This window comes from Geotrypetes seraphini, chromosome 13 (assembly GCF_902459505.1).
Source record: "Geotrypetes seraphini chromosome 13, aGeoSer1.1, whole genome shotgun sequence".
Taxonomy (NCBI): Eukaryota; Metazoa; Chordata; class Amphibia; order Gymnophiona; family Dermophiidae; genus Geotrypetes; species Geotrypetes seraphini.
Window position 1 is genome coordinate 33,886,879 of NC_047096.1, and position 245,031 is coordinate 34,131,909.

At 42.5% G+C, this 245,031-nt stretch overlaps 1 protein-coding gene across 3 annotated transcripts; it reads left to right on the forward strand.

The window, feature by feature from the left end:
• The first annotated feature begins 282 nt into the window (after positions 1–282).
• Positions 283–167,251, forward strand: ALG9 (ALG9 alpha-1,2-mannosyltransferase). 3 transcript variants are annotated; one of them, XM_033919141.1, is made up of 15 exons: positions 283–426; positions 5,700–5,838; positions 6,328–6,462; positions 6,991–7,061; positions 10,167–10,255; positions 16,603–16,738; positions 19,694–19,781; positions 26,974–27,079; positions 45,986–46,108; positions 50,326–50,480; positions 61,365–61,494; positions 70,925–71,072; positions 73,921–74,050; positions 113,428–113,558; positions 166,021–167,251. In XM_033919141.1, exons 1-15 carry the CDS (start codon positions 368–370, stop codon positions 166,142–166,144), a joined length of 1,764 nt encoding a protein of 587 aa, XP_033775032.1. In that variant the 5' UTR covers positions 283–367; the 3' UTR covers positions 166,145–167,251. The 3 variants fall into 3 exon arrangements, with proteins under 3 accessions (XP_033775032.1, XP_033775033.1, XP_033775034.1); XM_033919142.1 differs by lacking the exon at positions 166,021–167,251 and adding an exon at positions 141,233–141,257; XM_033919143.1 differs by lacking the exons at positions 113,428–113,558; positions 166,021–167,251 and adding an exon at positions 76,677–76,758.
• Positions 167,252–245,031: the final 77,780 nt, after the last annotated feature.

A 245,031-nucleotide genomic window follows, 5' to 3' on the forward strand; every position in this document is an offset into this window, starting at 1 on the left:
CCTACGTGGATGATAACACCAATTACCGTAGCCTTGGGCTCGTCAACCAGTGGACGTGGAAAACCATCACTAACTTGCCTGGCTCCCACCACAGAAATACCATTCTTTCCTATTTTACTGCTTCTTCCACACATTATGGTAGCGAAACAGAACGCTGTAAACCAGTGAAGGAAAAGCATGTACTTCAGAACCCTACAAGCCTCCCAGTTCCGGAAGAGGCCACTAAGGCACATGCGCAACAGCTGCACCTGCAGAACCGGAAGCAGGGGCCTTAGCTTTACTGTGACGTTTCTGCTTTTGAGGCGCATGCGCGAAAGAGGGCTGCATGCTCCTCACGTTCTCCTTCTCCGGTGCTAGTAAGAGCTGAATGCAGAAGCAAGGAGGGAAAAAGGAGCGGAGCCGGGGCTCGTCGGCAACGGCAGCGAGGTAAAAGAAAAGAAGAAAGAACCGTTAATTTGGAAAGGCTGCTTTATCACCACGCTCTGCCTTGTGAGCTTGGCGCTCGAGTGCTGGGGTCTGTGCGGTGCTACATCTGCTTTAGTTTACAGCGTTTGGGGGGACACCTCGGAGAGCAGCAGAAAAGTGACTCGTTGTCCCCAATGCCTGTGCATGATAACGTGCATGTGCAATTCACCCGAGATATAAAGCAGCATTCTCTTGATTAATGTTCTCGGTCTCATTTGTTTAAGATTCAGAGCTGGAATGATGTCGCTTCTGAGTTTCAGTGAATATGCCTATACTGTATACCTGCATAGTTCAACCCCTATTGCATGTATCGCTTTACAGTTATAATTTTCCTAGTGATCTCAGTAGAAATAGAAAAACAAAATTAGGAATGATCTTACATTGAGTCTGGAGCTGTCACCAATTACTCCTGCCATGCAGCTGTTTCTTTCAGCCTTTGGTTAAAGTTGTGTAGGGTTCAACAGCATCGTTATAGGGTAAATCAGATACTGTTCTAGGTGTTAAGTGATTTTTTTTAAAAAAAACTTATATTTGCATTAAACTGACTGGTATAAATTAAAGAATTAAGGACGGTACTGGGCAGACTTACAAAGTTTGTGTCCCATATATGGTGATTATAATCCATTCCTTGGTGATTTCTAAAATTGATTATTGCAATGCCCTATTTAAGAGAATAGCTCAAAATGAAATCAAACGTTTACAGATTATTCAAAATGCTTCTATTAAAATTATTGTATATCGAAAGCCAGGAAGTTCGACCACATGACACCTCTCCTTAAGAAAACGCATTGGCTTCCGGTAGCTAACCGGATAACATATAATAAATTAAGTTTGCTTACACTCAAATCATTACTTTATAAAACTCCTGCTTTTATTTATAAACTACCGATTCCCTACACCTCAAATAGATTAATGAGATCAAATGAGCAACATTTACTGATGATTCCCTCACTTAAAATTATTAATACACGGTGGCAATTCATTTTTTCTGTCACAGCCCCTCAAACATGGAACTCACTCCCTATTTATTTAAGGGAAGAACGCAACTTGGATAGATTTAAGAGCAAATTAAAAAGCTTTCTTTTTAAGGATGCATTCGATAATTAGAAACCGGTCTAGTGGCCTTATTTTAATTGCACTTTATAGCTTTTCTGAAGTATATTGACATAGTAACATAGTAGATGACGGCAGATAAAGACCCGAATGGTCCATCCAGTCTGCCCAACCTGATTCAATTTAAATTTTTTTTTTTTTTTTAATTTTTTCTTCTTAGCTATTTCTGGGCAAGAATCCAAAGCTTTACCCGGTACTGTGCTTGGGTTCCAACTGCCGAAATCTCTGTTAAGACTTACTCCAGCCCATCTATACCCTCCCAGCCATTGAAGCCCTCCCCTGCCAATCCTCCACCAAACGGCCATACACAGACCGTGCAAGTCTACCCAGTAACTGGCCTAGTTCAATATTTAATATTATTTTCTGATTCTAAATCTTCTGTGTTCATCCCACGCTTCTTTGAACTCAGTCACAGTTTTACTCTCCACCACCTCTCTCGGGAGCGCATTCCAGGCATCCACTACCCTCTCTGTAAAGTAGAATTTCCTAACATTGCCCCTGAATCTACCACCCCTCAACCTCAAATTATGTCCTCTGGTTTTACCATTTTCCTTTCTCTGGAAAAGATTTTGTTCTACGTTAATACCCTTCAAGTATTTGAACGTCTGAATCATATCTCCCCTGTCTCTCCTTTCCTCTAGGGTATACATATTCAGGGCTTCCAATCTCTCCTCATACGTCTTCTGGCTCAAGCCTCCTATCATTTTCGTCGCCCTCCTCTGGACCGCCTCAAGTCTTCTTACGTCTTTCGCCAGATACGGTCTCCAAAACTGAACACAATACTCCAAGTGGGGCCTCACCAATGACCTGTACAGGGGCATCAACACCTTCTTCCTTCTACTGACTACGCCTCTCTTTATACAGCCCAGCATCCTTCTGGCAGCAGCCACTCCCTTGTCACACTGTTTTTTCGCCTTTAGATCTTCGGACACTATAACCCCAAGGTCCCTCTCCCCGTCCGTGCATATCAGCTTCTCTCTTCCCAGCATATACGGTTCCTTCCTATTTTTAATCCCCAAATGCATTACTCTGCATTTCTTTGCATTGAATTTTAGTTGCCAGGCATTAGACCATTCCTCTAACTTTTGCAGATCCTTTTTCATATTTTCCACTCCCTCTTCGGTGTCTACTCTGTTACAAATCTTGGTATCATCTGCAAAAAGGCACACTTTTCCTTCTAACCCTTCAGCAATGTCCCTCACAAACATATTGAACAGGATTGGCCCCAGCACCGAACCCTGAGGGACTCCACTAGTCACCTTTCCTTCCTTCGAGCGACTTCCATTAACCACCACCCTCTGGCGTCTGTCCGACAGCCAGTTTCTGACCCAGTTCACCACTTTGGGTCCTAACTTCAGCCCTTCAAGTTTGTTCAACAGCCTCCTATGAGGAACTGTATCAAAGGCTTTGCTGAAATCCAAGTAAATTACATCTAGCATATGTCCTCGATCCAGCTCTCTGGTCACCCAATCAAAAAATTCAATCAGGTTCGTTTGGCACGACTTACCTTTTGTAAAGCCATGTTGCCTCGGATCCTGTAACCCATTAGATTCAAGGAAGTACACTATCCTTTCTTTCAGCAACACTTCCATTATTTTTCCAACAACTGAAGTGAGGCTCACCGGCCTGTAGTTTCCTGCTTCATCCCTGTGACCACTTTTATGAATAGGGACCACATCCGTTCTCCTCCAATCCCCAGGAATCACTCCCGTCTCCAGAGATTTGTTGATCAAGTCTTTAATAGGACTCGCCAGAACCTCTCTGAGCTCCCTTAGTATCCTGGGATGGATCCCGTCTGGTCCCATCGCTTTGTCCACCTTCAGTTTTTCAAGTTGCTCATAAACGCCCTCCTCCGTGAACGGCACAGAATCTACTCCATTTTCTCGTGTAACTTTGCCAGACAATCTCGGTCCTTCTCCAGGATTTTCTTCTGTGAACACAGAACAGAAGTATTTGTTTAGCACATTTGCTTTCTCCTCATCACTCTCCACATATTTGTTCCCAGCATCTTTTAGCCTAGCAATTCCATTTTTTATCTTCCTCCTTTCACTAATATATCTGAAAAAAATTTTATCTCCCTTTTTTACATTTTTAGCCATTTGTTCTTCCGCCTGTGCCTTCGCCAAACGTATCTCTCTCTTGGCTTCTTTCAGTTTCACCCTATAGTCCTTTCTGCTCTCAAGTGTTATACTGCAAAGGAGGAGGGAGGCAGGCAGGCAGGCTGGCTGGCTTCGGAGGGTGGGGGTGGGACAAAGTCTGGAAGGCAATGAGGGGAACATAGGAAGGAGGCATTGATCTTTCCTTTCCTTTTGTTTTTTCCTTGAATGTCTTACTTACTATCAAACAATTTGTATTTCCTTTTCCTACCTCTCCTTGTGTTTTAATGGGTTTGTAATGTTAGTTTATATTTAGTCTTGCAAGACTTAGTTTTTGTCATTTGTTGTATTGTTCCCTAAATTTTGTAATTTTACTGATTTGTACATCGTTTAGAATTCTGATTAAGCGATCAATCAAATCCTTATTAAACCTGAAACCTGATTCAGTATAGGATGGGCTGGGGAGGGTATCAATGGGAACTCCAGTAACTTAGAACATGAGGACGTTACTGGTCAGACTTTACGGTAGGTATCCTGCAAATAACAGGATGGTTGGATGGGCTGGAGTGAGCTTGGACAGCAACTCCAGCTTTTCGAACCTAGGACAGTACCAGGTGGATTTTACGGTCTACGGCCCAGAAATATCAAAGAAAAAAAAAAAGACAAGTTATTTTAATCATGAATTTATAATGTGTATAACTAATGGGCGGATGATGAACCATTCCTGTCTTTATATGCCTTCATTTACTATGTTAAAAATGAATGACTTTATAAAGTATTACATTTGTTCAGTTAAAAAAAGGTTTATCATCATGCGTTTGTATGTGTATGTATGAGTGTATATAATATATACACTTGTCAGTCTTTCTATTAAAATAATTTGTCATAAATACTGTATTAGTTTAGTTCACCAGACATGTCACTTGAAACTTATGGCCTTTTATTTAAGCACTAGTGTTTAAGCCCGTTACATTAACGGGTGCTAGAGTAGATGTCTATCTTGTCTTGTTTTTTTTTCTTTGTCTCTCTCTCTTCTTGAACGCTGTCTGTCTATCATTCTTTCTGTCTCTGTCTCCCTGGCCCCCTGCCTGCCTGTATTTCTTTGTTGCGCCATGCCTGCCTGTCTCTCCGTGGCCCCCTTCCTATGTCCATAGTGTCTCATCCTATGTCCTTAGTGCCCTCAGTGCCTCCTTCCTATGTCCTTATTGCCCCCAGTTCCGCCTTCCTATGTCATTAGTGTCCCATCCTATGTCCTTAGTGCCCTCAGTGCCTCCTATGTCCTTAGTGCCGTCAGTGCCCCTTCCTATGTCCTTAGTGTCCCCCAGTGCCTCTTTCCTATGTCCCCCTCATTGCCTTCCAGACTTTGTCCCACCCCCACCCTCCGAAGCCAGCCTGCCTGCCTGCCTCCCTCCTCCTTTGCAGTATAACATTTGAGAAGCATGTTTCCATCTTCCCCCCCACCCCGCCACTACTGCCACCATGCAGCCGACTCCACTGACCCTCCCATTGCGAGTCGACCGACGGGCCTCCTGGTTCCAGCAGCGTCCACAGCACTCTGGGCACGCTGCTTTGCGGTCTTCTGCTGCCCTAATATCCTCTGCCGCATCTCTGATGATGTCATCAGGGACGCGGCAGAGGAAATCGGGGCGGTGGAGGGGCGCGAGGCAGTGTGTTTGTAGTGCTGCAGACGCTGCTGGAGGCAGGAGGTTTGTGGTCATCTCGCGGTGGGAGGGCCAGGTGGGAGGGTCAACTGAGGTTTGGGTACAGCGGGGGGGGGGGGGGGCTATGATGACGAACTGGCTTAGAAGAAAACAGAACCTTTGGCGCGCATGCACACTCCAATCTGCCAGGGACCTACTGATCACTGAACACGCAAATGGGAGTGCGTATGTGCGCTTAGGGTTTTATTATTATAGATATATAAGAAGATCACTCAAATAATACATTTTAAAGGTATCAATACACTTATGCCTATTCACTTCTATAGGGCTAATCTAATTTTGGATTCTTCTCCTTTTTCTTCAGGCCCTCAAGCAGTAAAGCAGGTCAGGTTTGGGCACCTGAAGGGTCCACTGCTTTCAAGTGTCTCATCTCTGCTCGCTTCTGTGCAGCATTGCTGAGCAATATCTCTGATTGTGATGAAACATTCAACTATTGGGAGCCAGTAAGTTTGTCTAAATGTTTCAAAAGTGCATATGTATATGTAAATATTTGTTGATAATGCATAGTTCAGTAATCATCTCCAACAATACAGCCAAGATTTGGGTTTTTCTGTGAGCATGTAACTTCTGAACGCTTACAAAAAATCTATAATAAGACTTTTCTCCTACCCATTCTTCCTCTACCCCACTTTCAACTCGTTCTCATTCTTTAACTGCAACTCATGCTATTAATCTTCTCTTTCTTTCTCTTGTATCTTTGTTCCTTCAGGACACCAGTATGTATCCCATATAATAATACCCATCCCTTTAACCTTTTATTCGCTCACTTCTCTCCCCACCCAATTGTGTCCCCTTTAAAGCGCTTTAATGCTTTCACAGTTTTTAAAATTTTCATAAATCTTTTTGTTGCTTGATGTATTTGGCAGCCTGTTCCATTGTATACTATGGTTTTATGACTTTTACTTACTAATGTATCTTTTTGGACTATCTAGACTCACTACCTCGTCTATGGGAAAGGATTTCAGACCTGGGAATACTCTCCTGCTTACGCTATCCGCTCCTATGCCTACCTCTGGTTGCACGCCTTGCCAACTTTATTTCATGCTAAAGTCTTGCAGACCAATAAGGTAAAAACAAACAAACAAAAAAATTTTGCACAAAGTCTGTTCCAACTTTTGACATTAGTTTGCAAAAAGAATCTGGGAGGTCAAGTTGGATTAACTAGAATTGTTTTTTAAAATAGAGCAGAGTTTCTGCTACTAATATATTTGATGCACTGGAGCGATTTATGAAACTTTTTCTCTGTGTGACATGCGTCAATATATCCTTAATCAAGAAAAGCCTCTTTAAACAGATGTGCTTTAATGTCTTTGCAGAAAGACAGATGTGCTGAATCATTCTCAGATCACTCTAAAGTGAATACCATAATTTAGGCCCCATAACAAAAGAGTTTTGCTTGCGAGTCTGAAAAATGAACCTGTCGAAAAAATGGAACATCTTACAAGAAACAAACAAACTCCCCTTCCCCATTTATCCATTGATCTCAATTGCTTTACTGATTGATATAAGCAAAAAGATGAAGAACGATTCAATGACACTTCATCCTTCACACACTTATAAATGCCTTAATTGTTCTTTCCTGTTTTCATCATCAGGTTCTTGTCTTCTACTTTCTTCGGTGCATTTTGGCCTCCCTGAGCTGTGTTTGTGAGCTTTATTTTTACAAGTAAGTGCAGAAAAGTCAAATTTCAAACCCATTTTTAAATTAGGAAGTCTGGATATAGGGTCACAACAAAGAAAAATGGGGAGACCCAATGATCCACAGTGAAAACAATCCTCCGATGAAAACAAAAAACTGTGGATACAGATGTTCTGGAGATAATTTATTATACGCTGACATATAAAAACATGAAAATTCAATGAAAAAAGTACAATGATAAAAAATACAGTAGTAAAAATCTAACTGGGTTCGGTTTTTATATGTCAGTGTATAATAAATTATCTCCATAAGAATTGCCGCTGTTGGGTCAGACCAGTGGTCCATCGTGCCCAGCAATCAGCTCACGCGATGGCCCTTGGTCAAAGACCAGCACCCTAACTGAGACTAGCCTTACCTGCGTACGTTCTGGTTCAGCAGGAACTTGTCTAATTTTGTCTTGAATCCCTGGAGGGTGTTTTCCCCTATGACAGACTCTGGAAGAGTGTTCCAGTTTTCTACCACTCTCTGAGTGAAGAACTTTCTTACATTCGTATGGAATCTATCCCCTTTCAATTTTAGAGAGTGCCCTCTCGTTCTCCCTACTTTGAAGAGGGTGAACAACCTGTCCTTATCTACTAAGTCTATCCCCTTCAGTACCTTGAATGTTTTGATCATGTCTCCTCTCAATCTCCTCTGTTCGATGGAGAAAAGGCCCAGTTTCTCTAATCTTTCTCTGTACGGCAACTCCTCCAGCCCCTTAACCATCTTAGTCATTCTTCTCTGGACCCTTTCGAGTAGTACTGTGTCCTTCTTCATGTACGGCGACCAGTGCTGGACGCAGTACTTCCGGTGAGGGTGCACCATGGCCCGGTACAGCGGCTTGATAACCTTCTCCAATCTGTTCGTGATCCCCTTCTTTATCATTCCTAGCATTCTGTTTGCCCTTTTTGCCGCTGCTGCACATTGCGTGGACGGCTTCATCAACTTGTCGATCATAACTCCTAAGTCTCTTTTATGGGAGGTCTCTCCAAGTACCGCCTCGGACATCCTGTATTCCTGCATCAGAGTTTTGTTACCTAAATGCATCACTTTACACTTATCCATGTTGAACCTCATCTGCCATGTTGATGCCCATTTCTCGAACCTGATTATGTCACGTTACAGATCTTCGCAATCCCCCTGTGTCTTCACTACTCTGAATAACTTTGTATTGTCCGCAAATTTAATCACCTCACTCATCGTACCAATGTCTAGATTATTTATAAAGATGTTGAAGAGCATGGGTCCAAGCACCGAGCCCTGCAGCATCCCACTGGGATGCTCTTCCAATCCAGGCATTGTCCATTTACCCCCACTCTCTGTTTCCTATGATCCAACCAGTTTTTAATCCGCGTGAGTATTTCACCCTCGATTCCATGGCTCGCAATTTTCTGAAGTAGTCGTTCATGCAGAATCTTGTCAAACACCTTCTGAAAATCTAAATATACAATGTCGACCAGGTCACCCTCGTCTATCTGTCTATTTACTCCCTCAAAGAAGTGCAGCAAGTTCGTCAAACATGATCTGCCTTTGCTAAAACCATGCTGACTGGTCCTCATCAGCACGTGTCCATCAAGGTGATCAATGATGCAGTCCTTTATCAGCAACTCTACCATCTTTCCTGGTACCGAGGTCAGACGCACCGGTCTGTAGTTTCCAGGATCTCCCCTCGAACCTTTCTTGAAGATTGGCATAACATTTGCCACCTTCCAGTCTCCGGAATCTTTCCTGATTTGATAGACAGATTCGATATTAGTTGAACATCTATATCCACAGTTTTTTGTTTTGGATATAGGGTCAGCCACAGTCTTCAAAAAATGTAATGTTTTCTATATGATCTGCAGTCACTTAACTGTTATGGACTATAGGAGAATAACAGCTTTGAATAAATGACAGCCTTTTAGATTGCATGTAACAACCATGGCTCTTGTGCCACCTTTCTTTTAACTGTGCAACATTTTTATCCAGGAACCTTAGTATTAACAGTGGGTATGAACCAAAACCAAAAAAATAGTGAAAATGTATCTTATATAATGTCCCTTATGATAAAAAATCTCTGAAGACGCCGACGAGTTCTCATGCTGTTTTTGTTTTGAACTTACGACCAGTTTTGTCCTACAGCCTGCGTGCTATCAGTTCCCTGAGGAAGGCATCTACGGATGCTGAAACTGGGATCCTAGTTGGGACATTTGATGAGACTTTTTATCATAAGAGACATTTTACTATTTTGTGACTTTTTACTATAATAATAACTTTAATAATAATAATAACTTTATTCTTCTATACCGCCATAGTCGAAAGACTTCTAGGCATTTCTGGTTGATATTTGACATTTCATTTGCCTCCTTTTTTGGTTTTGGTTGCTATATATTGAGGCAAATCTCTTCTTTCTTTTTCTGTTTTTTTTTTTTGTTTTTTATTTCTTCATCACTTTAATATAACTTTTCCCCTTCCCTCCTTGTTAACCTCACTTTTATGTCTGTTATTGTCAAATGTCTTTAATGTTCACTCTTCCCTTTACTCTTTCTCTTCTATCAATTTTATAATCTATAAATATAATTCTACCTTGATTTTTATTGTAAACCGGCTAGATACTTGTTGATGGTCGGTATATTAAAAATTAATAAACTTGGAAACTTGGAAACCTGTTTGCTCGACGTCCAGTGGGTACGAACAGCATTCAGAAAAAGGCTGAATATAATTGAAAATGTCTTTCTGTATAAGCAATTTCCTTCTGTTGTCCTCTAGTTCTTGTTTGTTTTTTTTAATTTCCCTAGAGTGCATTATTAAAATTACGTTTTGCATTAGTAAGTAGAGTCTGCCATATCCCCCCATTCAGAAGTGCTTGGTTTATCCCTGTGAGAAATGTGCCAACAAAGCTTTAAAAAAAAAAAAAGGGAACATGCTGCTTTGAAAAGCACCTTCTCTGCCTTTCTGCAGCTGGTACTGTTCCTGTTGGCCTGCGTTGTTTGGCTGAATTGGGTTGGAAGGTCTCAGCATTTAGTTTCCACAAGCGACCTATAAGCCTTTCTGCTGTACTAACACATCAGTTCTGCGTATGCCTCTGTTATAACACCTTGTCTGATTTTCTAGGGCGGTGTGCAAAAAGTTTGGGTTGCACGTGGGTCGCCTGATGCTGGCCTTCTTGGTTCTTGGCACCGGAATGTTCTGTTCAGCAGCTGGTAGGTAGTGGGGGTTGGGGGGGGTGAGGTGCACAGTGAATGTCGCCATTAAATCAAAGCTGAGGTATGCAGTAGAATCCTCGGATTCGTAGGAATCTGACAGAAGCCACAGTGTGAAGGTGTCTTCCCAGTACTAGAGAGTACTGCAGAAGCAAATAGTTCATGTCACATTGGCCATCTTAAATCCCTACTGACCTGAATAGGATTTGAATAGATTTCTAGGGGAGAAATGTTAAATTCTGTTGACTGATTTGAATGTAAAGATCCCAGTCAAAGTGTTGTAAAAGACATTTAACTAGTCCGGCAGAAATTCAATGACTGTTTGCTTCTGTAATTGTGGCTTCTGTTTCTTTTAGACCACATTAGGGAAGGGATATGGTACAGCAACAAAATCTTGCATCTCGAGGCAATGGTGAACTGGTATAGCTCAACATTAAAAGACTCAACATAATAGGCCAAGCTTGCTGCTTTCATTTGCATATCTTTGCTACTGCATCACAGTTGTAAACAAGTCACTGGTTTCTTTTTCTTATTTCTTCTGCTTTCACATAGAATGAATGTAGTGAATACTGTGGATGTGTAAATGGCAAAATCTTTCTGGCTATTACTGCAACAAGGGTTGCAAACTGACAAAGGGTGCTAGGGTTAGAGAATGACACGGGGACAAATTTGTCCCCGTTCCCGCAGGAACTCAATTTCCCCGTCATGTCCCCTAGAGGAAAGGAGAGACAGGGGAGATATGATTCAGACGTTCAAATACTTGAAGGGTATTAACGTAGAACAAAATCTTTTCCAGAGAAAGGAAAATGGTAAAACCAGAGGACATAATTTGAAGTTGAGGGGTGGTAGATTCAGGGGCAATGTTAGGAAATTCTACTTTACGGAGAGGGTAGTGGATGCCTGGAATGCGCTCCCGAGAGAGGTGGTGGAGAGTAAAACTGTGACTGAGTTCAAAGAAGCGTGGGATGAACACAGAAGATTTAGAATCAGAAAATAATATTAAATATTGAACTAGGCCAGTTACTGGGCAGACTTGCATGGTCTGTGTCTGTGTATGGCCGTTTGGTGGAGGATGGGCAGGGGAGGGCTTCAATGGCTGGGAGGGTGTAGATGGGCTGGAGTAAGTCTTAACAGAGATTTTGGCAGTTGGAACCCAAGCACAGTACCGGGTAAAGCTTTGGATTCTTGCCCAGAAATAGCTAAGAAGAAAAATAAAAAAAAAAAAAAATTAAATTGAATCAGTTTGGGCAGACTGGATGGACCATTCGGGTCTTTATCTGCCGTCATCTACTATGTTACTATGTGAGTTTTTTCGCTGTCCCATTCCTGTAAGCTCTGCCTTAACTGCACAAGCCTTGAACACTTATGATTTTAAAGTGTTTGAGGCTTGTGCAGATGAGGACAGAGCTTGCAGGAATGGGGCAGGGACAAGAAAAGAACTCACAGGAATGGGATGGGAAAATGAGTTCCCTTGAGGTCAGGGAAAAATTTGTCCCTGTGTCATTCTCTGCTAAGGTTTTTATTATTATCATCATCGTATTGTATTATATCATGTTCATTCTATATATTGTAATTACTTTTTGAGAATGTGGATGTTCACATGTAAGAGCAACTTGATCTCCTGTGCCACTTGCATTAAATAAAATACACTTTTACTTTTTAATAAGCATACTCTGGAGCACTGAGTTCTTTGAGTAGTAGTACTTACTGACTTTGTTTTGTTCATTTTGAGGGTAATCTTATAAAGACCTTAGTTGCATGTAAAATACCTCTTATTTAAAAGTATTTCTGATGACAAGAATGTGCATACTTATATATGGTGTGGCTATAAGTGTATTCAGGGGTGGATTTTGGAATGCATGTGGAATCATAATTGTTTAAAATAGTATGTAGTCTACGTGTACATCTGCACTTGCTTTCAAACAGGCATAAATGTATTCAAGTTCACTTTACCTGCAATCTCTGAATGATTTATGCTAATATTTATAAAGACATTGACGTGCCTATGTGCCTTTATAAGGCCCAAAATAGGTAATACTACAACTATTAATTATTTCTATACTGCTACCAGACGCATGCAGTGCTGCACAGAGTCACAAAGAAGAAGAAACAGTTCCTGCTTGAAAGAGCTTACAATCTAAACAGCCAAGACAGACAAACAGGATGTCATGGATATAGTTAAGGGGAATGGTTAATCAACTGGCTGGGTTGGTGGGCAGAGGGGGGAGTACAAGACAATCAAATCATTGTGACACCACTGATGAGGTTGGCTCTTATTGGTGAAATGAGGCATTATGACATCACAATCTCAGCTCTGCTTCACAAAGACTGAAACTTTTCACACTATTACTACTATGAATTATTTCTATAGTGCTACCAGACGAACACAGCGCTGTACAGAGTCACAAAGAAGACAGTCCCTATTCGAAAGAGTTTACAATCTAAGCAGCCAAGACAAACAAACAGGATATCATGAATACAGTTAAGGCGAACGGTTAATCAGCTGACTGGGTTGGAGGGCAGAGGAGAAGGGTTAAGGATTGAAGGCTATATCATACCCATTTTACCTCTCAAACTAAGTGACCTGTAAAGAAATATTGGCCTTTTGGAGAGTTATTTTCATAACACTGTACTTAATGTAAAATTTCTAACATTTCAAGCATTAAACCACTCAGTATTATGTGCCAATATATGAAAAGGGAGACTGTCAACACAGGGACTCTCCAGTTTCAGTATGTACCAAAGGTGCTTCAAAGAAAGCCCTCTAATATTTGAGAACACCCTTCAAACCATTGACTGAGATGAGAGCTTGAACAGGAAGGTGTATATAAGGAGTGGAGGAAAGAAACACCGTTGAGCATAAATCACTGAGAGAAAAGATCAGTATTAGGAGACTAAAATCGATACTGACGAATTCATTAACATCTCAGAATAAAACACAAGCCCTTAATCAGCTGGCAATTCTCATATAGATTTGGAATTGTAGACTGGCCTCTTAAAAAATCTTGAAAAGAAAACTCCTTCATGCCCATGAGGTCATTTATAAGAATCGCTGTATGGCAAAACTATATATTCCCTGTGGTGAAGGAGGAATGGGTCTCATAAAAATAAATTATACCTCTTGAGTTCCTATCCTTGGGCCTCTAAGCTGGCTTAACAGCATCATCAGATTCAAATGTCAAAAAGTTGTTGAAATATGAAAATAAGCACTCGGAATCCATCTTTCACATTAAAGGTGGACAAGCATTCCGACAAATAGAAGAACTGACCGAGGAGTAGAGGAGGGGCCTAGTGTTTAGGGCTGCAGCCTCAGCACCCTGAGTTGCAGGTTCAAGCTCAGCACTGCTCTTTGTGACCCTGGGCAAGTCACTTAACACACCATTGCTCCAGGTACATTACTTAGATTGTGAGCACGCTGGAACAGAGAGGGAGAAATACTTGAGTACCTGAATGTAAACTGCTTAGGCTATAAGCAGTATATAAATGCTATAAATAAATAAATTCACTCACTGGTATACACAGGAAAGGAAGTAACAGCAGTTATGAAGGAGTTAGATTGGCAAATTGGCAAACTGTTACTCCTGGATCAAAACAGGACACATGGAAAAGGAGAGGTGAATTGAAACCTGGGAAATTGATAGTTGCAGCTTAGGAGAGGCTCCTACTTGCTTAAATCATTTGGGGCTGCTCAAACCACTGATAGTCGGCTGCATGTAACCAGGCAGTGCTCTAACTGGCCACATTTGAAGGAGGCATGTCAGGGGCAGTTTAGGGGTGAAGGTGAGAAGTAACTGACAGATACAGAATGTGGGTGCCGGCAATATTCAGTGCCAAAACCTGTATAGCTAACTGGGTGAATTTACGAGGATCTTCAAAAATTTTCTGCACTTTAAATTTTTTAAACACTATATATGATTCAACAATTTTTATTGAACTGCACCTTGAAATCAGCAAATACAAATGCAAAGCAGTAATCAGAAAACAAGAAACCAATGACAGAGCGATCAATCACAGCTTAAGAATCAAAATATCAATTGAGGTCCTTTGTTAGAAGACGTAAAGAATCCAAGAATGTAGCATCATTATTACAAAACAGACTCTAAAATCCTCCCTCCCATGTGGCCCCAGGTCCCCATTTCCCCTCCACGACCCCAACAAACTTTTTTTAATGATAAACAATTTTTTATTTTCAGAAATAGGAAACAAAACCAATAAGTAACAACAAGGAGAAGAAATGCAAAGAACCAATATACAATTTACACAGGCCCAATGTGAATCCTCCCCCATCCCACCCATAGTCACCCGTCCCCCCGCCCCAATAACAAATACAAAGCAGAATTAACATCATAATAGGCTTTGACTTTTATAGCCAATGAAAAAGAAAGACCCCTCCCCTACCTCCCCAGCATTAGAAGAAAGAAAACAAAAAGCAAAACCAAGAAGAAAAAAGGAAAAAAAAACAACCTGTTCCTCTTGCACTCCCCGGCTCCCCCAAGCCCTCCAACTTCAAAACCTATCAGGGGACAACCTTTACAACAAACCTTTTTAAACACTATTTATTAAATGTCTCAAAAGCAAATTACATCACTTTTCCACATAATCACCCTGTTTTGCAATACGTTTTTCCCAGTGTCCTACTAACATGCCCTCTTATCACTTTTCCCACTCCAACCATTTCCATCAAAAATTTGAAAGTGCGGAATCCTTTTGAAGAACCCTCATAGGATAGCTTCAGAGCTGTCCTAAATTCATCTGGTTAGCTGTGTGGGTGCTGGCCGAATATCTTGTAGCATGACTTTTGAAATTGTGTTCAGCCCTCTGATTCCCTCTGCGCCCCCCCACTGGGCCTACCTAAGATCCGTGGTGGTCCAGTGGAGGCAGGAACAAACACTGCTCGCTCCTGTCCCTAGCAGCTGCCATAGCAAAATGGCTGCTGTGACTTCTTGTAGCAGCCTCACAGAAGGAGGAAGGTTGTTTCAGAGGTTAGGAGGGGGGTTTGGAGAGAGGGGATGGGGATGTTGAACACAATTTCAAAAGTTATGTGGGTCCTGGCACTAAATATTTAGGGCTAATTTAGCATTTAAACCCCCCCCCCAAACTCTTGACTGCTGCAGGCTGAGTATTAGCCAGATTGGGATCATGACCCTAAGAGAATTATGGGGAACAAAGAGGTTATGATCATCTGGGACTTCCCCATTTTAACTGACTAAAAAGCTGGAAACAGGGAAGCTAGACTTAATGGTAACCAGAGAAAAGCACCAGAACGGCATTGATCATAGCCGTGTCAGTCTCCAGCAATTTACTTTGTGAATTGGGTAGAGAGAGAGAGATCTTCAGGTACCAAGAAAATGTGGCAGAGAGATGCTACATATGTCCCATCATATTTGGGAGAAGAATTTTCAAGCACACCTGGGTGGGTTGCATGTTCGTATTACATCTTAGGAATTCTAGAAGAAAGCTGTCTTTGACTTGAAGCATGTACTATGGCAAGCCTTAGCAGTCAATTTGAGATCATACTGCACATATTTATTTATTGAGATTTATTGACCACCTTTTCATGAAAAGATTCACCCAAAGTGGTTTACAATACATTGAATAGTAATCAGGTACTCTTAAGTATTTTTCCCTATCTGTCCCGGCAGACTCACAATCATAACTGTGGTACCCGGGGCATTACAGGAATTAAGTGACTTGCTTAGAGTCACAAGGAGAAGGCTAGGATCAAACTCACAATCTCAGGGTACTGAGGTAGCAACTCTAACCACTAAGCCACTCTACTCCTCATCTTGGCTTAGGCTTAGGGTTCATTACCATCATGCATAAAACTAACCCATTTGAAGACATTGCCTCCGTTACTCGATAGAACTAAAAACAGACACATGTCAGATTAAGGCCAAATGGCCCTTCCGTTTTGCCCAACCACTATCCCCTCCTCTCCCTAAGAGATCCCATGTGCCTGTCCCATATTTTCTTGAATTCAAATAGACTTTGTTTCTTCCACCTCCAGTGGGAGGCTGTTCTACGCATCTACCACTCTTTCCACTAAAAAGTGTTTTCTTAGATTACTCCTGAGCCTATAACCTCTTAATTTAATCTTATACCCTCTCTTTTCAGAGTTTTGAGGGCCATACTGTATATGTCCTGTTCACACCAAAATACTATAAAAACAAAACCAAGGTGTCTTAGGTTATCGTTACTTCAAGGTTTGTGTTAGTCATTAGATATTCTAAATGACACACTGTTTTTTAAAGACATCTCTAAATTAAAAAAAAAAAAATCTGATGAAATATTTTCTAATTTAATCCTTTGTTTTATTTTTGCCTATATCCCTTGTTTTTTGTTTCAAGCTTACCTACCCAGCAGTTTCTGTATGTACACCACAGTTGTAGCAATGACAGGCTGGTACATGGACAAAACCTCCGTGGCTGTGTTAGGCATTGCAGCTGGAGCCATCTGGGGTTGGCCATTCAGTGCAGCTCTCGGGTAAGGTTTATTGAATGGAGTAATTTGCTTTCTTCTGTATTCAGCTTCTTACTTGACATATGTCCTCTTGAAGAGGGAGAGTGTGGCTCAGTGGTTAAAGCTACAGCCTCAGCACCCTGAGGTGGTGGGTTCAAACCCATGCTGCTCCTTGTGAACTTGGGCAAGTCACTTAATCCCCCCATTGCCCCAGGTACTTTAGATAGATTGTGAGCCTTTTGGGATACACAGGGGAAAATGCTTGAGTACTTGAATAAATTCATATAACCGTTCTGAGCTACCTTGGGAGAATAGTATAGAAAATTGAATGAATGAATAAATAAAATGTATGAAGGATATTATAAAAGGCTGCATAATTTGTGTGATACTATGAACATAAGTTGCACCTATTTTCTAAGGGGAAGCATGTGCATACTTTGAAAATTACCCCATAGGAAGTAGACACACACCTTCTATTTAATAAGCACAGCTTTCCTGATTTATTTTATACACATTATATATGTGTGTGTTAGAAAGCATTAGCCCAATATTCAAAATGGTTTACATGTAATGTAATGTAATGTAATTTATTTCTTATATACCGCTACATCCGTTAGGTTCTAAGCGGTTTACAGAAAATATACATTAAGATTAGAAATAAGAAAGGTACTTGAAAAATTCCCTTACTGTCCCGAAGGCTCACAATCTAACTAAAGTACCTGGAGGGTAATAGAGAAGTGAAAAGTAGAGTTAGAGGAAAAATAAAAATAAAATAAACATTTTTACAAGACAGCATTGATCTAAATGCTTTGGAAGGTAGAAGAGAGGAGAGAAAGGAATAGAAGCAGAAGGGGGAGTCGTTGAACAGTAGAATTCTGGAGAAATTTAAATTTAGTGGTGGTCACTTAACTTAGAATCCCTCTGTGCTGCTGAAAATTCCTAGATTTCTCCGGTACAATACAGATACTGCCAGGGTAAAGTTGCCTTAGTCTGTGGATAGCTAGTAGTATTCGTCTGCTGTTCATATAGCTATATGAATAAATTTGGGCTTGATATACTGCTTTTCTATAGTGCAGCCCTCAGGAAAGCCTCTGGTTGGATAAACTTTTTTATATGCGTGTACTCCAGGACATTTTCTAAAACACTTTGGGGCTGATTCTACAATAGGGTGTTCCGATTGTAGGCAGCAGTAGGTGTCTTACCGCCATTTGGCAGCCAATTGGGATGCATGTTCTTGGAAAAAAAGTCTCCCGAGAAAGTACACCTGCATTGTAGGCACTTGTCGCGGGTCTAGGGAGACACATAAGGACACTAGCTCGTTCAAGGTGGGAAATGGACGTGGTTTCAAATGGAAGTAGCCTTGGGTGAGTTTAAGCGTCCCTTCACATCTCCCTAAAGCTGCAACAGATGCCTGAAATGTAGGCCTGCAAAATGCTGGTGGGGTGTCGTTTATCGAGGGAGCCAAGCGGCAGGAGGGAGTGTGCATCCCTCCTCCTGATTTTGGGGGTGGAATGTCAGGGGATCAAGGGTGTTAGGCAGGAAGGAGTGGGCATCCCTCCTGATGATTTCAGGGGTTGGGTGTTGGGGGAGTCCTCTGCCACAGCAGACTCGGCTGATCGTGGCAGTGGTATTTTCTCTCTGATCAGCTGAACCAGGAGGACTCCCTGAAACTTTAGTTTCGGGGAATCCTGCCAGCTCAACTGATCAGGGATTCCCGTGCCGCGATCAGGCAGGTACGATTCTCTAACCGGCAACGATTAGAGAATTGGGGGTTAAGGTGTCTATCCTTTCAGTTAAACATGATTCTGCATTGGACGCCGGTACCCGATTCTCAGCTGCTTCTTAGGTGGTTGCTGAGACTGACGTGCTAAACAGAATTAGGCCCTATTTGTGTACACTGTTTTTACTTGCAGAAATGCCTTTTAAAATTGCCCCAAAAAGCAAATAGAATGTAAGGAGTTATTCAAAAAGAAATGGGAAATAAAACTGAGAACATAATTTTGCCTTTGCAACTGCACCTTGAGTATTGTGTGTAGTTCAAATTAGCCCATCTGAAAAAGATTGTGAAACTAGAAAAGTTTCTAAGGAGAATGATAAAGGGATAGGACATCTCCCTTATAAAGAGAGGCTAAATATGGCTTTTCTGCTTTGAGAAGATGCCTGAGAGGGGATTCGACAGATATTTATAAAATCATGAGTGAAGTGGAATGATTAAATAGGGAGTGGTGGTTTTAACAATAAAGCAAGAGTGTATTCCATAAAATTACATCCAGCATTTTAAAAAACAAATTGTAGAAAGGGTTTTTTTCATGCGGTACGTAATTAAGCTGTGAGATCTGTTGCCGGAAGATATGGTCGAGTTGATTAAGACAATAGGTTTGTACTGGTCCATATAAGATTAGCCAGTTATACTTAGGAGAACCACCATGTGTTGCTCAGAATGAACTATGAGAAACAAATCTATTATTTGGAATCTGCAGGGTACTTATGACACGGATTGGCCACTGTTGGAATCAGGATGTTGTACTCTACAGACCTTGATCTGATTTAGCATGGCTTTTCCTGTGTTCTTATGACTGATCATGTCAGCTTCTGCTACAGAATAACACATCCTGTGCTTTGCATTTCATTTTCTCTGTGCAGCACAACAACACTTGTGGTCTCAGGGCAACCTTTGCAATTAATGTGCCATTTTGAGCACTAACACTGCTGAAGGTGTTTACATTTTCCTGTATGCTGATTATGTGCCATTACCTCAGATATGCTGAATAATACCATTATCCAGTTCTAGTTGGCAATTGTTCTGCAAACCTGAAAAAAACGAAATGCTGAGTTTTTGTTCTGTAAACCTGAAAAAAGCTGAAATGCTGAGTTGACCATTATAGGGAAAAGAACCTGAAATCCTCAAGACGATACAGATGTTGCAGCAGCAGAATTTTCATGCTTTAATGAGTCTTGTGGTGATTTATATTTTTCTAGGCTTCCTATTGCTTATGATCTACTGCTTGTAAAACGGAGGTGGAAAAGCTTCATCAGCTGGTCTATGCTGGCAATAATAATATTTTTGGTAAGATTTACATATGTTTTTGTTGCCCATTTGAAACAATAAGGACAGGCAGTGGCAGGCTCTAAAGTTATGCTGGACTTCTGAAGTCATAATAATAATAATAATAATAATAATAATAACTTTATTCTTGTATCCCGCAATACCATGGAAGTTCAATGCGGTTAACAATAGAAGAGACTGTACATTTACAGCGATGATACATATTACAGTGTTATTACATTTACAAAGATGTTACATAAATAGCAGTAATAAAAAGGCATATACTAAAGAAGAGACTGTACGTATACAGCGATGTTCCATGTTAAAGCGGTGGTACATTTACAGTGATGTTAAATATGAGGCTATGAAAAGGCAGGGCAATTAGATAAAACAGAGCTTGAGAAAGAGAGGCCATAGTGGCTTGGGAGGGGGCGTAGTCAGAGGGAATGGAGGCATGTCGAGGTCAGGAGGGTGCAGGGAAGGGGGGAAGGCAGCGTTAGCGGAATTTGTCGAAGAGGTAGGTTTTTAGTGACTTCCTGAACAGGTGGTAGGGTGGAGAGTTGGAGATGAGGGCGGTAAGGCAATTGTTCCATTTGCCCGCTTGGAATGCTAGGGTTCTATCAGTGAATCTCTTGTAGAGGCAGCCTTTTAGGGAGGGAAAGGTGAATAGGTGGGCGTTTCGTGTGCGAGAGGGGCCTGCTATTTCAAGGTGCTCAGACAAGTAGATTGGGGAAGATCCTGTTAGAGTTTTGAAACAGAGGCAGGCGAACTTAAAGATGATCCTTGCCTCTACTGGGAGCCAATGGAGTTTGGTGTAGTAGGGGCTAACATGGTCGTATTTTTTGAGATCATAGATGAGGCGGACGGCCGCATTTTGGACTGTTCTAAGACGTTTGATGGTATTTTTATAGGATCCCAGGTAAATAATGTTGCAGTAGTCTAATATGCTTAATACCAGAGATTGGACGAGTAGACGGAAGGCTTGGTGGTCGAAGTAACGTTTGATGGTGCGCAGTTTCCAGAGGGTACAGAAACATTTTTTCACCTGGGCACTGGTATGGTCATCGAAGGTTAGGGTGCGGTCCAGGATGACTCCAAGGATTTTTATGGTGGGTAAGATAGGGTAATCTAGCCCATTCAATCTGAGGGAAGTGTTTGTTAATTTGTGGTTGGGACTCGCTAGGAAGATTTTGGTTTTTTCAGAGTTCAATTTTAATTTGAGTTTTGAGGTCCACAGTTCTAACTTGGTGAGGATAGATGCGATGAGTTTTTCCGTTTCTGGAGTGAGTGAGGTAATGGGAACAATGATGGTGATGTCATCTGCATATATGAACGATTTTAGGTTAGAGTTTGCTAGGCTTCGTGCCAGAGGGGTCAAGTAAATATTGAATAGGGAGGGGGATAGGGGAGAGCCTTGTGGGACTCCACAAGGGTTACGCCAGTGGTGGGAGAAGGCTCCATTACTGTGGACCTGGTAGGTACGGTTGGTTAGGAAGCCTGTGAACCAATCTATTACGTGACCGGAGATGCCGATGGAGTCAAGGCAGTTGAGCATAATGTCGTGGTCGACCAGGTCGAAGGCACTACTCAAATCGAATTGAAGTATCAGGGCGCTTTTACCCAGTGAGAACAGGTGGAGGAGGTAATTTGTCAGGGCAGCTAGGACGGTTTCGGTGCTATGATTTGGGCGGAAACCGGACTGGGAGTCATGAAGAATATTGTACTTGTCGAGGTAATTCGTAAGGTTGTTGTTGACAAGACCTTCCATGAGTTTTTGGAAGAGTGGTATGTTGGCGATGGGTCTGTAGTTGGTGATGGAAGAGATTGGCTCCTTGGGTTGTTTAGGGATAGGGGAAATGAGGATGTGGCCAAGTTCGGACGGGAAGTGTCCAGTGGACAGGCATAGAGATACCCAATTGAAGAGTTCTGCTTTGAATGATGGGGGGGCGCATTTCATGATAGTGGGAGGACAAGTGTCTAATAGGCAGTTGGAATTGGCGTATTTAGAATAAAGTTCGAGAAATAGATTCCAGTCAGGATTTACAAAGGAGGTCCAGGACATGTCGGCTATTGAACCTTCTGTGTCTGCTGCGCGTAGGTTGAGTGGGGGATCGGGGCTGTGAGCTGAAAGAGACAGTTTTAGAGTGTGGATTTTGTTCGCGAAGTGGTCGGCTAGAGTGATTGCGGAGGGAGGGAGGTCGGAGGTGGGGCGTTTGTGAGAGTCTATGTCGAATAGAGAGTTAACTAGTCTAAAAAGTGCTTTGCTGTTTAGAGAAGGGGAGTTTATTAGTTGGGAGTAGTGTTTACTGCGCTTATCGATGATCTGTTTTTTGTATTCTTTGACTTTCAGTCGCCAGGTAAGTCTGTCTAAATCAGTCCCTGATTTACGCCAGATTCTTTCATGTTTCCGGACTTCTCGTTTTATGGTCAGGAGGTCCGCGTCAAACCAGCTGTTTGAGGGGCGAAGAGTTTTCGAGCGAAGTTTAAGAGGGACAGTGGTGTTAAGAACCTGGTCGCTAAATTTTTCCCAATTTAGGTGGAAGTTGGGGTCTACGTCGGAGTCGGAGATGAGAGTGTAGTGTGACCAGAAGTCTGCTGGATTAAGATGTTCTCTTGTCCAGATGAATTGCTTTGTATGGATGGGGTTAGGCTTTTTGTCAGGTTGTTTTTTGTGCCAGGCTAGTTCAAAATTGCACAGGAGGTGGTCAGACCAGGGGGTATTTGACTGCCACTTGAGTGGAGATTAACTACTGTATCCAAGTTTATTAAAATTTTATATACCGTTATATAGCGTTTTGGACCCCTGTTCGTTTACAAAAGTTAGATAGCTCTAAGTCTAATAAATGCTGGCATTGTAATCTGGAAGCGGGGACACTTGATCATTTAATTTACCATTGTCCCTGTATAAGATTATTTTGGAATTCAATTTGGACTCAAGTACATTGTCTATTAGAAAACCATGTTGCATTATCCTATGATACTATTCTGTTTGGCATGTCTATGAGGGAAAAAAGTCAAATATCAGCACATAATAACAAACTATTATTAATCTTGACTGGGGTTGCTATTCAGCATATCACCAATAACTGGAAAAATTATACTAATCTTAATTATACATTTTGGTAGAATTCAGTATGCCATATTTTTAAGATGGAAAGAGCAATTGCAATACAGAAAGGGAACTATAATAATTTTATAAAGATCTGGGGGCCATTGGAACGATATTGCAATGAGTAAACATCATTTTCCTTGGAAGAATATATGTACACATAGGGGGGTGGGGGAGTTTTTCTGTAAATTTCACTAAATTATATGTTTATATTATATTTATCATATAATTGATTATAATATTTGAAAGAAGGTGGGTGGGACGGGATATAATTTTTATGTTTTTAGAATTATATGAGAATTACAAGTGTTATTGTTGTTACTAATGATATATTACTGTACGCTTGCTGTAAGTTTTCAAAATGAATAAAGAATTTTTAAAAAATAAAATAATTTTATATACCGCTTTAAAATTTGTCAAAGGGTGTACATTACATTAAAAAATATAAAATTGGGAAAATATAACTAATACTTTAGACAAATACATGACAGACTAAAATATAAGGGAAGAGAGGTAGAACTACAATCATTTATAGACGAGAGGGAGTGAAGGATAGCATAATTGGGGAGGGAAGCTATGCTCTTCCTTAATTATTTATTTTTGGCAGTAATCAGTGGTCTGGGCTGGACAGGAAATAGACTCTCTGTTAACTGGGACTCAATTAACCAGAACTCTCAAACATAGAAATATGTTGTCAGATAAAGGCCAAATGGCCCATCTAGTCTGCCCATCCACAGTAACCATTCTCTCTTTCTCTCTCTGAGAGATCCCACTTACCAATCCCAGGTCCTCTTGAATTCAGACACAGTCTCTGTTTCCATCACCTCTTCCGGGAGACTGTTTCACGCATCTACCACCCTTTCTGTAAAAAAGTATTTCCTCAGATTACTCCGGAGCCCATCACCTCTTAACTTCATCCTATTCCCTCTCATTGCAGTTTCCTTTCAAATGAAAGAGATTCGATTCATGCACATTTATATTACATACGTATTTAAACGTCTCTATCATATCTCACTTCTCCCGCCTTTCCTCCAAAGTATATGGAAATTTAAGTGTAAACTTGGCATGCCACACCTGAGTACGCCAACACTTCGTCTACCGCATGTCTGGTAGTTTGTCTGGAACAGTTTATGGTATGGCATAGTATGGGGTATAGTATTAGTTAGGCTTATTTTTAATGGTAACTCTCAAGCAACCAGAAACTACATTTATCTGGCATCTATCAATCCCCATGGGTGCTGGTTAACTGAGAGTCTACTGTATTCGATAATGTGGTGTTTTAGTAACGGTGTTGGTCTATACAAGACATGGAAATATCTGAGAAAGGGATCTGTGCAGTCTCAAAAGCTTATCTACATTTTCCAGATAATTCTTATTGAACCACCATAAGAATTATCACAACCTCCAAGGAATCCAGTAGAGAGTAACAGAATTGCTTCTTCTTTACAGTTTGAGGTAATTTTATAATGTTGCATCTAGGGAGGAAAGACACACAAGTGCACATACTGCATCTGTTTTATAAAGGCATATATGTTGCCTTTATAAAATGACCCCAGTGAAAGGAGGTACCTTTCCAAGACAGGGATAATTGTATGCATATATGTTCTGGTAAGAATAGATGCAGAAGTGGTAATCCCACCCCTACTCCACCTGTTTTTTCTATTCTGGGAGCACTGTTTGCCATATTGCATGAAACTGGGCACTATGACCCAGATTCTGTAAACGGCGCCATTGGCGACCGACTTAAAAACAACCACTGATTGCGTATCAATCACGCGATGGCGCCGGAAATGCAGCCCTGGGTTTTCAAGGCCTACGTTTCCGGTGCCTAATTTTTACGTGCATCGTGCCTACAGAGGTGCTCTCTGACGCCTAACGCCACTTTCGGCATTAGCCACACCTATAGTCTCCTAGTTTATTTAAAAATTTTCTGTCCCGCCTTAGGAAGAACCTTCAGGGCGGCTTACACTCTAAAACATAGTAAAATAACAGTACAGTGTACAAAAATAATCCAAACATAATACATATAAGTTGGGGTTCGAGGGGAGAAAACAAAAAGATTTACCAAAAAAAGAAATTAACACTGGGGATATTCTTCTGGTTTCCAAGATACCAATAGAGCTACCTGTTAAACCTGAGAATATGCATCAGAAAAAGATAGGTCTTCCTTGAACTTATCAACTGAGCTTATTGTTTTGAGTTCCAATGGTACAGTAGCATTAGGCTTTGTAAAGAAGCCTTAACACACCTTCTTCTACTTCTCTCACCCATGCCACCAATGATCTGGAATCTCCACCTACTCCTTATTTTATGTTCCTACTTGTTAACATCAATGACTTGCACCTTATTGTACATTCCTAATCTAGTTAACTTCAAGGACTTGCTCCTTCCTATCCTGTTAACTTCAAAGACCTCATTGTTTGTAACTTTGGATTAACTGATGTGAACCACCTAGAACTCCCTGGGGATGGCGGTATACAAAAATAAAGTTGTTATTATTATTATTAAAGTGCCTCTGTATGCGTGATACAGGCACCATTTTTTAAGGTGCTGGTAGGTGCCTACATTTTCCCTTTTAAAATGATTTTTTAAGTTTTTAAACTGTGTTTTCAACTTAAGTTAGGCGCAAGTAGGGTGCATACTGGTGCCTATCTTAAGGAGCTGTTTATAGAATATGGGCCTATGTTTCTTTATACTTTACTTTCTATGCATGGCTGTCTCTGAGCAATTTTATAAAAACATTTCTTTTTCTTGATGCTTTCGAGACCTAAATGTCCTTTTTAGGGATACATAGTTTTATTCTACCTTGTAACACCCCTCCTTTTGTTTTTTCCCTATATGTTCTTTCTTTTTACTTGATAATTGTAGTTCTATCCTGTTTCCCTTTTTGTTTCTGTTTAAATTGTTTTTAATAACTATTATTGTTTTAAATGATGTATTGTTATCTCGTATATGTTTTTAAGACAGTGTACACCGCCTAGAAGGCTGATAGGGCAGTATATGAAATTTTAAATAAACTTGAAAGTTGAAACTTACTTGAGTGCATAAAATGCTATTCTGCCTGTTATGTCCATTATTAATATTTTTTTAATTTCTTATTTACTGCCTACAAATCTGAAAGCTATAGAATCAGTATATAATCAGGTACAGTAGGTATTTTTCTGTCCCTAAAGGATTCACAATCTGAGTCTGTATTTGAGACAGTAGAGGGCTAAGTGAGTTGCCCAAGATCAAAAGGAGCAGTAATGGAATTTGAACTAGGTTCCCCTGGCTGTGCCTGCTGCTCTGACCATTAGTCTACTCTTCCATTCGACTTAAAAAAAAAAAAAAGGGAACGGTGGGGGGAGGGAATTTTCTTGTTGTTTAAGTGCATGGGTAGAATTATTATCAGGAGAAAGAACGAAGGTGATAAGTACTCTATGCAAGTTTTGGGGAAAACCTTTTCCAGAGCCCATTATTCTTGAGGGATATAGACATTGTAACAGCTCAGAGTGGAGTGGACTGAGAACCTGGAGAAATGGGTTTGGTTCCAATTGCAAATCACTTAACCCTCTGTTGCCCTAGGTACAAAATAGTGAATGACACGGTGACAAAATTCATCACCGTTCCCATCCCCGCGGATAACCGCGGGAAATAATCCCATGTCATTTTCTAGTGTCTATTTCAACCTCAGTCCTTTTACACCAGCATTCTTCAAAGGTGGTTGTGGCCATTCATACTCTGATTCTTCCCTCTCTCCTTAAAGAATGACATGACGATGGTTTCCCGCGGGGACGGGAACGGTGATGTATTTTGTCACTGTGTCATTCTCTAGTACAAAACTTAGGTCCTCTTTTACAAACCCCAGCAGTGTGGTCTGGTGCGGTAAATGCTCCCAACACCCATGTGACACTTGTCTGCATGGCTTTATAAAAGGAGACTATAGATTGTGAGTGAATGTAATATGTGAACTGCTTTAATTGTACCACAGAAAGGCAGTATATAAAAGAATCAAATAAATATGAAAATGGTGCAGTAGCCATATCATTCCAGAAACTCAGACCATTTCCAAGAAGGTAGTGAGATCATAAAGAGCCTTACTGAAATAAAAATGCTTTCTTTCAGGTCCCTTTGGTGGCTATTGACAGTTACTATTATGGGAAGCTGATAATAGCGCCTCTCAACATTGTTCTGTATAATGTTTTCACACCTCACGGACCCGATCTTTATGGTAAGTCCTTGAGTTTTAACTGTAACAGAATATGGCCACGTATATCTACAGATTGCTGCTTATGTCTAGTATATATTTAGACTAGTCAAGACAAGCATGCAAGAGAAATTAGAGACTTTGGAAATGTCGCTGATAGAGAATGATTATAACCATCAGGACTGCTTCCCATTCTATGTGCAGAACCCAAGAGGAGCTCCAAAGCTCAATGCATGGTTCAGACGATGGTGCAGGGATGAGGGATTTAGATTTGTTAGGAACTGGGCATTGTTCTGTGAAAGGGGGAACCTATTCCAAAAGGATGGACTTCACCTTAACTGGGATGGAATCAGGATGCTGGCACTATTTTAAAAAGGATATAGAGCAGATTTTAAATTTAAGATTGGGGGGGTTGACAGTCATCCAGGAGTGGATGGTTCGATGGAGAGCAGTGGTTCTCAATCCTGTCCTGGGGACCCCCCAGCCAGTCGGGTTTTCAAGATATCCCTAATGAATATGCATGAGAGAGATTTGCGTACCTGTCACTTCCATTATATGCAAATCTCTCTCATGCATATTGAAAACCCGACTGGCTGGGGAGGTCCCCAGGACAGCGTTGATAACCACTGATGTAGAGTATCCTTGAAGGATATTATTGAAACAGGATATTTAGGGAATCCCAATAGAGAGGTTTCAATAATGGTGAAAGAAAGCCAGGAGTGTTTAAGGGAAAAGCAGAGTGAAGGATGCAAATTACCCCTGTCAACTTCTAAAGGATGCAAGGGAAAAGCACAATTTGAAGTGTCTGTATACAAATGCTAGAAACAGAAAATAAGATGGGAGAGTTAGAGTATATACCTTGGTGTGGTATACAGACCTCCAAGACAATCGGAGGACAAGGACACAGAATTAATTGAAGACATTGAGAATATCACCTTACGGGGGGACGTTGTCCTGCTAGGGGACTTCAACATGCCTGATGTAGACTGGAACACATTCTCAGCAACAACTTGTAGTAGCAGGAGGATATTAACATCCATGAAGGGAGTACAGCTCAAACAAATGGTGCTAGAGCCCACTAGGGCCCAGGCCATCCTGGACCTGGTACTTACGAACGGGGAAAGCGTCACGGAAGTCTCGGTGGGAGAAACGCTGGCAACCAGTGACCATAACATGGTATGGTTCAACCTTAGAAAGGGCTTCCCTAGATCACAAACAAAAACAAAGGTACTCAATTTCCGGGGCACTGACTTCGCAAGCATGGGTGATTTCGTCCATCAGACGCTACAGGCTCAAGAAATAAAGGATGATGTGGAAGCTATGTGGTCAACACTGAAAAAGACACTACACGAAGCAACTAACCGCTACATAAAATCGGTAAACAAACAACAAAGAAAGAGGAAACCCCGTTGGTTCACTGATGAGGTCTCACACCTAGTCAAGGACAAGAAAAGAGCATTTCTTTCATACAAACGCACCGGGGAGAAAGAAGCTAACATTGAATACAAGACAAGGTCTGCAGCGGTCAAAACAGCAGTCAGGGAGGCCAAACTTCGAGTGGAAGAAACTCTAGCAAAGAACATTAAGAAAGGGGACAAATCCTTCTTCAGGTATATTAGTGACAGGCAGAAGAACACAAACGGGATAGTACGCCTCAGAACAGCAGACGGGAATTATGTGGAAACAGATTCCGAAAAAGCCAAATTACTGAACGATTACTTCTGCTCAGTCTTTACCTGCGAGGCACCTGGACACGGGCCACAGCTGGAAGCAAAGCCAAGCAAGGAAGACCCATTTCAGAATTTTGGGTTCTCACCAGCTGATGTTTACAGCGAACTGTCAAGACTCAAGGTGAGCAAAGCCATGGGACCAGACGAATTGCACCCACGAGTGCTCAGGGAGCTGTGCGATGTCCTGGCGGAACCGTTAACCATGCTCTTCAATCTCTCCCTAAGTATGGGAAGAGTCCCCCTGGACTGGAAGACAGCTAACGTCGTTCCTCTGCACAAAAAGGGTTGCAGAGCGGAGGCTGCGAATTACAGACCAGTGAGTCTCACATCAATAGTGTGTAAACTCATGGAAACATTACTTAAATGCAAATTAGATACAATTTTGGATGAGGGGAATCTAAGGGATCCTAGTCAACATGGATTCACTAAGGGTAGGTCATGCCAATCCAATCTTATCAGCTTCTTTGATTGGGTAACAGGAAAGCTAGACTCGGGAGAGTCTCTAGACATAGTGTACTTGGATTTCAGTAAGGCTTTCGACAGCGTCCCACACCGTAGACTATTAAACAAGATGAAATCGATGGGGTTAGGTGAGACACTAATTGCATGGATCAATGATTGGCTAAGTGGAAGACGTCAGAGGGTGGTGGTCAACGGCACCCTCTCTGAGACATCGGAGGTGACCAGCGGAGTGCCACAGGGCTCGGTCCTGGGTCCACTCCTTTTTAACATATTCATAAGGGACTTGACCCAAGGGCTTCAGGGTAAAGTAACTCTATTCGCTGATGACGCCAAACTATGTAATATAGTAAGTGAAAGCAATCTGCAGGATAGTATGACGCAGGATCTGATTACGTTGGAAAACTGGTCCTCGACATGGCAGCTGGGCTTCAACGCTAAGAAATGTAAGGTTATGCATCTCGGTAGCAGAAATCCATGCAAACCTTACACCTTAAATGGAGAAACACTAGCTAGGACTTCAGAAGAAAGGGACTTGGGAGTAATCATCAGTGCAGACATGAAGGCCGCCAAACAAGTAGAGAAGGCCTCATCCAAAGCAAGGCAACTTATGGGATGTATCAACAGAAGCTTCGTTAGCCGCAAATCTGAAGTCATAATGCCACTGTACAGAACCATGGTGAGACCTCATCTGGAGTACTGTGTACAATTCTGGAGGCCACATTACCGTAAAGACCTGCTTAGAGTTGAGTCGGTTCAGCGAATGGCCACTAGGATGATCTCGGGGCTCAAGGGTCTCTCGTACGAAGAAAGACTAAACAAATTGCAGCTCTACACTCTAGAGGAGCGCAGGGAGAGGGGGGACATGATTGAGACATTTAAATACATCATGGGACGTGTCGAAGTGGAAGAAGACATCTTCTTTCTCAAGGGACCCTCGGTCACAAGGGGGCATCCGTTCAAACTCAGAGGAGGGAAATTCAATAGTGACATAAGGAAGTATTTCTTCACAGAAAGGGTTGTAGATCACTGGAACAAGCTTCCAGAGCAGGTGATCAAGGCCACCAGCGTTATTGACTTTAAGAATAAATGGGATGCCCTAGTAGGATCCTTACGAGAGTCGAGTTAAGGAACTAGGTCATTAGTATTCAGACTTAATGGGGTGGGTCAGTAGAGTGGGCAGACTTGATGGGCTATAGCCCTTTTCTGCCGTCATGTTTCTATGTTTCTATATGTTACTAGGGTGCTGTGATAGAATAGATCAAATTGGAGGGTGCACTGTATGTCCAAAGTTGTTGTTTTTTTTTTTACTCCTTGTGTACTTTACAGGTACTCCCATCGGCAGCTCAACTCTTATGCCAGTGTTGCCAAATCACCAAACAGGCCATTTTGTGAAGATTGTGGCGGGAATAGTGAAATACCTCTGATGCAGCTGGATGCAAAACGGGGAATCCCTATGGAGTGATTTGCTAACACTGCCGATGGAGTACCTGTGAAGTACATGAGGTGTGAAAGAACTTTAGACTGTTGCAGCTAAATGCTATTATTATGATTATTATTTTTTACTGGTTTCTATGGACTGAAGGTATCCTCCATTGCCTTGGTTGTAATATAGCTGAGGTCTTTTTCTCCTCATTTTGAAAAAAAAAAAACCCCAACATTTGAGAAAAATTCAAATTTAATGAACACTTGCCATGGTGGATAGCCCTCGTTGTAGCTAGGCACATATAGTTTATTGAAGATTTTTGGTTTTGATACGTTTCGACTCCTTGAAATATTTAATGAAGAACCATACTGGGATAGACAGAAGTTCCATCAAGCCCAGTATCCTGTTTCCAACAGTGGCCAATCTAGGTCCTAAGTACCTAACAAGATCCCAAGTAATAAAACAAATTTTATGCTGCTTATCCTAGGAGTAAGCAGTGGATTTTCCTAAGCCATCTCAAAAATGGCCTTTGGATTTTATTTACCTCCCCCCTTTACAAAGTGAAGTGCGGTTTTTAGCGTTGGCCGTGGAGGTAACAGCTCCACCACTCATAGAATTCTTATGAGTGTAGGAGCTGTTACCACCATTTTTGTGCTAAAAACCGCACTATACATTTTTGTGAAAGGGGATGGAGAGGGTTATTTATTTATTCATTAATTAATTCAGTTTTTTAACCCATCCCCTCAAAAAAGCTCAGAACAGGTTACAATTCAGATACTCAAGCATTTTCCCTATCTGTCCCAGTGGGCTCACAGTCTATCTAATGTACTTGCGGCATTGGAGGATTAGGTGAATTGCCCAGGGTCATAAGGAGCAGTGAGGGGTTTGAACCCACGACATCAGGGTGCTGAAGCTGTAGCTCTAACAACTACACCATACTCTCCTAAAGATGAATTTCAAGTTGTTAGTTAGGATCAGTTCTTTAAGTAAAAATAATTTGTTGACTACAGACCTAGCAATGAAGTACATACAGGGGATTCAGTTGGTTGTTATTCCTCATTTTGATTGATCAGTATTTGGTATATATCTTAAGTTACCATGGTTTCTGAAAGGGGTTGTTTTAACTGTTTTTTGTTGGTATCACGCTTGATGTTGAGAATGGGGATAGGATATTGGTGATGAGGGTAGCTATCCCTCATGGTGGAAATTTGGGGTTTGGATCCTTGTTTGGTGGTGCACCATGGAGATATGCGTCTGGTGGTGGTAGATGTGGACTGGACTTCTATTAGGCTTTTCAGGTATAGGAGAAGTAATATTTGTGTGATTGAGAGATTCATCATGGTTCTTTGAGTTTGTTCCTCTAGTATTGCATGGTACGACACTTCTGATGGTAGAGAGGTTGATATACAGCAGGTAGAAAAAGTGTGAAAGAGAGATTCTTCAGATGTAAGTGTTGGAAGACAGTAGTTAGTGTAGAGTACCTAATTGTTGATCGGGTTTCAGTTCATCTTGAGTTATACAAGGAACTGCGCAAAGAAGCACATCTTTGGCTCGTGCCTTAGGTCATGTGCTGCCTTAAAAGATGGCACATCATTTAAGGAAACTATCCAAACCTTTTATAAACTCTGCTAAGCTAACTGATTTTACCACATTCTCTGACAATAAATTCCAGAGTTTAATTACACATTGTGTGAAGAAATATTTTCTCCACTTTGTTTTAAATCTACTACTTAGTAGATTCATCGCATGTTCCTTAGTCCTAGTATTTTTGGAAAGAGTAAGCAGACGATTTACATCTGCCCTTTCCATTCCACTCCATATTTTATAGATCTCTTTCATATCACCCCTGAACCATCTCTTCTCCAAGCTGAAGAGCCCTAGCTGCTTTAGCCTTATAGGAAAGTTGTCCCATCCCTTTTATCATTTTCGTTGCCCTTCTCTGTACCTTTTCTAATTCTGCTATATCTTTTTTGAGATACGGTGACCAGAATTGCACAAAGTAATCGAGGTGCGACCATATCATTTCATCTTTGTTTTCCATTCCTTTCCTGATAATTCCTTACATGCTATTTGCTTTCTTAGTCGCCACCACACATCGAGCTGAGGGTTTCATATCCTCAACGATGACGCCTAGATCCTTTTTGTACCCCGATAAGGGACAGGGACTTGTATACCACCTTTTTATAGTTACACAATCACATTCAAAGCGGTTTACATACAGGTACTCGGGCATTTTCCCTATCTGTCCCGGTGGGCTCACAATCTATTTAATGTATCTGGGGCAGTGGAGGATTAAGTGACTTGCCCAAGGTTAAAAGGAGCAGTGTGGGGGTTGAACCCACAACCTCAGAATGCTGAGGCTAAACCTCTAACCACTGCACCACACTCTTAAAAGGGTGTGTCTAAACAAGAAAAAATCCTGAGGTGTGTCTGTTATACAAAAATCCATCCATATTACTGACTGGATAAATGTTACATCAGTGAGTGCTATAGAGGTAATAAATGACTGCTTCTTGGAGCAACTGGTCCAGGAATCGACAAGAGGGGGAGCTATTTTAGATTTAGTCCTTAGTGGAATGCTGGGCATAGTACGAGAGGTAAAAGTGTTAGGTCTACTGGGAAACAGTAATCATAACATTTTGAAATTTGAACTGATATCTGGAGTGCTCAGTCTCTACAACCTATAGACAGACTCGATGCTAAGAATAGTTAATGTTCTTGAACTCATTGCCAGAGCATGTGGTAACGGCAGTTAGCATAGCTGGGTTTAAGAAAAGTTTGGACAGGTTCCTGGAGGAAAAGTCCATAGTCTGCTATTGAGAGAGACATGGGGGAAGCCACTGCTTTCCTTGTGATTGGTAGTATGGAATGTTGCTACTATTTGGGTTTCTGCCAGGTAGTGCCGCACAATTCGCCGATTCAAATCGATTCACTTCGATGAATCGATTCATTGTGCAAAAAAAAAAATCAGACTCAATGATTCAGTGACCAACCCCCTCCCGGGGAGACCAGACATACCTCCAGGCCTTCTAAAGCGGCGGTGGCTGGTCAGCAGTGGCAGAGAGAAGCCCTGGCGGGGCTGCAGCCTGTTCACAGCACTGTCTTTTCAAGGCTGGTTACCGCCACCACTGCTGCAGCTGTGGGAGGGTTGGTGGGGTGCTGCTGCACAGGGTGATTCGAGGGAGGGGAGGAAAGATGCACATGGGGGGGGGGAGGAGAGAGGAGAGGAAGAATTTTTGGGGTGGAGGAGAGGAATGGAGAGATGAAACAAAGAGGTAGAAAGGGGTGAGAGTGAGAAATCCTGCATATGGTGGAGGAGAGGGATGCATGCATGGAGAAGAAAGAGGGAGAAATGTTGAACATAGGGTGGAGGGCAGGGAGAGATGGTGCATGAGGAGAGAGAAAGAAATGTTGCACATGATAACAGAGGCGAGGAAAGTAGTGCTGCCCAATTAAGGCAAAATTTTTTATTCGATTTGGCCTATTGAATCGATTGTTAGATTTGATTTGATATTCCCACCTAATTATTATTATTATTAGGATTATTAGGATTTTTATATACCGCCTATCAGGATTATCTAAGTGGTTTTACAATCAGGTACTCAGGAGTTTTATTTCAAACGACCTGGTGGGATTATTTTGTAGTCTTTTCATCTATCCTACCCCTCTTTGCCCTCTCCAACACCATGCCGGCATTGTAGTGTAAACAAAATAAATAAAAAATACTTTTGCTCTATCTGCTACATCCTAGCTCATGTTTCCTGTCTTAACACCAGCTCTGGCAAGATGCACATTTCAAATCTGACATGTTGTAATCAAAAAACATAAAAAAGTATATGTTTTTCTAGCTTCCATTGCCATATCAAACATTTGTTTCTTTCTTACTGTCTACCATCTTTCTCTCTCTTTCTCCCTGGCTTGTGCCCTGAGTCAAACCTCTCTATTCCCCTCCATGCAGCATCTTTCCCCTGTATATTGAACGACCACCCAAAGTACAGCCAGAACACATTCTTTTAAAATTCCAGTGTTCTTTCTTTTCTACAATTGCCATAGGCAAAATAATGTGACAGTGTTTGAGCTGGTAAGCCATGAGAATACTGCCAGGCACTGCAAAAGTGGACCTAAACACTTTATTGAAAGAAATTCAGGAGTTTAAAATAAAAGATAGTACTAATACAGTTGGATTGCTTTGAAGAGAATTATGAAGGAGTCATGTGTAATACGATTTGAGATGGAAGAAAGGACTGGTCCAGTGGGAGATGCTCAGATAGAGGTCAGAGAACTGAATAGGATGCAAAAACTGGTGAACTGGGTATGTGATAAGGCAGACGTTCAAGAAAATAGATGGTATGTCCAGTTTGAGAATTTTTGGAGTCCTGGAAGGTGTAGAGTTATTGGATATTCAGGCTTTCATAATGTACACTTGCTTTCCTGCAACCACCATGGCACCAGACTGAGAAAGAACTTACCATCGAGAACAGGGACATGTAAATCTGCTTTTCACACTTGTAAATGGCCTAACCCTTCTAAAATCCTCTCCTGATTCAGTTGTTATCTACACTGGCCTACTATGGATAGCACAAGCTGTCTGATTGTTGCAGCTGTAACTTAAAATTATTTCAGATTTTGATGTTTTTGCTCTGCCTTTATGCTGATGGATTGGGGCAGTACAGCTGCCTAATTTTAGCATAGATGAGAATGGCATCAGCTCTGGGTCTTCAGCCACCAGATGTCTCCCTTGAGTAAGGAATGACTGGATTATGAAGCAACTAGTACTTGAATATCTGTCCTAATGATCCTGCAAGGACTAGTCTGTGCCATACATCCACAGTTGCAAAGACTGAGCATGCATTTTTTTGCCACAGAGGACAAAGGTTGTGGTGGAGAGATGACTTTGAGACGTGCAGCTAGCTTTTAGGGATAGTGTTTAGGAATAGCTTCCTCTGTTGTTAACCTTCTGAGAACAGTCTGAGATGCTGATATAAAAATGTTGCACTATGATTGACCAACACACGCTATCCTGTTCCTGTCAGCTGCTTGCTGTGCCTTGTTGTCATTTACCCCTCTACTACAAAAGGTTTATGTCAGCTGGTTCATAAGTGCAGTACAATGACGCTTTTCACTTTTAAAGGGGAGCCGACACGTGTTTTCGGAAAGAATATAACTGGACTAATTGAACACTGTAATCCCTTACCACAGGAGTCTGATCTTGGAAACTGTGCTTGTTTTGAAAGTCAGTATGTTTTAAAAATGCACTTTTAATTTAGTACTAAGCTGGTGGGAATGTGGCTTTTGATATCGCTTTAGGAGTGATATCTCTGCAGGAATTGCATTCATACAATACGGTTTTAAAAATACATAAGTGGACTGATTGGTTAACATGCTGATCTCAAAACTATGATCTCTTTTGGGTAAGTGGCTACAGAAGTCATTCTTTTGACTGGCCAGTGAGAGTGGGCCAGATGAATAGTTATTGGCTGGCTAGGACTGAGAATCATACGAGGGGTGTTCAATAATTTATCTACCTCAGTAGGACAGAAAAGAGTTTACAAGAATTTTTTATTTTATTTTTTAATATGCAGTGCTCCCCCGCGAGTTTGAGGTCTGCGATTCGCGGTCCCGGTCATTCATGGTATTTTCTGACCGCGAATGACTGGGTAGGAGAGGCCAGCCGGAGTGCCGGCGAGTGAAGGAAATCTCTTGCAGTATGCTCCGACCGCCTCTTCCTGTATTAAAGTCGGGCCTCACCAATCAGGAGCTGTGTGTCAAAGCAGCTCCTGATTGGTGAGGCCCAACTTTAGTACAGGAAGAGGCGGTCGTAGCATACCGCAAGTGATTTCCTTCACTCGCCGGCACTCCAGTTACCCTCTCATGTCTCCCATGCTAAAAACGGTATTCGCGGTTTTTCAACATTCATGGGGGGTTCCTGGAATGGAATCCCTGCGAATATCCCCTGATAGCTCTATATACTTCATCCACTTTTCCTGCAATGACTTAAACCCCTTTGAAAAGAATTCTTCTGTTTGACCTTCAAACCAGGATGTCATAGCTTCTATGGCGTCTTCATCACTTGAAAACCACTGTGCACAGAGAGATTTCTTCAAAATTCGGAACAGGAAATAATCCAAGAAACCAGGTCAGGACAGTAGGGTGGATGGTTCAGCTGCTGAAGCCCACATTCTCGGAAGGCAGCCTGTGCACTGGCTCACTGTTGTAAAGAAGCAGTATGCCTGCTGTGAATTTTCCTCGTCTCTTCTCTTTGATTGACTCCCACAAAGCAGTCATTGTGTTGGCGTTACTCTCCCCAATTATGGTTGTCTTGTATAGCATGAATTCCAGAAGCAAAAGTCCTTCATCATCCCAGAAGACAGTTGACTTTGCCTGAAGATTTTTCTGTCTTTAACTTTTTTGACATGGGGGATGACTTGTGCTTCCACTGCATTGACTCCATTTTGGACTCGGGATCTCTGTGATAGACCCAAGTCTCATTTCTGGTCACCAAACAATGAAAAAATTAACTTGGTCTTCACAGAGCATCTCCAAGTTCTCCTGACAGCACTAGAGCCTTGTGGCCTTCTGACAGGGCATCGGCATTCTTGGAACCCATCTTGCACTAATCTTGAACATGCCCAACTTTTCATGAATTATTTTCCAAACTGTACCTTCTGAGAATCTTGTTTCTTCAGCTATTCAGAAGACCTTAATTTGTCTGACAAAATTAAATCCTCGACTTTTTTGCACGTTTCTGTGGAAGTTGTTTCCACAGGCCGTCCAGTGTGAGGGTCATCTTCAATAGACTCTCTACCACACTTAAACTGCTTGCTCCAGAATTTTACTTTGTAGGATGATGGGGCAAATTCATGGATCTCCTTTGGCTTTTTCCCTTCTTTTGTGAGAAATTTTATCACTGAACGGTGCTCCAAATCTAGCAGTTTCTTACTTGATTCACATGAGGACTCTCCTGACATCCTGTCTCTTGGAATGTTAGACTCACACGGAGCCGAAACCTTGAAACATGTCACAACATGCACAGACTTGTTGCAACACGCTTTCTACTTTCGTTCAGATGCAGGTAGATAAATTATTGAACGCCCCTCATAACTACTCATAGCTGATGTAAAACCTCACTTGGCTGGTTATTAAGGGGTTCTGGTTGTAGATCTGACAATAAGATTGACTGGTGGAACCAGCAAGGGTAATAGTAGTAGATAAATGGCAAAATTAGTGCTCCTAAGATTCTATGTGATGATTAAGAAGGTTATTGTCTCTCTCTCAGAGAGTGTTTACAGTCTATGTGTTGGGATCAGAAAGATGCAAATAGGTTGACTGTGTGACCCTATTGACCTTCAGTAATTCTAATTTTGTTTGGTACATGGATCATGCCCCTAGATTTATTTTACTACTTCAGAGTGATGGTACAGTCACAACTTTCTTTTTGTTCCATATTATCATCTGTGCTGAAAACAGGATTTTTCATTTTACAGCAGCTTCGTTCAATACGAAGCTATTTCAATCAGACAATATTTTATTCTCTCTTGCATACATTATTAATTTCTTGGCTGGACTAGTGCAGCATCATTTATGTTGGAATCTCGTATAGCAATTTGAGAAATCTCGAGGCTCTTCAGAATACAAATGTATATCTTTTATGTAAAGCCTGGAAGGTTGTGGTAAAAGCGTTTAGCGTAGCTGGTTTTAAGAAGGGTTTGGACAAATTTCTGTAGGAAAAATCCAGTCTGTTATCAAAACATGGAGGAAGCTTCTGCTTGCCCTGGATCGGTAGTATGGAATATTGCTACACCTTGGGTTTTGGCCAGGTACTAGTGACCTGGATTGGCCACCGTGACAACGGGATACTGGGCTTGATGGACCACTGGCTGGAATTAAATGAAATTGCTATAATAGAGATATTTTGTTCTATCTTAAATTAATGTAATTCTTCTGTGTTTTATTTTTGATTGTATACCACCTTGGCCTGTTTTGTAAGTAAAAATGTATGGTATATTTTATTAAACTAATAAGGAGGTGGCATGTAGCCTTTTACAACACACAGTGCGCTGTTACAGTGTGGATTAGCATACTGTAATAGTTCCCCTGACAGTGTGCACTAGCTCACACACTAAGGCCCATATTCTATAAACCGCCATTTTTTTAGGCGCTGTTAGGCGCTCTACCAGCTCCTAAGCTAAGTGAAAAAACTGTTTAAACGACGTTTTAAACTGATTTTCAAAGCACCTAAAAAACCAGCGCCAGAATCGCCCCTCTGTAGGTGTTTTACGGTGCCTAACACCGCTGTAGGCGTGGCTAATGCCAGAAGTGGTGTTAGGCGCCAGGAAGTGCATGTCAAAGGAAGGCACTGGAAATGTAGGTCTTGAAAACCGTAGCCTGCATAGTCGGCACCTACCTTCGCGTGATTGACCCTGGTTTGCAAAAGTGTGGTATTGTGAGAGGTCTGGGTGTTTGGGGGTTTTTTTAATGGAATTTGCTAAACCCTCCATTAGAGCTTTCAAATTGAAATAAAAATGAAAAAGAAACGGTATCATTATCATGAAAACTAAGCTTTTCTCGTCTCTGGAATTTTTTATCAAGAATGTTGAGCTAATGCATGGTGCTAGACTGACAGCCTTTGCTGTGTTAGAATAACTGCAGAAAAGGTAGTTGTGAGAATTTTTTTTCTATTTTTATTTTTAAACTGCCTTGAGCCTGTGCTACCAAAGACAAATTAGGCTGCTTTGCCAGTGAGTAAGGATCCACGGATGCCTGAGCCTGGGTGAGTCACTTTGGAGAGTACACTCAAAGCTTGCTTTTACCTAAACCTTGCGTCACTTGGGTCACTTATCTTGTCCCTGTGACGCATTGTTCCTGCAGGCTTTGCTTTGACATCTTCCCGGAATGAGTGCCGATTATGTCCCTGGATAGAGACAAAAGGTTTATCTTTTCTTGGCTAGAAGGCTTATTCAAGAGAACATTAATAGTCTGCTGTGCAGAACTTCACCTGAAATGCAAAATTAATAAGTAGCCCTAATGTACTGTGAGACTTAAAAATGCTTAACCCAGTTCTTTGCAAGTGGGGTTTTAGGAGGGAGCCAGAGAAAATTGAGAATGGCAGGAGTTTAATTTTTTTTTCCTAGCCAAAAGCTTTTCTTGATTGTGTTGGTGCATTAATCATAACTTCTTTGCTGAGTGCTTCAGCCTCAATCCATGCCTGGTATTTGAAGCAACCTGCTCCTGGAACTATAGTTGTATCGGCTACAGTTTAACCAATTATTACTGGCAAAAGAAATCTCATCTTTACATGTTAATTACTCGGCATCCAGGGAATTTGTCAAGAGTGATAGTCACATGAGGCTGATCTTAGTAGTACAGGAGGCTGAGAGGGCTGGTCTGTCCATGGGACTATCTCATGCCTGTGTAATCTTATTAAATTATTGCATTGATAGTCTTCTAGTGTGAAATACTTGCCCATGACCTTCATCAAGGTTAAGTGGCTACAAACATAGAGCACTTAGAAACTGAACCAAAAATATATACAGTACATATTTTTCAAAGCACTACTTGGCATGTTGTCCTGCAAAGCTTTTATGAAGTCCGTATATAAAATGTGTATCTTCACTTTGGACATTGCTAGTGACTCCTTCTGTGGGGTCCTGCAAATGGACAGTACTTTACAAACACTAGGGGGCATCTGAAGAAATGTGCAAAAAATTTGCCAAGATTCTCTAGATTCACACTGCTCAGACTTTTTGAGTAGATCTGCTAGCTGAGGTGATAATTTATACCACAATGGCTAAAAACCAGGCTGTTGTATACCTAGCTGTTCCTACATTTCTCATAACCTCCTAGGCACAACAGCTATAGGATTAGAAAGTAGTAATAATACATTTTCTTAGCTAGAAACTATTGGCTTTTTCTTTGACAATATTGCTTTTTCTTTGATATTGTGTGCCTTGCTTTGAATCTTGTAGATACAGAGCATTTTTCTTCTTCCAGAATCCAGACTTCTTGTGTTGTTTTGGCATGTAGAGTACCTTTATAAGGCAATCCCTATTGTAATAAACAGTAATTGGTTTTAATTGCTGTTGTGTTGTGACAATTGTATTTGCCATGCACTGATTAATCAGAGAGTAAGGAAAGGGGATACAGAGAGCAGAAGAAATAGAAGTGATGGTAAGAGACAGGTTAGGACTAAACCTTTGGTGGGCTCTAAGCAAATAAGTTCCCATCTTAATATAAATCATTTTAAAACCTTACGAATATAATCCTTGTTTTGATAGCAGAAAATAAAGCAGCGCAGGAGGAAACAACAGGTAAGTAATGCTGTTGGCCGCATCTCCTGCCAACTGAAGGGTAATGCTCAGGCTACGCCATTACTACTCTTCTTTTTGTCAGGAATTAACCTAAGCAGGCAAATATCAGCCTTGGGAACCGCTGATATACACAGCTAAGAGGGCCCCTTCTAGACATTTGGGCCCTAGGCATATGCCTACTTTTGCCTATGCATTAATCCTGCCCTTGCAAGCGAGAAACAAAAGGAGCAGAAACTACTACTACTACTATTTATAATTTTTATAACACTGAAAAGGTGTACATGGCACTGTACATTTTAACATACATAAGAACATAAGAGTTGCCACTGCTGGGTCAGACCAGTGGTCCATCGTGCCCAGCAGCCCACTCATGCAGTGGCTCTCTGGTCAAAGACCAGCGCCCTAACTAAGCATAGCCCTACCTGTGTATGTTCTGGTTCAGTCCCTTCTCAGAAGAGCTTGCAATCTAATTTAGACAGGACATTACAGGGTTGGGGAGATTATGGTAGAGGGAATGATACAGTGGGTCTAGGTATCTGCAGTTGGTGCAGAGAGTGGTAGAAAACTGGAACGCTCTTCCAGAGGCTGTTATAGGGGAAAACACCCTCCAGGGATTCAAGACAAAGTTAGACAAGTTCCTGCTGAACCAGAATGTACGCAGGTAAGGCTTGTCTCAGTTAGGGCACTGGTCTTTAACCTAAGGGCCGCCTCGGGAACGGACTGCTGGGCACGATGGACCACTGGTCTGACCCAGCAGTGGTAATTCTTATGTTCTTATGACAGCAGTGAGTGGGAGTTAAGAGCTGAGAGCAGTTTCAAAAAAGTGGGCCTTTAGCAAGAATAAGAATGTAGAAGAGGTTTAGATAAGGTAAGAAATAAGACACACACAATATTTTCAGTTTGTCTTTAAAGGAGTTCTGCATTTTGTTTGAAGGCTTAGCTAATAACAGCAACAGATCCTGGGTGTCAGTTTTGGAGGGCTCGTAATCCATAGTGACAATAACTGCTAGACACAATCCCAGGAAACTGCCTTTCACTTTGAAAATAATTCTCTCTGGCACTGAAATATACACAGTGATTCACAAATAACAAAATTTTGAGTCTAGGCTGGTGTCAGCTAGGTGTACCTTAGAATGTATTACTGGAGTTCAGAAAAAAAAAGAACACAAGCAGGGAAGGAGATGTTGGTATTAGAGAATGACACGGGAAAAAAATTTATCCCTGTCCCCGCCTCATCCCCACGAGTTCGGTTCCTGTCCCTACAAGATTGGTCCTGGTCCCTGTCTCCACCCCGTCCCCGCAAATTGTCTGATTCCATCCGCACAGGTCTCGAATAGTTATGATTTTATTTTGAATTTATTTTATTAAAGTATAAAAAGAAACAATATTCTGTACAGTTGTCATTTTATAAACACAAAGAATACAGAGCAAGGATCAACAAAACCCCTGTCTCCCCTCCCCTTCACAAATACCCCCTCCACTATCGAGAAAACTGAATAAGCCAAATTACTACAGAATGCTATACAGAAAAATCATGCTAACAGAATACCGCAGTCACATATGGTAGGAATAGTGTTAGAGGAGTGCAACTAGAGCAACTGTCCCCTGGTCAGAGAGAGCCCTAAGCCAGTTGGAAGCTAAAGAAGCACAGCCTGGGCTTTGCTTTCCCCAGTTAAGTCTAACACCATCTCTAGCAGGATACATATTTCAAATCTGATATATTCTAATCACAAAATAGAAAATAAAATTATTTGTTTCTACCTTTTGTTGTCTTGTCATTTTATTCTTCAAATCATATTGGTCTCAGGCGCTGGTCTCTGTTTTCCTTTATCTTCTCTTAACTCATTTTCCAGGGTCTCCTGACAATTTGACATTTCTTCTTTCTCCATGCTCACCATCCATCTTCCATCTCTGTGTATGTATTGTTCCCCATATTCAGCATCTCCCTTCTCTGTCTCCTATATGTCACTTTTTAGTATTTCCCTTGTGCCCATCTCCCTGCCTTCATCATCTCACCATTCTATGATCCCCTCCCCCTGTGTACAGTATCACTCCTATATATTACTATGCCCCTCCCCCTGTCCAGCAATTTCCTTCTGTGTTCTTATTCTCTCACATATCTAGCCATCTTCTCTCTGTGTTCATATAACCTTCCATGTCTAGCTTTACCCTTCTGTGTCCATATACCACCTCATGCAGCATTCCCCTTGTTATCACTGTTCCATGCCCACCATCTCTCCTCTTTTTATAAATCTCCCTGTTTCCAGCTTCTCCCCTCTTTTACTCCCTTACACCAAATGTTGTCTCTTACTCTCTCTTTCCTCCCTCACCCTGCTATGTTCAATATTTCACTCACTCTTCCTTCATCCCCTTGGTTCAGCTTTTCTCTTTCCCTTCCCTTCTCTCTCTTCCTCCCTGCAGGTCCTGCACCTCTTTCTCTTCCTTCTAGCCCCCTTCTCACGAGTCCAAAACCTCTCTCACCTCCCTTCAGCGCCCAGGTGTGGGTCTGGCATTAATCCCTTCCCTCCAGCTCCACTCCACCTACCACATGGGCCCAGCACCTTTTTCTTCCCCACAATCCCCAGATCAGATCCAGAACTGTCTCCCTTCCCTTCAGCCCCTGCCGGTCCAGCAGTCTAAACAATCCCCTCCCTCCTTCGCGGGTGAAGGAGACAGAAGTTACATCAGAAAAAGGGACTCAGCCTGAAGAAAATCCCAGAGCAGTCCTGCTTGTTATATTATTGCCTCATCTTCCACGAAGCTTCTAACAGGCTGGTGGACTTGCCCTGGGAGGTACAAAGTGGCCATCCCAGGGAAGTCACAGGTTTGGGTTTTTTTGCTGGTTTTGACCAATGATCGGGAGCGAGGGAGGGGACTGTTGGACCCATGATAGGGAGGGAGGGGGCTGCTGGACTTGCAAAGTGGGGGCTACTGGACCCGCTATCGCGAGGGGGGCTGCTGGCCAATAGGGGTAGGAAGGAAGGTGAGTCACAGAAGATCCATTGCGAGGACAAGGCCATTTACTACTCCATGTGGTGGTGAAAAGCCTTGTTTCCATACCTACAGGAAAGGTCCGATTTTATTTTTATTTTTTTTCACTCCCCTAACCCCCCCATTCCTGCAGGTTAGCTGTGAGAAAAAGTCCCAATGTCATTCTCTAGTTATTATGTGGTTTTTTTAGGCAGAAAAACAGTGTGACCTAGGACAGGATTCTGGGATTCTATGCACTTCTTTTTTGTAAGTATCAAAAAGTGATAGTTGTAGTAAATAGGACTTTATCATATATCTTTTCTCTGGAACAGCTCTTAAGACTATACATTCCTATATAATGTGCAAAATACCCTTCAATGTTGATTTTATTGTGGCTGGTATAGTTTTTTTGGTATTTACATTTCTAAAGTGTTTTGGTTCATAGACTAGAAGAAGCACCTGTTTCTTTTTAAGCTATGTGGTGAAAGATTTTGGTTTGCAGCACTGTGCGTTCAAATTGGCTTATTTTATCTTCCTCGCTAAAATGCCAGCTAACTTCCAGCACTTACTGAAAGTACCATGAAGAGCTTTAGAATTCAGAGCCTAACCATTTAAAGTTAATGAAAAGCTGTAAATGGTTAAAAGGACATTAATTTACAGGCAAGCTGGGTCTCAGGCACATGCAACTTTAAGTGGTTCAGATTGCCTTTGGGGTTTTACAGCCTGAAGGTTTGTTTTTCTTTGAGTGTGATTGGGGGGTCCGGAATTGACAAGTGTGAAGTGATCTTAAATTACAGAGTACTCCTCTGTGGAGAAGGAGTTTAAGTCGTGCAAATGACAGTCCTTAAGAGGTGAAAGTTATTATAAAGGCAGGAGGTTGTGATCTGGTGTTAGAGCTCTGGCTTGCAAGACAGGAGAGGCACGTATTTTATTAAAATGCAGGTAGGTGCCTTTGGAATATCTTTTATTCTATTAAAACCACTTAGTAAAAATATGATGTGTGAGTTCCATACCTCTCTTCCAGATGTTACTGAGTAAAAATGGCATAGGAATAAGGGGAGTGTTTAAAATATTTTTCCCTCAGCTTTTGCATCACCTCCAGGCATGCATAAGATTCTCAAAAATGCTCATTTTAGTCGTGGCTTGACATGCCTGATTGAGGAGGTAATTGTGCAGAACCCTCTAGCAGGGCTGGATTTAATATTTTGGTTGCCCAGAAGCCAAGACCAGACAGCAGATCCTAGAGAGTGAGGAGCCAAGAGAGTGTCAAAGATTGGAGTGTCATAAGAGGAATAGAAGAAGGCCATAGTGCCACAGTGGCACCCCTTTTAAACAGTGCATGCATATGGCCTTAAAGTAAGCAGGAACAGGCTTCTCTTTGGCTTGGGAATTTGGCAACCTAGATCAGGGTTCATAGACAAGTCGGCGAAAGACGAAGGCGCGCGCCGACAACTGAGCGCAAGACGGAGGCGCGCGCCAAAGAAAATGACAGTTTTTAGGGGCTCCGACGGGGGGTTTTGTTGGGGAGCCCCCCCAGTTTACTTAATAGAGATCGCGCCGGCGGTTTGGGGGGTTGTAACCCTCCACATTTTACTGTAAACTTAACTTTTTCCCTAAAAACAGGGAAAAAGTGAAGTTTTCAGTAAAATGTGGGGGGTTACAGCCCTCCACACCCCCCACAACGCGGCGCGATCTCTATTAAGTAAAGTTACCCCCCACGCCCCCCCCCCCCCAAGACAAGCAACTCTACTCTTCTTGTTTCCTTTGCTTAAATCCAGGCCTGCTCTCCAATCCACTGTTTTAGTCTTTTAGCATATAAAATGTTTTGGGACTTTGTTCCCTAACTGGCTATTTTTATATGTATAAATTTCTGGAAAATGATTTGTTTATATGTGACCATATCTGGGAAAAAGGTAATCATTAAAATTATTAATAATAGTTCAGCACACAGACAGCATGCCTAAGATGCAAAAACAAAAAAAGCTTACTATAAAGCATTAACCAGGGTATCATGTTTTTGTTTTTTTTAATCCTTTAGGGACCGAACCCTGGTCTTTCTATTTCATTAATGGTTTTCTGAATTTTAATGTTGCTTTCATATTGGCACTCCTATCCCTGCCTCTGACATTTCTCATGGAGAATCTGCTGCAGAAATTTAATGGTAAGTCAACAGGTCTGAAAGGTACGTAACACTATGTAACACGATTTTGTTCCTGGGTAGTAAGTGTAATTTCCTAATTGCTCAAGCCTAATGCATTGAGGAGGGGCTTAAGTCTCTGATTGGCTCAGATGCCAAAGGCCCCTCGGTCAACCGGAGTCTTAGGCCACTCCCACTGCATCCTAGAATGCACTCCGGTTGGCTCCTACGGGAGGGGTCTTAGGCATCTGAGCCAGCTGACTTTGTGGTAAGGGGGGAGAAGTGTTTCCCTGCTGCAGCCACTCAGCTGATCATGGCAGGGGGATTCCTCGGCAATTCTCTAACCAACGCCTGTGATATGGATGACAGTTAAAGAATCAGGTCGGTTTGGTAGGGTTAGAACAGATACGATTCTGTATATGACGCTGGTGTGCGATTCTCAGCAGCTGCTTAGGCAGCTGCTGAGACCCAATGCCTATATAGAATCTGCCCCCTTATGCCTTCAGCAAAATACAAAACGCCTAAACTGAAAAAAATACTATTTACAGCATCTGTGACTGCAGAATCCGAAGAAAATTTATTCCCAGACAGCCATTTTTTCAGGCTTGGAAATAGAAGTTGCACAGAGCCAAATCCGGAGAGTACGATGGATAATGAATTAATTTGAACTGCCATCGTGATTGTTGATGTGTGAGCCGGTATGTTGTCCTGGTGGAAGAGAACTTTCTTCTTGGCCTAATGAGGATGTTTCGTCTTGATTTTGGCCCTTAGATGTTGTAATAAACTGGCATATAATATTCACTATTAATGGGTTTTCCCTTTTCCAAATAGTCAATAAAAATTATCCCCGTGGAAATTCCAAAAGACTGCCTCCATCACCTTCCCAGCTGATGGAACTGTTTTCGCTTTCTTCAGAGTCCGTTCATCTCTTGTAGTCTATTGTTTGGATTGTTTTGTCTTGGGAATATAGTGATAAACCCAAGTGTTATCCACAGTCACAAAACACCTCGATAAGTCATTCTCATTGCACTTAAAATGCTCAAAATATGTTTTCAAAATGTCCAAACTTGTTTTTGGTTGACAGTTAGCAAATGCAGCACTCATCGCGTACTCAACTTACTCATGCCTAAATATTCATGTATGGTGGTGTGTATACATTCTGATAAAATGCCAGCAGCCTCTGCTATCTCATTTAGAGTCAATTGGCGATCTTCCATCACAATTTGGTGAACTTCAATAACCATTTCGTCAGTTGTTGCAGTTTTTGGACATCCTGAGCGTTCTTCATCAACAATGCTTGTCCGGCCATATTTAAAATCAGCAGCCCATACTTTCACCATTGAAAATGAAGGAGACACATTAACAAGCAGGGAACTGGAATAAGAGTTTAAGTAGCTTGATTTTGACTTCTTACCAGGCTTTTAGAAGATCATTGTAAACTTACTTGTTTGATAAATTTGTATAACGACATTTGTCAATTTTAAAAAATGTGCTTTTATCAAATTATGTATTTTGATGTACTATCGCTGTGTTCTCACAGTTTTTATCTTGTTGTGAACCGCACTGAACTGCAAGGTATTGCGGTATAAAAATAAAGTTATTATTATTATTACCATACACTGTGTCTAATTTATTTAATTTCGGTAGGCAATTTTCCCTTCAAATAAAGAAATTTTATCATGGTGTGATACTCAATTTTGTCCATTTTTTATAAAGTGGAGCAGTTCACTTCAAAAAGCTGACAAACCAAAACTAGAAGTCAGATTGACGTGAAAATCTAGCCATAGATGTGTGCAACACCATCCAGTGGACAGCTATAGAATTATGCTGATCTTGCTCAGGCTAGAAACTTTTCAATTGACCCTAGTATGGAGTACTTTTTCCTCTTGTCTTGATAAATTGGCTATAAAAATAGCAAAATGCATCTGCTGGATGTTTGTGCCTTAGTAAAAGGACTTGGAATCAATCTGGAATGTTCTGCAAAAAAAGGTAAATTTCAAAATATTAGTGTCACAAAAGCAAAGTTTGAAAGGAGTGATAGCCATTTTCTATACTTTTGTGGCATAGGCAATTAAAAAAAGAATACTTATTATCCAGGAACAAAAACAAAATTTGTTATGTAGTGAAAATTGACAGTTTCAAAATTGTATATTTTTCTCGTTGCATGTTCTTTGTTGTGAACAAGAGGAAAGAGTGGATGCATATTCAAAGTTTTCAAAACATAGGCCACACCTTCCAAATTGTAGAACACTGGGTCATTTGCCCAGTAGGATATTTGCCAGTGCACACTAACATGCTGTCAGGTTTAATACAGTAAATGTTTAACATTTTATGCAATGAGATCTAATTGCTAATAACTGGTGTTAACACTAAAACTCTGCCAAGAATAGGGCAATCAAGCCATTGTTACATCACTGATGAGATTTGCTCTTAGACATTGGTGGAATTAGGCATTATGACATCTTAATATCAGCTTTAGTTACCAGAGACTGAAACTCTTCACACTATAGGGGGGGGAGTTAATCAATGTGGGTTATGTTTAAGACTTTTTTGTTATTGGGGTTTGGTTTTTTTTACCACTAACTCGTACTATTTAAACACAAGTGAGAGAAGGCAACAGTGAGGCTGACAGAAAAACAAGAAAGACTACCAGTGTTCTGATTGTAGATTTTATTATATCAACAAAGAATCAATTCACTTGACTCAACAAAATACGACTCGTGTTTTGGCATGAGAGCCTGCCTCAGGAGTCAAAGATTCTTGAGACACAGAGGGATAAGGAAGGGGAAGGGACGTGTTGGGTTTGGGGGGCCGCATCTGGTGGCAGAAGGGAGTTGGCATCTCTACTGCTGATTTCTACTTGTGTGTGTGTGTGGGGTTGTTTTTTGGTGGCATCCCTCCTACCTTCATTCCAGTTTGTCGGGAAGGGCCGTCATTGGCGGGGGGCGGCACAGCATTTAAAAAAAATAGGACAGATATTGTGCATGTGTAACACACGCACAGCATCTGTGCCATTAAAAAAAAATTAAGAAAAAAACTCCAACAACTGAGTGGCAGGAGGCTGCGTTGGGGTTGTGTTGGGTTGGGTTAAGTGACTTGCCCAGGGTCACATGGAGCTCCAGTAGGAATTGAACCCAGTTCTGCAGGTTCTTAGCCCATCGCACTAACCGCTTTGGTTGTACCAGAAAGGCAGTATATCAAATCCATGATCCTTCACTCTACAGCAGTGTCCCACAAACTTTTTTTTTTGCTCTGGCATACTGATGGAGCAAATGTTTTTCTGTGGCACACCGACAACCCCTGCCCCATTCCACTCCCAGCCCCGCCCTACACCTTCCCAAATCTTCTCTGCCCCACCCCACATGAACCTCATCTCATTTTCCCTGAGGGCCTCCAAGCATGCGTGGACATTGATGCGATGACGTTGTGCATCCTCGGAGGCCCTCCAGGCATGGCCTCGAGCTCAGGGGAAACAAGACAAGGTTCGTGTGGGGACGGAGAGGTGCCGACGCCAGAAGTGACACTTAACCCTGGCAGCACACCTGGAATCTCACCACAGCACACGGTTTGCGATTTGCTGCTCTACAGGGTTGGTGCTGGTATAAAATAGGTGCCTTTGCAGACTTTTCACATAGGTGTCTTGTTATAAAATCAGGTCTGTAGAGTGTAAGAGTTGGGGCAAGAAACATGAGGTGTATTGAAATGCCACATTTCAAGGTGGTGGTATAAGGCTGCCTCAGTCTTGTAGTTTGAATCCTCTGTGCCTTTTTCTTATCATGGAAGACAGGAACCTATCAGGATGACAGGGATATAAATACTGGCAGAATAAGGAAATTATTGGCATCTTTTTGAAAAGATCAGCTTCTTTTGCCATTCGTTGCCCCAGTGCCATTCGTTGCCAGACAGTGCTGATACCAGTCTGGTATTCATATGTCTGATCTTATTTGTTTTATAGAATTATGAATGTAAAATTATGCAAACCGTTTAGGTTTAAAGGATATATAAAATTTTAAAATAAGATAAAACAATAGGAACCTGAAAGCATTTGCATCAGAGTAGTGCTCTATGTATGCAAGGTTCTCCCTGGTGACAGGATCACAGACAAAGAAGGTCTGCATTTAAAACTAGAGCTTGCCATCCAGAGTGGAACATATTAAAGAGGGAGAAAAACCCTATGTATGTATTGCACTGCAATTTCCAAAAGAGGACATCCCTGAGTGAGTTATTTGTTCTCCTTGCAGTTCAGAATCTGGGCAGGCCTTACTGGCTGACGCTGGCTCCTATGTACATCTGGGTCCTGATTTTTTTCACTCGGCCCCACAAAGAAGAAAGATTCTTGTTTCCCATCTACCCCCTCATCTGCCTGTGTGGGGCTGTGGCACTTTCTGCACTACAGGTAGGTAGGTCTCACCTATACCAGGACTTCTTAAACTCAGTTTGAGAGAACCTGGGCCACAGCTGGTTTTATTTACTTATTCTAATTTATAAATCATCTATTCAAAGCTTAAGGTGATTATACAGCATAAAATTAAAACAACAAATGGATATTTTGTTTGAAATGTGGATGGACTAGGTTTTAACACACATTATACCACTGAAGGGGTGTAGTTATCGACATGGGCTTCTGTTGAGACACGTTATTTTACTGTTAACCCCAATACTAGGTCTCATTGCATTAAATGAAACCAGCAGTAAAATTACACATCTTAATGGTTGCCCGCATTGATAATTACACCCCTGAAAAGATTATTTGGATCAGCCATATACTAAATATGTTAAATAAATAATGATATATTTAAAGATAGGATGAACAACGTAAAATAGTAGATGCAAGGTATCCCTGGTTCATATTACCAATGTATGTAAAACAGCTCATGAATATTCATTTTGAATATCTTGAAGAATAGACCTGGCTAAGGGTTGATTTGAAACAGGCCTGCTCGAGGAATTGAAGTTTCATAGTATCTAGAATCTGCAGGAATGTGTTCTGGAAATAATAGGACTTAGTATCTCCTGGGTTGTTAGTGGTCAGTAGGGGATGACTGAAACTGAATTTATTCATTTTTGGCTAAAATGAGACTGCTGCTAGAGGTTATGGTAGCAATTTTGAGATTGGAACCGGCATATGCTGGCTCCAATCTCAAAATGACTACTAAGACCTCCAGTGGCAGCCATTTTGAATGCAGTGCTAGCCTAAATAGGAGCAACTAGAGATTGCTTCTGTCCTGACTAGGCTACTACCCTGGGACTTATGGGTGAAGGGAAGACAACACCTTTGATTGAAGGGCTGGGAGGGGTGACAGAAAGTAGTTGCTTCCTTTTGGTTTAGGCTGAAACATGACCAAATCACAATTTTGAGCTAGTTTTGAAGCCAAAACCAAAATTGTGAGCCTCTAGTGCAGGGGTGTCCAATGTCGGTCCTCGAGGGCTGCAGTCCAGTCGGGTTTTCAGGATTTCCCAATGAATATGCATTGAAAGCAGTGCATGCAAATAGATCTCATGCATATTCATTGGGGAAATCCTGAAAACCCGACTGGACTGCGACCCTTGAGGACCGACATTGGACACCCCTGCTCTAGTGGCTGGTATGTGGGGGTCAACATGCACAAGGTGAAGCCTAGAACATTAGTCCATTATGTGTTAATTAAGGGAAGTTCCTACTTCTATGACTTAATTTATATATTTATTTGTGATTCACCTTTCACCAGGTCAGCTCACCTATTGTTAATAACTCCCTCTGCATTTATACCCCAAGTATCTTTGATCACTCACATAATTTCTGCCTATTATAGAGAGTGGCTGCTATGACATTGAATCTTCCTTTTTCATCAGTCAGCAGGTTCATCATTTGAACTGGAACAATATCTTCCAATGCATCTAATGTTGAGCACAGTAGGGTTTCTGTCTAGTGAAAGGATAACCCCCCCCCCCCCACTACATTTCAGCTCCAGAGTGCTCCCTTCTGCTCTGGAAGAAATGTGGAGACATTCTGTTCTGCAGAGCACTGGAATTTGCTTTAAATTACCCTGTACGGTTTTAAACATGTAACTGTCAAGCCCCGACATCTCTCTGCGTCACTCACTGTCAGGATCTATGCAATTTACATGGTAATTGTGGGCAATGAGGCAAAGCCGAATGAATTCCACGCGCTTGGATTCCCAGCTGAAATGAGCCTCTTGTTCTCCAATTAAAAACAGAGAAGGTAATTTGTTTTAAAGCCAACAGGTGTGGGAATGGAACCTCCTGGGGGAGCGCAAATGACTTGTCACCTACCTGGCAGTAATGCTTGTACCATGTGCTCTTGGGGAAAGTTCTAGGGGTCATTGGTGCTGCACAAGCCTGAAAATATGAGCTAGCTGGGGTCAGGGGAGAGAAAATGAAACATTTTTATAACTTGGTATTTGTCCCTTAAAAAAATATGGGTTTGTATCCCCTCCTCCTATAGGGTTTTTTTTTTTTTAATATTCTCATGCTGTAGTAGTAGCAAACGGCAGCTTCATTTTTTCCAACATGCTATTTCTTAGACTTCAGTTTATTATTAAACATGAAATCATAACTATCCATTTTTAAACAGTGCTGTGAGGAGCTTTTTTAACCATGTTTCTTACAAGCCCTTTCCCCCCTCACCCTGTCACACTTTTGTGAGTAACATAGAAGCCACTATAGGACAGTCTGCCTTCTAGATGGCACTGATATTTCCTCTTGCACGTCATCAGTCTCTAGTGCATGTTTGACTTTGATGTTCAAATTAAATGCAGTCATCTCCCTCCCCAGCAAGTCTCTACATTAAGGCAGTACGTGCCTCAGCAGGTATTTAGATATGTGCTTAGAAATTGGTTAATGCTTGTAAGTCTTGACTTATTTCATACTTACAAAGGATCACCTGGCATAGCCTCTGAAAGGAGCTACACATGCCCTATTCTGTAGCATTATGGCCACAGGTCAGGTGGTTTGTTCAGGGCTGACCCACTATATAGACTAGAGCAGCAGCATGGCAGGAGAGCATCATCTCATCTAGAGAATGACACAGGGACAAATTTTTCCCCGTTCCCGCAGGAACTCATTTTCCCGTCCCGGTTTTCCTGTCCTTGTCCCGTTCCTGCAAGCTCTGTCCTCATCTGTGCAAGCCTTAAACACTTTAAACTCTTAAGTGTTCGAGGCTTGTGCAGTTATGGCAGATCTTACAGAAATAAGAACATAAGAATAGCCTTACTGGGTCAGACCAATGGTCCATCAAGCCCAGTAGCCCGTTCTCACGGAGGCCAATCCAGGTCACTTATACCTGGCCAAAACCCAAGGAGTAGCAAAATTCCATGCTACCGATCCAGGGCAAGCAGTGGCTTCCCCCATGTTTTTCCTCAATAACAGACTATGGACTTTTCCTCCAGGAAATTGTCCAAACTTTTTTTAAAACCAGCTATGCTATCCGCTCTTACCTCTGGCAATGTGTTCCAGAGCTTAACTATTCTCTGAGTAAAAAAAAAATTTCCTCCTATTGGTTTTAAAAGTATTTCCCTGTAACTTCATCGAGGGTCCCCTAGTCTTTGTAATTTTTGACAGAGTGAAAAATCGATTCACTTATACCCATTCTACTCCACTCAAGATTTTGTAGACTTCAATCATATGGGACAGAGACACCGACAAAACTCGTGAGGACGGGATGAGGAAATTGAGTTCCTGTGAGGACGGGGAAAAATTTGTCCCCGAGTAATTCTCTAATCTCATCTAGCCCCAGGTACGTTAGATAGATTGTGAGCCCACCGGGACAGATAGGGAAAATGCTTGAGTACCTGATTGTAAAAAAAAAAACCGCTTAGATAACCTTGATAGGCGGTATATAAAATCCTAATAAAATCCTACCCTTTCTTTAACCCTACCCGTATATCCAACATTACCCTTCCCCGTATTGCTGTAACTGTTGCCCTGGGTCATCTTGAGCCAACTCTCCAAAGAGTACTCGATGACGGCACAAGGCCTTTCAGTAGAGGCCATCACTGAAGCATTGTTGTGTTCTGTCTTCTCCCCGACAAAGTCCTGCTTTGGAGAAGGGTGAGACCCAGCAGCACCTAAGTGCTGGTGTCTACTGAAAGGCCATGCACTAGCGCTCACTACCTTTGTAACTTTGGCTTGGGAAAAATAGTACAATATTGGCAGGGGAGATGCTTGTCACAGGACTGGGGTAGGTAAGGGGAGATGAGATGTTGGCTCTTGGGGGTAAGTAGAGAAAGGGAGATGCTGGACCTGGGGGAGGGGAGATGACTGGCCCATAGGGGAGTGAGGTGTAGGGCCTTGAGTCACCCCTGGGGTTTGCACATGAATGACAATTCTCCTAGGGCAGAGGCTCCTGACCTGTTTGGTGGGAACCCCAGCCATTCTGTTTTTCAGAATATCCATGAATGGAAATTCACAAATTGGATTTGCATGCACTCCATTGTGCATAAATCTTAACTCATGAATATTCAATGCGGATATCCTGAAAAATTAAGTGGCTGAGGTTCACCCAGGATAGATTTAGGAGCCATTGGCCTAGGGTACCAGATACCCTAGGGCCATCTCTATTTCCATAGCCCTTGCTTTGTTTTGGCTACACCACTGAGATGTTTAAATGATTGTTTTGTTATCTAGTAGGAGTAAACCCAGCAGTGCTAAAATTTATCATATTTCTACGTTTCTATTGAATTCAAAAGGGCCTGGGATAGGCATGTGGGATCTCTCGGAAGGAGAAAGAGATGTTTACTGCAGATGAGCAGACTAGATAAGCCATTCTGTGTTTAACAGAAATGTGTCTAGAGACCATTTGTGATCATGCCTGGCTCGAAGTCATAATAAATGCACTGATACTTCAAACAGAAAAGGACACATCTCATCACAGTCAACAGCACATCATGGTTTTCTGTTCTAAGCACAGCAGCTTCTGTTCCTCCTCTTCCTGATCCATGTGACCTTGATAACAGAAGAACCAGGTGTTAGCCTACGTCAGTGTAAGGTCGTTTCTTTTATGGATGTTTTTGATGAACTTCTTTTCATTCTTCCCTTCTCCCCCTCCCCAGTATTTTATACTATGCACAGAAGGTAATTTTACACCAGAGTGCTTTAGCAGAAAAGACACACAAGTGATTTGCCAATGTGCTTTAATAAAACTGGGTCCCTACAAGCTTCTGCCAGGACATCCTAGGATGGCCTTCAACTATGCGCTCACCCTCTCATAGTTCAGCATCCCCTCCCCATCCCCAGTTGGCCAGCATCTCCCCTTTCCCTCTACCATCCCACCAAGTTGCATCTCTTGCCCCCTTTCCTACCCCTGCCTCATGCCTTCCCTGCTATTATATCTTTGATGGAGATTAGTGATTTGTAGATGCTAAAGAGATGTTTGGAGGGAATTTTAAATTGGGCAATCAGGTTGTCAAACCGTGTTTCCTTGAAAATAAGACAGGGATCCAAGATGGCTGCGTCGAGTCAGACGCGCTGAGCTGCTCGCATCGGGCTTGCTCATAAATTGAATTTCTTCAAATTGAACTCCGGAGAGGGTTCTCTGTTACTTACAATATGCCCAGGAGAAGAGGACGGAGTGCTGCTGCTGTCTCGCGGCGTCCCGAGGTTCCTTCTCTGGGCAACATTGAGCGGCTTCTGAGGCGAGTTCAGGAAGTTTCGCGAGCGTCGGAAGGCGGCCCGCTGAGGACACAGGGAGGCGAACCCGTAGTTGATCCTCTAGGGCACGGAAGCCCCGATGCAAGGGAGCCGCCCCCACACTTTCAGGTTGCTAGTTCTCCCAGGGGTGGGGAAACCCCGGAGCTGGAGGTTTTCTCTCCCTCAGAGGCAAGTGTTAATCTGGGAGAAGGTTTGGAGGTTGGGGCTCAAGTTCAAGGAGCCCTAACCAATCTACCTGAAGAGAATCCAGCATTACAAGGGGGTGAAATCCAAGAGATAGGCCCTGAAGATTCTTTACAGAATGGTGAGCACTATACTAATTTACAACGTTCAATTTCTTTGGTAAAACCTGAAGTTGTAACCTTAGACTCACTATGGGACTTAATGGCTGATTTTGTTAAGTTTACTAAGCCTAAATTTCAATACTTGGAAGGGAAAATTACAGAACATACAAAAGAATTTAAAGATCTAAGAAAAGAACTATCTGACTCAAATAAAACCATTCAGAAAATTGAAAAAGAAATAATTACATCAAAACAGCTTCAAGAGACTTTGATTAAAGACAATACTAACTTGAGAAGGAAAGTTGAAATGCTTGAGAATAATTCTCGTAGTAATAATTTAAGGTTAATTAACTTTCCTAAATTAGAAATGGTAAATCCAAGAGAAATGCTTAAGAGATACTTGATGGAAATTTTAGAAGTATCAGAAGAAATGTTACCACCATTCTCATGTGTCTATTATTTGCCAATGAAAGTTTCTGTAAATCAACAAAAAGAATTGGCCCAACAAACTTTAAATGTTTCAGAATTATTGGAGACATCTGATAAAGACTTGGCATCACCAGCAACTTTGATTCTAACTGTGGCGCTTCCGTTAGATAAAACATGGTTATTAAGACTTTACTTTAAAAATAGACAAAAAATTTTTCTTGGTTGTAAAGTACAGATGTTTCCTGATCTTACAAGGGAGACACAGAAACGTCGCCGTGAATTTCTTCTTTTGAAACCTGGGGTTACTTCTTTGGGGGCAACCTTTTATTTGAGACATCCATGTAAATGTATAGTGTGTTACCGTTCTGTTAAATATGTATTCTTTGAACCATCTCAATTGACAACTTTTGTAGCTATGTCTCGTTTGGATGGAGAATCATCTAAACCCTAATATAATTAAGAAACTTTATTTCTCAGTGCTTCTGCTTTGAATATCTTGCAAAAATAATTTCTATAATTTTAATGCTTCGCTAATTTAAAATCTTGGTTCCTTTAGGAGGACTTGAGCTTAAATAGTTAAATAATACATGTTTTTCTTATTAGATGTTTAATTTCTTTATGATTATTTTGATATTATGACTATTGCTTTCTGTACAAGTGTTTAGCTTGATTTAAATTGAAAATTAATAAAGAAATAATAAAAAAAAAAAAAAAAAGAAAATAAGACACTGTCTTATATTAATTTCGGGCCCAAAAAAGGCACTAGGTCTTATTTTTGGGGATGTCTTATTTTTTTCATGTACAGTGATCATCTCTCCCTTCCTCTCCTCCACCCCAATTCTTCCTATTTCCTTCTTCCCCCCCCATGTGCAGCATCTTTCCTCTCCTCTCACCCATCCCCTTGTGCAGTATCTTTCTCTCCCTCTCTCCCATCCCTTGTGTAACAGAACCCTTGCAGCTTCTATGCCTCCCTTCCCCCATCCCCCTGTGTAGCATCTTTCTATCCCACTCATCCCCCTCGCCATCTCTGTGAACCCCGCACCCCCCACCTCCTGTTGACCCTGTCATCTCTCCCTCCCATCCGAACCCTGACCGCGAGCCGAAATACCTGGAAACAAATGGCAGCACAGGCTGCATCGCGGCCTACCCTTCTCACATCCGAGTGTTCCTATGCCACATCACTGATGATGTCATCAGCAACGCAGCACGGAACGGCTGGGTGTGAGAAGGGCAGGCCGCGATGCAGCCTGTGCTGCCGACGCTGCCATTTGTTACCAGGTATTTTGGTCTCACGGTTGGGGTTCGGATGGAAGAGAGAGATGTAAGGGGGGCAGGGGAAGCACTGCTGCCGGCAACTAGGGCTTATTTTAGGGGATAGGGCTTATATTAAGACCTACCCCGAAAATCATGCTAGGGCTTATTTTCGGGGTAGGTCTTATTTTCAGGGAAACACGGTAGTATGATTGTTTTTCTTTTGCTTCGGTTACTGCTAATTTGTATTATTTCTTCCCTCCAGCTGATGGTAGTGGTCTAGTTTTTGTTTTTTTCTCCAGATCCCTTCCACTTCTTTCCTCATGGTATTTAGCTGTTCTGAGAACCATGGACTATTTTGCCGTTTTGGTTTTCTGTTGGTGCTATTTTGTCTAGAACCGTGTTTGCTAGATTTTACCAGGTTGCAATGCCTTCATCTATGTCTCCATTCGTTGGCTCTAGTTTTTCAGTAATTTCCTTCCAGAATTCCTCTATGGGAATTTTGCCATTTTTGGATGTATTTTGTTTCTTTTGTTGTCTCTAACATTGTTCTGGGACAGTGGAAGGGATCCTCCGTCACATATGTCAAACACAAGGCCCGCGGGCCTGCAGCAGTGCTCCTGAACTTCCCCTTCTCACAGCCCAGCATGTCTTTCCTCCCGTGCCGGTCCAATGTCGCCATCTTAAAAATCTGCTGGCCTCAGCAGCGATTCAGCAATGTCCTTTGCTTCCCTTCCTTCTTTCCGTCTGCTGTGGTCCACCCGGGCGGAAACAGGAAGTTGCGCATCATTGGAGACAGACCACGGCATCTGTTCTTGGGTGATTGGAAAGGATCATTGGAACAACAGCAGTTATACAAGTTGGATATCTGAAGAATGTTACATTTATATATTCAATAAACAGGAATTTAGACGGTTGGATCATCTTTTCATCCTATTGGGCGGTTGGAGGAGAGGAGAAGCAGCCTCTAAAGCTCTGATTGCGTGTTGGATTAAGGAGGCCATTTCTTCTGCGTGTTTAATAAAGAAGTCTATTCCGGAGTTTCTCAAGGCTCATTCCACTAAGGGGCAAGCTGCTTCGTGGGCAGAATGCTCTTTGGTACCCCCAGTGGACATCTGCAAGGTGGCGGTGTGGTCATCTCTTTATTCCTTTATTAAGCAGTATTGGGGGGATGCTTAGGCTCGTAGGGATGCAGATTTTAGGGCACAAGTGCTTCGATCTGGGCTCCTAGGATCCCACCCTTAATGGTCACTGCTTTGGTAATTCCCACTTGTCTGTGCCGGTCTGGAGGGACGATACAGAAGGAGAAATTAGACCTGCTAGTTTTCTTTCTTTTAGTCCTTTTTGTGGCTGGGGGGTGTCTGGTTTTGGAGGTTCAGTAGCTAGAAAAAATATTCGATAATTTGAATCTGGATTTGGTTTTGGGAGTTGGGGTGTCTTTTGTTGGCCAGCAGCATCTGCTCCACTGGTTTAGTTGGTGGGCTATAGCACTGAAACTGTGTGCAATTGAATCTGTTTATAGGTATACAATATAGTCCTTAGTTGTTTAAAAAAAATAGCAACTAACAGTAAGAAGGAAAGTGGGTTTAATTCTGCTTGGCTGTTCAGAGACTGACTTGGGAAGGACTGTACATACTTGGTTAGAAGTCGGTATTCTCAGTCTCCACCTGCTGGCAGAGGTGCATAAACCTATTTGTATGTGCCAGTTTGGAGGGACTAAAAGAAAATTAGCAGGTAAAGTCTAATTTCTCCTTTAAATTAGAATACAAATAATATGGAGCTCTACTGTACTAAATCTTATTGAAATAAACACTTGATCTCAGATTTCATGTTGCTTCTTTTATTATTTGTTATGTTAAAACTCAGTGCCCATTTGTATTCAGTATTTGTATTCGGCTGATTAGTAAAACATGTTATTCAGTACAGCTCTAGAGTATCCCAGTGTCCCGAAAACTTTATGGCCGGAAGGCTCCATCTCTGGCAGTATTCAAATCCAAGATAAAAGTCCACTTTTTTGAGGTTGCTTTCAACTCCCAATCCCCACTCACCGTAAAATTACATATGTCCATCCTATCGTACTTTCTGTAAGAAACTCCCCAACCCCAAATTAGATTGTAAGCTCTTCAGAGAAGGAACTGTCTATAGTTCTGCATATGCCTTTCAGCGCTATGGAAATGATAAATAGTAGTAATTATGCATGTAATTTGCTGATACAGAATTTATGCATAATGCACATCATGCTGGAGCATAATTTAGGTGACTTGTAGAGAATTACTCCCTCCCTGTTCCCTGCCATGTTCTTTGTAACTATGCAGGCTTCTTGAAAAAATTCCCTTTAATTTTTCCCTTGCCTAACAAGTTGTTTGTATTGGGGCAGCAGCTATGTGGTTAATGTGAAGGCTGTGCTGAACAGCAGGGTTTAACATCTGCTAAATATATTAGCCAGCAAACGTGATGTGCATGTTCTCCTGATTGCTGGAGTGCTACTAAAATTTTCTTCTCTCTGACATCTTCGTGTGGAACTGTTGCCACATTGTTCTAGCTTTTTTGGTGTGGGAGCATTTTCAGATGTCTGTTTATTTGGACCAGATTTTAGTTTGCTAGGGTTAAATTGCTGGACTATGTGCTGTCATGTAGAAGATGTGGGTTCCGTTCCCAAGTCTGGTTTCTGATTTTGGGGTGAAGAACTTAAATGTTTTATTTAAAGCTAGAATTGTCCTCACTTCCTGAGAGGGGAGGATTACTTGTGTGTGTGTGTGTGTGTGGGAGGGGAGAGGGCGGTTCTAGATGAGGGCTCCACTGCAGAACATACATACTTCAAGCTGAAGTTAGCAGGACTCGTGCTCTAGAAGTTGCAAATTACTTCTTTGCTATTGTGCTAAATATATATTCAGTAAGATAAAAGTGAATAGATTTTTAGCTGGGGTGGAGAGGTTTTTTGACTGGGCACATCCTTTCTGCTCCTTGGTGCGACCGTGCGCACTCCCTCCCTTAACTGCGGAGCCAAGGCCATTCACTGCTCCACAGGGCAGTGAATGGCCTTTTCCCCGTACCCACAGCATTCATTTTTTTTTTTGTCACCGTTTCGGCGGGTTACCCATGGCTAGCCGTGGGTAACAGCCACCGTGTCATTCTCTAGCTTCCAGCTCAATTAGAATCTGTGTGTATTAGGATATGGTGCTAAAAGCATTCATTTGCAACTCCTCAGGGATTTTTTCCTCTATATTTTTTTTATTTCTTCCCAACAACCATAGCCCAGCAACTAACACATGCCTGGGCTCCTAAAAGAACACAGAGTTCATGGAGCCTGCATATGGCCATGAGTGGTCAATAATGAATAACTGAGTGACTTCTCCTTACCCTCCCCCCTTCCTACACCAGATCCTTCAATCCAGTCAACTTGGAAGGTGGAAGACTTGATCAGGAAAACTGAAACCAGATTTTGTCTGTAGTGATACGGTGCACTTCCACAGCCAGTGGACCGATTTAATTTCTGGGTGTTTTTAAAAATTATTTAATTATAATTAGTGTATTGATTTTGAATTATATCTTGGTTAGTTAAATAAGAGTGCACTCTTCGTTCTATTGGGTTGACAATGTAAGAAAACAAATGAGAGATGAAGGCAGTGTGTTCAGAATTCAGTTTAGCTTTTTTTAATTTTCCACAGAAATGCTACCACTTCCTGTTCCAGCGATACCGCCTTGAGCATTACACAATCTCGTCCAATTGGTTGGCTTTGGGCATAGTGGCACTCTTTGGTCTTCTCTCACTTTCCCGTTCCATTGCATTGTTCAAAGGTTGGTGGTTTCTCATTTCAGGGGTTTTGTTTGCATCTGTAAATAGCAGTCGGTACCAAAACTTTGATGGTTTTTTTTTTAGACTGCATGCTCAGTTTTAGCCAGGACTTGATAGGATCTCCTTCCAAGACCATAGAAAACTGCAGAGGTACACTGTCAAGCCCTACACCCTGATTCTTATTTATGAACTTGATAACTCCTTCTCCTTGTAGTGCAGTGGAGATGATCACAATACGTGATAAGATACACACCTTAAAAGAAGCAAAATAAACAAAAATACCAAACTGTGGTTCTGGTAAGGCACGGAAGGGTGTGGGTATTACCTATGTATCTCTGTTATGTGTGTGCATGCGTACACAAACCACACCACACACATAGTGGTTTTATTGTAGGTTTAATTACAGATGTATAATGCATTATGAGGGTAATGTTATAATTATGTGACTAGTTTAAAACAACCAAATACCTATTTTATAAAGAAAAGATACCAACCTTTCTTTATAAAAATAGCACAAGTGATTGAAAATGCTTTTTGAAATAAGGTGTAATTACTTATACCAGCCTTAGGACTGTAATAAATGCCTGCATCTTGATGGTCAAACAGCACAATAGTTCAAGTTAAATTTTCTGTGAGAGTATAGCCCAAACTTTTTGAATTAACTATTCACGGTCGGTTACAGCGGTGGTAAGCTTTAGAAAAGGATATGGTGCCTTGATAAAACCCCTTCAGGTGAAACATGTTGGTGGTATAAATTCCTGGAAGCATGACCACAAGTTTTAAGCTAAGTATTTAAACTATTTATACACTAAGGTGGAAAAAAGTATTTATAAATTTAATAGCAAAGTATGGATGATTTGGTGAGGAAGTAGTACATAAAGCCTGACACAATGAATTTGTATGTGTGCTTGGTGGTACATCTGAGGATCTATGAACGTTGTACTATTTACCGTATTTTCACGCAAATAACGCGCACCCGTATAAAACGCGCACACGGGTATAGCGCGCAGAAATCACGATGATATGTACAAAAACTTTGGTATACCGCGCTCACGGGTATACCGCGCATGCTGCCCGACGCTCCTTTCGCCCGCCCTGACTTTCCGTGCGCTGTCCCGACTCTCCGTTCACCCCCCCTGACTTCCGTGCACTGTCCCCCCTTGAAGGTCTGTCCCCATCCAGAAAGCCTGATGCCCCCCCCCGACGTCCGATACATCCCTCCCCCCGAAGGACCGCCGACTCCCCAACAATATCGGGCCAGGAGGGAGCCCAAATCCTCCTGGCCACGGCGACCCCCTAACCCCACCCCGCACTACATTACGGGCAGGAGGGATCCCAGGCCCTCCTGCCCTCGACGCAAACCCCCCTCCCCCCAACGACCGCCCCCTCCAAGAACCTCCGACCGCCCCCCCAGCCGACCCGCGACCCCCCTGGCGACCCCCCCACCCCCCTTCCCCGTACCTTTGGTAGTTGGGCCAGAAGGGAGCCAAACCCTCCTGGCCACGGCGACCCCCTAACCCCACCCCGCACTACATTATGGGCAGGAGGGATCCCAGGCCCTCCTGCCCTCGACGCAAACCCCCCTCCCCCCCAACGACCGCCCCCCCCAAGAACCTCCGACCGCCACCCCAGCCGACCCGCGACCCCCCTGGCGACCCCCACGACCCCCCCACCCCCCTTCCCCGTACCTTTGGTAGTTGGCCGGACAGACGGGAGCCAAACCCGCCTGTCCGGCAGGCAGCCAACGAAGGAATGAGGCCGGATTGGCCCATCCATCCTAAAGCTCCGCCTACTGGTGGGGCCTAAGGCGCGTGGGCCAATCAGAATAGGCCCTGGAGCCTTAGGTCCCACCTGGGAGCGCGGCCTGAGGCACATGGGCCCAACCCGACCATGTGCCTCAGGCCGCGCCCCCAGGTGGGACCTAAGGCTCCAGGGCCTATTCTGATTGGCCCACGCGCCTTAGGCCCCACCAGTAGGCGGAGCTTTAGGATGGATGGGCCAATCCGGCCTCATTCCTTCGTTGGCTGCCTGCCGGACAGGCGGGTTTGGCTCCCGTCTGTCCGGCCAACTACCAAAGGTACGGGGAAGGGGGGTGGGGGGGTCGTGGGGGTCGCCAGGGGGATCGCGGGTCGGCTGGGGGGCGGTCGGAGGTTCTTGGGGGGGGGGCGGTCGTTGGGGGGGAGGGGGGTTTGCGTCGAGGGCAGGAGGGCCTGGGATCCCTCCTGCCCGTAATGTAGTGCGGGGTGGGGTTAGGGGGTCGCCGTGGCCAGGAGGGTTTGGGCTCCCTTCTGGCCCGATATTGTCGGGAAGTCGGCGGTCCTGCCGGGGGGGGGGGATGTATCGGACGTCGGGGAGTCGACCGGGCAAGAGGGCTTGGGCTCCCTCTTGCTCCGATCGTGGATGCGGGTGCGGGTGGGAGCGCGTGCGAGCGGTCGTTCGGGGTGGGGGTGCGAGCGGTCCTGCTGGGGGGTTGAATCGGGCGTCGGGCGGGGTGGGAACTATGTTTTAAAACTTTTGTATACCGCGCTCACGCATATAACGCGCGAGGGGTATGCGCGGTAGGTAAAAACGCGTATAACGCGCGCGTTATATGCGTGAAAATACGGTACTGTGAAGAGAGTTAGGAGGTGTAAGAGAATATACACCCTTCCAATCTGAAGTTTGCATCTTGATGGTAGCATAAAGGGCTCCATCAGTTTCTATAGGCAATTCAGTCAAGCTTCCCACCAGCTAATGACGAGAGCACTCCCTCCTTTTCCTATGCATAGATATCTAGGACTCATTGACCTAGTTCACAGAGGACACTTTGAAAAAAAAATCTTGAAAAGGTCTACAGCTGACTTCCTGCCCTCTTGACCCCTTCTCAAGAAAGATGGCACAGCTAGTAAGCAAAGGCTTCATGGAAGGATAGCTGCCAACAACACTAAAAAGAGCTGAGGTGCACCCCCTACTGAAAAAGAGCTCCCTTGATTAGGCTGAGCAGAGAGGAGGAAAAAGAGGGAAGAGGACATTCTCTTTCTGAGAGGAGAAGACATATCTTTGGGTAAGTATACATTATTTTTGCTCTGAGCTTTAATAAATTTGGGGAGAAAAGCTAAATTGTATGTTCCCTTCTATAGATAGTTTAGATCTTAAAAGTGCAAACTTTACTTAGCTAGTTTCCATAGAATAATAGCATTTTATAGTTCTACAGTTTTGTAAGTTTGAACCTTCTTCTAGAGAAAGTCTCTGGCAGGCAGAGCAGGGTCTGGCTTAGACTCCATTCCCTCCCGCCCACCCCTAGCTCATTTCTTTACTTATAGACTTAATTTATCAAGGAAAATTTTGTTGTTTACCTGCAATTACATCACTTTCTTTTCCGGAGATTAAAAAAAAGATTTGGCATTGATATGTGAATACTTCTTAAGAAAGAACTGAATATTTCATGGGATGTCCTAATTTTTTCACATGACTGTATGTACTCACTGCAAAGAGCTCCTATCTCTCAGAAAACAAATACATTCCCTTGAGGCTAGAATAGCAGACTTGGAGGAGCTGAGGGAGACAGAGAAATACATAGAGGAGACCTACAGGAATGTTTTAGAAAAGTCCCACCTTCAGTCTGCTGCCTTGGAGGAGAGAGGTCTCCTAGAAGGAGAGCATCACCCTGGTGAAGTAGGAAATAATTCTGTAGCCAGGACCTGCCCACCAAGGGATGCAATATCCTCTCGCACTGAGGATGTGTTTCCAGGGGCTTCTGCCCAGGAGGGAAGGGTTAGGATAGCTGTTGTAGTTGGTGATTCGATCATTAGGCACGTAGATAGCTGGGTGGCTGGTGGGCATGAGGATCGCATGGCCCCTTAACTTCCTGGTGCGAAGGTGGCGGACCTCATGCATCACTTAGATAGGATTTTAGATGGTGCTGGAGAGGAGCCAGCTCTCTTGGTACATGTAGGTACCAATGACATAGGAAAATGTGGGAGGGAGGTTCTGGAAGCCAAATTTAGTTAGAAAGCTGAAATACAGATCATCCAAGGTAGCATTTTCAGAAATGCTCCCAGTTGCACATGCAAGACCTAAGAGGCAGGTGGAGCTCCAAAGTCTCACTGCGTGGTTGAGATGATGGTGCAGAGATGAGGGATTTAGATTTGTTAGGAGCTGGGTAACCTTCTGGGAAAGGGGGAGCTTGTTCCAAAAGGATGGACTCCACCTTAACTGGGATGGAACCTGGCTAATGTTTAAAAAGGAGATAGAGCAGCTTTTAAACTGAGATACGGTGGAGAGCCGACAGTCGCCCAGGAACAGATGGTTTGATGTGAGGTATCCTTGAAGGATACTATTGAAACAGAATATTTAGGGAGTCCCAGTAGAGAGGTTTCAATAATGGTGAAATAAAGCAAGGAGTGTTTAAAAGGAAGGCAGAGTAAAAGACTCAAATTTTCCCTGTCTCCTCAGCAGCCTCTAGTTACAAGGAAAAAACACAATTTGAAGTGTCTGTATACAAATGCTTGAAGCCTAAAAAATAAAATAGGAAAGTTAGAGTATATAATACTGAATGATGAGGTAGATATAATAAGCATCTCGAAGACCTGGTGGAAGGAGGACAATCAATGGGAAACTATTATTACCTGGGTACAAATTTATATCACAAGGATAGAGGGGGGTTGTGCTATATGTTAAAGAGAATATTGAATCAAATAAAATAAACATTCTGCATGATATAGATAGCAGTGTGGAATTCATATGGATAGAAATTCCATGTGTGAAGGGAAGGAATATAAAGGTAAGGTTATACTACTGTTCCCTGGGCCAAAATGAGCAGGCAGATGAAGAAATGCTTTCAGAGATTAGGAAAGCTGGCAAATTGGGCAGCAGTATGGGTGATTTCAATTACTCCAATATTGACTGGTTAAACATAAATTAAGCATAAATTAGATACGGTCTTGAATGAGGGGAATCTCCGGGACCCCAGTCAACATGGATTCACCAAGGGTAGGTCCTGCCAGTCCAATCTTATCAGCTTCTTTGACTGGGTAACAAGAAGGCTGGACTCAGGAGAGTCCTTAGACGTCGTATACCTTGACTTCAGCAAAGCTTTTGACAGCGTCCCACACCGCAGACTGCTGAACAAGATGGAATCGATGGGGTTAGGAGTAACACTAACTGCATGGGTTAAAGATTGGCTAAGTGGCAGACTTCAGAGAGTGATGGTTAACGGTACCCTCTCTAAAACGTCGGAAGTGACCAGCGGAGTGCCGCAGGGCTCAGTCCTGGGTCCACTCCTCTTCAACATATTCATTAGGGATTTGACTCAAGGGCTTCAAGGTAAGGTTACCTTATTCGCTGATGATGCCAAACTATGCAATATCGTAAATGGCTACAATCTACAGGGTACTATGGAACAGGACCTCCGTACTTTAGAAAGTTGGTCCTCTATCTGGCAGCTGGGCTTCAACGCCAAGAAATGTAAGGTCATGCATCTCGGAAATGGAAATCCATGCAGAACTTACACCTTGAATGGAGAAACTTTGACCAAGACTACGGCAGAACGAGACTTGGGAGTGATCATCAGTGCAGACATGAAGACTGCCACTCAAGTGGAGAAGGCTTCATCTAAGGCAGGGGTGTCAAAGTCCCTCCTCGAGGGCCGTAATCCAGTCGGGTTTTCAGGATTTCCCCAATGAATATGCATTGAAAGCAGTGCATGCACATAGATCTCATGCATATTCATTGGGGAAATCCTGAAAACCCGACTGGATTCCGGCCCTCGAGGACCGACTTTGACACCTGTGATCTAAGGCATGGCAGATGATGGGTTGTATCAAGAGAAGTTTCGTCAACAGGAAGCCTGAGGTCATGATGCCATTATACAGAGCCATTATGAGACCTCATCTAGAATACTGTGTGCAATTCTGGAGGCCACATTACCGTAAAGATGTGCTCAGAATTGAGTCGGTTCAGCAGATGGCCACCAGGATGGTCTCGGGGCTAAAGGGTCTCTTGTACGAAGAAAGACTGAAAAAATTGCAGCTCTGTACTCTTGAGCGTAGGGAGAGGGGAGACATGATTGAGACATTTAAGTACATCACGGGACGGGTCGAGGTGGAAGATGATATCTTTCTTCTCAAAGGACCCTCGAACACAAGAGGACATCTGCTCAAACTCAGGGGAGGGAAGTTTCGTGGAGACGTCAGGAAGTACTTCTTCACGGAATGAGTGATAGAGCATTGGAACAAGCTTCCAGTACAGGTGATCGAGGCCCGCAGTATCCCAGACTTCAAGAATAAATGGGATACCTATGTGGGATCACTGCGAGGGTCATACCAATGAATAGGGTCGCTAGGATATAGACTTAATAGAGCAGGTCAGTAGAGTTAAGGGGGCCAGTAGACTTAAAAGGGGGTCAATGGTATGGGCAGACTTGATGGGCTGTAGCCCTTATTTGCCGTCATCTTTCTATGTTTCTATGTTTACATCAGGGAGTGCTAGGGAGGTAAAATTCCTAGACATCGACTGCTTCTTGGAGCAACTGGTCCAGGAACTGACAAGAGGGGAAGCTATTTTAGACTTGGTCCTTAGTGGAATGCAAGGCATAGTACAAGAGTTAACTGTGTTGGGTTTGCTGGGAAACTGACCATAATGTGATCAAATTTGAGCTGATACCTGCAAAAGAAATCTAGAGGCATTTAATTTTCGAAAGGGTGACTGTGATAAAATGAGGAAAATGGTTAAAAAGAAGCTGAAAATTCTTTGGTAAAGGGCTTGACAACCTTATGGCCAGTGTGCAGAATTTTAAGTCAAAGCCTTTACCAGACAGCAGACCAAGGGCCTCTAGGGAGTCAGGTTGAGATAATTTTCATAGCTCTGGGCATTTTTGCCAGGACTTGGGAGGACTTTCGGTTCAGAGATCATTTCAAGGCTTGAGACAGAGATTTGGAGTTGCTAAGTGTCCCCAGTCCTCAGGAGTTCATCCCTCAGCAGCCCCTAAGAAACAGTTCTGATGCCTGGTCAGGAGACATACCTTCAAGGATAGGAGGAAGGTTGTCGGCTTATTGGGAGGCATGGGTGAGAATCACTTGACCACTAGATATTGGATATTATTCAGGAGGGGGTACAAGCTTGAGTTTGTTTGTCCCCTTCCAGACCTCTTTATGAATTCTCCCGCAGGAAAGCCAGAAAAAGCAGTCAGAGTCCGAACGACAGGAAAGAGGCTACTAGATCTACAGCCATAGAAACCATCCTGGACACAGTCGGCCTTGGGCAGATATTCCATATACTTTATTGTGCCTAAAAAAGAAGACTGGAGGCTGAGCCTGGATCTGAAGTTGGTCAGTGCTGCCCTCAAGATACCATGCTTCTGCATGAAAACAGTGAGGTCGATGTTTGCCTCCTTGGTGCTGGGGGAATTTCTTACCTTGCTGGATTTGACAGAGGCCTTTTTGCATATTCCCATTTTTCCAGATCACAGGAAGTTCTGTAGGTTCCACGTTTTGGAGCATCACTTCCAGTTTTCGGCCCTTCCATTTGGGCTGGCCATGGCACCATGCAATTTCACCAAGGTGATGATCGTAGTAGCAATGCACCTCCCTCAAGGAGGGGATACAAGTGCAGGTGCTGGGGATCAATGGTGGCAATTATAGATGTGGTCTCCTGGGTGAGAGCGCATTTACATCCTCTCCAGCACTCATTCTTATCCCGCTGGTCCCTGCAAATGGATGCATTGCAGATGCACCTGCCTTGGACAAAAGAAGTGTGTCGCAGTTTGAACTGGTGGCTGGAACCACAGTCTCTATCCCGTGGTGCCACTTTGCATCTCCACTTGGGTGATTCTGACAACAGATGGCATCATTTATGGCTGGGGAGCTCATTGCGAGGGTCGCCTAATGCAGGGATGTTGATCCCCCCCTCGCAGAGGAATTGGCCCATCAACTGGTCGGAGCTGAGAGCCATCTGTCTGGTGCTGCGGGCACTTGGAAGCACACTGCAGGACAAGGAGGTATGGGTTTTCTCGGACAATGTAACAGCGGTAGCCTATGTTAGTCAGCAGGGAGGCACCAAGAGTGTTCCTCTTCAGCTGGAGGTCCAAATGCTGTTTCAGTGGGTGGAGATCCACCTGTTGGCACTCTTGGAAGCACATGTAGAAGGAGTGGACAATGTGCAAGCAGATTTCCTCAGTTGGCAGACTCTGGATCCTAGAGAATGGACTCTTATCTAAGGAAGCATTCAACAGCAGTGTGAGTCAGTGGGGGCGCCCGAGGTTTCACCTAATGGCAGCCAAAAAGAAAGCGGCACGATTTTTCAGATGAAGATACGAGCCAGGAAGCACAAGTATGGACACTCTGGTGCAGCCATGGCTGCAGGCAGGGCTCCTCTTTGACACATGATAGGCAGAGTCCTGCGAAGAATAATGTTGCATCCGGAGCTGGTAGTTCTCATCACATTGAGGCATCTGTGGTATGCAGATCTGGTTTGCCTAAAGAGGTACCACAAGAAGAGTCCAACAGGATGAGATCCCACAAACACCGAACAGCAGAGAAAGCAGTGGGAATGGACACTGTACTGTGTCGGGTCCATGCTATTGTACGCCCTGGATTAAAATAAACAAGGCTTTTACTCATACTCTTGTAGATTGCTCATTGTCCATTCCCACTGCTTTTCTTTGCTGTCTAAATAGGTACCAGGGTCTCAGACTACTCTGTCAACTGGGGTTACTCTTACAGAGCCCAATTGCCATGGACAATCCAGAGCACTTTGGTCTTATGGCATGGCTTTTGAGCATGCAGCCTTAGCATGCAAAGGCTATTCAGAAGTGATGAAAGGTCTGAGGTGAATGAGGCAGGGGGTATCTTTCAAAACTCTAAAACTGTTAGTACAGGTTGCACTCAGGTAGGTGGCTTGTTCATTCTACTTCATTATATATTTAAATGTTTCATGATTATTTGGTGTTAAATGTTGTGATATAAACAAAACAGGCTTGTTTCTCAGGGTACCTGTACCCCTGCCTGTTATGTTTTCTCCTCTAGTGCTGACCATCTGCTTTGATATGAACTGAGGAGTTACAGAACAGCCCAGAGTGGCGGGAGGCGGAGCAGAAAAAATAAAAATGAGGCTCTCTACACTAGATCTCGCGATTAGAGATACACAACCCACAGGTTCAAGAATGATATGCCTATTTACTAGAAAGAGGGTTATCAAGGTAAATACCTAATCTTCCCTTTCCTTGAAAAAATTTATAGAATGGACAGTCTGTATTCAATTCAACCACTGCTTAAATAAAAGGAACTGGCTGGACCCATGTCAGTCTGGCAAATGGAATCCCAAGTCTTGTCAGGACCCACATGCTTTTTCACTAAGGTCCTTTTTCTTCATTATAATGGTATTGTGAAGTTCTTATATAGCACTTCTATTATTAATACTTGTTTCCTTGACAGTTTTGTGTGTTGTTTATTTTAGGATATCATGGGCCTCTAGACCTTTACCCAGAGTTTCACCGCATCGCTGTTGACCCTTCCACACACACGGTGCCTGAGGGGAGACCAGTGAATGTGTGTGTGGGGAAGGAATGGTACAGGTTTCCCAGCAGCTTTCTTCTGCCAAACAAGTAAGTTGTTCATTGCTCCATTTAGTGATAGGTACTATTTCAATATGTGTCTTTGCAGAACTTCTTACAAAATTCTGGGCTTTTAAGTTTTGTGAATCATTGGAAGAATACCTGCCTCATTCACCTCAAACCCCAACCAGTCGGGTTTGAGGACCTACTGTATAAAGAGAAATTGCAAACCCCGCAACAAACCCTGAAGAAAGCCACAGTGTGATGTTGTAACATCGGTTTTACCTAGTGTGACCATATGGCTCCAGAAAAAAGGGGACGGATTGAGATATCTGGGTTTTACTTCCATTGAAAGCAACCAAGATGTCTCAATCTGTTCTCCTTACTTCCATTGCTTTCAATGGAATTAAAACCCGGATGTCTGAATCCATCCCCTTTTTTCTGGAGCTAAATGGTCACACTAGTTTTACCTGACAAGATGCAGTGAGACCCGGAAACCCATAACAAACATTATGCCAGCTGTGTAAACCCTGAGAGAACATATAACCTAGCTTCATGGGGAGAACGTCTTTAAACTCATCAGAGACTTTTCCATTCTATGGGAAAGATAGACCTACTGATTTTCCCACCAAAATTCAAATTGATAATCAACGGACTTTCCTGCCTCATTCTTCTCAAGCCCCAGCCAATCGGGTTTGAGGATCTACTATATAAAGGCAAATTGCAAACCTCACAACATACTCTGAAGAAAGTCATAGCACGATGGCTGAAACGTTGGTTCTACCTGACGATGCAGTAAGACCCGAAAACCTGCAACAAGAATACCTGAGAAGTTTTCAGGACAGTATTAACTAGAGCAGCAACTTAACAGACATTCAGTTCTGTGATAGAGGCTGATAGAGCTTTTTCTCCCTTTATTCTAAGATTCAAATAACTTTATTGTCATGACAGTCTTGCAAGTACTGCATATGGAAGCTAATTTTATAACAAACCATCTAACTTGTGTTGCACATATGTGCATAATTTAATGTGTTTGTTCCAAGCGTTTTTATGACAGACTATTTCTGTGAATACAGCACTGTTTTTTAACCAGCAGAAAGTGCATTTAAAATCACCCCATACGGTTAAGCTAATAAACCAATATCAAATAGAACTGCTTCTAAGAGTGCAAGAAAGCTAGGGTTTAATAGCTATCCACATCCAATATTTATCTGCTTTATCCAAAATCCTGAGAGCCATCATTCCAGTAAAGGCTAACCTTTATACCTTAATGAATTTTGTAGAAATTTCTAGATAATAGTTATCTCAGATGTAAAATATTCTCTTTGAAGCAAAATATATAGAGATGATAAAAAGACACAGCAAATGGAAACAAAGGTATTGTTTTTCAATATATTTTTTAAAGATAGAATACTAAACAGTGAAAATACAACTAGGCATCCTTTGTTGTTGTTTTTTTTTTCTCCTCCTCCCTGGAGTTCTCTTGTTGAATGTCTGGTAGGGATGCTCAATCCCTATAAGCTGATGAGATCCACTGGTTAAAACTGCCCCAGTTGTACCTCAGCAGCAAAGTTGGTGGTGACCTTCTTTCCAGTCGCTGATGCTGGAGTTCCTTGCAAAGGAACTGAGGGTGTATGAGCACTACCAGCTATTCTTATGTTCTTACAGGTTCCAACCTTTATCCAAAACTTTCAAAGGATGAAAAACACCTGCGTTAATGCCTAGAGTAAATGCTCACACATCATCTGCTTCCTGTTGAGATAAATACCGCAAATAATTGTTATTTGTATTGTAGTTCACCTATTACTTCTGATTTTCTTTGTTGGGTTTGTTATGTAGGCTTAGGAAGTAGCTTTTATGTGGGCTTAGGAAGTAGCAATCATTTGTTTTCATATGATAGGTTTTCTGTTTGATTTGCTTCAATTGTTAAGTTTGTTACTGTTGAGCTGATAACTTGAAATGATTAAAACCTTTTTTAATAAGCTATATTAATGGCCAAAATCAGTGCATGGTAATTGCAAAACCTCTGCAGTACTGTTGGTGGTGTGCCCTGAATCATCATAGATAGTTAGAAACAAAAATATACTTACTACAGATTAACTGTATTGTAGATAATGTGAATGAACTGAATGTTGTCTATTGAGATGGTGTTAACTGCTCTGCATTACCTGCTGAATTATTAATTAATTTGTGGTACCATAATACGTGTTAAGTTTATGATCTGGTACCCCATCCTGTTCCACATTTGACACTTAATGTTGGAATTTCTATGCACTTACCCTTGGATTCTATAATGGGCGCTGAGAGATTTGGGCAACCCAGGCAAGGTCGACCAATGGCTGAAAACGCTGTCCGGTGGCGTCACGAAGGGGGCAGGATAGAGCCAGATCGGGAGGGTGTTCCTTAAAAGATGTTTTCGCCATTCCTGCTTAGGGGGGGTGTCAAAAAAATGATGGGCCGGCGGGTGTAAAAAATGATGGGCCCCGGGTGTCACATACCCTAGGTACGCCACTGCTGCTCACTAAAGTCATTTTTTCTGCTACCAAAAAATGACCGATTTTCCATTGTTCTCCAAATTAATGGCCATGCCCTAATGTTGCCATCAGCACGTCATGTGCATGAACCCTTACTGATACCTATAGATGCGCAAACTGATTAGCACAGAAATACCCCCTCTCCGCCCTTTCAGAAAATATGAAAAATATTTTTTAGTGCATGGTTTGCATGCACACATTCAGAATTCATAACAGGGTGTCCCCTTTGGTGCATCCTATAGTAAGCCCTTTAGAGCTGTGGTTAGCATGCACTAGTGCTTATCAATGCTTAGTAAAAGGAGCCCAAAGTGAACAGTTTTACAGGTTCCTCAGTTCTAAAACTTCTCATTCATCTACCTTTGCAGTTGGCACCTCCAATTCATTCAGTCAGAGTTCAGAGGTCAGCTCCCAAAGCATTTTGCAAAGGGACCAACGGCAACTCGAATAATTCCTGCAGACGTGAATGACCAAAACAGAGAGGAGCCGTCCAGATATGTAAGTACATCCCCTCTGGTGGTGCTTTAATTTGTTTGTTTGCCTTTTTGTAATTACTCAGAAATAACCAACACTCATTCAACTGTTCCAAGACCATGAAAAATCTCTTTTCCCTTCTGTTGTTCTGCTTTGGCTTGGCACAGTCTTGTTCTTATTTTTATTGTATAACTTCAAATGTTAAATCATGGATATACAGTATATTCTGATTTTGGTCATAAGTCAGAATGTTTCTGCCCTGGCTTAGTGAATGGTAAATTATCCACTGCATATGGACTTAAAATGCCACCAAAAAGAACCTGTAAGAGATCTTAAAAAAGACCAGTGTTTAGTTTGAGCTTTTTGCATAAGTGCTATTCTTGTAAAATCCCACTTTATTCTGAGACCAGTGGGTTATTTCCCTCCACCTGCCAGGATCTGTAGGAAGCCTCAAACTTCTGAGGCTTTTACCCCTTCCCCCTCATACCTCATCACTGAGCATGCTTCTCTGCTCACCAGTCTTTCTACCTACAAGCCAGGCTGTAGGAGCTTATTTTTCTACTTGTGTTTACTTTCATGATATTTCAGTATTTTTCATTTGTAGTTTTTGCCCTCATGCTGTGGAGATTCCATGTGGGAGCATCCTTGATTGCGGGAGATTGCAGACTGTTGGAGAATGTCTGCTTTTGGGGGGTTCCTGCTTGACAGTAAGCCCCCTGGACAGCTTGCACATCAGATCGGGGTTCAGGGACCGTTCCCTTGGGAGCTTTCTCACCCCAGGTTCATCCGCTTGTGGGTTGAGCCGCAGGCTGAGTGGTTCCGTGGAGGTGCAACTGGGATCAGAGCCAGACTGCGTTCCTCCCCAGGTGTTTGCGTGACATGTCCAAGAGTGATGGAAGTCTCTGGCTGTGGTGGTTAGGCTTGTGGGGCTGGTGGGGCAATCAGAAGACTTGAAATCCAGTTTTCCAAGTTCATTAAGGCACAGGATCTCCTTGTGAGCTGTTTCAGCTCTGCCTTCAATTTCTCTCATTCAGCACATGTCACAGTGAGTAAAGGGCTGACAGTCTGAATCAGCAATTTTTTATTTTTTATTTTTTTTTTTTGGGGGGGGGTTAAAAAAGGTTTTTTGGGTGGTTTCTGTGATTTTTTTTCCCAGGCTAATTTTGATCAGAATAAGGATCCGTGGAGGCCATGTTGGATTTTTCCCAATTTGAATTTAAAGTTATTTTTCATACTTTCCAGCTTCGTTTTTGCAAGAAAACCTCATAGATGGCGTACCTAAGGCAGGATGAGATGGATTCATGCCTCATTTGCGGTGGATGGCTGTCTGATGCACAGCCATGTTCCACGTGCGCTGCGGCCTGTAAGGGGGGGGTGAGGTATGCCCAGATGCGGTGCCTTCAACCTTCAGGGAGGATCTTCAAGCTTCTTTTGCCCTGATACCCGTGAAAATGGTGTCAGGGGGCCAGGGGGAGTGCACTGGCGACATTTCGGTGAAACTGAAGCGCTGCTCCAGTGATAAACCTCTAAAATCTTCCAAGCATTCCAAATCTGAGATGCAGAGGTCAGCTTGAAAAATAGTAAAAGAGTCTTGTGAGTAAATCACACTTTGTATATAAAATACATCATCACAGTTCTTATTTAGTTTACCTTATTACAAGGGCTTGTAGCTAATAACATTTGATACTGGATTGTGAATTTCCTTCTTATTTTGTAATTTTTTTTTTTGCCTTATTTTTCAGTATAGTTTACAAAATCTCAATTGAAAAAAAAGAAATGCATCATCTCTTGTTGTTTGAGTAGGCATGACAGCCAATCATTTTGTAGTTCTCTTGACCAGCTAACATGAGATAATATCTTGTGTGCCATAAAGAAGATTACTTTCGGTGCCTGCTGACTTCCAAAATGCTTTAAGAAGTTTGCAGTACTTTTTTCTGCAGGGAGTTTTCAGTGAGATGCCATCTTGGTGAGCTGTTTTGATATTCAGCTTCAAAGAAAAAGAAATACAGCTGTGTCTTGTTAATCATATCTCATTAAAACATCTCGGTAATAGTTCTTAATGATATGGCGCAATCCTCTCGCGGTGAACCCTGCTACAGCGAACAGCACAGAAGCTTGCCATTATTTCTCAGGCAGACGACAACAAGCTGAAAGCTCTTTTTTGAGAATGTTTATTTTAAAAAGTAAGGATTTTCACAGCTGTAATGTAGATGGTCCTACCGGCGTTCTAAGAGACAGGACAAGGAAAGCTACCGACCGTGTGGATTTATCAAGCCACATAGTGAGGTTAAAAGGACATAATATTGAGACGTGCAACAGCTCAAGTGGAAGATATACTATTCACTGAGTGCTGTTTGGCCTGTAGCTGGTGACCACTGTTCCAGATATATAAATTATGGCATTAAGGACTCATTGAAGAAACTAAGTATTTCTTTGTCACTGAAATGGCTATTAAAAAAAATAAAATCAAAGAATATCACAGCCATGGCTTATGGTGTCCACTGTTAATCAAGTCACTTATCTTTAGCACTGTCTGAGGCCCTTTATCTATGATTTTGTAGAAGAGCTGTGTGCTTATTTTAGTAGTGTTCTTTTCTAGGATTTCAGGGATAATTTGAATTTTTTTTTCTTTTCTTTTTGCCAAGTTCAGAGCTGATCTACATTAGTGACCTGACAAAAATTCACCACTGTGGTTTTTCTACTGCATCACAAATGAAGACAAAGGTGAAAAGGTAGACGAGATCTATCCACTGCTTGATTAAAAATAGAGTTTAACTACATGCTAGCTAAATGAAATTGCTGCTTGTGTTCCAGGGAACTTAATATATGCCCCGATTGAGTTTCCTAGTGGGGTTTTTTTCCAGCTTTCTCTGTGCTGCAGCAATAAACATTTGTGAAATAAGGCACCAGGAGTTACCCTTCCTGATGAGATAAGAAGCTGTTATTGAGGCTCACATTAATTTCTGCTGTATGAATGTTAATTTCTTTGCCACCATACCTAAGGCAGGATTAACCCTTTGGTGTATCTTAGGTCAACAAGAGCATTGGGCCTTCCATTGTAATATCAATATATTTTAAAACTGTCACAGATGGGACCTTGCATGGTTTTGACTGCAAATGAAAACGGGCAGTGGAAGAAGCACCAGAAAAGAAGTTCTTTGAAGTGGAGAGCAGTGCTTGGAGAGATAGGGTAGAGGGAAGAATAGAAGTGACTGAGGGGGAAATGCACAAGGAAGGTGGAGGAAAAGAACTGATACAGATGTTTAAATACTTCAAAGGTAATATAGAAACAATTTGTTTTCAGAGAAGGGAAGATGATAAAATTAGAGGACACGAATTGAGGTTGTGGGATAGTAAACTGAAGAGTAATGCCAGGAAATTCTTTTTCACAGAAAAGGTGGTTGATGCTTTGAATGCCCTCCCGAGGGAGATGGTGAAGACAAAACAGTGACGGAATTCAAAAAGGCGTGGGATGAACAAAGAGGATCTCTAATTAGAAAATGAATGGTATAAAAAGCAAAACTTAAATGGTTGCATGTGTGTTTGATGTGTCAAGTGGTGCTTAGATAGCAACGCCAGCTGTGAAGAACTAAAACCGGTACTGAGCAGACTTGTATGGTATGGCAGTTCGGTTAGGGTGATCTGGAGAGGGCTTCAATGTAAATGCCAGTAATATGAAATATGAGAACAGTGCTGAACAGACTTTCATGGTCTGTGTCCCGAAAATGACAAGATGGTTCGGATAGGCTGGAGTGAGCTTCAACGGCAGTTCCTGTAATTGGAACCTAAGGACAGTTCCAGGTGGACTTCTACAGTCTATGTTCCAAAAATGTAAGAAAAAAAAGAGAAAATTACCCAAATTAATCATGAATTGATAATGAGTGTGATTATTGGGCAGACCATTCAAGCCTTTTTCTTCTGTCATTTACTAGATGAGAAAAATGCATAGGGGGTGGGGGGAATAGAACAGAATGTAGGGCAATGCCAGGGAGTGTGGAGAATAGAGCTGACTGGAGGACAATGCACAGGGAGTGGGGAGAATAAAACTGACTGGAGGATGGTGAAAGGGGTGTGTGTGTGGGGTGGAATAGAACTGAACAGAGCACAGCTTTATATGTGTATATACTAGTGGTCTCAAACTCGCGGCCCGGGGGCCACATGCGGCCCGCCAGAAACTGTTTTGAGGCCCTCAGTATGTTTATCATAATCACCAAAGTAGAATAAAATAGTTTCTTGATCATGTCTCTTTAACTATAAATTACAATATTATTATTAAGACTTAGCTAAAAGGAAAGATTTTAAATTAGCAACATGAGTTGAAGAGATGTTTTTCTGAAGCATGGAATATTAAGTGTATACTGTTGACGTGAATAGAAGTTGACATCCCAGTGCCAGGTACCTGTAAACTTCAGAATTTCCTAGGCTCTAGTTCTGCCTGGGTGAATTTCCTTGGCATTCAGCTCCCAGGCTCTTTAGATATGTTTGGATAGCCCTGAATCTGTAATATGTGTAAGTTCGAAGGTAGACTTCAATCTGAGAGAGCCCTGGTGATTGCTCTTCACCAGAGAGCTACTTCCTTGGGACAATTACAGCTAAGATAGAAACATGACGGCAGATAAAGGCCAAATGGCCCATCTAGTCTGCCCATCCACAGTAACCATTATCTCTTTCTCTCTCCGAGAGATCCCATATACCTATCCCAAGCCCTCTTGAATTCAGACACAGTCTCTGTTTCCACCACCTCTTTCGGGAGACTGTTCCACGCATCTACCACCCTTTCCATTAAAAAAGTATTCCTCAGATTACTCTGGAGTCTGTCACCTCTTAACTTCATCCCTCTAATTCAGAGTTTCCTTTCAAATGAAAGAGACTCGATTCATGCACATTTATCTTATGTAGATATTTAAATGACTCTATCATATCTCCCCTCTCCCGCCTTTCCTCCAAAGTACACAGATTGAGATCTTTAAGTCTGTCCCCATACGCCTTATGAAGAAGACCACACACCATTTTAGTAGCCTTCCTCTGGACTGATTCCATCCTTTTTATATCTTTTTGAAGGTGCGGCCTCCAAAATTGTATTCTAAATGAGGTGAGACCTCATTTAGAAACAGTATTCTAAATGAGGTCTCACCAGAGTCTTATATAGAGGCAATACCTCATTTTTCCTATTGGCCCTACCTCTCCCTATGCAACCTAGCATCCTTCTAGCTTTTGCCGTCACCTTTTCAACCTGTTTGACCACCTTAAGATCATCACATACAGTGGCACCCAAGTCCCGCTCATCCGTCGTACACATAAGTTCTTCACTCCCTAAACTATACCGTTCCCTTGGGTTTTTAAAGCCCAAATGTATGACTTGCATTTCTTGGCATTAAATTTTAGCTGCCAAATTTCAGACCATTCTTCAAGCTTCGCCAGCTCTTTCTTCATGTTATTCACACCATCCGGCGTGTCTACTCTATTGCAGATTTTGGTATCATCCGCAAACAGGCAAGTTTTACATGACAACCCTTCAGCAATATCATTTGTAAAAATGTTAAAAAGAACAAGCCCAAGAACATAACCTTTAGGAACACCACCTGTAACATCACTTTCCTCCAAGTGATCTCCATTGATCACTACCCTCTGTCGCCTTCCACACACCAGTTCCTGACCCAGCCCGTCACTTTGGGACCCATCCCAAGGGCACTCAGTTTATTTATTAGACGTCTGTGTGGAACACTGTCAATGGCTTTGTTAAAATCTAAATACACCACATCTAGCACACTTCCTCTATCCAATTCTCTGGTCACCCAGTCAAAGAAATTGATCAGGTTTGTCTGACAAGACCTACCTCTAGTGATTCCATGTTGCCTCCAGTCCTGTAATCCACAGAATTCCAGAAACTTGACCATTCTCTGTTTTAAAAGCGTTTCCATTAATTTGCTTACCACAGAAGTCAGACTTATCGGCCTGTAATTCCCTACTTCTTCCTTACTTCCACTTTTGTGGAAAGGGACCACATCTGCCCTTCTCCAGTCCTCCGGTACCACTCCCGACTCTAGAGACTCATTGAAAAGGTCAGTCAGTGGAGCTACCAGAACTTCCCTAAGTTCCTCCAACACCCTCAGATGTACACCATCCGGCCCCATCGCTTTGTCTACCTTTATTTTAGTTAGATCCTCATGAACACAACCCGCTGAAAATCAATCAGGGTCTATTACTCCTACATCCCTATTCACGTTTGTGTTCTGCGGTCCCACTCCCGGCGCTTCAGCCGTGAACACCGAACAGAAATATTTGTTAAGCAATTCGGCCTTTTCTTTATCAGCTTCTACTTATTTCTCCCCTTATTCTTTGAGTCTCACAATGCCACTTTTGCACTTCTTCCTATCACTAATATTTATTTATTGATTTATTTTAAAAATTTCTATACCATTTTATTCCAAAACAGTTTACAATAAAATTACATACATAAAATATTGAAACAGGTTAGAACAGATAAAAAACAAAAGCAGAAAGATTCAATCCTTGCAATAGGTCAAGTGCTCAAAGAAATGCATCAACGAATAATTGCATTTTCTGCAATTTCCTGAATGAACACCTATCCCCTTATTTCTGAATATGACCAACAAGGCCATTCCACAGTTTTACTCCTGCACATGAAAAGGTCAAGGCATTCGTTTCCACATATACCTAAAAAATGTCTTGTCTCCCCATTTTACCATGTCAGCTATTTTTTCTTCCATTTGCATCTTTGCTTTCCTGACTATGTGACCAGCCTCTCTTAACTTTTCCAGAAATTTTTGCCTGTCTTTGTCTTTCTGCAATCTTTTGTAGCTTATGAAAGTTAACCTCTTATTCCTTACCTTCTCAGCTACTACTTTTGAGAACCAAAGTGGCCTTCTTTTCCTCTTACTTTTACTTACTTGCCTCACAAAAAGGTTCGTCGCCCTTACAATTGCTCCTTTCAGTTTTGCCGACCGCATTGCCACTCCTTCCAGACGTTCCCACCCAGACAACAATTCCTTGGTGTAAACCCCCATCCGAACAAAGTTAGTTTTTTTTAAAGTCTAGAACCTTCGCTTTTGAATGAGCCCTCTCTATACCTATCTTAATTTTAAACTGTACCAAGCAGTGATCTCTGGATGCCAGATGATCACCCACTGTAACATCAGAAACATTTTCCCCATTTGTAAGCACTAAGTCCAATATGACCCCATCCTGTGTGGGTTCCATTACCAACTTCTGGAACAGTTCTCCTTGTAGAGAATCCAGAATCTCCCACAATAGGGATACCCCAATCAACATCCAGCATGTTAAAAATCACCCGATTAGCAAGACTTCCCCTTTATTTAGATATATTCTGAATGTCTACTATTAAATCTCTATCTACTTCTTCCATCTGTGAAGGAGGCCTGTATATCACACCAATGTAAATATATTCACCATTCCCTCTTTCCAAATTGATTCACAGTGCCTCTTCCTGTGTGCCCTTCCGCTGCTGTCACTAAAACCCACGTTGCGCGTTAGTAAAGGAGAGGAAATGTTTGTTGAATATACAATGAATTCTTCAAAACTATATATTTACATAAAAAGTTTTACATTTGGATTAATTTCTCAGCTACTGATTTTTTTTCCTTTAGCCTTGCTCTGAATTTTAAGGCAGATTATCCTCCTCAGCACATGGGTAGTGAGTCCCCTAGGCAAACCTTCAACTTACACCCCTCTCCATTAACTTCATATTCCTAGCCTGCAGTCACCCTCCACCCCCCCCCCCTCCAATTTTGATAATTAAAGAAACTCACTGGTCAAGAAAAAAATCCAGGTTAAAGTATGTGCGGTTGGCTGTTTGAATTTATGTGGTCATTTGGACATCTTTTTTTTGTTTTGAAAATAGCTGATGCTTGCGGCGCCCAAGAAACTGTTTCTCTAGGCAACCACCTAGTCTAACTTGATGGTTGGGCCAGCACTTATATGCCTTTGATTTTCGAGGCAGAGAATTATTAGGTAGCTACACATGTAAGAAAGGGCCTGTTTATTTCTAGGGACTGTCAACTTCTCAGATATACCAGGATATCTAAAATTAACACCACGAGTATCTAGAATAACTATGATAGACAGCTTTATTTCTCTAATGATTTTTTTTCCTATTCTTTTGTACCAAGATGTTTCATACTTCCCTCAGGTATTGCATTGAGCCTCTTCAGACCAGAGACCACAGGCTTCAGCTTCTGTTGAAATCTGGAATGTTTGCATTCTCAGCTTGGCCAGTGGGCACTGCAGCTGGGATAGGGCCAAGATTCCTCTTCCATTCTTCCAGAGTCTGTGGGTGCTTCCACCTTAGAATCCCCTGGGCCCTGCCAGCCCACGAAGCTTGGGATGGAACCTGCAGCTCTCATATGGCTAGGCACAGTGTTGCTACTGAGCCATAGGGGCCTTCCTTGTTCAATACCAGTTGCCAGAAAGAAGGTGGCGCACAAAGCAGTAGCAAGAGAGAGTGCAGACAACTGCTTGGCAAAATTATCTTTAAAATATGTTAGCTTGTTAGTTTGATTCATGTTTAAATTTGGCTTTTAGCAGATGGCAAGAATGCAAATTAGTGCTGAACACTGAAGCCAATGAAAAATCAGAAGATATTCTTTGGGTTTAGAACAGTAGAGTAGAATCGGCTTTAATATTTACATTTCTTCATTGAAGTGGCAAGTATTTGTGTTACATATGCAGGTGAGTTTATCTAATATAGGCCTTGTAAATAGAGGCTGAACAGCCTGGAGAAGAGACAACTAAGAAATCATATGATAAAAATTTATAAGTGATAGGTGTGTGCAAAGCCAAAGAAAAGTTTGGTTTCTGCTCTTTTTAAATGAAATTTTCCCAGTTTTTGGCTTTTTTTGTTTGTTTCACCTCACTCCTTTGCACATGCATGAGTGAAATGGCAGCCTAATGGCTAGAATAATGTATTGCAAACTGTGTGCCTCCTGAAATTTCAGGTGTGCCCGTGAGATCCTGAGGAAGAGGAGAGGCGCCAGCTGACTGCATACAGGACGTGCCTCTCACGGTGAGAGGCACATCCTGTAGGAAATCGGCCAGCGCCAGTGCCTCTCCTTCTCTCTGCGTGTCTTCCCTGCCGACACCCCCCCACTGGCAGCTCAGGATTCATCTGGAGGACCTTCGCACATGCACAGAGGTCGATGTGATGACATCACACATACGTGTGATGTCATTGCACCTATGTCCACGCACATCCTGATGCCTCGAGCCGTGGCCACTTTCTTTCTTTCTTTCTCTCTTTCTTTCTCTCTTTCTTTCTTTCTCTCTCTCTTTCTCTCTCTCTTTCTTTCTCTCTCTCTCTCTTTCTTTCTCTCTTTCTTTCTTTCTCTCTCTTTCTTTCTCTCTCTCTCTCTTTCTTTCTCTCTCTCTCTTTTTCTTTCTTTCTTTTTCTCTCTCTCTTTCTTTCTCTCTCTCTCTCTTTCTTTCTCTCTCTCTCTTTTTCTTTCTTTCTTTTTCTCTCTCTCTTTCTTTCTTTCTTTCTTTCTCTCTCTCTTTCTTTCTCTCTCTCTCTCTTTCTTTCTCTCTCTCTCTCTCTTTCTTTCTTTCTTTCTCTCTCTCTCTCTCTCTCTTTCTTTCTTTCTTTCTCTCTCTCTCTCTCTCTCTCTTTCTCTCTCTCTTTCTCTCTCTTTCTCTCTCTCTCTTTATGTCTCTACCCCCTGTCCAGCAGTAGCCATTCTCCCTTCCTTTTACCTTCCCCCTGTCCAGCAGCACCCCTTCCCTGATTCCCCCTGTCCAGCAGCACTGGGCCATGGGCCGGCCTAGCAAATGCCCCGTGGCCACACAGCTCCGTGGTAGATTGGGGTCAGGCGTCAGCGATGGAGGAGGAGGCCGAGAAGCAGTAACGCCAAATCCGACACTGCCATCTTTCCTCTCCAGGCAAGAACATTGCTGGGGAAACCACCGCATGCATCATAAACCGGCACAGGCTCCTACTTCGCATGCAGGGGCACGGAGCCATGGATCACTGATCACGGCCACACAGAGATTGAAGTGTGCATGTGTGCTAAGGGTTTTATTTTAGCAGATTTATTTAGCCCGTCCTCCCAAAGGAGCCCAGAACGGGTTACAAAGGTACATTCACAGTATAGAAGGACAAAATTATTGAAAGACATTTTTGGCAGACATAGCTTAGAAGAATTTGCAGTAGAGGTTTCTACCATGGGTCGGCAAAGTAAATGCTTAGACTCCTTAGATTGTAAGGCTTCCAGGGACAGGAAAACACTGTAACGGCATGCAACTTACCTTGAACTAGTGAGAAAAGCATGAACTAACTCCAAATCCATTGTATATTCTAGCAATGTACCAAATATATTCAGTTTGATTCAGCCCCACATAGTGCTCTGAATACACTATTCGTATTTGGCCAAATAATGATTTAAATTTGAATATGAATAATCCAGGGCTCTACTGACCTAAATCCTACTGAAATACTTGATCTCTGATTTCATGTTGCTTCTTTTATTATTTATTATGCTAAAGCTCGATGCCCATTATTCATATACAATATTCGTATCCAGCCGAATAATATTTTTCATGATTTGTATTTGGCTGGATAGTAAAATGTTATTATGTATAACTCTAGTATTCACACTGGATCCATTTTAAATGTAAAAATCAATTGTATATGGGTTAATAGTAGGTATTCAAGTATAACATGCGAAGGAAAAGACTTCAGTAGTCTGTGGTGAACATTTCCACTTTAAGATTCCATTTTTTTTTCCATTGGTCAAAAACCTTTTTTATCTTTTAAACAATTTTTATTGAACAAATTTATAAAAATACATGTCAACAAACATATGTACATGTTTTATTCAAGTTTTTGCATCAGTTTTAATCCTTCACTGCCAACCCGTCAATCTTCCCTGGAACCAATCAATACTCAGAATCTGAAGGGCTTGGACTTTTGTAACACTCTAGACTGCAAACAACAAAATCTTAATCCCACAGTCCTTCCCCCACCCTCTATTAGTAATTGTTTTAATTAATAATCCATCACAAGATATCAAAGTGGTTTACAATACATTGAATGGTAAGCAGGCGCTCTTAAGTATTTTTCCTATCTGTCCCAGGGGGCTCACAATCTACCTGGGGCAATGGAAGGTTAGGTGACTTGCCTGAAGTCCCAAAGAGCTGGGATTGAACCCACAATGTCAGGGTACTAAGGCAGCAGCTCAAACCACTAGTCCTAATGCTTGCAAGTGCTAGTGTATGTTTAGTGTCGCTGGACAGCTCTTTAGTCCCCGATGCTCAAAAGGTTTCTGTGCCAGTAAGACTTGTTAAAATAGTCTTACTGGCATGGAAGCTGTCCTCCCGGTGTTCTAAAGGGTTCTCCGTGACTCTATTCAAATGCATTACAAGGAACTCATTAGGGTTCTAATATTCTCATTAGTATTCTAATGAGCTTCCCTTGTGATACATGAAAAGGAACACCCTCTCATTTAGGAAGAAATTTTTCTGGCAGAGCTACCGTTAGCTGTTGTGCGTGTGTTGTGCACTCACACAACAGCTGTGCCCTCCCCCTCTCTAAAAAAAAAAAAAAACAGCTCAGAAGCTAAGCAGGCAGGTCTTGTTCTCACTGCCAGGTCATCTTGATTGTTGCTTCAGATAAGAAGGACTAAAATAATTACCTGTCCAACTTGTTCAGTAACCTCAACAGACATTATACTTTGTGTGTGTGTGTGTGTGTGGAGGGGGGGGGGGAAATTATGGGAGGAAATGACAGATGTTTGGCCAGTCCTGATTTTCAATTTAGATCTCCAATAGACTGTGATATTTGTAGACTCTGAGGCCCCGATCCTCTAAAATCACCGGTAAAATCTTTAAATTTGTTGTAGCGGCAGTAAATTGTCCAATTTGGAAACGATGAGTGATGCTCGAATAAACTCGCATGCATATGAGGTTCCTGGAGGCCCACATAAATCCCATCCATTAAGTCATTGGAAAAAGTGACTGACACATGCACAGAATAGTCCATGGAAAGAGATATGAATGTGCACTTGAGCATCAGTCATAGTCATACCTTATAGGAGCACATCATAGGTGCACGTCCTAAGAGGAGGGAAGGAGAGAGGGTGAATTATCAGCAAAACAAACAAATGTGAAAACATTTTTTTACATTGCTTTGGCAGGACAAGTGCACCCCTCGTACAATCGGCAGCCTCCTCTCCCCAAATATGATGAACTTCTACCTCACGTGCAATGGGCAACCTAAGCTTTTGATGCACGCTCATGAGACATGCCTATAATACACATACCTGAGCTGCGTTTTTAACACACTGCCGGCACTTCCTGGACTGCTGTTAATTTTGGAGAGTTAAAGGCTGGCACTTCATTTCGTTCATCATCAGGCAATGTCTGGGCATCGCCCGGAGTGCTCATTTTATTATTAAAGCCCTCATTGTACTATATTTACATAGCAGAGTCGGAGGCTGCTACAAAGCAGGAGAAGTCCACGGTGAGCCATGTGCATTGGTAGGTAGAATACGTTGACACTAAACCAGTAAGATCTGATTTAGCAACATAGAAACATGACAGCAGATAAAGGCCAAATGGCCCATCTAGTCTGCCCATCCACAGTAATCATTATCTCTTTCTCTCTCTGTGAGATCCCGCATTCCTATCCCAGGCCCTCCTGAATTCAGACACAGTCTATTTCCACCACCTCTATAGAAACATTGATCATTAAAGGCATGGTGAGTTTAGAGCATTAGGGCCTGATTCTGCTTGTACTTGTGTTTGTCATGTTGAGATGAAGATGCAGATTCTGTTTCTTAGGTAAAAGTATACAAGGGATGCTCTGAAGTTAGAAATAATGGATTCTACCAGGTACTTGTTACCTGGGTTGGCCACTGTTGATGGACCATTGGTCTGACTCACTATGGCTATTCTTATATTGTTTAAAGGTAGGCACCATATTAAAGCCACGCTTCACGTGAAAAACATGCTTTTTATTTACATGCAGAAAATAGTTTATTAAATTACCCTCTTAGAGGGCATCTTTCAAAAAGTTTTACTTGGGTGAAGTAGCCTGATAAATGTGGGATATTGTGGAACTAGTCTCTCCTATTTGTACCCTTCTCCTTTACTGCCAATTCCAGACTACATTACTTCTCTTGCTACAAAATATGCCTGGTACAGACTACCTGAGTCAATACATCAAGCTCCGTCCTTAGCAGTATTTAAATCTAGGCTAAAAGCTCACTTTTTCAAGGTTGCTTTTAACTGCTAACCCCCACTGTCTTGTAAAGCACCCATGCCTGAGAAGCTCCCTAACCCCCTACTTGTCCTGTTTGTCTGTTTAATTAGATTGTAAGCTGTACTGAACAGGGACTCTCTCTTGAATGTTTTAAATGTACAGTGCTGCATGCTTCTAGAGTACAGGGAGATGCTGAAAATTTCTCAGTCCAACCAAGAAGAGAATGACATGGATATCTGGATGTAATCTTAAGATGCAAGTGCAATTTACTTAGTTAACAAGCCATAATTAATTAGATGCAAATTTATTGACATTAATTGGCACTGATTAGGATTTATGTGCATATCTTCTTACACGCTAATCCCATAGAATGCAACCCAAAGGGGTTGTGGTCGTGGGAGGAACATTCCGATAATTTGGATACAGTGTTAAAAGAATACCAGCAGTGGCATGTGGCCTTTCAGGGGATTCAGTGAATCCCCAGCGCCACAGCCCTCTTTTTTTATTTTTTGCTTGATGCAGTTTGATTTGTTGAATAAGCAGGCTACTCAACTGGTCAAACTGCATCAAGCAAAAAGCAAACAAGAAGAGCAGAGCTCTTGGGCTGGAGATTCTCCAAACCCCCCTGAAGGCCCCTGACAGTACTGATCTGAATTTGATTGGCTGAGCAGCAGCTGCCTGTTGCCTGCTCAACCAATAAAATTCAGAGTATTCCCCTCGGGGCCTTTAGGGGATGGGCTGAATCCCTTGAAGGCTCTGACCACATACCAGTGAATACCAGGGATGTGTGCTGAAATTGTGCGCCAGTATTTGTCAGGTTTCAGCAAGTGTAATCTAGTGCTCAAAGTTGGGTGAGGGAATTGGTACTACACTATAAAGGGCTCTCAACCCAGAGTGTCCTTTTATAGAATAGCTATGAGTGCTGATTTTTGAACGTCATTTGCTGAATATAGTCACTTATGTACTCATACATCTGATTCTCCATAATGCATGAGCTATTTTGTTCCCCCCCCCCCCAAGCATCCTGTCTCTGCCGTAGAGAGTTGCGCGGGGACAGAAAGCCCACCCGTCCCCACCCATCCCCGCAAGGAATTACCTCCATCCCTGCCCGTCCCCATAAAAAAGCAGCAATTACTTCTGACAGGATCATCAATTCCACAGTTTCTTTTGTGTTTGTGCTGCTGTTTTCCTTGTGGAATCTCTTTGGCGGAACCCTTTTTTTGTTTTCTGTTCAGGTAATTAACTTATAAACCCCCTCTTTTACTAAGGCTGACGTGTCAATTATATTACATGGACGAACCCTGCTTCCAAAGCCTTCCATCCCCATGGGAGTCCCGTGGGCCAGAGGGGGGTCCCCATGGGAGTCCCGTGGGTTAGGGGGGGATTCCCGCGATCCCCTCTCCCGTGCAGACCTCTACTCTGCAGCTCTGCAGATGTAGTCTGGCTTGGGTGCTCTTAACGTGCATAATTTACTTTTGTAGATTTTCAAGATCAAACAATGCAAGTAATTTCTCTTTGAAACTATGCAGAAGCTGAGCACTTAAGTGTGTCTGTGAGTTTTGGAACCAGATGGGCTGAGTGAAAATTGGCCCCTTAAAGCTGTGATGCATCATTTCATTGGCACAAAGTGGTCTCCTGTTATGGATCAATACCTGCTATTGGTACCTTTAACACTGTCGGATTAAACTGCAGTCACTGTATAAATTGATGACAAATTAATCTGAAGACTGATTGAATTGAAACAAAATACATATATCTACACCCCCATACCTGCTTTCTGCATTCGGTGCTGTAGTATTGAAACAATTCATTATTTTACTAGGGCAGCACACCAATTAGAATATTTTCCCCATTTATGGAGATTAACTTGCTTGTCCTGCATCACAGATGTTCTGTAATTGGAGACTATAATTTTGCTTTATCACCTAGAAAATGGCAATAATTATTTCTTATGTATTATACATAACAATGCATGGTCCAAAACTGAATCCTAAGATAGTAGCTGGTTTCTGAGGCTGTGCTTGCATTTCTACACTCCATTTGTAGGTTGTTGCATCAAAAGCCCCAAACTGAATTACCTCTTCATAATAAATTAGCATTGTTATACTAAGTGCCATGTGTTAAATCTAGCAGGCAATTATGTAGACAAATGAGTTAGAAGCAGGCATGATTTCAGTTCTGCATTCATCTTTCTGCTGGATTCTTTCTCAGCTTCGTTTCCATTTCTTTGTTTTACTTCTCATAAGAATGTTACTTATTGCCTTAATTTGGAAGGAGGATCTCTTGTAAACAAGTAAGGCTTTGACATCTTTGTTCCTGATAATTAATGATTCCACCCTTGTTCTCAAACCAAGTTTCTCAGCTAAATCCAGGAATGCTTTGCTCCAATCCTGGATTTCAAACCTGCGCTCTACCACGTACAGGCAGTCACCGGTTTAAGAATGCCCGACTTATGTCAAACTCGTACTTACAAACCGGGGTGCTGCCTCTCCCTTCCTGTGTAAATGTGCCCCTTCTTCCTCCCTTCCTGTCCAAACGCAACCCTCCTCTTCCCTTCCACGTCCCAACGCGCTCCTTGTCATTTTTCCCTCCGTTATGTGTCCCAAATTCCTGCCTCCTGCGGATATTTACTTCCTTTGTTAGACTCCCTCTTCCCATCGCAGTTCTCTTTGCAAAGCTGCGACTCGTGACTGATCCGACAGTCCCTTCATGTTCCCGCGGGTGTTTACCTCTTCTGGCTGGCTCTATCCTCCCAGTGGCACTTCCCTTTGCGAAGCCAAGACCGCTGGTTCCAGCACAAGCTGACCTGGAAGTCTTCCCTCATGTCAGAGGGAAGGCTTCCAGGTCAGCCGCAAGTCTAAAGATGTTGTTAATGGTTCAGAGTGAGTAATTGATACATTCACTTCTGTCTCATATTGTGGTTAAGTTATCTGCTTTCACATGAACAGATATTTCAGAAGTGCTTTGGTCACTATTTTGTATATTTGTATATTATCTATCATGTACTTTGCAGTGTTTCAGAAGTACTCATGAGGTAATAACATACAAAAATTTAAGAGTAAAGGGGTTAATTTGTATAGGCTGACTAAGTGGAGAAATGTTTAGTTTTAAATGGCTATATACGTACATATATCTAAGTATTTTATAAAAAGCTTGGTTGAGTACGCAGCCTTTTATAAAATATATAGTGTGCCACCAGTGAACATGTATATTTTTCTCCTTGCACATAGAAAGCACATTTTATAAATGAAGACTTTATTAAAATTTACTACATCACCTTTCATGCAGGTGTAACAAAAGTGTTTTGCAATCTAAAAATGGTAGCAGGTTGAAAGGAAGTCCAGTGCTTTGATAGGAAAGAGAGAAAAGCAAAGAGAGGTTATAAAAAACCTATGAAGTACACGAGGAGAAGCGCTTGGGTGAGCCAGTTGATATTGTGTATCTGGATTTTCAAAAAATATTTAACAAAAGTACCTTATGAACGACTCCTGAGGATATTAGGAGGTCATGGGATAGGAAGTAATGTCCTTTTGTGGATTAAGAACTGATTAAAAGATAGAAAACAGAGTAAGGGCTCCTTTTACTAAGGTGCGCTAGCGTTTTTAGCGCGCGCTAACCCCACACTACATGAAAAATACAAACGCAAGCTCTATGAAGGCGTTAGCATGTAGCGCGCGCTAAAACCGCTAGCGCACTTTAGTAAAAAAAGCCCTAAGTTTAAATGGTCAGTATTCTCAATGGAGAAGGGTAGATAGTGGGGTTCTTCACCACTGCTTTTTAACATATGTATCAATGATCTGGAGATAGCAATAACTAGTGAGATAATTACATTTACTGATCAGATAAAGTTATTAAATTGCAAGAGTATTGTGAACAATTGCAAGAGGACCTTGTTAGGCTGGGAGACTGGGCATCACAATGGCAGATAACGTTTAATGTGAGCGCGTGCAAAGTGATGCTTGTGGGAAAGAGGAACCCGAACTATAGCTACGTGAAGCAGGGTTCCACGTTAGGAGTCACTGCCCAGGAAAAGGATCTAGGTCAGTGGTTCTTAACCTTGTTGGAGGTACTGAACCCCACCAGTTTCATATGCGTGTTCACCGAACCCTTCTTTATTCCCTTAGTTTTGCCGGAGCTAGACTAGAATTACTCAACTTGGCATTGCAAATCATGCAATTAGGACGCTGACTCCCATCACGTTCCGTTATACATGTGAAGCCATATTGTACATATTCGTCCGACCACTTTCGTATTTTGCTCGACATAGTTAGTAAGGGATTAAAATATTAAGATAGGTATCACACGACGTACCATCACAACAGTTACAATTTGACTACTGTGCGCATCAAATCCCCTGCAGCACGGATAGGCCAAGCGATGTTGCGTGATCACCTGCAGCCAATTATGGACAAGCAGGGCGTATCATCACGAATCATAAGCGCTTCGGTCACGTTCAATCATCTATCAGTTAAATCACAAATTTTGATCAGGAATTGATTGATGTATATAAGGTGTTAGTTACAGATTGATAGATCAAGAAACCGAGTACACGATCAGTCTTGATCAAAATCACTGAATAACTGATAGATGATTGAACGTGACCGAAGCGCTATATGAGTCGGAGGTGTGTTTTGACCTCCGCCGAACCCGCGAGACTGACTCACCGAACCCCTGGGGTTCGGTCGAACCCAGGTTAAGAACCACTGATCTAGGTGCTATTGTTGAGGATAAGTTGAAACCCTCGGCTCAGTGTGTGACGGTGGCTAATAAAGCAAATAGAAATGTTAGGAATTATCAGGAAAGGAATGGAAAACAAAGATGGGAATGTTATAATACCTGTGTATCGCTCCATGGTGCGACCGCACCTCAAATACCGTGTGCAATTCTGGCCACCGCATCTCAAAACAGATATATTAGAATTAGAAAAGGTACAGAGAAGGGCGATGAAAATAATAAAAGGAAAAAAATAATACTTTTTTAATGGAACTAACTTAATCTAGTTTATTATTAACTTTCAAAGGTAACCCCTTCTTCTTCAGATCAGAAATAAGCAAATGTTGGCATTACGAGAGGGAAACATGAAAACATTTCACTGGTAGTTGGAGACAAAGAGGTGACAAAACAGTCTTTGTAGTGGGAAAGAAAGCCAAGGACTTGGTTAAGTAGGAGACAGGTGACACAGCAGTTTAAGAGCTAGATTCACAAAGCAAACCAATCGGTTTGCAACCTCTTTGCGACACGATTTTACTCTGGCCTGATTCACTTACCTCTGTGCCGATCTGATTCTGATCCGTGCATGCAAATGAGGGGAACGGCATACAAAGTAGGCAGGGACACGATTCACCAAAGAAATTTTTGAAACTGACTGGGCTGGCCGATCAACACAAAAAGCGACTGCTGGGGACCAGTCGCAAACGTCCTTTCTCACTGTCCTCGGCCTGAAATCCCAGCTCTCTGCTCTACTTTGCTATCAGCCCCTTCCATAGAACTTGCAAAAAATCAGCAGACAACGCTAAAGGGAGTTCCTGTTGTAGTCTTGTGAGACCACGGGAACTCAGCACCACGGCTCTGCACGGGGCAGGAGTGTAGGAAGATCACTCCTGCCCCGCGTCACTGCTAGTCCATCAGATAAGGTCCGGGGGTGGGTCAGAGCCAGCCAAAAGTTATTCGCAATTTTTTCCCTATTCGCAGGCCGGCTCTGCTCCTAACCCCCGCGAATAGGGAGGGAGAAGTGTAGTAACATAGTAAATGATGGCAGATAAAAGACCTGAGCGGTCCATCCAGTCTGCCCATTATTTATTCTCATTAAAAATACATGATTAAATTGTTTCTTCTTTGATATTTCTGGGCCATAGACTAACGTCCACCTGGTAATGTCCTAGGTTCCAATTGCTGAAGTTGCCATCTAAGCTCACTCCAGCCTATCCAACCATCCTGTTGTTTGCAGGATATCTGTTGTAAAGGCTGGCCAGTAACGTCCTCATGTTCCAAGTTAGTGGAGTTCCCATTGATGCCCTCCCCAGTCATCCTATACCGAAACACAAACCATGCAAAAGTCTGTCCAATACCGGCCTTAGTTCTTTAATTTATACAATTTGTTTTCTAATTAGAGATTCTCTGTGTTTATCCCACGGTTTTATGAATTCCATCATTGCTTTCCTCTCCACCACCTCCCTCGGGAGGGCATTCCAGCATCCACCACCCTCTCCTTGAAAAATAATTTCCTAATATAACTCCTAAGTCTTCCTCCCTGCAACCTCAAGTTATACCCTCTAGTTTTACCATTTTCCCTTCTCTGGAAAAGATTTGGTTCTATATTAATACCTTTCAAGTATTTAAATGTCTATATCATATCTCCCCTGTCCTTCCTCTCCTCTAGAGTATATATGTTTAGGTCTTCCAATCTCTTCTTGTATTTCTTTTGGTTCAAACCCCTTGTCGTTTTCGTCACCTTCCTCTGGACCACTTCTAGTCTTTTTATATCCTCCACCAAATACGGCCTCCAAAACTGAACACGATACTCCCAAGTGTGGCCTCACCAATGTTCTACATAGGGGCATCAACACCTCCCTTCTTCTGCTGGTTATTCCTCTTTCTGTACAGCCTAGAATCCTTTTGGCTACAGCCACCACCTTATCACACTGTTTAGAAGCCTTTAGATTCTCAGACACAATCACCCCAAGGTCCCTCTCTCCGTCTGTGCTTATCAGCCTCTTATCTCCCAGCACTTAAGGTTCCCTCGGTTTTCTACCCCTCAAATGCATAATTCTGCACTTCTTTGCATTGAATTTTAGTTGTCGGACATTAGCCCATTCTTCTAACTTTTGCAGATCCTTCTTCATGTTTTCTACTCCCTCCGGGACGTCCACTCTGTTACAAATCTTGGTATCATCCACAAAAAGGCTAACCCTTCAGCGATATCACTCACAAACATATTGAACAGAATCAGTCCCAGCACCGATGTTTGAGGCACTCCACTATTCGCCTTTCCCTCCTATGAGCAAATTCCATTAACCACCACCCTCTGGTGTCTGCCCTTCAACCAGTTTCTAATCCAGTTCACCACTTTGGGTATAGAAATGTTAATAAAGATAAAGATATGAAAGAAAAAGCCCTAAGACCCCTGATAAATTGGGACTAATCATTATTGATCCGACATGGGTTGTGTTTTCAGTATGCAGCACCTACATCAGGCATCATCCAATATAATAAACATAAGAATGTCAAATAAGAGATCAATATAATGGCAAACCAGTATGTAAGTACCGAAGAAAGCCTTGCCTGAAAACGTACCCTGTTGGCAACCTGTAAAGAACTGGCAGCAAACCAATGACCCCTGATGCAGTTGCTGTGCACTGAAACATGCCCTGTGTCAGGTCAATAAAGACTAGTCCCAGTTTGTCAAGGCTATTAGTGCTTTTTTTTCTTTTGAACAGATAGAGACCAATCAACTGATCCATACCGAAGGCATGGAACCTTGGCAGCATTAGGGGTCCAAAATAACTCCAGTTTACTATACACAGAGTGGTGTAGTCCTTGGTTTCAATTTTTAAACTACTTTACTGGGTGCACCAAGAAAAGCAGTATATCAAGTTTAATAAACCACAAACCAATTTGGGAATTATTGAATATTGTTGTTTTGGAAGTGTAAGAATGAGACAGTTTGCCCCTTGCATCCTTGAGTTCTGGGGACTTTAGGTGACCCGTACCAGTCAAATGCCCACATGCATCCAATGTGACACAGGTAAAAATATTTTAAAACTGCACATGGCATTCCTTATCCGATTTTAAACCAGGCATTCTCTTGCTGAAGAATAACACTTATCTCTCTGGCAAGAGTTGTCAGAACTTTATGGTGATAAGATTGAGGTTTTGTGTTCGTATATATTTTTTTTAATGACTTCTAACAAGTTGCAGCGATAATAAGCACTTAGCCTCTTTGTACCAATTTAGATTTTGGCCTCCCAGAATCAGCTTATAAAAACACTTTGTCTCCTTTGTGCCATTCCCCATTGTAAGCGTAATAACATTGCTTAAATTCTATGGAAGAAGAGCCCTCATTTAGAGGAAGGGAAAAAAAAAATCCCTGTTGCTTATTACCCGTTCTATTCATGTAATTTTGTGAGATCAGCAAGAGCAGTGCACAGCTATCAGTGGGGCATTCAACAGAAATCAGCTGCCTCCGTGCTGCGTTTTGTGAAGAGCTTGTCAACGCCATTGTGTCTCGCTAATATAATCCCAGCACAGATCCGATGAAACAAAAAAAATAGAAGGGGGAGAAAGAAGCATTTTAGTTTATCTTTTTCTCTCTCTCTCTCTTTCTATCTACATGCCCATGGGCTGATTACAGTGGAAGTACACAAAAGAGCTGTTGATATTTTGGTGGAAAATGCCAATTTTTCCTGAATGGTTTTCTGATGATTCTCTATTTCCCCCTTCATATTGGAAGCTCCCATTTACCCCCATGCCAGTCATGAATTGCAGGGTTTTTTAAAGTTGGTATTTTAAATATATTCTCTTTTATTTCTGTTTGTATAAGAACATAAGGTCCATCAAACCCAGTATCCTGTTTGCAGGAGTGGCCAACCCAGGTTACAAGTACCTGGCAAGATCCCAAAGAGTAAAACAGATTTTATGCTGCTTATTTTAGGAATACACTTCTCCCTCCCCATTTGCGGTTTCGGCAATCGCGATTTCACATGTTCACGATTTTTTGGGGAGGGGGAAAACCCCCCCCCCACAGTTTAGCCTTTCCCCCGGCGTCCCAGCCTTACCTGGTGGTCTAGCAGGCTTTCGGGGCAGGAACGATCTTCCTACACTCCTGCCCCGTGTAGATCGCCAATAGGAAATGGCTGTGGGGAGTTCCCGTCGTAGTCTCGTGAGACTACGGGAACTCATGGCAGCTATTTCCTATTGGCGATCTGCACGGGGCAGGAGTGTAGGAAGATTGCTCCTGCCCCAAAAGCCCGCTAGACCACCAGGTAAGACCAGGATGCCGGGGGGAAGGCAGGAGGGAGGCAGGGGTGGGTCAGAGCCAGACCAGAAGATATTCGCGGTATTTCACCATTCGCGGTCCAGCTCTGTCCCTATCCCCCGCGAATCCGAAGGGAGAAGTGTAATCAGTGGATTTCCTCAAGCCCATCTTAACAGTTTATTTATTTACTAAGATTTATTAAGCACCTTTATGAAGAGATTCATCTAAGGTAATATACAGCAGGTACAGTTTAACATAAGACTTACAGTTTTGTTACCAGCATAGCAAATATAAACATAAAATATGATTAATGAGGTTTAAACATTAGAAATAGCAAATTGAAAACCAATAATAGAACTGCCATAAAATATCAAAAATATACACATTTAATAGCACTGCAGAAAACCATATAACAAATGTATGATAAATGTTAGTACAATACAAACAATATAATAGACAGCATGGAAGAACATTCAAATGTCAGCATGAAACTGATGAAACACCTAATAAACATGCATTAGAGCATTCAATTAACAGATATGATGCTAATGCTGTTCCTACAATATAACTTACAGGTACCTGGTAGCTGAGGGGTCAGGTACAGATAAATAGGGACAATAATGGCATATGGACTATTGTTTTAGCAAATTAGCCAAACCTTTTTTAAATCCCGCTAAGCTAACTGCTTTTACCACGTTCATTGGCAACAAATTCCAGGGTTTAATTACACATTGTGTGAAAAAATATTTTCTCCAATTTGTTTTAAATCTACTAAGTAGCTTCATCGCATGCTCCCTATTCCTAGTATTTTTTGAAAAAGTAAACAAGTGATTCACATCTACTCTTTCCATGCCACTTAGTATTTCATAGACCTCTGTCCTATCATCCCTGTGCTGTCTCCTCTCTAAGCTAAAGAGCCCTAGCTGCTTTAGCCTTTCCTCATAGGGAAGTCATCCCATCCCTTTTATCATTTTCATCACCCCTCTCTGTACCTTTTTTAATTCTGATACCTTGACAAAACATTATCTTTTTAGGCAGGTATCTGGAATAAAACTTTAAGTGATCTACTTCTGAACTCATTTTCATACCAAACACTTAGAAGATCATTGAAGACTCTCTTATTTGATAAATTTGTTTAAATTTTTACTGATTGATCATCTTTATCTATGCTGTTGTATTTTCTTGCTAAGGTTTGATGTATCCTCGCTGCATATTATGCAGTTTATTCTTGATGTAAACTGCTTTGAAATGTAAGGTATAGCCGGATTTAAATAAAGCTATTATTATTATTTTTTTTTGAGATGCTGTGACCAGAATTGCACACAGTATTTGAGATACAGCTGCACCACAGAGTGATGATGTTTCAGTTGCTAGATTGGCCTTTTCCCTCTGCCACCTTAACCACAGGACTTTGCCCTTCAGTTTAATTCCCTTCCCTTATTCAGTTCGATCATAGCTTTTCACTTGCATGACCTTTTCTCCCTTTTCCTCACATGCATATATATACAAATCTAGCCTGCGTGTTTTAATGTAAATAGAATCAGCTGGACTGTGATTGTCTGGGGACTTTCTTAGGCATAAGATCAGTGATTACGGTACTTTGTTGGCTCCAGGTGAATTTTTGGCCTCACTGGATCTGTCAGAGGCTTACTTGCATATTTCCATATTCCCAGATCACAGAAAATTTCTCAGGTTTCATGTGCTAGAGAAGCACTTTCAGTTCGCGACACTGCCTTTTGGGTTGGTCACTGCACCATGCACCTTCACCAAAGTAATGGTGGTGGCGGCAGCCCACCTGCACAAGGTCGGAATTCAGGTTCATCCTTACTTGGATTGCCAGGTGGTTGCTCAGATAGTCCAGCTCTTAAAGGAATTTGGGACTCTTCAGTAAGTTAACCCAGAACAGGGAGACTTCAACTGCTACTAGACATCAAGGACTGAATTCTACATACTTCACCTATAAAAAAAAAAGCAGCGCTGAAAAATAGCCGCCTAAACGCTATTTTATAAGCGGTGTTTAAAGTTAGATGCAGTTTATAGACTAGTGATTATGCCCAAGAGCCTAACTTTAGGCATGACCATTATGCAAAACCTCACGCCTAAAGTTAGACGTGGATGCCCCTTATTCGGTAATTATGTCCATAACTTTGAGGAATGACCCCAATCTGCCCATAACCTTCCCCTTTCCATGCCGTCTTTTTGGTGCTGCAGGTATAATTAAATCCAATTAATGCTAATTGTTTGTTGAGAAGCCAATTATCAGCACTAATTGGCTCATTAATTAAGTTGTGTGTGCAAACTGGGAGTACCCAACTTAGGGCAGGATTCACAAAGCAAACTGATCTCGTGTACCGATCGGTGTGCGACCCCTTTACTATCAAATTTCCATCCGGCTTAATTCACTAGTGCGATTCTCTTCGAATCCGTGCTTGCAGATTGGACAGCGACCCGATTCACTACACCAAATTTCCGATCCGACTGGGCTGGCCGATCACCTGAAGAAGTGACTGCTGGGGACCAGTCGAAAACGTCTTTCCGACTGGAAGCCCTTCTCTCTGCCCTGCAATCTCTCCTGCCTGCTCGCCTTGAATGCTGCCCTGCTTATCTCCTGTTGCTCGTCTTTCCGAAGCTCTTCTCCTGCCTGCCCAAACTGCTGCCTGCTCCGAACTGCCATGATTTCCTGCCTGCCTCGACTCTTCCACCCTTTCCCGCAGTGCAAGCCTGTGGTTTTAATCCTCGGGCTCTAAGCGGGTTAAAACCACGGGCTCCATTTATCTTTTTATTATTAGTGAGGGTGGCAGCTGACAAGAGCGGGACCAGCTTTCTGGGAGCCATGCGGGTTGGGGGTCAGTGGAGGTAGCGGTGTTTGGTTCAGTCTGTGGCAGGAGAGTCAGCGTAGTTCAGTTTGCGGCAGGAGAAGCAGAAGAGTCGGTGTGAATAAAAAATCTCCCCGAAGTCCTGCCGCCCAAAGTACAAAAAAGTAAAAAAAAAAAAAAAGATCACTGCTCCTATGGTCTGCGCATGCGTGATCCATGCAGGCAGATTGGGGGCGTTCCTCCGATCGCCCCCATCTGTATATTTTTGTTTTCTGAATTGGTCGGACCTGCCAGGATCGATCTGGCAGGTTAATGAATCCTGGCCTTTAAGTTCCATTTATAGAATTCAGGCGCAGTGCTTAAGCTATAGCCATAAAAAATACAAGACACACAAATGATTAGGACTGCTTTAATTCTACTCAAGAAGTTCTATTAAATCAACTTTTAAGACCAATTTTGCAAAATTGCCTATTTTTAACTCTGAATATGTTCACTGTTTTCAGGTGCATAATTTTGCAGATTGCAGAGATCTTAAGTACGCTAGGACCCTGGAAGACCAAAGTTGACTTCTCTTGTGTCGCAATAAAATGTAGGCCAGAAAAGAATCAGAACTTCACTGACTTGGAAAAGTTATGGATTAGTTTAAAGCAATTCAGTCCTTGAGGTTCACAAACAGGTGAGATTTTCATGATATCCCTAATGAATATGCCTGAGATAGATTTGCATGCATATCGTGTCCACTGAATGCAAATCTCTCTCATGCATATACATTAAGGGCATTCTGACAATCTGGCCTGTTTGTGGCTCTCGAGGACTGAAATTGGATAAACCTCATTTAAAGCTTCCTTCTGGATTAGCTGTGTTGTGACTGTCTGCATATTGTAGGTTAGTCTTCAGCTTTTTCTGTCTTCATTATCATGAGTCAGACAGTCCCATCCTCCCCTATACAGGAGACTGGTTGTCTGGAGGTTTTGGGGTTTATTCCCTGTGCTGTTTCAAACCATGGGACCAATGCAAAAAGTTAGTATGGGTGGAAGAGCACAGTTAGCAAGAAGTGTGCATGCATTTTATAGCCATGCATTATCCTTCAAGTCGCTTCATTGGCTCCCTGTCCATTTCCGAATACAGTTTAAATTCCTCTTGCTGACCTACAAGTGCATTCGCTCTGAAGCCCCCCGATATCGCTCCTCACTCATCTCCCCCTATGCTCCCCCCCGTGAACTCCGCTCATCGGGCAAGCCCCTCTTATCTGTACCCTTCTTTTCCACTGCCAACTTCAGACTTCGTCCCTTCTTTCTTGCGGCGCCATATGCCTGGAACAGGTTGCCTGAATCAATACGTCATGCTCCGTCCCTGGCAGTGTTCAAATCCAAGCTAAAGGCCCACTTTTTTGAAACGGTTTTCAACTCTAAACTTCCCCTCCCCAACCCTGAAATGTCCTGTCTAAATTAGATTGTAAGCTCTTCTGAGCAGGGACTGTCTATTGTATGTTAAAATGTACAGTGCTGCGTACACCTTTCAGCGCTATAGAAATAATAAATAGTAGTAGTAGTAGTGCTTTACACAGAAAATAATGCTGTGCCAAGCCTGCTTTAAAGATTAACACCCACAATATTTAAATCAGTGGAAATGGAAATGCGGTTCATTAACTAAATTGTGCTGATGCAAAGAATACGGACAGGCTGAGTGTAATGGTGGGGCTATAATGTCAAATTTCAAGTGGCATATAGCTTGTTTTGAGGCTCATTTGAAGTGAAGTATCACACTTCACCTCAGATGACCTATGATCTCATGGGCTGACCCCCGCCGACCCATAAGAGGATAAGGGGAAATGAACACATTATGGGGGAGATTCACAGAACTCTGGTGCTGAAGAGAATAGTGCTGGAAAATACCGGCTGTCACATCAAGAATGAAATACCGATCAGAGAATTATATACACGCTGTGGTGTTGAGAATTGGAGGTTAAAGGGGGGTGGAATGATCCTGGTGCTTGCCCACGAGAGCTGTGAGGTAGGCACAGCTTTTGTGCGCATGCCAAGTCAATGGGCATTGGAAATACTGGGCTCTGTTCGCCCCTTATGCCTAGAGACTTTTTTTTACATAAGAACATAAGAAGTTGCCGCTGCTGGGTTAGACCCAGTGGTCCATCATGCCCAGCAGTCCGCTCACGCGGCGGCCCTCTGGTCAAAGACCAGCACCCTAACCGAGACTAGCCCTATCAGCGTACGTCCTTGTTCAGCAGAAACTTGTCTAACTTTGTCTTGAATCCCTGGAGGGTATTTTCCCCTACGACAGCCTCTGGAAGAGCGTTCCAGTTCTCTACCACTCTCTGGGTGAAGAAGAACTTCCGTACATTTGTACGGAATCTATCCCCTTTCAACTTTAGAGAGCGTCCTCTCGTTCTCCCTACCTTGGAGAGGGTAAACAACCTGACCTTATTTACTAAGTCTATTCCCTTCAGTACCTTGAATGTTTCGATCATGCCCCCTCTCAGTCTCCTCTGTTCGAGGGAGAAGAGGCCCAGTTTCACAGACTTTTAGCCTGGTGGGGTATGTCTGGGGATCAAAGTGGTGACTGAGGAGCAGAAGCTGTGGTGATTGTTTGGGTGTCAGGAATTGGTGTAGGGAGGAGTGCTGTGCAGCCATGCTTGCTCCGTGATAGGAGGCATGGCTACATGTTCAAACTGATAAGGGGAGCAAACATTACCAAACTTTTAACTTGTAAGCCTGATGTGCAATCTAGACCAACAACTCTGGAGCTGTCAGTAGGTTTTAGTGAGTAGGACCTGTGGTTTTCATGCTCCATTTCTCTGAGCACTGGATGGAATATCTAATGACTTCATTGTAATATTAGTGAGCGTATTTTGCTTAGGACTTTCAGTGGTTGCTTCTGTGCATGGTAAAAGCAGTGTTGAAAGCTCTTGTGCATTAAGTGGACAACAACGTTTCACTTAGACTGGCTAAAACCAATCTATATAAAACATTGCAAGCTTGGATTTCTTTGAGCATCAGGGCCTAAGTTGCTTAGGTCACCAGGAGTATAGGTTGTGGCACTGTTCCACATACAGTGGACTTATTGGAGACCTTAGGCAGATTCCACAATTTTTCCCACTCTGTTACAAGTTTATCCTGGAGAAAATATTGTATTTCACAGGTGGTACCATGAAATTAAATATTTAGCAGCTTGCAGAAAAGATTATGTTTAAATTATTTTTATTGAGCAATCCAAAAATGACACCAGGGAAAAAAGCAAGTAAAAGTACAAAACAGGTACCGGCACACTCTCAAGCCAAGTTTATAATGTATCCCACCCACCCCCAAACCCCCTCCCCCCACCAAAACAATATACAAGCAATCGCAAGAGGCGTATGATAACCAACTTAGAAATTCAAGATATGACTTCTGTTCCAGGGAGAAAAGGAAGTCCAAAGTGCACTCCATGTACGTTGGAAGCATTTTTGCAGAAAAGATTATAACAACAAGTTTTATTGTTCACAGAATTATAACTCCAGCATAGAGACTTCAAATGGATATTCATGGGTAATACTGTCTCCATTTTTGTATTTACTTCAGCGTCCAATTTAAAGTGCTCAAATGGTGTGAGATATATATGATTAATAGATGTTACCATCTCAAACCTGAATGTACTTCAGTTTGTGCTAGAGACAGTTCTTTAGCTCAATAGAAATTAGTCATTAAATGAGCAATCGGTGTCGCCTTTTCGTTAAACCAGGGGCTCCTCATACTAAGGTGCGCTAGCGTTTTTAGCGCACGCAGGAAATTACCGCGCTACACCACATGCTACGCTGCTAGAACTAACGCCAGCTCGATGCTGGCATTGAGGTCTAGCGCACGCGGCAATGTGGCGTGCGCTATTCTGCATGTTAAAGCCCTAACGCGGCTTAGTAAAAGGAGCCCTAGCTTATTATTTTTGTGGCTAGTTTGCAATTGCTCTGCCCTGTTCATCAAATCTAAACCCGACGAAATTGGCATCTGCCAACCTGACACTGGAATATATTAAGTTTTCTTATCCCTAGGTTAATGCTTAGAGGAGGGATTTATTTGGCAATAAAATGTGTCGACTATTATATCAGTAGGAAGTAGTAAAGGTTGTTAAAGCCGATGATAAAAATACCAAGAGATGTGGTAGAGCAGGCTTGATGTTAGTAAGATCCAAAGCGGTGGTAGCTTGCTTTCAAGTTTTGTGACTGATAAAACTGGAGGTCTGTCACTTCCTGTCCTCTCGCATTGAATGTTATCCTATTTATCTTGCATTTTGCGCTTCAGTGTGATGTAGATGGATTTAAAAATTGAATGATACTGTGTCTCTGTCGGTGCAACAGTGCTAAAATTTAATATGCTGTTCGACTATACTATGATAATTCTATAAATTTTTATAATATTTATTAGTGCATTTGTGGATAAAATAGTGTCCTGAATTAATATAATAATCTGTAGTGTAGCAGTTTAGTTGTTGGTCAATTAGGATTATAAATATTACATTCGTTAGTCATAAAGTGCAGTTGTATATCTGAGAGTTCTGCAAATTAACAGCAGTCCTGGTTTATGTAGTTCATTTGTGGATATAATCATGCTACAAATTAATATAATGTTAGTGCTGCAGTGCGGGGTTTTTTTTTTCTGCACACATATACTGTTAAGTTTTGCTCCTAGAAGAACTTTATCTTAGCATACTCGCAAGTGACATGCACACATGTGGAAATGCAATATGGTTGGGCCACTGGCCTAAAAATCACCTTTGCAGCAACTACTGCCAGTGATACGCAAATAGTAAATCCTTCTATGATCTCGTGTTCAGGGCAAATTATCTCAGATCAATCCGCTTAAATATCATTTGCTAACTCCAAAGTGTTTTGCTGGCTGAAAATGGCGGAAAGGTTTTGCTTCTTGTGACCAATTAGGGCTTCTGGTTTATATGTGACTGAGTGTTGTTATAGTTGAAAAGGAACAAGGAAAACAACCCCACAGTAGATATACAAAGTGGGGAAGGAACAATACACGTCAACCTTGTGCAAAAATGAGTTTATAAAATACAAACATCCATAGAAATATAAAATCTTAGATACAATCAATGTGTCAATGGTTAGGTTCTGAACACCAGTACCATGTTTCCCCGAAAATAAGACAGTGTCTTATATTAATTTTGGGTCCAAAAAACACATTAGGGCTTATTTTCGTGGGATGTCTTATTTTTTTCATGTACATCAATCATCTCTCCCTTCCTCTCCTCTACCCCATTTTGTCCTCTTTCTTTCTCTCCCCCCCAATGTGCAGCATCTTTCTTCCCCTCTCACCCATCCCCTTCTGCAGAATCTTTCTATCCCTCCCTCCCATTCCCCTGTGCAGCAGAACCCCACTGACCCTCCCACCGTGAGGCCTCCTAAAGCAGCAGGGGTGGTGGTTGCTGAATCGATGAGTCTAATTTTTTGGCAAATCAGGTAGCACTAGTGTCAGGGAGTGTTGGGGACATTCCGGGGGGGGGAGGCTTTGGGGGTCGATATTAACTAGGGCTTATTTTTGGAGTAGGGCTTATATTAGGAGCATCTTTAAAAATCATGCTAGGGCTTATTTTCAGGATAGGTCTTATTTTCAGGGAAACAGGGTACATCCATACTCCTTACAACAGCTTTAAGATGCATGTATGGAGGTGTGATGCTGGAATTTTTGTTTAACAAAAGCCTCCGAAGGAGTGATTGCTCTTAGCTAAAAAGAAGATTACAATTAAAATGACCCTTCGCATTTAATTAGACAAGCTGTGTTTGGTAAAAATCCCAGGAATTTGAGATATGCGTAGCCAAATGGTGAAGTTCTGACTTCTACAAAATGTTTTTATGTAAAAAAAATAATTTTCAGAGCAGGACTAATGACGTCAATCCCCAGTGTGTTTAATTTCCCAGGAGAACAATTCCATGTGCACAGACAGATTTGCAGTTATGGCCTAGTGCTAACCCCATTTACATATAAATAAAGCCAATCTGGGAAGTAATTTCTGTATAAACTTGTAACAGAAGTAAATGAAACATGCTCTTGTCTTCTCCGATCACTGAGCACCATATGGCTGATAATTCCCCACTTTTAGGAGAAAAGATCAGACAAAAGCATTTTGTTGCTATTCATAAGAATTGTCATACTGGGACAGACCGAAGGTCCATCAAGCCTAGTATCCTCTTTCTAACAGTGGCCAACCCAGGTCCCAAGTAGTAAAACAGATTTTATGCTGCTGATCCTAGAAATAAGCAGTGGATTTCTCCAGTCTATCTCAATGAGGTCTATAGACTTCTCTTTTAGGAAATGATCCAAACCTTTTTAAAACCCTGCTAAGCTAACTGATTTCACAAAAGGGAGAAAGAAAATCCAACGTAGTCTGCAGTAAACAACAGCAAGCAGAAAACAACAAACAGACTGCAGATAATGTACAAGATGCAGGCGTTGTTTATTAATAAATGCAGTAACATATACAACCTTATAGCCAACCAAGGGACCCAACACGGTCCGTGTTTCGGATAACACGCCTTCCTCAGGGGTTCATGGTGGTTAAGGTATAAAGCAAACTGCATAAAAGATAACAAACACACGCCAATCACGACTTACTTGACCCCATTTGATCGTGATTAGCGTGTGTTTGTTATCTTTTATGCAGTTTGCTTTATACCTTAACCACCATGAACCCCTGAGGAAGGCGTGTTATCTGAAACACGGACCGTGTCGGGTCCCTTGGTTGGCTATAAGGTTGTATATGTTACTGCATTTATTAATAAACAACGCCTGCATCTTGTACATTATCTGCAGTCTGTTCGTTGTTTTCTGCAAGCTAACTGATTTCACCACATTCTCTGGCAACAAATTCCAAAGTTTAATTACTCATTGTATGAAGAAATATTTTCTCCGGTTTGTTTTAAATCCTAGTAGTAAAACCTAGTAGCTTCATCGCATACCCCCTAGTCCTAGTGTTTTTGGAAAAAGAAAATAAGCGATTCACATCTACCCCTTTCCACTTCATTCAGTATTTTATAGTCCTCTATCATATCAGCCCTGAACTGTCTCGTCTCCAAGATGAAGAGCCCTGACCGATTTAGCCTTTCCTCTTAGGGAAGTGGTCCCATCCCTTTTAGAATTTTTTTCGTCCTCTGTACCTTTTCTAATTCGGCTATATCTTTTTTGAGATATGGCGACCGCCAGAATTGCACACAGTATTTGAGGTACAGTCGTACCATTGAACAATACAAGGACACGGGGTGCAAGGGGAGGTCCACCGATGGATCAAAAACTGGCTGGCGGACAGAAAACAGAGGGTTGGAGTGAAGGGCCATTACTCAGACTGGCATGGGGTCACGAGCGGAGTTCCGCAGGGGTCGGTGCTGGGACCGCTCCTGTTCAATATATTTATTAATGACCTGGAGGCGGGAACAAATTGCGAAGTTATTAAATTTGCGGATGACACCAAACTCTACCGCAGGGTTGAAAACATGGAAGACTGCGAAGATCTGCAAAGGGACCTAACGACGCTAGAAGAATGGGCCAAAAAATGGCAAATGAACTTTAATGTAGGGAAATGCAAGGTCATGCATGTAGGGAAAAAGAACCCGATGTTCAGCTACAAAATGGGAGGATCACTGCTAGGGGTAAGTAACCTTGAAAGAGACCTGGGAGTGATGGTGGACACGTCTTTGAAGGCGTCGGCACAGTGCGCCACAGCCTCAAGAAAAGCAAACAAAATGTTGGGTATCATTAAGAAGGGTATCACGACCAGGACAAAGGAGGTCATCCTGCCACTGTATCGTGCAATGGTGCGACCGCATCTGGAGTACTGTGTCCAGTATTGGTCGCCGTACCTCAAAAAGGACATGGCGGTACTTGAGGGAGTCCAGAGAAGAGCAACTAAACTGATAAGAGGTATGGAAAACCTCTCATATACTGACAGACTGAAAAAGCTGGGGCTGTTCTCCCTGGAAAAGCGGAGACTTAGAGGAGACATGATAGAAACCTTCAAGATCCTGAAGGGTATAGAAAAAGTAGACAGGGACAGATTTTTCAGATTATGGGGAACCACAAGTACAAGGGGGCACTCGGAAAAATTAAAAGGAGACAGGTTTAAAACAAATGCCAGAAAGTTCTTTTTCACCCAGAGGGTGGTGGACACATGGAACGCGCTTCCGGAGGCTGTGATAGGCCGGAGCACGTTACAAGGCTTCAAAGAAGGTTTGGATAGGTTCCTAGAGGATAAAGGAATTGAGGGGTACAGATAAGAGTAGCGGTAGGTTATAGGGATAGTCTGGGACCATTGCTCAGGCAATGGGCCTGATGGGCCGCCGCGGGAGCGGACCGCTGGGCGAGATGGACCTCGGGTCTGCCTCAGCGGAGGCAACTTCTTATGTTCTTATGACATTATAACATTTTCATCTTTGTTTTCCATTCGTTTCCTGATAATTCCTAACATTTCTATTTGTTTTCTTAGCCGCCGCTGCCACACACTGAACTCAGGGTTTCAAGGTATCCTCAATGATGGCACCTAGATCCTTTTCCTGGGCAGTGACTCCTAACGTGGAGCTTGCATCACGTAGCTATGGTTCGGGTTCCTCTTTTCCACATGCATCACTTTGCATTTGTTCACTTTAAACATAATCTGCCATTGTGATGCCCAGTCTTGCAAAGTCTTCTTGCAATTTTTCACAATCCTCTTGCAATTTATGTAAAAACTTTAACAGCTTTGTGTCATCAGCAAATTTAATTATCTCATTAGTTATTCCCATCTCTAGATAATTGATAAATATGATAAAAAGCAGTGGACCCAGCACAGACCCCTAGGGAACCCCCACTATTTATTCTTCTCCATTGAGAATACTGACCCTTTAAACCTACTGTTTCCTGTCTGAGTAGAATACTATTTCCAAGACCTCTTCAAGAATACTTATTGAAGAAATGGGTGTAATCAGAAGTAAAAAATATCGATAAAGAATTTGTGGATAAATGGTAAAGAGCTTTTCCAGATCTAGAGCTCTTCCCTCACTATCAAGTTAATGGTATCATCAACAGTCCCTCTGGAAAATAGACTGATCAGCCAAAGGGTTGGTGATGATTCAAAAGCCAAAAGTTTATGTATGTATTTTGTAACCCATTTAGGCTTTAGGCGGGATTTAAGTTTGTTAAATATATAAATAAATACATGAATAAATGATCAAAATATTTGAAAGATCAAACAGACCAGGAATGTCCATCTTTCATACATCATCAGAAGTTTACCACTATGAAATCAATGACTTAAAAACACAGAACTGTAGCACACAGAGTTAAATGAGATGGCAGGGTCTGAGTATGCCCCACTCCTATGTTTCCCCTTGGTAGCCCATTTATTCACTTAGAATAGAGATGTAATATGAATTCCAGGGAAGCTCCGGGTCTGTATGAAACCGAACTTGTCAATGTTCCTTGAGTGCATATATAGCTAAAATACAATTATCTGACAGCAAATACATGACTAAAAGATATTTCTAAATTGCAGGCTTTGTTAATTGGCACATCTGGTGCTCCCAGAGCAATAGTTCAGTAGGTTAGTGATAATTATTGTTTCTATGAAGCTCAGTTTATCACATTAGTTCTCTATTCAATAAAGGATGTTTGTTGTAGGCACAAACAAGGAAACTCTTTCATCAGACTCTCACTTTTGATAACATTTGATATTCAATGTCGCTGTTTTCTGCAAGAATTTGGTTAGTGAAAGAAATCTTAATAACCCTTTAATTATGCTTCCTTTGATAGGAAACAGAGGTCCTTCTGTGTCTTAGGCTAAGCCGACAAAGAAAGCTGGTGCCATTTAGAGTCTCATGCAGGCATCTGTTGATGTTCCCATTTTGAGCTACTCACATGAAGCATTTAGAAAACTGTGAATTTAATTAAATGAATTTCATTTAAGTAAAATAGTTCTGCTCATCTGCTCCCAGTCTAGTATGCACTGTCCCACTCGACAGGTGACTAGAATGACTAATAAAAAGGGAAACATATATAACCATGTTTTAACTACTCTCAAGTGCAGTGCATGGTTGATATCCTATGCCAGTGTATCGCAAACTGTGTGCCATGGCACACAAGTGTGCCTCCTGAGATTTCTGGTATGCCACGACACAATGGCTAGAAGGAGAGTCATCCACGCTGGCTGCCTGCCTACAGGACGTGCCTCTCGCAGCGAGAGGCACGTCCTGTAGGAAGTCAGCTAGCGCTTCTCCTCTTCTCCCCACACCTCCTGGATCCCTGTAACGGCCGGGTCGCAGCTAGACGGGCCTCCGTGTATGCGCGGATGTTGACGCAATATCGTGTCGACGTCCAGTTACCTTCCAGCTGGGGCACTGGTTTTAGTGTGCTGCCAGCTGGAAAAGTTTGCGAGACGCTGTCCTATGCCATGCAATTTTCTTGTTATTTCTGTTTTGAAATTTTTAAGGAAAATATAGTAATAATAATAATAATAACAACAGTTTATATACCGCAGGACCGTGAAGTTCTATGCGGTTTACAATGAATTAGAAAGATTCTACAAATTGAATGGAACGTTCATAGTTAGAGATTAGTGGTTAACAGTTTACAAGATCAGATTTGGGGGTGGGATTGTGATGGAGTATATTGTCCAGATTCGTTACCTAGGTATTTTGAGAACAGGTATGTTTTTAGGTGTTTCCTAAATTCACCATAGTTGTTTGTGTGTGTAATTAGTTTTTCCAGGTCTTTGCCCCATAAGGCTGCTTGATACGATAGAAGTAGGTGCAAGTCATGCTGTTTACTACTAAATACTGCAGGATAATACCTTTAATATATTCACAAATGATCAGGAGAAAGAAGTAGTGAATGAGGTGACCAAATTTGCAGATAGCACTTTATTACATAGTAAATGACGGCAGATAAAGACCTGAACGGTCCATCCAGTCTGCCCATTAGATATACCCATTAAAAATACATGATTAAATTCACTTGTCTCTTCTTTGATATTTTTTGAAAATAGATTGTAAAGTCCACCTGGTATTGTCCTAGGTTCCAACTGCTGAAGTTGCCTTCTAATCAAGTCATTGTGACATCACTGCTGAGGTTGGCTCTTAGGCATTGGTGGAATGAGGCATTATGACATCACAATCTCAGCTCTGGAATGTTGCTACTCTTTGGGTTTCTGCCAGGTAACATAGTAAATGATGGCAGATAAAGACCTGAACGGTCCATCCAGTCTGCCCATTGGTTATACCCATTAAAAATACATGATTAAATTAACTTGCCTCTTCTTTGATATTTCTGGGTCATAGACTGTACAGTCCAACTGGTATTGTCCTGGGTTCCAAAAGCTGAAGTTGCTGTCCAAGCTCACTCCAGCTTATTCAATCATCCTGTTTGGAGGATATTTACCATAAAGTCTGTCCAGTAATATCCTCATGTTCCAAGTTAGTGGAGTTCCCACTGATGTCCTCCCCAGCCCATCCTACACCAAATCGCCACTTATGAGACACAGACCGTGCAAGTCTGTCCACTACCGGCCTTAGTTCTTTAATTTACATCCTTCGTTTTCTAATTAGAGATCCTCTATGCTTATCCCATGCTTTTTTGAATTCCATCACCGTTTTCCTCTCCACCACTTTCCCCGGGTGGGCATTCCAGGCATCTACCACTCTCTCTGTGAAAAACCTCCCTGCAACCTAAAATTATGCCCCCTAGTTTTACCATTTTCTCTTCTCTGGAAAAGATTTGGTTCTATATTAATACCTTTCAAGTATTTAAACATCTGTATCATATCTCCCCTGTCCCTCCTCCTCCAGAGTATACGTATTTAGGTCTTCCAGTCTCTTCTCATACAAATAGCAGAGGATTATGAAGAACTGCAGAAGGATAAGAGACTGGGTATCTAAATTGACAGGTGACATTTAATGTGTACGTGATTGGTCGGGGGACAGGACATATTCACTGAATTTGTCAAGGCCCCTGACCAATCAGAAGAGTCGGTGTCTGTGGGGAGGCATTATAATGCCAAAGCGCCATGTTGGAAGGCTGATGCCAAAATAAAGAAGCAGCAACTTAGCAGTAAATACAATGTTTTAAATCTGATTGTAGTGAGGCTGCATGAATAAGAACAATACATGTATTTATTTTCTATTCGGGTCAGAAAGTGTTAGCATTGATGCTCTCATTCAACCTTAGGCAGCAAGAGAACTACTGTATGTGTTCCCACCTTGGCCAATAATAGGCCAAGACATTTGCAGAATAGTGACCCAGTGGGGATTAGTAGTCCTCTTAGCCCCAGATTGACCGTGTCACCTATGGAACGCAGATCTGGTCCTCTTGCCTCAGACTACCGCTGCATCATGGCATTCTGTCACAGAGGCTCAGTATTAGACAATCGAGAATGCTTTAGTCTTACGGCATGGAGTGCGCAACCTTAGCACGGAAAGGATATTCCAAGCAGTCATATTTAGATTGGAACAAGCATAAGTAGAAGTGACTGTAGATTGCTCCTGCTTATTCCAGTTCCAATCTCAATATGGCTGCTGGATCTTTCCGCAGCAGTCTCAGAAGCCATTTTGTAGGAGGAGCAAGAGAGTAGGAGCAGGTGGGCTTCATTTCTGTACCTGGAGAGGTCACTAGACCAGGGGTAGGCAATTCCGGTCCTCGAGAGCCGGAGCCAGGTCAGGTTTTCAGGATATCCACAATGAATATGTATGAGATGGATTTGCATGCACTGCCTCCTTGAGATGCAAATTTATCTCATGCATATTTATTGTGGACATCCTGAAAACCTGACCTGGCTCTGGCTCTCGAGGGCTGGAATTGGCTACCCCTGCACTAGACCATCGAAATTACTTAAGGGAGGTGGGAGGTTCAGTTTTGGTTAAAAATGTCTAAAGCCAATTTTGGTGCCAAAGCCATTTGTTAGGCTTTTGTTGTGAATCATGTCAACATGTGGCAGATAATGCAGATGCAGAATGAGGAAGATTTGGGCTTTTGTCTAGATTTAGCATGGCTATAGTGTGATCTTGTTACCATTGTGGTTATACAGTATTATACTCTGTAAAATGTATATCATTCCATTGTGTCTTAATCTACACTGTCTCTGAAGTATGCCATGCTTGAAACCTGCTTTGCTTTGATGAAGGAAAGATAGTGGACATGGGTAAAACTAAACTGAACTAAGGGTCCTCTGTCCATGTTTGATTTCTTGAACTGCTTTAGTTCTTTTAGGGCTAGATTCACTAAGCAAATAAGGGGTATAAATAGAGGATTTCTGCACAGGTCCTGGACCTGTTGGGCCGCCGCGTGAGCGGACTGCTGGGCATGATGGACCTCAGGTCTGACCCAGCAGAGGCATTGCTTATGTTCTTATATTCAAACCGGTCGTGTACCGAACGGTTTGCGACCCTATTTCCCTCTGACCCAACTCACTAACCTGTGTACCGATCATCCTCCGATGTGATCCCAATCCGTGCATGCAAATGAGGGGAAACAGCATGCAAAGCAATAAGGACACGATTCACTAAACTTTCTTCTGGCCCACCGACTGGCTGGCCGATCAAAAAACAAGCAACTGGTGAGGACCAGTCGCTTGTGCTAAAACCCTGCTCTCTGCCCCAGCCATCCTGCTCTCTGCCCCAATCTCCGATCTCCTGCTCTGGCCACCCTGCTCTCTGCCCCGACTCTCCTGCTCTCTGCCACCCTTCCCCCAGTGCGAGCCCGTGGTTTTAACCCATGGGTTAAAAGCGGGGCTGCTCTGCGGGGAAGGGTGGCAGAGAGAAGGGCGCAAAACCCAGCGTCCCTGCAAGTTTCCCAAGTGCCCGTGCAAGGCCTGTTGTGAGCTCCTTTCTCAGATTTGCATTTAGTCCCCGTCAGGTTGATATGCAAAGAAGGTTGTGTCTCGTGTCTGCCTTAAATAGGAGCCAGGCTTTCTAAAGCCCAATAGACTCTGCCATTTAAAGCATTTGAAGCACTTTTATGGGCCGTGAATGAGTGCTAGCAACCCCTTTGCAGGGGCTCAACGCTAACCTGGCTAAACGCTGTCCTAGGTTTCGTATTCATTGCACTTGCCCCTCCCCCCCGGGGGTACCCCAGAGAGCATGCACAGACCATCTACAGGAAAAGCAGATGGTCTGCGCATGCGTCAGGATCATGTGGTCGGTGGGGGGCGTTCCTCCGATCGCCCCCATTTGCATGCTGAGCTTTAGTGAATTGGTCAGCCTGCTACGGATCGGCCACGGATTGGGCACAGAGAGGCAGGTTAGTGAATCTAGCCCTTAGTCGCTAACATCCGTTATATGAAAAGTGTTAATTATGGAATGTTTGGAGACTGAATGGAAAACCCGGGAATAATTCAAAGGTTTCAATTCATTTATTTCTTCCAGGTAGATCTTTCCAAATGCCATTATTTAGTTGATCTGGACACTGCAACTGAAACTCTCCGAGAACCAAGATATTCTGCCAAGAAAGATGAGTGGAAAGTCATCGCTTACAAGCCATTTTTAGACTCATCAAGGTAAGCCAAGCCATCATCTTTGAAATGAAACATAGACACCGATGGTATGTTGAATGATCTGTAAGAAAGAGCACACCATTCTTGTCCTCTAGGTAATTTTCATGTTGGCCTACAAAGAATCCAGTTCTTTCCAGCAACTGTATGGCTACCAGGGCCAGGTTAACACTACATTGGGCCTTAGGTAACTTAAGTATATAATTCATGAAGTACGATTGCGGTGATGCTGATGGGGCACTACAGCACTGGACCATCTGCATAGTTAAAAATGTGATGTGATATAAATCAAGTACACAACCTGTCCTGCCACACTGTATAATTCACTACACAGTTGCCAGGGGGTCGTTCTAAACCAAATATCACCAATTGTTCACACCAATAGCTGCATTCTGATTCATAATATGCCAGTATCAGGAGTAGGAGAAACCGAGTAGAGGAATAGCCTAATGGTTAATGCCGTGGACTGAGAACCTGGGGAACTGGATTTGATAGTCAGCTCCTTATGACTCCAGGCAAGTCACTTAACCCTCCAGTGCCTCGGTTACAAACTCAGATTATGAGCCCTCCAGGAACAGAAAAATAACTACTATCCCTAAATGTACACCACTTTAATAGCTTTTAGGCTTGCAGGCAGTCTATAAGAAAAGAAAAGAAATGCAGATATTACTGTAAGAACTATCTCTAGTTCGATTTTCTTGGCAAAGCTGATCCAATGAATTGTGCTTTTAAAGCTTTTGAGTTTTCTGGTAGAACATTCATGCCTTGATGAATTTCAATTTGCTTTATGTGCTTTTTGTAACACTAAAATCCTTTTGCAGTCTGTCTTAGAGGTGCCATGCCAGGCTTTTGCTAGTGGCCAGGCATTTTTATTATTGTTTTATGGCATTTCAGCTACATTCTCTTGCAGTCATTGCATGCATTGTAAATCACCTCTAATAATTTTTTTTTTGGGGGGGGAGGATGTGCATGCAGCAGGTCAAGGAAGTTGATCGAATCTCTGATTGGTGTTACCTAAAGTTATTTGTAACCCTTGTGTGAAATTTCCCAAAACTCAGGAGTTCATTATCACCTCCATGTAGATGACATCTTAGGTTTTCTCCCTTTTACACCCACTAATGGGGTTGCCTGTTTTGCGTTGGGCATTTAATGTGCAGAAAATGGAGGCTTTGACTGTGCTGTCTTATCCCCTGGATGGATTGCAATTGCAGCGTCAAACTGTTCTTTTCGTTCAATAGATGAACTGGTTCGGTGTGGTGCTTAATAAGCAGTGGCATAGTAAGGGGGAAGTGTGGGGAGTCCGCACCTATCTTCCTCTCCCCACCCCACTAACCGCAAGCGTGCACTTCTTCCCTTTCCCTGTAACTTTTTAATCCCAATCCGTTGCTCACGCCAGTGTTGGCTCTTCTTCTGACATCACTTCCAGCGTGGGCTCTTCTTCCGACATCACTTCCTAGAAGAAGAGCCCACGCTGGTGTGAGCAGCAGGTCGGGGTTGCTGCCGCAAATGTTAAAGAGGTAGGGGGAAGGGAAGGGGTGCGCATTTGTGGAAGGAGGGGGCAGGGAAGGAGCGGGTGAGGGTGGGAGGGGCAGGGATCAGGGTGGGGGAGGGGCACCCCCCCAGGTGCCTCTCGCCCTCACTACGCCACTGCCTACTACTGGGCTTGATGGGCCATTGGTCTGACCCAATAAGGCTATTCTTATGTTCTTATCTTAAAATCTGACTTAAGAACAGCTTTAAAAATGTAACTCATTCTTTAACCCAGGGACTGCCTGTACGGAAAGTTTCATTTGACAAGAGTCTGAGCAAATCCCTGGCTTCTCTCATTCCTTTTCAGTAGCTGGGTCAAGATTATTCTATCCCATGATTTGTCCTTAGAATCAAATTTAATGCCTTTCTGAAGAAAGATTAAAGTCTTTTTAGTTTTTGCAACTTTTCTGCTTTGTCTTAAATTACTTTGTTGGTCTAAAGCAGTGACCCGCAAATTTTGTCAAGCCGCAGCACACTAAACATAGTGTCCATGGCTTAAGGCATCCTGAAAATGCACGACATCGATGTGATGACATCACATACATGCATAATATCATCCCATCAATGTCCGCGCTTGTATGAAGGCCCTCCAGATGGGCCCTGGGCCGCCAGTGCGGGGTTGCTGGCAGGGAAAACATGTAGAGAGGAGAGGCACTGGCATCAGCTGATTGCCTATAGGAGGTGCTTCTCACTGTGCCTCTTATTCTCCCCAGTGTCTCGCAGCACACCTGAAATTTCAGAAGGCATACAATTTGCAATACACTGGTCTAAAGGATTTTTCCTGTGGGGTTTTTAAAATTATTATTATTTTTTTTTTTTTTAAATCTTTATTCATTTTCAAACTTACAATAAGTGTGACAATATATTCAAACAAATTAACAATAAATATATAAATGGTACAAATGATATGCTGTTATCTCCCACCCTTCTCACCCTTTCTTATCATATAATCAAATACCTTGTACGATTTGTAATAATAAATTACCCTCATTTTTTAAAAATTTTGAAATGAAATACAAAATTTTCCACAATAAGACAAAACAATGTATTTTGATTTTTATTTCATATGTTCTCATTAGTTCCTCAGAATTCTAGATGGTCAGGTTATAAATAGAATCAATTAAAACAAATGCAAGGAAGTTTTTTTTCTCACAAAGGGTCGTGGACACTTGGAATGCGCTACCGGAGGAAGTGATCAGGCAGAGTACGGTACAGGGATTCAAACAGGGATTGGACGGATTTCTGAGGGATAAAGGGATCGTGGGATACTGAGGGAGGAGCTGGGATGTAACACAAGTATAGAAAGCTAATCAGGTAATAAGTATAGAAACCCAATCAGGTCGTGCATGTGCAAGACCGGAGGGTTAGGACTTCGATGGGAAGATAGGACTTCAATGAGAAACCAAGGTGGCAAGGGAGCCCCTTCTGGTGATTCAGACAGGTCGTGACCTGTTTGGGCCGCCGCGGGAGCGGACTGCTGGGCAGGATGGACCTATGGTCTGACCCGGCGGAGGCACTGCTTATGTTCTTATGTTCTAATTAATAGTTAATCAGGGAACCACTACATCAGTGTCTCGCAAATTCTCCGGAGCCTTGGCACACTAAACCCGGGGCCTTGGTTGGAGGTCATCTGGAAATGCACGAACGTCGATGCGATGACATCACATGCATGCGTGACATTTCACATCGACATCCACGCATAAACGAAGGCCCTCTAGATGGGGTCCTGAGTCGGGAGGGTGCTGGAAGAGGTGCGGCGCAGAGAGGAGGCACTGGCTGACTTATGGGACTTGCCTCATGCCATGAGAGGCTCATCCTGTAGGCAGTCAGCTGGTGCCTCTCCTCCTGGCTGGCGTCTCACAGCACACTGGGAATCTCGCCATGGCACACAGTTTGCGTTACACTGCACTACACAAAGGGGGAAGGTTAAACTGATATATATCAACCGAGAGAGGAGCTAGAGATAGTCATGTCTGATGATCTCAAGGCAAAGAAATGCTGTGATTTGACAGAGCCCAGAGTCAGAGGGATGTTAGGTTATACAGAGACAGGCATAACCAGTAGGAAGAAGGAGATAAATGATATCTCTGTATGGGGCATTGGGAAGGCCTCACAACATCATGAAGGTATTTCTTTAAAATCGACACATTTATGTGCTGCTAATTCATGTAAATGTTTCTTATACGTGGATATCTATAATAATAAAACGCTAAGCGCGCATGTGCACTCAATGCCGTGTTGCCTGATCTGTAGTTCCGTGGCCGGCAGGGTGCGCATGCGCGCTTACCACGCATCTCTCTGTCTCGCAACGGGCTTGTCGGCTCCGGCCACACAAAGTTCATTTTTTTTTGTTCAAAGCCCCCGCCGCGGCTCCTCTATCGAACCTCACCAGAGTCGGAGAAGACTTCCGACTTTGGCGGGGATCGAGAGAGGAGACGCAGCGTCAGCTTTGAACTAAAAAATGAACTTTGTCTGGCCGGAGCCGGCAAGCCTGCTGCGAGACAGAGAGATGATCGCATCTGAATATTAACAGCGTGGGCGTAGGGGGCCTGGCTCCCCAGCTACTGCGTCTGGAACACGACGTCGAAAGTGGCTCACCTCACAGCAGATGCGCACGAACCGGCTCTAACAGGCTCCCCCTCCCTCTTCCCCATGCTCTGCTCCTCTTCCGCGGACGGCATGTGCTACGGGGACGACGCCTGCTTCGTGGCCCGGCACCGGATGGCCGACGTGCTTGGTGAGTTTGTCTTCTAGGGACAGGGGAAGCACGGAAGAGGTGCTGCTGGACTGTGGGATCAGGGAAGAGGGACAGGGGAGCACGGAAGAGGTGCTGCTGCACAGGGAAGTGGGGTGGGGGAGGGAAATGCTGCTGCACAGGGAAATGGAGGGGGAGGGTATGCTGATACTGTACAGGGAAGTGGGGTGGGGAGGGAAATGCTGCTGGTGAGAAAAGGGGGCTGGGGCTGAAAGGGAAAAGATGGGAGAAGGGGGCTGGGGGGGGGAAATGGGGACATGTGAGGGAAGGAGGCTTTACTAGCACCCGTTAATGTAACGGGCTTAAATACTAGTGTGTACATATACTACTACTATTTATCACTTATATAGCACTGAAAGGCGTACGCAGCGCTGTACATTTTGACATTTAATAGACGGTTGCTTCTCGGAAGAGCTTACAGTCTAACTTGAACAGACAGACATGGCATATAGGGTTGGGGATGCAGAACCCAAGGTGAGAGGAGTTAGGCATTGAAAGCACTCTCAAAGAGGTGGGCTTTTAACTGGGCCTTGAACGCTGCCAGAGACAAAGCCCGACGTAGAGATTCGGGCAGTTTGTTCCAAGCATATGGCACAGCATGGTAGAAGAGACGGAGTCTGGAGTTGGTGGAGGAAGAGGAGGGGGGCATAGACAGGAGCGGAGCTCACGGGACGGGGGAACATAGGGGGAGATAAGTGAGGAGAGATAATGAGGGGCAGCCGAGTGAGTGCATTTGTAGGTCAGTAAGAGGAGTTTGAATTGTAGTCAGAATCATATGGGAAACCAATGAAGTGATTTTAAGAGAGCGGTAACTTGAGTATAGCGGCTCTCACGGAATATGAGCTGTGCAGCCAAATTGTGGACGGATTGGAGGCGAACACCAATGTACATATCTTACACAGCATGTATTTTATAGGTAATTGTATACATAGGTAGGGTCTGGGCACAACCCGTATTTACGTGCCTATCTGTAGCCCCTAGGCACAAGCATGTATAACAGCTCGGTAGCTGGCATAAGCTTTTGTGCACACACCTATATACTCAGTGACTACTTTCCTTTATAGAATAGGGATGCTATTATAGAACTTCCACTGCTGTGTTCAGTTCTGGAGGTCTACCTCTAAAAGGATTTAACTAGGCTAGAGATGTTGCAGGGAAAGACAATGAAAAATGTGTGGAATATGCACCAAAACCTATATGAAATGAACCTTCAGATCCTGTGGTGCCCTAGGCAGGAATGCCACTCCTTCTCCCTACCCTCCGGTCTCTTTGGGAATGGTATGTCCCTCCTTCCTTTACTGGTCCCTGCCTCCAGAGGCGAGGGGTTCTCTCACAACCTTGTTTACTGCTTTTCAGTTTCTGAAGGCAGTTGGCAATGGGTCTAGAAGGGTATAGAGAGCAGCAATGACCAGGCAGGACAATCTTTGGGCTGTTTTGAAGTGAGCACTTATCGTATGCCAGTGGCAGGCCAGTGTATATGTGATTTCACACTCTTTATCTCCTCCTTTCAAAGAGCCAGACCCAGTTCAAGGCTCCTGATGAAGCCTTTCTTCATCCTGCTTGCAGTATGCTAAATCACATCCTTTTTAAATTATATATAACTAAGAAAGAGAAGATATTGGGGGATATGCTAGAGACATTCAGATACCTAAGAGAGAAAGATAATGCATAAGAATCAAATTGTTTTTGAAGGAAAGAATGTAATAGAAAATTAGTTCATGGTAAGAGGCTCCAAGGTAGAGAATGGCACGGGAACAAATTTCTCCTGTCCCCACAGAAACTCATTTTCTTGTTTTGTCCTGGTGAGTTCCTTTCCTGTCCTTGCCCCATTTCTGCAAGCTCTGTCCTCATCTGCACAAGCCTCAAAACACTTTAAAATCATAAATGTTTGAGGCTTGTGCAGTTAAGGCAGGGCGTGAGCTTACAGGAACGGGTACAGGGACTGCGACAAAACTCGTGGGGAACGGGACGGGGAAATTTGAGTTCCTGCGGAGACAGAGACACACTTGTCCCCATGTCATTCTCTACTCCAAAGGCTAGGCTTGGGAGCGACATCAGAAAAACTTCCTTCATGGAGGGAAGGCAAGTGCTCAGAATGGACTGTTAGTGGAGGTGACGGAGAAAAATGCTAACATAGGTGAAGAAAGCATAGGATAAGAAAAGGGCATCTCTAGATGTGAACAACTGAGAGGAAAGCCGTGCATCAAGAATGATATTGGGCAGACCAGAGAAGCCTTACAACCATTCTCTCCTATCTTATTCTATATTTCTTTGTGTAGAGAGAATAAAACTAGGGTTTTATCAGCCTTTCTACGGGGAAAGAACAGAGGCAGCTGGCAATTTTATCTTCCAGGCCCTGGTGGTATTGCAAAGTCTCTTGTTCTATGTAGTAATAGATGAAAAAAAACCTTTGCATGCTAAAACAAGTAACCGCTGAAAGTGGGAGCTTTTCTGTGTTTTCTTTTTTTTCCTCTCTTTCCCTTTTTTAATGGCACTTTTGCTTTTGCGTCATTCAAGACCTCCCGGGGCCCCTGAGGCAGAGAGAGAGAGAGAGAAAAATGTTTGACTTGCCTGCCTTGACTGTTCGCTGCCTGATAGGTGTGGGTCATCCCATTAAAATTCATTTCACAGGACTACTCAGAGCAAATACTGCTCTCTGCCATCCCCTGTATTTCAAAGATAAAAGCCAACGTAATTTCCAGTTTAAATTTCTGGGAAACGAGGGCTTTAGTGCTGTGTGATTAGCTTCAACTGGGCGGCAGGCATCTGTGAGGCTTGTGTAAGTCCCCATTGACGTCAGTCTGTGTCGTTATAGATCCCAGGTCTTACATATCCCATTATGGTTGTGGATTGCTCTTTCTTTCGCGCTGTTGGACTTAAAGCTCCTTCCAGGTTGGAACAGACAGTGATGAGAACTGGTGTGTATTTGCTGAGGGTGTAGTACACAAGAGTAGCATGCAGTGATAACGGAGCTCTGCATTCCAGGCATCCACCCCCTCTGCATTTTCACATTTGCATTGCTTGCCTTTTGGTAGTTCTTCCCCCCCTCCCCCCCATGGCACTTATGACGGTCACCTATGTTGCACTACAGTAAGGCAGGCCATGTTTGATGCTCATGTGTGCCTACAACATAGCTTTTCCTGGTGCATGCTCTTTCCGTGAACTATTCCGTCCATGTATGTGTCAGTCACTTTCTCCAATGACTGGTCGAATGGAATTTCTGTGAACCTCATATGCATGCAAATTTTTTTGAGCATTGCTCATCGTTTTGAAATCAGAAAATTTACCAGCACTACAACGGCACACAGGATTTTAATGTGGCCTTTTGAGCATCGGGCCTTCAGTCCCTTAAAGTACTATTGCATATCACAACAAAAAAACAGTTTTCCTTCCTGAAGCATGTTGTCAGAAACTTCGCCGTCAAAGCAGCAAGAAAACTGGTGCTCCCTCCCATTTGTAGGACCGGAAGCATTACGTGGAGACGAACTTGGATGACATACTTTTGAAAGTGTTTTTCTTGCTGCTTTGATGGCGAGGATCCTGAAGAAGGGGTTATTCCCTGGAACCGGGCTTGGTTGAATTGGTTGCATATGCCATGATTGAACGCCGCCAAGAAAATGGCATTGGCTGAATCGCTATACAGTACTCCCCTGATATTCGCGGGGGTTCCATTCCAGGAACCCTCGTGAATGTTGAAAAACCGCAAATGTTGAAAAACCGCAAATACGGTTTTTAGCAGGGGAGACAGGAGAGGGCAGCCGGAGCGCCAGCGAGTGAAGGAAATCACTCGCGTTATGCTCTGACCGCCTCTTCCTGTTCTAAAGTTGGGCCTCACCAATCAGGAGCTGCATGTCAAAGTACATATAACCATATATAACATAGACATATCTAAACAACAACAGTGGAGTTTGGTGTTCTGAAAGGCTCATAATCCCACACTGAATATTTCAACATCATAAGTGTTTACTTTAGCACTTAGGCCTGCTAGAGTTCCCGGTTTCATCTACAGATACTCCGTAACCGTTTTTTTGTGTTGTATTTACAAATTTTGGATCATTATGATCTTGGGGCTTTTTGTTATATTATATATCATCATGGCACGGGTCCCCACTTCTCTCTCTCTCATATCCCCCATCCTCCAGTCTCTCTCTCATACCTCCCTGTTCTCAAGTCTCTCTCTTTCTCATATCCCCCCATCCTCCTCTCTCTCATATGCCTCTCTCCCCAGCCTTTACCCAGTCTCTCTCATGTAACCCCGCCAGCCTTTATGCAGTCTATTTCATAACTTTCCCCTTTCCTCCAGCCTTTATGAAGTGTGTCTATCTCTCTCACACACATAAGAACATAAGAAGCGCCATCTCCGGATCAGACCTTCGGTCCATCAAGTCCGGCGATCCGCACACGCGGAGGCCCCGCCAGGTATACACCTGGTTTATTTATAGCCACCATATCTTTATATGCCTTTCTCAAGGAGATATGCATCTAGTTTGCTTTTGAAGCCTGGGACTGTCGATTCCGCAATAATCTCCCCTGGGAGAGTATTCCAGATGTCCACCACTCTCTGTGTGAAGCAGAACTTCCTGACATTAGTCCTGAACTTGTCCCCCCTTAGCTTCATTTCATGTCCTCTTGTCCGTGTCAAATTGGACAATGTAAATAATCTTCTCTGCTCTATTTTGTCGATTCCTTTCAGTATTTTGAAGGTCTCGATCATATCCCCCCGCAGTCTCCTTTTCTCAAGGGAGAACAATCCCAGTGTTTTAAGTCGATCCTCATATACCAGTTTCTCCATACCCTTCACTAGTTTAGATGCTCGTCTCTGCACCCTCTCCAGCAGTTTTATATCCTTCTTTAGGTAGGGAGACCAATGTTGGACGCAGTATTCCAAGTGAGGTCTGACCATTGCCCTATAAAGCGGCATTATTACTTTCTCCGATCTACTCGAGATTCCTTTCTTTATCATGCCCAACATTCTATTTGCCTTCTTTGCCGCTGCCGCGCATTGTGCCGACGGCTTCAGGGTCCTATCTATCAGTACACCCAGGTCTCTTTCTTGTTCACTTTTTCCCAGAGTTGCACCTGTCATTTTGTACTCGTATTCCTTATTCTTACTGCCTAAATGCATTACCTTGCATTTCTCCACGTTGAACCTCATTTGCCATTTCTCCGCCCATTTTTCTAACCGACACAAATCGCTCTGGAGTTCCTCACTATCCTCCTGCGATCTGATTGCCCGGCAGAGTTTTGTGTCGTCTGCAAACTTGATGATCTCACTGGATGTTCCGTTTTCCAAGTCATTGATATAAATATTAAAAAGGATCGGCCCAAGTACCGAGCCCTGGGGTACACCACTAGTCACTTTCTCCCAGTCAGAGAACTTCCATTTATGCCCACTCTCTGCTTTCGGTTTTCCAGCCATTTGCCTATCCATCTTTGTATATCTCCCTCTATGCCATGGCTTTGTAGTTTCCTGAGAAGTCTTTCGTGTGGAACTTTGTCGAACGCTTTCTGGAAATCCAAGTATATTATGTCCACCGGCTTTCCACTATCAATTTGCTCGTTCACGGTCTCAAAGAATTGGAGTAAATTCGTCAAACACGATTTCCCTTTCCTGAATCCATGTTGACTGGGTTTCATCAAGTCGTGTGTGTCCAAGTGCTGAACTATGCTATCCTTGATCAGTGATTCAATCATCTTGCCGGGGACAGACGTAAGACTCACAGGTCTATAGTTGCCCGGTTCTCCTCTCGATCCTTTTTTGAAAATTGGTGTGACGTTTGCTTTCTTCCAGTCGTCTGGTATCTGTCCAGTTCTGATTGACAGGTTTGCAAGTTTTTGCAATAACTCTCCGATTTCAACCTTCAATTCCTTCAAGACTCTCGGGTGAATTTCATCCGGTCCAGGGGATTTGTCACTTTTAAGTTTGTCGATCTGGTAGTATATCTGATCCAAGTTCACTTCAACTGTGGTGAGGCTGTCCTCTATTTCTCCTGTAAACAGTTTCTCCGCTTCAGGTATTGTTGAGGTGTCCTCCTTCGTAAAGACGGAGGCAAAGAAGGAATTTAGTTTGTCTGCGATTTGTTTATCTTCCTTGATGTACCCTTTTATTCCCTTGTCGTCCAGGGGTCCCACTGCCTCTTTTGCAGGTTTTTTCCCCTTCACGTATCTAAAAAAGGGCTTGAAGTTTTTGGCCTCCCGGGCTATTTTTTCCTCATAGTCCTGTTTTGCATCCCTCACCGCTTTGTGACATTTCTTCTGATCATCTTTATGTTTGTTCCAGGCTTCGGTTGTCTTCGTGCATTTCCATATAACACCACCTCTCTTTATGCAATCTTCTTCTCATCTTACCATCTTTCAGCTTGCTACTTTGCTGAAGTTTGGGTATTCTAGCAGTTTCAAATCCTGTGAGACTTGAAACTGCAAGAGTACCCAAGATTCCTGCAGCATGCAGTTGAATCGCTACAGGTAACAAGGAAATGTTTTCTGCAGCAGCATAAAAATAAGTAAAAAAAAGAAAGCAACACAAAACTTGGGGACATGAAATCTCGGACATCAGGGTGCAATGTCTAGGTGCCAGTGTGACCTGGCGCCTGGGATTTGTCAAGCCTTGTATTAAAGAAGGCATGTTTTAGGTGAGATTGAAAAATAACACATATGGGTTGCATTTTCAAATCTGTACAGGTTATTTTCATTGGAGAATGAAAACCTGTACAAAAAGTGGATGTGGAAATCCACAGATCCTTTTGAAGCTTGTTGCAACCAGGGCCAATGCAAGTGCATTCAGCATCCTAGATGAACTATCAGCCTTATGCCTTCAGTTACCTTTCAGACTTCTAGTCCCAGTGTGCAGGATTTTAATTATTAAACTTTGCAATCAAGGTTACATCGATATCATCTCTCTCATATTGGATGTAATTTAAAATATTAAACAGTTAAAAGTGCAGGTCAATGGTTTTCTGAGCTTGTCAGGATCTATGTTGCTTTGATTGTTTATACTCTTAGTGTTGCTCTAGGCCATTACTTAGTTTGTCTGATGGTTAGGCTGGCCCATGTTGCATGTATAAACTATGTACTTAGGCCCGGATTATATAAATGGCGCTGTTGTCAGTTGTCACCTTAAAAATGGCTGCCGATCACGTGTCGATCATACAATGGCGTTGTTAATAGAATTGCGACTTTGTAAAAGGTAAGCGCCAGAATTGTAGGTCAGGGACTTCATTTCTGGGGCCTACCTTTTACGTGGATCGCACCTATGGAGGTGCTTTACGACACCTAATGCCACTTCTGGCTTTAACTGCACCTACATTTTTTTTTTCAAGTGCTTTTTTTTGTTTGTTTTTAAACAGTGTTTTCAATTTAAGTTAGGCGCCTAACTTAAGGTACCGTTTGTAGAATATGAGCCTTAATTTTTCTTGTAATTTATGGCCTCTTTTACAAAGTCGCTCTAGCGGCTGCGCTGCACTAACGGCCCCGAAGCCCATAGAGATTTAAAGGGCTATCTAAAGAAGCTGTCAATTGCATTCAATTAGCTCACAAGGTGGTTGAAGACGGAGCCTTCTCATTAGGCTACCATCTTCTCTGATGACATCACCGAATCTTTTTTTTGATGCTGTATTATTGTATTTGATGATATTTGTATCAATAAAAACTGTTTGAATCTAAAGGGCTTCGGGGCTGTTGCCGCACGGCAGCCACTAGCGCGGCTTTGTAAAAGAGGCAGTTAGTGTAAAATCTGCAGACTGTACAACTCACTGCTCCACTAATAAACCCTATAAAAGGATGTCAGAAATATACATGCAAGCACCTCTTCCACTTCTCTTGCTGCATGAAGACTTTCAAAAGGAGCAAGAGAAGAGACAGCATAGTTAATGCAACTCTTACCCAGGCGAACTGAAGCTGCTTCCAAGTTCCCACAAGGCTTACAGAATGGAGAAGATATGAACTCGCCTTCTTCTAATTTGTGGTTTTCAGGGGTACCAACATATGAAAACTAGCTTGTGTTTTTTTTTTTAAGTAAAAGATATGATTGGCTGTAGCAGTTGGGACCAGGTTTAGAACCTTCTCAGATTTAAGAAGCAGTATTTAGCCGAGTCCTTGAGTTTATCTTTATTAATTTCCAGTTTTACCTCACAAGGCCTTTGTTTGGAGCAAGTTTGACACAGCTGAATGAGATGAAAGACATGCCAGTGGACAGTACCTTGCAATACCACAGACACCACAGCTGAGGACTACTGTGATCAGAATGAGTTTTAAGCTACAGCACCATGTTGTGCTATGCCAAGAACTTGGAATTTGTAGCACATTTACAAACTCTTGCAGTTCATCTGGACCTGAAAACAAACAAAACAACTGCAGATATGTACAAGATGCAGGCAAAATTTATTGTGACAAATCAAAAAGTATAATAAAAACCCTTTTACCAAACAAGGGACCCGACACGGTCCGTGTTTCGGACAAACCTTCGTCAAGGGTCCATGGTAAAAAAGGATAAAAAAATATGCCACAAATAATGTAGAGTAAACTATCATAAACCAAAAAGACTAGTACGCCGAGATTCGCCAACTGCTGTAAAGCGTCTCAAGTTCATCTGGACCTGCCAAGTAAAGGAGAGTGAGATGGAAATTGCATGATTTGTAACACTATAACCCCATTAAAAAAATTTCAGACAAATTCCTCTTGTGTTATTCATATTACCCAGCATAAGTTAGACATGGGAGTCTGTCAGTGTACCACCCATTACCTGGCATCAGGGAGAGATGATATTAACTAACTTAGGCCCGAATGCACTAAAATCATCGCTAAAATTTGGTGGGTCGCTGTGGGGCCGACAGATTGTCCTATTTTAAAACGGTGATTGATGTTCAATCGACTTTGCATGCAAATTAGTTTTGTAGAGGTTGGCCATAATCCCACCCCATTAGTCATTGGAAAAGCGACTTTCTCAGATGTGCAGAGCCGGCAGGGCATACCCCGAACAGCTGTGCAGGGGAAGTTCTGAAGCAGCCTCCTTCTGCTCAGTTGTTCAGGACAGGAAGGAAGAGTAGTTTTGTTGGGGGGGGGGGGGGGGTTAATGGGCACAGATTTTGTGCCTGTGTTACACACACACAACATCCTGTGCCCATTAAAAAAAAAAAAAAAAAAAAAGAAGAAGAAGAGGTCCTGCTTTCCTCCACCTGAACTTACAAAAAAAAAATCCTCAGGAGGGATGCCCACTTCCTCCTGCCTTGGTGACCCGAAACCCCCTCTTCTGATGATGGTCCCCTTCCCCAACAACTTAAAAAAAATCAACAGGAGGGATGCCCACTCCCCACGCACACCCCCGATTGCCCAAAACGGACACTCCCCTGACACCAAGCCCCTCCCACCATCACAAGTTCCCAGAAGAAGGCCCTGGTGGTCGTTGGGTTGGGGGAAGTTAGATCAGAACCCCCACTCCAGCTCAAGCACACAACCCCAAAGCCCCCCCCTCATACCTTGTAGAAATCTGGCAAGAGGGATGACCACTTGCTCCTGCCAGCAGGCCTACCTCTTCAAAATGACAGGCCTTCCCCTTCCTGGTGCATCCTGGGATGCACTGGGAAGGGCCTAAGATTCTGATTGGTTCAGATACCTAAGTTCCCTCCCATAGGAGGAGGCCTTAGGCCCCCCTTCCTGATGCATCCTTCATGAGCTTTTACAGGCTGATGCTCAGAACTTAACACTGGCACTAGAGCCGATTAGCACTGGACTGGCGCTGCCATTAAGCTGCGCAGAGTGTTCAGGCAGCACTAGTACCAGAAACAACCCACTACCAAAGATTAGCATTAATCCTATTTAAATGTAGGTATGTTTAGTTATTGGCTTAATAATAGTTAGTACCTCCTTGGAAGCAAGCTCTAGAGGTGGCTCCTTCATTATGTAGATTGAAGAGGGCCACCTGAGGCAGCAGTATTACAAAAGCACCTCTGTTATAGCTGTCTTGGTGTATTTTCCAGTGAAAGAAAGCTATCTTCATCCTCTGCCCAGGCCAGTGAGTATAATACAATTGCAAAGGGGGGGTGGGGGTGGAAAGGAATCCTTGATTGTGACTGAGATCCAGAAGAAATAAAAGAAAAGAAAGGCATGGGGCTTTGGAGCCTGTCCACCCACACAGTGTCTCCTGGTCCCATCCCCTCCAACACAAAATGTGTGTGTTAGAGGGGGCACGACGAGCAGATACTGAGCATGCATATAAAAGGCCCCATGCTGTTTTATTCTTTTATCTATGCCACAGACGTGGGAGTGCAGCATGGCAATACAAGAAAAGGAAGTGAGGGGAGATACTGGACCAAGAGAGTAAATGAGCTGCAGATACTAGATGGTGGAAAACAGAGAGAGATGTTAGAGAGGAGAAACAGTGAGCATTCTAGGGGGCAGGGGGGGTGAAAAGGGAAAAGAAAGGAATTTCTGGACATGTGGAAAGATAAAGAAGGAGAATTACTGGGAGGAAGGGAAGCTGTTGGATAAGGATTGGGGGAAAGAGAAGAGAGAATGGACCCTATTGGCCATGGGTTAGGAAAGGGAAGAAAAAGGGGAAATGCTGGATATGGATTAGAGAAGGGAGGAGATGTTGAACATGGATAGGGGAAGTGATTAGGGAGGTGATGCTGGACTTTGATGGGGAAAAGGAAGCGAGAGTGGAGATGCTGGATATGGGTGAAACAAAGAAATATAGAAAATGACGGCAGAAAAGGGCCACAGCCCATCAAGTTTGCCCACCCTATTGACCCACCCTCTTAACTTCGTCCCGCTAGAGATCCCACATGCGTATCCCATTTTTTCTTAAAATCTGGCACGCTGCTGACCTTGATCACCTGTAGTGGAAGTTCATTCCAATGATTGACCACCCTTTCGGTGAAGAAATACTTCCTGGTGTCGCCATGAAATTGCCCGCCTTTGATTTTCAGCGGATGCCCTCTTGTGGTTGAGGGTCCTTTAAGAGAGAAGATATCGTCTTCCACTTCGATACGGCCTGTGATATATTTAAACGTCTCAATCATGTCCCCCCTCTCTCTACATTCCTCGAGTGAATATAGCTGCAATTTGTTCAGCCTTTCCTCATATGGGAGATTCTTGAGCCCCGAGACCATCTTGGTGGCTATTCATTGAACCGACTCAATTCTCAGCACATCTTTACGGTAATGTGGCCTCCAGAATTGTACACAATATTCCAGATGAGGTCTCACCATGGATCTGTACAAAGGCATTATGACTTCGGGCTTCCAGCTGACAAAACTTCTACGGATACAACCCATCATTTGTCTAGCCTTGGATGAAGCTTTCTCCACTTGATTGGCAGTTTTCATGTCTTCACTAATGATCACTCCTAAATCTCGTTCTGCTTTAGTCCTAGCTAAGGTCTCACCATTTAGAGTGATGAGAAAGAAATGGAAAGCTATACATGGAGGCAATATAAAGAAGACTGGGATAGTGAGAAGGAGAGGTGGAAACTAGGTAGATAGATACACAGAAAAATATATGGAAGAAAGCTAAAAAAAAAAAAAGTGAATGGCAGAGATGGACATAGGGAAAAGAGGTGAAAAAGACAGGAGGCGAGAAAAGAAATAGTCAAGGAAAGTAAAACCAGTGACCAGGGCCAACATGATCAGACAATAAAACCATCAAACAGAAAAAAGAAGAAAAAAGTGATTGAAGTATGTCAGTTTTGGTAACTTACATTTACTATCTTTATATTTTGCATATGTAGTTCAGGAAGAACTGCTTCCTCACTCTCTTTCTTTGGTGGCATTACATTTGTGGCATTACATTCATAGTCTAGCTTCTTGGACATTTTAATGTAATTTTTGTCTACATATTTGTATCTTTAGGTTTTGGTAATTTATTCTGAACTTGGTGAGGGTCTGTTTTTGTTCAGCAAGTGTGACTGAAGCTGGGTGTTCTTATAGGATTGAATATCTATTTAGGGATCATAAGCATTGCCATATTGGAATAGAATGAACGTCCATCAAGCCCAATATCCTGTTTTCAATAGTGGCCAATCCCAATAGTGGCAAGATCCCAAAAGAGTAAAGCAGATTTTATGCTGCTTATCCTAGAAATTAGCAGTGAATTTTCCCAAGTCTATCTTAATAATGGCTTATGGACTTTAATTTTAGGAAATTGTCCAAACCTTTTTTAAACCCTGCTAAGTTAGCTGCTTTTACCACATTCTCTGGTAATGAATTCCAGAATTTAATTACAAGTTGAGTGAAGAAATATTTTCTCTGGTTTGTTTTAAATTTTTATTTAGTAGCTTCATTATGTGTCCGCTAGTCCTAGTATTTTTGGAAAGACTAAACATGTGATTCATACCATGCTACTCATCTTATCATATCTCCCCTCAGCTATCTCTTCTCCAAGCTGAGGAATCCTAGCTGCTTTAGCCTTTCCTCATAGGGAAATTGTCCCATCCCTTTTATCATTTTTGTCATCCTTCTCTATACTTTTTTCTACAGTAATTCCACTATATATTTTGTTTTTTTGAGATGAAGTAACATAAATCTCACACAGAATTTCAGGTATGGAAATTAATGAGGTACTTTGTTAAATGCCTTTTGAAAATTCAGATATGCAGTATCGACAGACTGAATTCAAGAGGGCCTTGGATAGGCACGTGGGCTTGGGATGGGCAGTGGGATTTCTCGGAGAGAAAAAGAGATAATGGTTATTGCGGATGGGCAGACTAGATGGGCCATTTGGCCTTTATCTGTCATCATGTTTTTATGTTTATTCACTCCTTCAAAGAAGTGTAGTAGATTGGTGGGGTAAGATTTTCCTTGACTAAATCCATTTTGGCTTTTTCTCATTAATCCATGCCTATGTATATGCTTCGTAATTTTGTTTTATTATAGTCTCTACCATTTTATAATAGTCTCTACCATCTTCTGGTACCATGCTGGATTTTAAAGATAAAGTACATATTACACACCATATTTCAACTTCATTTTCAATTCTATGAGTATTCTGGGATGTATGCCATCTGGTCCTGGTGATTTGCTACTCTTCATTTTGTCAAATTGCCCCATTAGTATACAAAATAGATTTTACTATATATTTTTTTGCCTTCAATTAAATCTTCTTTTCAAAGTCTTTCTTTGCCTTCCTTATCAGCACTTTGCATGTGACTTCCATTCCTTATGCTGTTTTGGATTATTTTCAGTTGGATCCTTCTATTTTTTTTTGAAGGATTTTCTTTTAGTTCTAATAGCTTCCTTCATCTCACTTTTTAACTGTGCTGGTTGTCGTTTGGTCTGCTTTCCTCCTTTTTTACTACATGGAATATATCTTGTCTATGCTTATGTTGCTGTCTTTTTCTATAGAATGGTAGATTTGTTCTATCCTAAGTGACTTTTATAGGGTTTTATATTACTTCATAGTATGCCAGATACTAGAGAGGGTTTATGTTGCCATTAAAGAGTTGAAAGGTTCTTATCTGGTTTCAGGGTTTTCTGTCCAACAGATCATATATTGTGAAGATGCAGGAAGCTCTATCAGAATCTTGGAAGGTATTACTGTGGTGGTCTCCCAAGGCTCATTAATTTCACCTAAGTTTTCAATGTTCTAATACATTCTTTAGCTGTGACTGGAGAAAAGGGGTGTGAAAGCATTAATTTATGCATATGGCATCACTATGTTTTTACTATTGCTTTCAAGCAGTAGTGGTGGGCCAATTGGTCTTCAAAGTTGTTTGGAATTAATAGAATCGTGAGTTTCTCATATGAAAGAAAAAAAAAACAAGTTTTTGAGGTTTGGCACCTCAGGTATTTTACATAACAACCTATTAGAGATTAGAGTTGGCAGACATAAACTTGATAGTTCTCCCTGGCTCAAGGTTGACAGTCAACTCCAGTTGAGGCCACAAGTCAACAGAATAGTACAAAATTACTTTGCTGTACTGGAAAAGCTCAGAATTGTGAGAAAATATGATGATTAATTGGTGTTTAGATTTCTTGTTCAGACTCATTTGTTAATGCAGCTTGACTATTTTTGTGTGATGTATACTGATTAAGGGTCTAAAGAATAGGCTTCAGTTGATTCAAAATGTGGCTGCTTGGCTGATCTTTTCAGGGTTTAAATATGAACCTATTACCCCTTTCTATATTTAAATGACATTGGTTGCCTTTTGAAACGAGTTCAGTTCAAGCTTTGTACCCTACTTTTTAAATCACCCTGCTTATCTAAATTCTTTCACTTCTTAAGCATTATATACTACAGGCAGTCCCCGAGTTACAGACACCCGACTTAAGTACAACTCATACTTAAGAACGCGGTTGCAGCTTCATTTGATTTCACTGAACAGTAGTATTTCTAGTGGCTTAGACTCCTACACGTCTCCTGCAGCAGGAGACGTGTAGGAGTCCCTTTCAAAATATTCGAAGAAAAAAAACCCACCCCCTACTACTCAGCCATCTGCAGACGAACTATCACTTTTCTTCGACAAGAAAATTAAAGACATCAGATCACATCTGGGACCTTCATCTCCTACTACTTCTTCCCAAGCCCACGATTCCAACGATTCCATGCAAATATCATTCAGCACTTTCTCCAAATTCAAAATGCCTTCGCAAGCTAATCTTCTTCTTATTCTTCAAACATTAAACTGCTCTAACAACCCTTTGGAAAGCATTCCCCCTTCGCTCCTTAAAAAATTCTTCTCTTTCTTCGGCCCTTACATCTGGGAAATGATATCCAAGTCTCTCTCTGACAGTCTAGTACCCTTTTCCTTATTTCTTTGGACCTGTCAGCAGCCTTTGATACTATCGACCACTCTCTTCTTATTAACAGACTTAAAGACTGTGGTATCACAGGCTCAGCTCTCTCCTGGTTTATATCCTATTTCAATGAACGTAGTTTCAAAGTCCGAGTAAACAACGAAACTTCCCAACCTATTTCTCTAACATACGGTGTCCCACAAGATTCGATTCTCTCCCCACTTTTATTTAATATTTTCCTTTCTCCTCTACTTACTTTAGCACAATCTATCGGATTCACAATTTATGCCTACGCAGATGACATTCAACTCCTTCACCCAGTTAACACCACAAATAGCTCAGACATAAAAGACATAAATGATAAATTAGATACTATATACAATTGGCTCATTTTAAATAAACTCTCCCTTAATATTGATAAATCTTGCGCCATCTTAATCCCAACTAAAAACTGTGTTCCCTTACCAGGACAACTATCCATTAATTCCATTCCAATATAATTAGAATCAAAGTTAAAACTCCTAGGCGTCATCATTGACAAAGACCTCACTTACCATGATCATATCAGCTCAACTGCAAAAATCTGTTTTTTCAAACTTCGTATAATTCGGTCACTACTTTCAATCTTAGAGACCGAATCAATCAATATCCTAATCCATTCTTTAGTCATCTCCCACTTAGATTACTGTAACTCTCTCCTCAACGGTCTCCCCCAAAAAGAAATCAGACGCTTACAACTAATACAAAACACAGCAATAAAACTCATCTACAAAAAAGGCAAATTCGATCATGTCACTCCTCTTCTCAAAGAGGCTCATTGGCTCCCCATTAACCACCGCATCACCTATAAAATCATTCTACTCACCTTCAAAATAAAACATTCTCACCAACCTTTATTTCTTGATAAACTTCTTATTCCCCAATGCTCCCCTCGTACTCTAAGGTCAACAGACCAAAAACTTCTCTTCATTCCCTCTATAAAAGACTTTTACTATACTCGGAAAACAAATTTCGCAGTAACTGCGCCAACACTGTGGAACTCTTTACCTCAGCAAATCCGTGACGACCTTCATCTAGACAAATTTAAGATAAACTTAAAGACTTTTTTATTTCGTGACGCCTTTGGCTAAGTTCAGACATACCTTAATGTTCTTTTTTCCTCTTTTTTTTTTTTTTTTTTTCTATCTTTCCCCTTTTTTCCCTCTCATTCTAATCTCAACCAACCGCTTTCATAAAGCGACCCATCCTATATGTTCTTTCCCCTTCCCCACTGTCACCAGTTCTTCTTCACTATGTAACTTTCCCCTTCCCTCCCCTTTACCCTCACTTTCAAGTTTGTCCTGTCTATGTTATATATGTACACATATTTATTTTTAATACCTAATATTTTATCTTACTTTTATCTTGTTTTATATATATTGTAAACCGTCCAGATATTTGTTTGATGGTCGGTATATTAAAAAACCAATAAACTTGAAACTTGATTCAGGAATGATGCATGGCCACATTAAGAACAGTGCGTGGTTGTGCATGCTGTACCTTAGAGGGACAGTTGGCCCTTTTTTCAGCTGGGAGCAGAGGTAAGCAGCAAGAATCTTAAAATCTACAAGTTCTGAGTTACATACAAATCCAACTTAAGAACAGCTTTAAAGACGTTTTCCCATTGTGCATAAGATCAAATCATCTTTATCATACTAAGTTGCTTCAGTTTAGAATTCTTTCCCCTCTTCAATTGGACTGTCCAAAATTAATTTTTTTGTTTAGGAAATGTTTAAAAAAACTTTTTTTTAAATTCAAGATGTATATTTTGCTTACAGAATAGTGTTTGCTTAGCATTGGGATGGACAAATTACGTAGGGTACGCTCTGGCTATTCTTGATGTTACCTGCATTAAATCTTTTGGGTATATGCAATTTATAAGACCCATAATGTAATGTTACGTAATTAGACATTTTGTTTTTGTATAGTGAGATCTATAAGGAAATGTCCTGTGCCCCATTGGATAAGGGGGATGTCTGTGAATGTTTGCACTTAACCACTATACAGGTAATAGGTAAAGACAACCACAATACCATAGAACGCCAAACGGAGCTCACCTACTTCATTCACAAATCGTTAACTTTTCTTTTAAATAAATAGTGTTAGCCATCAATAGAGTAAACCAGAGGGTAGGAAAAGCCTCAGATTCTCCAAACTCCCATTCTCTATTTATTTCACTGTTTATTTAAAAGAAAAGTTGACGATTTGTGAATGATATTTGTGTATGGTGTTGTGCTTGCACTTAACACCATGACGGTCCAATACACAGAGTCAGTGTATTTGATATTAGAGTTCCAGGCTACATAATTTAACTGTAACAATTTTTTGCCGAGTATATAGTAACTAGCATTTGCAAAGTTCACTTTTTTAGTTTGGGAATGTTAAGTTCTGTTTCTGTTTTTCTTGGGGACCTCTCTCAGTGGAATTCTGAGGGGGCCCTCCCTTTTTGGGTGCCTGAGAGGAGATACCATCTCTCATCCCTTGCCTCTGGCAGCAGACTGTGTTGATCTGCTCCCAACACGCTCCAATCCAGAAAATGAAAGGCTGTTCCACTAGTACGATGATGTCTAAACTCTTGTGAGTCGCCTTTGAACCAAGCGAGTGCTTTTAAAACTCATGCAGGAGTGGGAAATGACAGTTTTACTATTTTTTTAGGTGAGAGCAAGGTGGAAACCTCCCAACGAACAACAACCCTGAGTGTTTTCCATCTCTTGGTTGTCTCTCCTTGCATCCCCCCCCCTTCCTTACTATTTTGCTTTGTTTTGGCTTTCTTGTTTTAATAAATTGAAAGACTTCTCCATGAGCTCCTTCCATGCTGGAATTCTTTATTCTGTTTCGTATCGGCACCTTGTAGTCTGAGCAGAAAGGACTCACAGCAGGAGGGGACCAGGTTGCCGTGGTAACGAGGCTCAGTCACGCACCTAGACAGCTTGAGCTGCCAGGGACGCACTTTCTCTGTCACCGGATCAATTAGAGTGGACCTTTGCTGTCAAAGTGTGTTTGCAGCAAGTGCTTCTTGCTAATCAAGATAATCATGTGGAATTATTTGCAATGTTCACACTGCTGAAGAACCTACACTCACTTAAGGAGTCACAATATAGCATTATGCTTTCACCTGTTCCTGCATTTAATGACATGGACATAAGATAATGTTAGAGATTTTGCCATGAAATCAAAGTGCTACAATTATTCCAAATGTGTAGCAGAGTTTGTGGACATGGAGGAATTCAAGGGAGCCTTATTTTGACTGGCTTGCATAATACTATATATATATATATACATCCAACCACTTAGTCTGTGGGACGTAAAGTTGCATGAAATTAGCATTTGTCTACATGTTGTTTTTTTTCTAAGTCATTTCTAGTAGCAATAAATTCAGCACTAAGCACTTGGGTCTGTCTGAACACCACCAAATGGTTGTAAGCATTGTGAAGCATAGGACAGCTAGAAAATTTCCAAAAATGTGCCTCTTTTATAAAGGTTAATCCAATAAATAACACAATCAGATAATCAGAAAGTGAATCTGGCAATATAATTCAGCAGATATTTTTATCATTATTCAAGTTTCAAGTTTCCTCTTAGATCCTTTTTTTTTTCCAGTTCTGTTTTTCAATAAACTTATTTTTGCACTATATGGTATTTTTTTTATTGTTTGGGGAGGTGGGGTTTAGTCTCCAAAAGGAAAAACATCTCATAAATCACTTATATGAATAACATCGTCCAATTTGGTTAAATTCTGGCTCTCCTGTGAGATGATGGTCCCATTTCATTCTGCTTCATCAGGGCAAAGGCACCTGCACCAATTCAAAAAGCCAGTTGATATCTGACAGCTCTCAACATTTCTCATTCTCTTGGCACTCAATGTTTCTCCTTCAAAATTTCTTATTATTTAAAAATGGAGGCAGCATACATTCTATTCATACTCACTTTAGAGTCATTTGACCTCATGGTTTCAACCCATTTGGGCCAATGTCATCCAGTCCATTCCAGTTCTATATTCAGCCCCTTGGTTCTACAGAATCAAACTCAAAAATTAATCTCTGCTTATAATCACCCACTCCTATACCCCCCTTTGTACAATATCAGTAGCATGCCAGGGATTTTCTGAAATCAATTACTGTTTTAATCGCCAGTCTACTACTAATGAGACAGATCATTGCCTGATGGATTCTGGATCTGTGTTCATTTAAACACAACTTGACAGGTCAGATAGTTCTAACTACATATGTAAGTCTATAAAGGCATTTAGGGTTTTTTTTTCAGTTTTAGGGTTTTTTTTGTTTATTTAAAATTTGATTAAATCGCTTATCAAAATTCTAAGGGATATACAAAATCAAAAATAGGGGATAATTAAAATTAGGCACTGGTGCCGGCTGACTGCCTACAGGATGTGCCTCTTGCGAGCTTCTTTTAAAACGACCAAGTCAAAATGATGTACCAACAATAAAATTTTAAAAAAAACAAAGCACACTGTATGCAGAGAAAATGTTAATTATCATTTATATTCAGGGTTTTTTTCAAAGAGGTCAAGGCAGATGACTTTATGCAATGTCACCTCAGTAAAAATTATACAAAAATAGACAAATATACCCTCTCCGTTTTTACTAAATAGCAGTTTTTAGTGCAGGGAGCTGCACTGAATGCCCTGCGCTGCTCTCAATGCTCATGGACTCCCTGCGCTAAAAACTGCTATTGCGGTTTAGTAAAAGGGGGCCATAATGCAAAATATAGACAGCAGATATAAATTCTCAAAACGGACACATTGTGATCACTAAATTGAAAATAAAATAATTTTTCCTACCTTTATTGTCTGGTGAGTTCATGAGTCTCTGGTTACACTTTCTTCTTCTGACTGTACATCCAATATTTCTTCCCTTCTTTCAGCCTCCTGTATGCTTCCTCTGCTCCAGACCTCATTCCCAAATTTTTCTTCCTCGCTCCCTGCCCCCTCCCCTTTCTTTCGGTCACCCTGCCCCCTTTCTTTCTGTCTGTCTTTCTGTCACCCTGCCCCCTTTCTTTCTGTCTGTCTGTCTTTCTCTCTTCCTGTCCCCTTTCTTTCTTTCTGTCCCCCCCTTTCTTTCTGTTTCCCTTCTTTATTTCTGTCTCCCTGCCCCCCCTTTCTTTGTGTCTCCCTGACTGCCCCCTTTCTTTCTTTGTTTTTCTTTCTCCCTGCCCTCCCCCAAGCCACCACCGCTAAAGAGACATATGATCAAGAAACTGTTTTATTTTACTTTTGTGATTATGATAAACATACTGAGGGCCTCAAAATAGTACCTGGTGAACTGCGAGTTTGAGACCACTGATCTACTATATCCAACATGGAACAGAAGACAACAATTGGCACTGACCTAGGACTATTTCTTCAATGTTGGTGGAAGCTGATTTTACACCAGCTGGTTGTATGCCCCTGATGCAGGCTTGTAGGTGAAACATGGCCACATTGGGCACTATTCCTTGGAGCATTTTGATTAAATACAAGTTTTTTCTTCATATGATCTGCTTCTTATTTTTTTTTCCATCACTAATGAATATACTGTACATTTGAGACTTGCATACAGTGAAGACAGTAGGTATGCAAATCTCTTTCATGAAAGTTCATTAGAAATATCCTGAAAACTTGACCCATTGACTGGAGACTGGATGTGAAGACCAAAGGCTTTTATTATGATGTGAAGAATTTGAATGTTACGGAGGAGGATGGGCGGTAAATATTGATGAACCTAGATGTGAGGGGAAGCAATGTACAGAAGCTTCGATAGAATTCAGGTGGGACCGAAGCACAGGGGGTTGCTATGAGAAGATTTGCAGCAGTTCATGATTTACATGTATTTAGACTAACAATTGGCAAAGTAATTGCTGATTGCTTCCTCTTATTAAAGATTTCAATATACAGATGGTGATATGTTTAGACACCCATTGTGGGAGGCGATCTCCATAGCTGATGCTGAGTAGTTCTAAGCTACCCCAAAAAAAGCACATGAAAACTATCTTTGTCGCTCTTCAGCTGTCATGGTTTGAAGAAAATATTAAATCTTTTCTAAAATAAGACTCCAGATTTTATTGAAGCTTAACATAATTGCTAGTTGCACAAAATAACATGACAAGTGGGTGGACGTAGAACAGACTGAAATTCCCCAAGGAGGAACAAAAGAGTCATGCAGTAATAAATTATTAACTTGCTTCAAAGGTACTTGCTAAAGTGATAGCATTTTTTTGAAGGTTACAGGAAGCTGGCGGAGGCATTATGCTGTCCGGGACACTCGATCGACTACCTTGCTCCAGAAATCAGCTGAAGCTCAACTCCTTCCTAATTAGATTTCAGTGCATGTGAATTGCAAAGCCGCCGGTTTAAACTTGGGACTTTTCTGGAGGAGGCTTCTTTGTTAGGCCCATCTTCCTAGATCTGCCAGAACTACTTAGCACCTCCATGTTCTTGTATTATTTTTTCACGGTTGGGTGTCACTTAGAGATGAATAAAATGTTCTCTGTCTTGCTGAGCGCCAGGCTTGATGCTGAGTGTGCTAGGAACATTGTGTTTTCTAGTTTTCCACTGTTTCAACTGAAAAAGCACTTTTAGCGCTTTCTGGTCAGGTTTTCTTTAGACTCTTAAACTACTTTTTAGGATGCTGTTAAGTTTTGTAGATTCACTGTTTTTCACCATTTTGATTCTTCAGGAGTAACTGCTGTCACTTAACATATTAAAATAACATATGAGTCTGAAAAGCGTTCTCATTGATCCTGTAATGTTTATACAGGATCATGTATAAACCTGCAGAATAAATTAGGAGCCGATGCTCAAAGCTACTGTGTGGTTAATGCCAGGTTTGCACACAGATTATTATGTGCTGAATGCTTGAAAGACTCGAGTGAAAGTGTCAATGTGCACAGTGAAGATAGCTACAGATTGTTTTGAAATGTATTTAAATTATGGCTGCACATCAATTAATCGCGATTAATTTCATTTAAAATTTTTAATCGCATAAAGCGTTCCCCCTCTCACATTTCTTTCAGTACTTGTACAGTGGCATATAAAGACAGTAGAAGTAAATTCTCAGAACCAACATGTTTTAATTACTAAAGTGAAAATAAATCATTTTTCTTAGCTTTATTGCTTGGTCATTTTATTTTTCTAATCATTTTGTTCTGTCTTTAAAATCACCAAGCAGCAAAGGTAAGAAAAATGTGAGGGGGACGACACTTTATGTGATTAAAAATTTTAATTGCAATTAATCAATATGTAGTCCTAATTTAAATGGATGTTCTGTTTGCTTCTTAATAAAAAACGTTTCAAACCAAATAAAAAATGTTTCAAACCAAAAAAAAAGAAAAAGGTTGTTAATGAGGTCAGAAAGATATGATGGCCTATAACACCAAAATGTTTTTGCCAGGTCTTTTGTGTATGGGTCCTTCTTCCTTGAGGGGCTCATTGGCAATTCATCTGGATGTGGTTTGTTTTCTGCAGTGCGCTCTGCGACTAAGGCCTCTTCTATACCTTCCCTGTTCAACCTGGAACCTTAATCTGGTTCTTCGCTCTCTGGTTCTTCCTCCGTATGAGCCTCTAGAACAGGTGTTGCTGATGGATCTCATGATAAAGACGGTCTTCCTGGTGTCTATTACCTTAGCCCGCAGGGTTTCAGAGCTTCAGGCTTTCTGCGTATTACGGATTCCGCTGTGATGCTGCGTACTATTCCTTCTTTTCTTCTGAAAGTGGTTTCTGCTTTCCATGTGAATCAGGAAGTCCAGCTTCCTGCTTTTGTTACCTCTGGTTTGAGGGAGCAGGACCGGGTGTTGTGGTCCTTGGACATGTACAGAAATTTATTACAGTATCTGGAGGTCACCAATAAGTTTCGCCTCTCTGACCACCTGTTTGTTTTGGTGGTTCTGGCCTGCAGAGGTAGGCCAGATTCTAAGGCTACCATTTCCAGGTGGATTCACATGACCATTTCTGTGACTTGCATGGTGACTGGAAAGAAGCCCCCCTTCGGGGTGTGGGATCATTCAACCAGAGGTGTTTTGTCCTCTTGGGCAGAGTTGGCTGTTTCTCTGGATGAGATTTACAGGGCCGCTACCTGGTTCTCGTTGCATACATTCACCAAGTTTCATAGGATCGATGTGGTGGCCAAGCAGGATGCTGATTTTGGTGCCTCTGTGTTGGCAGCAGGCTCAACAGTCCCACCTTCAATTTTTGGGATTGTTCTGTTATGTCCAAGTGGTCCTGGAATAAAGTGAGATCATACAAGAATGAAAGATTAGGTTCTTACCTTTGCTAATCTTCTTTTTTGTAAATCTACACTTTATTGCGTGAACTTGCTATATACTTGCTGATTTGCTGATTGTCTACCTTACAAGTACTGGTAAGATGGATTTTTGTTTTCTGACCAGCTATAAGAGTGCCATCAGAATGGGTTTAGCACTTAGTTTGGGAGGTCCCTAGTTCAGGCGCCCCCTTCTGACAGTGCAGGCTGTGTCTCTCTATAGTACTTTTTTTGTCATTCAGGTTTCCATTGTTTCATAACCTGTTATTTTGTTTTTCATTGTTGCTGTTGTTGCATTTGTTTATATGAGCAGAACTGATTTGATTGCCAGGGAATTCCCCTGTTCCTCTCTCTTGTTCTTATCGTCTACAGATGTTCTTGACTGCTTTAAGACTGACTAGTGAGCAGAGGAGCATGCTGACTGATGAGGTATGAGGGGAAAGGGATAAAAGCCTCTGAAGTTTTGAGGCTTCCTATAGATCCTGGTGGGTGGACAGAAATAACCCACTGGTCTCGGAATAAAGTGTGGATTTACAAGAAAGATTAGCAAAGGTAAGAACCTAATCTTTCATTACAAAATCTGTGGATTTTTGTCACCTCTGCATTTTGCTCCAGTTTTCAAAGGAAAGTACTTCATATTAGACAGTGACACAGTAATGGTTACCGCAGTAATTCCCATGGTAACGGGAAAGAGTTGCAAATTTTGTCCAGTATTACTGCTGTAGCGGTAGACCGTTCAATGGTAATGCCATGGGAACAGGGACCGCTGCTACAGTAATTTTGTGGCAATGGGGGACCCAAGGCACCCTCTCCCTAGTGGACTAGTGGATCCTTTGGGGGCAGAAAAGAACCCAACTCTTTCCTGCCGCTGCTGCCACAAGTCCAAAGATTTTCAAAATGGCTGTCAAGACTTCTTGCGGCAGCTCGCTGTTCCACACTTAGTACAAAGAAGAGATGAAGTACAACCTGCCTTATAGGCCTTCAACTGAGAAAAATAAGCCCTCTGAAGTACCCAAAAGTGACATTCTAGCAGCCAGGCACTATTAACCACACTGGGACCAGCAGCCAAGGCCAGTGCCAGAAAGCGTGATATAATACATAAATCCAAGTCTAAAGACTATGACTGTGCCAAATGCTCAAAAGTCAGGAAATGAAAGAAGCCTGATTAAAGATTTGTGACTATTAGTCGCTGATTCCACAGAGGGCACATCCCATGAGAATAGGGTTACAAGATTTTCCCTCTGGAAAATCCAGACTCCTAGACCCGCCCCCAGGCCCGCTCAGTCCCACCCATCCCCACCCTGTCATGCCCCAGTTCTGCCCCATCACGCCCCCAATCCTGCCCCAAGCCTGTCCCAGCCCCATCCCTGCTACCTGTTCTCGTCGGGCAGCACATCCGCGCATGCGTGGATATCCTCCTGCATGAAGGAAAGCTTTTCAAAACCTGGACAAAGTGCCGGGTTTTGAAAAGTCCACAAAGAGTCCTGTAAATACTGCTTTATGTGGGAAGAGCAAAGCAATAAAACAGACAGGAAAACAAAGTAGCAGGGACAACAACCAAAATGACAACAGACTACCCTGAAAGGAGTCCAAAGAAAACCTATATTTAATTTATTTATTCAGGGGAGCTCAGAACGGTGTACATGAATTTATTCAGGTACTTAAGCATTTTTTCCTGTCTGTCCCAGCAGGCTCACAATCTATCTAATGTACCTGGGGCAATGGGGGGATTAAGTGACTCGCCCAGGGTCACAAGGTGCAGCGTGGGTTTGAACCCACAATCTCAGGGTGCTGAGGCTGTAGCTTTAACCACTGCACCACACTCTCCTCTATAAAAGGGAAAACACAGAAAGAGCAGACCACTACCGCAAACCTGCAACTACTGCATCAACCCAAATGCCTGCAGAAACAGCCAAGTTTTGGTTCCAAATTGGGAGTTAGTTTTTATGTGTTATGGGATTGAGTTCCAACATTAAAAAACCTGATAATTAAAAGACATTTAGCGACTGAATTCCATTAGGCAGTGAAAGTAATAAGCGACCGTCGGTAAAGGATCTCAGAGATTGTGTTGAGGAATATGAAGTGAGACAATCTACAAAATAAACAAGGCACTGTGTTGCTAAGATCTTAAATTTTAAATCTAAGTCACAAAGAGCCACTGGTGCCCTCCTAGTGAAAGAATAGCATGGTCAGATTTATGAGAAAAGCATAGCACTTTAATGGTGGTATTTAGAAGTAGCTGTAATCACTTGTGTAACCATGGGTGTAGCTACCATTGCATTCTCCCTTCCTCTTCTCTCTTTCCCCCCACGCCTGGGTCTGACATCTCTCCATTTACCTCCCCCCTCTTCAAACACTGGTGGGTTGTGGCAGCTCTGAAACCTGCTGTCTGTGTGACAGAGCCTTCTGCTGCATCCTACCCACAAGAAGTTGCATTGAGGGGAAAATGTGCAGAGGAAATGCACCCTGATTGGCCCAGGTGCCTAAGTCCTCTCCTATGGGAGAGGCCTTAGGCACCTGAGCCAATCAGAGTCTTAGGCTCTCCCAGTGCATTCCAGAATGCACCAGGAAGGAGGAAGGTCCGCAATTTTGAGGAGGCGGGCCTGCCAGCAGGAGGGAGTGGGCATCCCTCCTGCCGGATTTTCATCAATAAGGTACAGGGTTGGGGGGTGGGTTTCAGGGGTACAAAATGGGCACCTGCCATGTGCCAATCACCGACAGGCACCACTTACAGAATTGCGGCTCTAAGGACCCTAGGTGCTGGAAATGTAAGACAGTGTTTTACAGGCCTACATTTCCAGTGCCCAGGGGCCTTCCTGAATCACGGCCAGTGGCACATAGTGACATTGAAGTCTGGCACCGCCCCTAAACATGCCCACTTCCAGGCTTCAGTGTCACTATGCACTACTAGCTGCCAGTGACCTAGGTGCTGGTCCTGGAGGCCACGTTGTGGCAGCTATTTTTTTTTTTTTTTTAAATGAAGGTTGGATTGCGTTTTAATAGTGTGACCAATTGTCTCACCACTTAAACTCAAACCAATTAAGTTAGGCAGCGGTAGGGCAGCTCCCATCACCTAACTTTCAGCGGCTTTTGTAGAATCCAGCCCTGTATGCATAGGTATAAGATAGTAAGATCATTAATGTAATTATGGCTTCAGCAAGCCCATGCATGAAATAAAATAATTGTAGAGCTGATGTCATGTATGGTTTTCTACTACTACTACTACTATTATTATTTATTTCTATAGCTCTACCAGAACATATGAACATAAGAATTGCCGCTGCTGGGTCAGACTAGTGGTCCATTGTGCCTAGCAGTCCGCTCACACGGTGGCCCCTGGGTCAAAGACCAGTGCTCTAAAATGAGTGCAGCCTCACCTGTGTACGTCCCAGTTTAGCAGGAACTTGTCCAGCTTAGTCTGGAAACCCTGGAGGGTGTTTTCCCCTACAACAGACTCCAGACAGACCAGGCGTATGTTAAACACACAAGAGACAGTCCCTGCTTGAAAGAGCTTATAATTTAATTAATACAGACAAACATGACAGAGGGATAATTTATACATGCTGCTCAGGTAGGGAATTACAAAGGGAATGATGAGGTATATTAGGATATGGAACTATAGAAGGAGTGACAAACAGATTTGAGTGCTTTATAAGTGAGTTGGGGATAGGACTTTATCCCAGCTTTAAAAAAAAGTGGGCTTTCAGCCTGGATTTGAATACTGCTAGAGATGGAGCCTGACATGCCGAGCCGTTTGTTCCAGGCATATGGTGCAGCAAAGCAGAAGGGACAGAGTTGGGAGTTGGCAGTAGAGGAGAAGGGTGCAGACAAGAAACATAGAAATATAGAATGTGACGGCAGAAAAGGGCCGACAGCCCGACAAGTCTGCCCACCCAAGAACCCTCCCTCCCTCTCGTCTATTAAGCATTCCTCTGGAGCGACCCCACCTGTCTGTCCCATCGTCCCTTGAAGTCGAGCATGTTGCTGGCCTCGACTACCTGACGTGGAAGACCATTCCATTGATCAATTACCCTTTCGATGAAGAAGTATTTCCTGGTGTCCCCATGAAATCTTCCCCCTCTGAGCTTTAGCGGATGTCCTCTTGTCGCTATGGGACCGGTAAGAAAAAAGATTTCTTCTTCCACCTCAATGTGGCCCGTGATGTATTTGAATGTTTCTATCATGTCCCCCCTTTCTCTGCACTCTTCGAGAGAATATAAGCGCAGCCTGCTCAGACATTCTTCATATGGGAGATCTTTAAGTCCTGAGATCATCCTAGTGGCCATTCGCTGAATCGACTCCATTCTCTTCACGTCCTTTAGATAATGTGGCCTCCAAAACTGAACACAGTACTCCAGGTGAGGTCTCACAAGGGATACTTACCTGACAAATGGAGTTCCTGGGGCAGAGTACAGGGAGAGAGAAGAGAGGAGAGGTACTGAGGAGCTGTAGAGTGAATACGCTTGCAGGTCACTAAGAGGAGTTTGAACTGTATGCAGAAATGGTCAGAGGAGAGGGGTAACGTGAACATAACGACACTGGTGGAAGACAAGGTGTGCAGATTGAAGGCGAGATGGCTTATTTCTATAGCTCTACTAGGCGCATGCAGCGCTGTATGTTAAACACACAAGAGACGGTCCCTGCTTGGAAGAGTTTACAATTTAATTACTACAGACAATTACTATTGAACTCAGGACACTCTACATATGTACAGGGTCCCAATACTTCAATTTATTACATTGGGATGGTGTAGTTGCTTTTAAGGGGGGGGAGGGGAAGATTTGAGGAAGTTGGAGTTCTCTGTATAATGTAATGTTTTGAGCCATGGTTAGTTTATTGAGGTTGCAGTATACACCTTGATGTGGTTAGGCAGTGGCTCTAATGCCCTTCATAATTTTATTTACTTTAGATTAATTAACTGCCTTTTTCATGAAGAAATTCACCCAAAGCGGTTTGCAATACTTTGAATAGTAATCGGGGACTCTTAAGTATTTTCCTCATCTGTCCTGGCAAGTTCGCAATCTAACTGGTAACTGGGATAGTGGAGGGTTAAGGGACTTGCCCAGAGTCACAAGGAGCAGGCTGGGAATGAACTCACAACCTCAGTGTGCTGAGGCAGCATCTCTAACCATTAGGCCACCTCCACGTCAAGCCATAAATGACACTGCATTTCAGATCAATATTCAATTCCCAAGATTAGTGAGTTTTTTAAATACTAACTGTGCTGTTTAAAACAAATTTGTATATTCAGCACCACTAAAGGGATAGTTGTGGCACTGAATAGATAGATTGGCTGCTGCCTGCCAGTGGCTGTACATGTAGCCAAGTAAACTTCAGGAAAGCTATGAAAACCTACCTCTTTGCCTAGTCTTACACGCTCAACTTCAAGCTGTTTTCCCCTCTTCCCCCGTATCTGCCCTTGCAGAATCCGCTATAGAATGCGACTAAATCAACCGATCCTCATAGATTTAGGCCATCCGGATATAAACAGTGCCCTGCACACGAGACATCATGGTAGCCAAATTATCTGCCATGTCTTTGCTAACCTAGTTTATTCCCTGTAGAGCAGTGGTCTCAAACTCGCGGCCCGCCAGGTACTATTTTGAGGCCCTCGGTATGTTAATCATAATCCCAAAAGTAAAATAAAACAGTTTCTTGATCATACGTCTCTTTAGCTATAAATGACAATATTATTATTAAGACTTAGCCAAAAGGAAAGATTTATAAACTATAAAGAGTTTTAGCTCATGCAAAATTGTCATTTCTTTAATAAGACAATAACTATTTTTTTCCTGAGGCCCTCCAAGTACCTACAAATCCAAAATGTGGCCCTGCAAAGGGTGTGAGTTTGAGACCACTGCTCTAGAACATATCTAATTAGATTGTACTATTACAGTGTCTCGTAGACTTTTTGAGATGGCGGCACACTAAATTGGTGGGCCGTGGCTCGAGGGCATCCGGAAGTGCATGGACGTCGATGAGATGATTACTACTGCTTCATGTTGATATCCGCGCATGCATGGAGACCCTCCAGAGTGTGGGGCGCTGAAAAAGAAAAGGTGTGGAGAGGAGGAGAAGACGCCAGGGAGGAGAAGAGATTCTGGTACCTCCCCTCCTCCTCCTCCCTGGCATCTGGTGGCACACCTGGAATCTCGCCATGGCACACAGTTTGCGATGGTTCACAGTCAAATGCGCGCAAGACAACAGCACGCGGACAAACGGGCGCAAGACAAGTGAGCGCAAGACAACTGAGATACCCTCGGATTTCTTGCGGTGTGTAGCGCGCATCTTATATAGCTTTCAAAAGTAGCGACATAAAAATATACGGTCCGCATGCACGTGAATCGAAAATATAAACATACCTGCAATGAAGAAATTTGGAAGTAGTGTTGCTCTCACCAGAGGCGAGTGAAATCTGCGCAAGACATAGATCAAGTTCTAGCAAAACTAGATCTTTACCTATAACGCACAAGGTCAGGCAGCGAAAGGAGGGCAGGCTGTTCGAAGTACATATATAAAGAGGAAACATAACCATAGTAACAAAAATGCATTCACATGACTAATATTCAAAACGCAAAAGAGGCAAGGGAACCATACTGATAACGTGGTGACCTTATCACGTGTTAACGTGCTGAACGTGCGCGTGCCCTTCGTTCGCCACAGGTGCGCTGAATTGTCGTTGTGCTGAGTTATCCTGCGCTCAATTGTCTTGTGCTGAGTTATCGTTGCGCTCAAATGTCTTGCGCTGAGTTATCCTTGCGCTCAATTGTTTCGCGCGGTATTGTCTTTGCGCTTATTTGTCTACGCGTTTTTGTCCGCACGCTGTTGTCTTGCGCGCATTTGACCTGTCACCATTTGCGATACACTATACTATTAGATAGATTTCTCAAACCGCACTCCTTGACTGTAAAACTGTAAGCCCACACACCGCTAAACTGTAACCTTATGTGATGTATGTTGTAACCCTTTGAATGTAAATTGTAACTGTGTAACGTTACATTGTAACACTGAATGCTAAACTGTAACCTGTTCTGAGCTTTTTGGGAAGGATGGAATATAAAACTAAGCTAAATAAATAGTTATAGGATTTATTGCGACTAGAGCAGTGGTTTTCAAACTTGTCCTGAGGGGCTCCCCAGCCAGTCAGCTTTTCAGGCTATCCACAATGAGTATTCATTAGAAAAATTTACATGCAGTGGAAGCATCAATTTTCATTGTGGATATCCTGAAAACCTGACCGGCTAGGGAGCCCCCCAGGACAGCTTTGGCAACCACTGGATTTAGAGGATTTATTATTTATTAATTGATATTCATTAACCACCTATTTCATGAAAAGATTCCCCCAAATTGGTTTATGCTGACACTGTCTAGATAGTACCACTGAAAATCAGCAACCAGGGAACTCGTACATTTGCCAGCCAAAATGCTCATTGAGGGATTAAGGCAGGGATGGGGCAACCACGGTCCTCGAGGGCCAAAAATCAGTCGGGTTTTCAAGATTTCTACAATGGAAGCAATACATGCAAAGCAGTCTCATGCATTTTCATTCTGAAAGTCTTGAAAACCCAGCTGCTGGGTCGTAGCCCTTGAAAGCCCTGGCAGCCCACCCCTGAATTAGAGGAGGAATTGCTTTGGAATGGTACATAGTGTGCTGTGGTTCTTGAAACACTCCTACCTTTCACCCTTTAGAAATAACCTGACATCTGCTCTTTGCATTTTTACATAGAGAATGGCACAGGAGCAAATTTGTCCCAGCAGGAACTCAAATTTCCTGGTGCCATCCCTGTGAATTTTGCGCTGTCCTTGTCCGTGCCCCATTCCTGTAAGCTCTGCCTTAACCCAGTGGCGTACCAAGGAGGGGGGAATGTTGGGGGGGGGGGGGATGCGGTCCGCCCCTGGTGCAGGCTTATGGGGGCTGCACAGCCAGCCTGGTCCCTATCGCGCTCTCTCCCTCCATACTGCTGCCCTCCTTCGTGGCGCTTTCACCTCCCCCAAGGTCCAGTCTGACAAACCTCCCTGCCCTGTGGCTGGCGATGTCTAAACTGTCTTCTTACGGCAGCCGCAGTGTTGTAGTTGCATATGGCTGCTGTAAAGGTCGTCTCTGACGCAGCCATATGCAACTACAACACTCCGGTTGCCATAAGAAGGCAGTTTAGACATCGCCGGCCACAGGGCAGGGAGGTTTGGCAGCCTGGGCCTGTTGGTGGTGGTGGGGGGGTGAAAGCGCCACGAAGGTAAGGGGCAGGGAGGGAGAAAGGGAGGAAAGGTGGGGTGGAGAGGAAAAGACGCTGAAAGGAAATGGGTAAAACAGGGGGGGAGAAGGACGCTGAAAGCACATGGGGAAGACAGAGGGGGGGAGAAGGACGCTGAAAGCACATGGGGAAGACAGAGGGGAAGAAGGACACTGAAAGCATATGGGGAAGACAGAGGGGGAGAAGGATGCTGAAAGCACATGGGGAAGACAGAGGGGGAGAAGGACACTGAAAGCATATGGGGAAGACAGATGGGGAGAAGGATGCTGAAAGCACATGGGGAAGATAGAGGGGGAGAAGACGCTGAAGGGAAATGGGGATGACAGAGTGGGGAGAAGACGCTGAAGAGAAATGGGGAACAGAGAGTGGGGAGAAGATGCTGGAAGGGAAGAAGACAGAGATGCCAGACTATGGGGGGGGGGGAGAGGAGGGAAGAAGATGGGTGCCAGACCAATTTGGAAGGGGGGAGAAAGGGAGAGGCACAGTAACAGAGCAAATGGAAGACGCAGAGAGAAGAGAGACAGTGGATGGAAGGAATTGAATGACAAGATGAGGAAAGCAGAAACCAGACAACAAAGGTAGAAAAAAAAAATTCTATTTCTTTTTTTTTTTTTTCCTTCAGGATAAAGTAGTATATTAGTTGTGTTGATAAAAATTTATAAACAAAGCCCTGCCAGCTGAACATCTCTTTCTCCAGTTCAGCAGCCAGAACTTTGATTTATAAAGAAGGAATAAGCTAAATATTGCAGTACTGAGGCTTGTATGGATGCTGCAGGGACGGTGATGGGGCGGTGAAGGGAATGGCAGTGACAGAGTGGTGAAGGGGACGGTGCAGTGACGGGGACAGATTTTTCCCCCTGTCATTCTCTAGTGCTCACGTCAAAAGCTTCCCTCTGACTCAGCTTCCTGTTTCTGCTTTTGACTGAGTACCGCGTTGCCGATCTGAAGTTCTGTTGATGCCGGGGGTAGAAGGAGGCCCATTGCCGATCTTGTTGCCAAAATCGGAAAGGTGAGGAAGGGAGAAAGATGGGCCTGTGGTGGATGGAGAGATTGAGAGAAGGGGGCAGATGATGGAAGTGGGGAGAAAGGGGAGAGAGAAGAGGGCAGATGATGGAAGTGGGGGGAAAGAGAGAGAAGGGGCAGATGATGGCAGAGATAAGTAGAGATAAGGGCAGAGAGAAGAGGGCAGATGATGGAAGTGGGGAGAGAGAAGAGGGCAGATGATGGAAATAGGGAGAGCAAATGCTGAATGGAAGTGGAGAAAGAGAAAACATACTGGATGGAAGGAGGGATAAAGAAAAAGAACATATGCTGTATGGGGGAAGAAGATAGAGCTAGTGAGATAGTGGAGGGGTGAAGGAAAGGGTGGCATGCTATGGGTAGACATAGTGAAAAGCTGGAAACTGAGGATTGCATAGTAAGAAATAATTTATTTTAGAGGGAGGCAGAAAATAAAGAAGGAAGACCAGAGAAGGGAAGAGAGAGAGGAGAGAGAGATGCCAGAGAACGGGAAAGGAGACAGAGATATCAGATCTGAGCGGAGGAAATGAGAAGAGAGAGATGCTAAAAACCACAGGGGGGAAGGAAAGAGAGATGAAAGAAGAAAGATGCCAGACCATGAGGGAACAGAGGGAAGATAATGGATGTCATACCAAAGGGGGGGGTCTAGAGGAGAGATGGCAGGGGGAGACAGACAGTTTCTGGAAGGGGCAGACAGTGGATGGAACGGGCAGATGCTGTACTGAAGAGACAGGGCAGACGCTGGAAGGAAAAGAGTGAAAAGAAGATAAAAGCAGAAACCAGAGACAACAAAAGGTAGAAAAAAATCATTTTATTTCTATTTTGTCATTAGAATATATCAGATCTGAAATATATATCCTGCTAGAGACATAACTGGGGACTGCAAAGCCCAGGCAGTGCTTCTTTAGCTTCTAGCTGGCTTAGGGCTCTCTCGGACCAGGGGGCAGTTGCCCTAGTTGCACTCCCCTAACACTATTCCTGTCATGTGTGACTGCAGTATTCTATTAGCATGATATTTCTGTGTAGCATTCTATAATAATTTAGCTTGTTCAGTTTTCTTGATAGTAGAGGGGATATATGTGAAGGGGAGGGGAGACAGGGGTTTTATTGGTCCTTGCTCTGTATATTTATATTTATAAAATGACAATTGTACAGAATATTGTTTCTTTTTATACTTTAATAAAATATGTTCAATATAAAATCATGAAGAACAATAGGCGTGAACAGTATTCTTTTACAAGGTGCTATTAATTATTCACCCAAGGTGATGTTGTAGATCACCCTTTATACCTTGTAACTAAGGTGTATCAATCAGTCTATATGGCCCTCAGAGATGCCACCCAGGGATCAATATGATCATATCCCTCGGCTTTACACACCCTATCGTCATCGGGTCAATATCAAATGTGAAAATGATATAAACTTTTTTTCTTTTTGCTTTTTACTTTTGCTTATTTTACTCGTGTGTGTTAAACTCTCTTTGCTAATTTTAAAACAATAAATATGGCTAATGAGTTTAAGGTCGATACTTAGCTTCACCGGGATGGTTAGTAGCTGTTGGTAAGGGATACATATGCCAACATGTTTCACCCCTAAAAAGGGGGTTTCTTCAGGGCTACTATCCCTTTTGTGTTAATTTTACACGGCTGGCCACCCGATCTAAGTTTCACTAGTTAGTGAAACTTAGATCGGGTGGCCAGCCGTGTAAAATTAACACAAAAGGGATAGTAGCCCTGAAGAAACCCCCTTTTTAGGGGTGAAACATGTTGGCATATGTATCCCTTACCAACAGCTACTAACCATCCCGGTGAAGCTAAGTATCGACCTTAAACTCATTAGCCATATTTATTGTTTTAAAATTAGCAAAGAGAGTTTAACACACACGAGTAAAATAAGCAAAAGTAAAAAGCAAAAAGAAAAAAAGTTTATATCATTTTCACATTTGATATTGACCCGATGACGATAGGGTGTGTAAAGCCGAGGGATATGATCATATTGATCCCTGGGTGGCATCTCTGAGGGCCATATAGACTGATTGATACACCTTAGTTACAAGGTATAAAGGGTGATCTACAACATCACCTTGGGTGAACAATATAAAATCATAACTGAAACTTGTGTGGATGGGATCAGATAGTTTGCGGGGACTGAGCTTGCGGAGATGGAGCGGAAATGTGTTTTTTAAATTTCAGTCTTAGTAGTTTGCTGGTCCACAAAATAATTATTTTATTTCTGCCGGTCCACGGGTGTAAAAAGGTTGAAAAACACTGCTCTAGAGCAGCATCGGCAGCTGCGCTGAGGTGCAGGAAGATCCCCCGACGACACGTCTGCCGGCTTTGCTCCGGAAGAAGTAAGTTATGTTGGAGGGGGGGTGGACCTGGCAGACGCAGTCATCGCGGGTCCTTGCCGCAACTCCCTGCATCTGCCGGGTCAACCCCCTCCGACATAACTTACTTCTTCAAGAGCAAAGCCTAATCATTGTGGAACTTTCCAGCACGTAGCTCCGACTGCTCCAGAGCTAGTACGTTGGAGTGGGGTGGACCGGCAGCCGGCAGCTACAGTCATCGCAAGAAAGGAGCAGGACTGCTGGAATGAAAGAGTGGTGCAGGGAGAGAAAGGAGGCAGGGTGGTATGGAAACATAGTGCTGATGGAATTGATGTACAGGGAAAGGGAAGAGAGACATACTGGATGGAATTGGATTGGAGGGAAAGAAAGGGGGCAGATGCTGATTGAAGATAGGTGGATGGAGAGAGAAAGGGCAGACATTGGATGGTAGTGTGGCGGGTAGAGGGGGAGCCTATGCTGGATGGAAGTGCAGATGGGAGAGATAAGGGAGCAAATGCAAGAAAGAAATGGGAGGAGAGAAAGGGTAGCAGACGATGGAAGTGGACAGAGGAGAAGGTACTAGATGGAAGGGGTAGAGAAAGAGGGCACATGATGGAAGGAGGGATAAATAAAAGGAAGGCACATGATGGGGAGAAAAGGATTGAGTTAGGTAAATACTGGAGGGGGTGAGGGAAAGAGGTGGCGAGCTGTAGGTAGACAGTAAAAAAGGAAATTGATGAGAGGGTAGTAAGAACGTAATCCAGATGGATGCAGAAAATAAATTGAAAAGGAAAATGAGGGAAGAAAGGGATTGCAGAAGAGAGGTGTGGGAGAGGGAAGGAGAGGAGAGAGATGCCAGACCAATGGGGGTGAAAGGAGAGATGGAAGAGGGGGGGCATACAGTTTCTGGAAGGAGAGAAGATGCCATATAGGGGCAGAGAGATGTCAGACAGTGGATGGAAAAAGAGAGTAACAAGAAGATGAGGAAAGCAGAAACCAGAGAAGACAAAGGTAGAACAAAAATTTTCTATTTATTTATTGCTTTAGGAGACATGTGTCACTGTTTCTGTGGTGTTGCATTGTATGCAGAGTCCAGCTTCTTGCTGGTTCAATTTAACCTTTGTCTATGTATTTCTATTTTATCCCCCCTTTTACAAAACTGTGGAGCGTTTTTTAGCGCCAGCCTTGGTGGTAGCAGCTCTGATGCTCAGAATTCTATGAGCGTCGGAGCTGTTACCACCGTGGCTAAAATCCACACTACAGTTTTTTAAAAGGGGAGGGGTTAGTTTGTGATGACATTCCATACTAGGCGAAGGTGTTTTCTGTGTTCTGTGTGTTCGAAAGACATGGTTTTCTGTTAGGATTGACAGTGTTGGATTGATCTGTACTAGTCTGGCTTGTTTAGTTTTACAATGGGTGTATTGATGTACTGCTCACTGCAATATGTAAGATGACTGCCTTTTCCTAGGTACTCATGTGTGACATGTGGCTGTTACTAAAAATCATGTTTTTCGTACAGATGGGGGGGGTGCCAAAAAATGATGGGCCCTGGGTGTCACATATGCTAGGTACGCCACTGCCTTAACCGCACAAGCCTCAAACATTTTTTATTTTAAAGTGTTTGAGACTTGTGCAGATGAGGAGAGAGCTTAGGCATTGGTGGAATGAGGCATTATGACATCACAATCTGAGCTCTAGAATGTTGCTACTTATGATTTTAAAGTGCTTGAGGCTTGTGCAGATGAGGACAGAGCTTGCAGGAATGGGGTAGGGTCAGGAAAAGAACTCGCAGGGATGGGATGGGAATTCGGGCGGGGAAAAATTTGTCCACATACCATTCTCTATCTTCAGGAAGGATTCTGGAAGACTGGAAAGTGGCAAATGTTATGCCGATCTTCAAGAAAGGTTCAAGGGGAGATCCGGGAAACTACAGACCGGTGAGTCTGACTTCGGTACCAGGAAAGATGGTAGAGGCTCTGATAAAGGACCACATGATTGATCACCTTGACGGACACAGTCTGATGAGGACCAGCCAGCACGGTTTCAGCAAAGGAAGATCTTGCTTGACGAACTTGCTGCACTTCAAGGGAGTAAACAAGCAGATAGACAAGGGTGACCCGGTCGACATTGTATATCTGGATTTTCAGAAGGCGTTCGACAAGGTTCCACATGAACGACTACTTTGAAAAATTGCGAGCCATGGAATCGAGGGTGAAATACTCACGTGGATTAAAAACTGGCAGGCGGATAGGAAAAAGAGAGTGGGGGTAAATTGACAATACTCGGACTAGAAAAGTGTCACGAGTGGAGTGCCGCAGGGTTCGGTGCTTGGACCCATGCTCTTCAACATACTTATAAACGACCTGGAAATTGTTACGACGAGTGAGGTGATTAATTTTGTAGACGATATGAAGTTATTCAGAGTAGTGAAGGCGTAGGAGGATTGCGAAGACCTGCAACGTGACATAAACACGCTCGATAAATGGGCTGTGACATGGCAAATGAGGTTTAACATGGATAAGTGTAAGGTGATGCAAGTCAGTAACAAAAATCTTATACACGAATACAGGATGTCTGGTGCAGTACTTGGGGAGACCCCCCCCAGGAAAGAGACTTGGGAGTACTGGTCGACAATTCAATGAAGCTGTCTGCACAATGTGCGGCAGTGGCAAAAAGGGCGAACAGAATGCTAGGAATGATTAAGAAGGGGATCACGAACAGATCGGAGAAGGTTATCATGCTGCTGTACCAGGCCATGGTACGCCCTCACCTGGAATACTTTGTCCAGCACTGGTCACCATACATGAAGAAGGACACACAGTACTTCTCGAAAGGGTCCAGAGAAGAGTGACTAAAATGGTTAAAGGGTTGGAGGAGTTGCTGTACAGTGAGAAATTAGAGAAACTGGGCCTCTTCTCCCTTGAAAAGAGGACACTGAGAGGGGACATGATCCAAACGTCAAGATAATGAAGGGAATAGACTTAATAGATAAAGACAGATTGTTCACCCTTTGCATGGTGGAGAGAATGAGAGGGCACTCTCTAAAGTTAAAAGGGGATAGATTCCGTACAAACGTAAGGAAGTTCTTCTGCACCTAGAGAGTGGTAGAAAATTGGAATGCTCTTTTGGAGGCTGTTATAGGGGAAAACACCCTCCAGGGATTCAAGACAAAGTTAGACAAGTTCCTGCTGAACCAGAACGTACGCAGGTAAGGCTAGTCTCAGGGCACTAGTCTTTGACCTGGGGGCCGCCATGTGAGCGGACTGCTGGGCACAATGGACCACTGGTCTGACCCAGCAGCAGCAATTCTTATGTTCTTATAGATCTCTGAAATTCAGATTGACTCTGTACAGTCCTCTCCTGTTTGGCGTCATTTATTATGACTGATTTGTGCATCACCGTGTATAGATTGCACTAGGCACAGAAAGACATGATGTGCTTGATATTGCATTGATAATTCCAGATGCTCTTAGGAAGTGACACACATGTTGTCAACAACACACCAAGCAGCAAATGAGTTGGATAGGCAGCTCTTCCTTGGATTTCACGTCTATAAACGTCATTGGGAACTAGGTTAATGGCACTCTTTTATCAGCTGAATGTTCTGTAAAAAAGGGAAGTGCCGTCTGTGTTAGAAAGGGAACGTACTAGCACTGTGAAATGATGTGCTGATGTATGACATAGTTTTGTAATGGAAGCCCTTAAAAGCTAATTGAGCTGCGTCAGAAGAAAGCAGTCACTGAACAGGCCACTTCATTTGCCGCTCAATGTTTCCCTATTTATAGGGGGTTTTGGATGTTGCGTACTTAAGAGTGCAATCTGTAGGTTTTCAATTAATTATTTAGCCTGCAGGATCATTGCCCAGCACAGAGCGATCTTTCTGCAGGAGATGATGTCACAGCCAACGCCTTCTTCTCCTCTGTGGAACATTGGTAAAACGATTAGAGGGCTCTATGGGAGGAGAGTGTTGGGCAGAGCCAGATCTATTTCCCCCCCCTTTGTATGCAGGAAGATATATTCCTGTTTGAAAGGGAGAAAAAGAGGATTACGTGAACCCGTTTGCAGCCTGATAACGTGAGCTGACCCTGCTTTTATTGCCTTTGACATAGAGATATAGGGTGAGCCTAGATGGAGGGGTTTCACAAATCTGATGTGGTGGACCCTCCACCCCCGCTAGTCAGGTTTTTAGGATATCCACAATGAATATTTGCCTGGAATCAGTTTACTTACATGTTGAGCCTGCAGTGCATTTGAATTCATTGTAGATATCTTGAGAACCTAACTAGCTTTTGGGTCCTCAGGACAGTCTGTAAAGCCCAAGTGCAACTTAGAGAATGACACAGGGACAGATTTTTTTCCCCGTTCAGGCTGGAACTCAATTTCCCCGTTCCGTCCCCCATGATATTTTGTCGCTGTCCCTGCCCCATTCCTGTAAGCTCTGCCTTAACCACACAAGCCTCGAGCACTTATGATTTTAAAGTGTTTGAGGCTTGTGCAGATGAGGATGGAGCTGACAGGAAAAGAACTTGCAGGGTCTGGATGGGATAATGAGTTCCTGCGGGGATGGGGAAAAATTTGTCCCCCGTGTCATTCTCTAGTGCAGATATCAAAGAATTTCTTAGGGAGTTATTGCACCTGCTATGAAGACTTTAGAGGGTTTGTTTGGGTTTTTTTAAAGTGAAAACAAAGGTGATCTTTTGTGTCCTTCAGACTCTGTATGACAAAAATGCAACTCTTTATTAATCCCCTAGAGCCACCTAGTCCCTGTTAAATATATTAATGAGAACCATATCACTAAAAGCTAATTTATTATGCTTTGTAACTTAAACCATAGTGACCCCTAAGAGAACCTAGCAGCTATTTCCACACAAGTGATTCCTGGGAGCTTTCAGTTAATGAGCAAAGCAGGTGTGAAAAATCATACCAAGCTGCAACTACAGAAAAAGAAATGCCATAGCCTCAATGTTAAAAGAACTGAGAATGTCATGATACACCATACAGATTCCTATTGTATATGAGAAAGGGGAAAAAAAAGAAAAGAAAAGATACCTCAGCAAGCAAGATTCAGTCCTGCTGATTCCAAGACTTCTGAGACTTGCAGTCTCCCACTGACGTCAGGAAGCGCAGGTTTGAATCTCAGCTGTGGAATTCTCCCCAGCTCTGATAAATGGCGCTGCTAATTGAATTAGAAAGCACTCCAAGTCTCCAAGTAATTATTGCACTCAGGCAGCTTCTTTGTCAAGGTCCATTTCATTATATATACACTGAGAGCAATGATGCTGGCGTATTAAGGGGAGATATTACAACTCCCAGCAGAGGCACTTTTATTTGACAGCTTTTAATACCACGCCACCTGATTTGCTCCTTGTTCTTTGGTCTGGCAGTTTCAAAGGAGCTCTGAACACAGGGTCTGCCATGTGACAGGCTCTGTGCAAAACATTTTCAAAGCTGCGATGTGACACTCGTATGAGAGAGAGAGAGCGCGCGATAGAAACTATTGCACTATTCAGGAGTAGTTTTTCCTGGAGGTTTTTAGGCTTCATGCTTGCCAATGTTCCCTTTCGTACAGGAAGGGAAAAATGAAATGGAACGCAAAGCTGTAGCCTTGTGTTTTGTGATAAAAAAAAAAAAAAAAAAGACAGACAATATATTAGAAAACATAAGAACATAAGAAATGCCTCCGCTGGGTCAGACCTGAGGTCCATCGCGCCCAGCAGTCCGCTCACGCGGCGGCCCATCAGGTCCAGGACCTGTGCAGTAATCTTTTATCTATCAGATCATTCCACTTGATCCAGTACACACCAACACCAGAAAAAGTATTTTAAGGCGAAAGAAAAGTCTCAGACATGGAGAGGTGTTCCCACTCTCTTGCACCCAGGCATCACTGGCAAAAAAACTTTCGCATATAACTTATTACTGCGAATCGATAGTCTGAAACGTTGGTGTCACGGCCCTGAAGCAGTGGCTTAAAAGCCATGAAATGATCGTCAGCCTGGCTCTTTCCTAACTAGCTTGTTTTTTCTAGTTAGTTTTGACTATTTTCAAGCTCCCACCTGCCAGTAATAAGTTATATGTGAAAGTTGTTTGCCAGTGATTCTTGGGTGGAAGAGAGTGGGAACACCTCTCCGTGTCTGAGGCTTTTCTTTCGCCTTAAAATACTTTTTCTGGCATTTTGTGTGAACTGATCAAATGGAGTGATTTGTTTTCTAGTATATTTTCCTCCATTTCTCTTTTTTTGCTATTTGTGTTCCACAAAAAAAAAAAAAAAAAAAGACACATTCTTGACCACCTGCAGTATTTGAATAGGTAACATGACTTTTTCTAGGATAGGCAGCATGAAATCTATTTTACTCTTTTGGGATCTTGCCAGGTTCTTGGGACCTGGATTGGCCACTGTTGGAAACAGGATACTGGGCTTGATGGACCTTTGGTCTGTCCCAGTATGACACCTCTTATTTTCTTATGTGAACCAAGCCTAAGGCAATCAAGCCATTGATGAGTTTGGTTCTTAGGCATTGGTGGAATGAGGCATTATGACATCACAATCTCAGCTCTGGAATGTTGCTACTCTTTGGGTTTCTGCCAGATACTTGGGACCTGGGTTGGCCATGGTTGGAAACAGAACGCTAGGCTTGATGGACCTTTGGTCTGTCCCAGTATGGCAACTCATATGTTTTTATGGAGTTTCTTTTGGCCCTATATTGGGGCACTTCCTGCTTTCTCTGGCAGGATTTCTGATTTATGGTACTAATGGTCATTCCTTTTTAATGCCTTACTGCCTTTCCTTCTCTCTCTCTACCTGTGCTTTTGTTACATAGAAACATGATGGCAGATAAAGGCCAAATGGCCTATCCAGTTTTCCCATCCACAGCATTCACTATCTCCTCCTCTCTCTAAGAGATCCCACGTGCCTGCCCCACACTTCCTTGAATTCAGTTACGGTCTTTATCTCCACCACCTCTACTGGGAAATTATTCTATGCATTTACCACCCTTTCTGTAAAAAAGTACATCTTTAGATTACTACTGAGCCTACCTATACTCGGAAAGGTGCTCCCCTAATGTAGTTTATGCCATCACATGCCCATGTGGGCTCATATATGTGGGGAGAAGTAGTAGACCTTGGTGAACAGTCTCTCTTTCTCTACTAAGTCAATTCCCTTCAATATCTTGAATGTTTCGATCATGTCCTCTCTGTCTTCTCTTCTCAAGGGAGAAGAGGCCCAGTTTCTCTAGCCTCTCGTTGTATGTAATTAGAAAAGGTACAGAGAAGGGCAATGAAAATGCTAAAAGGGATAGGACAACTTTCCTATGAGGAAAGACTGAAGTTGCTAGGGCCCTTCAGCTTGGAAAAGAGACAGCTCAGGGGAAATATGATAGAGGCCTATAAAATACAGAGTGGACTCGAAAGGGTAGATGTGAATCACTTGTTTACTCTTTCCAAAATTTCTAAGACTAGGGGGGCATGCAATGAAGTTACCAAGTAGTACATTTAAAACAAACCGGAGGAAATATTTCTCACTCAGTGTATAAGTAAACTTTGGAATTTATTAAGAACATAAGAATTGCCATCCTGGGACAGACCAAAGATCCATCAAGCCCAGTATCCTGCTTCCAACAGTGGCCAACCCAGGTCCCAAGTACCTAGCTAAAATCCCAAGCTAGATGCCAGAGAATGTGTAGATATAATTAGCTTAGCAAGGTTTAAAAAAGGTTTGGATAATTTCCTAAAAGAGAAGTCCATAGGCCATTATTGAGATGACTTTGGGAAATCCACTGCTTATTTCTAGGGTAAGCAGCATAAAATCTGGTTTTCTCCTTGGGTTCTTGCCAGGTAAAACTTATGGCTTGGGTTGGCCACTGTTGGAAACAGGAATACTGGTCTTGATAGACATTTGGTTTGTCCCAGTATGGCAACTCTTACATTTAATGAATAAGTTTTCCTGCTGTTAGATAAGATGAATATCTATAGCTGGCTTTGAAAACCAGTTTCTAAAGTAATAAAGGTAATATAAAGAAATAAGGTGGTACCTTTTTTATTGGACAAACTCAACGCATTTTATGATGATGAGTTAGTGCGATAAAAAAGGTATCACCTTACAGTATTTCCTTTGTTTTTTTGTTTTATTTCTTTATATTACCTTGGAAAGTGGACTAACCTGGCCAACACACCATTTCACTAAAGTCATAAATAAATTAATTTCTTGAATGGGTAGTCCCTGGGGAGACATGTTCTGCGCTTCCTGAGACTCCTGAGTGGCAGACATGGCAAAGCACTGAAAATTGTTTGAACACTGGTAGCATCCTTTATGGTAGGTATGTGTGAGAAAACAGGAACATAAGAATTGCCGCTGCTGGGTCAGACCAGTGGTCCATCATGCCCAGCAGTCCGCTCACGTGGCAGCCCTCTGGTCAAAGACCAGCGCCCTAACTGAGACTAGCCCTATCAGCGTACATCCTTGTTCACATCCTTGTTCAGCAGGAACTTGTCTAACTTTGACTTGAATCCCTGGAGGGTGTTTTCCCCTATAACAGACTCCGGAAGAGCGTTACAGTTTTCTACCACTCTCTGGGTGAAGAAGAATTTCCTTACGTTTGTACGGAATCTATCCCCTTTCAACTTTAGAGAGTGCCCTCTTGTTCTCCCTACCTTGGAGAGGGTGAACAACCTGTCCTTATCTACTAAGTCTATCCCCTTCAGTACCTTGAATGTTTCGATCATGTCCCCTCTCAATCTCGTCTGTTCGAGGGAGAAGAGGCCCAGTTTCTCTAATCTTTCACTGTACGGCAGCTCCTCCAACCCCTTAACCATCTTAGTTGTTCTTCTCTGGACCCTTTCGAATAGTACCGTGTCCTTCTTCATGTACGGCAACCAGTTCTGTATGCAGTACTCCAGGTGAGGGCGCACCATGGCCCAATACAGCGGCATGATAACCTTCTCCGATCTATTCGTGATCCCCTTCTTTATCATTCTTAGCATTCTGTTCGCCCTTTTCACCGCTGCCACACACTGGTAGTCTGTGTATGATGGCCAAAATCAGGTCAGGAAGGTATGACTAATTAGAAGAAAAAGAATGATGAACTAGAACTCTGTTGAATCTCTTTTGTCTGCATTGTCTGTATGCTCTGAATAGATTTAGCACGTGAGAGAAAAGTCCTGCAGTAGCACTTCATGCCCATTGTGCTGACAAAATACAAAAATAGCAAATGGAACAGAGCACTATGAAACATATGCAGAGTTTTATTACAAAAGACCACCAGGTGAATAGATTAACTCAGCATTTCAATTTACAGGTCAAAGCCAGTCATTTCAATTCTAAAGTGAACCAGACAACGATAGTCTTATCAAAGCCTGACTATTGTATTGCCCTTTATTGAGCGGTTCCAACAGTACAGTGCAAAGCTCTACAAATGATCCAAAAAGCGGCTGCAAGGTTAATTTGTGGGGTTAGAAAATTTGAACATATAATACCTTGGTTGAAGAAATTGCACTGGTTACTTGTGCGATTACATATCATTTTCAAAACTCTAACTCTGGTGTTCAAAGTCATTTATGTTTCACGTTTATTTAAAATTTGATGCAAACGCTTATAATAATAATTTCAAAGTGAATTACATATATATAAAAATCTGGGTAACAAAAAAACACTTAATTATATGTACAAGGACAAATTTATTGACAAGAGGAGAGAAGGTAGAACTACAAAATTTTTGAGAAAGGCAACATTGAAGGGTAACATAATAGGATGGGGGAGAAAGGAAAGAGCAGAATGTTCCCTTGGTATCGATCTCAAACTATGACAATCTACCAGCTTTTCAGAACTCTGCGATCTGAAGTTACGATACGATTGGCTTTGACAGACTTTTCAACAATGCATTCTGAGAACACGAGAACTTCTGCTGTTTCCATCTTAGGAGTAATGCTGTGGAACAAATTAACTGGACCGCTAAGGGCGCTATCTGACATTCAGAAGTTTAAAAAAATACTTAAAACTACATTATTTTTAGAAGCTTTTCAATAAAAGATGTGTTGTTTAATGCTGGTTTTAGGATGATTTGTACTGTGAGGATCTATTAAATTATGGCTCCCTAAGATGTAACTATTCATTTGTAATTCAAGATGTCTGTATAAGTTTGACCTGTGCCATTTTGTGTATGTTACTTTTGTCATACTGCCTAGGAATAGGCAGTTGATAAATTCTTTAAATAAATAAATTGCCAGTCCTGCGCCATGCTCTTTATCAGACCTTTGTACGAGGAGGGGTTTATTTTTTTTTCTCTTTCCTATAATCCGTTCTGCCTGTCCCCAGGGCTAGTGTCTTGGCACACTTGTTCCCTTGCTGGTTGAGATCTGTAGGGAACGTTTTCACTAAGACTGAGTGGCAGATGCGCAAAACTCCTGCGCTGTAGAGCTACAGCACTGGAGAAACACTAGTCTTATTTTAGCGACCAGTGGTCAACACTAACAGCTTGCAAATTATATTCACGCAGTTGGTTTTGAGCATTGGTCGCTAAGTGAGTCTGAGCATCCTGGGGCATGCCCACAAGAGCTGTGCGGCAAAGAAAGATAAACATAAAATGGCAGCTGTCCTCCCTTCCACTATGCCTTGAGCCCTGACCGATGGGAGGCACCAGTATAGATCTCTGAGCCTCAGGTATTGACCTCTGTTGATCATGGCTTCCAGTGTAAAAAAATCTCATCACATTATCCAACACATCAAGTCGTAATGGTGGAAAATGTGATCTGTGTCAACCACTATATATCTACAGCTGTTGAACTCCATTCATTTCCAGAGTGGGGAAGATGCTGGTCTCTTTACATTAATATAATTAAGTGAACCAAATATAATTAAGTGAACCAAAGTTATATTGTACAGACTTGACAGGAAGCACCACTTTATTTTTATATACCGCCAACAATCTTGCGACTTCTAGGCGGTTTACAATGAAGAGAAACTGTACAGACAGCGAGTTACAGAGTATAACAGTGAACATCTGAAAGTAACAACAATAGTAATAATAACTACAGTTTATATTCTGCAGGACCGTGAAGTTCCATGCGGTTTACAATGAATTCGACAAATTCCATGAATTGATTGGCACATTCATAGTTAGAGATTAGAGGATAACAGTTTACAGGATCAGATTTGGGTGGGATTATGAAGGGGGCTATTGTCCTGATTCGTTACCTAGGTATTTCAAGAACAGGTATGTTTTTAGGTGTTTCCTAAATTCACCATAGTTGTTTGTGTGTGTAATTAGTTTTTCTAAGTCTTTGCCCCATAAGGCTGCTTGATACGATAGAAGTTGTTGATGGTGTCTCTTATATTTGCATCCTCTAGCCGGTGGGGAAACGATTTTCAGGTGTGTTCTTCTCTCATGTCTGTTGGTTGGGAATGAGAAGAGGTCTGTTATATATTTAGGGGCTAGACCAGATAATACCTTGAAGCAGAAACATCCCAGCTTGAACTTCGTACGTGCCTCCATAGGCAGCCAGTGCAGGAGTCGGTAGGAAGGGGTTATGTGATCGGTTTTCTTCAGCCCGAAGATCAATCTGACTGCCGCATTTTGTATCAGTTGTAGTCTCTGCATTTGCTTCCGGGAGATTGCCAGATGGGTAATGTTGCAATAATCAAGGTGACTTAGTATAAGGGATTGTACCAGAGTTCTGAATGCTGAAGCGTCGAAGTATGCTCTAATGGACCTAAGTTTCCAGAGAGTAAAAAACCCTCAAGTCATGCACTGCAAACTTAACGCTGTGTTCATTGGGAGGAGCAGAATGAGAATCAGCTCAAGCTCTGCATCTTTTCCCTTAAGATGATGTACATACACAGGGCTGTGACACAGCAAACACTTCAGAAGCCACTATGACAGAAGAGCACAACTCACTGGAAAACGTCTTTAAAGAGCAAATTGGAAAGCATCATTTAAAATGTAATGTGGAAACACAGACATGCCAACGGTTAAACATTTGTCAGTCTTCTAAAGCTATCATCACTGCCTTGTTATTTTGCCAATTGACTGCTATAAATTTGAAGCACTGTGTTGAAAATAATGCCCCAGCTGCAGCATTACAAACTGTGGAGTGGAGGAGTGGCCTGGGCCTAGTGGCTAGAGCAGTATTTCCCAACCCTATCCTGGAGGACCACCAGCCAGTCAGGTTTTTCAGGGTAGCCCTAATGAATATGCATGGAGCAGATTTGCATGCCTTTCACCTCCATTATATGCAAATCTCTCTCATGCATATTCATTAGGGTTTTCCCAAAAACCCGACTGGCTTGTGGTCCTCCAGGACAGGGTTGGGAAATACTGGGCTAGAGCAGGGGTAGACAATTCCGGTCCTTGAGAGCTGGAGCCAGGTCAGGTTTTTAGGATATCCACAGTGAATATGTATGAGATGGATTTGCATGCACTGCCTCCTTGAGAAGCAAATCTATCTCATGCATATTATTGTGGATATCCTGAAAACCTGACCTGGCTCCGGCTCTCGAGGACCGGAATTGCCTATCCCTGGGCTAGAGCAAAAGGCTGAGAAACAGGAAAGCCAGGGTTGAAATTCCACTTCACCGACTACCACTCCTTAATCCCCCATTGTTTCAAATATCAACATGGATTATAAACCTCTTAAGGCTCAATCTGACTTTGTGATCACTTTGGCTAGGGTTACCATATGGCTCCAGGAAAAGGAGGATGGATTGAGAGATTCGGGTTTTACTTCCATTGAAAGCAATGGAAGTAAGTAGACCAGATTGAAAGCAATGGAAGTAAAACCCAGATGTCTCAATACATTCTCTGTTTTCTGGAGCCATGTGGTAACTCTAAATTTGGCAAGACAAGTAATTAAATCCAAAGCATCACAACTAGTTATTGGAGATATGATCACTTGCTTAATTGAATAAAATGATTGATACTGTTTTCTATAAACTGATGAGCAATACTAGTCTTCTAGCTATGCTCTGGTGATCGTTATGTATTGTGTATAAAATCCTGTCATACTACTGTGATAATATCTCTAACCCATCTAGAACTCTACCTTAGGAGTTTTTAGCAGGATATAAGACCATAACATAACACTGTTAATTTACGGCAGCCACCGCTTTTTGAAACCAGCATCTTAGTACAAATTCCCAAACTCAAGCCGCCCGATCTTAATTCCATTTGATTTTACTGTTTTTTTTAAAATGGAAATCAAAGGTAAACATTATCATGGAAACAAGCAAACTGTGAATCATGCCAAATAGCTGATGAACGCAGAAGCCAAGTGATCTTGAATACAGGAAGTATAGGAATATCAGATAACAGCTCTATAAGCATTCAGTTCTGTAGCAGGAAACTTGATATGTAAACCATTAGGTTCAGTGTTGCTAACAAAAGCAGGTATGTATGTATCATTGCTGATCTGTTTTGTCCATATGACTCCTTTTCATGGTGTACTAATGTCTTGCAGCCATTTGTAAATATTTTGTTGTCACTTCAAGCAGATGGGTTAATTAATACCACATGTACAAAATTGATGGATAAGGGCAGATTGAGCTAGTTTTTCCCTTTTTGTCTCTGTTTCAGATCATCGAAGCTGTTCCGTGCTTTTTATGTACCCTTTCTGTCTGATAAGTACACGATGTATTCAAACTACACTATCCTAAAACCCTGGAGAGTGAAGCAAGCCAAGAAAAAAAACAGAGTTTAGCTGCACACCTGCCTGCCATAAAGGGAGGCAGAATGGGCTGGCAGGCCTCTTTATGACTTTACCAAAACGCTCATAGGATTCTGCAGTCAAGATCCTTGGATATTAACATGATCAGCAGTGCCTCCAAATTTGGCATTCCTGTCAACCTTTGTCGTTCTTGTGCTGTCTTTTTTTGTTGTTGTTGTTCTTCCTCCCATGACAAGCACCTACTTAAGAGTATGTCATGAAAGCTGTCTTGTGTTTGCAGTAGAAATTGTAGTTTTTCTTGTATTTCAGCTAATGCATCTTGCTAGTCTTACCGGAAGCACCACCAGGGCCTGTGTACATACCTTGCCCTAGTGTGACCATGTGCATTTCTAGATCTTAACTTCTGAATGCATTGCACAAAGATAAACACTTTTATATAAGTGCAGGAACAGGAAATAAACTGTAGGCCTTCCTTAGAAAAGAAAAGTTCTGTGAGGACACACAAGACATGTCTTAGCATAAAGTATATTGTTAACATGAAGGCACTAGGAAGCAAACACCGGTCTTTTGCTTTTAGCAAAGTTGCTGCTTAAAAAAAAATCAACTTACCTAGTAGCAAGAGAAGAAATATTGTGCAAGCCTTGCGACACCAAGGCTTGTTCTGGTATATCATTCTATACCTACCAGAAACAAGAAGCACCTACTTCAGATGACCAGGAACAAGATGGGAGTGGAGAAGGCTGAGTAGACTAAAAAGCCAAAGGATTCACACCAAAATAAAATGCATTAATTCTGTCAGAGACCTGACATGACCATGACCTGACATGACCATAAGAATAAAATTATTATTATGTTTTGGCATATGCATGCCTTGGATCATGTAAACGTGAGACGGTTTAAACCTAAATGTCATCTAATCATATAAAAGAAGTTTTAAACTAGGAACTCTTCATGGTAAAAGTTGTTGCCAACAGTGATCGACAATCAATTAACAGCATTCAGTTTAGAAATGACTCTATCAGAACAGTCAAACTGCTGTTCTAATCAATGAAGCCTGAAAGATGATGAATAGGCCTAAGCTGCCTTATGTTTGCACGATCCCTGACACAGGCACATGCAGAAGCATGGCTGCTGGGTCTCTGAAATAATTAATTTTATTTAGGTAGGTAGTAGTGAATCCTATGACTTCTTAGTCTTTTTGGCCTTCTCCGATCCCATCTTGTTTCCTGGTATTTCCCTGCACTAAATAAATATCTAAAATCTCAGCTTTATTCATTATCTTTAAAATATTTTTCTTTTTCTTTCATACTTTCATAAAGTGCTTCATCAATGTGATCATTTGTGCGTGAATGACAATCTACAGTGGTTATTCAAAGGACTTCATACTCTTCTTTGTCATATTATCAATCTTCTGTCGATAGGCTAAAACGTTCATTTATAGTCTCTCTTTGAATTGAATTTTGTTTATAACCACTGAGTAAAAGTGAACTAGTGCAAAAAGTGCTGTAGTGCTGTATTCTAAACTCCGGGTTACATTTACCCCCCAACTCGAGTTTCGAGAATATCTTCGTCAGGAGGGGTACTGTTAATCGGCTCTTTCTCATGGTATTGCTCGTCCTCCCCATGAGAAAGAGCCGATTAACAGTACCCCTCCTGACGAAGATATTCTCGAAACTCGAGTTGGGGGGTAAATGTAACCCGAAGGAGTTTAGAATACAGCACTACAGCACTTTTTGCACTAGTTCACTTTTACTCAGTGGTTATAAACAAAATTCAATTCAAAGAGAGACTATAAATGAACGTTTTAGTCTATCGACAGAAGATTGATAATATGACAAAGAAGAGTATGAAGTCCTTTGAATAACCACTGTAGATTGTCATTCACACACAAATGATCACATTGATGAAGCACTTTATGAAAGTATGAAAGAAAAAGAAAAATATTTTAAAGATAATGAATAAAGCTGAGATTTTAGATATTTATTGATTATTCTATCCAGCTATTTTGATATCTCCCACATCTTTGAGATACATTTCCCTGCATTAGACATCAACTATAGTTTTCTGATGTTTCAAGGAAAGCCAGAAAGAGAAATTACAAGTTCAGGGCAATGATTTTAGTTTTGAAAGACAGGTAGAGGCTGATGGTGAGTATCCCATGCTTTAGTGTCTTTCGGAGATGCAAAGGGAATATTCAGTGTGCTTACTTTTGCCTGGGGACTGCCATGTTCCCTTCTTTTTCCTTTCTGCTCAGGGAATCTGCAGTATTCCAAGGCCAATTTCCTGCTTCTTGGTTCATAGTACAGGAATGAGGTCAGCCTGTTGTGTGCCTTCTGGTAAAGATGGTTCCCAAGCATGGCAAGGAAATAGCTTATTTTTTGTTTCCATTTTTCCTCCCGAGTTTGTAAAAACTGAATTGCACTGTAGAACAGTAAGTAGTGTAACTGGATGCCACACATGTAATGGATTGAATTGTATATCCATTCAAAATGAAAGGTATGAGCGATATCTTTATATCTGTACAGTGCACTGAGCTAACATGGTGACTGCACTGAATTAACGAAGAATGTAAAAACAACCAGCAACTGACTGTTAAAGTAAATAGTATAATATAATAAAAGTGGCGTTTCCTTTGCCATGTCTGGGATTTAGAAGGTGGCTGCTAGCTGCTGCTGTTACAGTATTTTCCAAGTAAAACAGAACCTACTTTCCCAAGTCTATAAACCTGCCTGTTAGCTGCTTCCAATGTGTTCTGTGGAAGCCGTTTTTTCTCATCCAAAGTAACTCCTTTCCTGTAGGAATTTCTGTGGGTCTCTGCAATCATCCTTAAGAAAAAGGTGATGGCGGTGGAAGGGAAGAGTCTCTCCGAGCACAATACGCCTGTCTAACTCAAGCATGGATTTATTACCCGAAGCCAGTACCAAATTCCAGCTCTTTCAAGTTCCTGAGTTACAACCAAGAAAAAACGTGTTTTGTGTTTTTGGCATATCCCTGATTCTGATGTTCAGAAAGCCACAGAGTAGTGACTTAAATTTTAAGGAGGTTTAAGTCACACCTAGCTGACAAATTTGTACCTGGAAAGTATTCCTACATCTAGCCAGCTATCCTGCTGTAAGGAATAGTCATACAAAGGTGCATGTTAGTCTTAAAAAAAAAAAAAAGACTTTTAAGTTGCCTCCTTACTCTCAACAAGGCCGCCCAGAATCTGAGAAGGTAAACAGAACCACTCAGTCACCCAGTGAAACTAGAATAGGGAACATACAATGACGCTACTAAATAGTAAATTTGAAACAAACCAGAGAAAATCTTTCCTCACTCAACAGGTAATTAAACTCGAATTCATTGCCAGAGAATGTGGTGAAAGCATTAAGCAGGGTTTTAAAAAGGTTTCAATAATTTCCTAAAAGAAAAGTCCATAAGCCATTTATTTATTTATTTTTAAAATTTATATACCGTTTTATTCCAAAAACGGTTTACAAATAGTTACATACATAAAATATTGTAAAATTCAGAACAAGGTTAAAACAAACAGATTCAATCCTTACATAAAATCAATGTCTCAAAGAAATGCATCTAGAAATAGTTGTGTTTTCAGCGTTTTCCTAAATGAGCTCTTATCTCTACATTTTCGGATTTGACCATCCAGGCCATGGCACAACTTAACCCCTGCACATGTAAAAGTCATGGCGTCCGTTTCCACATATTTAGGGTTAGCCTTTGTTTTCAGCAATGCTGAACTTTCAGAGCGCAATGATCTTTATGGTTGTTACTCAGACATCAAACCTTTAAAAAATTCAGGGATCATACCATATAAAAACTGGTGGCATATCATAATTGCTTTGTATTGAATCCTGAATGCAACTGGCAGCCAATGTAATTGTCGGATATAAGGAGTAATATGCCCATATCTTGATGTTCCAGTTATCAATCTAGCCACAGCATTCTGTACCACCTGCAAGGTCCTGCACTTGGTCTTAGTTATTCCCAGATACAGGACATTGCAGTAGTATTGAAAATCAGGGGTGGGAACTTTCATGGCGACACCAGAAAATATTTCTTCACCGAAAGGGTGGTTGATCTCTGGAATAATCTTCCACAACAGGTAATTGAGGCAAGCAGCGTGCCAGATGTTAAGAAAAGATGGGATTGGCATGTGGGATCTCTTCATGGAGGTAGTTAGGGGGTGGGCCATTAGTGTGGGCAGACTAGATGGGCCGTGGCCCTTTTCTGCCGTCATGTTCTATGTTTCTATTATTAAGATAGACTCCAGAAAACCCACTGCATATTTAAGTTTTATTTAAAATTTGATTAATCGCTTAATCATACTTCAAAGCGAAGTACATGATCAAAAGCTTTACAACTTTCAGGGGGGACGGAACATCTAACCAAGACTCAATGTACTTGGCATACGTTAAAAAAAAAGGGTAAGAAGTGCAATAATTGATAGAAAAGGAAATAAATAGGGGATCAAACAACAGGGAGAGATAAGTAGAGGTGTCAAGAGGGAACAGGTTAAAATTTAACGGAGCTAACCAGTCAAAGGCATCTTTAAAAAGAAAGCACTTTAACTTGCTTTTAAATCTGTCCCTTAAGTAAATGGGAAAATAATCAGTGTAAAATCTAGTTTACTCTTTTGGGATCCCTAGGTACATGTGACTGGATTGACCACTTTTGGAAAAGGGATACTGGGCTTGATGGACCTTTGGTCTGTCCCAGTATGGCAGTTCTTATATTCATAGAGTTAGCTGCTCTACTGGTTGGAGTGAGTCCTCACGTTGACTGATTTAGCCAGTTAAGGGCTAGATGCACTAAAGTCAGTGATCATAGCTAAACCTGTTTTCACAGCTTTAGCAACGATCGCTGTTACCGATCCGATGCACAAAATGGCCCACGGCATGTTTTTCTCCTTCGAGCAATCATTTTCTGATCCAGCCGTGCAAATTAGCTAAAACCCCATGTAAAATAGCCAAGCGATTGATGCACTAACATCGCTTGGCTATTCCAAATGGGGTTCAGGCATCTGATCTAATCAGGCTCCTCCTCCTTGTATCTGGGATACAGAGGAAGGAGCCCAAGGAAGTCCCTGATTAGCTCTGACGCCTCAGAACCCTACCAAGGTGAGGGGCCTGAGGCATCTGAGCCGATCAGGGCCTTATGCCCCTCCCCGTGCATCACATGATGCACCAGGGAGGGGAAGACTCTGGTTTGTAGACTTGATGGCCTCAGAGGAGGGACTGCTCCCAACTTAAAGGGGGGGGGTTGAGGGGCCTCTGGTGGCAGGAGGGAGGTGGCATCTCTCCTGCCTTTTTTTGAAGGGGGGAGAGTAGGGGGTGGGGGGGCAGGAGGGAGTAGGCATCCCTCCTGCTGTTTTTCCATGGGGGGGAGGGGGTCAGTTGGGATGGCAGGAGGGAGTGGTCATCTCTTCTGACAGTTGGGGGGATGGTGGCTCAGGGGTGCCTGGTGCAGGGGGGGGGGCCATGGCGCAGGGGAGGGCTTATTTTCTTTTTTTAATGGGACTGGAGGCTGCTTCCTTTGTCACTGCTGTTAGGACTCTGCGCATGTGTCAATCGCTCACTGATCAATTGATTGGTCGCATTTGCGTGCAAATCATTTGCATGCAAATTTGATCACTGCTGGAGAATCGGCCAGAGAATCAGCCAACAACGATCGAGTTGGTATCTTTAGTGTATCTAGCCCTAAATCTATACAAAAATCAACCTCCACAAATGTAAACAACTTGCTGGATGCACCCAACAAGCTCTGCTTGATACATATTCATCTGTAAATGCAAGAATAGTGCATTTTTTAAAAACTTACTGTAACAGGATGTGATAGAACACTTCACTGATTAAAGACATAATTATGTAGATTTGTTGTGTCTCTATGGCAACACCATCATCAGGTTTGGCAGAGACAGAGCATCGAGAACTGTCAAAGCAGGAAACTGCAAACCAAGCTCAGAAAGCTGAAAGGATTTACTAGAAAAGAAAAAAAAGTCATCTTGCAGCCATGGAAATTATATCGCTTGCATTTTCAGGATGAATTTTTTTTTTAACTTGCCAAATCAGGAGATATGCAAAAATACACAAATAGATTTTCTTACTAGTACATTGACAGTGTAAAATTTCTTTTAAGTTGTTCCCTGCCCTTGAACTTGATTCCCAAATCTCTGATTTTCACCATGTGACTTCACATCTGGTGAACCAATGGGGCTCCATGCTGCCTGATGCCATTAATGGCTTTCTTGCTACCAAGGATGCTTCCAGACCTTTCTGAGAAAAAAAATGGGATGATATATCTTTTCATTGATACAAAATCTTTCTCTGCACATGTCCGTGGTACGGCTACACATCACATTTACTTCCACTCTCTGCACCACCCCAGTTCTTCCCAATCCAAGGCTGGAAAACAGGCCAAGACACGAGAACCTGGATATTTTGAACACGTGGTAGTGCTGTTTCTTTTTAAAATCCCATTCTAGATTGTCCAGGATCTGTTGAGAAAATTGTTTTGTGTTGCTTTGGGTCCTTTATCTGATCTGACTTTGCCCTTGTGTCTCTTCCTTGGAACTTTAGTGGAGAATTCCGCAAAACTTAGCAAAATTAATGTAATGTTAATGCCTGCTATACAGACGTTCACCAGAAATCTGCTAACACGTAAATCTGACATGAGAAACAGGAGAAGAGGGAGTCCCGTATTAGTATTTGAATAGTGAATGGATGGAAATGTTTCTTCCTCTTGAATTATAAGCACAAAATTTCCACAGAGGTACCGTATTCCCTTTGCATGGCAATACTTTATAACGTGGACAACATAGAAACAGAAACAGTGTTGACTCGGTTAATGGAACTTTTCAGCTTTATAACACTAATATTGTACACATTAGGGACACTGTAGCATGATTTTTAGGCCCCAAACTCTTGATACATCTGATTTGTGGTCTCTTTCCTATATTTTTCCCTCCCTGTCTCTAAAAAGATTGTAATCTTTCCCTCCCTCCTCACCTTCTCATGTATGTTCATTGTCTGATGTCTACTCTTTTGGTAATTTTATATTTCCTCCCCCATTTTTATGATATTTTATCGATGGTTATGTAAATCACTTTAAACTTCCATTATATAAATTGTATATGAAATAAATTGGACTTGGATTAAGGCAAACTAGGAGATTGCCTGAGTCTGCAAATTCTGAGGGGTGGCAAAGAGAAGCTCCAGTCAAAGCAAAACAATTGGTCCTGGTTAGACAATGACACAGGGGACAAATTTTTCCCCATCCCCACGGGAACTCATTTTCCTGTCCCGTCCCAGCGAGTTCTTTTCCTGTCCCTGCCCCTGCCCCATTCCTGCAAGCTCCGTTCTCATCTGCACAAGCCTCAAACACTTTAAATTCATAGGTAGCAACATTCTAGAGCTCAGATTGTGATGTCATAATGCCTCATTCCACCAATGCCTAAGCTCTGTCCTCGTCTGCACAAGCCTCAAACACTTTAAAATCATAAGTAACAGCATTCTACAGCTCAGATTGTGATGTCATAATGCCTCATTCCACCAATGCCTAAACTCTGTCTTCATATGCACAAGCCTCAAACACTTTAAAATCATAAGTAGCAACATTCTAGAGCTCAGATTGTGATGTCATAATGCCTCATTCCACCAATGCCTAAGCTCTGTCCTCATCTGCACAAGCCTCAAACACTTTAAAATCGTATTCGAGGCTTGTGCGGTTAAGGCAGAGCTTACAGGAATGGGGCAGGGACAAGGACAGTGGCAAAACTTGTGGGGATGGGACAGGGAAATTTGTCTCCGTGTCATTCTCTAGTCCTGGTCACCACACACAAACTGAAAGAACCATCAGCAACTACATTGACTGGTCAGAAAGTTTGAGCAGTTTCAAAATAGCCCATTTACTCAGAAGCTTTTAGAAATTGCCCTTAGAATGTGCATGTGCTACATACAGGAAAGAAAAGTTTTATATTTAAAATACTGCATGATGCATTTTTACAGGATTATTCTGGAAGGGGTTAGTGTTAGACTGATCAGGATCATTAATTATCAAAAGCTTACCCTCTCCCCCTTTTACTAAACCGTGATAACAGTTATTAGCGCAGAGCTGCGCTGAATGCTCCGCACTGCTCCCGACGCTCATAGGAACTCTTATATTATTACTAGTATTTTAGCCTGTTACATTAACGGGTGCTAGAATATATGTCTGTCTGTCTTTCTTTCTGTGTCTCTCTCCCTCCCGCTGTCCTTCTTTCTGTCTGTCTCTCTCCCTGGCCCCCTTTGTCTGTCTGTCTTTCTGTGTCTCTCTCTGCCCCTGTGCCTTTCTTCTTTTCTATCTGTCTGCCTTCCTCTCACTGTCTGGCTTTCTTTCTATCTATCTGTCTCTCTCCCCCCCACCCCCCACTTCCCTGTGCAGCAGCCACAGCAGCATTCCCTCCCCCTCCATGTCCCTGTGCAGCAGCATTCCCTCCCCTTCCACTACTTCCCTGTACAGCAGCATTTAGATCCCCCCCTTCCCTGTGCAGCGGCCACAGCAGCAGCAGCATTCCCTCCCACCATACACCACTTCCCTGTGCAGCAGCAGCGTTTCCCTTACCCCCCCCTTTCCCTTCCCTCGGTCTTGCCTGCTCCCTTAGTCCCTTGCCGCCCCCACCCTTCCATTCCCGCAGTCCCACAAATCTGCCGATTCCAGCAGGGTGTGCAGCACTCTACACACGCTTCGGGGCCTTTTACTGCCCTGATTTACTCTGGCACGTCCCTGATGACATCATCAGAGACACGGCAGAGCAAATCAGGGCAGTAAAAGGCCCCGAAGCAGCGTGTGTAGAGTGCTGCACACGCTGATGGAATCAGCTGGTTTGGAGTCAGGACCGCGGCATCCCTTTGCGGCTGGAGTGTTTTGAGCTTCCCTTCCCGCCTTGCGAGGTGTCGCCGCAGCTCCTCTTGATCCCGCAAGTGTCGGAAGCCTTCTTCGACGCTGGTGCGGCTGGTGAGAGGAGCCAACACGGAGAGCAGGGAGTCCAGCTCTGGCGTCCAGTCCTGCCGGTGAGTGGTAGGTGCTGGGAAGTAAGGCTGAGAACTCGCGCATGCGCATTCCTGTGGCCACAGACCTACGGATCATGGAAGCACGCAGATAGGAGTGCGCATGTGCGAGGTAGGGTTTTATTATATAGGATATTGTAAAACCGGGGATAGTGAGGGTGGGAGCTACAGGTCTGAAAGGTAATGGGGCATGGGGGGGGTGCAAGCCTGAAGGTTCATCTCGAGCAGGGGTCTCTCAAACCTTTTCCCCACGAGGGTCACATTGTGTACTTCAGCACTTTTCAGCGGGTTGTAGCAAATAAATAAATAAATAAATAACTCTCTATATATTAGTTTTATTGAAAGCAGATAATTTTATAAACTAATGGCAGAGTATGTGAGATTAAATTATCGTATATTAATAACGATGAACACTACCGGCAAATTCTCATATTTTCATCACAAATTATAATAAAGCTATGTGAATGATGGAACTGATTTTGTGTTTTTAAAATCTTTATTAAGCAGGTTCAAATTTTGAAACGCTAATTACAAGTAGTGACTTTAAATATAAATTTATGCAATTACAAATTGAGTATTGCACTGCACCACTCTAAGTATTCTTAAGGACAATTAAACGTAATGACTAGTAATGAATTTCCATTAGCCACAGCGCCAGGGCTACCTACAACGCCGCAAATTGACACTGTCAATCGAGGCCAAACAAGCACGAAGAAATACCTCAAAGTATACAATTACAATTCAGTATTAAATAAAACTGTGAATAATATTAACATAATATGGAATATCAATTTATTTTGAACATAATTTGAATTAATGCATTTGGAAATCTATCAACCCCTTTTTGTATGTGGTTTCTCATTGGAAAATTAATCCAATTGGCGCATTGCCACACAATTTTTCCGCAGGCCAGATAAAATCATATTGTGGGCCAGATGTGGCCCGCAGGATGTACTTTGGAGACCCCCTGATCTAGAGCATCTGATATCCTTGCACTGGTCCTGTGTGCGCCAATTCTTTATACCATTGTCTGTCTGTACTTCCCTCTAAAATGCTAGTTGATGGTAAATGCTACCTAAAGAAAACACTACGTTGGTGTGAAAATAGTGCTGTGGCATACTACACTTAGTCTGCAAACGCTGATCACAGTTATTCTGGCAGCTTTCATGTTTGTAAGTATCTCAGTTAGAAAGCAATTGAAACATAAATTGTACTTTGTATTTCTCTTGGTGTGTGCATCTGTCTGTATTTGGAGTTAGCATGACACCACATGTCTTCCTGTTCTGCTGCCTTGCAGCTAGTTGAGCTTGAAACTGATTGGCAGAGTTCTTCCTGACCGAAGTCACTCTTTCCTCCTGCCCTCCTCCTTTTGCCAGATTTCATGAGGAAAGCTTTACATGGCTTGAATTCAGAGCAGCGACGACCTTCTCCATTCCTCCCAAACCAGCGATGATCTGGCTCGCTGCATATTTACAGTATTTGGCGTAAGTTTGAACTGAGAGTCTACTTCTATTATTAATTATTTCTATGGCGCTACAAGCGCTGCAGAGTCACAAAGGGCTCCTTTTACTAAGGTGCGCTAGAGTTTTTAGCGCACGCAGGAAATGACCACACGCTATGTTTCTAGAACTAATGCCAGCTTACGGTCTAGTGCGCGTGGCAATGTAGCGCACGGTATTCTGCGCGTTAAAGCCCTAGCGCACCTTAGTAAAAGGAGCCCAAAGAGTAAGAAAACAGTCCCTGCTTGAAAGAGCTTACAATCTAAACAGGCAAGACAGACAAACAGGATGTCATGGATATAGTTAAGGGGAACAGTTAATCAGCTGGCTGGGTTGGAGGGCAGAGGGGAGTACAGGACAATCAAGCCATTGTGACATCACTGATGAGGTTGGCTCTTATTGGTGGAATGAGGCATTATGACATCACAATCTCAGCTCTGCTTCCCAAAGACTGAAATGCTTCACACTACTACTACTATTAATTGTTTCTATAGCGCTACCAGACGTACGCATTAGAGAATGACACGGGGACAAAATTCATCACCGTTCCCGTCCCCGCGGATAACCGCGGGAAACCATCTTCATGTCATTTTTTAAGGAAAGAGGGAAGAATCAGAGTATGAATGGCCACAACCACTGACCCGCAAGCTTTGCTTTGAAGAATGCTGGTGTAGAAGGACCGAGGATGAAATAGACACTAGAAAATGACATGGGTTTATTTCCCGCAGTTATCCGCGGGGACGGGAACGGTGATGAATTTTGTCACCGTGTCATTCTCTAGTACACATCACTGTATAGAGTCACAAAGAAGACAGTCCCTGCTCGAAAGAGCTTACAATCTAAACAGGCAAGACAGACAAACAGGATGTCTTGGATATAGTTAAGGGGAACGGTTAATCAGCGGGCTGGGTCGGAAGGGCAGAGGAGTAGGGTTAAGGATTGCAAGCTATATCAAAGTTGGCCAGTCTTGCTTTATAGAGTCCCAGTGTTAGAGCAGCTCTTCAAATTCAGTGTTGATACATAATACTACTTATCCTTCAATGGAACAAATTATTGTAATTAAAAAGGGCTTAAAACTTCCGGAGGCGATCAAAGGGGGGGAATAGTTGCCTTTATAGCTCCACTATCGCTACTCAGTTGGGCGCTTTTCTGATTATAACTTCCAAAATATCCCTGATTCTGGGACTCTGATCCAAAAGAAAGAAACCCTTTTGCGAATGGGAACCTGAACTGAATCAAACCTCTGAGTTCCAGTCCCTCTTACAGGAGAGCAGGGTAGTGTAACCAGGAAAAAGTAAGGCACAGACCATATTATGTTCGATTAGGAGAGCTTCTTTCTGTATATCCACTTGCTGGATTCTAATGACAGTGCCCAAAAGAAGCAGAAGTCTTTTCAGCTCAAGAAAACCTCTTAGCTGAAAGCACTTGATACTGTTCAGTGATAATTACAAAGTCAGCAAACTGGAATTATGTGCCTAGGCAAGAGAAAACCCAGAGGTTCACTGGGCTCCTGATTTACGGTAACCTCTGCCAGGAAGGCAAAGACCACAGTGGATCTGTAGTAGAGAATGACATGGAGATGGGCTTCTGTGGTTAACTGTGGGGTGGAGATGGGGACAAACTTTGGACTAGATTCACTAAGCAAACCGATCATGTACCAATCGGTTTGTGACCCCTTAATGAGCAAATTTCCCTCTGGCCTGATTCACTTACCTCTCCTGCGATCCGCTTCTAATCCGTGCATGCAAATGTGGAGAAACGCATGCAAATTGGACAGCGATGCGATTCACTACACAAAATTTCACATCTGACAGGGCTGGCCTATCAATGGAAGAAGTGACTGCTGAGGAGCAGTCGAAAACGTCCTTCCAACTCTCCTGTTCTATTGCCCTGCTCTCTGTCCTGTCAGCCCCGATCTCCTGTAGCCCCGAACGCTCCTGCAGCCCTGATCTGCCTGTTTTGATCTGCCTGCCCCAATCTGCCTGCCCTGGCCCTCATGGTCCTGCACCCCTGGGCTTGCCTGCCCTGAATGCCTGCCTGACATGTCCTATCTGCTCCCCCTGGCTCTGTTGCCTTCCCTCCAGTGCAAGCCCATGGGTTTAAAGTGGGGCTGCCCCGACTGCCTGTGCAAGCCCATGGGTTTAACCCAAAGCGGGTTAAACCCACAGGCTGCAAAAGTTTAAAGTTTAAAAAAAAAGCCATGGCTGGGATGGATCTGCACAGTCTGCACATGCGTGAGCCGTGCAGGCAGATGGGGGCGTTCCTCCGATCGCCCCCATCTGCATATTTTTGTTTCCTGAATTCGTCAGACCTGCCCGGATTGGGCCCGATCGGTCAGGTTAGTGAATCCTTGCTTTTGTCCCCAAGTCATTCTCTAAAAACAAAACATAGCACATCCTAGAGTAGACAATTGAATTTAATGATTTAAAAAAACACCTGCAGAAGCTGCTTTGGGATTTAAATAAACTCCTGTTAAATTACATTATTTGTGTGTTGTGTGCTTTGATGTGGTAACAAGAGTATTGTCTGCTGATCAGACTCCTATCATCTGCAACAACCTTCCATCAAGTGCCCAGCTGCTAAAGCGTCTTACTGTTACTGCAACAGATTCATCCATTGTTGCTGGCTTCAAGGAGCCTTTCCAACATTTAAGAGACACGTATTTTTCTGTTCATACGGTTACACAGTTTTGGTTCTCTTTTACACCCATGCCTGAAAGACAATCCAATTACCTTCCCAGATGAATATTTGGGAAGGTTGCACCAAAACCAGATAGGAATGGAAGGCTCTGTTTGTGATTTATAAACAGTTGTACAGAGTATTGTCCCTTTTTATGCTTTAACTAGTTTTTTAGCCCGTTACATTAACGGGTGCTAGCAGCCCTTCTTTCTTCCTTTTACCTCCCCCCCTGTCCAGTAGTATCCCTTCTCCCTTACCTTCTCCCCCTATACAGCATCCACTAGCCCAGGCAGCCTCGGGATTTTGCTAGGGCGGCCCGCCTAGCATTATCGAAGTGGGCTGGCCTAGCAAATGCCCCACGGCTGCTTTTTGAAACCATGGCTGCTTGCACTGCTGGTCCGATCTCGGCCTGGGGAAACGCCACTAGTTCCTGTGTGTGCCTGGCAGCGGTGCAGATAGAGAAACCATGCAGGAGCACGGCACGATGGAGTTTGAAATGCGCATGCGTGCTAAGGGTTTTATAGCGTATAAAAAAAGATTTAAATATAAAATCATACATATTTGAAGATTGTGCAAATGAGGACAGAGCTCACAGGGATGGAGACAGAGCCTATGGGGACAGAGCTCGTGTGGATGGGGCAGAGACAGAGCCCATGAAGTGGGGACAGAGTTTGCAGAGATGGGGACTTTGTCCCCATGTCATTCTGTACAATCCGTGCCACCCTCTGAGTGGTGAAGATTTTTCTTTAGGGGTTTACCTCTGCATCCAACCAGACCGAAGTTCAGCATTAATGGAGTCTGAAAGAAGACTTAAAACATTTATTTTGGAAAAAAAAATGCACTTGAAAAGGTTCTCTGAGGCTGTGTGCTAAGAACCTTTGTTTGACATTTCAGTGATGCTCTAAACCTGCTCCTAGAATTCTCTGCCCTGGTTTAAATCCTTAAATAACCCTGCACAGTGCTGAGATATAGCAGACCCACTGGCTTTATATTTCGAATTTGTTTACCCCTCAGGTCTTTTTCTTTTCTGCTTCAGTGTTTCTGACCCTAACATTAGCAAACTGGCATATTGGGAATTTTAAAAAGGGAAAGCAAAGAAATTAACTGTAGTGTATTTTGTAGCCACTTTCCATGCTGTTCAATCCATGCTGCCCCAACCTCTCTTTATGGGACTTAAGAGAGTTTACATTTGTACACTGTGAAATGACATGAGTACCTGGAGACATGATTTTATTTCACTGCTGTTCTTTGATGTTGTAGACTCTGAATTTCTTATGTGTCCTGAAGGATCTATGATTTCTGTTTTTAAAAATCATGAGTTTTCAGCATCCTTTACATCTTCTATTCAGGAGAATCTGTTTTATATGTATTTATTGGTGGAGGTTAGTTTATTGATTAAATTATGTATCTTTTTTTCCCCCTATTTGTCTGACTTCCAGGCAGAAAGAAATGTTAATTATGGGACAGAAATAAAGATAAATTAAAACAAAAGAATCTCTCTTTTTTTATTGAATGAACTTAATGCATACAGAGAGAGACTGGGACTGAGGGCCAGATGCTCTAAAGTCAGCGATTGTCTAACAATCGTCACTAAACCAGTTCAGATATTCAAATTTTAACAAAGTGAACAGTTCATTTCTCCACATAGAAATAGCAGGCGCTTCAGCTTGACGCCACAACAAAAGAATACATTTCCGGGCCAGTATGGAGGCTTTTTGCAATAACAAATTTCTCTCCTCTAGACAAACCCAGAGTAACAACCTGAGAAAAGAGCAGAAACCTGGCTTTTCATCAAATTGTAACTCTATCCTCCCCCCCTTTTTCTCCTCCCTTCTACACATAAGTTCATGTAAACCTTTTTCTTCTTCTCAACCTTACTATTTAAGTTCTTGTAAACCGTGTCGAGCTCCATACTCATGGAGATGATGCGGTATATAAACTTAAGGTTTAGATTAGATTAGATTAGATTAGAACATCTGCCCTCAAAGGAATCTGCTTACACAGAACAGTCTGTAGGTATAATGCTACAAAAGACCAGAAGGTTTGGATGCAGTCACAAGACCAGAACATATGAAGCAAACCGGCAGGGGCGGACTGGCACTTAGGACACCGAGCGTAAGAGGCATACCCGGAGACATAGGTCCGGTAAGGAGTGGCCAGTGTTTAAGATAAAATGTTGCCCACTTTTGGCTGAGTATTAATTATCCCCTTCACTTTTTATCTCTCCAAACACCTCACTTTCCAACACAGAGCAGCACACAGCCCTTTCAGGTTGGAAAGTGCACACTTACCCCCAAATTCTGTATATAGTGTCATATGTTATGCATGCAAATTGGTGCACACAGCTGATTTGCATGCACAACTTAATTAACAGATCTAACCAGCCTCAATAATTGGCAATTAATATCTAATAAATGTCATTAATTGGCACTGCAGGCAGTTCCCGGGTTAAGAACGAGTTACATTTCTAAAGCTGCTCTTAGGTTAGATTTGTAAGTAACTCATAACTTGTAGATTTTAAGATTCTTGCTGCTTCTCTCTGCTCCCAGTTGACAAAAGGGCCAACTGTCGCTACCAGTATTCCCTCTAAGGTACAGCATGCACAGCCACACCCTGTTCTTAGGGTAGCCATGCATCATTCCTGAATCGGCTGCAGGAGACGTGTAGGAGTTTTTGCCACTGGAAATACTGTTCAGTAAAATGAAATGAAGCCGCAAGTGTGTTCTTAAGTACGAGTCATACTTAAATTGGATGTCTGTAACTCAGGGACTGCCTGTAATTAGAAGTTATGCACACAACTTGGCAGGCACATTCTATAAAATGCTGCACGTCAGTTCAAGTGTACGAACCTGAAAAGGGGTGTGGCCAGGGGAGGAGCACGGGTATTTCTAAAAGTTAAGCACACTGATCTAGAATGCACCTGATCTGCGCACAAGTTTAAGCCTGGTTTTCCTTGGCCTAAATGGCTGTGCCTAAAAGTTATGGTGCACGCTGGTGCTTAGCTTGATTCCATAAGATGCGCATACCTTATATAGAATCATGTTATGCGCTATTCTAGTTGGCGCTGATTTTTGGGACACCATATATATATTAAGACTCTTAGGAGGTAAATTTGAGAAAGGTCAGCTAAACTTAGGCACCAAATGTGGATGCTAAAGTGCAATTCTATAATGGGAGTTCTGTGTAAAATTGCCTTTACACAATACTAGTGCAAGTCCACATTTTTGCACCTAACTTTAGGTGTGAGCATTTATGCCGGCTCAAAGGGTAGTGCAAATGCCCTTCACCCTAGTACTGGCAGTTAGGTGCATACATTTCAGTATTCTGCAACATTGCACCCAATTCTTTGGCATGCCCTTAACACCCATGATACATCCACTTGGAGTTACACAACATTGAAATTAGGTGCTCAATTTATTGGCTAAGGAGTAAGTAAGTCTGTTACACTTGTAACTACAAATTATTGCCAATTTGCGTTTAAGGCCAATTATTGGTGCCTTCAGGGCTGGCTTAACCATTGGAGCAGATGTTACATCAAAGAGGGACTCAGCAGAAGGAAGGCCCCAGAGCAGGCCTCCGATTCTTCTTCTCCATGGCATGGATGAGGATCCTTGAAGTAAAATAAGTGCAGGGCGAAAGGGGAGTTGGAGAGGTAGGCATAGAGATGCCAACCCACAAGGAGGGGGGGTTCCACTGTTGTGTGGGGGCCTGGTAGACTCATGGGAGAGGGAATTATCTGCTGCTGTGGAGGGTGTGCTATCTCATTGGGGATTCTGGAGGGTGCTGGCTGGCTGCAGAACTGAAGGGAAGGGAAGAGAGAGGTGTTGGACCTGGGCTGGAGCTGGAGGGAAGAGACAAAGAGGGTGCTGGACCTGCAAAAGGGGGGGGGGTGTGAGTGGAGCTAGAAGAAATGGAAAGAGGTGCTGGAATCATGAAGGATGGGAACTGGGGCAGTGCTGGACCTATAAGGGAGGGGGGCTGGGGCAGGTGCTGGACCCATGTTTAGGGGGGCTGAGACTGAAGATGGAAGGAAGGGGCAGAGGGGCTGGACCTGCAGGGGGGTGGGCTGGAACTGGAGGTGCTGGACCCATATGGGGGGGGGGGAACTGGAGCTGGAGGAAAGGGAGAGAGAAGGGAAGGGAAAGAGATGCTGAACCAAGGTGATGAAGGAAGTTGAAGTGGAATACTGAACACAGCAAAGGGGGGAGGAAAGAGAGAGGGCAAGAGACACATTGGTATAAGGGAGTAAGAGAAGGGAGAAGCTGGACATAGAGTGATATACAAAAAGGAGGGGAGATGGACATGGGTGGGAGCATGGGGACAGGGACTAGGACACAAAGGGGAATGTTGCATGGGGGTAGTGAACAGACACAGAGGGGCAATGCCAGACATTGGAGGGTATATGAGCACATGGAAGATGACTAGACATGGGGTAGATTAGGAACACAAATGCTGGACTTGGGAGGGTATAAAGATGAACTGATCACTATTAAGCTAAGTGAGATTCCTCTTTCTAATAAGATTAAGATTAATATAATATGATGACTAAAAAGAAATGAAGATTTTATACATATAAAGAAAAAAATTATGAATAAAGATTAATAAAGATTGGACTGACGAAGAATATAGCAACTGAGGTGGTGTGGTGCCCAGCTGCAGTCAGAAGGTCCATACAAATAAATAAAATATAGGACTGTATGAATAAGTGATCCATAGTAGTTTAAGTGGATTTGCTGTAGATAAGATCCAAAAGAAGACCTAGAATTGAACAACTGTTTGAAAATACAGCAGGTGACTTACTTTAGTTGATGAGGATTTGGGAGGGGGTTATAGGTACACAGAGGATTAATGGTGGACACAGGGGGAAGGGATAATGACATAGAATGGTGATAATGATGAAGAGAGGGAGATAGATACAAAATACAAGGAGTGTAGGAGACATAGAGAAGGGGGATGCTAAACATGGGGAAAAATACATGCACAGAGATGGAAGATGGATGGTGAGCCTGGAGAAAGAAGAGATGTCAAATGGACAGGAGACCCTGGTGACTGACTAATGAGAAGACAAGGAAACGGAAACCAGAGCATGAGACCCACATGATCTGAAATATAAAATGACAAGTCAACAACAGCTAGAATAAAACTTTTATTTTCTATTTCATGATTAGAATATATCAGATTTGAAATGTGTATCCTGCCAGAGCTGGTGTTAGATATAGCTGGGGACTAAAAAGCCCACTACCAGGCCATGCTTTCTTCAGCCTTCTTCAGGCTCTCTCTGGCCAGGGGGCTGTTGCCCTAGTTGCACTCCCCTAACACTATCCCTGCCATGTGTGATCTTTATGTTTTGCACAATATAGAAGGAAATGCCTATTTCTATTTCTTTGGTGTACTACATGCAAGGTGTAGCTTCATGGGATATTGATTTAATTTACATTTTTGGTCAGCTATTATGGATTTGGAATTTGTGTTCTGTGTATGTGAGACTGAGGTATTCAGTTAGCATGATTTTTCTATGCAGCATTTTGTAGTAATTTGGCTTGTTCAGTTGTCTCAAAAGTGGTGGGGATATTTGTGAGGAGGGGAGACAGGGGTTTTGTTGATCCTTGTTTCTGTATTTCTGATTTATAAAACGACAGTTGTACAGAATATTGTTTCTTTTTATAACTTTAATAAAATGATTTCAGTATAAAATCATAACTATTAGAGGCTTGTGTGGATGGCGTCAGACAGAGTTTGCAGGGATGGGAGTCAAAGCTCACAGGGATGGGGCAGGGACGGGGACAGAGCTTGCAGGGACAGATGCAAACTTTGTCCCCGTGTCATGCTCTAGTGAAAGAAAATGTCCTCAATCTGCTCATGATGATGGGCCAATGTACATGATGGAGCTTGTAGCCAGCGGTGGTCCTCTGTCCTTACCCTGCCAAAGAGCAAATACCAAATGATCAACACCACAGTCAAGGCCCTCCAAATCCCTTTTTATTACCAGACACTTGAGTTTTCCTTACATTCCTAAACCATTAGGTGGCGATATGAAAACCAAAAATCCTGTCTTATTCAATTCCCAGTACAGATTGAGGATGGTGGATCATTTTAAAACCTCAACTTCTCAGAGTGAATACATTAGCTTGAAGGGACACCGATGGGGCTCCATTTTCTGTCTGTTTATAGGTCACAGTTGTGCCTCAGTGTCTTCCTGCCCAGAGCTGAGCAAAGGGTTATTGTGAGTGAGGAGAAAAGAAACAGATAGTAATAACCAACTCCTATCCTTTCTCTGCTCTGATTAACAGTGGCCCTTCCTTCTGTGCTCTTGTCATTTAATGTGTATTGCTTGGCCCATTTGTAGCTAGGATCCAAGTGCAGGATCTGAGCTCTGAGAAGGTTTCCTCCTCTCTTGGCTGAGACTGAAAACTTATACAGTGTGGTAGGGACTCTAATGAAATATAAGAGATAATAAGTAGTATCTCCTCGTTAAAACAATGATGTTAGGAGTTTTCTTCAGAAGGTCTAAACTGCCTCCATCTATGGTTGTTACTCTTGTCTAGTCAGATGACAGGCTATTAAACAACCCCTCTAACCCCTTACATAGGTTCTTAGTCTCGGTCAAAAGGCTAAGGACTGTGTTCATATAGCTGAGATACAGTACTTGGATTCTTTCCAGTAGAAGGTAAAGAGTTAAACTTGCTGGCTCCTCCCCCCCCCCCCCAATTACATCAGCTTGCGTAGAGAAATAGCTGATTCCAAGTATTTACAGAGAAAAATCGCTGATTCCCAGCACTTTCTTCACCGTGTTTTGCCTCTCCTTCAGGAACAGACCAGGTCTCCCACCATATTATTCGCGGTTTCACCACATTCACGATGGTTTTTAATAGAAAAAAGCGAATAACATATGAAAAAGTTATTTGCGGTTTTTCTGTATTTGAGGGTCTGTTAATCCCTTATCACAGCAAATATGGAGGGAGAAGTGTACTGCCTAAGTAGTAGTCTTAACCTGTTTGGTGGTGGTGGGGTGTGTGGGTGTGCGTGCACAATCAACTTTCCCTGCTGTAGTTGCTAATTATATTCCTCTGGCCTCAGGGCTTCTCCAGGTCAGCGTAGGATCGTGCCTTTTCCTGGTTTTGAATCCTAATCAACAATAGTGGTCTATCAGTTTTGTTTTTCTGTTATCTGTAGTCTTAACTCCAGGAGAAACCAAGATAGAAAATTGATGCTTTTTAAAATGTTTATAAGTACAGTAGGTAGTTTTGGGAGTAATAGCCATGCAGAATGCATTCTTTCCATATTCCACTTGTTGCATTGTTTATGCTGTAAAATGTCATTACATTTTTAAATATAATTAAAATGTACTAGAAATGATAATTCCAAGCTTTGCTTTGAGAACAGTTTTGTTTTGTTTTTTAAAGTAAAAGATCACCACGTTACATGACGGCCTTCTCCAAAGAGGTTAATATGCAACCTTTTACATACAAATGCAAAACAAACTGTGAATGGTATGGGAAGATAATACTTTATCCAGAACCAGATGCAAATTAGCTTCAACCCATCCATTTTGTAACATTTTTGTTTGTGAATAATTTGCAAGGAGCAGGAATTTCGATTTTCTCACTTTTATCTTAGCATAGAGGAAAAAGAAGCTCTGACAGTGAACACAATAGCAATCGGATGCTATTGAGGCAGCCAGGTCTTAAAAGCCTTTTTTTAACCTGGATAGATTTGTCTGAAACTTTTCAGCTCTTAGAAGGTTATTTTAAAAGCATCTCCTTGTATACGTAGTGGCATTTACATATGCACTGTATATTGCATACATGTGTAAGTGGTGATTTCAGAAAGCCATGTTTTAAAAATGGAGAGTAGCATCTTGGAATGTTTCAGGAATAAATTCAGTAATTAAGCGTGCTAAATTACTTTCCTATATTCGTTGTCAAGAAATAGACATAGCCTGCGTACAAGAAACAAAATTGTCTGATGTAGAACATCTGAAACTTAAAACTGGTTGGGTGGGAGAAGTTTGTTGTTCCTCTACTAATTGTAAAAAGGGAGGGGTAGCTATCTTAATTAGTAAACGCTTGCAATGTCATACTAAACCAGTGGTTCCCAAACCTGTCCTGGGGGACCCACAGCCAGTCAGGTTTTCAAGATATCCCTAATGAATATGCATGAGAGAGATTTGCATACCAGTCACTTCCATTATATGCAAATCTCTCTCATGCATATTCATTAGAGATATCTTGAAAACCTGACTGGCTGGGGGTCCCCCAGGACAGGTTTGAGAACCAATGTACTAAACTGTTGTCTAAAGATTCTTCTGGTCGCTTTCTTTTATTACAGGTAACTTTGAGTTCTTTTTTTTTTTTAATATATTAGTGGTACACTTCTCCCTTGTTATTCGCGGGGGATGGGGCAGCCAGACCGCGAATGGCAAAAAACTGCGAATATCCGGCTCTGATCCACCCCCGCCTCCCTTCCGCCTTTCCCTGGCATCCCGGCCTTACCTGGTGGTCTAGCTGGTTTTTGGGGCAGGAGCGATCTTCCTACACTCCTGCCCCGTGCAGATAGCCATTAGAAAATGGCTACGGGAGACTACAGGAACTCCCCACAGCCATTTCCTAATGGCTATCTGCACAGAGCAGGAGCGTAGGAAGATCACTCCTGCCCCAAAAACCAGCTAGACCACCAGATAAGGCCAGGATGCCGGGGGGGGGGAACCCAAAATATGGGGGGGGGTTTTCCTCCTCCCCCCAAAAAAATTGCGATTATGTGAAATCGCGAGTAGGGAAACCGCGAATGGGGAGGGAGAAGTGTATATGCTCCCACTATTTATGATCATGCTTTTTTCTAATCTTTGACACTGACTGTGTCAAATTTGGATTCTAGTCCCCTTATTTTGGCTGGGAATTTGAATCAAGTATTAGATCCCTCTCTTAATAGATCTTCTTCAGGTCAGCAGAATTCTATTTTACATAAAGGAGTTCCCTTTTTGTGTTCAGTATTAGACTTAGTTGATCCTTGGAGATTATTACACCTGAGGAAAGAGATTATACTCATCTTTCTCGTTCTCACTCTACTTGGTCACATATTGATTATATTCTTATATCTCAATCTTTGTTTCCTAAAGTACTCACTTCTGTTATTGGTCCATTGGTCATTTCTGATCATGCCTTGATATAGATGTGGCAATTGGCGATTTCCAGCTTATTAATATGATGACCCTAATTTTCAACAGTTTCTTATAGAGAGATGGGCAGATTATGCATATTTTAATTCAGAGCATGTGAATGATCCAATCCTTTACTGGAAAGCTTCAAAGGCTGTACTACGTGGAGATATTATAGCTTATGTTGCGAAACGTAATCGTTGTATTGCTTCTAAGATCATCTCTCTTGAATGTCAATATCAAAGTGCAAAGAAAACCTATCTTCGGCATTCTACTTTAGCTCATAAGGAGGCGATGTTTGCAGCACAGATAGCTTTGAATACTCTTCTTCATGAAAGATCAAAACATAGCACTCTTTATCATAAATTTCACTTCTTTCAATTTGGTAATCGTCCAGGTCATTACTTTGCTCATCTTACAAAAGCTTGGAGTGGGCCTCGTTTGATTCCTTCTTTTCGTCTTCCAGATGGGACTTATACTAATGACTCCTCTGAGATCTCTCGGGTTTTTTATGATTATTTCTCTTGTTTATATACAGCTGATTCCTCATCGCAACTTTCTCTGATACAGATTGTGACAGTTCCGCCCCGTTAGTCAGCCCTGACACACAAGGGAGACAAGAAACTGAGCTCCAAGACCACCGAGAGAAGGAGGGTTATAGTAAAAGACAGCATAAACTACCTAGAGCTGTCTATCACCCATTTCAGCCGAGGCAGCATACTTTTAGTAAGGAGGAGGAAAATCTCCTCCATGACCACCGGGGGAGCCAGAGAGAGCTGAAGTCAGCTGCCACTTCAGCTAGGCCTGGGCGTGGTTCCAATAGTTTTAAGCCTAGCTTGCAGAAGCAAGCCAGGGAAGTTCAGGAGCAGTGGCTGAGAAAACCTCTCCAGCCAAGGCAGCGGGTCCAGGCAGAAGACCCCATGGACTGGAAGGGTCCTGAGGATTCCCAGACACTGGAGCCTGACCTGGGAGTGGAAAGCATGGACTTTGCTGAATCAGAGCCAGTTCCTAATCAGGCAGAGGCCATGGAGATTAACCTGTGTACTGTGGGCAAGTAGCCATTTGTGTCATGTTTTTTTTTCTCATCTCAAAAGCCCTGCAGTACTTTGTTGGGGGATGTGTATGCTGTGACATCTAGGAGGGATATTTTTTGAGGGACTCTTTTTCTCTTATATCATTTAAAGAAAAAGTGTTTAAGCTACACAGCAGCCTTAACCCCCACAATCAGCTCTGAGTTGCTGAACACCTGCCAAAGCTGGTAATAGGCAGGCTTGGAGAACCTGGACTGTTTCCTTTGTTGAGAACTGTTTGCTGGGTTAAGAATTGAATGCAAGGACCTGGTGAAGGTGACTTTATTTGAGACTGCTGAAGTCCAGGCGCCTAGCTGGGCTGTGGTCCTTTTTGCCAGCCCTAACACAAGCCTTGTGTTTGTATTTTTTTCTTTTCCTTTTGTACATTAGTTTGGCTTTTCTGATAGTTTTTGTTCCTGGGCCTGTTTGGGGCTGTGAAGGTAGCCCAGAATGTATTGAACTGTTTAGTACTTGCTAAGGACTTGCCTAAATACTGGAAGCCAGAGTTTGTGAGGTTTTTTTTTCTCTTTTTGTTATCTCTTTTGGGCAGAATAATAATGCCTACCTGATAAACTTACCTTGCAAAGCTCTCCTGTTTGAGAATTGTTTTCTTTTACTGTTTTGAACTTTGAGTTGAAACTAACTTGGGCAGTTTTAACCTGCTCACCCTGAAGGGCCATTCTCCCTCTGGCCTAGTCACCCTTTGCCCGTACTTACGCTATCCAGCAGAGGCTGGGAAGGTGACAAGATGTATTTGGAGGATTTGGTTTTGCCTCGATTAACTTCTACAATGAGAGATTCTTTAAATGCCCCATTATGAGCTATAGAGGTCCAACAAGTTATTAAATCTTTGTCCACTTGTAAAGCGCCTGGCCCTGATGGCTTTACAGCAGAATATTATAAGTTATTAAATTATCATCTTCCAGGCTCATTGGTGAGGTATTTTAACTCATGTGTTGATATAGGTTCCTTTCCCATTGGTGTTACAGATGCATTGATAACATTAATACCAAAGCCTGGGAAATACCCGCATAGTGTTGATTTATACAGACCTATTTCTTTGCTAAATGTTGATTTGAAAATTTTTGCTTGGGTTTTAGCGGATAGGCTTGCTTTATATCTACCTACGCTTATTGGTCAAGAACAGGTTGGATTTGTCCCTGGTAGGCAATCTGTATTACATGTTTGCAAGGTTTTGATGGTGTCAGGTGCAGGGGATACCCGAACTCTTAGCTAGTTTAGATGCACATAAAGCCTGTGGAATGGTCTTTTCTTTTTCAAACGCTTTCATATATGGGTTTTTCTGATTGGTTTCTTGACTGTTTAACTGTTCTATATACCAATCCTCGCGCGTCTATGCTCATCAATGGTACTCATTCTTGAGGGACTCATCAAGGTTGTCCGAGGGACTCATCAGTATTTCTCAATGGACTCATCAAGGTTGTCCGTTGCTCAGGCTGAGGGGAGATATAATTGAAGTCTACAAAATCGTGAGTGGAGGAGAACGGGTACAAGTGGATCGATTTTTTACTCCATCAAAAATTACAAATACTAGAGGACACTCAATGAAGTTACAGGGAAATACTTTTAAAATCAATAGGAGGAATTTTTTTTTTCACTCAGAGAATAGTTAAGCTCAGGAATGCATTGCCAGAGGTTGTGGTAAGAGCAGATAGCGCAGCTGGTTTTAAGAAAGTTTTGGATAAGTTCCTAGAGGAAAAGTCCATAGTCTGTTATTGAGAAAGACATGGGGGGAGCCACTGCTCGCCCTGGATTGGTAGAATGGAATATTGCTACTCCTTGGATTTATCATCAGCCTTCGATACTATAGACCATCAACTGTTAATCCATAGGCTTTACGACATGGGGATCTCTGATCAAGTGTTAGATTGGTTTAAATCATATTTTAAAGATCGTTCTTCAAAAGTCCAGTTCAATTGTTCTACGTCTAACACTTTCTCTAACGACTATGAGATCCCACAAGGTTCCATTCTTTCCCCTATGCTGTTTAATATCTTCCTTGCTCCTCTTATTACATTAGGGCAATCCATTGGGTTCTTTATATTTGCCTACGCGGATGATATTCAACTCACTCACCCTGTCGAATTGGACAACCCTGCAGATATCTTGTCTATTAATTTAAAATTAGAACAAATCAGCCATTGGTTAAGCTTTAATATGCTAGCTCTCAACATCAGCAAAACCAAAATTATTGATTTTCCCAGTCAAGGAAGGTCTTACCCTTCCCTGTCCCATAACAATAAAATCAGTCTCTTTTCAGATAGTCACTTCCATTAAACTCCTCGGTGTTACTTTCGACGGAAAACTCTCTTTCCACGAACAAATAAGCTCAGTAGTTAAGAAATGTTTCTACTGTCTTTGAATGATTAGATCTCTTGCCACCCTATTAGTTCAATCATCATTAAATATTCTTATTCATTCTCTCGTTATTTCATGCTTGGATTACAGTAATGCACTATACAAAGGAATCACTAAGAAAGAAATAAAACATCTTCAAATTATTCAAAACACTGCCATTAAAATTATTTCAAAAGCATGTAAATACGATCATGTCACGCCTCTTTTGATCAATGCTCACTGGCTTCCTATAGATCATCGAATTTCCTATAAAATAATGTTGCTAACTTATAAGACCAACTCTTCTGGCCAACCTGATTTTATTAACAGGCTATTAATCCCCCATACCCCCCCCCCCATCATACATTGTGTTCATCTAATCAAAACTTGCTATCCATCCCTTCTTTAAGATACATTAACACTATGAGTACTAGCATTTTTTTTCTGTCACGGCCCCTACCATCTGGAATTCAGCACCAAATTAGATAAGAGAAATTACATCCCTTGAAGGCTTTTCTTTTTAAAGACGCATATTGTGTATGATAGTCCTTTTAAGGACGGTAATGGAAATCTGTTCCTTGCCATCTTTTAATCATTTTAGCTTATTTTACATAATTCTAGACTTTTTATACTTTGTTCCCCTTCCTTTTGTCTTGATCCCTCTTCCCCTCTATTTCTCTTCATACAAATTGTATTTCTGCCCTTCTCCATCTTGTATCAGTAAGTTTATGTTCGTCAGTGCGTTTGATTGTAGCATTGTTTGTAATTTGTTTTTAATGTACGTTTTTATTATACTCTGGTTTTATATTATGTAAAACCACTTTGAATTTTTAATAAGGCGGTTATATAAACCTGAAACTTGATTGGCCACCGTGAGAACGGGCTACTGGGCTTGAGGGACCATTGTTCTGACCCAGTAAGGCTATTCTTATGTTCTTATGTTCTCTCTCTTTCTCTCTCTCTCCCTCCTCCACCCCCCCCCCCCCGAGTGTTTTTCTCTCTCACCCTTTCCCCCACCTACCTCCTTGCTGAAATTGAATCTTCAGGCTGATTGGTGACAGCAGCAGCGAGGTAAGCCTGCTGCCAACGACCTGCCCCGGAAGCCTTCTCTTTGGAGTGACTTCCTGTTCCCGCATAAGCAGGTCACTCCAGAGAGAAGGCTTCCAGGAAAGGCCAATGACAGCAGGCTCAACTTGCTGCTGCCGGCTGGCCCAAAGATTCAATTTCAGCTGAGCATGGAGGTAGATGGGGGACAGGGCAGACAGGTTAGGGCTCTAGAAACTTTCTCTCTGGCTAGGGGAGAAAGCTGTCTGGACACCTTGATAGTCCTCTAAAAAGAGGACTTGTCTGGTTAAATCTGGACATCCGGTAACCCTAAGTATGAGGAAATACTCCACGGTTATTGTATTTTCTAAATGTGTATGTGTGCAATATATTCAGCTCACTCAAAAAGCAGGATCACAATCCGTAAACCACTTATACTCAAGGGCAGTGTTTATAGGGAAAGTAACATAGTAACATAGTAGATGACGGCAGATAAAGACCCGAATGGTCCATCCAGTCTGCCCAACCTGATTCAATTTAAATTTTTTTTTTTTTTTTTTTTTTCTTCTTAGCTATTTCTGGGCAAGAATCCAAAGCTTTACCCGGTACTATGCTTGGGTTCCGACTACTGAAGTCTCTGTTAAGACTTACTCCAGCCCATCTACACTCTCCCAGCCATTGAAGCCCTCCCCAGCCCATCCTCCACCAAACGGCCATATACAGACACAGACCGTGCAAATCTGCCCAGTACTGGCCTTAGTTCAATATTTAATCTTATTTTCTGATTCTAGATCCTTTGTGTTCATCCCACGCTTCTTTGAACTCAGTCACAGTTTTACTCTCCACCACCTCTCTCGGGAGCGCATTCCAGGCATCCACCACCCTCTCCGTAAAGTAGAATTTCCTAACATTGCCTTTGAATCTACCATCCCTCAACCTCAAATTATGTCCTCTGGTTTTACCATTTTCCTTTCTCTGAAAAAGATTTTGTTCTACGTTAATACCCTTCAAGTATTTGAATGTCTGAATCATATCTCCCCTGTCTCTCCTTTCCTCTAGGGTATACATATTCAGGGCTTCCAGTCTCTCCTCATACGTCTTCTGGCGCAAGCCTCCCATCATTTTCGTCGCCCTCCTCTGGACCGCCTCAAGTCTTCTTACGTCCTTCGCCAGATGCACAAACTTTCCCTTTGAAAAAACGTATACAAAATCTGCAGGTGCAAAGCACTCTTGAACTCTGCAAATGTACAGGGTGTTATGGAAATTTCTTTTGCAGTGTACAAGGAGACTTTTACATGGAATCAGAGATAAGCGATATCTTGGAAATCTAATAATGTGATTGCCTCTTACCTATAGCCCTTCATATTGCAAAATACTACTACTACTATTATTTCTATAGCGCTACCAGACATATGCAGCGTTATACCGAGTCACAAAGAAGAAAGTCCCTGCTCGAAGGAGTTTGCAATCTAAACAGATAAGACCAACAAACAAACCGGATGTCATGGACATAGTTAAGGCGAACAGTTAATCAGCTGGCTGGGTTGGAGGGCAGAGGGGAGTACAGGACAATCAAGCCATTGTGACATCACTGATGAGATTGGCTCTTATTGGTGGAATGAGGCATTGTGACATCACAATCTCAGCTCAGCTTCCCAAAGACTGAAACAGGATGTCATGGATACGGTTAAGGTGAACCATTAATCAGCTGGCTGGGTTGGAGGGCAGAGGAGTAGGGTTATGGATTGAAGGCTATATCAAAAAAGGTGCGTTTTCAGTCTGCTTTTATACAAGGGCAGGGGCTTGGTGGACAGGTAATTTATTCTAGGCATAGGGGTAGCTAGATGAAAAGGAACCAAGTCTGGAATTGGCAGTGGAGGAGAAGGGTACAGCTAAGAGCAGCTGATCTGAGGGACAGAGCTCTCTGGAAGGTGTATGAGGAGAGATATTGATGGGTCTAAAGCATGGACTGTAAAATCTGCATCTCTTTTGAATGCATGTAAAAGAAATATACGAGAACTGTTGAAAAAGTATCAGACCTTAATTTTTCTTGTTTAAACAAATAAAGCAAAGGAGGCGTGGTTGGTGCACGTATGTAGAGACCTAACATGAAGGATGTGTTTAAATGTATAAAGGGTGGTGGAGGAAGTCATGGAAAACGTGCATAATCATCTGACTCCTGGGCTCCAATTTCCACCTGTGAGAGACTTATGAGTCTTGCAGGTCACATGCTGTGATATCATCCTCTTTCTGTATCACGGCCAGTATCACTTTATAAATCTCTTCTTTCATTTGTCCGAGTAAGTGCAGAGAGAGACTCAGCCACGTGCTTTTTTCCCCCCTGGCTAAGGCTCATGTTTCACTGTCATGTCTTGTTTTTGCTTTTTCTGGACCTTCTCCCCCCCCCCCCCCCTCCTTCATTTTCTTTGGAGTCCCAAGTCATCCATGCTGAACTGCTTCAAGCATCTCCCTTTGAATCTCGGGAGCAGTCGCCGAGGAGCCAGCATCCCAGTTTGCTATATATCTTTAATGGGATGGTGGTGGGCTTTGTGTAGGTGCCCTGGCTCCTGGCTGCTCCCGGATGTTCTCGGAAATGACATCGGAAATGACAAAGGAGCTGATCATAGACTTTCGAAATAAATGGATGCATCAAAAAGTAATTGCTTGTTATGCTGGGGACTTTTGAAAGGCACAGCTTAAATGTATCACCATTTGTTTGCACTATACAGTACAAGGGAACATAATGTGTATCTGTGCTTGTCATATGGTGGTTCCAGGACCTTGTTGGCAGGGTTAACCTTTGCATTGCTCACAAACGATGCCCCTGATTAATAAAGAGGGAAATAATATCGACAGCTGATCCAGCCTCTGGCATCCCGTCCTTACCCAAGCAGTCTGGGGTTCTGTTGAATGCTAGGGTTAGGATTCCTTCCATAGCTTGTCCCTTGCACAAAACACACAGTACGACTGGACAGCACCGCGTTACATGTGTGAGGCACGTAATAACATAAATAGGGGGCATATCACTCCAAAATATTACACCTCCTTGGCATTTTGAGATAAAGACAACCTTCATTTTGCAGTCTTAATTTGCTTTACTCCTAATGAAACCTTCACCCTTAAGAGTTAACAAAAGGTAAGGGTAAAGAGAATTATTTACGCCCTCTTTTCATGCATTGTCCTTTGGCAGGATATAAATAAACTCCTCTGCCACCCAGCGAATCTGATGTCCTTCTGTTTCACCTTTCAGCCCCATTATCCGCAAGGTTCTCTATTGAGTGGCTGTTGCCACATGTCTGAACTGTCACATGGGGCTCTCCTTGGAGCGTTTAATAAAGGCTTAGGCATCCTCCAGTGCACTGAAGCGAAGAGGTTGATCTCATTACAGGGGGGGAGGGGGAGGAGAATCAGTTCATTTTCCAGCAAGAGACACCAGGGGGAGCTAGCAGTCAGGCATTTGAAAGGAAAACATATCTCTGCTATGAGCTGCCAACCTGACCTGCCTTAGTCCTAGTAAAAAAAAAGGATCACCTTATTCTGATAATTTGTTTATTTCTATTTCTGAATTTCCAAATCCGAACGCAACGTGATAATTCGGAAAGTACAGCAGATCCATTCATAGGAGGAACAGGAAGTCCTTAACTTTTATACAAGTACATAAATCGTAGATTTACTGAAATGTTTTCATGAATATCTATCCCCCCTGGTAGTCCTTTATTTGGCATTGTTGTTCAGAAGCAACATGTGTTTGCTATGGCTCTTATGGGAGATCTGCATCTCCAAATGCCTGTTACTTCAAAATCAAGGGGGTCTTTTTATTAAGGTGCGCTAAATGCTAAGGCATCCATTATATCCTAACATAAGAATTGCCACTGCTGACCAGTGGTCCATCGTGCCCAACAGTCCGCTCATACGGTGACCCCTAGGTCAAAGACCAGTGCTCTAAAGGAGCCCAGCCTCACCTGCATACTTTCCAGTTGAGCAGGAACTTGTCCAATTTTGTCTTGAATCCCTGGAGGATGTTTTCCCCTATGACAGACTCCAGAAGAGCGTTCCAGTTTTCTACCACTCTCTGGGTGAAGAAGAACTTCCTTACGTTCATACGGAATCTATCCCCTTTGAACTTTAGAGAGTGCCCTCTCGATCTCCCTTCCTTGGGCATCTTAGCATTTAGCATGCACTAAATCGGTTAGCGCGCCTTAATAAAAGGACCCCCCCAAGTTAGGTAAAGCAGCCATTTCACCATCTACCAATTAAAGGATTAAGATTGTATTGTCCCAGAATAAGTCGCTCGTTTCCATTCAAACGTGGGTCATTCAGGCTCCAAGTCAATGAAATCAGGGTGAAGAAATGCTTCCACCAAGGATGATCCAACTAAATTTTAAGTCTTTATTCATAAAGTTGGACAGGCTCCATACATCATTATCATTATAGTTATAGTAAAGCCAATTCTAGGAAACCCAAACTGCGAAAAAAAAAATTCTCCATTTTCAAGATGGTTTCCAGTTGATCTTCTATCCTTTACCTCCAATCTAATACCCACATTAAACATCGCCACACACAAAAAAAAGAAACCCATTACTCATAACTCAAGAAACCTAGCCAACTTACTCCCCATCACCATTACCTACCGAACTAATAAATTTATAACCACCACACCGGCATTCTGTATTTACATCAACATCAGATCAATAACAAATAAACTACAAATAGTTCACGATAACAGAGATTAAAATAGACATTGCCTTCTTCACATAAACCTGGCTAAAAGAAAAGCTTTCACATCTCTGTCCTGTAGGTAGGATATAGCATACTACACACACCCAGTATAAACAAAAGAGATGGAGGGCTGGCCGTTACGAGGACTTGCGATTGTCTAGAAAGTTTTATTTGATTTTATAAAATTTACTTTGTTTTTATAAAATTTAAATAATCAATCTTTCTGTACAAGATGTTTAATGCTTGATAAATAAAATAATTTTTTTTTATTTTTTTTAAAAAGGGAACAGCTGACTCTGTCTGTGAAAGAGCCATTACTATACATTAAGAGAAGCATTCCTAACCTCAATATAGGCCCTCATATTTAAGAGTGGTTGGAGCAGTTTCCTCAGCACCCTGAGGCTATGAGTTCAGTTCGCACTGCAGTTCCTTGTAATCATGGGCGAGTCACTTAACACTTCATTACCCCTTTAAATCACACAGAAAAAGTGGTATATCAAGTCCCATCCTTCTTTATCCTTTACATTTGGGTTCATTAATTTACTTTAAGGCTTTAGGGCTAGATTCACATAGCAAACCGATCGTGTATCGATCGGTTTGCGACCCCTTTGCAACCAGATTTCTCTCGGGCCCCATTTACTAACCTCTCCTGCGATCTGCTTCAAATCCGTGCATGCAAATGAGGAGAAACGCATGCAAAGTAGGCAGGGACGCGATTCACAACACAAAATTCTCGATCCGACTGGTCTGGCTGATCAACTGAAGAAGCAACTGCTGGGGACCAGTCGAAAACATCTTTCCAACTCTGGAAGCCCTGCTCTCTGCCCTGCCGGCCCCCTCTCCTGCCTGCTCGCCATATTGCCGCCTTGGTCCTCCTGCCCTGACTTCCCCAAAAATCTCCTGCCTGCTCGCCGCATTGCCGTCCTGGTTCTCCTGCCCTGACTTCCCTGAATCTCTCCTGCCCTTCCCTGCCCTGCGAGCCGTGGTTTTAACCCTTGGGTTTAAAGCGGGTTAAAACCACGGGCTCACAGGGCTAAAAACTAATTTAAAAAAGTTTAAAGTTAAAAAAAAAAAAAAGATTGCGGCTCCGATGGGCATGCGCAGACTATCTACAGATGGTCTTTGCATGTGTGGGGATCGCAGAAAAGTGTTCCGTGCCGGCAGATGGGGTGTTCCTCGGATCACCCCCATCTGCATATTTTAGCTTCCAGAATTCGTTGGACCTGCCCGAATCAGGTTCGATCGGGTAGGTTGATGAATCTAGCCCTTAGACAGTGGCGTAGTAAGGTGTGTGTGTGTGTGGGGGGGGGAGGCAGGGCCCTGGACACCATCTTGGTGGGTACTCTGGCACCTCTCCGCCCCTCCCCACGCCATATTTGCACCTTCTCTTGCTTGCCCCCATATCTCTTTAAAATCTTCGCTAGCTCGAGCAACTACTCTACCCTCCTGCTGACGCTGGCCTGGCTCCCTCTGAAATCACTTCTGGGTCATGGGGCCAGGAAGTGATGTCAGAGGGAAAGCCAGCTCGGGTAGTAGGCCAGAGAAGCTGCTTACACTGGTGAAGATTTAAAGAGGTACAGGGGGGAAGGGAGGGCATGAGTGTGGTGTGGAAGGAGTGGGGGGGGGGCAAAGAGGAGGGCATGGTGGGGGATTGGCATGGAAGGTGCTGAGGTGTGCCATTGTCCTGGGCACCTCTTGCCTTCGCCACTGGCTTTAGAAACTAGTCCTGAGGATCTATATGCTCCCCTACGGCAAGGTACAGCATGGCAAGCATCTCTCATGACAGAGTTTAGTTTTTAGGGGTTCTCAACCCAGTCCTCAGGACATATCAAGCCAGTCAGGTTTTCTAGATATCCACAATGAATATGTATGAAGTCAATTTGCATACCATGAAGGCTATACTTACAAACTGATCTCATGTATATTCATTATGGATATCTTGAAAACGAGACTGGCTTGGTGTGTTTCCAGGACCGGGTTGAGAACCCTTGATAAGAAGATACCAAGTAGAGAATGACACGGGGAAAATTTTGTCCCATGTCATTGGTTGCCAGTTGCCTTCAGAATTCAGTGCAAAGCAGCAATGATTTCTCACCAATTCCTTTATGGTACTCTACCTGGACTATACAAGAAAAATATGACTAACTATCTACCAAACAGATCACTACACTCTGAGAATTCAACCTTATTAAAGGCAAATGTTACTCCAAAATACGTTGAGACCAGCTCAATGACCTTCTGTTGTGCAGGGGTCAAATTGTGGAATTCTCCTGTGAGTCAAATACGGAAATGTAGTGAAAAGGACGCATTTAGGAAATTACTAAAAACACAATTGTTTGTAAATGCCTTTTTCTAGATATTGATTCTTTATGATTGTTGGTCTTTGAGCTGCATAGGCCTCCTTTGACATTGATTCCTCTATTGTTGATTTTCCAAGGACTTGTCTATTTATGTTCATGAGTTTTTTATTTTCTTGTTTTATAAATTTATGTATGTATTGTTATATAAACCGTTTAGGTTTTAGACAGTATAGAAATTTTTAAAATAAATAAATGATAAAAATTCTCTAATACCAAGCCCTTCACCTACAGTCTCTTTCAAGCGGCCGTATATTACATTACATTACATTACATTAGGGATTTCTATTCCGCCTATGCCTTGCGGTTCTAGGCGGATTACAATATAGAAGATGTCTGGGCAATTCCAGTAGAATTACATTACAGGATAAGAGTAGATTACAGGAACGGTAAAGAATTATGATACAACAATTTAACAGAATGGTACATAACACAGGGGATAATACATGTCACAGAAGATAATACATATCACAGGAGATAATATATATCGATTGAATCAAGTTAAATCAGGTGTAGTGTAGAAGAGTTACAGTACATTCTAAATCACAGACAAGGAGATACTATAGGTGGGTATTTCTGAAGGTGTTGATTGGTAACTCGTTGGGAGGAGGTTAGAGTGATGGGAGATATTTTTTGAACAATAGTGTTTTTATTTCTTTACGGAAATCTTTTATGTCTGTTGTTTTGATCAGTAATTCTAAGATATCAGAGTCGATTTTAGCTGCCTGTGTCCCTAGAAGGTAGTAGAACCAGAAGGGTTACTGTGGCCATGGTCCTATATTTTGCCCAACACAGCATCAGTAATTAGAGAGCTGGGGGTAGAACTAGAGACTACTTTTTGTATGTTTTGGGGGTTTTTTTACTCCTATGCCTGTCCTTTGGAAATTGTTTACTTTGGATTGATCAGAGGAACACCCAAGAGTTATGCCAAAGGTGGTGACTGGAGGCAGTCATGGTTCAGTACATATCAGTGAGATTCCCAGGACGTCGCTCTCCATTTAGTAGTAAAATGAATGTGCAGCTCCTTTGCTGTGTTCAGATGTGACTCCGAGAGGTGCTCTTGCACCACTGCTGCCTGTTGCCCTTTTCCACACTGCACGTCTCGGGTCTCAGCTGTTTTCCGTTGTGACACACACCAATGTGAAAAGGATTAACCTTGGAGGGAAGGGGAGTCACTATGGCAGCCCCTTCCGCGGCTTAGCTATGATTTGTTTTTCTTGCAGGCTTTGTCTTTATTGATTCAACAGGTTAACAATAAGTTAACTAATACAGCATACATACACAATGAATGTTCTTATAAAGTTTACCAAGTTTATTAAGAATTTGTTATACCGCTTTATCAAAAATTTCAAGGTGGTTGTACAATAAAATCCAGGGGGGGAGCAGTTTATAACAAAGAAACATCATTGATTAAAACAATCTATAATAATAAAACCCTAAGCGCGCATGCGCACTCTTACCGGCATGTTCCGTAGCCGGCAAGAGTGCGCATGCGTGTTTACAAAGTTCCCTCTGTCGCAGACCCCATACTTCATGGCTGAAGTTTACGATGCAGGCGGGGATCGAGAGAGGAGCCGCAGTGGCAACTAAAACGGCCGAAGTTTATTTTTAAGTTCCTCTCACGAGTCGCACCTGCGTCGGAGAAGGCTTACGATGCAGGCGAGGACTAAACTTTAAACTTAAAAATAACTCCGTAAAGGAACTAAGGGAGCCGTTGTTGTTAAAGTGATCCAGTTAAGCCTTCTGCTTCAATGGGGATGTACCCAGCAGCACGTGTACCTCCACCTCCTGCTATTGCAAAGCGCAAGTTTCGTGATCCCATCTGGGTAATAGCAGGCGCGTTCGACAGGAGCAGGTAAGGACTGCTGCTGGTCAGGGAGAGCATGAAAGAGGTGTTGCTGGACAGGGGGGGAGAGGGGGGAAGGGAGGAAACAAGAAGGGAAGCCTACTGCTTGACAGGGGGAGCAGGGAAGAGGTGCTGCTGGACAGGGGGAATGTAACAGGAAGGGAGGCCTACTGCTGGACAGGGGGGGCAGGGAACAGGTGCTGATTATCGGGGGGGAGGTAACAGGAAGGCCTCCTGCTGGACAGGGGGAGCAGGGAAGCAGTGCTGCTGGACAGGGGTGGATGTAACAGTAAGGGAGGCCTACTGCTGGATAGGGGGAGCAGGGAACAGGTGCTGATTGTCAGGGGGTAAGTAACAGAATGGGAGGCCTACTGCTGGACAGGGGGAGCAGGGAAGAGGTGCTGATTGTCAGGGGGGAAGTAACAGAATGGGAGGCCTACTGCTAGACAGGGGAAGCAGGGAAGAGGTGCTGCTGGACAGGGGGGAGGAAACAGGAAGGGAGGCCTGCTGCTGGACAGGGGGGAGATGTAACAGGAAGGGAGGCCTACTGCAGGACAGGGGGAGCAGGGAAGAGGTGCTGCTGGACAGGGGGAGCAATGAAGGGGTGGTGGTGGACACAGGGGAGGTAAAAGGAAGGGAGAAGGGCTACTGATGGACAGGGGGAGCAGGCAAAGGGTGGTGGTAGACAGTCGAGGAAAGAGAGAGACAGACAGCGGGAAGGAGAGAGAAAGAAAGAAAGACAGACAGACAGACATATATTCTAGCACCCGTTAATGTAAAGGGCTATAAGACTAGTAGACAAATAAGACCAAAGGACATACTGAAACAAGTGGAAAAGGGAGAACTACAGTACAATATAAATAAAGAAAAGAGAGAAACACAGGAAAATACAAAAGGGCAGGGTAACACGTATCAGTCCAACTAAAGTGGGCTGAAATTAAATCCTTAAAAGGAGAGTCAAACTTGGAATGCATCCTTAAAAAGGAATGTTTTAAGGAAGGATTTTAATTTCTCCATAGATGTTGTCTCTCTTAAGTAGTTAGGCATTGAATTCTAAAGGGAGGGAGCAACAACTGAAAAAAAAATGGAATTTCTCCTTGTGTTGATGTGTCTAAGGGCTCCTTTCACTAAGCTGCTTTAGGGCATTAACGCGCAGAATAGTACGCGCTACAATGAGCTGGTGTTAGTTCTAGCTGCGTAGCGTGAGGTTAGCGTGCGCTAATCTGCTGTGTGCGTTAAAAACACTAGCGCACCTTAGTAAAAGGAGCCCTAAGTGATGGGACTACAAGTAAATTTTGATCTGAGGATCGAAGGGTGCGTGGTGAAGAGTATGGGATCAGAAGTTTATTGATAAATTCCGGCTGTCCAGTTTTTATTGTTTCAAATGTCTGCAGAAATGTTTTGTAAGTGATGCGGTGATTAATATGACGCCAATGGGCTTTTATCAAGAGGGGAGTGAAACGGTCGAATTTCTTGGCCTTAAATATGATTTTAACGGCAGGATTCTGGAGCAGGATCTGTGATGTTATGAGTATTTGAAATCACTTGGGTAAATAACCAGTGGGGTATTTGATGGAAGTTCTCTTCCCCCTCCCCCCAATGCACACTTCCCAAGCTGTTTGGTTGAAATGAGATTGCACTCTTCCCCATGATAGGTTGACTGAAATCGCCAACGGTACTTATGTCAAGGAAGCAGGCCTGGGGCCCATAGCAGAGTAGCACAACGTTCTGATTGTGGTTAAAAAAAAAAAAAAAAGTATTTTTTTTTTTTGGTACATGCTGTAGTAGTCCGCTTGAATGCACAAAAATAAAGACATAGAAAACTAATATAAGATGATACTTTTTTTCTTTTATAGGACTACATTTTTTTAAAATTAGTGCTGCTCCTTCTTCCAGTCAGAACCAAAATGATGAAAAGACGCCATGATCAGAAAATAAGGCAACTAAATTTTTGATGAGTGAATCTGGGACACTCATTCTCCTGTTACCTTTTTCTGAACAGTGGCCCGTCTGTGAAAGAGGGGGCTGCCTCATGTAAATGTGTAGTATTCTGCTGTACTACCAAAATAGGTAATTGTCAGATATCTAAAGGCGTGGAGGGGCATAATCAAAAGATACGTCCAAGTCCGTTATGGGCCTAAATCGCTAGTCGCCAAAAGTCGGCAGTGTTCAAAGTCCATTCTCGAAAAATATGTCCAAAATATTTCTTTTTTCAAAAATCGTCTAATTATACGTTCAGCCGTTTGATCGCCCAGACCACTAAGTCGTCTATCTTTATACCCCATTCTGGTCCAAAAATTTGTCCAAGTCAAAAACGCCTAGAACAAGACCTTTTGGACATGGGAGGGGCCAGCAAAGTGATGTACTGGACGCCCAGACATGGCAACACAGTAGTGGTACCTTACAGGGCACTGCTGTGAACTTCACAAAAAGGGTGCCATATAAACATCTCATCAGAACTCCCTTAAAGGTCATGGTGAGCTCCCCCAAAACCTACTAGACCTACCTGTCTACAACCCCAAAATCCCCAGACTACTTAAGCCACCTCTGTGCTGCTCTACTAGGCTTTCCTATGCCAGGTGCTGATGTTCGCGAGGTAGGCATGTACGTTTTTATTCTGATTTTTCTAGTGTTGGGGGGGGGTGGTCAGTGATCACTGGGGGAGTGTGTGGGGGTCTTCAGCAGTTATCTGGTCACTTTGGATACCTTCTGGGCACTTAGACCTGCTTTTACATCGCCTAAGTCATAACGTAAAGTTCCGTCCAGGCAGCCTCGCTACACTTTCAGTTATACTTGCAGTACGACTAAGTCTAGGTCTGCCCACATCCCACCCTGACCACTCCTCCTAAAACACCCCTTTCAGCTCTAGGCATACAGCAGCACTGAAGAGGCCTAAGTTGTTTTTGAACACGTCTAAAACCTGTTTCGGTTATTGGCACTTGGATGACTTGTCTTATTAATCGTCCAAGTACCGATATAGATGGGATTTTAGACGTATTTCTGTTTCGGTTATGAGCCCCTTATTGTTTAGGATCAAATACAGTAGAACAAACAGCACAAAGGACCTTCAGGTGATGGTGATCAACATAAATTGTATTGAGAAAGACGTTGATCACCATCACCTGAAGGTCCTTTGTGCTGTTTGTGCTGCTTCTCTGACTTGTGCTCTGTTTCCCTCTCCATTTTGTGTTTTAGGATCAAATACAATCAGCTAAGATATTTATACTTTGAAATCTCATATAAATACACACTTTGAAAATTAGTTTCTATTGCCTTACTAGAACAGCTCTGTTGCTGTTCTCGCCAGTTCTCTGGGTCTCTGCCCATTTTGCCATCTCTTCTGTTAGCAGGCACAGATGGCAGCAGTCTTGCTCTTTCTCTCTCAGCTCCTGTCCCCCTCCCTCCCCTCCCCCCCGTTGCTATTCTTTCATTTGCTCTTCCTCTTTGCTTATTTTCTCATTGCCAGTCCCTTAAAGCCCCTTGTTCATCTCCACCTTTCTCATACTTTTTCAACTTCTGTTAGCGGCCTGCTTTTTACTTTTTTTAAAAAAAAATTATTGATTTTTCAAATGCAATTAACCACAAGTTAAAACTTATTACAGAAATACGGAAATAAATTATTCTTTGGAAGTGATAACAAATGTATACATAGAAATATTATTTTCCTTCATAGACCACTAGATAAGAGGGAGGACAGCCCAAAAAGACAAGGATATCCATTCTTTTCTTTTTTAAACTATGTTTTGCTTCAGATTAGATGGCTGTCAGAATGCAAGTGCTGGCAGAACAATGAATCTCTCTAATAGTGACTGATCCTTGAGGAACGGTGGCCTGTTAGCCTTGCATGATTTTTTTTCTCAGGTTTTCCAGACATCAAATCATATGGGTTAACATTTTTTTTTTAAAATGCTCAGCACTAGCAGCTGCTAGATTAGACCTGGATATCTAGGGGCAAATTCTATAAATGGCATCCCGATTTTAGGCAGCCTACCACTATCTATCAGCCAATCGAGATGCACATATTTTTTTTAAAAAACATCCCGAGGCAGGCCGCCTAAAATGTAGGCGCCTCCGCAAGCCTAGGGTGGTGCATAAGGCCACCTAAGCTTGCCAAAGGCTAGGCTTGGGTGTGGTTTCGCCCAGAAGTGGCCTTAAGTGAGCTCCCTAGGCCCATGGTAGCTGCCTGATATGTAGGCCAGCAAAATGGGGGGTGGGGGGGGTGGCCTAAGGGATCTGACCAAGTGGAATCTTAGGCTACTCCCAGTGCAACCCAGAATGCACTGGGAGAGAGGCCTATGATTCCAGTTGGCCCAGGTGCCTAAGGCCCCTCTCCAGTGCATCCCACGGGAAGGGGCAGGCCAACCATTCAGTGAAGGAAGGCCTGCTGGCCAGCCAAAGAAAGTATCCATCCATCCGTCCAACTTAATATCAGATATTTTGGGGTTCGGGTGGGGGATATAAGGGTCTGCCCTTCAGGGTGTATGTGTGGGGGGTTGGAGGTATGCCCTTTGGAGGCCAGCACGAGGGACTAGGCATCCCTCCTGCCAATGATCTTTGTGTATGTGTGTGTGGGGGATTCTGGCAGGAGGGACTGAGCATCCCTCATGCCGGGGGATGTCTTTGGGGGTGGTGGCAGGAGGAATTGGGCACTCTTCCTGCCGTCGATATTCATGGGTGGGATGTCTTGGGGGGGGGGGTCCCAGCAGGAGGGACTGGGCATTCCTCCTGCTCGCTGTCTTCCCGGGGGTGGGGGGGGCGTGTTATGGGTTCCCTGCCATGGCTGCTACACTGATTGTGGCATGGAGATTCCCTTGCTGCGATCAGCTCAGCGGCAATGCGATTTTCTAGCTGGCGCCTGTAAAATAGGCGCCAGTTAGAGAGTCGTGGTGGTCAGGCAGCTTAGGGTGATTCTGTATATGCTGCCCATGTATGATTCTCAAAAACTGCTTAGGCGGCTTCTGAGACCGGGCACCCTATACAGAATCTGGGCCTTAGTGCCCAGAAGTTATGTGGGTATGGTTGATGTTCAGTGATATACCTACATAGATAACTGGGTGAAGATAGGACTGCTATTTAAACTGTCCTACTTGCCCAGCTGGTTATACAGGCACCTGTGACATAGCCTCAGGTATCCTGGGCCTCCCCACCTCAAATTGTGGCACTGTTTTCTACTCATGGTTGATAAGAGTCCTCTGTTAGTGACCAGGGAGTTGGTTGTCCCTTTCTCTGGGCCGCCACTCCAGCCCCCCCCTCCCTCAGTGCATGCTTGATTTTTTTTTTTTTTTTTCAAAACTGTATGGTTAAGTGCCACTAAATATGGGTGTACAACCAACTGACCATAATTTAACTGGACAGGAGCCTCTCCTTACCGGATAAATTGTTTTGAATATTGGGCCAATAAGTTCTAACACTGATTCTAGTCCTGACTATCCCTATTTTTTCTCCATTAAGCTCCAGATAGGGCAGGAGTGGGCAACCTCAGTCTTTGAGGGCCGCAATCCAATTGAGTTTTCAGGATTTCCCCAATGAATATGCATGCAATCTATTTGCATTTAGTATATAGGCTTATAACTAAAGTATAATTGTAGAAGAATGTGTACTATGACAACCTAAAGAGAGGGTTTCACTATAACCCTCCCCACGAAATCTTCTATATCCAAACTGCTCAATAAGCTTCCTTCAGGCCCTCAGAGGTGCCACCAGATGCTCAATAATATTTCATAGCAACTGGCTTTACGCCCCCTTGTCCCTCTTGGCTGAACCACCCAAGATAAGTGTAACAAATTTTATTAACTATTTATTGAATGAACACACGAGCAAACTATAGCATTGCACAAAAAAAATCTCTAAAAATTAATGACCCGATGACGATAGGGGGCGTAAAGCCAGTTGCTATGAAATATTATTGAGCATCTGGTGGCACCTCTGAGGGCCTGAAGGAAGCTTATTGAGCAGTTTGGATATAGAAGATTTCGTGGGGAGGGTTATAGTGAAACCCTCTCTTTAGGTTGTCATAGTGCAATCTATTTGCATGCACTCCCCCTCATTGTATGCAAATAGATCTTATGCATATTCATTTGGTGGACATCCTGAAAACGCAACTAGATTGTGGCCCTCATAGACTGAGGCTGCTCACCCTTGAGCTAGAGAGATGGTCTCAGATATCTTCTGAGCAATATTACTCAAGTCTCTGTCCGTGGCAAATAAAAGATAATTGTATAAAATTTAGACTTGCATTTGAACCATTGATTGTTGGCAATTATTCACAAAAGGGGGTTCACTAGCAATGTGAAACAATGCTGTACTTTAAGCCTGCGTGTACTTTAAGCCCACATCTGAAAGTCTTTACCACCTGCCAGTTCCGGGGCAGCCTTTGTGAAAGGGTAATGGTTTCTGGTGGCTCAGGTTCCAAATCGCAGAAACACACACCTAAATGGATTTTACTTTGCTTTCATTGGCAGTCTTGGTAGAAAGGCCAAGGAGTTGAAAAGTGAAATGATTTTCTTGCAAACGCACATATGTGACCAAACAGGTTGAAAAGGTGACGGCGAAAGCTAGAAGGATGCTAGGTTGCATAGGGAGAGGTATAGCCAGTAGGAAAAAAGAAGTATTTGGTGAGACCTCATTTAGAATATTGTGTACAATTCTGGCAGCCGCACCTTCAAAAAGATATAAAAAGAATAGAGTCGGTCCAGAGGAAGGCTACTAAAATGGTGTGTGGTCTTCATCATAAGGAATATGGGGACAGACTTAAAGATCTCAATCTGTATACTTTGGAGGAAAGGTGGGAGAGGGGAGACATGATAGAGACGTTTAAACACCTACATGGCGTAAATGTGCATGAGTCGAGTCTCTTTCATTTGAAAGGAAGCTCTGGAATGAGAGGGAATAGGATGAAGTTAAGAGGTGATAGGCTCTGGAGTAATCTAAGGAAATAAGTTTTTACAGAAATGGTGGTAGATTCATGGAACAGTCTCCTGGAAGAGGTGGTGGGGACAGAGACTGTGTCTGAATTCAAAAGGCCCTGGGATAGGCATGTGTGATCTCTCAGAGAGCGAAAGAGATAATGGTTACTGTGGATGGGCAGACAAGATGGGCCATTTGGCCTTTATCTGCCATCATGTTTCTATGTAAGATTGTAGCAAAGAGGAGAGTTCATGATGCTATTGTCTGTACTTCATCTGCTCTGTCCTAGCACCTTTCTCCAGCACTCAAGAAATTCATGAGAAAAATGTTAGCAACTGTATTGTTTTTTCCATAGCAAATAAACCATTTTATAAAGTATTTCCTGGCATGACAAGCCCTAAGTGATGAATGTAGAAACTGCTGAATGCAGTGAAAGCAAATCCCGTTGGCATTGTCTCTGCTCTACATCAACAGCTGTGGATTCGCTAATTTTGCATTTTTGCTAAAAACCGGTTGCATTGTCAAAGCTGAATTGAGATGAATTGCAAAGTGACGAGAAGCATCAATATCTTAACTTTATGACCTCTGAAATTCACACAGCTCAATCCTGTTTGTAAACATTTGCCAATGTCTTATGAGCGCTGTATATAAAGGTGAACGCCACGGTACCGCGCTAGTTGCCTGGGTTTTATTGGATTTCAGTAAGGCATGCGATGATTTTTAAGTTCCTTTTGCTAAAATATACATATGGTTATGGTGTTTTCAGCCCCTGTAGTAGAATACATTTAAAAATACTTTTGGAGGATCCACTAAAATATGGCCATACTGCACCCAGGGCAGGATTAACCAATAGGCCAAGTGGGCATGTGCCTAGGGCACGAAATGGTTAAGGGGGCCCGATGAAGGAGAACATCAATATTGTTTTTTCCAAACAGCGATGGACCCCCTCCAGCATCGATCGGCAACGCGGGCCCCCCCGATCGGCAACGCGGCCCCGCCCATTGACGGAAAGTAAGACAAGCAAGCAATGCAGGTAAGAAAGGCAACGGGAACTATAATTTTGCAAGCGATGCTGCTTGTCTAAAGCTTCCCTCTGATGTAGCTTCCTGTTTCCGCCTGGGGGAATGGTGAGGTGGGGCGGGGCAGGGGGCCCAGTGTACTTGTGTGCCTAGGGGCCCTCGATGAATTAATCCTGCCCTGACTGCACCGCTGCATTCTTGTTGACAGATGCATTTTTATCTGGTCGGCCTGTATTCCTTTACCAGCCTTCTAGCTTAAAGGGCCAGGCATGGTGGTGTAGCTTACAATAATGGGAGCAATAATCCTTTGATAACTGATAAATGGATTTTATCCCTATATATGTGCAATGAATGGGGAATTCATTGCAGCAGTGGAGGACTAGGTCTGGGAGTCAATGATTTGCATCACTATATATAACATGGTTTTAATTCATTTGACATTGAACTAATGAAGAGCTTGCCAGCACTTAACAGAACTTAGTACAAAGGACTTTTAAGTATAGTCCTAACGTGGGCTTAGAATGCCAAAAGATGCTAACTGCAGTACATGCTAAAGCATCCTGTGGTCATTTTCCTGTTCGCGCATGCGCAATGCATTTAAACTATTTTTTCCTAAGTAGGGTTGTTTGGGGGGTTTTTTTTGGGGGGGGGTGGGGGGGGTAATCATGAGCAGAGAGTGGACATATCCATGCTAATCTGCTAGTACTTCTACATTACCACACATGAACTGGTTAGTGCAGGGTTAACTTGGGAGCACTTAACACCTTAGCTCCTTGTTAATAAGAGGTGGTAAGCACTCAGGAAGTGTAGTGCGGGGGTGGGAGGGTGGGGTGGGGGAGACCACCCTGGGTGCCATCTTGGTGGGGGGCGCCGGCACCTCTCTGTCCATCCCCCCTGCCACGCTCGCACCCACCCTTCCCCGCCTCCCATACCTCTTTAAAATCTTCACCGGTACGAGCAACTCCTGCTGGCCTGCCTCCCTCTGAAATCACTTTTGAATCATGGAGCCAGGAAGTGATGTCAGCGTTTCCTCTGCATGAACAGGAGGACGGAGAAGCTGCTCACACTGGCGAAGATTTGAAGAGATACAGGGGTGGGAAGGGAGGGCACGAGTGTGGCAGGGGTCGACGAGGAGGGCGCAGGTGAGTTGGCGCTAAAGGAGTTGGTTGGGAGGAGAGGAAGGTGTGGGGGGGGGGGGCACCACCACCACCACCGCCTCCTACCCTCACTATACCACTGGCTCCAGGGTCACTAATGGACAAATTAGCATAGGACCTGCAAAACATATTGTATTTCACTGTGATGTACCATCTCAGTGGCTGCTGCCAGAAGGATGATGGCTGTATAAAGAGAGGCGTAGCCAGGTGTTGAGGCCCTTGTACAGGTCGTTGGTGAGGCCCCATTTGGAGTATTGTGTTCAGTTTTGGAGACCGTATCAGGCGAAGGACGTAAGAAGATTTGAAGTAGTCCAGAGGAGGGTGACGAAAATGAAAGGAGGTTTGCGCCAGAAGATGTAGGAGGAGAGACTGGAAACCCTGAATATGTATACCCTAGAGGAAAGGAGGGATAGGGGAGATATAATTCAGACATTTAAGTACTTGAAAGGTATTAACGTAGGACAAAATCTTTTCCAGAGGACATAATTTGAGGTTGAGGGGTGGGAGACTCAAAAGCAATGTAAGGAAATTCTTCTTTACGGAGAAGGTGGTGGATGCCTGGAATGCGCTCCCGAGAGAGGTGGCGGAGAGGAAAACGGTGACGGAGTTCAAAAAAGCGTGGGATGAACTCAGGATCTAGAATCAGAAAATAATAGTAAATATTGAAGAACTAAGGCCAGCACTGGGCAGACTTGCACAGTCTGTGTCTGTATATGGCCGTTTGGTGGAGGAAGGGCTGGGGAGGGCTTTAATGGTTGGGATGGTGTAGATGGGCTGGAATGAGCTTTGACAGAGATTTCAGTACTGGACAGAGCTTTGGATTCTTGCCCAGAAATAGCTTAGAAGAAGAAGAAGAAGAAAAAATTTTTTTTTTAATTGAATCAGGTCGGGCAGACTGGATGGACCGTTTGGGTCTTTATCTGCCGTCATCTACTATGTTACTATGTTAGTATAAACCGCATCGATTTGGAAGGTATTGTGGTCTAGAAATGTATTTTAATGTAATGTAATTTTTAAAAAGTCCTCTTTCTGGGTTTAGTGCTTGGGGGGAATGTCCTATGTTGGGACACGCTAAGACAATCTCTTAGCACACCTTAAGAAAAGGGCCTTTAGTGGTTTAGATTAGAGAATGACACGGTGACAAAATTCATCACCGTTCCCGTCCCCATGGATCACCGTGGGAAATAATCCCATGTCATTTTCTAGTGTCTATTTCAACCTCAATCCTTCTACACCATCATTCTTCAAAGCAAAGCTTGCGGGTCAGTGGTTGTGGCCATTCATACTCTGATTCTTATGTGAGCCAAGGATAATGAAGCCATTGTGACATCACTGATGTGATTGGCTCTTAGGCACTGGTGGAATGAGGCATTATGACATCACAATATCTGCTCTGGATACCAGAGACTGTCATTCTTTAGTGTCTATCTCAACCTCAGTCCTTCTACACCAGCATTCTTCAAAGCAAAGCTTGTGGGTCAGTGGTTGTGGCCATTCATACTCTGATTCTTCCCTCTCTCTTTAAAGAATGACATGAAGATGGTTTCCCGCGGTTATCCGCGGGGACGGTGATGAATTTTGTCACCGTGTTATTCTCTAGTTTAGATCTCCTATACTGACCCAGAGGAACACACTAGCCTGATACTGCAGAACCCTGCTGCTTTCAGTCACCAACTCCACCGGCTTTTAGTTCACATGCTTCCTGGCTCTGCAGTTAGGGTTACCAGATTTTACGTCGGTAAAATCCAGACCCCCTAAACCCCGTCCGCTCCGCCCCTGCTGCCTGTTTGTCGGGCAGGAAGGCATGCGCAGAGGCAACACGATAACATGTGTAGATGCCCCCTCCCGATGCGATTTCCTTTCAAAACCCGGACAAAGTGCCGGGTTTTGAAAAGCCATCCGGACCCACTCATAAGGTCATGTCCATGGAAATCCGTACGTCTGGAAACCCTATCTGTAATTATTCATCAGTCTTCTCAGGCTCTAGGCTTATCCAACCTATGCCTATAGGAGCGCTGGTTTTAAGAAAGGTTTGGACAAGTTCCTGGAGGAAAAGTCCATAGTCTGTTATTGAGAAAGACATGAGGGAAGCCACTGCTTGCCCTGTATTGGTAGCATGGAATATTGCTACTCTTTGGGTTTTGGCCAGGTACTAGTGACCTGGATTGGCCACTGTGAGAATGGGCTACTGGGCTTGATGGACCATTGGTCTGACCCAGTATGGCTGCTCTTATGAATAATAATAGTAATCGGTTTATATACCGCAAGGTCGTAAAGTTCTATGCGGTTTATGCTCTTATGTGTGCCAAGTATAGGACAATCAAGCATCACTGATGAGGTTGGCTCTGAGGCACTGTGGAAACAGGCATTATGACATCATAATCTCAGCTCTGATATGTTGCTCTCATTGGGGTTCCGGAATCTTGCTATTCTTTGAGATGCTGGAATGTTGCTACTCCTTGGGTTTTGGCCAGGTACTAGTGACCTAGAGTGGCCACCGTGAGAATGGGCTACTGGGCTTGATGGACCATTGACCTGACCCAGTAAGGCTATTCTTATGTTCTTATGTTCTCACAACCCCTAGCCGCTACACCCAGCAGCATGAGCCCTTGCACTCCTTTTGCCAAGGATCCCCATCACCACTCCCTCGCCTCAAGGTCAAGTGCTTCCAAAACACAGGCTAGAATACCCAGAAACGTTGATGGACACGTCAGTAAAGATTGAGCTAGGAGCAGAGACTCTGAATCCTCTGAAGTTAAACAAAAAGGAGTATTTTGGTGTTCTCCTAAAATCTAACCTTCAGACTGATAAAATAGAACAGATTTTGGAGATATATTTCTAGAGCTCCTTTTTGGAAGAACTGCTGTCACATCCTGCTTTACATGGTTCTTTTTTATTAGCATATACAATATGCAAAAAAGGGGTCAATCAAATAGCAGTGCTGTGTGTTGTCATGCAAGAGTCCATTTTCCAGTACTGGAGCTTACCTTCTGTGCCCCCCCTCTTTCACCTTTTGCGTTCACAGCCCCCTACCTTATCGTGCTTTCCATATAAGTTGCCTCTTTTGCCTCTAAAAATCAAATTGTACTTCTACCCTCTTGTACCAGTTAGTCTGTATAGTTAATCTTATTTAGCTCTTAAATGATAAATTGTATGTCTTTTTATGCTTTTTTAAAAATCAATTGTATTTTGCTTAATAAAACAAGATAAGCGATCAAATCAAATCTTAATTAAAAAAAAAAAAAACTTGAGCCTGGGTCATGTCAACAGTAGTGACAGCTAGTTGCAAAACTCAAGACATACACCAGGACTTCCCATAACTGTCCACAGGGCCAGCTGTTGGGTATCTAATGCCCTAGGCATGCCTCCAGCCGCATGTCCTCCCCTCCCCAGCCCTCCCCTTTCCCTGCAATGATCTCTCTTTCTCTATTCTCCGTGTTATCCAGTATCTTCCATTCTATGTCCTAGTCCTCCCACCATATCCAGCATCTCCCCTTCCTTTCCATGTGTCAAGCTTACCTCCTTCCCTTATTCCTGCTGCATTGACACTGCCTCATAACCTTTGTCCAGGCCTGCAGTACAGCTGTCAATGCAGCTCAGGAGGACCGATGAGCACATGCCTACACACTTTACCCCTTCAGACATAAATTTCCTCTGTCACAGGGAAAGGGTGTGGCAGGCCAGGCCTTAAGCATGGGTAGGTGCTTAAAGGCCCCACATTGCACTGATTGTTGCTCTGCTGTTCTGCTATGCTGACCATTCCCCCCCCCCTCAATGGACATGTAGTCCACCTAGTTGGAGGAGAATCACATAGCTAGTAAGGTGTTCATGATTTCCACAAGAAATATATAAGAGCTTAATTGGTATAAAATAAATTGTCCAAGCTAAAATTTATCATATGCATATTTACTGTGGATATCCTGAAAGCCTGAGTATCTACAAGAACATAAGAACAGCCTTATTGCTCCATGGTCTGTCCATGCCTTGAGTATAATCCATTTTCTATGTTGTTCAGTGGTCTCAAACTCGCGGCTCACCAGGTACTATTTTGAGGCCCTCAGTATTATAAAGAATGATTTTTTTATGGAAAACGTGTGCCTTAAGTGTCCGGCGGTCGCTGTAACCCCATGCAAGCGTTTTCCTGCATCTGTACGTGATTGTGAAGTAGAGTCCAATCGCATGCAGACGCAGAAAAGCGCTTGGTGAGGTTACAGCAGTGAGGCGGGCAACGTTCCAGAATGTAAGGAAACCATTGGAGGCAGTGCAGCTTGTGCGTGTGTCCAATGCTGGAGGAGGTGAGAGCTGAAGGCGACTGCGGACACAACCACCGGACACTTAGGCTCAAATTTTCCATAAAGAAGCATTCTTTATAATACAGAGGGCCTCAAAATAGTTGGTCCAAAATCTTGTTTCTTGAAGTTGATATTTTGATAGTTTTTCACTTTCTGCATGTTGCACTGCTTTCAGCTGTGTATAGCTGACTTATAGTTATAAGATTTATAAACTTATAGTTTAAACTTATATTATAAAGTTTATAATATAAGTTTAAACTATAAGCTTATAAATCTTATAACTATGTCAGCTATACACAGCTGAAAGCTTTATTATATTATATTTATTATTATAAACATAGTTATAAGATTTATAAACTATATTACAACTATATGACAACTTTGCATGAGGTAAAACTCGTTATAGTTACTATAACAAGTTTTATCTCATGCAAAGTTGTCATTTCTCTAATAAGACATTAACTATTTTTTCTGCGGCCCTCGAAGTACCTACAAATCCATAATGTGGCCCTGCAAAGGGTTTGAGACCGCTGATGTACATGTATTATAAAGAAATTAGATAAAACTTATGTACTTCTGGACCCAGAGCATTTGAAAAATTTTCTGATATCTAGCAACCTCCTGTGCCTTTAGCTATATCTACTCCTTTAGATGCATTAAAATGATTTATAGGTCCAACTAGCTTGCTGTGAGAATTTTCTTTTTCTTACCTTAGGGTAGGCTATTTTTCATTTCTTGGAATATATATAACCCTTTATATTTCTGTTTTCTTGCCTCTTGCCCTGATGTCAGCATCTTCTTTCTACTGTAGCGGAAGCAGGAAGTTGTCCGGGCTGGCCCGGACCTTCTCTCCAATGTCAGGTTTGACGACGGGGGGAAGGCTTGTGGGCCAGCGGCGTGCAATCGCTGCACGTGCTTGACCCTTCCCTTCCCAGTGTTGCAGCAGTGGCAGGGGATAATTAAATGGCAGCAGTGGCAGGGAGGAATCGGCGGTCAGCCTGTGTACCCCCAAAAGGCGGTCCGCGTACCCCCTAGGGTACACATACCGCAGGTTGAGAAACACAGGTCTAGAATATAAGTTTCAAAAATAGTGAATTGGAAGGGTTCGGTGAGAAAAACATCTATATGCCCCTTTATGCCATTTTTGGGGTGTTTTATCTTTTTTTTAGAAATGAGCCCCATAGCGGAATTAGAAAAGGTTCAAAGAAGAGTGTACGAAATGATAAAGGAAATGGAACTCCTCTCAAATGAGGAAAGCCTAACGAGGTTGGGGGCTCTTCAACTTGGAAAAGAGACAGTTGAGGGGGGATGTGATTGAAGTCTACAAAATCCTGAGTGGTGTAGAACAGTGTTTCTCAACTCGGTCCTGGAGTACCCCCTTGCTAGTCAGCTTTTCAGGATATCCACAATGAATATGCATAAACTTGATTTGCATACACTGCCTCTATTATATGCAAATTTCTTTCATGCATATTCATTGTGGATATCCTGAAAACCTGACTGGCAAGGGGGTACTGCAAGACCGAGTTGAGAAATACTGGTGTAGAACAAGTAAAGAGTGAACTGATTTTTCACTCTTTCAAAAAATACAAAAACCAAGGGATACTCAGTGCCTCTTTTACAAAGCTGCACGGCAACGGTCCCGAAGCCCTTTAAAGCTCTATGGGCTTCGGGGCCATTAGCATGGCTTTGTAAAAGAGGCTGTCAATAAAGTTACATGGAAATACTTTAAAAAAATAGTAGGAAATATTTTTTTTAACTCAAAGAATAGTTAAGCTCTGGAACTTGTTGCCAGACAATATGGTTACAGCAGTTAGCATAGCTTGGTTTAAGAAAGGTTTGGACAAGTTCCTGGAGGAAAAATCCATAGCTATTGAGACAGACATGGGAGAAGCCACTTCTTGCCCTGGGATCATAGCATATTGCCACTATTTGTGTTTCTGCCAGGTACTTGTGACCTGGATTGGCCACTGTTGGATATCCTGAAAACCTGAGTATTTACAAGAACATAAGAACAGCCTTATTGCTCCATGGTGTGTCCATGCCTTGGTTTGACCCAGTATGAAACAAAACATGCATATTTCAAATATTACAAACCACCATACTTTAAAAAGCAATCAGCAGGACTGAAGACAATTTCAGATCATTCTAAATATATGGTCTCAACACAAAAAAGCATTAAACATTTTCTTAAAATTCATCCTAGCAGTACAAAAACGCAAAATTCTTGGCAGTTCATTCCAAAGCTTTACACTCACTACCGCCAACATGGCCGCACCAGCCTTAATATGGGAGATTGGCAGTCTACCCTCTGAACATAATTTCATTCTATTTTCTGATCTCAAACTTCTTTTAGGCTGATAGATTTCAGGGTAGATAAAAGAGGGCAGAGTATTATAAATGGAGCTACAAGTAGACCCTGTCTATGGTAGTGGTAAGAGCGGATAACATAGCTGGTTTTAAGAAAGGTTTGGACAAGTTCCATAGTCTGTTATTGAGAAAGACACTGCTTGCTCTGTATCGGTAGCATCGAATATTGCTACACTTTGGATTTTGGCCTGGATTGACCACCGTGAGAACAGGCTACTGGCCTTGATGGACCAATGGTCTGACCCAGTAAGGCTATTCTTATGTTCATTGTAATGCGCTGCAACATAAGCAGAGGTTAGTTCTTTTTTTTAATTCTTTATTCATTATTAAACGTACAATAAGTGTATCAATATAATATAACAAATAGATCATACATATATCACTTAATAGTCATCAAGAGTACACATAAAATGCTATTAACCCCCACCCTCCCCAACCCTTCCTATTATATAATCAAATACAATGTACAATATACATTAATAAAATAATAAAATTATCCCCCCTCCCCACTCGTAATTGAACCTGTAAATCAAGGGAAAAGAATCATTAAATCATTGCAATATTTTGTTAATGGCTCCCACACATTTTGAAATTTTCTAAAACACCCTCGCTGTATTGCATCTTTCCATTTTATATATATGACATAGGGAATTCCACCAAAAATTATAGTTTAGTCTACTCCAGTTTTTCCAAATGTACGTAATTTGTTGAATGGCAACCCCGGTCATTATAAGTAATAATTTGTTATTATTTGAAGAAATTTGACTTTTTGCTCTCATTGCCATACCAAACAACACAGTATCATATGACAATGCCACTGGATTATCTAATAAACAATTAATTTGGTCCCAAATTGATTTCCAAAAGGTTATAATAAATGAACAATAGAACAATAAATGCTCTAAAGTCCCTGCTTCGAGATAACAATTCCAACATCCAATTTTTGTAACCAAACAGGATTAAGAACATAAGCAATGCCTCCACTGGGTCAGACCCGAGGTCCATCGTGCCCAGCAGTCCGCTCACGCAGCAGCCCAACAGGTCCAGGACCTGTGTAGTAGCCCTCTATCTATACCCCTCTTTCTCTTTTTCCAGCAGGAAATTGTCCAATCCTTTCTTGAACTCCAGTACCGTACTCTGTCCTATTACGTCCTCTGGAAGCGCATTCCAGGTGTCCACCACACGCTGGGTAAAGAAAAACTTCCTAGCATTCGTTTTGAATCTGTCTCCTTCCAACTTTTCCAAATGCCCTCTTGTTCTTTTATGTTTTGAAAGTTTGAAAAATCTGTCCCTCTCTACTCTCTCTATGCCCTTCATGATCTTGTAGGTCTCTATCATGTCTCCTCTGAGTCTCCGCTTTTCCAGGGAGAAGAGCCCAAATCTCTCCAATCTTTCAGTGTATGAAAGGTTTTCCATGCCCTTAATCATTCTAACTGAGCTGGAAACCCAAAGAAGTCAAAGACAGCTCAAGTCTACTTTCTGCCCCCACCCCCAAAAAAACAGCTTAAAAGTGGGTGGAAATATGAGTTGCAATTGGAGCATGGGAGCTATTATCAGAAATGGTGTATGAAATAGATTAATGGTTGTAAAAATCCTAATAATTACTATGATATTTTTGCCCTAAGTGTGTTTCTTAAACCCTAAAAGGAGTAATGAACATTAGGTGCCTAACACTGTTCTCTGAAGATCTGCTGAGCATCAAGAGGGAGCACATCTGAAAGCTCTTGAATGTCTGACAGTACTGAGAAGCATGAGAAAAACAGGTTGTTTTCCATGTGACGTCTAGAAGTTGGATCGAGCACATCTTGCTGAAATCTGTAGCGTTCATTTGCAATCAAGGGTGTAATCAAAGTCCTTGACTTGATTGTTTTCTTCCTCTCTCATCTGCTGAGGGAGGGAGCTTGGCATTTGTGCAGGGAAGGCAAGATAGATAATGAACCACAAAAATAGGTAATTGCAGAAAATGCCTTCCAAATATCTCTGGCTCAGAAATGTGATTAGAAAAAAAAAAGAGAACTGTGAATTATGCCCTTTAGGGTGGTTTGGTTTATTGGCAAGTTTGTCTTTTGGCTCAGTAAGTGTGCTAGCAGTTGTGAAGTTCGGATAGGAGATTGGGTGAACCAGAACAGGAGTGTAAAACTCTGGTCATTGTGGACGAGATTGGATGGGTTTTCAGGATAGCCCTAATCATGGATATGCATAAGAGAGCCTTGCGTGCCCACTTTTTATGCAAATCTATTTTGTACACATCCATTGTGAATGCAGTGGTTTAACTATATGGCTGATTTAAGGTGCACCTGAGCCTAAAGTGGGCGGACTGAAAATTTCATCTTTGTCCCTGCCTCCTTAACCCCCCCCCCCCACCACCACCACCAGTATACAATATGAATAAGGGGGAATTTTCTTGATACAGTCTTTCGGTGAAACTTGTCGAATGACAGGTCCCTTCCTGATATGAATAACGAAGCAAAAGATAAGTTTTAGCTCTTAACTTCATATTATGCAAATAAATTATTGAGCACAGCACTTTAACAAATGAAGCACTTTTGTAAAGAAACAGAAAAAAATTAACTGCTGGTCTAATGAGGAGGCCAGTGCCGAAAGTATTATAGCCATTGAAAACACAAGGCTAATACTGGCACTTCTGAGGACCTTGCTGAAATTAATTAAAGACTTATATGATACTGTTTGGATTTGAATATACAGTTTTATGCATGTGTACTTGTATAAAAACTGAGCTTGTGGGGGGAAATGAGGGGGGTCAACCCATGGCCACAAAGTCTGACAAAGACTGTATTTTGACATTACTAAATTAGAATTTAGAGGATATGGGGATAAATCTCTCTTTTTTCAACCAAAAATGTGACTAGTTATCTATTAGCTCCTACTACCCCCCAAATGGTTCATTGGCATCTCCCTCTACTGTTTCCTCTTCCCCCTCAACAAAATTCCATCTGAAGAGCTTTTGGTAGTGGCAGGGCAGGGCAGGCCCTAGTCACACAAGTACACTGGGCCCCCTGGCCCTGCCCTATCGCATTCCGCACCCCATCTCCTGCCATGCCCATGCTCCAACAGGGAGGGGTAAGGAATGTGGCAAGATAGCCTAAAACAGTGGTCTCAAACTCGCGGCTTGGGAGCCACATGCGGCCCGCCAGGTACTATTTTGAGGCCCTCGGTATGTTTATCATAATCACAAAAGTAAAATAAAAGTTTCTTGATTATATGTCTCTTTAGCTATAAATGATAATATTATTATTAAGACTTAGCCAAAAAGAAAGATTTATAAACTATAAAGAGTTTTACCTCATGCCAAATTGTCATGTGAGTCCTGACAATACCTCCGGGCCTCCTAAAGTGGCAGCAGCAATGATGGTGTCCAGTAGGCAGAAAGCAGCGCTCTGAATAGGCTGCTCCTGGCCTGACCTGCTGCATCACTGATGACGTGGCAGGGGGAAGCCCTGGTGGGCAGGCCACAAGTAGCCTGTTCACCGATGCTGCTGCTTTGGAAGGCCCAAAAGTTGAGGTCTCAAGGTGGTGGTGGTGGAGGGTGTCGATCGGGAACTGCTGCACAGGGGGATAGGAGGGGTGGAAGGCTGCTGCACAGGGAATGGGAGGGAGGGATGGAAAGCTTCTACTCAGGGGAGATGGGAGGGAGGGAGGGAGGGAGGGATGGAAAACGACTGCACCAGGAGATGGGAGGAATGGAAAGCTGCTGCACATAGGGGGGAGAGGAAGAATTGTTGGACATGGGGTGGAGGAGATAAAGGGAGAGATGCAACAAAGAGGTAGAAAGGGGTTAGAGGGAGATAAATTTGTTATACTGAGTCTCACATGCATTCATCTTCATCATGCATATCATAAAAACCCAAGTGGCTGTGGGGTCTTCAGGACAGATTAGAGAAGCGATAGGGACATGCCACCAAACATTATCCAGGACAGTTTCTGCAGCTCACTCTGCAGTGCTTTCTAACCTACAGTTGAGGTGGGGATATTGATTGGTAAACCTAAGCTTTCTAAGTCATCTTGTCTACTAGTTGGCAACCACTTTTCTGATGCTTTTGACAAAGCAAAGGAAAAAAGTCTTGTTCCAGGCCTTTATGGTTATTTGATGTAGGCTTCAGCTATTTCCTTTCTCACCCCAACTGATGTTTTCTGGTTCAAGGAAAACCTTCAGAAATATCTAAGTCCCACAATATGTCTCCATTGAAGATGGATCCAATCACAATAAAAAGATTACCCAATGGTTCATTTTCCTGCTTTTCCACACTATAACCATAAGTGAGCAAACCTCTCTTGGTCAATCACTGCACTTAAAAGTTATTTTTTTCTGTGCAATCATATTGTGCTCTAACCATTACTGTCCAATATATTTTCAATTATTCATGCACTTAACTGAAAAGGGTTTGCAGAAGACTTGCGGGTTCTGACGTGTTTCACCAGACCGGCTTCCTCAGGGAACCCACTCTTAAACAGCTGGAATGACCAAGTGGTCTGCTCTTTTACCTGCAAAGAGAATACCAGAAATCTCCTAAGTATTTCTCTAAATGCACACTCAAACACAATTCTTGGCGCTGCTGATGGGTACCTCACATTCTTCTCATAGTGCTTTGTTTTCCTGTTTGTTGCTGAACACCCTCCCTTGTTTACCCCTACAGAAACCGGACATGATGTCGCAATTTAACAGAGAAACGCCTACCATTCGACGTCACGATTAAGGCCGAATGGGGACACCGTCTGCCAATAGTAAATCCAGAATTGCCTGCAAGTTACTGCCCCACTGAAAACGAGAGCCTCCAACATCAGGAATTTTAAATTGTCCGCAGTAGGCGACTTATCTTGCCAATGCTCTGTTAAAGGAGCCATGATCTTACTCAAATGTTCAATGATCCTAACACAAATGCTTCTGGTAGTGTGTCAGGACAGGTGATCAAATACACTACTCCCCACCGATACACTTTGCAGTATAAGATTAGTGAATGTTCGCTCCAAATGTAGATGTGTGACCATACCAGTGACTATAGCATGCTTGCATACGGTGCAATGTCCATATCGACAGAACATGAATAATCTGTTACCATGGTACTGTTCTTCCTTGGTGCTGTGTCTAAGAGAATGTTTTTTTTCTAGAAGCTGAGATCCCCTGCCAATCTCCTACTACTCAGCCTCTGTCATTCACTTCTCATTGTTCCTTTCTAGCAGTTGGTGACAATTAACATCAATTCTGCATAATGGTGCCTTTTAACTGAAAGCTGAACCCTCTGCATACTGTGTAATATTTCAAAACTGCACACAGTAAATAGCTGTACTACTCAGCTTACGTTCATTAAAAATGGTACTGGCAAGTTATTTTTGAAAGTCTGAAAACTGCTCCCCCGCATATCTCCTGAACCCATCTTTCCCTGGGAATTTTGATGTGCAGAACAGCATCACAGATTACCTTCTGCCTACTTCCTCTGGCTGGCAGGCCCACTTCTTCAAAATGGTGGGCATTCCCCTTCCTGGTGCATCCTGGGATGCATTGGGGAGAGGCCAAAGGCCCTAATTGGCTCAGTCACCTAAGGCCCCTCCCATAGGAGGGGCTTTAGGCATCTGGGTCAACCGGAATCCTAGGCCTACTTCAAAGTGCATTCTAGGATGCACTGGGAGTGGTCTAAGACTCCGACTGATGCAATGAGTATTTGATGTCATCATTACATCACTGGCAACGTGTACCAGTTGGGTTCATTGAATACAAGGTGCTTCGTGAACTGTAAAAAGAGAATTTCAACGTAGCTTTCTCTTTATGATCTTCAGTGACATTTATTTACAGTATATCACTTCCCCCCTCCCCTTTTACAAAGCCGCGTTAGGCTTTTTTATCGCTGGCTGCGGCAGTATTAGCTGCAACGCTCATAGGAATGCTATGAGCATTAGAGCGAATACCATCGTGGCCTCTGGAAAAAAAAAAAGCCTAACGCAGCTTCGTAAAAGTAGCTCTTAGTTTTGTTTTTATTTATTTGTTTAAAAAATTCTATTCCACTTTGAACCTAAGCAGATTACAGTAAAAACACGCATAAATCATTACATACAAACTGCATAACAATAACAACATCTATCTCCTCCTCATCTTCCTCCATACAAATATCTAATTACACGAATCTCATGGGAGAGGGAGGGAAAGGAAAAAAGAAAAAAGACATTCCACTCTAATAAAATGCACACATACCGGTAAATGAGTTTTCAATTGCTTTTTAAAAAGCCTCAAGTCCTTGCTCAATCTCAGACAACCTAGCAAAAACCATTCCACAATTTTGGGCCTGTCACTGAAATTGCCGTTGTTTACGTTCTCTTGTAGTGTGTTTCCCCGATTCAATGGATAGTCTCATTGCTGACAATGACCTCAGTGAGCGTAACGGCATACACCACTTCAGTGCCTGTGCCAAGTACCAAGTTACCACTCCATAGATTACCTGATGGACAATTGTTGGAACCTTATATTCAATCCTAAACTTAATTGATAATTAATGTAGTCGCTTTAGCACCGGTGAAATATGCTCATGCCCAGCTACCTCTGTGATCATCCTTGCTGCTGTATTTTACACAACCTCTAGTGCCTAATTTTAGATTTTACAATACCTAAGAACAGTGAATTACAAAAGTCAAATTTTGAAATTATCAAACTCTGCACCACTGTCCAAAAATCAGACACTGTCATGAAAGATTTGACTCTAGAGACAGTATGGGCCTGATTCTGTATAGGACGCCTGGTCTCAGTAGCTGCTTAAGCGGCTTTTTTTTTTTTTTTGTAAATCTTTATTCATTTTGAAACTTTGATAGTGCCTAAGCGGCTTTTGAGATTTGCACACGGGTGTCCTAATGGATAGACGCCTAACCTCTCTAACACATGGGTATGGCTTTAGTTATCTGGCCAGTCGGAGTCTTAGACCACTCCCAGTGCATCCTAAAATGCACTTTAAACTAAACTAAACCTTAAGTTTGTATACCGCATCATCTCCACAAAAATGGGCCTAGGATTCCGTTTGACCCAGGTGCCTAAAGCCCCTCCTATGGGAGGGGCCTTAGCTGACTGAGCCAATCAGGGCCTTTGGCCTCTTCCCGATGCATCCCAGGATGCACCAGGAAGGGGAATGCCCATCATTTTGAAGAAGTGGGCCTGCCAGCCAGAGGGAGTAGGCATCCCTCTGGCTGGCCCTTGCTTTTAAAGGTATGGGGGTCATGGGTTTGGGGGGTGCTGGCATTAGGGAGTGGGCATCCCTCCTGCCGGGGATGTTGTGGGGGGGCCAGCAGGAGGGAGTGGGAATCCCTCCTTCCGCGGACAGTGTGTGTGCGTGTGTGTGTGGGGGGATTCGGTGGTAGCAGCTGGTTCCCTGCTGAGGCCACTTAGCTGATCATGGCAGGGAGATTTCCTTGCTGTGATTAGTTTAGCAACCGGGTCTATTTGAAATGTAGGCCAGCATTTCAATGGCCTACATTTCAGGTGCCTATCATGGCCCTAAGGAGATGCTTAGAGCTGCTTGAGTTTGCCTAAGGCCACTTCCAGGCAAAACCACATCCAGCCTTGGGCGAGCTTAAGCTTCCCTAGGCACTTCCCTGCACTCGCGACAGATGCCTACAGTGTAGGCAGCCTGCCTTAGGTTGGTTTTTCTTTTTAGAAAACTTGCGTCCCAATTGTGTGGTTAGACCATGGGTCCCCAAAGTCCCTCCTTGAGGGCCGAATCCAGTCGGGTTTTCAGGATTTCCCCAACGAATATGCATTGAAAGCAATGTATGCACATAGATCTCATGCATATTCATTGGGAAAATCCTGAAAACCAGACTGGAGGGATTTGGGGACCCCTGGGTTAGACAGTGGTAGGATGCCTACCGCCGCCTACAATCGGGAAGCTGTTTATAGAATTTGGCCCTATGCATATATTTTTACAGTTTGTGTCAACTGTTCATACCTGCTGCAGCCTTCAGGCAAAATATGTTCATGTTGGGTTTTAATATGTTTTGATGTTTAATGTATTCTGATATGTTTTACTTCTTTTCTTTTCTTCTTTTTTTGAACAAATATGCCCCTTTTTTACATATTTTCTCCAGTTTTTATTTTCCTTTGGTGCTATTTTCCTTTTGTTTAACACAACTTCATCAATAGAGAGATTGGCAGCAGGGCTGAAAATTGCTTTATTTTCACCCTTCAACCAAAAATGATGCTCTACTGTTGGGGCTTTACAAGTGTCCCCCCCCCCCCCCCCCACACACACACATACACACACACACTCACATACACTTTCTGCATTTACTGGTCAGAGTCCATGGGAAACTAGAAATCATTTTGGTCTAGCCTGATGGATATTTGAAACCAGAGAGCCTATTCAGCAGTGTAGACAATCTGAAGAAGTTAGGGTTACCATATGGCTCTAGAAAAGGGAGGATGGTTTGAGACATCCAGGTTTTACTTCCATTGCTTTTTGTGGAAGTAAAATCCGGATATCTGAATCTGTCCTCTTTTTTTTTTTTTGAGCCATATGGTAACCCTAGAAGAGGTAAAATAATGATATAGTTATTGTAACAGCCCAACACACACAAGCCTATATGAGACAAAATTAGAAAATAAAAAACAACCACACTCTCAAAATGTTTGCAGCACAGTAAACACACACACCACATAAATGCTAAGGAGTGATCCACAAATAGTTTCCCATAGGGATTAGCAAGCATTAACTAAATGGCTTAATATTGTAAAAATTATCACGGAGTAGGAAAAAGCCTCATATCCCCTCCTCCAACCCAACAATATGTTAAAATTGTTGATAAATAGGAGGCTTTGTAGGGGTTAATATAATCACTGGCATAAAAATAGAGGAGCTAAAAAAATCCCTATTTTGTTTATATGTAGACTCTTGGGAAACTATTTGTGGATCACTCCTTAGCATTTACGTTGTGTGTGTGTTTACTGTGCTGCAAACATTTTGAGAGTGTGGTTGTTATAGTTATTGTAACAGCCATAGCCCAGTTACCCAAACAAGAGTCATAACAAGCAGTCTGAGGAGGTAGGAGAATAAGGAAGTTTGAAGAATGGCCTGAAATTTGGCAGCTAAAATTTAATGCTAAGAAATGCAAGGTCATGCATTTGGGCTGCAAAAACCTGAGGGAATGGTACAATATAGAGGGTGAAGAACTTTTGTGCACAACAGAAGAGCAGGTCTTGGGTGTGATTGTATGTGATGATCTTAAGGTGGCCAAACAGGTTGAATAGGTGACGGCGAAAGCTAGAAGGATGCTATGTTGCATAGGGAGAGGTATGGCAAGTAGGAAAAAGGAAGTATTGATGCCCCTGTATAAGACTTTGGTGAGACCTCATTTAGAATATTGTGTACAATTCTGGAGGATGCACCTTCAAAAAGATATAAAAAGGATGGAGTTGGTCCAAAGGAAGGCTACTAAGATGGTATGTGGTCTTCATCATAAGGCGTATGGGGACAGACTTAAAGATCTCAATCTGTATACTTTGGAGGAAAGGTGGGAGAGGGGAGATATGATAGAGACGTTTAAATACCTACGTAATGTAAATGCGCATGAGTTGATTCTCTTTTCTTTGAAAGGAAACTCTGGAATTAGAGGGCATAAGATGAAGTTAAGAGGCGATAGGCTCCGGAGTAATCTAAGGAAATACTTTTTTACAGAAAGGGTGGTAGATGTGTGGAACAGTCTCCCGGAAGAGGTGGTGGAGACAGAGACTGTGTCTGAATTCAGTGGGCCTGGGAAAAGCATGTGGGATCTCTCAGAGAGAGAAAGAAATAATGGTTACTGCGGATGGGCAGACTAGATGGGCCATTTGGCCTTTATCTGCCATCATGTTTCTATTTACACAGAATTAGGGGTCTGTTTTCCTCACAGATCTCCCCTCACAGAAACCAGCTACTTTCCCAAAATACACTGCCCCTCTCAGTTTAGTTTAGTCAGTCCAGTGTTCTGGGTGACAGTCCTTTGCGTCCAGCCAGGAGCACAGTTCATGCAACCCCACCTCTGAGAGAGTTTTAAGATGCAGCCTTTTTATTTATTCCTGTGCAAGCAAAAAAACTTCAGTTCAGTGTGTTCCTACGTCAGTTGGGAATAAGTTACAGTTCTTTCCTGATCCTCCGCGTCCTTCCTTCACTCTGGGAGCCCTGGTTCTGATCCTGGCTCTTCCTGTTAAACTTTCCTCCTCTACTTCCTGGTTTGGCACTTCCCTCCCCTCCTCCTTTCCTGAAGCTGTTTCCCTTTCTTCCAGCTGGCCAGGAGGGAGAGTGCTGGAGATTCCTCCAGGAAACCTTCTGTCTGAGGAGCTTAAATAACCCGAGGAAGGGGTGCAAGGTTTCATAGCCTCTGTCACAGTTATGTTTTTCAAAGGCTTTTTTCCATCGTCTCACATATATGTTAACTTTAGACCCTTTCACTCTAAGCTAGCAGCACAGTTGGGGCGGGGGTTAGTAGTCATCTCTAGCCTATGGTAATCCTTTTGCACGTGAAACCTACAGTGTCTTATAGGTCCTGATACACAGCAAACACATTTTAAAAGGAGTTTTTTTCCTTCTCTTTCCCATAGGTACAAAATGGGAGCCAGCCTTTTACTAAGAGCCCTTATCCAACACCTGGTTGGTGTATTTGTCTAGCACTTAACCAGCTTTTTGCCTTCAGCCCTGGAGTTTCCTTCAGGTGAAAATAACAAATTAAAAGCACATATCCCCCAAAGTACTCTCTTGGATGGAGAAAGAAATGTAAAGGCCAGAGTGTGAGCAGGTCACCATAGAAACCAAGAGGAAAAAAAAGGCTATTTTTTTTCTCTCCTTAATACATACTGAGCTCGGAGCCCAGCAGCCATCACACTCTTGTCTTTTAAGTATTTGCTCTGTTAGTTTAAGTGAGGAGGCACCTTGGGTCAGGCAGAATGCTGGAGTAATTCACCTTTACAAAGGATGGGTGAATAGAGAGAGACAGAGAGACTTACTACGGAAGATGCATTATGAGATGTTGCTTATATATTCACTAAGGGCTCCTTTTACATAGGCGTGCTAGCCGCTACCGCCTCCTCTTGAGCAGGCGGTAGTTCTTCAGGTAGTGTGCGCTAATCCGGTGCACGCGCTAAAAATGCTAGCGCACCTTTGTAAAAGGAGCCCTAAGAGGATACTAAACAACAAAAACAACTGTAAAGCAGCCCTGCAAAATACGAGGGCGAATCAAAAATTTAAGGCAATTGCTAAATTATGCAATAACTGGAACAGAGCTAGCGAAATGCAAGAATTTATTCAGGTACTCAGGCATTTTTTCCCTGTCTGTCCCGGTGGACCCACAAACTTTCTAAATGTACCCTCATGCACAGGGCAGGATTAAGACATTGACAAACTAGGCATGTGCCTAGGGGCCTTCTGAGATATTCTGATTCAGTGGCTCCTAAGGCATGTTTCACACTGGCAAGTCAGGTGCTGCTAGAAGAGAGTGGAGGTAGGGTTACCAGATGTACGGATTTCCTCGGACATGCCCTCCTTTTGAGGACATGTCCAGGGGTCCAGATGGCTTTTCAAAACCCGGCACTTTGGGTTTTGAAAAGCGTCTAACAAATTGCCGTCGGGCAGGAGGGCATCCGTGCATGCGCAGATGCCCTCCAGCCCGATGAAAGCAGGACGAGGGGGGGGGAGAGGGCTAGGGCAGGATTGGGTTTGTTTTTTTTTTTTTCATTTGTTTTATTTTATTTATAACCCGCTTTTTCCAAAGCGGCTCACAGTATAAACATACATAATAAAAGTACATAAAATACATGTTAAAACACTCACACAATAAGTGACCAGCGCTTACACAAAAACAGATGCCTTAATGCCCATATTTTATATTGCAAAATAAATGTCTCTTCAATAACTTCTTAAACCCATTACTTACTGATATACCAGGGTAGAAGATTCCATTCCTGAGGTCCCCTACAAGAAAACATAGTCACATGTGGGGGGCGGGACCAGGGTGTAATGGAGCGGGGATGGGTGGAGCTGGGCGGATCTGGGGCCGGGTCTAGAGGTCCGGATTTTCCTTTTGAAACATCTGGTAACCATAGGTCAAGGCCACGGTTACTAGTACTACCCATTGAAATGTCTATTTCCCTATATCCTGTGCATTGTCTCAGCAGGAGGAATTGGCAAGCAGCATTCCTTAACTCCTGCCACCACTATTTGATTTAGTCCAGCAAATTTGTTAACTTTTCCCTACCCTAATGTACTTTCCTTTTATGTATCTTTCCTTGATAAATATTGTAGTTCTCCCCTCCCACTGTACCACTAAGGTCTTAATAGTTAAGTAAGAAAACTGTCTGACTTATTTGTTTGTCTATAAAAGTTTTTATTATCATTGTACAACGCTTAGTATCCTAGGATAAGCGTTTAATCAAATATATGAATAAACTTGAAACTTGAAACCTCCTCTGCTGGCTTTTCTTTGCTATCGGAACCATGCAAGACCCATGTGTAGACATTTAAAAAAATATTTTATATCACAATGGGGCACTCGGTGTACTTGTTTGTCTAGGGCCCAGCAGAGAGTTACTCTTGCCCTGAAAATACACAGGTATTTTTATTACCCATGGTTTATAGCTAATTATCACCCAGGCTGTTCAGGTCTCCTTTTGGCAGAGGCAGAGAGATTAACATTACTGTATATAGGGCATGTAGGTAACAAAACAGATGTTGAAGATTCCCTATGCAAGACTTGGCAAGTATTGTAGACATGCTTGCCATGCACTGAGCCTTTTATAAAATAAATATAGCACCACCGAAGATATACTTATAAGGGGAGGTATATACAGCAAAAAGTGCCATGTTTAGAAATGTGTGCATTCCAAAAAAGTAGATAACATTGTGATTATGCCATGTACATCTACTAACATGAGTTTAAGTTTCAAGTTTATTTAAAATTTGATTGATCACCTAATCATATATGTAGGGATGGAAATACAGTAACTGAAGGCAAATGAGACAATCAAGGAAAACTACAAAAGGAGGGGGTTTGGGGTTGTTGTTTTTTTTTTTTTAAGAGTTGAGTCTTCAACAGGGTTTTACGATGCCTAGCAGTCAAAAGCATCTTTAAAAAGAACGCATTTCAAATGGCTCTTAAATCTATCAATATTTTGTTCTTCCCTCAAATAAATTGGTAAGGAATTCCACAGTTAGGGAGCCACAACCGAAAAAATATATTAATGGTTTTAAGTAAAGGAGATGTTGGTCACTAGACCGAAGTATTCTGGTGGAAATGTACAGAATTAGAATCCTATCGATGAAACCTGGGAACTTAAAGAGCTGAGCCTTAGGCGATAACAAACATATTTTGTAAATTATTCTATGCGACACTGGAAGCCAATGAGATTTTTTAAGAAGTGGTGAAACATGATCAAATTTCTTTGCTTTCATGATGATATATACAAGGGGCCGCTGAAAAGTTTTCAGCCCAACCAAGAAGAGAATGATGAGGAGCCATGAAACTTACAAGTTATTCCTCACTTCTCTTGACACTTTTCATTTCAGTGAGGCAATTGCATCTAGTAAATGGTCATAAGTATAGGGAAACCAAGCCATTGTGACATCACCGATGAGGTTGGCTCTTAGGCATTGGCGGAATGAGACATTATGACATCACAATAGGAGGTGCTGCTGAAAAGTTCTCAGCCAACCAAGAAGAGAATGATGTGGAGCCATGAAACTTACAAGTTATTCCACACTTTTCTTGACACTTTTCACTTCAATTTACAAGTTATTCCACACTTTTCTTGACACTTTTCGCTTCATTTCTTATCATTGAAATGAAAAGTGTAAAGTGTGTAAATTTCATAGCTCCACATCATTCTCTTCTTGGTTGGGCTGAGAATTTTTCAGCGGCCCCTCGTATATATGGCTGGATTTGGTAAATGGCACTCAAAACTTGGTGCCAAAAAAACTTGGCGCTTAACTTCAGGTGCCATGTATAGAATCTGGACCTAAAGGTCTTGCTCAGAACTTGCTCCTTTTCCATGTTTAAATCCCTGCCTATAGAAGCTTTTCTAAATCGGCTGTTCTGTGTATGTATGCTCGCTTTTTATATAGATAAAGAGCACCTAAGTTCTCTAAAATTAATTGCCAAGGGCACACATTGAAAACATCTCTCTTCTCCCTTGAAAAGAGGAGACTGAGAGGGGACATGATCGAAACATTCAAAATACTGAAGGGAATAGACTTAGCAGATAAAAACAGATTGTTCTCCCTCTCCAAAGTAGGGAGAATGAGAGGGCACTCTCTAAAGTTGAAAGGGGATAGATTCTGTACAAACGTAAGGAAGTTCTTTTTCACCCAGAGAGTGGTAGAAAACTGGAACGCTCTTCTGTTATAGGGGAAAACACCCTCCATGGATTCAAGACAAAGTTGGACAAGTTCCTGCTAAACTGGAACGTAGGCAGGTGAGGCTGGACTCATTTAGAGCACTGGTCTATGACCTGGGGGCTGCCACGTGAGTGGACTGCTGGGCATGATGGATCACTGGTCTGACCCAGCAGCGGCAATTCTTAAGTTCTATGTTCTTATCTGCGTACTCTACACCTGCTATTTGGGCCATATTCTATAAACGGTGTTCCGATTGTAGGCAGCAGTAGGTGTCCTACTGCTGTTTAACCAGCCAATTGGGATGCATGTTTTTTTAAAAAACAAAACAACCCAAGGCAGGCCATCTACATTGTAGGCATTTGTCGCAGTTGAGGGAAACACATGGGGAAGTTTAAGCTCCCCCAAGGCTGGCCATGGGAATGGTTTTACCTGGACATGGCCTTAGGCAAGTTTAAGCAGCCTTAGGTGTCTCCCTAGGGCTGCGACAGGCACCTGAAATGTAGGCCATTGAAATGCTGGCCTACATTTCAAATAGACCCAGGCGCTAAACTGATTGCGGCAAGGAAATCTCTCTGCCACGATTAGCTGAGTGGGCCCAGCAAGGAATTCCTGAGCGCCACCACAAGTCAACCAGCAGGAGGAATGCCCACTCCCTCCCGCTGTCATCCCCAAACCCCCACACACACTGTCCATGGTAGGAGGGATGCCCAGTCCTTCCTGCTGCAAACCGTGAAACAATCCCCTGCAGGAGGGATGCCTGCAATGTGTGCAAAACATGGCAATTAGACTCCTAAAAAGCCTCCACGCCCATGACCCCGTCTCTGAAGCACTATCGTCAACCTACTGGCTACCCATTACCAAGTTGTACCTTTACTCTCTCGAGGAACGCAGAGAGAGGGGTGACATGATAGAGACGTTCAAATACATTACTGGCCGCATTGAGGTGGAAGACGATATCTTCTTCCTTACAGGCCCTACGGCGACAAGGGGGCATCCGCTGAAAATCAGGGGCGGGAGATTCCATGGTGACACTAGGAAGTACTTCTTCACCGAAAGAGTGGTCGACCGTTGGAATAATCTTCCACTTCAGGTAGTTGAGGCCAGTAACGTGACTGATTTTAAGATCAAATGGGATCAACTCATGGGCTCACTTCAAAGAGGAACTTAGAGGGGAGGGTTATTTGAGTGGGCAGACTTGTTGGGCCGTAGGCCCTTTTCTGCCGTCATATTCTATATTTCTATGTTTTTAAATGTATCTTCAAGGACCTAGTAATAACATACAAGTCCTTACACAACAACAGCTACATATCAACCAAACTTCCTCCATGTGTACCAAACAGACCACTCCACTCCCAGGAGGAAACATGTCTGCATATACCTCCTGGTCGCGCCCTCCAACTCCAGAGCACCAGAATGCCGTTCCTACTCCCACTTCCTACCAAGTTATTGGAATCAACTGCCTCCTCAAACCAGATCCCTCAAAGGGCTTCTGAACTTCATAGCAATAAAAATTTACCTCTTCCCATAAATCCAGTCACTTCCTTCCAACCATAAGTATTCCAATGTATGCTGAACTAGGTCCGCTCTGTTAACTGAAGATAAAAATAACTGTTTGTTAACTTAAAATGACCAAATTGTATGCTAAAACTGACTCTCTCTATATCTAACTTTACTGCACACACATAAATTCATAATCTGTTCGTTTATGCATTATGTATGTCAACCTTGTAACCTGTTGTGAGCCCTTTGTTTGTTTGTTTATTTATATCCTGACCTTACCCAGGGCGGGTTACAAACTTACATACAAAAATATAAAATTACATAAAAAAAATACATGCATAATCAACAATAAATACTCCCACAAAACAGAGCAAAAAATACAAACAATAAAATACATAGGCGACCAGCACCTTATTGTCATCATCTCCTCTTCATTAGTAACATAGTCTCATACCCTATATTTTGTCTGGCAAAAAAAGATGTCGTTTCAGCAATTTTTTTAAAGTTCTGTATATTCTGCTGCTGTCTGTGTACAAGATGCAGGCAAATTTTAATATGACAAGAACACAATATATAAAACCCTTTTACCAATAAAGGGACCCGACACGGTCCGTGTTTCGGACAAACCTTCGTCAGGGGTCTATGGTAAAATAGGGGGGCTAAAAAAATGCCACAAAAAAATGAAGAATCTCGACGGGATGCCCGTGTGTATCAAGTTTGCCAAAAAAGCCAACAGCAGTAAAGCGTATCAAAAAGAACCTTCCCGTCGAGATTCTTCATTTTTTTGTGGCATTTTTTAGCCCCCCTATTTTACCATGGACCCCTGACGAAGGTTTGTCCGAAACACGGACCGTGTCGGGTCCCTTTATTGGTAAAAGGGTTTTATATATTGTGTTCTTGTCATATTAAAATTTGCCTGCATCTTGTACACAGTCTGCAGTTTTGTTTTGCTTGCTCCTGACTGATTTTTTTCTGCAGATCTTTTTTGGATCCCCTTTTTTTGTTGTTGTGGTATTCTGCTGCTGTTGCATATACTTTGGGAGATTGTTCCATTCCCTAGGCCCTGTACAATTGAATATACTATCCCTAGACATTGCCAGCTTCAACTCTTTCACAGATGGAATTTGCAGCTCTAATTGTTCTGCAGATGGAAGTGGGTGAGGTGGAACACGTGGCCGAATGCTCTCAACGAGATGTTTAGGAGCCAGGTTGCGCAAGCACGTGTAAGCGTTTAGTATGAGCTTGAAGCGAATCCTATCCATCAGCTTTGTGGAGGACGGAATACAAAATTAACCAAATAAGTAAATAAAATAATTGGCCGAAATTAAAATGAATTGGGTGTAGGCACCTACCTGAAAGTGGACATGATTACGAGCGGATCGTGGGCAGAGTCTAGTTGAGGTACCACATGGTGTGATTCTATAGATGGCGCCTAACTGAAGATTGACTTATGATAAGTGCCGCATTTGATACGTAAACTGCCCTTTTAAGGGCGAACCAGTTTTTGGAAAGGTCTTTTATCTTTAGTCACCCTTCCTTTTGTTTTTTTCCCTAAATGTTCCCTTTCCTCCTACCAATTGTAGTTCTAGCCCTTCTTCTCTTCATTTCCATTTGTCCACGTTACTAAAAAATTGTCACTTTCCCCGATTGGTTTTTAATTGTTTTGTAATTTTCTCTGATATATTGTTTTGGTACTCCTTTGTACACTGCCTTGAAGGTTTGATTAGATGATATAAGAAATTTTTAAATAAACTTGAAACTTAGGCATTATTTATAGAACCTGTTGAGTAGCAGGCTTAATTTAATAGCACATTGATAACCCGATGAACCATTGATGTAGCTCAAGATGAGGAACAGCCAGATAAAATAGCTATGGTCGAAGAATACTTTGCCTTACAAAACAAAACAAAAATAGTTATAAAAATCGATTAATTAAAGCAAAGAAACATATATATATATATATGGTACATATTAACTACTGTATATTAGACTAAATGGATAGCAGGGATGGTGATTGGTGAATGTGCATGTTCACCACTGAATGCCAAATATAATTTAATTACCATGGCTGGCATTTAAATTAAAATGCTGACTGCCAGGAGTGTCCCAAGCCAGAATTGCTCTATGGCCACCTAAATGTTGAGCTGTGTTAGGTTCTGTTTCTACTAGGACAGTATTCTATAATGGAACACAGATACCTAGGTTTCATCATTGAATAGGCAATTGTCACATGTCCTTAGAATGCCTACCTGGAGGTGCTCAATTAGAGTTTGCCCCTCACATCCAACATGTGCCCTATTGAATCTAAAAGAACAAAACAACAAGGAACAAAGCCTCGAAATGCAGTGGGAAGGAGTAGCAAGAAGAGGCACTGGAGATGTCACAACCAGCGTGAGAAATCAAATCTTTTATTGAAACAAAATGATTAAATGGGATAGATTCTGTACAAATGTAAGAAAGTTCTTCTTCACCCAGAGAGTGGTAGAAAACTAGAATGTTCTTCTGGAGTCTGTTATAAGGGAAAACACCCTCCAGGGATTCAAGACAAGGTTGGACAAGTTCCTGCTGAACCAGAATGAATTCAGGTAGGGCTGGTCTCGGTTAGGGCAGGGGTAGGCAATTCCGATCCTCGAGAGCCGGAGCCAGGTCAGGTTTTCAGGATCTCCACCATGAATATGTATGAGATGGATTTACATGCACTGCCTCCTTGAGATGCAAATCTATCTCACGCATATTTATTGTAGATATCCTGAAAACCTGACCTGGCTCTGGCTCTCAAGGACCGGAATTGCCTACCTCTGGGTTAGGGCACTGGTCTTTGACCCGGGGGCCACCGCGTGAGTGGACTGCTGGGCGCGATGGACCACTGGTCTGACCCAGCAGCGGCAATTCTTATGTCATGTTCTAATATGATTAAAAATCAATAAAATGATTTTGTTGATTTTTTTTTTTTTGAACATCATTTTTATTAAAGAGTCCACAAGAAAAACAAGCAGGGTTCCATAATGAAATAGGAAATATGCAGACACAATTTTTAATCATTTTGTTTCAATAAAAGATTTGACTGCCCACGCTGGTTGTGACGTCTACAGGGCCTATTCTTGCTACTCTTTCCCTATTGAATCTGGTCAGGTTACCAAGAGTAGACTCCCTGTCACTTTAGTTTGTTAACGATGCATACTGTACCTTCCCCTTCTAGTGTGAATCGGAAAATCTTTGGAGGGCGATTGGAGGGCGCCACCTTCTAGTCATCCGGAATCTTTCCCGATTTGAGCTGCATCTCTACCACAGGACTTACTGCTTCTCTCTCAGAGGCAGGGAGAATTTATTTTCCCCCCACTTTAAATTAAACAGATCTTTGAGGGAAGCCAGAATATTTCATTTGTTTACCTATTTCAAGGTAAAAGCCTGCCGATATAACACTTTTTTAGGCAGGACATTGACGTTTCAAGCAGGCAAACTGCAATCTTGGTTAGGTGAATATATCCACCAAGCTTTGTCTTATTGTTCTTTTCAAAAATTAGTTAAGACCACTTTGTTTGACAAATTCATTACCTAACTTAGGAGTTTTAAAGATTGTAACTAGTATATTTATTGTGTGACTGTACTTTCGCTGACTGTCCAGTTTCTCATCAGTGTAAACCGTCTAGAACTGCTGATGGTGGTATAGAAAAATAAAGTTATCATTATCATTACAGTGTGATGAACGGTAACTGTGCCTATTACTGACTCCCATAAGATTTGCAGACTGTATAGTATGAGTACAAACATTATTCCAACTCACTGGAGAGCAACAGTTTTAGAATTGGTAAAGTACATGTTCATTTATGAATTCATATAAAGCATGCATGGCAACCCTGAATTTAGGAAGATAGTTTGAACTGCATCTTTCTTTCAATGTGGCAAAAATGCTGTTGCAAGGATGGAGGACTTTTTCCACTACATTACATTTTTGTGTGTTAGATAATCGGAGGGAAACAAGATTTTATGTATGTCGTATGGAAACCGCATAGTTGTATGCGGTATATACATTTTTTAAATAAATAAATAAATGGTATATACATTTTTTAAATAAATAAATAAATCTCATACCATTTGAAGTTTTATAAAGGGTAATATAATACATCTTTCAAGTCCATCCATTGCCATATAAAAACATTACCTTGCTCATGTTTAGGTGACTGTACCATGATACGAGTAGGGCTTGTATTTTTAGAAAAGTTAAGTCTATATTTTTCAGCTGTTTAGTGATTCTTTAAGCCTACAGGGCTTCTTTTACAAAGGTGCGCTAGAGTTTTTAGCGCATGCACCGGATTAGAAGGAGGTGGTAACGGCTAGCACGCGGGGCAATTTAGCGTGTGCTTTTCCACGCATTAAGGCCCTAAAAGGAAGCCCACAGTGTTTATTTGTGTTTTTGTGGCTTGCAGTCTCTGCCTATGTTTCTGCTCTTGGTGCACTCCATGTCTCTGGATTCTAATTAGCCAAATCTGCAGAGGGTTCCCTTAGGTGGTTCTTGTTCTGTTTATAGTTTGGTTTATTATATATATATATATATATATATATATTTTTTTTTTTTTTTTAAAGTTGTTTTTTTTTTCCAATAAGCCACAGTACATTTCAAGTTCAGAGTGTGATATCAGGGCATTACTTTATATATTGATCTACAAATCAATAAATCATCGTCATCAAGATAGATGGTCAATTGGATCTCTGCACCTCTCTGGTTAAGAGGACCCATAGATTCTCTGTCTCAAAATTATTTTGATTAGACAATCTTAATTGTTAATATTTGGGAGTCAGTGTATGAGAGCAACATAAGATTTTGACTCTTGTCATGTATACACCACATATTTTTTTTAAATCCTTGATGTCTCATGTTTTTATGATATTCAATTGTTATTTATTGGTGGTGGGGGGGGGGGATTAAATTCAGCCTGCAGTGATCAGCCCGTTTTAAGCCATTGGTAGCAGCAGTGGAATGAAGGTGCGATACGACTGTCATTGATGGACTTCTCAAAAGTGCATTATGAGACTACGAGAGCTTCTGTTATTTCCATCATAGCAGTAACGCTGTGGAAGAAATTAATTGGACCACAAAGAGCTCTGATATTCAGAAGTTTAAGAAAATGCTCAAGCCTACACTTTTTATAGAAGCATTCCAATGAAAGTTGTTTTCTGTCTAATTCTGGTTTTAAGATTGATGTATTGAGAAGAAATGTGAACCGTTTACGTCAGTGGTCTCAAACTTGCAACCCGGGGGCCACATGCGACCTGCCAGGTTCTATTTTGAGGCCCTCGGTATGTTTATCATAATCACAAAAGTAAAATAAAGCAATTTCTTGATCATATGTCTCTTTAGCCTATAAATGACAATATTATTATTAAGACTTAGCCAAAAGGAGATTTATAAACTATAAAGAGTTTTACCTCATGCAAAATTGTCATTTCTTTAATAAGACAATAACTATTTTTTCTGAGGCCCTCCAAGTACCTACAAATCCCAAATGTGGCCCTGCAAAGGGTTTGAGTTTGAGACGACTGGTTTACATGGAATGATCTGTATCTTTGATGTTTGTACAAGTCTTGTTTGTTTTATTTTATGTATGTTACTATTTGTAAAGCCGCCTAGGAATAGGAGTTGAGAAATTTTTAAAATAAATATATATCTGGGCTCTGGCATTGAATATCCAAGTAAGTGCAGTCACTTGGGGTGCTGGTCGGATATTCAGTCCAGTGCCTAGTTAGCCTGGTAGATAAAATTAGGACAGCCTTTTTGCTTTCCTAAAATTATGCTGTTGTTTAACTGGTTAGTGGACTGACTATCTCAGTTAACTGGTTAAGTGCTGGCTCCATCCAAGCTCTATTTCTGCATTGCCCCCGCACTAACCAGACAGGGTCAGAGGCAATATTCAGCAACACTTCCCTTGTAGGTGCAGCAGAGTTTAACTGGGCAGGAGCCTTTCCTGCCTGGTTAAACTTGTTTGAATATTGGGCTCTTCATTTTTACCCCTTGATGCAGGCATTCTCCAAAACATGGCCATGCTGGGCTTGGTTGTGATTGCATTGTGGGGGATTTTTATTTTTATTTTTTATTATTATTTTTTTTAAACACTGATTGTCCAATAAACTGTTTTTGTTATCTGATAATTTTGGTTTGTCTTTGGGTTGGTGATATTATTTCTTCCTGTGTACTTTTCAGTCTGATCTTTGATATGAAAATCCTCCTTAGTTTTTGTTTGAATATTGGGGTTGCTAGGCAGATAAAAAGTTCATGTGTGTTTTACATCGGTGTTTCTCAACACGTGGTATATGGCACTAGCTGCCGCTGCTGAGGATATTGCCTGCCCACCTGCCCCCCTCTTCCGAAGTCGCCAGCGGGGATCCCTCCTTCCTACCCGCCCCCGCCTCCGACTCTTTCATGCTGCACATAGCTGACCCAGAAACCTTCTCTCCGACATCAGAGCTGACATCAGAGGGAAGGCTTGTGGGTCAGCCACGCGCAGCATGTGAACCACTGCCTGCGAGTCCCTGCAACCAGTGTGGCTGAAGGCAGAAGGAGCATCTCAGCTGGACAGCCCTGAAGGAAGCGAGTGCAGCTTGAGCAAGTAAGGGAGAGAGGGGACATGATCTGGAAGAAAGGGAGAAAGGTTTGGGGGAGGAAGGAGCTTGTTGGGACATGGGAGGGGCACAATTTTGGGATAAAGGCTGGAAGGCAGGGGGGAGTATGAACTCAGGACACAGAAGGAATGGAGGGGGAACACAGAAGAAAGGGAGGAACACAGAAGGGAAGGAGGAAGGGGGCACTAACTTGGGACATAGGAGGAAGGAATAGAAAGGGAGAATTGTTGGGCATGAATGTGTGAGTGAGAGGGAAAGAGATAGTACACATGGGAAAAGGAAGAAAGAGTAAAATTGGGCAGAGAGAGAGGTGCGAGGTAGAGATGCATGGGGATGAGAGGGAGAAATGTTAGATGTGGTGGTGGAGAAGGAACAGAGGGACAGATTGAAGGGGATGCAAGGGGGGATGAATATTGGACATAGTGATGAAGGGAGAGATGTGGCATTGTGCTGGACAGAGGTGATAGAAGGAGAAATGGGCATGGAGCTGATGGGTAGTGGTGAAAATGCTGCACATGATCCAGGGGATGAGAGAGGGAGAAATGTTTGATGTGGCAGTAGAGGGAGTGGGAGAGATGTACCCTGGATCTCTCTCTTTCCCCCACTCCCTTTGCAGCAAAGGAGGGAATGAGAGAAGGACAGTGTGAGAGAGAGGGAGGCATGTTGCCAATGTAGGTGGAGGAGAGAGGAAAAAAAGTTGGACTCATGGATGGACAGAAAGAGATGTTGGGTTGGGTGAAGGGAATGAGGTCTAGAGGAGAAGAAGTGTGCAGGAGGCAGAAAGAAAGAAATATTGGATGCACAGTCAGAAGAAAGTGCAACCAGAGTCTCATGAAATTATCAGACAACAAAGGTAAGAAAAATTATTTTATTTTCAATTTAGTGATCGAAATGTGTCAGTTTTGAGAATTTATATCTGCTGTCTATATTTTGCACTATATTTGTCTATTTTTCTATAGTTGTTACTGAGGTGACATTGCATATTTTAAAGTAATCTGCCTTGACCTCTTTGAACCCCCTCCAAATAAATATGATAATTAACATTTTCTCTCTGCATACAGTGTGCTTTGTGGGGTTGTTTTTTTTATTTTGTGGCTACCATTATGTATTAATAAGACTATAATGTGTGTGTGTGTATATGAAAAATGGACGGAAGAAATTGCATTACAATTAGTACTATTATTACGGGGGTGTGGGGTCTGGGGTGGAGCTTTGGCAGGGATACTCAGTTGATATTTGTTAGACTTAGGGGATACTTGACTTGAAGAAGCTGAGAAACTCTGTTTTACATAATCTCAAATTAGAGCTTAAGTGTGCGGATTGAGTACATGCATACATTTTGAAACGTCAGTGTGCATTTAGATTTTGCCCCTGAATAAAGTTATTCCTCATCAACATCTTTTTTTTTTTCTTTTACTACAGCTAAATGCACCTATTTTTAGCCATGTAAGTTGATTCTGAGTAATATTTAGAAAATTTTCCCCTTAACTTAAAATTTGAAGGGTTATGAGGTCACTGTTCCCACTAGCAGACAAACTTGGAATTCAAGGAGGAAATGATGATATGTGTATCAGCACTTGTGATGTACTTTTTTCTCCACATATTTTATACGTTTATTGAAAATTGAACGGAAAACAATTTAAAAAGACACTGAGAAGCTTTTATCCTATTCAAAGGTGTGTAAAATGACAGTAGTCATTTCCACTGGAGTTGACTGTTTGTATTTCGGATGGAGGGAAAGTGTGTTAAAAAGCTACTTTATACGGTGTGTTATGAGACATTTCTTTGAGCACAGTTATAATAAGATTATTACTGTGCCAACGCCGAATAGTTTAAAGAAATCATGAATAGGCAGTACCACTTCATACAGAGATAAAATACATTTCCCACAAATGAATGAGAATAACTTATTCTTCTCGCCGTGCTACATAGATGCAGAAATAATGTTAGGAGGCTGTGTCTGAAAAGTAAATCCTCTGGGACTTTGAAGCCTCCAGATACATCTGCTGCCCTAGTCCACATCTGGCTCAAGAGGAGACACTGCATTGTGACATCTACTGTATAGAATCCATGCTCTGATTCTTTTTACATAATCCTGTTGATGGACTGAACCTCAGCAGCTGGATAGACTTCAAGCGTCTGCTGGAAGCAATTACCATTGATTTATCCGGTGATGGAAGTGCTTGCGTCAGTGATAGTGGTTATGAGCATTTTTTTAGGGAGGCAGCAAAGATGGGAAATCAGTTTCACTCAGTGACCATTGATGTCAGCAGCCCAGCCTTGAGCAGAAATTGATTGGTATCTGGGTTAAGGCTGTGCTGCTGTGAATTATTGTTGAATGTCATGGAGTTACCTTTGACAGCAATAGGGATGAGCAAAAAAAAACAAACAAACAAAAAAAAAAACTGTGGTACTGGTGCAGCAGTAGAGCATTCACCCTTCAATTGCCCTCTTTCTCACCATCAGATCTTTCTCCGTGTGTTTCATTGCCACTGGATGTCATCCCCATGCTCCTCTCTCACCATCTGGTGCTTACAGCAGACTTGATTGTGGTGCTGAGCTTTATAAATTTGTTTCTGGTATTTTATTGTCATTTACTCTGGTCCTGGGAGAAGCGTAGCTTAATTTGGCTAATATATTCTTTTTAGAACTAGAATTTATTTCCTGCTCTTTTTCTCTCTGGCTCAGTAGGAACAAAGCTGGTATTTATCACTGTGAAGCTTAATTTCAAAGAGGAGTTTTCCCCTTATTTTGCATTCCCCTTCCCCTCTTGAACACAATTGCATCATTGACTGCTTCCCTTTGAAACTTTACAACCATGGATTCTGATTCTAGGGATGTGCTCCCTATTCACAAAAGTGGCTGCAGAGATGAAGCGGGAAACTACAGGCCGGTAAGCCTCACTTCGGTTATTGGAAAAATAATGGAAGCGTTGCTGAAAGAAAGGATAGTGAAATTCCTAGAATCAAATGGGTTACAGGATCTGAGGCAACATGGTTTTACAAAAGGTACTTTTTACAAAAGCTTTACCCGGTACTGTGTTGGAACCCAAGCACAGTACCGGGTAAAGCTTTGGATTCTCGCCCAGAAATAGCTAAGAAGGAAAAAAAAAAAAAAAAAATTTTAAATTGAATCAGGTTGGGCAGACTGGATGGACCATTCGGGTCTTTATCTGCCGTCATCTACTATGTTACTATGTTACTATGTAAATCATGCCAGACGAATCTGATTGAATTTTTTGATCGGGTGACTGGAGAATTGGATCAAGGGCATATGCTAGACATAATTTACTTAGATTTCAGCAAATCTTTTGACAAGGTTCCTCATAGAAAGCTCTTGAACAAATTTGATGGGCTGAAGTTAGGACCCAAAGTGGTGAACTGGATTAGAAACTGGTTGACGGACAGATGCCAGAGGATGGTGGTTAATGGAATTTGCTCAGAGGAGGGAAAAGTGAGTAATGGAGTCCCTCAGTGATCAATGCTGGAGCTGATCCTGTTCAATATGTTTGTGAGCGACATTGCCAAAGGGCTAGAAGGAAAAGTTTGCCTTTTTGTGGATGATACCAAGATTTGTAACAGCTTCAGCACTGAGTCCCTCCTAGTTTCCCTAATTTCAAAGGTTCAACAACTACATTCTCGTAACAAATTCGCTGTTCTTTTACAATTCGATCTCTCTGCAGTTTTTGATGTCGTCCACCATGACATACTACTTTATCATCTTTCCGAGATAGGAATTGACTCCACCGTCCTAAAGTGGTTCTCAGACTTCCTTTGCTCTCGCTCCTACACTGTCAACACAAATGGCACCATGTCCGTACCTTGGACACCATCTTGTGATGTCCCTCAGGGATCACCCCTATCCCCTATTCTCTTTAACATCTACATGTCCTACCTGAAGCTCCTCCAACTTTCCCCCCTTGAAACAATCTACACATACACTGATGACATCCTTGTCCTCCTTGAAACAGACCAGAACCTCACCAACCTCCATGAGAACATTACATCTTGCATAATGAGACTCCACTCCTGGTCCCTCTCGGTACAGATGAAACGAAATGAATCAAAAACAAAATTCCTCTGGCTCGGCTCAAAGTTAGAACACCTGCCCACCATCTTCGCACTACCCACAGGCGCTGATCTGCACCTTGAGTTCTCAAGCAACGTCCTTGGCATCACTATTGATTCTTCTCTCTCTCTCAACGACCACCTCAACTCCTTGGCAAAATCATGCTTTTTCAGCCTCCACATGCTGAGGAAAGTAAGATCCTACTTTCGCCAAAAACATTTTGCCGTTCTCGTCCAATCCATCATCCTCTCCAAACTTGACTACTGCAATGCCATTTACTTATGCCTAACAAAAAAAGTCTTCAAAGACTCCAGCTTATCCAGAATACTGCAGCCAAGTTGATCTTTGCAAAACGCAAATCTGACCATGTCTCCCCACTCCTGTCCAATCTTCACTGGCTCCAAGTGATTTCCAGAATTCATTTCAAATGCTCCTGCCTGGCTTTTAAGATCATTCACGGCACCCTTCCTCCCCTAATCCCACTATCTTTTAACTCCTCGAGTCCTGACTCCACCAGACCCACCCAAAGATATAAACTATCCTTCCCCTCTCTACGTGGTATTCTCTATGCAGGTAAACTGGGAAAATCTCTTCTCTTCAAAATCACAGGAACGACCTTACTATCCCGTTGCGGCTCTCTCCAACTATTCCGCAAGCAACTGAAAACTTAGCTCTTCTCTAACAGATAATTCTATTTTCCCCCTTACTCTTCCATTCTATATATAAGCTCATGTAAACCTTTTTCTTTCTCTTCTTATATTTTAAGTTCTTGTAAACTGTGCCGAGCTCTACTTCCGTGGAGAGGATGTGGTATATAAACTTAAGGTTTAGTTTAGTTTAGTTTAGTAGACACCGAGGAGGGAGTG

What these genes read in the sequence shown, in the direction of transcription:
- ALG9 (XM_033919141.1), top strand. Translation starts at nt 368, where the DNA reads ATGCAGAAGCAAGGAGGGAAAAAGGAGCGGAGCCGGGGCTCGTCGGCA. An exon ending in AATGTTCTGTTCAGCAGCTG is followed by an intron (nt 10,256 to 16,602) that starts GTAGGTAGTGGG and finishes TTTTGTTTCAAG; the next exon opens with CTTACCTACCCAGCAGTTTC. An exon ending in AGCTTTCTTCTGCCAAACAA is followed by an intron (nt 71,073 to 73,920) that starts GTAAGTTGTTCA and finishes CTACCTTTGCAG; the next exon opens with TTGGCACCTCCAATTCATTC.